Source organism: Anser cygnoides, chromosome 3 (assembly GCF_040182565.1).
Source record: "Anser cygnoides isolate HZ-2024a breed goose chromosome 3, Taihu_goose_T2T_genome, whole genome shotgun sequence".
NCBI classification, from domain to species: Eukaryota; Metazoa; Chordata; class Aves; order Anseriformes; family Anatidae; genus Anser; species Anser cygnoides.
In genome coordinates, this window is record NC_089875.1 from 34,328,974 (window position 1) to 34,573,605 (window position 244,632).

General features: G+C 49.4%; 11 protein-coding genes across 35 annotated transcripts; 6 read left to right on the forward strand and 5 right to left on the reverse strand.

Moving 5' to 3' along the window:
* Positions 1-539: 539 nt before the first annotated feature.
* Positions 540-86,330, reverse strand: RSPH9 (radial spoke head component 9). 6 transcript variants are annotated; one of them, XR_010830224.1, is made up of 6 exons: positions 86,069-86,330; positions 85,772-85,934; positions 84,334-84,463; positions 83,591-83,737; positions 5,090-5,364; positions 540-4,089 (listed from the first exon to the last, which is right to left on the reverse strand). XR_010830224.1 is itself a non-coding variant. In XM_066993873.1 (5 exons), the coding sequence occupies exons 1-5, from the start codon at positions 86,293-86,295 to the stop codon at positions 5,144-5,146; spliced, it is 888 nt and encodes a 295-aa protein (XP_066849974.1). In that variant the 5' UTR covers positions 86,296-86,330; the 3' UTR covers positions 540-5,143. The 6 variants fall into 6 exon arrangements, 5 of the variants coding, with proteins under 5 accessions (XP_066849974.1, XP_047936123.2, XP_013055503.3 ...); XM_066993873.1 differs by having other exon boundaries at positions 540-5,364; XM_048080166.2 differs by lacking the exons at positions 540-4,089; positions 5,090-5,364 and adding an exon at positions 50,652-52,206 and having other exon boundaries at positions 86,069-86,323.
* Positions 44,195-70,379, forward strand: MRPS18A (mitochondrial ribosomal protein S18A). Of its 5 annotated transcripts, XM_048080157.2 has the most exons (8): positions 44,195-44,363; positions 44,586-44,617; positions 47,704-47,808; positions 54,689-54,812; positions 55,598-55,664; positions 56,581-56,850; positions 60,954-61,403; positions 64,625-64,830. In XM_048080157.2, the coding sequence occupies exons 1-7, from the start codon at positions 44,264-44,266 to the stop codon at positions 61,177-61,179; spliced, it is 924 nt and encodes a 307-aa protein (XP_047936114.2). In that variant the 5' UTR covers positions 44,195-44,263; the 3' UTR covers positions 61,180-61,403; positions 64,625-64,830. The 5 variants fall into 5 exon arrangements, with proteins under 5 accessions (XP_047936114.2, XP_066849976.1, XP_066849979.1 ...); XM_066993875.1 differs by lacking the exon at positions 56,581-56,850 and having other exon boundaries at positions 44,205-44,363; XM_066993876.1 differs by lacking the exon at positions 44,586-44,617 and having other exon boundaries at positions 44,232-44,363.
* Positions 86,331-111,839: 25,509 nt separating the features above from the next.
* LOC106029739 (epoxide hydrolase 1-like) lies at positions 111,840-122,925 on the forward strand. 3 transcript variants are annotated; one of them, XM_013171012.3, is made up of 11 exons: positions 111,840-111,934; positions 112,665-112,824; positions 114,149-114,172; positions 115,030-115,243; positions 115,961-116,141; positions 116,918-117,148; positions 117,551-117,680; positions 118,077-118,291; positions 121,044-121,152; positions 121,468-121,593; positions 122,571-122,925. In XM_013171012.3, exons 2-11 carry the CDS (start codon positions 112,685-112,687, stop codon positions 122,770-122,772), a joined length of 1,572 nt encoding a protein of 523 aa, XP_013026466.3. In that variant the 5' UTR covers positions 111,840-111,934; positions 112,665-112,684; the 3' UTR covers positions 122,773-122,925. The 3 variants fall into 3 exon arrangements, with proteins under 3 accessions (XP_013026466.3, XP_047936106.2, XP_066849970.1); XM_048080149.2 differs by lacking the exon at positions 114,149-114,172 and having other exon boundaries at positions 111,841-111,934; XM_066993869.1 differs by lacking the exon at positions 111,840-111,934 and having other exon boundaries at positions 112,647-112,824.
* On the reverse strand, positions 122,861-127,180 carry MAD2L1BP (MAD2L1 binding protein). Its single transcript, XM_048080167.2, has 2 exons — positions 125,865-127,180; positions 122,861-125,321 (listed from the first exon to the last, which is right to left on the reverse strand). The coding sequence occupies exons 1-2, from the start codon at positions 126,156-126,158 to the stop codon at positions 124,791-124,793; spliced, it is 825 nt and encodes a 274-aa protein (XP_047936124.2). The 5' UTR covers positions 126,159-127,180; the 3' UTR covers positions 122,861-124,790.
* A 161-nt stretch (positions 127,181-127,341) lies between these two features.
* On the forward strand, positions 127,342-137,819 carry GTPBP2 (GTP binding protein 2). The gene is made up of 12 exons (XM_066993868.1): positions 127,342-127,593; positions 129,484-129,510; positions 130,131-130,315; positions 130,622-130,730; positions 131,247-131,444; positions 131,741-131,915; positions 132,540-132,759; positions 133,182-133,317; positions 133,699-133,757; positions 134,489-134,660; positions 134,934-135,098; positions 135,504-137,819. Exons 1-12 carry the CDS (start codon positions 127,390-127,392, stop codon positions 135,699-135,701), a joined length of 1,848 nt encoding a protein of 615 aa, XP_066849969.1. The 5' UTR covers positions 127,342-127,389; the 3' UTR covers positions 135,702-137,819.
* A 2,082-nt stretch (positions 137,820-139,901) lies between these two features.
* On the reverse strand, positions 139,902-149,229 carry POLH (DNA polymerase eta). The gene is made up of 10 exons (XM_048080148.2): positions 148,987-149,229; positions 148,774-148,908; positions 148,462-148,673; positions 147,942-148,111; positions 145,109-145,212; positions 143,948-144,067; positions 143,068-143,191; positions 142,568-142,633; positions 141,727-141,890; positions 139,902-140,847 (listed from the first exon to the last, which is right to left on the reverse strand). Exons 1-10 carry the CDS (start codon positions 149,121-149,123, stop codon positions 140,019-140,021), a joined length of 2,061 nt encoding a protein of 686 aa, XP_047936105.2. The 5' UTR covers positions 149,124-149,229; the 3' UTR covers positions 139,902-140,018.
* Positions 149,230-149,336: 107 nt separating this feature from the next.
* Positions 149,337-178,515, forward strand: XPO5 (exportin 5). Of its 4 annotated transcripts, none has more exons than XM_048080144.2 (33): positions 149,337-149,517; positions 150,085-150,206; positions 150,838-150,910; positions 151,514-151,651; positions 151,956-152,138; positions 153,103-153,144; positions 154,021-154,047; positions 154,379-154,564; positions 155,244-155,320; positions 155,763-155,862; positions 156,930-157,013; positions 157,437-157,562; positions 157,735-157,825; positions 159,299-159,427; positions 160,144-160,259; positions 161,206-161,361; positions 161,774-161,815; positions 162,407-162,514; positions 163,870-164,069; positions 164,662-164,761; positions 165,655-165,836; positions 170,487-170,587; positions 171,670-171,766; positions 172,289-172,425; positions 172,728-172,825; positions 173,358-173,404; positions 173,784-173,878; positions 174,707-174,769; positions 175,119-175,201; positions 175,652-175,759; positions 175,936-176,073; positions 176,211-176,375; positions 176,844-178,515. In XM_048080144.2, exons 1-33 carry the CDS (start codon positions 149,413-149,415, stop codon positions 176,982-176,984), a joined length of 3,660 nt encoding a protein of 1,219 aa, XP_047936101.1. In that variant the 5' UTR covers positions 149,337-149,412; the 3' UTR covers positions 176,985-178,515. The 4 variants fall into 4 exon arrangements, with proteins under 4 accessions (XP_047936101.1, XP_047936102.1, XP_047936103.1 ...); XM_048080145.2 differs by having other exon boundaries at positions 162,425-162,514; XM_048080146.2 differs by lacking the exon at positions 153,103-153,144.
* POLR1C (RNA polymerase I and III subunit C) lies at positions 168,293-193,364 on the reverse strand. Of its 7 annotated transcripts, none has more exons than XR_010830222.1 (11): positions 183,088-183,244; positions 182,936-183,007; positions 182,719-182,826; positions 182,176-182,308; positions 181,937-182,056; positions 181,576-181,728; positions 181,250-181,399; positions 180,786-180,902; positions 180,257-180,550; positions 179,999-180,152; positions 168,293-170,730 (listed from the first exon to the last, which is right to left on the reverse strand). XR_010830222.1 is itself a non-coding variant. In XM_048080154.2 (10 exons), the coding sequence occupies exons 2-10, from the start codon at positions 191,685-191,687 to the stop codon at positions 180,324-180,326; spliced, it is 1,089 nt and encodes a 362-aa protein (XP_047936111.2). In that variant the 5' UTR covers positions 191,688-191,844; positions 193,179-193,364; the 3' UTR covers positions 180,156-180,323. The 7 variants fall into 7 exon arrangements, 3 of the variants coding, with proteins under 3 accessions (XP_047936111.2, XP_066849973.1, XP_066849972.1); XR_010830221.1 differs by lacking the exon at positions 168,293-170,730 and adding an exon at positions 178,391-178,561; XR_010830223.1 differs by lacking the exon at positions 168,293-170,730 and having other exon boundaries at positions 179,851-180,152; positions 180,257-180,442.
* Positions 183,328-188,454, forward strand: YIPF3 (Yip1 domain family member 3). Its single transcript, XM_048080155.2, has 9 exons — positions 183,328-183,476; positions 183,547-183,747; positions 183,822-183,928; positions 184,512-184,557; positions 184,982-185,074; positions 185,415-185,546; positions 186,006-186,119; positions 186,593-186,716; positions 187,962-188,454. The coding sequence occupies exons 1-9, from the start codon at positions 183,387-183,389 to the stop codon at positions 188,081-188,083; spliced, it is 1,029 nt and encodes a 342-aa protein (XP_047936112.2). The 5' UTR covers positions 183,328-183,386; the 3' UTR covers positions 188,084-188,454.
* A 165-nt stretch (positions 193,365-193,529) lies between the features above and the next one.
* Positions 193,530-200,170, forward strand: LRRC73 (leucine rich repeat containing 73). The gene is made up of 6 exons (XM_013171005.3): positions 193,530-194,132; positions 194,602-194,762; positions 195,781-195,903; positions 197,101-197,201; positions 197,865-198,048; positions 199,691-200,170. Exons 1-6 carry the CDS (start codon positions 193,861-193,863, stop codon positions 199,759-199,761), a joined length of 912 nt encoding a protein of 303 aa, XP_013026459.2. The 5' UTR covers positions 193,530-193,860; the 3' UTR covers positions 199,762-200,170.
* Positions 200,171-201,103: 933 nt separating this feature from the next.
* TJAP1 (tight junction associated protein 1) lies at positions 201,104-240,148 on the reverse strand. Of its 5 annotated transcripts, none has more exons than XM_066993863.1 (11): positions 240,048-240,148; positions 239,364-239,435; positions 217,953-218,047; positions 214,314-214,472; positions 211,261-211,289; positions 210,012-210,173; positions 209,284-209,350; positions 208,777-208,806; positions 207,451-207,558; positions 206,696-206,779; positions 201,104-205,025 (listed from the first exon to the last, which is right to left on the reverse strand). In XM_066993863.1, exons 2-11 carry the CDS (start codon positions 239,401-239,403, stop codon positions 203,706-203,708), a joined length of 2,094 nt encoding a protein of 697 aa, XP_066849964.1. In that variant the 5' UTR covers positions 239,404-239,435; positions 240,048-240,148; the 3' UTR covers positions 201,104-203,705. The 5 variants fall into 5 exon arrangements, with proteins under 5 accessions (XP_066849964.1, XP_066849965.1, XP_066849968.1 ...); XM_066993864.1 differs by lacking the exon at positions 240,048-240,148 and adding an exon at positions 239,538-239,749; XM_066993867.1 differs by lacking the exon at positions 240,048-240,148 and adding an exon at positions 216,359-216,412 and having other exon boundaries at positions 239,364-239,749.
* Positions 240,149-244,632: the final 4,484 nt, after the last annotated feature.

Consider the following 244,632-nt stretch of genomic DNA (forward strand, 5'->3'; position numbering starts at 1 on the left):
CACACCCGCATGACAGATTTCACCTCCAAGATATACACTAGCTGCAGTGGGAGCACACGGTGGGGAAGGTAGGCACCACCAGGCCACAGCCCAGCTCGCCATCATCTGATTTCCCCGTCCTAAATAGCACACGCCAGACACAGGCTGGCTTCATTGGGCTTGCTGAGGCCATTGAGTAGGAAGAGGGTATAATTCCAGTCAGTCAGAGCTGAACTGTTTAAGATGTGAGGGCAGACTAGGCTGGGAGGAGGGCATGGGGAATTTGTTGGACCTACTGTGACCTCTACTGGCTTGGTCTGAAATTGGTGTGCTGGTTGGCCTGGGCTCTCCAGAGCGTGGTGGGAGCTGGTTCCCTTGCTGCAGGGCCTCTTGGAGTTCCCATGCTGCAGGCCCTGGGGACCTCTGCCCCCAGCACAGGCTTTGCCCTCATTCCCACTGCAAATGTAACGCAGCCCTCCAAATCACTCATCTCCAGTGGTACTTTTTGGGCCAAGTTGGGGCACCCAGGACCTTCAGCCCCACTACCCTACAGGCACTAAGCTATCTGCTGTGTTCTCCTCCTTTTTCCCCATGTCCCTTGCCAGACAAGTGCCTGCTGGGGTCTGCTATGGACAAGCCCCATTGATGTGAGCAGGACAGCTCCCCCCTTTCCAAGCTGCTACCGCAGGATCTGGATCTGGGTCTGTTTTCTCCAGAAACATCAGTGGTTCAAGAGCTTCCTGGCTGCTGGTTCCTGAACCCGTGCAGCAATTTACCTCAGGGGCAGATAGATGACAATTTTTCTTCCATGGCAAAGCTGCTCCTGCTCCAGCCTCATGTTCCTGACCCCACACAGCAGCTTGTCCTTTCTCCTGCCCTGCCACCGGTGGTACCACTACATCACCATACATGACCACAGCACTGATCAGTGCCCTCCAAGACTCAGGCCCCCAGAAGAAGCTGTTGCATCACTTCTGTTTAGCTAAGGGTTTTGATCTTTTCTCTGCAGTCACAGAGGAGGAAGCTTTCTTTTTTAAAGGAAATCCGAGCTTTCAGTTTAATCCTGTGTTTTTAGGAATGCATGGATCTTAATCCAAGCCTGGAGTTTGGACTGTTTTAAATAGATGTTGTGTGACATTTCAGAGCTAGCTGCATTTAATTGGTGACCTAGAGTCTGTTGCCACAGCTTTGTATGAAGTTTTAGGTTATATTTTATGAAAAACACTAAAACACACTCGCCCACATACGCCTCTCCAGCCCCTACATATAAAGAGAAATATGGGGGGAAGAGAGAGAGGCAAAATCATTTGCAAGCCAGTAGGGTTCTGAACCTTACTTTGAAAATCAAAACCAGAGACTCCTCGGTGGTGACGTATTAGATTGTCACAAACTGTTCCCATGAAAGACATCCCAGACCTAGTTTTGATCGAGTGTTTGTGTTTTTCCTACACGAGCTCCTGCCCCTACAGCAGCACAAATGCTTCTCGCAGCAGAACTTCTCCAGCTTTCATCTTTCCAGCACAGTCCCTCCTGCAGCACTAAACCAAACTGAGTGGCTCATACAGCTTCAATGGGGTTTGCACTCATTTGACCTCTCTTGTAATCCAAATACCCTTCATCCCAGTGAGCACACCTTCTTCTGGGCTGTTTGTTCCTGCTAAACATGGGACAGATTCTCACCAGTGCTGCAATATGTACTGAACAAACACTGTGTCGTGATTTAAGAATAAAATCTGGTGACATGAAAAACTGAGACATTTCCAGCCTCCTAGAAAACATTCCTGGGTTACAGGGATGTCTTTAGAAAAGCTGAGACACATGGGCCCATGACACAACACGTCCTTATCAGCCAACCTTCGTCCTGACCCGTCAGACTGCTTCTCTCCCATATGACGTAGCATATTGATTGGTTGACGTGCTCTTATTGTGATGCTTTGGGGAGAGCCCAGCCTTTCTTTAGCAAAGGGGATTGTCTGCATAGACGAGGAGATGTGGTTGGTACACGTCCGTTCCCTCCGATAGCTGACAGTGCCCCAGCAGACATTAGTGATAGCAAGGAACAAATGATGGTGAAAAACACAAGGCGGGAAGCTAATTTTTAGCTTTACATTGCTTTTTTTGTTGCCAAACCACTCAAAAGATTCAAACTCTGACCTTTCACACCACTGTACTACATTGACATACATTTGTCAAGGACAGAGGTTTGCCCCAAGCAGCACATGGACCAAGACAGCCAGATGAATGAATGGTACAGGGGGCAAAAAATGGGAGAGGGCGTTCCTAAGTATGTGCCATGTCTCATTTGTGGGGCTGCTGAGTTATCCCAGGTGAGGCAATGTTTTCCCATTTGGTCTGAAAGAAAACTCGCACCATTGAGAGAGTTACAATGATTGCAGCTGTGAGAAAAACTGCCCTGAGGTATCAGTCTTGACCTTGCTGAAGCAAAGCCCTCTGAGTCTGTGAGGCAGGGTGGAGTGAAGCAAGATAACTGAATGAGAAAGAGACTCCAACGCTCTCAAAACAAGAGACTCAACAACAGGTTAGGAGTGACTGAACAGGAAGCCAGTTGTGGGCTCTGCAGTGGGCTGTAGGCTGAATCCCCAAAGCTGGAAAGTTCCTTTCAGTGTCCATATAAATATTTCTGTAAGTTATTTTTAAGCGTGTGTTTTGAAACTGAAATATATTTAGACTGGTTAAATGAAAATGTGGTTTACAGAAGGCTGCTTCTTTAGAAATTTCCCACGCTGGGGAGCATAGTCTGCCGTGCTCAGCCCGTGCCCGGGCTGCCCAGTCCTGTGGGCAGCACTGGGTCAGAGGCAGGGGCTCCTCTCTGCACCAGGCAGCTGGGACCAGCCCCAGAACCAGCACAGGAAGGCCGGGTGGTGTTTCCATACTGTTCTGTGGTCCCAGCCTGCGAGAGTGGGTTAAGATGTGGTGCAGCATGTGAGGAGGGCCTAGGAGGAAATCCTGGATCTGAAGAAAGCAAACCTTCTCCTTCCTGTGAGCTGCAGCCAAGAGACTTTCCCAGGGCGCAGCAGGGGTCACGATAGCCGTCTCTTCCCAACGCAACGCGGAGCTGGGGTCCTCGTCACGTGTGGCCAGATCCCACAGCACTTGCCGTGGAACCAGGATGTTGCTTTGGCCAAGGTCCAGGCTGGCCGGCACTGTTGTGTAGAAGCTGGGGATGGAAAAACGTTCACAAGGTGGATAGTGCAGCCCCTCTGCCCGGTGGGTGGGGATGCTGCCCACATTTCTTGTCAAGGACGGTGGCATGCCATGGTCTGCCTGTCTCTTCCTTTGAAGTAGCTTTGATGGGTGGCAAACTTCTTCTCCTTGCTTATCCCAAGCTGTTCTGCAGTGCTGCTGCCTACATGGAAACAGTTTTCTGTTCCAGCCCAGAGAGCACTGTTTTGCAGTGGACGGTGATGTTCTCATACCTGTGCTTAAGCCTGAAAGAGAAACAGTTATTTATGTCCTGGTTCATATAAAATAATGCTGGGAGTGGCACCATGTGTAAAAATGCCTTTTCTTCCATATCACTTTCTTGCCTTTTGCATTATCCATCCATCTTGTGAGCAAAATTCTCAAAAGCTTTCCCAGTGGACTTCAACAGGCTGGGTTGATTTAGGAAAAACCTTTTGAAGCTTCTCTGCTCTAGCCTGCACAGTTGGATTGCTTTTGGGGGGGAGTTCTGGGAAGTGCACATCCAACAAAACCTCTTTCCAGGACTCTGATTTTCTTTTCCAGCTTTTATAGATAGTCCAGCTGGAACAGCAGAATCATGTATGCTATAGTTTAGAAATCTGACCTAGTTCCTTTAATCCGTGCTAACCACAGGAGCTCTCAGAGGGCTCAGCATCAGTGCACAGCCTCGCCAGGTCACTTGCAACACAGGCTTTAAAGAAACAGCTTCATGCAAGAGTAAAAACATCCTTTGATCGCTGTTAAATTGACCAAAAATAGGGGGCAGGGGGGCTTTGAGCTTAAACAACAGCAAACTTCAAATGAGTTTGGTTTCTTCTGCACATGAATGAAAGCTAAACTTCAGCGATGCAGCCTGCATCACCCATCAGACTGGGGGAATTCCAGAAAACTGAGTGAGAGATGTATCTGGTAAATACAAATAGAGGATTAACAGCAACTGACCCAATGGCAGGACCCCAATCAAGATGCTGAAATGAAATACAGAGCTTACAGTAAGTTCCAGATTCCCTCCCTGCTCCCCTGCATATCCCCAGTGCATCATTCCCCATTGCTATCTGTGGAAAGGCAGCCAAGGGGGTGGCAAGACAGTGAAAGTGTTATTAAATCCCAAAGCAAAGCAATGCTGCTACTTTTCCCAGCCGCATCACTGTCCTTTGAGGTCCAAAGCCATCTCTCTGAACACCATTTCCCCTCACAAAGTCATCAGCCAGGCACTTTCTTGCTTTTATTTTTCCATAATGCACAGGAGGGCTTCATTTTTTTCTTTTTTCTTTTTTTTTTTTTTCCTGAGTGAGGGGCTACTGCCTGTAATAAAGGAAGGCCGAGAAAGCCCCTTCTAGGGCATTATTTTCTCAGGGTAAGCAGAGGTGTTTATAAACCATATTCGCAGCCTGCTCGGAGCCTGGTCTCTTTGCAAGCTACTCGCGTCCAACGATGATAGGTGCCGCACAAAAAGTCAGAGGAGGAGCAGACCTGCTCTCCTTCTAGTTGAAGCCAACGACAACATTTCTTATCCTAAATCACCCTCATCTTTTCCCTCTCTCATTATAAAAGCGCTTTCCCATGCTCCCAGCCATTCTCAATAGCAGTGCCCCAGCCCCCTCTGTTTCTTTTTTACCAAGGCTGTAGACTATATTCCCTTCCCACGAGAAAATGCCATTATAATGCTTGCTACTTTTTTTCCCCCCTTCCATCCCACTCCCATTTCTGTTTTCTTTTGACCCACGCTGGGAAGAGCTTTCGACCCAGCCGTGCCCACCGATACCGAGCCTCCTGGCCAAGCAGCTGCAGCTCATCTGAAACACGGTCCTGTGAAGGATTGGTTGGACTGGCTCCTTGTCATGCATCTTCCCCAAGCTTCAGTAATGCTGAGCTCTGGCCACCGTGAACACTCTTATCCACTCACCCATCTGTGCTGAGCCTTCCCAAAACTCCCCACAGCTCCTCTGTGGGCTTGGTTTTACTTCTCTGGACCTCGGAGGCCAGATGTTCCCACCGCCCTCTTCACTCCTCCATCACAGCAGAGATAACAGCTTGGGGAGGAAACCTCTGGGCCTCGTTGATGATGTTTAAAAATGGCCTCTTGCCTCATATGTTGGACGCAGCCTCCATCTTGCAAAGCATCCCAACAGCAGCCGCGTGCTTGTCTCACCGCTTTGATCAGGCCTGTCGAGGAGAACGCTAAAATGTACAAAAAGGACATTTGTTAAGATCAGCTATAAAAATTTAAGAGGTGGCCAGTGCCTGTCCTGTGCCAAAATTCCTCTTCATCCAGCTCTGTTCTGTGCAGGGAAATATTGCAGGATATTTGGGGGGGAGGAGGGGGCGGTGTTTGTTTTGCTGGGTTTTAGGCAATGGGAATTTTGCTTTTGTTTCCCAGAATTCACGTGCAGCTGAAGGGGCTTTCCAGAACAAAGCCTATCCCGCATTATAGTGGGCCAAGTGGCACTCTCTCTGGCTACACAAAAGCAGAAATACAACAATAATAACAATAATCTGCATAACGAGATCATTCAAGATGGGACAGGTAGGCAGAAGGAAAGGCAGATGAGTTTCAGGCAGGCTTATAAACCCTCCTGTCTTTTAGTACCCGACACAAAGCTGGCTACAAGTGCCCACGCTGGTAGCTCCGTGCCACCCAGCTGCTGTGAGGGGCAGCCCCGACGGCCCCGTGCGCAGCCAGACCCCGCACCCGACTTCCTCCACCTCCCCCTTTTTCAAAGGGTCCTTTCTTGTCCCTCCCGCCACCTCCCCATTTCCACGCGTTGCCGGCATTCAAGGCAAATATTTCTCCCAGCCCCGGCCAGCTCTTCCCCCCGCCTTGCTTTTCGGAGGCCCCTTTATCAGGCAAGGCCACGGCGAGCCAGGCAAACATTACCTCAGGGGCACTGTGAATCGGGGCTGGGGGGTGTGAATAGGTCCCAGGCATTCCCTCCAGCCTCTTCCCTTTCCTATAGCAACCACGTCGGGAGCCGGCAGGTCACACAGCCCCTCCGTTGTGCGGCCGGGGGCCGGGGGGGCCGGGGTTTCGCCGGCCTGTCTGGGAGCAGGGGACGGGGCAAGCTACAGTGACACGGCCTCCACATGCTCTCTCTGCCTCCACGTGATGGTGGCTTGGGATTTTCTGGGCCAGAGGCTGTGTCTTCATATCTAACAGTCCTGGAGGGGCTTTTTCTTCATGAGTTCGTCCAGTCATAGTTCAGGTTGTCAGCACCTGACACATCCCAGTGCTTCACCAAGGGTTGTGTGAAGGACTAGGCCCCTTCTCTGCTTTTGTACGCTGTGACACTGCCTACCCCTGTTGCCTTAAATAAACTGAAATAACACTAATTGGGTAATTCTCCTTCTTGGAAGCGTGGTGGGATGATCCTGTCTATCCAGGATACCAGAGCAGACCTTCTGACTCCAGGCTTCTGGCAGGACACTGGGTACCCCCCCCCCCATGACTGGTGACATGGGCAGGTGAGCTCGGTCCAATCTTTCTCTGTCACACCCAGGTGTGGCAGGGTTTGCTGCCTTGCCACTGCCAGAGCAGCCACTCCTGGAGCTGATACCGCTCTGGACTGCCCTTGCAGATATTCCTGCAGTGTCCACCAGCATCACAGCAGCAGTGTTTGCACTTAGGCCATGGTTTTGGCCACCTTTACTTCACTCCCCTATTCCATCCTCTGCTCTAAGACGCCTCCCCCAGGAGCCATTTCAGTCACTGGGACAACAAACCCCTGGCAGAGGATAGCCATGGGTGCAGTGCCCTCGTCGGGCTCAGCTGAGCCCATCAGGGAGCTCCGAGTCTAAAAACAGAGACAGTGAACAGGAATTTGTGTTCCAGGTTGGAAAGTAGGATGGATCATAGACAAGTAGACATGAAACGCACCCTGCTCAGGCATCAGCAGCACTACCTGGGAGATATCAGTCTAAGCCCCTCTGAAAACATCACAGGAAAGAGCTCCCATTGCATCCTTAGTTTGCTTGCTCCATAGTTAGAAAGCTTTTCCTAATATCATACCTCAAATATTCATGGACGCTTACACGTGCTCAGCCTCTTACCAACTGGAGCTTTTTCAGGACCTGTGGCTTTACTCCTAAGTATAGAGGGAAACTGCCCATTTGAATTCTTGTCTGTTTCCAAAATGAGTGTGTTGTGGTTATTTTATGGACAACTTTTTTATGTCACAGTAGTAGCCGCCAGGCACTGGGAATTGTACAGATTGAGAGGAAAGCGTGGTCTTCCCAAAACTCTACATGATTCATGGTGAATTAGGACACTGACAAAAGGTTGGTAGCAGGCAGCAGCACGCCAGGAAGGTGATAGTGATGGTGACTAATATCCTGACAGTCAGGAGCCATTTTGGCTCCTCTACCCACGCCGGAGACCCTCCATCACTCTTGTGGTTTCACAGTCATATATTCCACTTTCTAAAAAAGCCTCTGCTTTCCCCCAAAGGCTTGTGCAAGGCCCACCCAAACAACGGAAGAAACTCACTGACCAGAGGAAAACTGATTGCACCCAAAGTGCTGACACACGCACCGCACAACCCAACCCACAGCTGAGCCCCAGTGTTTTTCTCCACTCCTGGGTTCTCAGGAACTTCACAGCTCAGCAGCAGGATGGAAATAACTGAGATAGAAGCATGTTTTTAAGTCGATAGAGCCCTTTGAACAAGTTACTACCTCCTCTGCTGGTTGAGTGAGAGAGAAGAGGGTTTGTCATGAGATTATTTGGGATGACGATAAAATATCTGCCGCCTGCTTCCTTTTCAAGGATGGGGAAATCCCCCCTTGCTCTTTCGGTAGGGATGCACACAGCCCTCTGGGTCTATGCCCTGGCCTTTCTCCTGCTCTGTGACAAGGAGCCATCCTTCGCCCCACAGCCCAACGTCCACGGCCATTCCCACCACACAGCGAGGCTCCCACCTGCCAAGTGATGGAGAAAACCAGCTCTCTGGCCATGCAGCAAGTGCACTGCCAGCCATGTCACAGGGAGGAGACTGAAAGACAGCAAAGAGCAGGCTGTTGGTCAGAGGAACAGCTTGTGGAGCCCACAGCCTTCTCCCCATGGGCCTCTGAGGGCTTTGGGAAAGAGGGATGATGAGAAGGAATGGATCCAGTGCCAGATGATGTGGCCTGGCAGACCCCTGGCTGGGGACAGTCATCCCAGATCCATGGGATGACTTGATGGGGTATGGCAGCCCCACATGCACAGTGAGCTACCAGATGTTATGGCAGGCTTTAAGATGCAAGTTCAACACAGAAATACCCTCTGGCCTCACCTTGACCAGCTCCAAAGCTAGGTACTGCCCCAACCCAGGGTCATCATCTGGGGCAGCCGAGCCAGGACCACCTGCATCCCTGGGGAAGGGTTTGTGCTGGCTCTCAACACCCAGCAAGGCCAGCCATCAGTGCCAAGATGGGCTGAGCACCGCTGCACCGATAGCCCTGGCATGCAAAACCACCCACATTCCTTCCCCTGACTCCAGGGCAGAAAACCAGGCACTGCCTGGCAGCTGGCTGTGCTATTTGTGGTTAGGATCCAGGCCAAACTGGCGGGTTTGGTGCTTTGGCCCCGCCACATTCACAGTGCAGCAAGGAGAACGTGCTGCTGATGGGTCCCCAGTCTTGGCCCCAGAGGCTGCTCACCGCTCCTTCCACCCAGAGACCTTGAAAAAGGAGCTTGGTGGAAAAGGCAGCTCCCAACCCCCACAGCCAAGGGGGTCTGGTGGTGGGCTCTCTGCCTCCACCAAACCCAAAGGCTCGGCAAGGGAAATTATCAGGAGTCCTGAACTGGCAGATGATGCTGCATTTAAAAACAGAGGTGGCACCAGTCACAACATGTGCCCTAAGCCCCACAGAAACTTTACATGTCCCATACGTATTTGCCTCTTCACCAGGTATTCCATGGAGGAACAAACACGGATCTGAGGTTAAAGCATTGGGATCAGGACTCCCTGCTCTGCGTGCAGAAGGCACATCCCTCCTTGATTCAGTTTCCCCCTGGGAGCTGGGGCTGAATGCTCACTTTCCTGGAGTGGTAGGAAAAATACTTTTTCTGGGGCGGTAGGAAAAGAAAGCTGCTGATGGCTGTGTAGGCATCATCCTCCGTGCTTCCTGAAGGGGAGCAGGTTGATGCATAGCTCATAAGTCAAATTTGCAGCTTAATTAAAGTCAAAGACAGGCAGGAGAATGGCAGGGATGCACTGGCCAAAGGCCACTTATGCTGCCACCCCCATGCGTGCAGAGCCTCAGTTTGAGGCATCTGCGCCTCTCTGGGGACACATCTTCTGCTCCCAGACTGTGGGCAGAGCCCTCTCATTCCAGCTACCTCCTGCCCCCAGCCCTGCAATTGCCTGTGAATTAGGAGCTATTCTTGCTACCTCTATGGAAACCCAGAAGTTCCCAGAAAAGGCACTTCTGAAATATATATATATAAATCTCTGCTAACAGGAACCTTCGGCAATGCACCCACCTTTTTCTTCCTGCCCCACTGCCACCCACTCTAAGCAGAAAGAGCAGTGGGTGGCATTTACAGAAGATCTCCCTGCTGACAAGCAGAGGCAATAGGAAGATGGCCCAGCTACCAGAGTGGGAAATGCAGTGGTCTACAAGCACTTGGCTTCAAACTGAAGTGGTTTATTTCTGGTAACTCAGCCACAGCAGCTTCCAGTAACGCTCATAAAGCTCCTTTCCGCTCGGGTGATGCTGGCTTCCAAGGGCCATCGCAGCTAATGCTCCAGTCTGGCTTCCTTCAAAGCACATTGGTGGATGCCTGAAGTCAGTGAGGGAGCTGAGGCTGCCCAAGATCCCACACGGGGAACACCATAGATTTCCTAACAGAACCCGTGAGGCACTTTTACACTCTGAGTAGTGACGAGCCAACCTCAGATGGTCTGGCCAGCATCCACACGCTTGGAGAATTAGGGGACAGGGTGGCTAATGAAGACTGCCTGTCCCTGTCCTTCCTAAGATCTGCCTTATCTGGACAAGGAATCCCAAAGCCCCGCTCTGAGCAGGCTGCTCACATCCCCTTGCTCCCACCAAGCCCAAGACTGGGCAGGCTCAGATGGGAACAGCTGCGGCTTTCCCTCATATCTGCTCTAGCCCTGATGAAGCCTCGCATCTGCACTGCCCCGTGGGGAAGTTGGGATGTTGCCTAAAACACTTCTCATCGGGAGCTGCAGGAACAAAACCACAGCACATCAAAGCCCAGCCTCGCCCAGAGCTGTTGTACAGCCAGATGCAGCAGCTCGGTGCTGTAAAAATGCCACCAGAGCCACACCAAGGTGGAGCAAGGGAGGCTGAAGAGGGCACGGTCCAGCCAGCTACCACTAGCCCTTCTCTCGCCGTGCCAGACCTGATCACCGGCTCCGAGCAGACTGCATGGGGTTTCTCCTGACCACAGGGGCCAGCTCCTCACCGCTGCACTCAGCCCAGACCCTGACCAAAGCCGCTGCAGATCCTGGCTCCGGTGGCTAACCAGCACCACCTGGGGCACTTGATGGAGCAATTGGCAAACGCTGCCCGTTGGTCATTAAAGATACGACATACGTCCTGCTCTTTAGTGTTCGGCCGGCTTCCAGGGTTGCACAACAACCCCTTTTATCTGCCTGGAGTTTGGCCCCTTGGCATTTCAGACTGTGCCCCCTTCTCCCGAGGCTGAAAGCCGCGACACATGGAAGCCTCTCTGGGTTTCCCTACACAATCCACTCCAGGACCACATCACCCCTTTCTTCCCCTCAAGCTATTGGCAAGGCCACAGAGTTCCCTTGCTTGAGGCTGCACGCTTTTCAAACGGCTCCCTGTTTTGCCTCCTTTCCTGTCATTTCAGAGCTCAGAGCTGGTCATGAGGCTCTTACAAGGGAGACAGCACAAGGACTGGGGAGGATGAAGCAGCGATGAAACCCAAAGCCCCTGCCCACACCGAGCACACCCCAACAGGCAGCTTCCAGCCCACGGTCTCCTGAGGCTGTAGCAAAGGGAGAAGGAAGTTCGGTCACAGCTGATGTGGAAACGATGGAGTTCAGCCCAGAGCACGTTACCCCCCCGCTCCCTCCGCCTCGGGGCTCTCCTTGGGGCAGTCATTTTGACGACTGAGCGTGTCTCTGAATTCCCTGCCAAGTTTCAGTCACGGGGATGGATAGAGAGAGAAATACATATAGTGGAGGGGAAAGGGGAGCGAGGCAAAGGGAGGGGGAGATACGTTATCTCCAGCTTGTCAGCTGCGGAGAGAAGGGCAAGAGAAGTGACCTGTATTGGCAGCGGATGGCTTCTCCTCGAAGCCAGCCAGGGACCAAAGCTGGGCAGGAAGGTGAGGTGCTGCAGCAAGAGAGACACACAGCCCACGGGCAAGAGCCCCCGTGGGGAAGCAGAGGAAGAGCACCCACTGCAACACACAGCTCCAGCACATGGCATTTTCCATTTCGAGGCACCTTCCCTTCCCACTTGTGCCTCTGCCTCGCTGCTCCATGTGTCCAAGGGAACACATCCTTTCCTTGGCCATCTCTTACCCCAGACTGGGATACCCCTATGCCTGCCTGGGCTAAGACCCCTTGGGGGGATCCCAGCGCCTCCCCCACTCATGCTTCTCCACCTCTGCCTTCCCTGGGGCTGCTGCCCGCTCCCCGCATCAGTGGGGGTTCCCCATGAACAAGCCTTGAACTCGCCACGTCCTCTGGCAGGGACCAGATTCCCCCTGGCTGTGCTGGAGGTGGCCTCCCTGGGTCGGGCATCTCTGTGCAGGAGCAGGGCAGCAAAAGCTTTTTTTTATTTTATTAAGGAGAGGAAAAACAAAATGCAGAAGCTGGTAGAAGCAGAAGACTTAGTGGCATCTGCAGTGTCACCTCTCTGTGCAGAGCCCTTTGTGCCCTCAGTTCCATGAATAGCAGAAGATATTAGGCATTAATATTAATATCAGTGCTTTGATTATTGTTACTAATAACACAGTTGATAGCAATAAGCGATGCTGTTTGTGGCCTGGAGGAAAACCTCTCAGCACATCTAGAGGAGAAAGAAGTCAAGGAGAGGACAAGGAGCTCCCACCCCTCCCCGTACGACACACAAGGAAATTTACGTTCGCACTGTTCCCCCGATTTTACTTAACCCTACAGTGCAAGACCCCTTTCCAAACTGTGCCGAAGCGCCTCAATCCCTGCTCGCGGGGCCAAGCCCTGGCGGCAGCGCCAAGCTGGCCGGCGAGCCCTGCCAGCGGCCAGGGAGAGGAAATGAATCCCCAGGCCCTTCGGCCACAACGCCTTTAGAAGCTAATGGGGAAACTTTATTAAAAAATAATAACGGCGATAAAAAGGAGACAAGCAAGCCGCCTTGGAAGCCGTTCAACTGCGAGCGCTGCGAGCACGGGAGGCCCCTTTCGAAGGCAAACACCAGCCGGCCTCCCCCGGCTGCGTGGCGCGGCGGGTCGCAGCCATCGGCCCTGCTGAGATCCAGCGCCGGACCGCTTCTGATGAAAACCAGCCCCCGCCGGCTCTGCTGGGAATGAAACGCATCCCCTCGCCGCCTTTTGCCAGCATCGGTTCCTGCCTGGCTGGCGATGAATGAAAGTGTTTCGCAGGAGCTGCCGGTGCCGCTCCCCAGCAGTTTTCCTCCCTTGCAGCCGGGGATTCTCCAGCGCCTGCCTGAGGCTTGCCCAGCAGTGGGATCGGGATCCTCCTGAAAGCCCTCTCCCACCCACCCCCTCTTTCTTCCCCTGGGACGTGCCAGACGAGGTGACACTGCAGCCCCTGGGGATGGAAACCACTGTGTGCATGCTGTGCTTCGCGCCAAGCCTGTCCATCCACCCATCCTCTGCTCCCCTGCACACGGGTGGCTCACCAAGCACCCACGCGAGATGGCAGCAGGAACAAGCCAGCCTCCAGGAGGCAAAGACACCTTCCAGCGAGGTGTTCCTGTCGGGACAGGAGCGGGCTCATCAGCCTGAGTCATGCCCGAGACGACCAGCCCCCAGCACACCTCACTGCAAGCACAGCCAGTGCCGGGACAGAGTGTGCCAGCTCAGGTGCCTCACGCACGTAATCCCCTGCAAGCGGCCGAAAAAAAAAAAAAAAGAAAGGGAAACTATCAGATTAAAGAAACCACAAAACCTGTCCCTACATCTCCCCATCCCCGCCGTCTCTGGAGGGGACTGATAGGAAACCAAACATCCTGTGCACACACCGCGTATCGCGTGGCGGGGACGCAGCTTATCGCCTCTTTCCTCTCCCAGCCTGCTGCAGCTCCCCGGGCCCAGCTCCACGTAGGGAGGAGAGGTGCCAACAAGCCGCCAGCTCATGATGACCTGCTCACTCACCCCAGGAAGGATAGAGAGCTGCAGCCATGCTGCTGCAAGCCCAGATGCCCCCCAACAACTTGCCGGTCCTGGTGGAGATGCTACACCAAAAAAAAAAAAGCAAGTCATCAGGATTCCCCTTCCCCGTACAGCCTTGATCTGCCCTGCAGAAGGCCCAGGGCAGGGATGTTAAAGCAGCCCCCATTCCTGTGTGTAAGATCCTGCCTCAGGCAACCAAAAGCTCCTCCTGCCTCTCCCCCTGCTCCCCAAGCTCTGGGAGATTGCCATCAGCCACGGGTGACCCTGGATTAGCCCTCGCCACCCGCCAGGCTCGAGCTCTCCGCCATCCATTAGGAGCCTCTTCCCTCCCCAAGGGGGACCTGGCTTTCCGGACCCCCCTGCAAGTTTGCCAGGGATGCTGGGGCAGCACCAGGGGTGGTGGGACCCCCATCCGACAGCCCGTGACACACTAATCCCAGGATTAGCCAGAGTTCAGAGGTTAATTACAAAGGTGTGGAGAGGGAGGGAGGGGGAAGAGAAGAGGCCATGGGAAGACCCAGAATGACTCTTCCGTTTAAGAAGCAATCCTGGACGCAGGTTGGCTGCGTTTTCAGAAAGACAGTGGGAAGAAGTCAATGCTCTGTGAGGACATGATCCCTCGCCTGGGGCCAGAGGGGCTGGTCACCCCAATTCCTGACCCGCCGCTGGTCCGCCACCAAGCATGCACCAGGACCCAGCCCGTCAAACTGGCACAGCCTTCCCACAGAGGTGCGAGGCAATTAAACCTGCTGGAGACCCCGCATGGCTCCAGCACAACCCAGGCCGCGCAGGAACATAAACTGGGGATGTGCAGGGCAGATATCTCGGCAGGGGGGCGGCAGGATTTACGAGTCTTCCCACCCAGTCTGATTTCTCAGACATCCCCGCAGCACAGAGAGGCACCACGCAGGGAGACCTGAACAGGCTCCCAGGCTGCAAACCGCGTAAACGCTTCAACCTCAACTCATTATCAGCAAACATCACTAATTCGCTCCAGCACAGCCGTACTGAGTGTGGTTTTCTGGCTTCCAGGCCACAAAGCAACTATCTCCACAGGACACAGCTCTGGATTAAGTAGCTGCATCCACCCGAAGAGAGATGCCCAGGTGCTCCGTGGGGCAGGAGCAGCCCCTGTGCGACCCACCGAGCCCTGCTGATCCCAGAAGGGGCATCGGGGGCCCCTCCGGGCAGGGGCTCCAGGCAGCAGCCCCCCGGGGAGCCGATGCTGTCGGCCCACCAACAGGTTCCTGGCGTGCCCCTCTCCCGCCCCGTCACCACCGCGTCCCCAGGGATTTCCTCGGAGATGTCATTAGTCAGAAACAGCGGCATGCGACCGCACATCTGGAAGGAGTTAGATGACGAGAGCCCCTGCCAGCTGTCTTCGTTTAGGTTTGTTCATACTTGGAAGCGCCGTGCAGCGTGATCTGTAAAATAAAAAGTTGCGCTGATTGACATGAGCCGAGGGTTTCCTCCGAGACGCTCCCTGCCCCCCTCGCCTCCGCCCGGGAAGCCAGCATTAGCGCTTATTACATCCCGGCCGCCGGCTGCATACAGCGGAGGAGGCCGTGCAAGAACCACGAGGGCGCTGCAGTTAACCACCGCCTTTCTTCTTGCCAGAGCACGACCGGCCCCAGCAGGGACAGGGGGTCCGTGGGCACATCCCCCCGGCTGGCACCAGGACAGCCCTGGTGACACCGCCGAGCCTTGCCACCCAAAGGGGGCCCCGCTGGGAAGCCCAGAGCCGTCCCTGGGGGCTTCAACCCCCCGCTGGGTGCTGCAGCACAGAGGGACCTGGGGGGGTGTGCCTTTCCGTGACCACAGCTCAGGCAACCCTCACCCGTGAGTTTAGCAGGTACCCGCCACACCACCGAGCTCAGGAGGGGCTGCAGAGCTCGCTGAAGAAGCGCATGGAAAGCTCAGGGACCTCCCATTTCTATTCCTCGCACCAGTTTCCCACCTGAAGCTGTTTCTGCAGCTCTGCCTCTGGGCGCAGCAGAATCAGAGAGTGGTCTGGGTTGGAAGAGACCTTCAAGATCATCCAGTTCCAACCCCCAGAGATCTACAACCCCAAAATCTCGAACTCAGAGATCTGGCAATGTCCAAAGCCAGTCAAAAGAGGCTACCAGAAGAGCACTGTCAAAGCTTCACCAATTCTTAATGGGTTCGTCAACAGCCTTGGGATCAGCTGTTCCCAATCTGGTAATCCCAGTCCCACACACAGAGCCAGGGGCTGCCGGGAAAACAGCTGATCCATTTCAGGATCCCTGGGGTTGGATCCTCCCCGTGAAAAACGAAGCGGGAGCAGGATGGGAGCTACCAACCGCCGAGACGGAGCCCTACGCCCCAAACAAAGGGACGCTGCTGTGCCAGGATGCGGCAGGGCGGTGGGGAGGAGCGATGCTGGGAGCAGACGGACCCCCACGAGAGCGCTGTGTGTCCGCACAGCCATGCACAGCCTCCCTCTGCTTCCGCAGGGCACGTGCGACCTGCCCAAAAGCAGCGAGGGGGGCTCGCAATGGAGCCCGGGCTATCGCCTCATCTGTGTGACACACGATCTCCCAGCAGAGCTGCCAATGCTGGGCCCCAGCCAAGGGCTCGCGTTCCTCAGGACATGTCTTCAATTAATGTCTTTTCTTCCCCATTTTTGTTTAAAATTGGGGTTGAGCTGCTTCTAAACAGATGTGTTGGGGCAGCCAAAATATTTGCCTTTCTGCTGGCTGCTTGTTTGGCATCCGTGCACGACCGATGCCAAAATATTCCTTCCTCCCCCCCACCCGCAGCGAGTGAGACGCGGTTCAGGGGAAGGGGGTGGTGGGGGGCACCCTCCTTTCACGCACCCAGAGAGCCAAATTCAGCCAGTTCCCTGCTGCCCCCACGTCTTACCTGCAACCCAGGCATCTGCCACACTGGCTGGATGCTGCGGATGCGAGGCACCGCACGGAAGGGGCAGCACCAGCTGAGGCATCTGTCCCTGTGCTCGCTGTGGGGACAGACCCCGCAAAACGCAGCCAAGCCCCCCAGGGACTCCCACCCACCCAGGGATGTTTCCAGAAGCATGGCTGCACCCCCAGCCCCCTGCTGCGGCCCCCCCGGGTGCTCCCAAGCCCGTAGCTGTGTTAACAGCCCTGCCAGCAGCCAAGGGTGGTGGTGGGGGGGGAAAGATCAAAGCGACCCACGGTGACAGCAGGCACCGCTATTTACAGCAGCAAAAGATTTCCAGGGGTCCGTGTAGCCCCATCGCCCATCCTGGGACTCCTGCCTGATCCCGAGCTGCGCCCTGGGGACTATTTCCAGCTGCGGGGAGGTTTGTCTGCACGCAAACGCTGGGAAATCCCACCGCCGGGACCTGACCCCCGTGACGCAGAGGACGGGGGGCCGGAGGGATGGTTTACGTGCAGGCTGGGACAAGGGCTCGCAGGCGCACCGCTCGCCGTGCGGGGCTGGGCTGCGTGGCACGCAGACACGCCGTGACTCAGAGCAGCGTCGCCGGCACGGCGCCCAGCCCCGGCTGCAGCTGGGGAGCCCGCCAGCATCGCCACGGGACACGGGGGAAGCCCCTGCCTGAACAGCACCGTCCCAGCCCCCCCTGCACAGACACAGAGCCCCCTTCGCACCGGCAGAAAGCTGCGGACAGTTTTGGGGTTGGGAACGGGGCCGCCTCGCCAGGCATGCGGGTCGAGCTCCCTGGCACGCTCTTGCCACCTGGGGGGTTAAACTCGAGCGCCTGCCCACACGAGTGCTCTCACCGAGGCTCCCCAAGCCGACACGCCAGCTTGAGCCTGCAGCAAGCTGATCAGCAGTGGAGAGGGCGTTAAACCCTCTGCTACGCTCAGCAGCCAGATTCAGCCCCACTCCGTCACGCACCTGGGCGCCCATCCGCCACGCAGACAACCGTTGACGCCAAAGCTTTCAGGCTACAAACGCGGCTGGCACATCCTCTGGCCCAAGCCTGAGAGGTCGTGGTGGCAGACAGATGTTCCAGCAGGCCCTTTTGCAAAGTGATAACAGAAACGCTGCCATCGGTTCACCCCAACCCCAGACCGAGCCATCCTTGCCTCCTTCCACCTCTTTTTTTTTAATTCCTCTCTCTTCGCCCAGGGTCCTCTTCCCTCACTTGTCACTACCTGGGTCTGGATGCTGGGGGTGGACCCGGATCTCCTAATGCCAAAACACACCATTCAGGTCAATCCCTGGGCCCCACCATCAGCAGTTTGGGTCCCACTCAGGATTTTGTTCTCCCTGGTGGCTTATACAGCCACAACACCCCCAGAAATCCACAGCTCAGAAAAGCAGGAGAGGCAGGAGCTGACCTGGGATATGTCTCTTGCTGTGCTCTCACGTAGGTCTTTTGAGCTTAGGTGCCACAGTTTTGGACGCAGGAGCTTCAAAGCTTTCCTTGATCTCCATAGGCTTCATTGTTCCTGCTACACAATTTGCCTGCCATCGTTTCACTGCGGCAGGACCCAGGCTCAGCTCTTGTTCCCCAGCAGCAGACCTGAGCTGACAAGGTACCTCAGTGCTCAGAGAGAAGCAAGTTAGTTCCAGTAGCAGTACAGATGCCGTACGTCTCTGTGGCACTCACTTGCAGTGCCCTGCAGCTGGAGGTCCACTCTCGACCTGCTACTCAGGTTCTCAGACACCCTGGAGCTTTTTGGAGCTCCCACAGCTCCCAAACACTCAGTGTACGGGGACCTGTGTTGGCCAAGGAGAGAGGACAGAAATGTAGCAGCCTCAGCCACCGTATTACATCCCAGCAACACCCTGCAGCCTCCTAGCTACCCCACCTGAAAAATGGGTTTCCACCAGAGCTTGAAGGAACGTGGCTGGAATCCATCCAGCCACCAGGTAGAGGTTCTTCCTCTCCAGTCCCCCCATCGGACACGTCAGGAGATCAGAGACATCCCCCTTGCTCTCTGGCCTTCAAGCAAAGTATGCAAGGGCAAAAGGGGTGAGGTATAAAGGCGAAAAGGACACCTCTGCTGACCCCACAGCCGGGCCACCACCCTTCTTTGGGTGGGCCCTTGAAGAAAGGACACAGCAGAGAAGCATGCAGTTTCTTGTCTGCGCTTCAGATCATTGCGGGCCCTCTCTGGAGCCCACCAGCAAAGACGCGGGCATGTTGCAAGTGTGCCCCAGAGCAGCACATCTGTGACCCAGCTGTGCAGAGCTGGCAGCCCAGGCCACATCCCGAGCATCCCAAAAGGAAAGGAATTCCCCGGCCCATGCGTGCCGCACAGGCTACCCCTCCGGCTCCGAGCGAGGACCTGGTGCTTCCCTCCCAGCCTTTGAGGTGGGAGGTGGCTGGTCCCCTGCGGAGCATCCCAAGGCCCCCCAGCAGGGCTTTGTGCCCAGATGCCACCCCACGGGAGTATCTGGTGAGGAGGGAGATGGTGGCAAGGCCTTGCCTGTTCACTGGTCACCACCAGCTGACCCACTGCCTTGTCATGGTGCCCCAGACAGACTGACCTCTGATGAGAGCTCCCCCCGCAACATCCACCAGGATGAATTCCTTCCCTCTTAGAAGAAATGTCTCACTAGGCAACAAGATTTCCTGTTTCCTCAGTACCTGGGGTTCAGGACTTCGATTGCCCAATGCTTGTCTGATGGGCTTGAAAGGAGGGGGAGGGAGGCTGAGCCAGTATCCTCAGAACTGATGATTATCATCCCAAAACGACCTCAAAGATGTCATGAAGGCCTGCTACCCGAGTCACCCCCTGTTCAGCTCAATGTAGTCATACCATAAACATCCCAACCATCAATGCAGCAACATCGCCCGCCGAATATCCCAATTGGTTGCTCACATACGCGACTCAAGTATTACTAGGGAGAATTTACATCTTCATCACATCACCAGAGTGGGATTGTATTTTTCCAGTCTTTTGTGAGTCAGTGGTGAGCAAGTGGGACGTGTGGCCGGTGTCCGGTGGTGGTGCTCTGTGCATACGCATGTCTGGGGGAGTAATCAGCTGCACGGCCACAATCTAACCTCAGCCTTCCTCTGCGGTCCCACACTCAACCTGGAAGCCAGAGACACAGGGCAGAGCCCGGCTTCGCTGACCCCAGGTGGAGGAGAGCTCTGGTTTGAAGGCAGCGCTGGGGAGAGGGACCCTGATGCACAGCACGTGCCTTAGAGAGAGGGCGAATGATGGTGAGATGATGGGAGAGTGGGAAGGGTGCTGTTCCCAAGGCCCAGCACGGGAGAAACAACATCCACAAAAATTTCTGCTTTGTTTGTACAAGACCTTGTCTCTTTCCTTTACCTTTCCATACCCCCGTCTCTATCTCTCTCTCCCTCTCTGACAGCACACCGACCTGTACTCCCAAGAAGAAGGCTACGATAACAGCGGAGCTGGATAATATCACTGCTCCGATGCTCAGAAAGCCTTTGGCATGTTTGCTAAGAGCTGTCTTGGCACAGCCGCAGCCCAGGCTCAGTCAGGCTGAGACACGGGGGAGGTTTCCTGCCTCCCAGAGCTCCGACACGGAGGACTGGGATCCTCCAGCCTCCGCGAGGTGTGAGCATCTCGCCCTCCGCAGATAACCTCCAGGGGCGAGACAGGGTGCAGTGCCCAAACCTGTAAACAGCCCACATCCATTTGAAAAAAAATCCCCTAATGAATCCTCCCTAACAGCATGTGTCAAGGATATCTGTGCTTCCATATTAACACTAAGGCCTCTTGGCAAAGCCAGGCTGGGCTGGCAAAACTTGCTTGGTTATTATGGCTATTATTAGGGACCTCTGGTTTGAGGGTTTCACACTGTTGCCTTGTCTTTCAGCGGCTCCTTATGACACAAACATAAAAGCAGACAGCAGCTCAACCTCTGCTCTCTGCAGAGGAGCCAGGACCGAGTGTTTGCAGGCTGCTTTTCGAGAAGAGGAGTCTCCTACAGCCCTCCCCTTCGCTCATAGCCAAGGAAAGTGCTTGCTGGCCCCAGCTGTCTTTCCACCCCAGCTATCTCGCCAGATGTTGGCCATTAGCAGGACCGTCACGAACCGGGGCCGGCCTCTGGGAGCAGCCTCCGTGCGCTGTCAGTGGGACGTGGTCGTGAGCAAGGGTGTGCGTGTGCAAGCCAGCATGCGTGCTTGCAAGTGTGTCCCCGAGGGCCGCCGTAACACAGCCGCTCCTTTGGCCCCACGCCAGAGGTGAAACATCTCTCACACACGCACGCTCTCGGCTTTTTGCTCACCCTTTCCCCCTCGGTGCTTCGCAAAGCCTCCGGCTCAGCTGACTCAACAGCTGAGCTCTCTGGAAGCACGGGGCTGGAGGTCTCCCTCCTCCTCCTCACGTCGAGCGCACGCCACCTTCCCGGAACGTGGGGGCTCCGGCTCCCGACTCCGCTTCCTCACGTCTGCCGTCCTGATTCAGCTCACTTTCTCTTGTCAGCCTCAAAGGCACGGGAAGTCCAGCTCTCTGATTCATCTGCCGTGGGTCCTGAGGAAAATGAATCCTCAGCTTTCCTTTTCTGAGGATGGAGTGGGATCTGTTTACTCAGGGATGTAATGAAGTCATTTTTTTTCCCATTTATGCCAAAAGCGGAAAACCATTTCAAAGGGAAAGGAGTGGGTTCAGATTTGGCCTCAGACAAAAGCTGAATGAGCTCAGATCAAAATCAAAGTCAAACAAAGCTTCTGGGTGGTTTGTCCAGAAGACTGATAAGTCCTGACCCGTGTCCTCTGCCACCACAATCAGAAAAGGACTCTCTGTTACGGATAGGGCTACAGCCCTATCTTCTCAACTTCTCAACTCCTCTTCTGGCCACCCAACCTCACCCCTTCCCCTGCTAGGACAAGATTTCAGCAGTCCCAGGGCCTGCTTTATCCATTAGGTCAATTCCTCTCCCGGAGAGGAGAGGAGCCCTGGAGTCCTGCTCCAGTCCTTTGGCATCACCCTTTGGAAGAGCTCTTGTCCCACTCACTGAACCCAGCGGGGACTGTGGAGGGACAAAGCAAAAAGCAGGATGAGCCTCATTCACATACATTGTCTCCTAAAAGCAAGGGCACAGGATCATGCCCAGCTAAATGCCAAGTGGGTCTGAGGCCAGGTACATCTCAGAAGGATGCCTTCGACCAAAACTGAATCTACAGTAAGATTGCCTCTAATGTGTGTGGTTCTGTGTTGGTGGTTGTTGTTGTTGAGTTTTGGTTGGTTGTTTTTTTTCCTCAGAGCTTTGTCTGCTCTCAGGTTTTCACCACTTGGCACCAAGATATTGCAGCACAGCTCCCCAGCAGATGCAGCCAGAGGGCATCAGGCACTGTGTGACTGCTTGGAAGAAGAGGAGATGCTCCTTGCCTGCCCTACCACAGCGCCCACAGCGACTGCAGTTCCCACTGCCCAGTTGTGAGGAGCAGCATCTGGGAGGCAGTGGGTAAAGACCGGTGGCTGATACCTTCAGCATTTCAATAAGTGTCTTGGCCACAGAGGGTCAGTGGTCCTAGGGGTGGCCCCAGCTCCCACACGGGGCTCTGCTTGAAAAAGAAAAATATTTAAATTTAAAAACAGGAGAGAGTGCAGAGCCGTGGATATTGTATTTATGAAAACCTATGTTGCTAAGCAGACGTGCTGCTGGGATTCACACCAGTTGAAGTCTCCTTCAGTCCCCCTTGGCTCTGGTCCCAGATATAATGACTTGTACTCAAGAAGCTGAAAGTCATGACTGCAAGGGTCTGGCTGCCAGATCCACGTCCAACAGAACTGGAGGGGGGGTAATCCATGGTGGTGTAACCCCCCAGGACTGGAAATGTCATAACTGACTTCACTGGGTGCATTTCACTGCTCTCCAGAACCCCATAGAGCGACTCACTGACATCATTCCTACGGCCGGGCTTGGCAGAGGTGGTGGGGATGAGGCCCACAACGGCCAGCAGGCCGGGGATGGTCTGCATGGTTTCCATATGTTAGTTCTTTCACAGGACTCCGTCTTTGCTGCCTAAAAGCCTCAAGTGCCCTCTTTAGCTCACCGGTGCAACAACCATGACTGCTGCTGTGCACGCAATTTCGACAGATCTGCAACAAGACACCCTGGCTAACGGGGGCAAACACCTGGAAATCCTTTAGCAGCTTCTGCTAAAGGCAGACAAATTAAATGAGTCCCCCACCTACAGCCCTTTCTTTTTTTTTTTGATTTGGCTATTAAATGTAAGGTTTTCCCTGCTGCTGGAAGACTTTCAACGAGCCACAGCAGGATTTTAGACTGGAGACACATCTGTGCTTCTCCAAAGGTGCCAGGACAGTGAGCAAGGGGGACGTCCAGGCACATGCCAAGAGATGGTCAGAGGGGAAGGGGAGAGGAGGAGGGACAACTGGAGAAGCACCACAGCAGAAGGCCACTCCAAAAACAATTGGCAGAGAAAGAATAAAGGTTGTCTTTGCTAATTAACATAATTACACCCTAGTTGTTGCAGTCCACAGGATCTATAAAGCAGACTGTGTGTCACCAGAAGCATCTTCCCAGTAACACTTCCTTTCTAAAAGAAAGTTAGAAGAGCACAGATTTGACCTTATCTGGAGCAAAATGCAAACAACTCTGTTCTCCACAAAATGAGACTGAGTCTGCATCTCAGCACTGCAAAGGCAGAGAAAAACAAAGGCTGTAAGTAATGCAACATGAAGAATAAACATAACTTGTTCTAATGAGCTAGAGAACTAGCTCCTCAGATAGACTAATGAATTAATGTATGTGCACACTGTCACACAGCAAGATGACTTTGAAAAGAAGGGAGATTTCACTGCCATTTTGAAAATGGAACGGTGAAGTCTTCTGCACACCGTCTTGGTCATGAGCCTATGATCAGGGTTTTATTTCTCATGAAAAATACTGCTGGACTGCTCAATGATGAAGGGAAAGATCCCAGTTCTGTTATCTCAGATGGAAGACAGGACTTCCTACGGCCGAGTTTCTCCTGGCAATAACGTGCCATTGGGTTCAGCAAGGGAAAGTGCCAAACCTCGAATCATCAGGACTTTCTGCTTCACCCTGCAGTGACTCAGAAGATATCATTCTAACATCTATTACCTTCTTCACCTTATTTTTCTTATTAGTTATGGTTAGTCAGGCAGAGAATGTTACATGGTCTGATTTCTGTTACCTGGTGTGTCAAACTAAGACTCTCTTCCGACTTTTCACTTGCACATACTGGTAGACAAAATGCTTACTGATTACTTTGTGGTGGTGCATTTTCTGTCTCTGAGATTCAGCTGATGCAAGATGATTTTTAGTGCAGATTTTGTTCTGGGAAGAAGACTGACATGTCTGTACTAGATCTGATCTGATCTGGTAGTAAGTAAAAAAAAGTAAGCTTTTTGCCCCTGATTGAAAAAAAAAATCAATTTACTAGAAGTGAACCTTTCTGTGGGAAATTACCAATGCTATCAGATCACAGAGATCAAAGTTAGGTACCCAAGAGAGATGTGGGAGACCCAGATTCAAAGTCTACATCAAATGCAGACTGGTTCGTTACATTGCCATGGTTCTTCTGACAGGACGAGACCTGTGTTCAGATCCCTCTCCTAAAGCCTAATGAATCACTCACAAAACATGAAATAGGTCTCCTGGGCAGAGGGAGAGCAACTCCATATAGAAACATGCAGGATGGGGAAAATGTCCAGGATGCCAGAGACTGAGCCCTTGGTCCCTGCTACAGGCCAACCAAATATTTGAACTCTCGCTTACAGCACCATCAAAATGCTCTGTGCCATGTTACCCACAGTGGCTCTGGGCAGCCACTGTGCTCAGTATTGCTGCAGCTCTCCTTGCCTGGCACATCTGACCTGAGGCACCGCTTGCACTCGGGAGGATCAGTGAGGACAGCTGGACTTCTCCCAGAGCACAAATCCAGTTGTTGAAAAGCTGAAGCAAAGCTCTGGATGCCTGCAGTGACCAGCCCAGTGCCATTACGAGGGTAGTTAAGTCCGATCTCAGGAGATGTTGGCTAGGCAGCTGATGAGCCACCTCACTGATAAGAAAATAGCAGGACCTAAATCTCCAAAGTTCCCACTGGCACCCCTAAAAAATAGGTGAGATTTCAGGTGTTTCAGGCTGCTGGAAGCACTAGTATGAGTGGTTTAGGCCCATCTAAGTGCAAGCAACTGTCAGACAAGAGGGATCTCACCCCTCCCTTCCCTCAGTCGTGGCCATGAGTTTCCAGCACCTCCATCCATCCAACACTCGTGACCAACACCGGCCTCCCCATCCAGCTGCCAGCACATCTGTGGTTGTTTGCAAGGTCATTTATCACCCAGATCCATGAGCATCCCAACCCACTAAGGGCAGCACCATTGCTGCTGCCAAAAAAAGGGAAGGGTCAAGGTCACCACTGGGGTGAGGGGTGAGCAAAGGCTTCGCCTGCCCATTTCGTGGCTGTCCACAGTCAGATCTGCTTCCCACAAGCTTAGGCCAGCTTTCTCCACACGCTAGGAATGTTCTCCTCGACAGCCTCTGTAAACAGCACCCAAGATGTGTCATCTGGTGGGCCCAGGCAAGTATTTACCTCTTCCTCCCTCAATGCCCCGTCGCCTAAGCATAGCCCTAAAAAAACGGCACATCCAGGAAGACTGCAAAATAAGACAGACTGAAACAAATAAAAGCCACGCTCCACACCCACTCCTCCTCAGCGGGATGTACGTGGTCCACAAGCCACATCCTGGCCGTTCAGCCCTCAGCTCTCCTTATCAGAAGCACAGTCCCACTGCAAACCAGACTCCGCCACCGCCAATAGCTCTGACTCCCAGCCAGCAACAACAGCCCTACGGGCCAGGAACTGCATAACCTCTGGGTTTCCAGGGAGCCCAGACCTCGTGTCCCGATTTTCTCCCGAGCCGCGCCTGGTGGGGCCCTCTCCTCCGATGCATAAGGGGCTGCCTTTGGAGCTGGGCACCACCTGTGGGGTCATTTTGCAAGGGTGTACCTCACTCAAAGTCATGCATTAGCCATCCTGTGGGAAACCTGGCTCCCAGGAGAGCTTCGCAAACTACTCCCAGGTGCTTTCTGGAGGAAGCGATTCCCAGTTGCTAGCTTGTTGCCCCAGGCTAAGGAGGGCACACCTTCCCAGTGCTCCTCCCGCTCTTCCCCCCTGTTCCTAGGTGCTGGCCCTTGGCCAGCCGAGGAGCGAGAGAAGGTGCCCGCAACTCTCGCTGCCCTCCTTGGAGGCAGCAACTCCAGCACTGCAGGACGAAGCCGTCCTGACTGCAGAAAGGCTCTGCAGAGGCTGCTGCCCCTGTCTCTGCCCTCCCAGCTGGCCCCATCCCGCTCCAAAAGCCCTGCTGGCAGAGTGCCTCCTGGCTCCTGAGAAAGCGTCCCCTCAGGGGCTGCTCCTAATTGGTGGTTTCCTCCTCTCTCTCTCATGTTGCTGCGTTTTGCTCCCTTGCTCGTATTTTATAAGGCTGGTTTATAATACCAGCCACGGAGGCTGCCAGATCCCGTTCTACCTTCAGACTTCCACCACAGGGGGAAGAAGTCCCATCTGCAAACCAGGGAATAGCTGGGGCTGTGTGCCTGGCTGCAGGCAGGGCCAGCGGGCCCATCCAGAGGCCTGTAAAGACTCCCAGCTTTCAGGCTTCAGATCTTCAACATTTTGGAAAGTACCTAAATTACTTCACGATCTTAGAGGTCTTTTCCAACCTAAATGATTTTTTATTCTAAATATCGCAATGATGGGCACAGTATCCCAAAGAAGACAACCAGGGAATGGTTTCCAATGTGCACTCCTGAGCTCTGCTAAGCCATGGCACAGCATATGTGTCGAGCAGGCAAGGTGTCCTCAGACTGTAAGCAAGCTGAATATTACCCTCCCATGACCAGTACATCCTCCTGCTGCTGGGGCTTACCTGCTGAGACAACCTGAAAACACCAGTGCCTGAAATGCAGATTTGTTGCTGTACGCCCCAGCTGCTGAGGAAGGAGTGACTGGACACAAGTAATTTGCCAGGACATGGCAAATGCACAGGAGAAGCCTTCTGCCTCCTTCACGGGGCCAGGCACAGAAAGCAGGGGCCGGGAGCCGATGCACCTTGCTCCCCTCACGCATCCATTTGCGTGTCACACTGGCAATCTGCACCAGGAATCACCTTTCTCCTCGCCCTGACGGCGAGCCCTGACTCTGGCAGGGCTGTAAGCGCAGCAGAGCTCGTGCACACCCCCGCTTGTCCGAACAGGCAGACCCTGTGCCCAGGGAGCAGGCCACGATAGAGGCACATGGCCTTGGCTGATCAAAGCCACGAGCAATCCTCCGGGAGGAAGCCCTGGCTGAACTCTGCGGCGGCAGCTGCAGTCCCCATCCCCGCAGGCAGACTGTGGCGAGGAGGAAGCCGAAAAGGCCCCGTGTAAGCACGGACAAAACCTTCCTCCCTCCTTCCAACAGACTGGCCCGGCTCCTCACCTCCAAACCCCCACCAGCCCCTGGGCCTAAGCAAATCCGCGAGTTACCAAACCTCACCCGTCCCTGCGCTCGGGCCTGAAGCGGGGAGCCATCCCTCCTCCCCGCTCCCACCCTCGCCCTCGCCACAGGCCCATGGCTGCTTGGAGAGGTTTCTGCTCTCCGAGGAGCCCACACACGCTGTGACTACTGAACCCCACACGTGGCTGGCAAGCCATGCGGGGCTGTTTGTGCTCCCGCTCCACTTTGCAGAACTGGCCAACATACCGTGAATTACAAGTGTCAGATATCACAGGCAAATCTCCAGCTGGGTTTTCCATTCAGTGGGGAGCTATTGGTTCAACAAACAGCAGCAAGTGCCTCCCGAGTGTAAGAAAGAGGGGTGACTGTCAGAGAAGGGTCAGGGCTTGATCCCCTGCATCCATCCCTCCTCCTCGCTCGCTTGTGAGCTGAGGATGGGTTGCTCTGAAGTGCACTGCCTGCATATTCAGGCGGTCTATCTCGCATCTCTGATCCTTTGATCCTATTTGCATACAAATGTCCTCGGAGATAAGGAGCAAAGGAGGGAGACAGAGGCAGGATTGTTTCTAGAGAGAATGGTGTGCTCTCTGCTTTCCCATGAAGAATCGGGAGGGCCGCGTCCCTTCCAAGCCACCGGCCTCACTGTGCTCTGGGGCCAAGCCCCACCACCAAGCCCGGGCACCGGGGCACCACAGCTCCCAGTTCACAGGGAACCTCCGACCCCATTGTGAGGAGGTTCACAACACTGTGAGCTGCAGAGCATTAGAGCTGCCAAGAGGGGTGAGGGTATATTTCAGTGTGTATTATTACGAATCGCTGTACGCATTGCAGCAGAGCATAGAGGTTCCGGTTGAATTCACAGTTTGCAGGCACAACACACACACTCAGCTTGTAGTCTAGAGGGGCAGATGCTGCTGCAAAAGGTCACAGCAAGGAACAGACCAGAGGCTGTCTCAGTCCCAGCTGAGTGCCTCAGCTATCAGGTAACACAGTTGATTACACACAGGGAGGGAAAAACACTGGAGAGAAGTGGGGTCTGTACAAGAAAGCAGGTAAAGTACATGGGAGCCTCAAGCAAGGAGTTTCATCTGCACAAATCCCCAGCAACACACATTACTATAACCAGAAGGCAACCTGATGCAGGCACGCAAAATATCCATAGAAGGAAAGACAACTGGTTGTTGCTGTTGCCCTTGAACACACAAGGATAAACAGATATTCAATAAGATGAAGAAGGAACCAGTTTAAACTTCATCAAAGTAAATAATTTCCTTCGCATCACATGCAATTGGACTAAGCCACCCTTAACACAAGAAGCTGGGGAGGCCAAGCCTTACGGAAAAAAACTGTAGAATGATGTGGATGTGAAGGAAAAAAATAATAATAACAATAGCTAACAGTACTTTTGGAAAAGAAGTTCAGTTTTGTATTTCTGGTCCCAATCCCATCTCTAATGGGTAGGAACCAGAAAGCAATCTCAAGTGTGCGGAACAGATTATGTTACATCTGCCTACTGCAAAGTTCTTGCACCTTCCCCTGAAGCATCTGGCAAAGGCATCAGAGACAGCATCAGAGCATCAGCACACCAGAGACAGGTTCCTGGAATAAATGGATTTTGGGGCTCATCCAGTTTGGCCATTCCAAGGCTCCAGAGTTTCCAGGGTCAAGATTGCAATCTCCGAATTTGTGTATACAAAGTCTTGTCAGACACCAGTGAAGTGAAGCCATTTGAAGTAGCACTGTGCTTGTGATGGGTTGTGGATCTCATTATACTGTTGCTGTTTTTCCTTAAAGCTCCAGATCCTGATGACAGATGATTAGGTGAAAACACGTTTTCTACATAAGACAAGTTTCTAGTCCTCTTCATTGTGGGGAAAACTAAAAAAAGTGATTCAAAGGCAACATTACGACTCAGAAACCAAGAGGCAAGGAGAGAAAATGCAGCATATGTTCTTTTATAAAAGCTTATAATTTTAAAGTTAAAATAAATTTTCATGGTCCAGCTTGAGATATCTGAAACCCTGGGGCTTAGAATACTGAATTTAAGGCAATATGAACTTCTTTGAGCTGCCTCATATCTCAGTTCTTGCTAGCTTCTCTCAGTCACAGGTTTTCTGCTCGGCAGCTCCTCAGAAACCCTTTTCTGTGGGGTCTGTTTTCCCCCATGGTGCTGGCTTTCTGGATTTCATCAGACATCTCATTCAAGTCACTGTTTTTTTCTAAAGCTCTGGCTTTCCGACTCACGCAATTATGCGAAAACATGCATCTTATAAGGGAAAGTTCCTACTCTTCAGAGCTGCCAGAAAAAGCTAGCAATGGAGCGTGAATGTAACCCCAAAGCCCAGTATTCCAGGCCTGAGGAAAACACCGCTATCTTCTTCTATCTTCTTACGCTATTGAGGCATTTATGATTCGATAGATTTGGTTATTGGGTCATGCACCTGAACTCCTGAGGGCAACATTGCCCTCCACACCCCTTCATTTTGAGCAGGTCTCCCTTGACTCCAGCTTGCTCCTATGCCTTCCCAGCTTTTCACCGCTTCCTTTCTGACGGCTAAGAAGGATTCGGCAGTAGTCTGGATCCCGGATTGAAAAAAAAAGGCTTTGATGTTCAGTTCCTGCCCTCAAAAACTGGAGCTTTGGCAGAGTTGTCTCCAGCTCAGACACTAATGGCATGTCCTCAGCGTGGCCTGGGCTTTGGCCCAGCAAATGTCACCATGGTTCTTGGTTTCCCTCCTCCCTCAGCTTGGCCCTGCTGCCCTTCTCCTCCCTTGTCCTAAGGCACAGTAGGGACAGAAAGCAGTTCCCTTCTTCTTCCTCCGCTCCTTTCCTGACTCCCAAATCAGATGGGTGTGGGTGACTAAGAGGTGACTCCTAGTCAACCTGGCAAAGGTGACGATCGGTTTCCTAGTGGTGTGGGATTTTGCCTCTTGTTTCTACAGCACAACACCCCGTTGAGCCTTTCGGAGTGCCAAAGGCTTCCCAACTGAAGTCGGAAGGATTTGGACCTGAAGGTGAGGGCGTTAACAGTTTGCATGGGAAGAAAGTCAGTGCTCAAACCCAGGCTCAGACCCAGCTTTAGCATACAACATGAACATATCCACATACATCATATTTATTGTTCTGTGGCCAACGTCTGATGGCAGCATCCAGAAGGTGAACATATGTATCTCCTAACTCTGTGTAAGCTGCCTGGCGAGGGGTTTGCAGCGTGCCCCTCACCCTGGTGCACAGGTGTGTGAGATTTGCATCTGTGCCTGCTGCACACAGGCAGAGATTTCCAGGGGAGGTGTGCTTTCCAGTTCTTTCCTGTGCCAGTATTGCCGCCACCTGGAGATGAGCGGAATGAAGGGCTCCCGACCATTTCCCTACCTTCATCCCCCTGCCTTTCCTCAGACACACAGCACCCTCCTCTACTGCAGCGGGACGGGGCAAGCTGGCAGCCCCCCAGCTCCTGTGGTTACCCCACTGAGAGCCAGGGCCCTTCTGCTCTTGGTAAAAACACTGCTCCCGGCCACTACGGGCGGCTTTGGCTGAGGAACACAACCCCACTCAGTGCTGCACCTTCAGGGAGGAGGCAACTTGCCCTGGGCTTTCCTGTCCTCGTTAGTTCGGAATTTAAGCTGCAGATCCGTGCGAATGAATACACGCTTGTGTGTTTGGCAGAGCTGTGCATGCGAAGGAGAAGGGGTTTTCTGCACGTATTTTATGGCACTGTCTGGGTAGGGAGATGGGAGAGTGAGGGAGTTTCTGCACTGCATGTGCACGTGCACGTTTTCATGTTGTCTGCACGTGTGTGCATGCGTATGTGCATTTCCATATTGTGTCTAATAGGCTCTTTGTTTCTCCAGAGAAGAAGGAAAAGGAAATCCGCATGTAATGAATCCATTTATTTTATGGAGCTCCCCTGGAGAGGGGCAGGGGAGCACAATTTATGCAAAAAAACAGGCAGCTGCTGTTGGGAGGGGGACACCAATCTGGTTTTGATTTTCGTTCATAAGTGGAGGTGGCCACACAAGCCAAGGCCTCGTAAACTCCCTGTAGAGGAGAGTGGCCCGTTGGTGTGAGGCTGTCAGAGCCTATCTGGCTGTTAGTACCGAGCCCCTCTCCTCTGCATCTGACTAATTCCCGCCCCGTTGTTCTGCCTTCCCAGGACGTGTTTCCCCGTGCTGAGGCCTCCCATCAGAAGACAGCGGCAGATCTGTGCTGGGGCGCAGGCTGAAATCTTTGTGTGGAAGGGCAAAATGCCCTTCACAGAGCGCTTGCAGTTCATGTCACAGAGCGCGCTGTATACGACAAAAACAACAACAGCAGCATGACTTGTAAGCTACAGCCCAGCTCCTCTCTGCCATTTATAAAAAACACAGGGAGGGAGATGGGATGGAAAAATTCCTGGGCTGAAGGAAATGGCCTGGAGACTACACGCCACTTCTCTGTCTTTTTTCCACCCCTGCCATTTTGCAAAACTCAATGCATGTCATCTGGACTGCGGGTGCAAAGCGGAGAGTTTCCCAGTGAGAAAAATGTCTCAACAGGGGCAGAGCTCTCAGCAGAATTCTGTTTTATTATCTGATTCTTCATCAGAATGAGAGCCTGTGGAGTTTATCCATCAGTAGCATGAGAACAAACTGCCCTCAGCGTACTCTAACCCACACTATGACTGCCCCATATGACAAGGAAACTACATGTGGCTTCCTGGTGACCTCCCCCAGATGCCTGTGCCAGACCAGAGATCATATGCCAAGAATAATCTAGCTCAAAATCTCACTCAGGGTCTGTATTCTTCTCCATCACCTTGTGCGTGCCCAGTAAAGGTAGGCAGGTAAGTGGACAGACAGATCTATCAATTCAGAAAACAGAGAATGAAAAGCAGTCTTTTCCGAAAACTGTCCTCACACAATACCAGCAACTGATTACTGGACAAGATTAATAAATTTTGTATTTTTGTTACTCTCTGTAACTCTGATTCCGACAGAGGACCCAGATTCTCAGTTTATAAGACAACCATGTTAAAACATGCTCCCAGCAATACAATCCCTGGCATCATGTTGCTCTTCCATTACCAGACAGTTCCGAGCCTCTTATCCCCTAGCACCTGAAAGGAATAATAATAATAATAATAATAATAATAATAATAATAATAATAATAAAATACCTGCTTTGAAAGTATAAAGGCCAAGTATGCACTGATGTGAAATGCTGACCTTAAAGTAGCTGCCACAATGAATGTTGGTTTCTGATACCAGTGGGATCAGAGCCTCTTCCTGAAGCCAAAAGTGGTAGGTCAACTGCCCCATGAGTTTTTAGGCCAAGAGGAGGAACTGCTTTTACAGGTCAGGCTGGAAAAAGCTCCTATCATAGAGCCTGATGTGTGGAGCACTAGATCAGGTCACAGAGCTTCTCCCAGCAGAAGCTTTCAAGGACCCATCCAAAAACAATTTTGTTTTGAAATTGATACAGTCACACACTAACTCTCAGAACTACTGTCCTTAAAAGGCCTCAAATGTACCATCATCTGCACTTGCACCTTGAGAATCCTCAGTTCAATGATTTTACTCCATTTGAGAGACAAGACTGAGAACCAATGACCAAAACACTGTCCAAGTCAAGTGAGGAGCAAAGTAAACAGATCACCTTAATGCTCTCATGTTTTACATTTTCTTTCCTTGTATATAAACATGGGTATCTTTAGAAGCATAGCAAAGGATACCTAGAATTCATGAAATGTTGAACTGATTTGCATCTCCATCTCATGCATGTGTTCACCTCCATTTATCAAGTGAATATTTCAATTCATACATTGGGGACTGAACACCTTATGAAATCTTGGTTGAATGGTGCTGCATCTATTAGAGTTTGCCACAGATCCCTTCAGCTACAGCTCATGCAATTCTTAATTTTAATGTGTTCATCTTCATACAGACCTACAGGGAAGAGAGGCACAATTACACCCCAGTTACGGGTAAGTCCCTGAAGCACTCAAAGACTAAGGTTTGTCCCACATTGGAAAGCTCATCCAGCCACAGAGGGCTGCTGATGTACCTGTGCCAGCAAAAACCCTCATGCAGATGCATTTAAACTGATGCAACACTATAATGTCCTCATGATTTTCACTGGGTAAAAAGAAGAGACCAAGGCTGGGAAGAGAGCAGGCAGAAAACAGTGCCCAATCCAGCAAAGACTTCTAGTCATGCAGACCATATTCCCACTAGGTGGCTCTGCCAATGTAGCAATGCTCTTGATCATTTGGTAATTACTCTAAGCTATTATTTCTCAGGTACAACCACACAGACCACATGCAGGTACTCCGTACTTCAAGAGCAGTCAGCATGCAAAAGCTTATTCTTGCTATTCTGTTAGAGATTGACTTTTGCTTCTAAAAATGTGTAATTTGATCAGTCACAAGAAAAGCATGTTGGAAAAAGCACTTCATGGCTTACCAAGGTCATGCAAGAAGTCTGGGGCAAAGTACAAAATTGAACCCAGGTGTCCTGCATCCTCAGCTAGGCACCTAAAAACATGGATCAGATGCTGCATTAGAAGCAGGACAGCCTGGAAGCATCCCAAGAAAATCCATGCAATCATGAAGATGTAACAACTCAGAAAGGAGGAAGCAAAATAATCCTGGGAGAAAAGGTGAGCTGCTCTGACGGATGCACACATAGCAGGGGATGCTCACCTACACTACTACATGGCTACATGGCGTGCTGAATATGCCACAACACAGAACTACATACATTAGCACGTCGTGCTATGATATGACTCTTCTACAAATACACAGCTCTGAGGCCAAGGAGAGGAAATAGTTTTCTGGCATATATCTGAAGATCAAAAGAAGCCTTCATACAACTGGGGTGAGGGCTGCACAGTGGACTTAGACAGCAACCATGAGCACAGAAGGTTCCAGCCTGGCCTAGGGGCACCCACAAAGGGCACAGTAAACTTTGCTACTCCTTATGCAAAAGCTACAGGTCCATTGCTGCTTGTTTGGAAACGGTCTCAGTGTACAATGATGAAAGTTGTGAAGAACTTCAAGAGCCTTGTCCAGTTCAACTGATCAAGAACAAAGTCCCTTATAGCAGCAAATAACTCAGCATGGCTCCTACTCCTTCATCCAGGAGGTGATTTCCATCCAAAGCTGCTCCCCAGGAATTACACCTTTTCAGCCAGCTCTCTATATTTCCTACTGACTTGGCCTAATGAAAGTGACTCCTAATCAAGACTGGCTCAGTAAAGTTCCTACTGGATCAGAACTGACCTCAGCTGGCTTCTGTCATTTCCAAATCGCTCCTGCTGTTTTGGCTGACTGTCCAAGCTCCAGGAAAACTGCACGTAAGCCCTGCACTGGCAGAGTGTTTCCAGCAAGCAGAGGAGACGAGAATAGCCAACAGGAATGAACACGGTGAGTTTGCCTGAAGGAAAATGCAGCAATCCCTGCTCTAGGACTACTGACCCCAAAGAGGACACCAAGACAGACATCCCGGGCCGACTGACATCCCAGACCTCGGTGACACAAACTTCCCCAGCCCCTTGACCACCTTCTTTCTAGCTCTTCTTGACTGCTGCAGCTCTGGACAACAGCAAAACTTCACATTGCAGCCACTTGCAGAGAGAATTGTCCCTACGAAGAGCTATTTCTCTTGCAAGGGGCCAATAATACTGTTCCAAAGAGGACACTCACAAGCACCCTGTACTTTGGAGATGAGCCCAGCAGCCCATACAGAATCACACGCACTTTCCTCTCCCCTCTCAAGCTCTTGGCAGAACAGGGATTCGAAGCGATCGCTTTGATTAAATGTTTACGGCCACTTAAGCATCTGACTGCCATGCAGGGCCCACCTGGCAAGGCAGGCACACCTCCCCCATACCCACACTGGGGCCACAACGCTTGCAGGCTGTGTGGGCTGCTCTGCTTCGGGGCCGACGAGCCCGCCGCATTCCCCTCCAGCTGCCTTGTCGGCAGCGTCATGCTGACAGGTTCAAGCCGTGCAGAGAGGGTTGTTTTTATAACCTGCTCTCTTTTAACAAAACTTTCCCAAGCTTATTCCTCTCCACTACAGGCAAGATCACCTGCTGCTCAGGGGGATTCGGATTCTTAAAGGGAAATTGCAGAAAAACCGATTGACGCATAGTGGCATCCAAGGAAGAAGGAAACACCTTAGCAATAACCAGTTGCTCCAAATACTGGGCTCTGCCAACATCCCTCATTCCTGACTGGCAGCTACCCTCCTTTCTCCATTGTTCCTGGTTCCACTATAACAAGCTCTGGAGATGCTCCTCATACTGACCTGTATTCCGGCCCTGGGAGCACAACATATTGACCAGCAGCTGACTTTGAGCTCTGATCGATAACCTACAATGCCATGCTGGTCTACCCGTAAGTTAACCACAGCTCAGCTCTGTGATTCTCAGTACTACTGGTAAGCACACACATAGGATGGCTGAGATTGGGAAGGACCTCTGGAGGTCATCTGGTCCAATCCCCCTGCTCAGGAAGGACCACCTAGAGCCAGTTACCCAGGGCTGTCCAATGGCTTCTGAATATCTCCAAGGAGGAAGAGTCCACTCCTCTCTGGACAACCGGTGTTGGTGTTCCATCACACTCAGAGTAGAAAAGTGTTTCCTGATTTTCAGAGGGAACCTCCTATGTTTCTTTTTGTACCCATTGCCTCTTGTCCTGGCACTGGGCACCACTGAAAAGAGGCTGGCTACTTCTTCTTTACACCCTCCCTTCAGGTATTTATATACATTGATGAGATTCCCCCCTGAGCCTTCTCTTCTCTGGGCGGAACAGTCCCAGCTGTCTCAGCCTTTCCCCATATGAGACATGCTCCAGACCCTCCACCATCTTCACGCGAAGGACTCTCTCCATTATGTCCATGTCTCCCTTGCAAAAAAAAAAAATCTCTGGAGTTTTTAACTGAGCTGTCAGCAGTAATGCTCAGCTCTTTTCTTAAAGTGAAAGAATTAAATTAGAGCACTTTAAGATGACTGAGCAAATGATTTTTCTCCCAAGCACGCACTATCTTTTAGCATTCTACAGGGAACTTCATTTGCAATTGAGCTGCCTTTTCAGTAAGCTTAGCTGGGTCTCTCTGAACTTCCTAACAGTCCTCTCTAGTCTTGACCAACCTAAATTTGGCCAGTGCTCACATGCTAATATTTAAAGCCCCTGCAGTGCAAATGAAAAAAACATGCTATAACAGGATTCTAAACAATGCCATTTGGTTTTGGTCTTAAAATTTTTGTATTGAATTTCATGCTCTTCAATCCACACCCCTGGAGACCAAAGCCCCTTTCTTACCCAAAAGGAACTGAACAGGCAAGATGAGAACAAGTTTCTTCACAGTATGTTGGAGGATCAGGTTCTACGTTCCCTAGCGAGTTTAGACTCTGTGGAATATTTAGTCCATAACTTCTTTGATTAAACTATCAATGAGAGCAATGAAAGTCCAATGCCTTTTTGAGGCAGGGCTACCCTCGCCCGCTAGGAGCTGGACTACAAAAAAACAACTTATTTCACACATGTGCTGCCAAAGAGCTGTCAAATGGGAACAGCTTATTGTGAAATGTTTTTGTCATGAGAATGAATATTCACTCAAGAACAAAACAAAACCTATCAACCTCTCTGACTTTAAAAACAAAAAGCCCTCTGGCCAAGAGTTTCAAAGTTGTTCACCACCCTCAGCTGGCTTGTGATCCAGGATCCAGCACAGTTCAAGAGCCGCTGCCCAGTAGGGCAGGGAATGAGATCCCAAACAGGTGTGGACCAGGTGTGAAAAAGTAGAAGGTTAACACACCCCATCCATCACCGGACAGCACATCTGTAAAAACGGAAATAAATATTAACTCAAGTCAAAATCTTGTCTGGAGATGAGCAGAACTCTCCCCAGTGGCAAGTAAAGAATATCATGTGGTGAGGACTGCAGCTGAGCTGATTTACTGCTAAACTGTGCTTGTATGACTGCAAGAGGCTCTCGTTCCCTCGCTGCTGAATTGCTTCTCCTCAATACAAGAGACAAAGAGTCCTAGTGCTCTTCTGAATATCTCTCTGGTTCATTTTTCCAGTTGCAAAGCAAATGGTTTGAAGTTTCATTGTCTTGCCAGACTCATAAAAAGAAACTATCAAATGCTAGCCAAATTGTGAAGAACAGCATGTTTTATGAAAACCCAATTAAACTCTGGCCATCAGTATCTCACTTTCATCTCTGCCGAGCACTGTCTCAGCTTTCTTGTAGTATGCCAAGCTCATATTCTTCTCTGATTCACTCCGTGAGATTACAGTTAACAGTTTCATTCTGTTTGCTTGTTTGGGGGGGGGGAAAAGAAGGCAGAATCCTTCTTGTTTATATATTAGATCTGCAGGGTACCAGAAACAAGTATCTTTGGGGTCAGGAAAGGAGTTTGCTTCCATGCCTCAGATATCAAAATGGGAATTGTTTGTCGTTATTACTCATACACACACTGAATGCCATTCCCAGAAAGAACTGACAGAAATAAAATGAAAACACAATGAAAAGAGAAGTGCTGCCTTGTGATGCACTTTGGAAATCCTCCTCAGCGGAACAGCTCTTTGAGCTGCACAACACGGCAGAGGCCTGGAGTCCCTACAGTCCCAAGTATCAGGAGAAGTGGAAAATGTCTCAGGAGTATTCCCATTTCCTTCTTTCCCCAAGACAAATTCCTTTTTCCTTGTCTCTAAACAGATAGGTATCTGTCTGACTTGGATTCATTTCAGGAAGCCATAATAAATGCTAGAGTATATTGTGTTTTCACCTGACTGGCAAAGAGGCCAATTTTTATTTTCCACCAGCCTCCAAGCCGCTTCCAGGCCACTGATTAATGAAAGTAAAGAATTCCCTGGATACTGTTTGACGTAAGGGTCACTGAACAAAAAATGCAACACAATGCAAAGCAAAAGTCACGTACAATTAGGGATGAAGTAAAACTGTTTTTAATAGATCGTCAACTATCACCTGAAACTCCACTTCAGCCCATCTGATTTTTTTTTCCAACATACCAGTCCAGGAAACAAGCTTGCTGATGATTTAAACAAAACAAACAAGTGATGTCCTACTGTCTTCTGTCATTATCACCCTTCTGTTGTCCTTTTCTGTCTTCTATTTAGAAGACTCCGTAATAAGACTGTCTCCTATTGTCTGCTACTTACTGTAGCCTTGGTACAAGTTATAAAAATGCAGTGAAAAGGGCAGTCCCTACTTTTATTTGTCATGATATTTGAGGCTTTCAGTGCTGAACAATATCAGAAAAAAAAAGAAAAGAAAAAAAAAAGAGAGAGAGAGAGAGAGCAAAATACATTCTCTCCAGGTTTGCAAAATGCAAAGATAGATCGAGGTTCAGATAACAGGGTTCTGTTGATACAACCAATCTGTCAGGACTCAGGGTAGCAGCAAATATAGGTATATAGGTGTGTATAAGAAGCACCACGTTCTGAACTTTTTACCAGCTGGAAAACAGCAGCATCACAAAGAAATACCAGTCTGGGAGCTACATCAACAGCAGAGTTGCCTAAGTGAGCGCTATTCTCAGAAATACTCAGAGGAGTTAGATGACTGAAAGCCTCCAGAAGTGAAGGGCTTTGAGGCAAATCCAGCTGATATATTTGTTATATGGTGCCAGCATAATTTCCCCTAATGGCTAGAGAAAAGGGGAAGCATGAAAAGGGTCAGTTGGGAACGTATGTGCATGTGGGGGAGGGGGGCAAAGAAAAGGCAAAACTAGCTGAGAACAGGCTCCATCTAAATTGCATACAGACCTCACACAAAGCACAGAGAATTGGTCAGTAGATTGAAGCCATCTGGCTGGAGGAGCCATAAGAGGAAAACCCTGCTGGAGATCTCTCCATCACGTCCCATCATGGTCCAACATCAGAGCACAACACGGGCTTCCCCCACTCCAAACTCACGGAGCTGAAAACAGGGAGAAGAGCAAGAAGAAGACTGCAAAGTTTGTCATTCTGACAGAGCCTCTACTCTCCTCTCAAAGTATAGATCCAGCTGGCACTCTCCCCTGCAAACAATTTCAGTTTTGACTCTACGCCTCGTTACAAAACTCCCATTTCGATGCAAGCCTAGGTGTTTGGCTCCTGGCTGGAATGGTCTGCAGAGCCTGCCCTGCACCCTGGTAGCTCCGTGTCAATCTTGACCAGAGCGATCAGAGCCTGAGCTTCTGGATCCTCCTATGCTCAGAGACTGGGAACATGAAGCTTTCAGATGAATGCACTAAATACTCAACAAAGCAGCTTCTACAGTGATACAACAGTTTGACAGATGGAAGGTTTGGGCACCACTGGCTTTGCCTACACAGCCTCAAGGCCTCTCTGGTAAGCTTCAGGCTTTGGTGGCAGTAAGAGAGAAATGAGTTGAGGTTATACGTGCTGCAGCCAACAGCACAAAACGCTGATTCAGACAGCTGGCTTCAGGTTTTCGTGACTCCCCAGTGGAAGACCACCCCAGGGCTGCCTTCATGCAAATGAACCAGAGAATCCTAGTCTCCTCCTGCTCGTCTTCACCATTTAGAAGCACGTCTGTTGTTGAAGTCAAACTGAGCTTTTTGTTACAATTCAGCCTCGAAATGTCTGAAAACACAGCCGCTGTTTTATGGCCCAGATACACCTTCTGACTTCATTTAATGCAAATTAACATTGTTGTGTTTCAGCACACTGGTATCTGAGCATTCAATGTTGCAGTGGTCTTAATGTCAACCATGGCTTACAAAGTCAATGTTTTCCACTGTCTGTTTTTCTGAAGTTCCTCCTTCACCTGGCTTGAGAAAAATAAAAAAAGACACAACAGCTGGAAAAACTAAATCTTTGGATATTTGCCGGTCTGATTGCCATGGTGTTGTTGCAGAGCTTTTCTTCCTTATGATTCTCCCATGCAGATTAATTGCCAATCCATATTAATTGCCAGAGATCAAATCTCAGTGCAAGGGGTTCAGTTGTTTTCCGTCATTTTGACTTGCCCATATGGAACATTCCCAAAATGTCAAAAGCTATTCATATTTTTTTAAACACTGAAAATCTTAGAACTTATCATTTCTGTATCAAAAGTGAATTTCAGTGAACCTAATTTTTTTCCTCTAATAAATGTCATCACTGAGGTATTTCAGCTGGTGTCAGCAATGTCACATGAGAACAGTAGCATCTAAAATACATAAGGAGAGAGGCAGGGGAAGGAGAAACAGAACTGAAGCATTATTGAAAAAGGAAGTTGGATTATTTTTCCCACTGGATTTTTCTTGTTTACACTTTACTGGAAATCTTGGAAGGAAAAGTAATGAAATTATTACTTGGTTATTTTACTTTGAAAAATAACCATATCCACCGGGAAGAGAAGAAAACCTCAAAAATACAAACAAGTTATTTCCAAGTGAGTTGCTCGTTCTCCTGCCAGTGCCATCTCCTTGCCCTGTACCCCTGCTCTCCTCGCAGTTTTTCCTTCTTACCATCTCCAGTCACCCTTTCATCCCCCTCCACACTTCAAATTATTAAATTCTGTCCTGAGATCATTCTCTCCCACCTTCTCAAGTCCGTTTCAGAAGGCGGTTGTCACTACATTGAGAAGGGCGTTCGGGGTTAGCTGTTGTTTTGTGGAATGGGCAGGCCTGTCTTGCTAACAAGGATTTGGCTACCCTCAACCAGGACAATCGATTCACATAAATGAGATGAACCCTGCCACAGTCCCTGAGCCCTAACAGGTTCGTGACGCTGGACAATCTTCAGGTAGGTCTCTGTATCGCAGTGGCTCTGAATGGTTGAGTATGATGAATTGCACTTTCGGTGCAAAGTGTTAGCTATTCCCTTCTTTTATTCACGATAAGGGGGTTTTGTCACTTCTGTTGGTGGTGGTGGTTTTGCTTGTTTGTTTTACAATCAGTAGTTTTATTTCAATTATTTTTTATCTGACTATAAAATGTTACTGTAATGCATTCTTTCTAAATATGGACCACCAGACAGGACAAACCTGCGAATCTTTCTCCTTACAACAGAGTGGCTCCAGAGCAGTTCTGAGGATTTGTAGCACTGGCTAAACATACATAGGTAACAAGTCATTTTGAAGAGCTCACTGAACTTCCTTATATAAAATCCTGGATGATCCATTGTTGGACTTGAACACATTTCTTCTGCTTTTGATCACCCAACATCAAATCACATGCTATAATAAAAATTCTAGACATTTTGCAACGTATTCATCACCAGATTCAGAAGGTTTCCTAATTTTTCAAGAAGGAGGAAGGGAGGCGGGCTGTTGGATGCAAAGTGAACGCTGACCTGCAGTGACCCCTTCTGGAAAGCACCAAAAACGTACCATTGGAAACCTGTACTGCTCTGGGGGGTGCGTGTGGGAACTACATGACCTAATAGCTTTTTCCATCTCGATTTCTATGATTTTTAATCATATTGCCTTGGAACAGCCTCAGCCTTCACAAGATGTTTGCACGGGTAAAGCTCTGGAGCAGATATACATGTCATCTATTAGCATCCAACGGACCAAAAAATGCCCAACGGACCAGAAAAGTTTCTTTGTTGTTGGAAACAGAAAGAAGTAATATGTTATATTAAATAAGAAAAATGGCAAAACATATTCTATTTTTTCAGACAAGACCAAAGAGCAGAACAAAAATTAGTATGAAAAGAAAAATGGTGCCTTACGGAAAATCTACAACATCTAATCCAAAAGCAGTTCAAACAAGGGAATACCATTTCTTTGAGAACAGTGCCATAAAATCTTTGGAGGCCATAAGCAATTAGGACATAAGTTTCTCATCCAAAATATGGTATTTCTTTGCTTCTGACCAGCTCCACACTTGTGCACACAGGTTTAATTTTAATTCAAAAGGAAAATCATTCATTCTTGAATGGTCAGTGACATCCCATTCTATTCCTCGGAAATGTCCACTTCTATCTAAACTCAACCACCTTCTGTAGTGTCGACAAAATACAGACCATGGCTGAAATGACTTACGGAAAGAACGCCACTTTTCTCTTGCGTATGCAGACATAACATTCACAACTCTTTTTCTTTTACCCCAAAATACAAGGGCTTGATGAAAAAAAACACGTTTAAAATTATCTGTAGGAAATTAGAAATATGTCAAATTTCCAAACTTGGAAAGAGATGATGGGCTTCAACCCAAGTTGGCACAAACTTTGTTTATCTCCTTGGAACTCAATGGTCTGCATTGCTGATAGCTGTAGAAAATACTCTGAAGGCAAAGAAAATGTCCTGCGGAAAGAGAGGATCCACTCTACCCAGAGACTCCAATTCTTTACGAAAGCAACTAATTTCCTTCTTTGCGTTAAATCATGTGTCACTAATTCATTTAGAGACAGCCTTTGTTTGAGGGTGAGACGAGCTAGAGGAGTTCTTACTGTTATCTGACCTATCACCATGTTGGTAGCCTCTGTCAGAACAGAAACCACAATACTGCTTAAACGTCAATATTGAAAAGTCAAATGACATGGAGAAACTCTTGAACAGCACCCAACCTTGCCTGTCTCTTTATCTTTACCATACTGAATCAGCACTGTGCTTACTGTCAGTTCTATCCCATTGAAATGGTCAGCCCTTTAGTCTTCCCCATCACGTGAGACAAGCAGAGGAAACTGGGTTTAATTTAAACCCTTGAATAAACTCTCCTGCCAGGTTGTTGCAACCAAGCTCCTTCCACTAGGATAAAATTCTCTATATAAAGAAAAAAAAAATCACAAAAATGTGACATTGCTACATCACTGTGTCTAGCAATGTTCCTTTTCCTCATAAGGAAGCTATTCCCAGACTGGATGGCAGTAAATATTTTGTTTGGCTCTTATTTCTAAACTTTTGGACAAGCTGAAGATCACCCTGCTTCTAGGGATCATTATATAGCATAATCCAACAAGAGACGAAGAGTTTTCTTCCGGCTAGCGTTCTTACTCAATTTGTTCTCTGAATAACTGGGATGGCCCTGTTTTCATTGCTTGGCATAGAGCACATGAGTCTGGACAGAAGCCCTGCCTTCATTCCCACTTCTTCGGAAAAGTGTGAGTTGAATGTTTAGGACTGCCATAGAAAGATTTGCATTAATTTTCTGGTCTGGTCTCCCACTCTACAATCTAATGGGACGATATCACCTGGAGAACCTGCCCAGTTTTATCAAGGACTACAAAAAAAAATAAAAAGCATAGTCCCACTGCCCCAGATGGGCATACGTTTTCAAACTGGACTGTAACAAGAAGCAAGCGTAACAAGAGGAAGGAGGTAGGAGAGAGAAGAAACCTCTGGAGATAGTAAAATCACGTTTTATTTTACATTATGTTAAATGTTATCTTTGTCACAATTTATATTTTTTACATGACAGTTTAGCTAGAAACTCAGAAAAATGTAGAGTATCTTGCTTGAACACTGTTGACCACTGATAAAAGCATATGCATGAATAACCACCAATGCGCGACTCCCAAATGATTGTCTCTCATTCTATTAGTTTAGCTTTTTGAGAGAGAGACTTGAAAACTAACTAGCATTTGGGAAAAAAACATGAATGACCTTTGCTGTTGGTTACAGATCATCTCAACCTCAACTACACCAGCAGGCTCTTCACGAAGACACAGTGTTCCCATCAAAAATGAATGTTAACTTTGCTACCTGAAGTCACAACTATTTCATGCACCCCTTCAACAGGCACCAAGGGGCTACCTTCCATCAAAGGAAGGTGGAAGAAGCTAAGACATGGATATATGCTAAGAAAGATGATGGTAAAGTACTTTCTCAGCAGGCTACAAGCTGCCCAAGATCTGCCAAATGCAAGTGATATTCATCTAAAAATGGAAAGCATCTAAACTGGGCTACTTGCAGCACAAGTAAGTTTGCAGCCTGCCAACATGGTGCTTCAAACCTTCACCTGAGATACAAACACCAGTGCAAGAATATGCACTGACCTGGCAGATACAGATGGGAAATAGATAGATTTGACACAAGCCCCTTCTTCACACCTTGTAGCTTGCCTGAAGCACCCCTGAAGCCTGAGCCACCCTTGGGCCCATCACACAATTAAGCTAAACCAGCCCTTGTCCTTCCTCTCACTGGAGAGCCAGGAGAGACTCAGGAGCTGCGGCAGGAGCATAGCTCAGGCCTCTGTAACACAGTATCAACACTACCTCTAGGTTCACCTCCACCTGGAGGTGGAAAAAGCTCTTTAAAAAAAAAAAAGGGAAAACCACCCCAAGAAGAATATGCTGGGCACGGTAACAGCAATCTCCCTCCCTCCCCTCAGGTGACAGGGGCGGGACCCGCCGCGCCTCAAAATGGCGCCGCGGAGCCCGCCTTCCCCCCGGCGGAAGCGGGAGTGACGGCACCCAGGGCGACGACAAGATGGCGGCCCCCAGCCTGCTGCGCGGGGGGCTGAGGCGGCTGTTTGCCGGGCTCTGGGGACGCGGCTGGGCCTCGCCGCCGGCCCGAGCCCTCCGGGAGGGTGAGTCTGGGGCTGGTCCTGGGCGAAGGGCACCGGGGGGACCGCGGAGAGGCTCCCGGGCTGTCCGTCGCCCTGTTGCCTTACTGCGGCTGGGGGAAACGGTAGCGTTCGCTCTGTTTCACCACCCTTCCTCTCCCCCAGAAAAAGTTATTTTTTGCTGAATTAGTCTCGCTCTATTATTTTGTTTTCCTGATTTTTTTTTTCATGTTTTTGTCTGTGCAGTCGTGGAGGTGACTGAAGGCAATACGACCACAGTAAGTCTCTGTCCCCATGTTTTGCTCAGTAGCAGTCCGTGCTGTTGTGTCTCCCCTTTTCAGAGGGAAATAAAGTCTCCTGGTGGCTCCCAAAAGGGACGGTGAAAGGGTTGGTTTTCTGCCCAAAAGGCATCACAGGGTATGAAGGCAAAACGAAGGTAGGAGTGTGTTACAAGCATGGGTATGTCAGGTGGGTGGTTTGGCCAGAGAAGGTCAGGGTCTCATCGCCCTGGTGCTGGTGAGGGGATGAAGTGCTCCAGTCAGTGTCACCCATGAACAACAAATCTGTGGTGTCATCACATCCCTGGTAAAATTGGAAGCCCAGAGTACAGGTGTTGAGTAGGTGAGATGCAAAAGACAATTTTTCTGCTTCATTTTTTTTTTTTAAGTGACACTTGACATCATCTCAGCCCCATGATTAGTATGAGTAGACACAAAGGAAGTTTACCCGATGTGCAAGCACAGGGTTGTTATGTGCCATGCATGTTGCTTTGCTTTGACGTGCTTCGTGTTTGATAATCAAAGCGTGTGCCTTAGTGACTGTTGGTGATGGAAAGGTTGCATTTCATAACATATTCAGTAATAAAAAAAAATGGTGGAGGTATTGTCAAAATACTAAAAGAATACTGGTTCTGAAAAGAAAACCTCGGTTTTGAGTTTTCGGATGAAGAACAGCATTTTTCTCAGCTACGCTGTAAAACAGAAAGGAAAAGACCAAAGCAACAGAATTGGAATTTGCTTGATTAACACCATCTGATCTGTTGCGTGTCATCAAGAGAAGTATTCTTTTGAAGAAGAGGAACAGAAATTACTGGAGGGGGTGGAAAAATGTTATTGTTCTGCTCACAGTATGTGTGCTAGTAGCTATCTATCTAGAGGCAGGCAGGCAGTACGGATAGTTTGAAGTGTTTAAATACCATTGGAAGAGTAGAGCAGGAATCATTTGGGAATAACTAGAAAACAAAGCACTAAGCCCTAACCTATTTTAAAATAAATACTAGGGAGGGAAGAGATTTTTTATGCCTTTGAAAGTGAGTTTCCTTCTTGTCATATTTGGGTTTGAAACTTGAATGGAGCAGGTTACTTATATTTTAGATGTATAATTTTACATTATTTTTCTAGATGGTTTCTCTGGTAGCATAATTCTCAAGTTCCTATCCAATGTAGAAATATAAGGAATACTTGGATATTTAAATCGTTTAATATTCTAGCATCAACCTAGGATCCATCCATACTCATAAATGATATTCAGCCCTTTAGTTGGTCAACCTATACCATTTGTTACATTTCTCAGTATATCCCCTGGTCATTTCATTTATCCTACCAAATCAATGTCAGACTTTTCTGAATCCATCTCTCTGTGCTCATCTTTTTATGTATTCTTCTCTTTTATCAATATTGAAGAAAGTGTTCGACATGAATCAGATGGATGGATCTTAAAAAAAAAAAACTGGGTTTCATCAGCATATTGAGAACGTCAAGCATCTATATTCACTCTTAGTTCTCTAACAGAAAAATAACTGGGTGGTTTAACAATGTGAGAATCCTTAGTAGTTGGGGAGTAATTACCAAAACCTGTACGCCAAAATTTATTTCAAGAAAAATTGATACTGATACAGTATTCTGATTCTTCACTCGTTTTGAAAATGAAATTGGAGTCAAAAACTGGCAGGAATCACGACTCTGAGGGAACCAGATAGACTGGGGAACCAGATAGACTGGCTTCCCTAAAAATAATTTTACCAATGAGTGAAAGAGTAGATACTGGCCTGTATTTTATATTCATAATTACTTTTTTTTTTTGTAAAACTGGCTGTCCTACTTGTGGAGGAAGGGATCTTACTTAAAAATCGACAGCATTCCCTCTCTTTGAGGTACAGAGGTTCAAGTACAGCTCACTTATGTTTGCCATCACTAGGCAAGAAAGACAGATGGTATGAGCTGTTTCTGACATTTCAGCTGGATGTCAGTGTCCCATACAAACTTAGAGAAAACGTCATGCTGTTTTCTTCCCAGGTTTTCAGCTTTTTATTAAAAATAACATTGCATTCCTTCACAGTGTTGGAGAATTTAATTAGATACCCAGGATTTGTTCATAAACTCTCTGGTGTTTGAACTATTTGAGCCTAACGGTTGGTGTTCCAAATGGTTTTAATCTTAATTTGACCAGACGAAACTTCCAAAATGTTTTTGAAGAAAAACTGGCTTAGTTTTATTGTCTTTACATCTCCATTCAGCTGCAAGTTGAGAGAGCTCTTGCTTCTATTCATAAGTCCTCAAAAAAGACAACCGCACACTTATATAGACTTCATATTCCTAAAATACCCACGCTTCGAAAACAAATTTCTCAGGTTCCTCCCACATACGCCTTCTAGACTTCTTTGCATGTTACTTTTGAGAAAAGTCGAGTGTTAGATGTCACCACTTTGTAGTGATAGAGAAAAGATTGTAAAATGATCTCCCAAAGGGATTGTTCAGGGAATTAAACTAGAAAAAAAAATATTGGTGTATTTTAAATATATATATGTACACACACACAACAGACATCTTCTAACAGGCCTTTCTTAGGTCTGGCTTATGCTCCGAATTTTCCTTGGTGTTGGCTTATAGTCTAGTAAATCTCTGCATACTTTGGCCCACAGCATGCATCTGCTATTCTGTGACATTCTCATATTCCCAGCAAAAATGTGTTTTAAGGCTTTTGGCTAAAGGATCACTGCAATTGCAAGGCACAGTAGTTCAAAGGAATATTGCAATGAATGGAATTCAAGCAAATATGAGAATTTCACATTAACTAAGAACTAGTTTAGATTTAAATAAAATATTTACAAGAATTTATCAAATGGTTTTCTTTGCTCCTTGGATTACTTATTTTCCCCATAATCTGTGTATATCCGAAGTGCTTGATTTATTGATCTATAAAAGAGTGAGTTGTATAATGCCCGTCCGGTCCCCCTTATATATGTGCAGTAATTGTCAACATGTTGTGGTCTTAGTGATAGATTTTTCTCAAATCACAGGTGAAGGTAGAGGTATAGATTATGAAATTTTTGCTCGACCATTGTATCCTCTGAATTTTTTCCTAGATTGAAGGGAAAATTATAGAGGATGCTGCAGCACCAACTCCTCCTAACCCCTCTGGCCAGTGTCCCATCTGTCGCTGGAACCTGAAGCATAAGTATGATTACGTGGTAAGTTTAATGAAGGAGCATTGCACCGTCCTCATAGATAAATACTGCTCTTGTGTCTAGCCTACTGCACAACCTGATCCTTTCTTCTTTTGCCAGGTATAGTAAAGATAGGTAACTCCATCTCTGCTTCTATGTGATTTTTTGCCTTGGTTGATAGTATTTCTTGGGAAAAGAAGGATTTGTTCATATCAAATATGAGGTTTGGAATTATGCATATGCACGTTATTGCTGGCCATCCGATCTGAGAAGGCCATATCTCTCTAATGTGCCTAGCTGCCCTTCAACATTGTGCTTCTAAGAGAACGGAACTGAAATGCAATATTTAATCAACAGATTCAGGCCTGCTGTAACTCCAGAGAAGCCAAAAGTCTTGACTAGACTTGCATCTTTAAGAGCTGCTGTTTTTTTGCAGGTCATTGTTCACTGAAGTAGTAACTGTTCTGCATACCTTTTGAAGCTCTTGATGGATATGACAGAGAGCATACATGCTCTCTTCCTTTCCCCTTAGCAACAGGAAAAAATAGTTGATTGAAGCCTTTTGCAGGAAATGCTAATGAGGTGTTTATTAACTAACGAGAGTATGATTGAGACTAAATGTGGAAGATGGCAGGGAAATTATGTAATGCTTTAAAATAAAAGCACAACAGTCAAAAACATCTTAGAATAAAGAGTATGAGGTAGAGGTTACAGAATGTAGCTTCACAAGAAAAGGTCACTCAAACAGTTTATAAAAGACCGGAGTGCCCCTGTGCAAGCTAAAATCCCAATGCTGGAATTAGAAAAGAGGAAAACCAGACAGCAACATGCTGTTACTAAGGTAAGGCAACAGAGAAGTCAGAATAAGTTAATGCTGTTAGGATTAGGGTGACAGAGATAAAAATAAATTTGGAGGAAAATAAATGCTTGTAAGAAAGACAGGGAACTTTAAGAACGAAGTCAGAGGAACTGAAATTGGTGTTGGTTGCAGGATGGCCAAGCGTGCAGTCCTAATGTGTGAGCACATGCACACAAATGAAAAATTGTTTGAATATCTAGGTACTAGTTGCAGTCTTGCAAATGACTGCTGTAAAGCAATGGGAGAAAACAGTACAGACTTAAGCACTGAATAAGGTACAGACCAGCAGGCCTGGATTGCGTGTAGTGCCAAGATCTTAGCGGAATTAACTAACAAATAACTTGACTTTTGCAGGGTTTTTTTTTAAGTGTGGAAAAAATCTTAAGGAATCACCAAATGCTTTGAAAATAACATCTAAAATACTAGACAACAGAGAGGAAAGAGAATGATGCTGATGGTTACTACTTGGTAAATGAAATGCTGCAAATACCAAGTAGAATGGTATCAATTAAGAGTAAAACCTAGTAAGTGATTAGGACAGGACCAGTTATGACTCATGAGTTTTGAAGAACATGAGTACAGAAACAGTGCCAGATAAAATACAATTACTTCAGGCAGGTGAAACATGTGAGATATAAATGAAATGGCAGATTAGCATCTGTCAGTCGTGTTTCAGGAATGATGTTGTCTAGGATCTGAGTGTTGTTAATGATTCCAAATCGGGCCAGATGCAGTATTAAACAGTGAAATAAATGTCAGGGCAAAGTGTTTTGTGTTCTCTGGTATGGTTTCACAACAATCCGGGCAAGCTAAAATATTCTGAATTAGCAGCTGAGAATAAGTAAGGAGAAATGGCAAATATCATTAAGGTATGGAAAGTACTACGAAAGCAGATCAGACTCGTTCATGTTTGAATGCAGGGATTTCTTGCAAGACTCACTTCTTCATAGTTGCTGAACTCCACTGTATTCAAAGTAAACCAATTACACTGGAAAATAGTTTTCTAAGGTTAATTTAGAGTCACATAACTTCTAAATGCATGGAGTCAACAGCGTCATTAAACTGCCTCGCTCTACAGATTTTCAGAAAGCATTCCATGAGTCACCCACTAGGAACTTCATAGAAACTATAAACTGATACTCAGGGATGAGATGAGTCATCTTGAAAATTAATAAGATTTATTTTCTGCTGCTGTCTGTGGTAGAGGACTCGGTTGCACAAAGAGATAACTGGGCCAATGAGAAACGAAGTGCTTTTAGATAATGTGGTGCTGTAGGGCCAGAGTTCCAGGATTAGAAGTACGACAATGTGAAGCTTGAGTGTTAAATATGTTTGTACTGTGAACTAAGATTACACATTTTCTTCCATGTTGAAGCTGTTTGATTCTTAGATTCTGATTTCTAGTGGTCAGTATGGAGGCAGGAGAAAACCAAATGCGAGGAGAGATCCTGCAGCCAGAGTCTTGAGAATCATTGCTGAGATTGTTCCTAACGATTTAGGAAGCCTTGGCACATGTCCACCCTGGCTGTTGCGTAGTTTTTGAATGCAAGTGTATCTGGGAGTATGCATCCAGTGTGCGTGCTGCAGAGCAGAGGAGAGTCTGGACAGAAAGCTAAAGAGAGCAGTGTGAACCAGCGTATCAGAGTTGTAGGAGGTTCCTGCCTCAGCATTTAGAACTATTCCTCCATGGGGTTGATGAGAGCTAGGAGAAATTTCAGCTCTGGAGCAGATCACCTCTTCTGCTTGAATAAGTCCATTATACATTTTAATGCCAGTTGTGGATTTATAGGCTTTTAAATGTTAAGGGGAATAAAATCCCTCTTTTCTGCACAAAAGCTCTCAGCTGTTTTTCTTTGCTGCAGCAGTGATGACTAGCGGGATCTTGAAATGCTCAAATAATAAAATGCAGGCATTTAACTGTGTGGATAATTAAACGGTTTATTAAACTGTTTAATTAGACAATTTACTCATTGGTGGCTGAATTGTCCTAAAAGACTGTAAATCAAGACCAGCTATTTTAAAGATACAGGCTAGTTCATACAGCATAACCTATAACCCGTGCTTAGTAAGAGATCAGAATAGGTGGATCACAGCGGTTTCTTTGAGATTGATAAGCTGAGATCAGTCGGTTGCACAGAAGGGAAAGTGTGAGCTTTTTTGCTTGGGACGCTTGTAATTGGACTGAATAAGGCACTATGAAAAGGGAAGTGTTGAATTAGCCCCTGAGGGAGCTGAGTAATATGACCTCATAGGACTTTTCTTTTGTCATGGGCAACTAGCACAGTCTAAAGTAGTAGCATAATGAGTTACTTTAGCTGTCAGAGAACTGGGGGACCAACGTCTCCGAAGTTATTAATCAACCAAACAGGCATTGTGAGTGCTCACGGGTCATGATTCCAACCTGCCTCAGTTGCGGTGTGGAGGGCTGCAGCCGTCATTGCCAGTTCAGTCCTTAGTCTCCACTGAGGCTCAGGATAAAGGAGCCTGAGGTACAAATGCCTGCTGTTTGTCGTCTGGGTATGTCTGTTCACTGAATCCCAGACCTCACTTGATTTTTCATAGCCATCAGAGATTTTAAAAAAAATTGATTTTCATCATTGTCAGGAGGCAACTGGGTTGGAACCTGCAATCCTCTTACAAAATGCCTAGAGAATGGCGTACAGCTCCCAGGAGTAAGGGTTAAAGGAGGAAATACGTTCCTGTGTAACTGGAAATAATGACAGGCAGGCTTGTCTACAGCCCTGTAGTAATTTGGCTACACAGACAGAACTCGTGTTGTGATAAATGAAGGTTTTAATGAATTGCATGTAACCAGTCAAGGATTTTGCTTTCCAAATTGTCTGCGGATACTGAAATGCAGAGATGCCTCTGTGTTTCAGCTGCCATCCATTCACAAGAACGTGTTATACATAGTGTTTTGTTCAGCAAGTTTATCCAGACCTTTTAAAGGTGAAGGCTAAACTTGTTTTTCCTTCTCCCCCTTATCCACTTCAAACATCATTAGTCTGAGTAGGCAGTAAATATGTTGTCTTGCTTTGGCTGCAATTAGGGGAAACCAAACTGCAATCTTTGCCTGTTAGCCCTAGATTAATTCAATCCAAGTTGTTTTCATCAAATGCTGCAGATTACAGGGGTGGGAATCTGGGTCCAGCCTCATGGGAGCTGTCCAGTGATTAAAGCAAATCTGTAGTTACAGGCTTGGCTGTCCACTAGCACAGAATGTGAATTTCATGGAACATGACGGCACCATGAGAACTTGCCAGACGTATTTTTTTCTTTGATTTTTCTACATGCTTGTTCACTTCCCTCCGCAGCTGCCCCATAAAGTTGGCTGTACCTGTCTGCTTTCTCCCTGTTGTAGGATGCATCTGCACAAGTACGCTGGGAGAGGCACCTGGCCTGCTAACTGCGGGGATCTTCTGAAATGGACAAATCTTCTGTTGAGTGTGCAGCATTTTGAGCCAAATGGTGTGAGCGTAGTTTGGAACGGCAGCAGCAGGGACATAGATGATTTCACTTGAGATACAACTGTCACACAAGGAAGTTGGTCAGCTGGAGACACGCTGTTGGTCAAAGATAATAACAGAGAATGGATTTTTTCCCTGTTTTTTTTTTTCCAGAGGGAGAAAAAGACTGTCTCCTTTTGCTTCCCACCTCCCACCTTTGCATGGAAACGCTTGATAACAGCCCTGTGACTCCGTGAGGCGTGGTGGTAATATGAGAAAGCGCTTGGACCACACACCCTTCAGGAGAGCCTATGGGCTACTCAGGCTTTCACGGCTGCAACGACTGGAACAGCCTCAAACTTGCCATCAGCTCCCTTCTCCTTCTTCCCCACAGAGTAGTACAGCAGGCTAGTAGAAGAGTGTAGGAAGCTTTTCTCTTTCGAGGCACTTGGAGCTGAACGGCCCTTTCTCATTTAGGGAAGTGATATGTTTGTGCTAAACAGCAAGTGGAGGTGTAGGTGATCTGGAGAACTGGATGGCTACAGAAGATGAAAAAAACGGGATGGAGGCTTGCTTAGGCTTCCTGGATCCAATCCAGTGCATTTCAGGAGTGGCCGAAAGTCAGTGCCCTTGGACTGTTTGGCTGGCCTCTGTCCAGTTTCCACCAACGCAGCTGGCACCAAATGGTCCCTTGGTTACTGTTCTCATTGGCAAGGTCATATGCTAGCTGGGCTGAGGACACTTCACTTCCTTTTTACCCACAGATGGCCTCTTGGGAGCTTCCTGCTAGTTGCTCAACTGCGCTATTCTTGTTCTTTGGATACAACATCACTGTATGGTGGTTGTAAGTCATTCTTCATTAGCATGGAGTTACCTAACCTGCTGTTATTTCAAAGAGACGAATCTGAAAATAAGCCTGAATGCATTAACTGGTAGAAAGGAAGCCAGATAAGGGAAGAGGGAAACTTTGTTTTTCATGATCATAGTAGTGAGGGTGGGATTGGAGAGGAAAAAAAACTCCATATTTTGACCGCAGCACTTGTATGGCAGCATCTGTCAGAGCTGGTCATTACCAGAAAGCCATGCTGAATTCCAACAGCCCACTTCAGAGCTGAGCTGGTCTCCTGCAGTGGGGATGGATTTATAAATCCTAGATAGCTATGTATTCTGAATGTCAGTCCACTTGATTGTTTGTCTTTGCAAGGGCAGTAAATGAAGCTAGGAGTGCTTCAGGGAGCTCTTTGTGGAATTCTTTATGGAAAATGGAATAGATATGGGGTAGGAGGAGGTCTGTGATCAACAGGCAATCAGGGGTCACCCATCACGAAAAGCAACAAGTGCTCTTTGTTCTTGCCTGTTGCCCTAGACAGGGGGGAATAAAGTGCTGACATACCTGATTTGAATTCCCTTTCTGTCGGGGTGCCTGCTGGCACGTCCCTTCCAGCCTGAGAGCAGCCTCTGCACGCTCCAGCTACCTCAACTATGAAAATGTTTACAACAGCAGTGGAGAAGTAAACTCTCAACCAGCAACAAGTCTGTCAACAGACGGGGGGGGGGAAACCAGCACAGAGGCCCCAAAAGCCCTTTGGGCCAACTTACACAGACGTCAGTGTGTCAAGACGTGCCTATGTTGGCTTGAGGGTGCTCTGGCAGTGGGTGTGTGTGGAAATGGAGAGCTGTATCTGAGTACAGGGCTGTTTTACTATGTGCAGTTAATGGGACACTTGTGCTGTGTTTAATAATTTGTCATGGTAGACTTATGATACTATCTGATTCTACAGTTCCCTTTAATTTTGTTTTTATTAAAAGCGCTTTATATTTCTAGAGCACTTAATTGGAAAGGTCAACAGCAGTGTAATCTAAATGATCCTTGAATCCCAGCCGAACCCTCAGCGTGCTCTGAGCGCTCCTTCCATCCAGCATGGCTTTAACAGCCCTGCCTAACGCACGCACAGTCGAAAGGCTGAAAGCAGTGATTTATTCTGTTAGGTCTTCCCTATCGGCGCACGCTCTTTTCTCACAACAAGCTGCTTCGTGCAAGGTCTTGGAATGCTGCCCTGCTCTCCGCCGTTCCAGAGAGACAAGAGGGAAGTTCCACCATGGGAAACCAGATGAAAGTTGGAGGAATAGGTAGCAGAGAACAGCCCTGCTCTGAGGGAACAATGAAAGGGCCAGGGGTGATCTAACATATCTGACCTTTAGGATAGCAGCTGTGATGGAATCTCAAGTTGTGTAAACACTGTCCATCTGTAGGTCTTGTGTAACTGTGCCTCAGTACCTAGGACACATTGTCTTAGCTAGAATCTTGGAGCAAGTGACAGCGAAGGAGCAAGGATTGGAGCTGACATCATGTGTTTACACTAGTGAAGTCAGGGGAAAAGTCAGGCCATCTAAGTGACCTAACTGAGCTAAGCTGGCAGGCAGTGATGGCAAGCAAAAGTCACTTGCTGTCAAGCTGCAGCCAAACGTGTAGGAAGTGATCCTTGTTCTGCTTTGTACCGAGTTCTGTGCGCAGCGTGAGGACCAGCACAACACCTCAGAATGACAGCAGTTAAAGTAGCTGCAGCACTGATGGTCCTGCCCTCTTTTGCTCCCTCAGGATGTCCTGCTGTTGAGCCAGTTTATCCGTTCTGACGGAGGGATGCTGCCACGACGGACCACAGGCCTCTGTTTGGAGGAGCACAAGAAGATTGCGGTCTGCGTGCAGATGGCTCACCGTGCAGGTACCTGGCCGCCTCCTCAGACAACCCCATGAGAGGGGTGTCCCACCCTATTGGTATAACTCTGTAAGGTTTCATTGTCCAGTCACTCAGCAAAGCCGTTGTGCACCAAGTACTGGGACAGGATGATGGACCAGAAACCACGTGTTCTGCTTTCTGTGCATCTTGCTCCTGCCTTAGCAGTCGACATTTATCGCTGTAGATGAGTCTGCCATTGTAGAAGGATGTGGGAAGCAGCACAGACATGTAACTGTGCTGCTAATGATTAAATACCCGCTTCTGAAGTGACTTGTTTTAGTGTAAGCTTGACCCTGACCCCATTAATGCACCTGTCGACCATCTGCATTGTGAAGATCTCTATTTTGACCTGGAAGTGGGTCCCAGGTTGACACAGTCTGTGTATTGTGCTGGTCTTTGTCTGGTACATGAGATGTATCCAAGTTAAATGGACTGAGAATTTTAATAGATTTTTCACCCTGGAGATGGAATCTGATTGGGCACCCCTGTCCTATGTCCTCTCCAAAAGCCTCTGGTGAGCCCAAGTGGCTGGGTCTTATGTGTGTGTTTCCTCTCAAAGAGTGTATCCAGCAGAACCTCCTCATTTCTCTCTGGCCAGGGTGCAGGTTCAGCAATGGCTAAAGGAAGAACAAATACCCTTTGTGCTTTAGTTGTGTCTTAGCAGTAGGGATCTGGGTTGCCTGGCTTACGAGGTGTAATGTAACTTCTGGATGATACAGAGGCAAGGAGGGACTGCAAAATATTCTCACACCTTTCTTTTTCTATCTCAGGTTTGTTGCCAAACCACAGGCCTCGACTTCCTGAAGGGCATACTCCCAAGAAACCCAAGCTCAACAGGTGAATAGTCTTATCTTTGTGTCTTTTTTTTTTATTTATTTAAGGAATAGATTGGAAGAGGAAAAGCAGTTTCTTATAACTGGGTAGAACATGCCTCAGGCAACAGGTTTCATAAAAAGTACTTACAGCATTTCAGGGAAACGGTATCTGTCACAACTCTTGTTAGTCTTTAAGGGCAAACTGCATCTCATTCAGACCATCTATCCCCACAGGATGAAAACTGCCATGTGTGTTAGTCTGCTCGCCCTTTCCCAGCTGCACTGGCCTCCTGTTCAGTAACATTCAGTAGGGCAGTCATGGAAGGATGCCACAGAACTGGAGTCACAGTATCACAGAGTAGTTGAGGTTGGAAGGTCCTCTGGAGACTGTCTAGTCCACACCTCCTGCTAAAGCGGGGTCACCGAGAGCAGGTTACCTAGGACCGTGTCCAGTCAGATTTTGAATATCCCCAAGGATGAACCTTTTACAGTTTCTCTGGGCAGCTTGTTCCAGAGTTCAACCACTCTAACACTAAGAAGGTGCTTTCTTGCATTCAAACAAAATTTATGTTCCAACTTGTGCCTGTTGCCTCTTGTCCTGTCACTGGGTACCACTGAGAAGAGTCTGGCTTTGTCTTCTTTACACCTTCCCTTCAAGTATTTATAAGCATTGATAAGACCTGTGCTGAGCCCCATCATCTCCAAAACAAACAGCCCCTTCTCTCTCAGCCTTTCAGTGTCTGGCCCCCAGCTGCAATTAGGACAGAAAGGTGTGCTCAGGATGGGTACCAGCAGTGAGATGAGGGCTGAGCAGCTAGCAAGGGCCTGTCGCAAAACTGTTCTACTCTTCCCCATCCCCATTTGCCCTTTCTGACTGCAGGCAATGATTCGCCCTCAGCCTGCCCTTCCTGTGTAACACGCTCTCTTCCCCCTCCCAGGACTGAATGGCCTCTGCCCTTTGGTGGACAAACTGAAAGGCTGCTGTCGCCTTCTGCGCTTTGCTCAGCGTTAGGAGGTGCTAATCCCCTGTTTATGGCCTCACACTCTGTTTCCATGGGGATGTCAGAGCGGTTTATGAACTTTGCATTAGCAAGCCATGGGGTTACCAGAGGCCATGGGGCTGTTGCTGGGAGAGCTTGGGCTGCAGGGCTTGGGGCAGCTGGAGACTCCTGCATTTCGGATCTGACGTTCTGCAGTGGAGACTTGAGGTAGGCCCTTGGAAAAGTCCCTGAGAGATGCTGGCCCGCTGTGCAATGGGTAACAGCGAGAACTAAATTAGAGGAGTACGTTTGGTGCAGCCCTGTAGCCATCAAATACTTCAATTCTGAAAGCTTTGTTATTCCTGTATCTGAAGTCTTTGAGATTCTTTAGTTGCTGCGTCTATCTAGCAGCTGTGGGGTGGAGCACGTTATCTAGCTAGCATTCACATAGCAACCCTGCACAGCAGGTTGAGATGGGAAATGGTAAATCCTCTGTCATGCTGGAATCACACCAGGACTCCAGATCCAATGCCTTGACTCTGATAAATTGTTCCATAAGCTTTTAGTGAGAACAAAGGATACCTCCAGATATGTTCTATGTTTAATCTCTAAAATTAAGAGATCTTAATTAGTGATTAGGATCCAAGCCCTTCCTGTTATGTTGCTAGTCCCTCCCTACACCACCGATGTTTTCCTCCTCCCACCAAGGAGACGTAACAAGCGGAGTGGAGACAGTTGAGGAAAAGAGAACAGAGCTGTTGAGGAGATGGAACAGCATTGAAATGTCCAGAGCACTGACGTCTCAGCGTGCTGGAAGGGGAAAGCTTTCTGTCTCCTTGCAGAATCTTATCCACTGTGGTTCTGTGAGAGTTTTGACTCTTCCTGTCCCACTACCTGTGCTTTCTGTGTTGCTCTGTGGAACTAACTGTAGCTGGCACCACTTACAGTGGGAGCCATTAATTGCTTCCATCCCCCAACCTGATGGGGCCAGGTGGCCCTGCGAGGACTAAACATGTTTGAAGACACCTAACCAGTAGTTATTTGGGGGGAATGAAGCCAGAATTCCTATCACAAGTTTCCCATATAAATGAGTTGTCCAGGCTTACGTTCTCTTTACCTCTGTAATTGTTTCTAAAGCCTTCTGTAAGTCCGTGGTAACTGGGGAAGTGCTCAACCTGTGGTGCTGCCACAAGGCAGGGGAAGGCAGAGGTAGAATTGAGCTGGGACTTCCAAGTGGAACAAGCTGCCTTGCTCAATGCCATGAGGACTTGACCAGGACATCCTCTAATCCTGTCTGGTGTAACATCAGGACTGCCCACCTAACTGAGCCTTTCTTCACTGCATTTGGACCTGCTGGAGTTTTAAGTATCAGTCCTTGAAGAGATCAACAGGGTCTGCAGGGAGCCTATCATAGCAGGCACTATACTGCACAACTAGATGATGTCTCTTCCAAATCCTTAAATTTCAGCTTTGCTTGAGATCACTGTACTGACTGTTGTGGCCTTCCTTACCTCTGTGTAGAGAGGTAACAGTGACTTTGTTTTTTTTCCTCACTGCTGCTGTAGGCCTGGGAACACCAGTGAGGAGAAATTGAGGTGTCCCATGATATGCAGTTGCATAAGATCACACTTGGGCTACTTGTTAAAGCTCTTCCAAGACAGGAACAGAGCTAATGTACATCCCTCAACATCAGGGTTAACCAGCCTGTGTGCTCTCCAGATCTGCCTGCCTTCATGGCTTTTTCCTTACACCACCAGTGGGTCTGCTGTGTGTGTAGTGTTGAAATATACTCTTCTGTTCCCTGTCCCCTCCAAAAAAAACCCTGAGTAGCCAAAATTTCAGGAGCGTACCTGCCCTTGCAGCTTGCCAATTGCTGGTACTGATGCTTGCATAAATGAAAGAGGTGTGTCACTTGCTGGGCTCTGTAGATTGTCCCTCCTTGGTCAAAGGAAAGTAATCATGAGGAAACAGAACAGAACTTGAGACAAATTTGTATCATGGCTGCAAACTGAGATGGGTACTTCTCACAGGTGGCTAGTAATATCCAGTATACTGAGAATTTCATCCATTCCCAATCACATCCTCTGTTCCTGCTGTCTATCTCCCTCATTCATTTGCCGTTATTCTCCTGCCATCGGGGACTTGCATTGCACATGGAAGAAAACTCTGCATACAGAAGACACTTAGTTCCTGCTGTGCTCCTAAAACAGGAGGTCTGCTGCAAGGTGAAAAGAATAGGCAGAGCTGAGCACTGTACAGGGATGTAGTCTGTCTCTGACCATGACAGTAAGAGCTTTGCCCTTCTGAAGGACACCATTGCTCTTTGAAATGAGTGAAGTGACAGGATCAAGACAAAAGCCTAAGGTAACCTTAAGGACAGATTCCGCTCACTCACACCACCTGCGATTGAAGGAGATTTAATGTGGGGAATGCAGCTTGACTCAGTAGTCAGCCCAGCACCTCTACTACACTACAGACCTGAGCATCCAGTTTCTGGATGTAGACTCTGGATGCTTTTCAGACTCAGAGCAGCAACCCCTACCTGGATGGAGTCTGGCAGATTACTTCATATGGATAAGCAATTCCTTTTGTTTCTTTCCAGTCCTGCAAAGTCATGGTTGATGCTCCATTTGGCCAGGTTTATTCCAAGTTGTGTTGGTACTGCTGAGATCTGCTGCTGAAGGAGGAGCAAACCAGACAGATGAAACACTTCTGCTTTGTCTCTGACCTGAAGTGAGGTGCTTTGCCAGCTTGAGACTATTTTCATAGCACAGCAGTCAGCAGTACAAATTATCCAGCAGGTTTGTTCTTGAGGAATCTGCTCTTTGCTCCTCAGATGATGTTCAAACCAGCTGCATAGGAGGAGCCCTGTGGCTCCTGGGCAGAGGTGCTAAGGAGGTGCATAAAGAAGGGCTGAGGAGCTGTATTAATGTATACCTTTGAGAGTACCTCAGCTGTGCTTCTGGCTATCTTGGCCAGAATGTTTGGCCCACGTCACATTCACCCTGTCTAAGAGAGCCTGCTTCAAATACAAAGTGCCTGGCATGCACTGGCTATCACCTAGCTGAGATTAAGAAGTACCACGCCACCATATGGAACTATCAGCAAACTGCCTTGTTTTACCAAGGGTCGGGGTGCTGTTCTGCAGTTGATACAACGATGTGAAGTTTGGATTTATCACCCAGAACCCCTCTGCCTTCTCTGCTCCTCCTGAATGCATTTTTTCTGGTGCTTACAACCAGAAATATCCTGTTCTATTTTCTGCAGAGGTTTTACTGTTTCCATTGTACAAACTTCTTTCCTATGTGCCCTCAATTTCTCTGCACAATGGTAAGAATTTGCTTTGCACCCATCCTGGATATGATATAACATAGAGGAGAGGATTGAATGAAGGTATAACATGAAGGTGAAATGCTAGTTTGAGCCAAGTTGTGGTCATCAGAGTGGTAGGAGACGAGTGAGAACAGCCTGTGGTCAGAACTCACCTGGGGAGCACTCCACAGCTTTCTGTTCTACCCCTTGCAGTTCGGACACAGTCCAGGTGAGACTAACCATAGTATTCCTCATTTCTTGGACTTCAGTTCTTTGTCTTTTCACTTTCTGCCTGATTTGTTTTTGACAGCAATATCTCACGAACATTATTGCTTAACTGCTTTACTTGTTATGGGCTCTTCTGCTGAAGTATGGCCATCAGAGTACCCACATCATCCATAAATTCTTGAGTCCTCCTCCTCTCTTTCATAACATTTGTCTGCAGCACTTGGACATAAAAAACCAATGAAGTTTACCCTATCACTGCAGAATTGCTCCCTACAATTCACTTTCTCATATTTGGCCCAGTCCGGGGCTTTCACTGTTTCCAAGGGATGACTCCACAAGCAAATCTGTTTTGTAGCCAAGGATTGTTCTTTCAACCCCAGCCTAAGTTCTCCCTTTCATAACTTCCTGTTGTTACTTTCTTATTTCTGAGTCCATTTGTGCTCTAGCCTGGTGTGTTCCAGTTAAGTGCTGTAGCAACGAAGTATTTTCACTAGCCCATGAGGCTGAGTAAGTTCTCAGGGATTTCACCAGCGCTGTGTGGAGCAATAGGCCATTTCCAGATTCCAGAGTCATGTGTGCAGGCCACCAACACACCAAAACCATTTGGGGAGGTGTCAAGCACTGTTGCAGGTCAGACTTCTTGCTTTCAGGAGTGGAAACCTGAGCAGCTCAGCAGTTTACAGCATGGAGATTGCTACGTGGATAGTGTGGACCAACTATCCAGAAGAGTCGCTGAGTTCAGGCCAGCATCTAGACGCTCCCTTAATATAGCGCTCATTTTCTTTTGGCAGGTCCAGATTGTTGGTTAAAGGACAACACTGTGTAGTTGTTACCTTCCCAAAAGGACTGAAGGATGTCACGGGTTCCTGGGTCACCCTTGCTCTGTCAGCAAGAGGTTTCATAGATACGGAGTACATGGTCCTGAGTGCTCAGCTGCCACTCCATTTTCAGCTTCCTACTGGAAGAACAGAAATTGGCACGGGTAACATCCAAGTCAACCTCTCCTCCATCACCTGAACTGAAGAATTTGCTATGCGTTAGGGAACAGGCAGGTTCCATATGAACTCCTCATGAATTATGAAGTTCTCAGGCTCTGTGGACACCTTTCATCCCTTGGAGCAGAATCTGGTTTCACTGCTATCAGTGTTTCACGCCAGCAGCATGTGGTTTCTCTCATCTGCATGGAAACTGTGCTGTGCATACCACGTGAATTCAAAAGCAAAGAGCCAGAGCTGCTGCAGGTGAGCAAAACCAAGAGGTGTCAAGGGAAGGGATGTGGCAGGGAGGAGGCAGTCTTTGCCAGCACTTTGATCGAGTGCTTCCTGCATAGTCTATAGCCCTCTGCCTTCTGCTCTTAATCCAAACAAGAGCCAGATTGAAAAAGCTCACTGAGGGTTCAGAAGTTCAGCCTTGAACTCCACCGGCGTGCTTGAGCTGCATGCAAGGCTGCAATTGCCCCATGTGTAGGTAATTTCTCCTAGCACGTGGAAGTCCTGTGCCCCTTCCTAGCTGTTAAGCAGCAGCCTCTGGGCGGGAAGGCTTTGTGGCCCTCCTGCTCACAGAATAAAATTCGTGCAAGGTGATTGCCATGTGCCACAGAGATTTTAGGTGACTGCAATGACACTACCTACAGCTGTTTCCATGCTTTTTATATCTTGCCATTTCCCATCAGGGAAATTCCACCAGGCTTCTCATCACACTTTATCCAAACTAGTCCTTTGTGCAGCTGGAGTCTGGGAATTCTGGTTGCTCCCTGGGATCCTATCATACTCAAGGGGGTAAGCAGAGCCCTGGGGTGGGTTGCCACTCTCTGAGATTGGCAGTTCTGTCCCCCTTTAGCAGAGTGAGAGCTCCGTGTACTGAGGTAACAGGTTAGGAGACTGCACACCAGCTGCATTTGGCAACCACATGGAGGCTCTGTCCTGACAACCCTCAGCTGGTTGAGAAAATTCAGACCATCTGCCAGTGTATAGCTGTAGGTTATTGTAAAAGCTCCCCAGGACAGACCAAGTGGCTGGATATAATGGAAAGTTGGGTGACTTGACTAAAAAAGGGGGTACAATTTCACGAAACACCAGATGACATGGACAGCAGAATTCACAGGAAAGTCCTGTGTTGTGGGTTTTGAAGCCCTCATGTGAGTTTTGTGGATTGTTTCTACTCTCAGGAAAAGAAAATCTGTTTTGTGAAACAGTAGGAACTGGTGTTAGTCAAAACGGAAAAGGAACTTGGTAGACCAAGTGCTCCCAGGCATCAGGCTTTTGCCACTGCTGAATCAAGGTAAAAAAAAAAAAAAAGGCAGCAAACAAAATAGGACAAGTTTGAGTTTGGGACAAAGCAAGTATTAAAAGTGCTAAAAGCAAATGTGCTCCAGGAAGGGAAAGCGTCCAAATGTCTGTTTCAGCTAACAATGAAAAGCCCCAGCCTGCAGTCCCCAAAGGAAGCCAAAAGCCTGGACCAGAGGGCTGGATTAGACCTGCTCAAAAGAGAAATAACAAAAGCTTTCAAATCAGGCCATTACTAAATCCTCCTTCCTATGCAGAATTGGGGTGTGCACTTCCAGCCCCCACACAGAAACAGAGGGATTTCTTAAAAAGCCACTGTCTGTCTAAACCTGCACACAGCATTGATGCGTATCTCACATTCACACATTCACTTCTCACAGTGAGATCATTTATTATCACGGGAGCACTTTCCCGTAAGCGTGCGGACACGTGATCAGAACTGCACTTGGCACACTGATGGATTAAAACTATTTTGTATTTTTTTCCTCCTTCACTGTAACTGCAGCCTTGCGATATCAAAACTTGTGCTACAGACCTCCCCCTACAGTAAGGGAAATTTGAGAAGGACTTAGCCCTATGTGTCTGTCAAATACCCTTACAAGTTCTCCCAAAAAAAGCTGCCTTACGTTGGTTCTCCGCCAGATTCCCAAGTAGGGACCTGTGTTTGGTCTCTCTGAACTCCCCTTGCATTTGAAATTAGAGACAGGAGTCTCTCTGACTTCCTGTCCTCGTGGTGTTATGTAAGGGATTCCACTAATGCACTAGCATAACATTAAAGGTCAAAAGGGACTAATTTAACGCATGCGTGTGAGAAAAAGTGACTGAGTCTTGTTCCATGCCATCTCCTGAATCCCTCCTGCTGCTTCTAGGTCTTTTAACTATCATAAACTCCTCAAAGCAAATACAAACATTTTGGAAGTGACTCCATTTCAGTGGCAGGGACCTCCAAATATGATCCATTTTTCTATGTTTGTTATTCAGGATTGCTAAGGAAGGAAAGCCCTAGGAAAACATGCTGCTGTTAAATAGTTTGTAGCTGCCTGGCATAGCAAGCTTTCTTTGTAGTTCTCAGGAATCTGCCAAATGCCTTCAAATGCATTACGTGGTCTCTGTCCAAAGTTCTTAATATCTCAAAATTGCACGATACAAATAGAAGGTAACAAAGCTGTTTGGGGAGAGGATGACTGATTGAGGTTCCATTAAGACCATGGGATTACTCAACACAGGCATGCAAACATCGCTGGACAAAGTTTATCAGTCTGTTCCAAATTCTAATTTGTTGGAGCATTGTTTGTGCAGATTACGCTGGGGTTTTACTTTGGATCTTTATTGTCTGAAAAGACTCCTCTTTCTCTAAGGACCTCTGTTCCCTCTCTACTGGTAGCAAAAGATTTAAAGCCTAACAAAACTGCAGGCCACCCAGCCACAGGGTAAGATTTCCAGTAACTGATTCTGGATCTGAAATCCCCTGCCTGTTTGCAAAGCCAAGTCTAAAACTTCAAATGGTAAAAAGCAGAGGATATTTGCCAGACATTGCTCTTCACAGAGATTTGTAGTTGTGATAATTCTATTCTAGTACCTCTTAATTTCAGGTTCTGGCTTCCCGCAGCAGCAAGCTGGAATAGTATTGTACAGAGAATACTAAAGTAAATTTGGGCCTACGAAAATGCAAGGCTAGGCCAGAAGCCCATCCTGTGCAGAAGAAATAACCATTTATCCACTGAAAGTAAACCAAGTCCCTTTTTAGAGACTATTTTACACTGTTAGGCTAATTACTTTGTAATTAGTATACCTTATTGAGGCAAGCTGTTGAAGCGACACCTCCCCTAGGGGACCGATGGATTCAGTCTTGGACTTCATTGCAATGAAGGCACTCCAGTTTTAGCTACTAGTGGACAACTTACCAGCAGCCTGGAGATTACACCTGATTTGTTTTGTGAGACTGGAAGTCAAGCAGGTGCTAATGGGTGCAGTACAGAGGTACAGCAGTGCCAAAACGTATGGTCTTTTCCAGTGGCCCATTCTGAATTGAGGGTGCTGTGCTCATTTGTAATTGCTTTCTTGAAGAGGCACTTGGGGAGGCAAAGGCAGACGAAGGAGTGTGTGCTCCTGCTTCACCCAAAACCTTTTATCAGTGATCAGTCTCAAATTGAAATGTATCTGTGTTGTTTTGACAGGTATCTGACCCGCTGGTCCGTCAGATCTGCAAAGCCCATCTGGAAGAGAGGCCCTAAGTGGTGCAAAGTTCCCATGCCAGTTGGACACCCCTTGCTGAAGGATAATGTCAAATATACACACAAGTTTCTTAATTTCAACCACTAGGGTCCAGAACTGGCATAGTCAATGAGTACAGCTGTTTTACACTGTTGTTTTTTTTTTTTTTTTACAAATTCATAAGTATCTCTAATTTCCAAATTCAAAAACTGTCATTAGTGTTCTGTACTGTCTCCAGTGAATGAGCTTCAGTCTGCTTCTCTAGGAGAAGACACAAGGTTCAGCAAAGCAGAGTTCAGTGTTCAGAATGATTTGGAGAAAGCAGGGGGCGAAGACTTTTCCTCAAAGCCAGAAAGGATCCGAAGGTTTCTGTTTCGTTACAGTCTACTACTGGATTTGGAAAAGGTTGTTTCCTTCTTTTCCCAGAAATGAATAGTAATTCCCCATTGTGTTTCAACTCAGATTTGCCTTACTTGGGCTCCTATATCTGTGACACTGATGGAAGAAAAAGCCTCCTGCAGCACTGTTTCCTCAGCAGTAATGGAAATTACATTAATGATTACTGAAGTGAAATATTTTTATAATTGTACTATTCATAATTTGCAGCAGTAACACCTGTGGAGTGTCAGGCAGGCATGTGTATGTCTTACGTGACGTCTTCAGGATTCCTAGCCCGTGCATCCCTCCTGGATCTAGCAAATACAGAATGCTGACGTTCTTGACAACTTGGCTTCTTTTTTTCTCCTTGCAAATACATTTACCACAAGTCTTCCTTTTCAGTGATGGGGCTGCTTCCTGGGAAAGTTTTGGGCTGAGAGATGTGCACAATTTTCCATCCTATAACTAAAAGGCGGCACCATTTCTCTCCCTGTACAATACATGTGTGTGTCTTCCACTGACAACTTCTGCTTAAGAGTGCTAGTTAAGGACCTCATATGAAAAGCTTATTAAATTTATCAGGGTCATCATTGGCTCCATTTCCTTGATACTTATCTGAGCTACAAATCAACACTGAATGTACTGCTTTCATCAGAATCATCAGTTAATGCTTGTCAGCATTGACAGGAACAAAGGATGAGGATAAACCCATATTACCCAGGAAATGAAATTAGTTTAAAATGGTTCTTTTTAGTCTCACTTTGTATAAATGGAAGCCCTAGATTCAGCCTCCTAAGCTGGCCAAGATTTTTTGGCTTTGGGAGACAGAACGAACACTTCATTCTATCCTGAGATAAAATCTCTGTCTGACCATCCTTGTTTTATGAAGCTTTGAAACCCGCAGCCCTTCAGAAACAAAAATATTTTTCTTTCTTCTGCTGCGTACAGAAGTTAATAATGTCTTCTAGCCCAGGTAGCTCTGCTCAGTGAGTTCTACAAATGGAAAAGTCACTGGATAAAGCCATTGCCTTGAGGTGAACCCAAATGAGAAAGTTTTGCAAACAACTAGGTGATGCCTACAGTTAATTTTTTTCCTAAAGTTTTGTGCCATGAGCTGGAAAGACATCTCTAATTTTGGTGAAGCCTAACACCTGAAAAACAAAACACTCAGCCCTGTCTTCAATAGGCCTTTCTCTAATTCAGGGTTTAGTAAGGATCCCTTAGAGTATGCACCAGCTGTCTACTTTGACTCCAGAAGCAGGCACAAACTCTGTTTGGCATTCATGGGTGACAGCAGGCATTCATTTGTATTGCCTCCGGATGAGTTGTGGTGTCTGTACACAAAAAGATCGTGTAGGTTTGATTTCCAACCTAAGGCTTTGCCCTTCATGGAAGAAAATGTATTTTGTTACTGGCTGAAGAATATGTAGTGACACATTACAGGGAATTCAGCCTGGAGTTGAGGGAGGATTGCACACAAGTCCTAGGACAAGAATCGAGGCCAGAGTCCAGGCACAAAAGAATACTGCTCAAAGCACAGAGGTTTTACACATTTATAGAATAAGCAATAAACAAAATCTCCGAAGTGTAAAATCTAAATATTCTTGAGTCCTCATCCCAGAGAAGCGTGTCACAGCATGAAAGGCAGATCTAAGTTCTTCTCACCAGTGCCAAAGTAGACGTAGCCATATTGCTTAGTCATTGGGACATGGTAGGACGTCAGTCCCGGCCAGAGCAGACTCCTCAACACCACCACAGCGCCGCCTTTCTCTGGCTGGACAGTCCAGGAGCCTGTAGGAGAATATGTGCTGATGAGTCACTACTGCAAATCAGAAGGGCGGTGTTCCTGCAGCAAGGAAGAAGGATCGTGGTGGGGTCTGCCTCACGAATTAACAGTGCACAAGAATGCATCAGTACGTTGGAGTTCCTAACACCTGAAAAGAGGGAAGTCAGACCAGAAACCTCAATGCTGTTTCTTCTTCTGGCAGTTCAGCATTATTGGTTGCCTTCATTTCCAGGTGTTTGCGTCTAGTTTCACACAAGCACATTCCTACAGCCATAACAGTAATGACGTGCATCACAGGAAGGGTCCCCTGGAGCTCCAGACTTGAATACTTTATCCCTAGGAGAAGCTGCAGTTATTCTTGGCTGCTTCTAAATCGGCAGCAGTTACTCTAACGAGCTCTGCTACCTATTTGGTCTAGTTACTAGCTATATGGCAATCCTGGACAAGTGTGCACAGGTATGAAATTTCTCCTCAAAACACTTGTAGCATTAATAGAGAGAAGGTGGCACTCTTCCTGCTTCAGGGGAGACTGTTTTCCCTAATGCAGCAACTGGGAAAGAGGAAGAAAAGAAAGCTAAAAGCAGGATATTTCCCATCTCAGAGAAACTTACAGAAGAGGTTAATTCTCTTCAGTCTTTTTTGGCTCCACCATTGACGAGGATGTGCGTGGTAGGGGCAAAGGGATTAGTTTCAGCATTAATTTTGCTTTGGCTCTGCAGAGGAAGTCCAGAGCCAGTGTGAAAATGCAATTTCTCCTGGATGCAAGGAGCTCTGAGCCACTGAGTATTTGTTTTGAGTTTGACACAACAGCCTGGGAACAATGCCGGAGGGGAGGGGGCTGGAGCATCAACTTGGATTCAATGCTAGGGGCAAGGAGCTGCCAAGAAGAAGAAAATAAGAGCTTCAGCACCAAATAAGTAATGCCTAGAGGATGCAATGTAGGGAAGAAGGTTCTTGCTGAATCTCCATCTAAAAGCAAAAGCAGCAGACCCAAATCAAAAGAAAAAAAAATACCACCCACAGTCGGAGCTATCTGGCTATTGCTGGCCTAGAGTCAAGTGGTAAACCTACATGTACTCAAAGCCAAAAAACTGCCAATTCCAGAGTAAGCAGAAAGCCCATAATGTGTTGGGCCAGTTAGCCTGTATTCATCCTTGTAGATAATTTTAGGTTCATCAATTTGTACTGTGACTCATGCTTACTCATGTCGTGGTTAGCCTGAGGAAGGGCTTCTGTGATTGCTGTCAGCTGCCAGTCCTCCCCCTCGCAGGAACTTCTGGTTCTTGGCCAATTTTAGTCACGTCTGATGAAGGGCTTCAACACCCCAAGTTCCTACAACAGATCTCCACAGGACGGGGTCCAGGGGTTGACCGCAACTCCTGAAGCTAAGTGTTTGGCCTGCCAGCAGCTGCACAAAGCATAGGCTGTTAGGCTTGCCTGGCAGCCAAAAGGCAACAGCTAGCTTGGGCAACTGGTGTTTGCATGGCTCTTGTACCCTCGCAGTACATGTAGTCTCTTACCCAGCTGATGGCCAACTACAATAGTTAATTTCTTGAGGGAGGAGGGAGGTGATGTTGAAAGGAAACATATGTATGGTGGCTGCAGAATGACAAGGGAATAACACGATTCAAGGTCCTGTAAAACCAGGTGTCACAAGTGCTGCCACTCAGCTGTTTTCTGTCTGTTCTCTGTATTTCTGTTCTTTTCAAAACTTTGTTGGTCGTGATTGTTTCTCCTGTCTTTCAGTAGCAAGTTGCATGGGTGGGTTATATTATAATACGCACAACGTAATTCCCGTGCCATCTTTGTTCTGTTACCTTTTAAAGTACCCTCTTTGATTACATGCAGACATGGAACTAAATGAACCACAAGAACCCCTTCGCCTTCTGGGACAGCCGCTGAACTTTCTGACAAACTGACCCTGGCTGCAGTATGGAAGTACAAAGAGGATATTCACAGTCTTCAAAGACTGAGGAGATTTCTGCAATGAAGGGCTTGCTTCTGACTCACTCAGCTCTGTGTTTACACTACAGACAAACAGCTGGAAATGACAGTAAAGCAAAACACTGACTAATACAGAGCAGGATCAGTACAGGTATGCCATCTCTGCACCTTCCTTGCATTGTGCAGGGACTCTTGTGCAGGTCCTAGTTAAAACATGAGCTAGTGTCTCCGTAAGCAGCGGTTTCCCATACAAGGCAATCTCAAGTCTCCCACGCAGCCTCTCCAGTGCCACACATAGGCAAACAAACGGCTGGATCTTTGTCATAGCTGGGGTAAACACACACATCATGGTTCAGGCAGAGATTACAAATTCTGACTGAATGAATCTCCTACAAAATCCACATGTTCTTGAAAAACTACTTGGATAGCATGGGAGCCTAGCTGAGGAACACTCCACTACAAGGCAAATCATCCAGTGACTGAGGCAAAAGTCACGAGTTTTCAAATCGCTTTGTGAACTTTGCTTCTAAAGTTTTCAGCATTTGCTAGTGGTAGTAGCTAGTCTATGCATGAAGGTGTTGGGCAACAAGAGGCAAGCAAATACGTCTGACTGCAATCGTGACAAATAACTTCCATTTCAACACTGAACTGACTTTTCTTTTGGTTCAGGGTTTTTGCAGCTTCAAGCTGCAGAAATGATCTGCAAGCCTTTCATCTACAGACTGTTGGGCTTTGCTGCAGCTTTACACATGGATTTGCAGGCAGGATTGTAAACTTTTGGAAGAGTTTGTCTGACAAGAAAATAATGGAATGAAGAACTCCCATTGTCTGATTTTGGACCAGTCCTCTGAAAAGCAAGTCTGTCAAGGATAGGATTGTGTCTTGCCTTGCTGGGTGGTGAAAGCCCTTAGGGATTATCTAGTTTGCTAATGCCTCCCAACATACTGGAAGCATCCAGCACCTTGTGTATATGTGATAGCTTGTATGTGTGTATATAAATATGCATACATTCATGTTCATGTACACAGATGAACTCTCTGCCCCAAACTATCTGTAGTCAAAAAACAAATGCCTGGAGCACGTTAAGTGGGAAAGGTGCGAGGGAAAACAGGGAAGCTAATGCTCTCGGGTCCTATGTTTGTATTAAGACTTTTTTGTTGGACAAATTCACAGAGAAGGTAGAGTAAATCAAGTTCTGCTTGATTAAATCAACATATCTTTGTTCTGGGACAATGCAGTACATGGATCCATGGTCTCCTCAGAACATTTACCCAGTGTCACACAGGCTTATCAATCTCTGTAGAGTATGCATCAACAGTTAACTCTACTGATCAAAGGAGCTTCCCGTACACTTTCAGACCTGGCAGAAATGGACAGATGTAACTGAAGACTTTTATGCTAGATCTCTGAGGGTTGTGATGGGCAACAGCTTCATTTTCCTACCGTCAGTCCAAGCTGCAAACTCGCTACGGGCTCAAACATGTCATTTCATAAATGCAAGACCTTTGAGGAATATTATGTTATTATACTTCCCAGCTCTTCTCTGATCCTTGACTCTGCATCTACTTCTATGCAAATGGGAACAATAAAGTTTTGCTGATGCTGCGTAAGAGTACTTGTGAAACAAGGACCTGAACAAAACAAGCAGGGTACTTAAGGGCAATCTCAGCTGGACCATCACAACATACGTAGGTTTGAGAACAGGACGAATTATAAGTAACTGCCTGAAACTCTAATGCCATCTTCACTCAGGTCCTGTTTTCAGCCATGACAGTGACCAGTCATAGAACTACTATTTACTGTGCAGAACCAAAGGGCAGCAGCAGCGCCATCTTTCATCATTTACTAACCAAATCACTGGGAAGATTTCTCTAATCATCTTTGATAGCTGAATTCATTCAGTATACTTTTCCAGACTGCACTCCTGCAATGCACAAAACACATTCAGAAACTGCATTTGATACACAATGCTGGTGTCTGCCTTCTAAGAAGACATCACAATCAAGTTCTGGAACTTGCCTGCTTACTTTGGTCTTTTTTGTTAAAGGTTAATTGGAGTCCAGTATCTCAGTACTGATTTTTTCCATACCTTACCATGTTAGCTACATTCAAGGAAACAAAGTTAGTATTTGAATTTAAGAGACATGGAGTTGTTCTCCTTGAAAGATCCAAGACAACTGCATCGTCTTCCATCACAGCTCAAATCTCACAATCTTCAAATCTCACAAAACAACATGATGTTTTTTTCAGCCCCACCTTTCTTGCAGGAACTCTAAATAACGTCATAAATCACTCAAACTATTTTAATCAGTAGCAAATGAACAGCATAAAATAATAGCTTAAAATGAACGTTTCTTCTTTCTCCTTCAAGAGAAAGCTTTAGAAATGCATTTAATAAAGCAATATAAAAAGGGATCAGGAGAATTATGAAAATTAGTTGCTGCGTTTATATTTTTTAATAAATAAACTTCCCTTTATTATAAATGGTTCTCAGAGTAAAATCACTGCATGGGTAGGTGTGGGTCTGTATTAATACAAAAATATTGAAGCAGGATGCAGGGTTCAAATCCCTTCTAACACTGGCTCATCATTACCCCTGTGCTCATCATTACCCCTCTGTCAGGCGAGGTGTCTCTTAATGTGTGACTGGGAAGCTCAGAACATCAGTCTGTAAGGTACACCGAGAATCCTGAATAGAAGTAGTCAGGAAAACACACACACACACACACATATATTATTTTTTGCATTGGAGGGAATACAACTCTAACTAGGAGATGGCAAGTAAGAACTAGCTTTCCTAGAGTTAAACACTGCTTTTAAGTTGCACCTGAGCATGAGGTGCAGCCTGTATTGTCCCTAAATCAAGCAGCAGTTAACTCGCTCATCATGCAACACTTGATGAGGTGCAGGGAAATGGAGGTCATAACTCTCACGCTAGAGATTTTTCATGGCAACGCTGCTGTGGTAAGGTTTCTGTTCTTCAAAATACATATTTTTAAACGAGCAAGATAGTTCTTAAGCTGCACCCAGCAAACCTAAGGAAGCCAAGCACTGCCTGTTACTGCTCCAGAAGGGAAGGGAGGGAGCTGCTGTGTGGGAGGAAAGAGCATGGGAAAAATATCCGCTGGATGAAGATCTGGAGCTTCCTATTCCCCCTTCGGAGCAGGCTGCAGCCTCCACCCCTCCAAACCCAGGCAGGAATTCTGAGGAGTTCCTTACAACTTTCCAAACAAGAAAGCACTTTGAAGATCCTGATGCTCACCCAGTGTTAAACCGCTGCCTTTTTTATGGCCCTTCAACAGCTGCCAGGACACCAGGGCTGAATTTCAAAAGTCAACCTCCTTCTCAGCTTCTTCTTCCTTTGCAGTCGCCAATAGAAATCCCTGTCTCATCCCCTGCGTCTGTCTCGGCTATGGGCTGAATCTTGTAATTCAGAGAGTGCATGAAACATTAGCTTTTAAACAAAAGCCTTTTAAGAGGGCTGTTTGCAGGAGAAGTTTCCTGCCTTAACTGGTCCACTTTCAGTATGACCTCTCATAACATTGCTGCTTTGGAGGTGATTCAGCAATGCCTAATTTCAGAGCAAGCTTGAGAAGAAACAGCTTTAAAAGCTAGACAGCCTGACACAGAGACTCCATGTCGCAAAAGCTCACACAGGGTCATAAAAGTGGCATTATCAATTCCTCTTCAAAGAAGGAAACGCCTCAAGGGAAAAGCAGCTACGCCGTGGTTGCACTTACCAATAACACAATATGCTGCTGCACGAGCAGGTTGTAATGTGTCTTTCTGCAGTCAATCCAGAGTGAGAGTAAAGTACTGAGTTACAGGACAAATATTAACACCTAGAGAAGGCGAACATAACCATTTCCCTTTGCAAAAGCAGCTGCTGCTTGGCTGTGTGACCCCAGGCACTTAGTTCTGACAGCGCTCCACTACACCCGTGGGATTTAACTTCCGTTTCCCTCCAACAGAAAATCCTACGCTGGGGAGAGCTTCCTACTTCTAACTCACTGTCTGTAGGGAACAAAGACCAATTGCAAAGCAGAGCAGCTGTAAGGAAAGGTCACTATGCTCTGGCTCTCAACAAATTTCACCACACGGACGTTTCACACACAGCCTAACAGCCATAAGAACACATCCAAACACTATGTGGGGCTCAAACTCCTTCATGCCACTTACTGGCTGCAAACTAAATTTCTTTCACTTGCTTGACACACCACCTGCACCCCATATGTTAACACTGCTGTCAATATTTCCAATTCCCCATGTAACTATTTAATAACAATTAAATAGAAACACAGACTGGTTGCAGGTTCACTACTATTTTAAAAAGCCACCAGAGCCAGGAAAGTGGAGCTTACAAACAGTCAGATGCTGCCAGGAGGCTCCTGCATGGTCCTAATGCCTGCCACATCTTTGACACACAAATAAAACCATGCCCAAAGCTCAAAGTAAACCAGTCCTACTTCAGAGGCTTCCTGCTTACAAGGAAGATTCCGGGGTTGCAGCTTTGTCGCACATTCACAATATTCAGGTGAAATTCAGGCCATACCTAGACATCTGACATCAGTGCTCTTTAATTCAGTTGAAGCAGCCTCTGCCCTCAAACCTTTATTCCCGCCTTCATCACTCCTCCATCATAAAGACTGCAAAAGTGTTTTATTTACTGCTCAGTGAACGAGGTCAGGGAAACGATCTGGTTGAAAAATAGTCTAGTCAAAAATAAAGTTATTTTTCCAGCTGGAATCTGGCTGCACAGCCAGCAATGTTGATACAAAAGAAGGGACAATACACAGACATAAATGAGCAGCAGAGGATGGGAAGCACTGAAAGAGCTAGCACAGGAATAACGCACATCTAATTACAGCCTCCCTTTTAGCCCAGTTACGTTGCCCGTTATTCCTAAATCCACGTGATAATTAGAATAGCACTAGAATCCTTTCTCCCACCAGCTAATTTTTTATTTTTTTGTCGTTGCTGTTTTGTTATGAAAGAGATGCAGTCTTGGCACAGAAAGCATCCAGAACAAGGATTTGGAATGGTGCTGTGCACTAGAGGAAACAAGACAATATACAATCAAAACTTCTAAGTAGCGGGAAAAACTAATTCAAATCCCTTCTGTTTGGATAATGACAACAAAAATATGGACCATTGTATCTTGGGTCCTCGGTAGTAAATTTAGAAATCTCTCAGAGCAGCAAAACACCCTCCTTCCAAAGCACAGGTTTATGCTGGATCCCGTCACACTCCATATTTCTTGTTCAGCTGGTCGCTGTGGAAACGTTTTTGGAGCGTGCCAGGAGTCACGTAGCATCTACCTGGGGAGCCCCTGCATTAATCCGTCACCTTCGTGGACTTCTGTGAGCCCATTGGTTAGAAGGAAGAAAAAGAAGGAGTCTCTCGCTCCTCCCCGCTCTGAATGAAAGACGCTTCCTCTAAATCTTGCTACAGGATTTCAGGCTCAATTCAGCTTCTTTGGGGCTTTTGTCACCAAACAAATGTGATGTCTTTGAAAGAAAGATTAACAGTTTGATGAAAGGATGCAATGGACAGCTTTGTTCTAGCCATCTTCCCCCTAGAGCTTTCGGTCACTGTCACTTTCTTACCCGAGGGAGAATATCTGTCTGACTCTCAGAGGAGATTATGGCCACCTTGTAAGATTTTGCCTCTCCTGATAACAAAGCACTGGTCACTTTGAGGAGGTGATAATGATGAACAGGGGCTGGATTAGGAGCAAAGAACCTCACATTGATCTCTGAATTCTGAGAGAGCACAAAGCAGTCAGTGCTGGGATTCAAAACCCACTGAATGCTTAGAGCACATCCAATTCACTCTCCTGCAGGAGGGGCAAGGCTACGAACGCTGTCAGTCCCCAAGGTGTACTTCTCACCTCCTCATCAAGTTAGCATGACTAGTTAAAAGGACTTAGGATGAAGAACAGATGGCACGGCACAGATCATGAACACTGGATGTTTTCATACTAGGCTAGATACAAATTCTGGCCCAAATTACTTGAAGAGTTTACCAGTTGCGGAGAATACTGTCACTCAGAGCATGCCCACACAGCCCAGTACAGCTGTGGTGATATTAAACCTAATTCCAAACACTAAAGATGGCTAAGCATCTTCTAGTACCTGGAATAGCCTGGAAACCTATGCACACCACAACTGCTGTACAAATATACCCATAGATCAACTGTCCCTGGACCTTTTCCCTCTACGCACAGCCACACACCCCTTCAGCACGCAGAATTTTAATCCATGCAGTATTTGTGTACAGCAAAACCAGACAATGCCTGTTAACTCCCTCTCTGCAAAAGTTCTACAGCGAAAGGAGCAGCAAACAGCAGAGGAAAGCCATGTGCAAAGAGCTGGCACCAACGCCAGCTGCTGCACAGGCAGGAACCGCCGCTCCTTACGTGGAGTCCCTTCAGAAATAGATCGCTCCGAGCAAAAGCTGACCTGCTTAGGGCTCATTCTGACTTCCAGTAACAGACAGACTGCCCTGGGATTTCCTCTTCAAGTAATTTTTCATCATTCCCTAGAAAAAGGGTTTAGTTCAAGGCTGACACTGATAAAACTACAATTTCTGGTTCCGAGGCTATACCAGCATTTCCCCATCAGTTCAGCAAGAAGTTCATCTCCTTTTCACATCCAGTGAACCAGGAACTGAAATAGAAACAGGGTGGGCAATGTTTTCCTTTACTGAGGAGGAACAAATCTTAAATACAATCCCTGGAAAGCTGCTGTGAAGACTGTGCTTCTGTCCTCATTATTTCACTGCAGCAGTCAGGAGGGTGAAAGATCCCACCACAGCTCTGTTGATGGGCAGCCCTGATCCAGTATAAACTCACCCAAGGCCTCTGACTAAACAAGACCCCTGAGGTGATATAGACCTAGGACCCAAAAGTAGTGAATGCACTCTTTTATTACCCACAGACACAAAGCCAAAGGAAAACAGACTCCCTTCCAGAAATCAAGGCAGATCATGGACAGCCAGTCAAAAGTTGGCTCTCCAGCTGGCTCTGGAGTCCTCCTGCTGTGCTGCCACAGAGGAGGTTTCAGTCCGACACTGAACTCCTAAGCTAGCAGCACCACACCTGTAGGAGGGACAGTATCTTGTATTGTTCCCAGGGAACTTTCTTGGGCCACTCTGAGAGTGGCCTCTAAAGGCCTCTGAAAGCTAACCTCTAAAGCCTCTGGCCTCTAAAGGCTCCCTAGTCCAACATCACGAGCAACAATGAAGAGTGTCTCTACCTTTGAAGGAGGCAGGAAACATGCTTATGTGTTTGCGTACGTCCATTGCATGCCTCTGGTCACTAAGGATGCTGAAAAAGCTTTTTAAAAGTCCAGTGACCATTCCAGAAATTGTCTAAGCCTCAAAGGGACTGGATCTCTTCCTCTCCTTACCTACTGTTCAGGATTTCAATACACCACACACAGCCTGGGAACCCAGGCTTTACCTTCTCCTCAATCTGATCTTGGTGCTTTTCTTTCTCATTTTACTTTTCTGTAGTTTCCTTTTCTGTGCTCAACGCTGACAATGCTGGCACCATAGTGCACTCTGCTGGAAGGCAGCAGCTACAGCCACGCTAGAATTATTTCTAGGGATAGCTAACTTCAGTTTTAACAGAGAAACTCAGGTACCAGATAAAAACAAAACAAACAAACAAACAAAAAAACTAATAACCCACTAAGCCAACTGTTCGGTTCAATTCCCACATCCGAAAGCCACCAGCTGTTCTGATCCACAGACATCTGTTGTACTCCCCCTGTGCCACCGTGCTATAAAGCTTGGTTGCTGAAAACACTTGTTTAAATGTCAGGTAACTCCAAGGGATACCATTGCTCAGTTTCACAGATTCACTGAGTCTAAGGATTACCTCTCCTAAACAGGAATGAGGATAGCTATGAGCCACAAGAGGTATTTTGGTTTACATTTTGGCTACCTCTTTTTTTTTTTCCTTGCTAACATGCAGCACTGCCCTCTCATTCATTATGGGTCTTTTAGTTTGGATTTCAGTGAGACAGCTTAAAAAGCCTTGTCCCCGTGTGGCTCTTGGCAGGCTAAGAAGTAAAGTGCTCTTGCTCTCAGCTTTCACAGAGCTGGGGAGGTGCTGCTTATTGTTAAGCAATGAAAGGGGAGGGCTCAGGTCACATCTGTGAAATGTTAGCGGAGAAGGGAGGCTGGGTGAAAGTAGGTGGCCAGCACAGCATAGCACTTCGCTGGATTTTGCAAGGCCACTGGGGAGATAGGCAGCCATTTGTCTTAGAGCCCTGATAACAGCCCGACTTGCTCTCTGCTGCCTAGCTGGGGTTGTAAATACCTCTGCAGACACAGACTCTTCGAATGGCTGGAGACTGGAGGCTGATAGGGGATTAATCGCCTTGGGGGGGTGGGGGGGGAGCAGTCCGAAAGGGAGTTAATTAGCTGCGTTAATGCATGGAGATAAAGCAGGTTCATGTCTCCTGGCCCCCTTCCTCCCAGCACCTGGGCTTTTGGGGCAGCCGAGATGAGGCTACCAAAATGGCCCTTGAGAGTGGCCAAAGGAAACTCTCTCTCTAGCTTAAAAATGCAACCTCTCCATCTTCAAGGCCCCATTAAGCACAAGGTTTTGCAAAACTGATAAAGAGTGTGCTAATGAAGCTCAGAGGACAGGAGGTTAGCGTTCTAACCCAGGCTACTGTTCAGGAAGTTTAAAGAAAGGCTAGTGCCCACAGTCAAGGAAATAGCCACAAACCCCTGTCTGTAACGCTGTATAAGGAACGCTCCCAAAACACTGCACTTTTGGGTGACGAGATAAAATAATCTTCTGTCTAGACAGTTCTGCGCCTCCTCTAACTGAATCTTGACGCAGCATGTGGACATGGCTCACCATTATCCCCCCTCTGTATACCCATTTAGATCAATGCTATAAAATCTCTCCTTGTGTTAGTCAGCAACTGCATCTAAGGAAATCTCAGCTCTTCGGATCACACTCCATGATGAAGAGTGATAAGTCAGGAGTCTCTTCAATGCTCTTTTAAGCCCTTATGTGTTATAGCTCAGGAAGTAAAGCCAGCTGTATTGAGAGTCCTGCGCTTGGAGTCACTGTCTCAGGAACCCGCTGTCACCTTTGTGTCATCGTCACGGGCAATGAAGAAGCCAAACATCATCATCCTAGCTGTCACCAAATTTACCAAGGTGTACCAGGAAGTCATCTGTTCTGGACTCTTACATACCACTGGCTATTAAATTGAACTCAATTACTCACGTCTAGGACTCGCAGTTTGTGCTTCCATTTGGCTAGGACACATCCCCCAGAATGACATCCAGCATGACGCTAAGATACCAAGGAATGCACTCACCCATTGCCCTTGCTAGCAGGTAATCATTTCACTCTTAAGATTTCTACCTGATTTTTCCTTTCGGTTTTTCCAGCTATAATTTCCAGCTGCTGGTTCCTGTTATGGTTTTCTCTGCTATACTAAATAGACCTTCAGTACCCAATACTTAAACTCCATGGAGTATTTACACAGCGTAATACAGTCATTCTCGTGTTCTTTTCTGCAAGATAAACAGATTGAACTGTTTATGTCTCTCACCAGCCCTTGAATCATTCTGTGGCTCTTTTCTGCAACTTCTCTAGTTTTGCAATGTGCAGTAATACAGCCCTGATCGCACCAGTAGTATAGCAAAAGTAAAGTCACCTCCCAGTTCCTATTTGCTACGCCCTTGTTTATACATCTACAGATCATATTAGCCTTTTTAAGTCTCAACATCAGACTGAGAGCTTGTGTTTAGTGGGTTGTGCCTGGATTTCCTCTCAGAGCCACAGCTTCCAGAATACAGTTCTCAGTCTTGCTCATGCTCCCTGTTCTTGTATACTTGATTTTGCACTTACACCAAAACGTACTTTATTTAAGTAAGCCTGGTTTACCAGATCTCTGTAGGTGTCGCCTTTGTCATTATCTGTCTCTCCACCAATCCTGCATTTCTACATAATTTATAAATACACTGAAGAATATCAGCGCTGGCACCAGTCCCAGCTGAAACCCCTTCTGACCCCTTCCAGGAACACACCCATTCAGTGATTTCTGAATCACAACTACTAATCAAGATTAGTTTAGGGGAGTATCTCTGCAATGCTGGGATTTATTAAAGGTTAGCATCATAAGTATGCCACAAGTCTTCTGAGATAATGCACTCAGGAGCAACTTACTGGCTCTGCCATTTTCATTTTTTGGCCCACAGTAAAGGTTGTCTAATCCTTCTCTCACTTAGCTCACTTAGTCTGAAAACCGCCTGAAAGAGTATTTTATTGTCTTCATTTGATGCAAGTCCATATTCTTATTTTCGTTCCAAATACAAACCAGAAAAAAAAATCTTGAGCATTTCTGTCCTTCCACGTTCTTATTTTACCATCGCCATTTAGTGACAGATTCCAATACCCTTACTATGCTTTCTTTTCCTGTCAATATACCTGAAAAATTCCTTCTTACAGTTGTCAAACAAGCCAGCAATGGATTACCCCAGGTTATTCTGTCTTCCTTTGTCATTTTTTATTCATTATAAATTTCAATTTATGTTGATCATTAATTGTACCCGACTTTCTGCATTTCCTTTTATATTGATTTTTAATTCTGATTCTTGCTCTTATGACATCAACAAACTGCGGTAGGCTTTGAGCCAAAAGTTGCTGTTTCTTGACTGGGAGCCATGACTTTTGACTAAACTCTTCTCATAGAAATCCTGTTTCTACTCATATCTTTTCCTATCTACAATTTTCTTTCCCTTTGCCTCTGACAAACTTCCCCTTCTGCATCGGTTTTTAACAGCGCCCTGTTGGTGTCCCTTATCTCCATATCAAAGTGATCTGAGTCAGTAATCTGTAACAAACCTTCAAAGTCAACTTATTGCTTTTCTGAAGTGTAGTTTGAAAGTGCCTAAGAACTGAATTCTTCATCTACTGTTTTAGTTCTTCCCAAGCTTTCCATTCTACACTAGTACCCTAGGCTTTCTCCCATCCTTTTCCTTCATCCTTGCAGAATGTAGCACTGCCTAAACTGGTACTATGGTCACAGTAAAATCATCCTTCCCTCTCCATTTTCACTTTCCCCGTCGTGTCAGTGCGTGACAAGTGACTATTGTTTCATATCTACACAACATTAGGTCAAGTGAAAACACTATAGGCATGCTAGGAATTACTGCTATTTGCTTTGCTGTTTTATTATCTACAAGCACATGTAAAACTGCCACAACTCTAGTTCCTGAAGTGTTATTGCCCATGGTGCCGAACTCCATGCAACAGAAAGGACGACACTGGCAATCCGCCAGCAGCTCAAAGGCTACATCTAATTGTGCATAAATTTGAGCAGATTGTCTGCTTAGACTAGAGCAAACAAGCTTATCTTTAATGCAGACATATGGCCAGCAAAACCTACAGATCCCAGCACGCAACGTTTTGGCCAGCTGGCCATTTGGATCAGAAAGAAGCATTGCATGATCTGATACTGCGGTGACAAGAAGATCAGTATCACAACGCATCCATGTTCAAAAATCATGAGTCAAGCCACTCAAATTCATGAGTTTTGCTCAGAGCTGGAGATCTTACAGGGGGTAAGCAAACTGAATTTGTTTATGAGACGGTAGTGTTCACATTCTCCCACTTTTCTCTCCAATCATTAAAAAAAAAATGTTGTTGTGTTTTGTTTTTTTATAAAAAGTCACACAATCACTTGCCTCTGGGAGCTGAGATCCCAAGAAAAAGCAGACAGACTCACAGTGTGATCAGGGGAGGAGCACCAACATATTCTGAACTCTTGAAGTATACAGATAACCACAAAGACAGACACACAAGCAGAATCTGGAACCTGCAATCACCACAGATATCACTGGTAAAGATAAGGGTGGCAGACAGTTTTGTTATAAAACTCCAGTTGTTGTAGTCTTGCACTAAACTCTCTGCATTTACCATTGCATCCTTTATTCAACCTGGTTTTAGCTTCCTTTCTTCCCACCTCTCAGCTGTCAAATAAAATCTCTCTGCCTCCAGCTTTCCATTCTGTAAGACACCTCTGTTCTCCTATAATGACATGCCACTTTCTGACAGTTACCCTCTTGATAACCATCACAGATGCTCGGTCTCCAGTTAATAAAGAAAACTATTCCAACAGAGTTGTTACATTTAGGCAGGAGAAAAAAAAAAAGAAAAAAAAAAAGCAGCCTTTCCTCCCTCAGTCCTGTTCTTTAGGTCTTTTAAGATACTAGGGAAATTCTAGCCAATTCTGGCTGTGAGCATCACTGAGATGTTGCTCACCCACTGGTCCACTTTTTATTTATTTGCTGAGGGCAAAAACAATTCTCTGCTTCAGTCACAATCTATTCTGAATATAATAGGTTTGGAAATTCCTGCTTCGGCTCTGATAAAAACTGTTCAAGAAAGGAGCTAGCCAGGAAAGACAGGAAAAGCTTCAGGTCAAAATGTGGGGATTTGCCAGAACTGTGAACAACATGTCAAGAAATAGAAAAAGCATTGTCTGCTCTCAATCAGGACTAACATGTACTGGCAGAGTTGAAAGAAAGTGATCCAAGAACCAGAGTTCAAAAGCTTTGCAACCAAGAATGGGAGACTTCGGCAGAGCCACGCTGATAAAATCAGCGCAAAGTTTGTGTCTGTCCCCTCTTCCTTTTTTTTTCCCACATTTTCCCAAGCAACCAGTACGTTAGACAACCTGAACACTTGCTAAAGAGGTGGGTTGATCTTTCTTTAATGTCAGAGCTCCTATCTGCATGTGATAGAGTGCAATTAGAGAGGGTGCATGCTTTGCTGATCCTTTAATCAGTTCCTGTCTTACTTCCTTAGCCTGACAAGCTCATCTCATCAATCCCCAGGTTCAGTCCAAGAAAGAGCAGGACAATATAGCCACAGCTGCACAGGCACCATGATGAATCTTCTACTCTTCCATTAAGAAGCACTCAGCTACACTTGAACTCAGGTAGTCTTTAATAGGTAACTTTTTTGAGGAGACTGAGAACTGCATTAAAAGCAACAGCCTCCTGGAAAGAGGGCAAAGGTTCACGCTTATACAAACCTCAGGTTGCCACAGGAAGACAAACATGATGGTGACCTGTCTGAGTCCCACTTCCTACCTGCCACTGGGTAAAATAGAGCTACAAGTCACATTTGATTTAAAGACTTCCACAAAACCTCCACCTTCATGTCTAATATACAGCACAACCTGCCAGTTGCCTGAACCCTTGAACTAGATGGGAAACTGCAGGATGGGGTCTCTAATCTTTAGAAACTGCCGTTCCCCGTCACACTGAAGCTGGCTAAAACCACAAAACTCACAAAACTAAACTCACAAAACTCACAAAACTAAAGACTCTCCCTATCAGGAACCCTAGAAAAAGAGAGGGGAAAAAAAAAATCTAAGTAGCAGCAATGCCTTAACTGCCATACAAAATTGCAACTAAGATTTTCTTAGGAAACATCTAGGAGCTAACCCCACTTGCAATATTCCTTTTTGAGTCTAAACGAGCAATTCAATGAGCCAGTGTACGTAAAAACACGCAGTGTGTCCAGACTACATTTCTGAAAAATGACTGCAGCAAGGATACTACCAGTAAGTTGGACAGTTTTGATTTTAGTGCTGTTTATGCTCTGAAGAGTCAAGAATTTTCAGAATTCAGGACAGAGCTCACTAGTTTCATTCTCCATTCCCTTTTGGCAGAGGAAAGATTGGGCAAATATATATATATATTCCAGTTCTTACAGCCAATTCTATCTGGCACAGGACAGCTACTATCCGATCCTCCTACTCCAGAACAGAAATAAAATAGCAAACGTAAAGTCTGATTGTGACTCAAAAATTTTTCTAGACAGCAGGATGTGGAAATGTTTGGCCCAACCCAAAAACGCACTGTATCAGCAAAAAGCAGTGTTTTTTAGAAAAAAAAAAAAAAAAAAAAAAGTCATTCCCAGTTTACAGACGTAAAGCAGTTCTGTAGAATTCTATGTACTTCAAAATGTAGCACAGTAACGAGGAATGCAGCTGCAGACCAGGTGGTAGATATAATGATTTACTCTCTCTGAATGAGAAACTAAATCCCTGTTCAAAGCTCCAGAAGCAAAACAGCAACATAAATCCAAACTGGTAACATCTCTTTAGAGAAATACCTCACCAGAGGAATCCCTGGATGAGGTTCAATGTATTTATATTTAACAGTTGCCCAGAAGAACAGTAGAGATGTGAACTGAAGATACATTCCAGTATTCACATCATCCTTTCTCCTTCTGCAGTGTATAATCCTGCTAGAGGACAGATTATTCCACGCTACAGTATTTCTAACACAGTTTATCAAAATAAAGTTTCAACACAGCCTCTCAAGGATATCAGCTTAGTGTTAATGAGAGCCCATTTAGGCAAAGAAAAGCAATACTGGGTGGGATGGAAGGTGTGAAATACTTCAAACCATGTAACTCCGCCAATGACAGGGAATTTATCTCCCCCTATAGGGTCACCAGCTGTCACAGGCTTTACAGAAGTCAGGAGGGAATACAGCACTGAGGCCGAGAGGGGGGAAGTGGTGTTGTGGTCAGGAGACCTTTTGTAAGGATGCAACAGCCCTGGTACACTTACCATTTTAAGTGTTTATAATTGCTTAAAAAAAAATGAATTAAGTACAACGTTTAGTAAAGAATAATGTTTATAGGTTAGCAGGGGGTTCCCCTAAGCATACCAACTCCACTGTAACCCATGCCTTGTCTCCTCAGCATTTTCCAGGCTATGCAGACTGCCTTCCCTTTCATTGCATCTCTTGACTCTGCTGTTTTTACCTTGTGGGATATCATGCTCCAGAGAGTCCAGAAAGTCAGTGGATGGGTCCCAGTTAGCCTTTTCCAGCAAGGTTTTATTCTTCAGATTAACAGGCTCCGTAAAATGGAAATAGGAACTTAATTTTTTTGCCTCCATCAAAGAAAGACCTGCAAACAGCCATTCCTGACCATTAATACAGTGAGTTGAGCTAATGTACATACTATCACAGACAGTTATGTTCTTTCTCTAGTGCCTACAGGACAGAATCACAGTCTTTCTCCAGTGGACTCCACGGAAGTCCACAGACTTGCCACAAGTGGGTGGCAGTACTCCCCGATGCATTGTGGACCATGCTAACTGCAGTCCCAGATATGCAGTGGGCACTGAGGCAAGACCAACTCTCTGCCCATTTGGTTACATACTATATGCAGATGATGAATTCACTGCAGCTGTAATGGCTAAACACTGGCATAAACCACACACAGACAAATGAAACTACAGGTTTAATGACCCAGAGGTTCTCCTCCCATCTCCCAGAGTTGAATCTGCAGAGTTGCACCTGAACATTAGTGATTATATTCACAGCTCTGTGGTGTGAATCAGAATGGCAGGAGTGGCACCGGATTGTCTCCTCCCTGTTCATCTTACCCAGGTCAAAAATACACCTGAAATCAAAGCATCAGCTGGAGAGAGAAAGTCATCTTCATTTACTGCCTTTATGATCAAAGTACAGTTGATTCTGATAAAGACAATGAGAATTTACCTTCAAAGTTTCTGTTTTCATGCACAGACCCAAGAGGAGTCTTCACAAACGCACCTCGGGGGATGATACCAACTGCTCTGTCTATCTGGTCTATCGTAGCTATGAGGCGGTCCTCCTCCTTGATCACAGGCTTTTAAAAAAGAGGAAAATTTTAAAGGCAGGGCTTTGCTTCTTGTTGTTTCTGAAAATAAACTCAGTGTGACAATAGAAACCACAACCAACTCGTCTTGGTGCCCAGTGGCTATCCAAAGATGATCACAAATCAGCCGTTCTTCTCATAAGATATGACAGGAAACATGGCTAGGAGCAGAGAGTCTAGACGCCCAAGAGAATTACCTGTCCCTCCCTTCATTCAACCATTTCCTCCCTCTCAATTAAGCTACTTGTGACTATTCAGTTAGAAAGAGTGATACCTGCAGTTCCTGCCTAGAGCTTCAGACGCTGCAGTGAGGATCTGTACGAATTGCACATAATAAAACATGAAGGAGAAATGATATTTCTGAGCCATATCTAAGTCCAGGAATAATTGAAGTAAGAGTTCAATCAAGAAGCTGTTGCTACACAATGACAGAGAACAGGAAGGCGGGTATATTCCACCTGCTGTGAACAGGGAGATTCTTGAAGGCATGCATTTTGGAAGGAGCATTACCTATGCCTAATACTCCAAGAACTAGAGAACAAACCACAGAAACAGCCTTTCTAAACAGATGTAAAATAGGAGATATGGAGTCCCACTTGTCTCCCATTCTTGCTTCCATAACTTTTCAGGCATCAGTCAGTGGTGTCCAGGTAAAAGTGTGCTGGTTCTGAAGAAAGAAGTGCCCCCAAGTGGGAAGTTTTGCCTGGAACAGCTGGGACACATGCCAATTATCAGAACTATTATGAATATTCCAATTATATGAGGACAGGCTGAGGGAGTTGGGGTTGTTCAGCCCAGCGAAGGGAAGGCTCCAGGGAGACCTTACAGCGGCCTTCCAGTACCTAAAGGGGGCCTACAGGAAAGCTGGGGAGGGACTCTTTGTCAGGGACTGTAGTGATAGGACAAGGGATAAGGGCTTTAAACTAAAAGAGGGCAGATTTAAATTGGATGTTTGGGTAGAATACTTGGATAGAAATTCTTTATGCAGAGGGTGGTGAGGCACTGGCACAGGCTGCCCAGAGAAGCTGTGGATGCCCCATCCCTGGAAGTGCTCAGGGCCAGGCTGGATGGGGCTTTGGGCAGCCTGGTCTGGTGGGAGGTGTCCCTGCCCATGGCAGGGGGGTGGAACCAGGTGGTCTTTAAGGGCCCTTCCAACCCAAACCACCCTGTGATTAAACGAGTAGGAACCAGGCTGTTCCTGTGACTCGTCAGCTGCCCATTACAAACAAGGCAAAGTCTATTCGGTGTGAGGGGTACAACCGTAGCGAAACGAGTCTGAAAGTGTTTTGTTGTATTTACCTCCTTACCGTCTTCGAGCAACCTTTCGGCATCTTCCGCGTTTACCTCGGCGTACTCGTACTGGAAAGACGGATCCCCCTGGAAACGGCCCTTCAGCTTCTCAGCCTGCGCCTCCACCTCCTTGGTCAGCGGCGTCAGCAGGCTCCACTCCACACAGTCCAAGCTGTCGGCGACAACGGGGCTTGGTGCTCTCATCCCTCGGGGCGCTCTCCAGAGCCCTGAGCCCCCCTCTTCCCCCCACACCGTTTGTTGGGGTGGGGACGCCCGTCCCGCTCCCTCTCCCCGTCCCCCGGGCACCTGTAGAGGCGGCTGCGGGGCGCGGCGCGGTCTGTCCCCAGCCCCTGGGCGATGTAGTAGGCGCCGCGCACGCCCCGGACGCAGCCCCAGAACCAGACCGCCTCGAAGCGGTAGTCGCGCCGCAGCAGCGGCAGCGAAGCCCCCAGCGCCGCCCGCTTCTCCGGGCTCAGCCCCGCGCCGCCGCCGGCCGCCAGCTCCAGCGCGGCGGGCAGCCCCGCCGCCTCCATGGCCGCCGCGTCGCCGTCGCCGGGCAACCGGCGCTCGGGCCGCCCGCCGCGCCGCGCCGCGGTGCCGCCGGGGGAACGGCCCCGAACGGGCGGCAATGGCGGCGCCTCGGCAACGGCTGCCATGGCAACGGCGCGGCGGCCCCGGGAGGAAAATGGCGGCCGGCCCCGCTGGGCTGAGGGAGGGCGTCGCACGGGCAGGGCTGGGTGTGTCAGGCCCGTGTAACCCTAACCCGTTATCTGAGCCCCGGGGGCGCTGGCAAGCAGCGTGTTAAGCTTGCGGCCAGGGGCGGGCGTCCCTCGGTGTTCCTCAGAGGGCTAAAGCCAAAGGTGTCCCTAAAAATCTGCAGGACACCTTGGCTGGGATACCACCAACAGCTCCATTTTCCTCATGTCTTACATAGCCAGCAGCAAAAATTACCTCAGAATCCCACTGCACGGTGTCATTTTACTGACCTCGCTATCCAACTCATGTACATCCATAAGTAGATGGCTTTTTTTTATTATTATTTTTAAATTGTAGTATTTGGATCACTGTGTGGGGCCCGGTTTTGCTGAATCACACACAGACAGACATTCGTGAAATAGCTCCTGCCCTAAAAATCTTGCAGACCGGCCTGATACAAACGTCAGTAAATAAATAATGAGGTCATCCAGCTGCTTAGACAAATAAAAGTTGCGTTTGATGTCTTAAGGAAGTTTAAATCTTTATATGTGCACTACATAAATATATGTATGTGCACATATATTTAAATCCATTGTCACATCATAAATTCTTGTATTTCTTTTTTCATCTATTTCCTGTTCACACCTAAGGAAAACACTGATCTAAGGGTTGCTGCCTGTAACGGTTGTCACCTGCTTGTCTGTCAAGCGAGATGTTCGATGAGCTGTACAGCATGCAATCAGGCCCATTAGTTTTACTTACGTCTCACAAAAATGAACTTGGATTCCTGCAGGTTAACCACTTCTCTTTAACATGAATCACGCAGAACATGCAGGAGTGACCACAAAATTTTGTCCACACTGTCACCTACCACTGTGCCTTAGCCTGATTTTCCCAACAGGAACAGGCGTTTTCAGGCTTCGTAAACTCATATAATGACCAATGTTGCTAGAACCATTTCTTGCACTAATATTTTATGATATGGCTGTCTGGCCAGTAAACACGAGAACTGCAAGCCATACTCATTTCATATGAGTCAGAGAGGCAACCTGAGACCATAATGAATTTCTGCCACTGTCAACCACAACTGGATTCAAACCAGATGCTAGCAGCTGAGCAGCTCTTTTAGCCTGTTATGGATCTTCTAAGCCACCCAGTCTCCAATCTTTGCTTGTCCTGACTGAAGATTATCAGAAAGGAAATCTGTAGCTTAAGGAAATTCTTCCTGGTTCGGCAAAGTCTGGTGGGCAACTGTACTCTGCCTTGCTTTGTCTTGACCCCAATTACTAAACACTGATAAGCATCGGGAAGTAAGTGGTTGTATTATTTAACAAATGAAAGGTCAAAAGCACTGCTATTCAGCAGGGTCAGAGGTTACCATCACTGTTATTAAACAGTTTGAAAGCAGTTTCTCCCATCAGTTGCCATCGCAGGCTCAAACAAGCAGCTCAGCAGTCGGGCAGCCAGGAGGGAAGAAGATAGGCACCGGGCATCATTCAGCAGGGCTCAGGTCAGGCAGCTTTCCTCAGAGGCCTCCTTCGGGGAGGGAAGGTGCTGTGCTCCAGCGGTGCACGGCAGTCTCCCATCAGAGCACTGAGCTCTCCTGCCTTTGACCAAACAAGACGTGTATCTGTGTGCCAAAATGCTTCAGCTCCTCCCGGCTCCACCCCACAGCACGGCTGCCCTGTTAGAGCAGGTGACACTTTTTGGGTGAGAAATCAAACTCCTTGCACTCCTCTTGGGCAAGGTACTGAAGCTTGTACAGCTCTTTGCAGCGTCAAATATCTTGAAATACATGTAAATTACTGCTGAGTGCACAGTGGCTCCTGTATGCCTTGCACAGCATTATAAAACATTTGAAAATACCTTTAGTGATGTAGTAGGAAGTGAGCTCATTTTCCTTCATGTTCTCCAGTATGCCTCATCTCAGGAGAAAGACAAGCAGTCATTGATCCCTGTCACTGTTTCTGCTGGTACAGATTATGAAGGCTGCCCTAGAAATATTCTCAAAGGACACATGTAGCACTGTTCTGGGCATATACTAGGCCATCACTGCTCTTAAGTTATCTGTCCTCTGGGTTACAGTATAACAGCAGCAGAAGGCACCAGGGATGTCCCTATTTTTTATAATACCAACACTCTCCTCTGTCTTGGAGATTGTACTAAATACGGCAAAACTCTGGTAATACTCTGACTGCAAACTGTTCAAAGAAAAGGACGTGGGTTTTTGGCTTATCCAGGACCATTGCGATTTTCTCCACTAGTGTGGCTGAAGCTTGCTGTGTGCTGTCACTGGGAGCCTTGGAGAGGAAGGGGTGAAGGTGCTGTGTGCCGCGGGCTTGGGATCCTCCACATCTGGAAACACTGCAGAAGCATTCCCAGTAACAAGTTAGCAAGAAATTGGGCTAGTAGGTCAGGATGGGAACAGCTGTGCTGAGATTCAGAGGAAATCTGTGGGTTGACTGTGACAAGCTCTTCCCGGAGATTCTCTTTGGCGTAATCCTGGGCAGGCAATATGCCCAAAAAAAAGTGGTTATCCTGCCCTTGTCAGGAAAAGATGGACGCAAGAGGCAATGAGCTTTGTTGTATTTGTGACATGAAGTTTTCTATGTCTATCAGTTTAATTTCATGCTTTTCATTACTCTCTTAATAGCATCTGTCTTCCTGACTGTTCCTGGCACATGGGACAGGTAAAGCATTTACTGGGTAAGAAGCACCAATGTGCTGATTACATCCATGCCTGGGCATCACATGAGTAGCTATAATTCATCCAGTTGGCAACTGAACACACGCCTTTCTTTGTGTTTTCCAGGTAACCAGAGAGGTGAGGTGCAGCGCTGTGAACTTGCCCCGCCATGCTGCTAATAAACTGCCTACAGTCTGAGTGGGAGGATTCTGTTCAGGAACCTTGGAAACAGAAAGATATCAGTGAGAAACTAGTATGGAACTGTGGTCCTGACTGTGGTTGGGCATCAGGAGGATTTAATGCATTATTAAATTATCCACATTTCAAGCTGCCCATCATCCTAGTGTTTTGCCACAATGAGTTAATGCATTCACAAGGGCTAACACAGGATTGTTTAGATATTGTAAGCAAGGATAGGCATTGGACAAATAACTACCTTTTTTTTTTTTTTGGTTGTTCCTACATTGCAGTTTTGCTGATGATGATCTCTGGTCTTTACAAGTTCAATTTTTAGGACTGATGCTCATTTCTTCTCTACAAGCTGCAGTTGCTAAAGTGAAATGGTGGAAGAGCATACCTTATAGTGGCAGGGACCTGAATGATTTAAGCTTTTCAGAGTCATAACCAAGACCATATATTACAGAGAGGAATGAGTCAGCAGCCATGAGCAAGCACAGTCTCGATGTGACAAAGTTTAATCAACCTGTCTTTGGAAGAAAGGTCTATAAGTCTGCAGCTTGCAGGTGGCTCCAGACAGAACCTCTCTAACAGTTTAGCTCAGAGGCAAGACCTGGGTGATATGTGAGGAAAGCAAACAAGCGTTTGGCAAGATGATGGTGAGATGAGCGTTTCTGGCCTACTGTCTGGGAACTCGGAGCAGGAGTGAGGAGTTACATCTAGAGGGACTCTGGGGTCAGAACAATTCACAAGGCAGATCTCATTAAATAAAGATGAAGTTTTCAGAAAACATCCTTCTAGAAAGCTTTGATTTTATTTAGGCAGAGCTTATTCCAGTTGGAGACATCTGCATTTCTCCTTTTGTCAGATAGTAAGAGTCCTCTGGTCTTTCCTCATGTCTCTGTCTGTAGTGATTGATATTTCCGATCCATTCTTTATTTCCTCAGGAAAACCTTTCCAAACTGAAACTTCTACTCAATCTCAGGCACCTGCTTACAACTATTAACTTTTAAAAATGTGCAGGAGCTAGAGACCACCTCAGCTGGGGTGGGTGGCTTGAGATGATTGTCATTACCCTAAATCTGAACTTCCCTCCGAGAGGTGTTTGTATCCCTGTCTCTGGGGCACTGACTGTTGCCAGTATAGCTCAGCCATCCCCTCAGCAATTCTTTTGCATTTGTGTGGATTCACTTTTGCCACCTGCTGCTGAATTACTCTGTTTGAACAGCCCAGCTGCATTGCGCTGACACTTTTGTGTGGTTTCTTTTCCCAGGAATAGAGTCAAGCCAGGTAAATTATCTCTGAAAAGGGGAGGAAAAGACGGTTCCTGCACAGCATCTGCTGCAGAGTCTGGTCTCCTGCTGTCTTCCCCTCCATGTGCAGTGTGCAGGCCTCTGTCCAATCAGCCTTGCAGTTGTACTAACAAAGGAGGGTTTTCCTCGTTTTTACTGCAGGACTGAAAAATATGTTCTTTTTGTTCACGAGAAAATTTTACTCCTGTGAAATTTCCAACCTTTCTTTCCCGCCTGTGTTCAGTTCTGGGCAGAGATTGAAGAAATCTGAGATGACCCAGGAGAGAGAAGAGCAGAGACCTCTGCCTACACTGTTTGAATAGCTAATACCCTTTCCAAATACTGGCACCTGGGAATCCTTTAATGACTTGGATGGTGCTTTGGGTAGACTGAATATCTCCTTTCAGAAACAAAGGCTGATTATTATTATTTATTTATCTGCCTTAAATCATACAAGCAGTTAGAAAGTAACCCTTTCCTGTATTACGTTCCTGCCCCTGTGCTGGATATCGTGAGGCCAAACTGTGTTCTCATTTAAAGTGATTTAATAATTATATTAGGGCAGATACTCCAGATTTACATCAAATTTTCAAAGAGCAGAATTTGTCCCTATTTGTTTAATAAAATCTTTAACATACACCGCCTATTCAGAAGGGAATTCTATGTGAAAATTTTCAAATGTTAAATGGATGTGTGCCTCCAACATAGCTACTGAAAAGCTAAGTAAGCATTTGTAGGTGGGAGGGGAAGGGTTGTCATTAAGAGCATTTACAGACCACCCTGTAAAACATATTTTATCCTCTGTGTTGGGAAATTCTTTTAATCAACAGAACCTTTACTGACACTTCTATATTGACATAGCTCTGATAGGAGATTTTTTTTCCTCCTTGTCTCTTTAGAGACTCCTACTTGTTCTAAAGAGAGAATACAGTTTGTGGTTTCATGGGTGTGAAGGAAGATTCAGTCCTCTTAATAGCCCGACCCAGAGTCATACTCCTATGAAATTTATTTCCTACCTGTCTTCTTCTTGCCTTGATTTGTTTATCATTGCCTGGATCACTCCCAAAACCTGATTAACCCTATAAAAATATAATTCATATGCTCGAGCCACATAGTTGTGCTTGCAAACTCCAGCCTTTCCTGGTTTGATCTCTTTTCTATTTCTCAAATCTTTAGAGAAATGAAAGAATTTATAGGGGAAAAAAAAAATCTGTTAATTTAGAGGTCTTCCTTTACATGAGCTCAGCTTCAGTTTTACAGGTAATACCTGTAAACTTCAAGGATGGAGAGTCACTCTGGGGTTGTTTACCACCTCTAGCAGAATTAACTATTCCTCCAGTCTCACTTGTGGTCTTTAGTTTGTACTGGAATACAAATAATATCACATATAATAATGGTAATAGTGACTACCAGTTTGCATTCCTGCAGTAATGTTTATTTGCCTGTGTTTCTACATGCCTCCACCTCCGAATTTTCCATAGCACAGGTTGACACTGTCCAGCAAGGGCTGGAGATCATTCCAGACCTGAGCTGGGGAAATTTGCTCAATGACTGCACGGTGCTATGCTACTGGAAAATGGGTTGGGCCTCACATATTCAGTTGCTTAGACTTTATAACCAGCCACAGGGCAATTACATGCTGACAACAACTTTTGAGGTGTAGACATGCGTCTGAACTGTGAGGCTTGGGACTGTTTTCCAGCTTAGAGGCCCAGATGTGCACCACACTTTTCACGTCCTGCTTGCTTGTCAGGATGCAGTCTGAATGTGTAAATGTCCGTCCTTTCCTCCCTCCCCTCCCTGCTGTGCTTCTTGGTTTCCAAGAAAACTGGGATGGAGGGCAGGGGAAGGGGTGGTGGGGTGAACTCGTATTTTAGACTGCCATAGTGTCTCTTATGCTTTAGCTCGAACTAGAAACGACACATCATGAAGCTCGACTTGGCACAGCAGAATCACTGCGGGACGGGCTGTCACCAAAGTCAGATAACCTCGTTGCCAACTTCTGAGCACCTGAGACATGCAGGCTTGGACTACAGGGGCGCTTTTGAACCAAATTTCCTTACCCAGAGAATTACCATGATGCAACCTCAAGAACTGTGGGTTGTTTGTTTGTGTTTTGTTTGGGTTTTGGCATTTTTGTTTCTTTCTTTGTTTTATAGCTGCCAATACCAGCAGGGATGAGTTAAGCTATAATTGTTTTGGGAGAAAGCTGTTCAGGTCAGTACTGACTGATCTGGATGTCTGGTTCTGGGACTTCAGCGTGTAAATGCTTAATCAGTTACAAAATACAAAACAACTTAATGTTTCCTTTTCATTTGACCACAGCTTTATTTTTGCCCTTGTCGACCCAGAATCTCATCTTGGCAGCTTGAGATCATTTGTCTTTGAAGTGACAGGCCACAGCTGTCTGAACTTCGCTGAGGGTAGGCTGCCAATTTCAAAACATTGTCCACTTGGTGTAAGCAGAAATAGGAGCTCAGGTAAGCTGTCAGATGTGTGTATTGCTAAATGGCTGGAAAATCTTGCTGAGAAAAAAAAATAAAATCAGAAACTGTTTCTGGGTTAAAATACAGACGCTACTGGTTGAAGGCTAGGTCTCGCAGAAGTCAGTGGCAAAGCTTCCATTGATTTTGCTGGATCACGATTTCATCTGTAGAGTGCAAATAAGGAGCCAATGGAACAACAGTAGCAGAAATGGCAGTAAAATAGTTGTGGTAAAGTGAGATGTGGTGCTCAATGTTACACATGGAGAAGCAAAATTATAAACCTACAATCCGTACACGATGAAAAGAAGTGGTTGTGAGGTAGTTACATGCTCTGAAGAACAGCTGTAAGATAAAATCATGGGAGGTGATTAGGGCATGACTTCGGCACTGGTCATTAGGAGTACCTCTCTCCCAAAGAAAGTGGACAGCTGTTCTACATTACTGACCAGTATGGACTCCTGAGGGTAGAGATGCCTCCCAAATTACTTATGAGAGCACAACAGCATGGTTCAAACTCCCAGAGGATTGCTGGTTACAATTATATAACAATGCTAAAGTCCATGGAGCTGATTGCTTAAGTCAGAAGTAACCATGGCTGATGACAAGCTGCCTTGTATGCCCTAGATATCCTACCTTGCAAATATTCATTGACTTCATACCCACCAGAGCAGCCCCCCAGCACCACCAGTCTATAGGAAGAACATCAAGGCACTCATTCCTACCTGAAAACATCAAGAATTTGATTTTGGAGACTACAGCATGAAATAAATATCTTTTTCTCCTGTGCAGTGTGGTATTAAATAGCACCTCCTTGAGAGATATGAATAACTGAAGAATAGTAACATTATAATATCTCCTCCATTGTTTTTCAACTGAGAGACTTAATGCCAGTAAAACCTGAATTTAGCAAAGGGAGGTTTGGTTTGTTCATTTAATAAGTATTTCTCCTTTCTAAATCATATTTTCAAAGGATTATTTCTCTGCAGGGTCATGCCTAGAAAAGATCTGGGGTGGATGAAGAAATCTCTCTCATAGGCCTTGTGTTCCAGAAATAGGTGTGAATTGTATTCTGTGGGCAACTCATGGATTTTTTATATTTTTTATAGGTTGAATCAAAAAATAATGGGGCTGGTGAATATAGTCAGGAGGGCAGGCCTGTGAAAGTAGACAGTGGGCATGTAGCAAATTTTAATTCATTGAGTGGATTTCATATAAAAGCTTGGTAGACAGTGCCCTCTTTGTTCCACAAGGAAGAATGCATCTCTCTGCTATTACTAATTTGCTGTTGCAAGTAAGCAAAATCCTGGCTAAAAAGTGTGTTGAAGAGATTCCAGCAGTTCAGCTTGGACTGCTTAATCTTTGTTTGCTTGGAAATCCTGTGCAACTCAGGGTTCCTCCAGCCCAAAGCGGAGACCATGACAGATATTTGCGTATAGACTTTTGTGTCCCTGCAGAGAGGTCTAGCACAGACACGGACAGACAAGGTTTTGCAGGAAGAAATAGAGGCCTTGACCCTCTGTAAGAGCACCAAAACTGGATCCATTTTAAATGCTGTTTCTGTTGAAAGGCTCTTGGAATTTGGAGCCTTTGCAGGACCCAAATGCAGGGATCCAGTGAGATCGTCTCTCATCTTCCCCGTGCTCTACTCGAGTTCAGCCTGGCTCTTCCCAAACTCAGACTTTCTCTCCCCTTCTCATTCTGGTAGCAGCATGAAGATGGGTCTTTTCAGGCACTCACTGCACCAGAATAACGGGAGCCTTCCTCTTTGAAAGGAACACAAAACACGGAGGTGCCAGGGACAAAGAGCAGTGCTTTCATGCTGCACGAAAACCCCGAAGTTTGTGTGTTTAGAAAGAAACGTGCGTGGGAAGGATCTAGAAGCAGGCTATTGCACAGTGGCATGGAAATGCGTGTGGCTGACGGGCTGCGCTCAGCAGCTGGGGACGGGACGCTGCAGCTGCCGTGCCTGGCGCACGCACACAGGTGCTACAGAGGCGCACGGCTCCTCATAGTTCCTGGAACTGGAGGAAGTGGAAGCCAGGAGTAGCAAAGAAAACACAAACTGAATAATCAGGAAAAGAAGATAAACTGTGCTGAGTGGCAGCTGGTCTTTAGAGAACGGGCTGTGTAAATACCCCAAGGGCCTTGTGCATCATCCCTGGGAAGCGAGACCCCAAAGACTCAGCTGGATCACCACACCACTCCACACTGGAGGTATGTTTACTTCTGCACAGTCCTCAGTGTTTCCTGTGAAAACATTCCCCTGCTCATAACCAATATATGCTGACCTTTCAACAAGCAATGTTTCCCTTCTGTGTCTATACACATCTGTCTGTGCCAGGAAAAGCCTCCAAATAAATTATTTATTGCTCAGCCTCTTCGAGGCACAGAAGACAGAGGTGCAGTCCAGGCTCACTTCCCAGTGTCCAGTGAGGATACCAGCCACCAAATAGCAGGATTCTTCATTTTGTCTTTTGAGCATAGGTGGCATACGGTGTAATTTCTCCACCTGTATGTTCTTAACCTGGAAGCAGTTTTTAGGAAAAAAAAATTGCTTGGCTTAATTTTTAGCGCCATATATACTGACAGCCCTGTACTGGTACCATTGTAGTGGTCAGTATGGGTGACTTTGGGAAGAGGAATGCAGCTTGCCAGCCCATTGAAGTTTCAGTGCCTGCTGTAAATGCTGCTTCTGACTGTAACTGTGCAAACGACCATTCGATGAATAATTAATAAAAGGTATCACCAGTTTGCCCTTTTAACTTACTTTTAGGTCCGTTTTGTGTCTGCTACATCCCTTTATTTTTCTTTTTGCCCTTTGTTGCATGTCCCTCTTCTCTCTCTTTCTCTGCCCCTCCCCTGGTTCTCCAGCAATGTGCCTGGTTGTGTTTGTTCCCTGTAATTCGGTTGTAATGGTAGACTTGCCAGTGCTGGAGGCACACAGCAGTTTTGGCGCTGGCTTTGACATGATCCCCAATGATCTTGGCAAAAGAACTGACTTCAGCCGGGAACTGTGGGTTTCCTTACAGGGCTCTGCAGAGGCCCCACAGAGCAGGGAAGGCCGAAGGAGAGGAACAGCTGAAATGATTTACTATTAAACATTTTTTTTCAGAAGCTGAGGTTTGGATCAGAACAGCACTGCTGTCGAAGCAGCACTTCAGTGCCTTCCGGTTCTGCTCAGCGCTTGGGCTGTCGCTGGTGCAGCAGTGAGATATTTGGTCTTGCACCAACCAAATCCTTGTGCTCTCTTCCACTATCCCTAGGCTGCCGTTTACATCCTCCTTTTCCACACTTTTGATACCTGTCATCACCCAACATCTGGTTCAGAAAAGAGGCCATCTGACAGAAAACATTCAGTTACTGATTTACGCCAAGAAATTAATAAATCAGAAAACCCCGTACAGTCTACACCAATGGCTTGACATAAGTACTACAGTGCTGTAGGCACACTGTGCTTCACTACACAAAGTCCCTGCTCAAAGAGACTGACAGTCTGATTTAGAAATAAAAAATGGCAAGAGACTGCAAGGAAAAAGAGCAATGATACAGACTGGGCAGGGATCAGCCCTCTCTCCAAAGCACGCACATTAGTGTGTTTATTTCATGCAGGGGAAAGAAACTGGGGATTAACTGTTGTCTTTACTCTGCAAGTGAGAGACGGATGTAGTAGAGACAAACCAGAGAGTGGAAAACAAATGTAAAGAAAGAATTTGGACATTCAAGAAAAGAGGTGAAAGGGACTTATCGCATTGTGACTCCTGGGGTCTACTCCTGAAGTTATTGCCCTACTCCTTAGCTCTCTATTTAAGATCCGCACAGTGTCAGTTAAAGATCTGAGTCATCCTCTTGTTATTTATTGCCTGCTGGTGGTGCCCACAGGCTCTAAATGAGAACAGATAATTATTTACATTTACAGCAGAACCAAGGAACTTCTGCTGTGGATCAGAATCTAATTGTACTAGGAAGACAAACAAACAGAAAACAGAGAAACGGGGAAAAGTAAAAAAAAAAAAAAAAAAGACAAGTTGCTTTCGGTCTAAGTAGGTAAAAGAAAGAGCTGAGGAGAGAAAGCATTATCACCTCTGTTTCGTGGATGGGAATGAGAGCATTAAAAGATCAAATAACATGCTCAAAGTCATAGGGAGGGTGGGTCAGGAAGTGAACCCAATCCATCAAGACCCCTTGCTTGCAATCCCTTCTCTTCTTGGCGTAAGGACTCTGCTCCACCTGTGCAGGGAGTGTGGTCCTTAGCTTCCAGGCAATAGTCTGTAAGGGGACATAAAACTCCTGTTTTACAGCACATGCTAAGCTGTAGTTTTTATAACATATAACAACTAAATTTGGGGATTTCTGTAAGAACTGAAACTAAGAATGACTGGCTACTCAAATCCGTAGACCCATGAGAAGGACTCAGTCTGATGACTTCTGTATTTACATGTACTTGCACCTGTGACTTCTCTACATTTGACAACTTATAGGAGGTACAATAACCATCTAGACACTCAGGGCAATGTTTTAGGAACGAAGGGACTTGTAACAAAACTTCTTTTTGCTGTCTATTTTTAATAGGGACTGTCTTGAGTATCCTCTTGACGAAAACCTGGCCAGAAGTTGCTGAGGACTGGAGAAGACTGCTTGTTTTTCCAGAGCCTGAAGTGGTCGCAGCCACTTGTTGTGTTGCAGGTGGGCAGTGGGCATGCAGCTGGTGACTCCTGTGAGCCCATCAATTTGCCACTGTCATCACAGCTGCTGGAGATCCATTCCTGCATCCTGCACTCTGTAAACAGCAGCTCATAACCGCAAAGCACCCAGTGTCTCTGGTCCAGCATCAGCTCAGGGAGCCAGAGAGCTGCCTGCTGAAAGCTGCCTTCTGTTTGCTTGCAGACGTGTCAATATTTACTGAGTGAGGCTCCACTTTTGCCCAGCTGGAGCATGACAGCTTTGCCACTCTTGCACTCAGTAGCCCTATCTTCCAGCATTAACATCAGGAGGTGATGAGTGACCAGGCTGGCCTGATAAATGAGAAGAGATCTGCAAACAGAGAACAGCAAACACTTCCTGGGGGGCTCAGGACACCTGCTGAGAAAGATGTTCTTTTTTTGCAAGTATCAGGTAGCATATGATGCTGTATCAGGAGAGACACAGGAAAGGTGTATTCATGGCATCGGGTGCTGGGAAGATGCAGCTATGAGCAGGGCTGCGTGGTGAATTGTTAAGGCAGCCCCACAGGGAAGGCACGGTGTGATCTCGGAGCCGTAGCCCCGTCATGGGGTTTTCAGCAGAGCCCTGTGAGTGCAGCAGCCTGGAGCACATGGCAAGGAGGGGGCAAAACCAGTCCAGACGTGCACCAACAAAGGTGCCCCCATCTCCCATTTCTGAGTATATAGGAGATGGGGAAGGCTGGAGCTGGGATGCACTTGTGGGGAAAGCACCATCACAGGCTAAAAGGCAAGGAGCTCCACTCCACAGTTACAGCTGCAGCTTCTCAACTCAGCTGTAGAACATGAGGGAGCTGTCTCATGTTAACAAACATGCATGAGCGAGACATTATATGCAGATAAATAAAAATCAAGAAGCCAGTTTCTGCCATTACGTCTTCAGGCTTAATTCTCTGGGATTTCACAGCTGTTTGACGATACTTTAGTGGTAGGCACATTACAAGTAATGGTTTGAATTTGGCTTGAGCTTGCAGGCTTGTTCTGCTCTGCATTAGATGGACAATAGCTCCCAGTGGTGGGAAATGGCAGAAGGGAGGAATCAGTAAACAGCAGAAAGGGCTTAGAGATACTGAGGGAAAATATTCAAAAAAGAATAAGCTGTTCAGTTTGGGCTGTTTCTTCTTGATCATTTTTTTTTTCATCCCTCTCCACCAGGACCCTCCAGGAAAATAAATATAATTGACTGATGGCTGGGCCTTTTTCTACAAAGTGACACGAGAGCGCAAGTTCTCCAGAAGCTGGCTGAAGTACGTTTGAAAATCCCTCAGAGATGGCAATGTGGGTGGCGGCATTTCCCCGAGGATTTAGGAAACAGAGAGGTTGAGCAACGAGGAGATGAGACGAGGGAGTCCACCCGTTTTATGAGTAAGTGGTGGCTTGGTACAGCAGAGTGAAGAATAAAGGAGACAAGGACATACACAGTATTGAAAAGAAGGCTATGGACAATGAAAAGAAAGCAGCAAGAAGATAACAAAGCAAGAACAATGTGGCTCATGCACGAAGTGAGAAAAAATAGTTTCTGCAGCTGAAGCATGTATAGAGTCAGGCAGTGTCAGAAGTCCATTCTGTCTTTTCTGATGGCACGTTGTGTGTCATGGATGGCCTAACCTGGCTTGGGACTAATGACCCCATTGTTCAGATCTTCTTTCCCGATAGGGGTTGGATCATTCACCTCAGTCAGGCCCAGTTTGCAGTTTCAGCAGGGACCCAGCGTCCTGCAGTCAAATGCTCGTGTCTTATGGTCACAGGGGTTCATTTAAAGGAATTTGTACAGAAAGGCCTCCCCATGAAACAAGCTGCCAGGGCAGAAAAGCATATCACCAGGAGCACTCTCAGTACTGTCCTCTGAGGATCATGAGGCTGCAAGAATCCTAGCCCTGCTGCCCTGAGCTAGCAGGGCCCCGGGCAGACAGCAGCTGCGCTGGGCTGCTTCCCAGGAGCAGGGTGGACACGATCAGCCAGCATCTGTTCCCCTTTAATCTCCTCTTCATTTACATTTTGGTGTAGTGCTTTTGTACATAGTGAGTTGCATGCTCTGGCACATCCACAGCCACTCTCCTGAACCGCGGCTCCCGTGGACAGGCAGAGCTGGACAAAAGAGCTCTTTGCAGCTGAGATGTTTTGAGAAACTGTGCAGGCTACAGCCACAAGTTTATGTCTGATGGTACTGTCCATCCTGTCCTGACGGACTCTGCAGGGATCTCAGGACCCACCAGACCCCACCAGGAAGAGGATGAACTGTTCAAGTTGGTTCCCATTTGTGTCACAATGTCTTCCATAAAGACATTGTGCTTTCTCAGCTTCTGCTGCTGCCTCCAGAAGTTCACTGAGACCCTGGGAAGGGAGCCAAAGATGGCGTCCTGCTGAGAAAAGCAGTCTGTGGTATCTTTCTCCATTAAGCCCCCTGCTGAAGGAACTCACAAATCAGCATCCAGGGCAGCAGCCTGGAAGGTGAAGGCTTTCTTGTGATGCAAAGGGATTACATAGATTTTAGGAGATGGGGGGAGCTTTTCTCTCCAAACAGTGTGTGAAACTCTAGATAACTTCCTAATGCCTTGGTGGTTGATGGTGTCCCTGTAGCTCCTCTGGGTCAGAAAGCAGAAGATGGTATTAATTGCCTTCCATCTCTAGGCCCTTTGAAACATGGGGGCTGGGATCCATGCAGATGCTCGTCATCCAGGAAATCACCAGCAAGAAGAATGAATGTACACAGGACTGAACTTAGCTGAAGCAACAGCTTCTGCATGATAGCACACTGCAGTCGGGAGCAGTAACATTGGCAATACCACACATGGGAGAGCAGTTCAGATGGAAAGGGGATGTCGGGAATACACAGTGGGATAGATACTAGAGGCCAGCATACCCGGAGCAACTCCAAAGGATTGTGAAATGACCCTTCTCCATGTCCAGCTGTAAGACAAAGCTGGCTGGATCTATATTCCCAAAACTCAGAGCAAAGGAGGATGAATAAAGCATGAGGCCCTAAGCAGAGGGGGCTGCTGGCTTCCAGATTTTGCAGACCAACATCCGTGCAGGCTGGCCAGTGTGTCTCTGCTCTGGTGGACATGTTCTTCTTTTTAAGTCAAAAGGGGAAAGGGTGGGATAAATAACAGCACCCTGCAGCTGAAGTAAAAGAGCAAGAGAGCACCTGGAAAGCTGAGCTGCTGTCCTACTGACACATCTGAGAGGCAGGGCCCAGCGTGAAGACAGAATTTCCATAGTCAGCATTGACTGTGAGCTAGTGGTGAAGCACCAGGAGGTATTTGGACACCTTTTTCTGTCCCTGTCTCAACACTAGGGGTAGGATGCTGGGCTTTCTCACACCTCCTGCCTCAGTGTCTGCACAGCAAGGAGGGAGATGTCGTAGCCACAGGACACAGGTAGCTGTGGGCACCGTGGCTGTCCCACAGATCACTGTTTGAGGGCTCATCCCTTTTCTCTTTCACATTCACAAGAGATATATTTTCCAGAAGCCAGTAAAAACAGGTTATGATGACATCAAATTAATATCTCTGACTACTTCTCCCAGGAAAACAGCCGGTGGGTAAGGACCCTACCAAGCCATGAAAGAACAGCCAGGAAAAATAAAACAACCTCCTAATGATGACTTCCCCTCCAACTAGGGAGACCTCTGCCATTTCTTTTGTAAAAGAACAGTTTGTATCTCCCTCTTCATGTCGCTGCACAGGTCAGGTACTTGAGTGTGTTGCCAGATACCCTTTGTATGTTGTTTTTCAACAGTGGAATGTAAGGATTGGAGATACTAGAAACCAACACAGAGCAATAAGCACTTCAGTACTGGTGTCCTTTCCCCATGTCATCCTCAACTCCGAGGTAGCCACTATGGGAACCTACAGAGGATGCTGGTAAAGAACAGATAGGGCTTTAGGGTGCCAGAAGAGCCATGGGTTATTGTCCTCAATTGGAAAACCACTCTGCTTTTTATTTTTATTTTTTTTTCAAACAATTTCTTCTAAGTTTGAGTTATACAGCCTCACTTACACCCTTATATGCTCTGGGTTCTAGCTGCTGTGCCATGGAGGCATGAAGGTCTTTGGGTCACAGAGCTACTAATACAAACAATCAAGATGGAAAGAGAAATTTGTCCTCTTTCCTGGGAACCAGTGGTTCTCAAAACAAGTGAACACTCGTTTGCTTCTGCTCAAACAGAGATCCAGGGTATATTCAGTATTAGAGTCAAAACAAAAGCTGTTTGCTCTTTGATTATTAATCTTCAGCAGGAACCTGAAAACAGCAGGCTGTGGGGATAATGCTTTGGAGGATATGGTGCATTAGACTGCCTCCAGGGTCTGAGGTTGACTGAGTTGAGTGTTGACTCCTTGATCTCTGAGAAAAAAATATATTGCTGCAGACTGTATGAAAGGGATCTAGCTAGCCATATTTGCAAATAAGCCCTCTGAGAGGAGACAGTAGAGTTGCCTTTCTTAAAAAAAAAAAAAAAAAAAGTCATTGGTACAGGTCAGTCCTATAACCAGCCTGTTATAGGACTGGAAAGCAGAAGAATTAGGATTTTCTTTCTTAAATGGGGGTCCTGGGAAGGGAATGAGGGGTTGCTGTTTTCTATTGCTTTCCATTTGGAGTCAGTTCAGTTACTTGAGCTCAGTTTGCTTCCCAAATTTTCAGGCTCCGTCACACTCAGGGCATACTTACCACAGAATCAGAATGTTTAACTGCAGCATAGCAACTGTAAGTAAACTCTAACAGTGATGAAGTAACAGCAGGACAGACTTCCAGGAAGGCCAGGCAAGTCTAATCAGGGCTTGAGCAAGCTTGTTAGACCTTGCTGCTGCTGCTGCTTTACCGCTATTGACATCCCAGTTATTTAGAGCTAGATAAGTCTTCCCATACAGCATTCCCTTCCCCAACTGCATTTTAAATAAAGAACATCCTGCAAATCTTTCTGCAAAGTCATGGTGTAAAGCTGGTGCTCCGGACATCAGGCAGGACCAGAATCGCTTCTTTTCCAGGGCTTTTCCAGGGCTTTCTGGTGGCCCCAGGTCACCCTGAAGCTTCGAGCTCTGCACTTTTTAAGAGAATGAATCCCAAATCCTGTGCCACCGAGATGCAAGTCTACAGCTGCTAATCATTTCCCTTCGGGATTAGCCAAGCCTGCTCCACTTCTGCCTAGGGGCCTGGCACGAATTACAACGCCGTGCAGCTTTCCGCGGTCACAGGGAGCTCTGCGCTAGGAGCTGATTTTCATGCTGGCACGTTCCAAGAGCTGGTGTGGCCCCGTCAGGTCAGTGACCAAAGGAGGCGGATGGAGGGACAGAACGGGAAGAAAGGCAAAGCCTGCTGATGGGAAGATTGAAATTTGTGTGCCAGGTAGAGAGCTGAGGGAGGAGTGGGGAAGGAGGTGGTTCCATCAAGGGACGCGGAGAGGGGAACAAGGCAGGAGAGCCCACAGGGTGGTGAGAGGTGCTGGTGAGTAACTCCAGCACCTGCACAGAAACACTTGGCCACTGCCACAAGGGAGCTGGGTGCAGCAGAAGAGCAGACTGGGTCGACACGAGCAGGCAGGAGATGCTGCCCCTGTGCTGCCCTGATTCGTAACGCTTGCTTTATTGAGTCCCGCTAACCTGCACAGGCTGGCAGCGCCTACCAAATAGGTAGGCCATGCCTATGCCTTAGCACCGTCACCAAGCAGCTCCAGCCACCCCAGGCCTTGCTTCTCCCGTGGAAACAAACACAGTTTTCCCCTTTCCCATGGACCTGCTTCCCGTAAGGTATGAGAGCACTGAGGGCGTATTTGCCTCGTTGGCTGGCTACACAAAGAACACGCTGTGCCCCCGTCATCCCCACCACACGTGGCGTATGAAGCCACGTGAAGCTAGCTTCTCTGCACCACTTGCCCGCAGACCTGCCTGAGGCTGAGCTGAACCAGATTTTCTCGTGTTGTGCTGACAGAGGCATTCAGAGCTCCCCGTGAGCACTTGTAAGCTTTTCCCTTCCTGAGCAGAGGACAGATGCTGCCCTACCCCTAGTGACACAGCTTTAGCTCTGCAGCTTAGCTCTGCCTTCAGGCCTGGCATGGTGTGATCCTGCCAACTATGTGCGTTCCCAGGTTGCTAAATCTGCTTTTTGTCCTGAAGAGGCTGGGGCAGCACCTGGGCTTGCAGAGCGGCAGTTCTGCTGGCTTGTCCAACACATCCGGCACACCCCGTCCCATCCTCTTTGTGGCCATCCTGTGGGCCTTCAGGGAGACTCAGTTGTCCACACTGCACAGTACCCCATACCCAGTCCCATTGGTAAATGATGTGTCCCGTGGGTTGCCTCCAACTGCTCTTGTGTCTGACCAAGGACCCAAATGCCTTCTTTCTTGGAAAAAAGTGGGAAGGTGAAGAAATAGCCCTGGCCTGAAATCAGTATTGCTCTATAGCATCCAAAAATTTGTCATAGACCAACAAAGAAGAAAGAGCCTTCTTGGGACAACACGTATTGTGAAATTTGTGAAATTTGCAGATGGGGAAGGACAGCTTGGTGTTCCCAGGCCTTCAGGTATTTTTCCTGGAGAAATGACTTCTCTTTCTCAAAGAACCGCATATTTTGTGTTATCTTCCTGCCCCACAACAGTGATGCACTTTACTCATTAGTCATATCCTGGCTGCCACTTGACTATGAGCTGCTCTTCTTGCCCAAGAGTCTCTGGTCCTGGCCTGTACTATGATTACCTTGACAGAGCCTTGATCTTTATTACACAATCAGAAAATCAATACATTTAATTCCCAGACCAGTATGTCACAGGTAGGAAAAATACAGCAGGAAGACTAGGCACATTTTCCTTGCCTCATTTCCACCAATTACTCGTAGTTCTATGTTCCTTTATTATGCTGAATAATTTCTCTTCACTCTTCAAATATTTGGAGGTCAGTATGCTAATCAAACATCCCTTAGGCAAACTTGATTTTGCTTTTGTAATGTTTTTTTCCCCCTCTCCCCCCTTTTTTTTTTTTCTTTTTTTTTCTGCATAGTACCTCCAGCCTCCTAATCATCATCACTGCTGCTCTTTGAGTTGCTTCTAGTTTGTCATGTTTTTGTCTGGTAATATGGTTCCTGGAACCGAGTGCAGTATTGCAGGCACGGGAGCTCTGTGCGGGTGATTGCATGTGTGAGATTGCCCTCAGGTGGTTAGTCCAGAGAGAAGATATGGCCTTGAAAACAAAAACTTATCTTCAGGACAGGGGGTTGTAACTGCATGGGAGCTATGGAAAGAGTATTTGTCTCTCCTCTAACTCAACTCTCCACAAAGCTAAGCCATGCTGTTCGCTCATTCTGTTCTCCCATCACAGCCTCCACTGTTCCATGAGTGTTATGCCATTTTATTTTCTGCCTTTTCTACTACTTTCTGCAGTTTAGATAAGGAAGTGATCATATCCAACACAGATTTCAAGGTGGTGATACACAGATGACTTATTTAGGAATTATTATGACAATATATAAATTCCCATTTAGTACATGACATCTTATTTTGATTTCACTTTGCTCTGCTCTCAGCTTCATCTCTAAATACTGCTAGGTTAAAGGTTGGACCAGATGGTCTTAGAAGTCTTCTCCAACCTAAATGATTCTATGATTATCTATGGAAGAACCCAGATCTTTTTCCTGAGATCAGCTCTATTGCAAAATTTTTCAGAATGCAGATAAGTAAAACAGTTTTTCCAGCTTTCCGTGACTTATGCTGGCATGCACAGAGCTCCATCTGCCATCACTTTGTCCAACTTACCTAAGTTTTGCTTCATTCCTGCTTCCACTGAATCTAAATGTCAAAACATGCATTGGATTTAGAAGGAGCAGCCTTTGCTAGGGTCTTTTGAAGTTTTTCCCAGTCATTCTGTATCTTGTATAGACCTGGACACTGTACTGAACTCTTCGTCTTCTGGGTGTGGTGCAAAAGCAAGCTGTGGTCTCGCTAGCAACGTTGAAGATTCCGCTGCTGCAATAAAAAGAGTCAGAGTGGGTCATTTTTGGCTGCTATACATCACAGTGCTGATCATGGGAAATGCCTCGCAACTCCTGCTATAAAACACTGCTAAGAAATGGATGCTTCCTCCAATGTTTTCGTTCATAACTTCAGTTTATTCCCTTGCTTTCTGCAGAACCAATGCTTATTCAATCATCTGGTGTGTCCCCCCAGTAATTTCTTGATCTTTTTGCTGATTTCATTCAATTTCAGCAAGCAGAGACTTCAAAATAGTTATGAAATGTGTTCCTACACATTTCATGAAATCTGATTGTTTTGGGAAGTGCAGTGTGAAATTTTTAAATGTACATAGAGAAAACAAAGTCTTACAATAATTCAGTTTAAAAGTTTTTGTATTTGTATTTGCAAATAGTAGCTCTATTTTGCAAATATGCGTAGGAAACAAAGCTTCATTAGTTCCACTGCTTGTGGAACTGCTTATTAATCTTTGGCAAGTATTCATCCTGCAAGCTGTTGTTGCCAAGTTTTCTTAATAGCCATTTGCAAAGGGCATTATCCTTGTACCTTTGGGAAGGGCCAGTTACGTACGCTGGGATAGTACTTAGATAAGTCTTTCCAAGAATGCTGAAAAGCTGAAGGAGAGAAAAAAATCATCCTTACAGACTTGTTGCTAGAGTCTTGTTTACCATATTCAGCCTAATAGCTTAAAATACAATACCTAGTTATTTTCCCAGATTTATTTGTAGGTCCTCTTATAAGGCTTAAAGTCCACAGTGCTATTTTCTTTAGAAGAGATGTCTGCAGTGTTGTTATTGCATTATACTCAAACTTCCCTGGCTTCCCAGACTAGCTGATTTTGATGAAAAATGGAAATCATATCCTTATGTTAGAAATTCAGCTTATTCGGTCTTGATTTGCTTAATGCCTCTGGACAGAGTTTCTTCATGTCACTGTTGTTGTTACACAATGTAGGCATAACAACTAATAATGAACAGTAGGAAAAATCACACAGAGAATAAATGATAATTCAGAAAGGAGGCCACAGAAGTGTTTCCAGATAGCTAGCGCAGTTCCCAAAAAGGGAGGAATTGACGCATAGGATCAGAGCAGAAAACTTTCTGAGATTTCTGGTGAACTGAACACACCATGAAACTGACTTCTCAGTAAATAAATAAACACGTAAATAAATAAATAAAATCTTCTTCTGCCTGCATGTTTCTTCAGGCCTGCAAAGGGGGGCTCACACACTCCGACTGCCTCTCATAAGAATTGTGGGAGCTCTGCTGGTGTCTCTGCAAAACCATGCTTAGATTTGGGCTTCTCCCTTTCCCTATGAAGTCCTTCTTTGAAGGAGGTTTGCCTCAATTCAGGACGCTGGCTGACAGAGCTGTGTGAGAGCAGTGGGGGCAGAGACTGCCTGCCCCTCTCCTCCAGTGCACCTACTCCCCGCAGCCACTGAGCACTGATGCCCACCGAAAGCAATTCCCAGAGTTTGCCAGGACAAGGGCTCAGAAAACAAACTTGTGATCATAATGAGCATTGCAGGATCCTCAGCAGTGGTCATTGTTATTGAGAGGGATGGAGTTCTTTCTCCGCCATTTCTTTTTGCCTCACCCAAACACAATTATTGCTTTATTCAGTACTTTTTGTTAAACTAAATAAATTATTGAGTATAGACCACCCATGCATTCTGATTTATCTTCATCCCTTTGATGAAGGTAAGGCCTTTGCTTCTGCCCCTAATACTTCCATCACAACACTAATGACAAATCGTCTGGAATATTCTTTTCCATAAGGTATTTATATCTTTATTGCCCTACAGATCTTATGACTGGTCTCTCCTTCGAGTGCCTTTGGTAAGTTGCCTCATTTTTTTCTTTAATGATTCTTCTTTGCTTTGTGAGACGGTGATTTGGGGCAACTGTTATGGGAGGTACATGATGCACTTCTAAGATTGTAAGACAATGAAAATGACATAACTGATCGGGGTTTTAAAGCTGCATCTGCATTGATTGTGTGGAGTTCCATCCCGTGTCAGAGATTCTGCTTTGATGCTTAATGCATAGCTTTGATACGTAGCCTTTAGTACGCCGTCCAGAGATCCAGCCTCTTGGGAGACACGGCTTGGGAACAGCACGTTCAGCTTTGATGCTCTCAGCCTTCAGTGGAGAATTTACCCGTGTCCAGGCTGCCAGGCTCCTGGGTTAGCCTCAGCCACGCTCACTCCATGTGTCCAAGGCCAGGGGGGCTCTGCCTCACATTACGCTCCAGGATTCAACAGGCCTCATCTGCAGCACAGCGGGATCCACGTCCCAGAGCACAGAAAGGGGCCGTGCACCCAGCTCCTGGCACTTGGCGGGGTGCACATGGGGGGACCACCACGTTTTGCGCATCCAAGCTCTGAGCACCAGATCCCAGTGCCCGCTGCCTGCTTCCAATCACCAATATCCCCGAGATTATCCCCAGGGTATCAGTGACCTAAATACGCTGTTTTGGACTTGAAAGTTGCTTTTGTTTTTAATGTTGCAGAGTCTCTAAAAACCAGCACACGTAACCAACTGCCTGTTTCCAAACAGCTGTTGTGTAACTTTGCTCCCCACCCCCTGAGACTGCCTGCCATTCATTTAATGGGCTCGGTTTCACTGGGAAGTGCCTGGGGGAACCTCTTAGCTCCCTAATTAGCAACAGAAGGGGCCAGTCCTTGCTGGAGGTAGCAGTGAAACATTTGTGAGGTCTCCTGAGAATAAGGGAGGCAGAGAAGGGGCCATTTCCAGCTGGGAAAACACTAACTTTTATTCAGCGTACACTGCAGTGCAAAGGACTAAACAGATGGGGAAGGGGGGTACTTGCAGAAGAGAGCTGAAGAAATGAAGATGGGCTTTCTAGGCAAGAAAGGAGCATTTGTGAAGGGGGAGGAGGGAAGAGGAGAGGTTGTCCATGGCCCTTCCAAGTTGTTCATTGCTCCTGCCATCTGAGTTTTATATAAAATACCGTGGAGCAGCCTCGTGGGCTGGCTGCTGGTGGAGGCAGGAGTGAGGTGTTGCTGCGATCTGCTCTCAGATGTTTGGTCTGGCTCTTGTTAATACAATTCAGGAATTAACAGCTTGGAAGCGCTTAGGAGTTCAGTGTTTCCTCTGGGATGTAATCACTGAGGACGAACACAGAGGCAGCCATTCAGGGCTCAAGCAGATTTTGGTGAAAAGCAAATCTTCCGCTGACCAGCTGCACTCCCCGGGGTCTCGCCAGGAAGGTGAAACCTCTGCCCATCCATTGTGGGCAGGGAGACACGCTTGGGGCTCTTCCTTGGCCTCCAGGACACAGCCACATGTGGGAAGCTCTGCAGTCTTTCCTGTGCGATCCCATTGCTGGGCAGTGTTGTTTTCATACAACACCTGTGGAAAGAGACGTGCGTGCACGAGCAGACCCAGCTTGGACCCGTTGGGTTGTGCAGACTGTTCCCCTCCAGAGTTCATGCAGGGAAATGCTGCATTCAGTATCTGGAGCTGTCTTTGGTCTGGGGGAGCAAAGGTCCTGTCAAGCTGAGGAAAGCTTCATTAGTTTTAAGGAGTTTTCTTAAAAGAAAACGAAGAAAATGGAGTGTCACAGAGAAGGTGGGTATCATCAGGTGATGCCATGGGTCGAGCAGGGTTGCATGACAGCCTGAAAAGGGAAAAGGGCAGCCCTGAGGCTCCCAGGCATTGCCCTGCCCTGCAACAGCATCAGCAGCCAGCAGCTTGCCAAGTGGCCACTCACCAACTAAAAAGAAGACAGCTTGCTCTTGGTGTATGTCAGGAGACCACATTCCTAAAGATCCCCTGTTACTGCACAGTCTTTGCTCTCCAGTAATAGTCTCAAGACAGCGAACCTGATTTTGCACATGCAAGAGGAGAATTATATAGTGAATTCTTCATACAGAAAGGTGAAGGGCAGAGCATTACAGCCAGGAGCATAAATATCAGTGAGGGGCTTGTAATCGACCTAAGGGTCAGAATGATCATTTACGAGTTAGCCCAGCATCTCAAGCTATAAAACAGCTGCAGGCAAAGCTTTTGTGCTCCAGTCTTAACTCTGTTCACAATCTCATTTCATAACCAGAAATCACCAACTTTCCTCCCCACGTCTCGGGTTTTGGAACTAATGGCATTTAGGAGGCTTCCATTCCAATTATGTGCAAAGGACAATGAGAAAACCACAAAGTGCTCAAACAGGGAAAAGAAAAAGAAAAAAAAAAAAAAGTGGTTATTTTGTGCACTCTGAGCTCCTCTTCCCACCAGAGGGCACCCATTATTTGCAGAAGTGCTGCGAGTGCCTCTTTTTGGCACTCGCTTAAGCTCTGGTTGGGCTTTTTGGGCTCTCCCTCCGGCAGCACTGTGAATGGCCCTGGGAGAGCTGGCAGGTTATCTTGTGTTTGGCTGCTCCTGCTTGTATCCCGCTGCTGAAACAGGTGGGAAAAATGCATTACGGTTACATTTCCATGTGCATATTTTCTATTGTTTGTGCAGGCGTGATACTGCTGATTGGTGGCAAAAGCAAGGGAGAGAGAGGAAACAAGCCCTCTGTTCACATGGGATTTGTGCAATGGAAACATGAGAGCCTTTTAAAGTTTAGACAGATGCAATACTGAAATACTATATAACAATTCTTCTTTTTTTTTTTCTTTTCTTTTTCTTCCCATGCCAGAACAGCAGCTGGACCAGCAAAATCACAGCACCGGGACAGGGGCAGAAAATGTTCTAATAGTGCTCCAAGGAGGCTTTTTAAAATGGGTTTGATAAAACGTCTATCATTAAGGATAAGGGATCCTGCCCCAGTGCAGGGAGATGCTCTGAGACACTCTTCTATATCCTTTCCTCTGATAGTTACATTTATGGGACGTGCATCACAGCCTCCGGGTAGGTAGCCTAGTTGACACCAACAAGCAGTTTCTGCCTGGAGTTGTGCATTTGGGCCACTAGGGGTTGTAAGAGAGAAGGGGAAAAAAACTTGTTTTCCAGTGGATGGACAAGCTGCTGCAGTACCCCAAAGTGGAGGATTTCCTCCGGAACCCCTTGAGCTCTTTGCTCCAGCACTCACCAAACTCTTGCACATACACCCTGCATTTTATACAGCATGCTAACATCTCAGTTGTTTCAGATTTATCACTGTTTTGTGTCTTATTGGTTGTTTGAGGTTTGGTTTGGTTTTGTTTTTTGCCTTTTAGCCTCAGGATATTAATGGCCTTGGTGTGCCCGCCTATATCTCAGAGAAACCTGTTCTGATAGTCCCAAACCTTTTAGACAGACGGCAGCAACTTGTATCTTTTCTCTGCCGCTTTAACTAGCTCTGCTGGCTCTTTTCCAACATTCCTGGAATAGATATTTTCACTCTCAGTTATTTAAGCCAGATCTTCCTCCTTTGTGCCTTTTCCTAGTCATAGGTAAGAAACAGAATTCTCTCAAGGTCTCTTTTGAATCCTAGAAACATCACTGCCTGTTGTACCCCAACATGTCAAACTACGGGGGTCCTCAACTACCTTTCACCCTGGTGATCATTTTTTCCTCTTGTTGATAGTAATTCTCCAGTCTTAATTACAGCCCCCTCTGCAATCAGGGATGCCATCTTCCAAAAGGCTTCCAGACTTGCTTTTATTTTAGAAATAAGGCCTTAAAGCTAAGTAATCCCAGCCATCTCCCAGGCATAACCAGAAATAGCCGTGGTGTAGCAAGAAATTGAACTTAAACCAAATGTAGGATTTACAAGGTTTTCCTCCTGATAGCTCTTTTGACAGCACAGCAATACAAGACTTGATCTCCGCAGATCTCATTGGTAATGGGACTTTACTTTGAGCATTGCATGGAGGTAGGAGTCATTCCCTCTGACAGTAAAATGTAGCTATCCCTGAAGTGAAACACGGCAAGGACACTGTGCAACAATTTGGGAAAAAAGAAACCTTTATCCAGTAAGATTTAATTGACCATTTGGGAAATGAAATCTAGTTCCCTGAGCTAAATAAAAGCACTAGTTTCTGTGGTATATGAGAAAACTTATCTTTTCCTTTTTTGATGTTTTGTTTTGTTTTGTTTTGTTTCAGCTGCTGCAAATCCCAGGCGCACATGGGATTGAACCACACGATGCACAGGTTGGAAGGGACCCGTGGAAGTCAGCTGGTCCCACCACCTGCACAGAGCAGGTCCAGGTAGGTCAGGTTGCAGAGTGCCTTGCTCCTTACAAATTCTGAATAGCTCCAAGGATGGAGATTCCAGATCTTCTCTGGGACCCTGTTCCAGTGTCCTTTCTGGGACACACTTCAGTGTCTGAATGGGGAACTAATTTATCCTAATATCTAACCAGAACTTCCTTTGTTGCAATTAGCATCCATTACCTTTTGTCCCTCCACTGTTGCTCCCCCAGAAAGAGTCTAGCTCTATTTTTTCTATGCTGTCCACTAGGTAGCTGTAGACAGCAGTAGGATGGACACACGCACACACACACACATTTGCATTCTGTCTTCCAGGCTGAACAAGCACAGGTCTGAGTCTCTCCTCATACAGCATGTGCTCCAGCCCCTGGCAGCCTGGTGGCCCTGCACTGGACTCACTCTGCTCCGTCCTCTACCAACAAGACCAGACCTCAGCACTGCGCTTCCAGACATGGTCTCACAAGGGCCAAAGAGAAGGAAAGGATCGCTTCAGCCAGCCTGCTGGCTAACATATTTGCTGTATAGCCCCATACATAGCTAGCCTTTTTCAGAAGGTCCCCTCCTTGAGTGATTCATTTGAGGACCTCAAATCAGGCTCTGCAGAGCTGCTTTCTGTGCTTTTGGCACCCAGCCTGTGCTGGTGCACAGGTCTATTCCCTCCCCATGCAGGACTTTGTATTTGCCTCTGTTGAACTTTGTTGAACCTAATTTGCATGCGCACACTTAGGCAATAGGTGGCACCAATCAATGATGTGGCTTGCCTTGTCACTGAGAGAGCGTCAGTGCCAAGAGAAAGCCAGCCGAGGAGACACCTGGGTTGCTTCGCTCAGAGCTGCAGCAAGGCGAGGAGGAGCAGACATGTGGCAGGAGGTCCTTCCCAACGCCTGGTGAGATGCCCTCGGGGTGGGGAGGAAGGCCCCAAACAGGGCTCTGCTGTGGTTGGGGTCGGGGAAAGCCCTGCAGGGTAACCCAGGCTGAGCCAAGCCATCGGAGGGTGTGGGGAGCACGCAGCTGGTTTCTCCTGAGCGTGACTGGGGAGGAGGTTGTACTAGACCGAACCTTGCTTTTTGTTGCTCGGAGAGCTGTGTCTCTGGCGTGCTTGATTTGTTAACAGCGCTGAGCTGGTGCTAGTGCCACAATAACTTGTTTCATGCCTCCGACTCACTAAAGTCTGGGATGTAAGTGCACAGGGATATTATTACCTGTTGCATAAGCTGCTCAGCCTCCGTGAGGTGGAGGGTGACATTGTTTGCTTACAGAAGCTTTGTTTTGCCTTGGCAGGGAGCTGTTTAAGGAGGTACCTCCTTAAAAATCACACACCAGATATCAGAGATCATTACCAAATTGCCATGGGGACTGCTACGGTCTCCAGTATAGGCACCAGATTATTTGCCACAGGTAGTGGTGGGAAATGATAGCAGGTAAAAAGAAACAGCAAATGGGTGTGTGTTTTCATGGAGATTTGTGCCCTTGTATTTGTTTTGAGATACCTTAATTATGACGCCAAACAGCTCCCTACTTCAGCCACCTTCCGTAAGGTGGAGCGGCAAAACTTTTTCTTGTTACTTCTAGTTTTTTCCAGAAGTAACTATTCTTGCAAGACAATCCATCAGGCTAAAATAGAACCAAGGAGGAATTTTCATTTTTCTTGCAGGCAGATAAGACCTAAAAGCTCAGTATCTACTTAGGAGTCATTAGAAGTAGGAAAGGTATAGCAACTCACTGAAATCTGAGCAGGTAAAGGTCCTACAAGCCTCTCCTCGTGCCAGCCCTGTGGCACAATGAGCACAGCGTGGCTGGGAGCAGAGTGAACCTTGATCTTAAAAGTTCCCTGCAGGGCTTTGTGCCTATCTCCATGCAGTGGTCAAAATAACTGATTTTCCTGGCTGAAGTATCACAGCCACTCGTAGGATGAAAGACTGCAAGGACACCTACCCGTCTGTTTAGGGCCTTTTATCTAAATTGTGCTGAAGGAGGTAATATTATTTAAACAAGATATCTAGCTAGCACGCAGCCAAGAAACATTGCCTCTGCACTCCCTCTCTTTCTCATCCAAATGTACAAGAAAAATTATGGATGTGTCCGTGTGGCTAAAGAGCTCACAATCCCAAGGCAGATGAGGTTCTTTGCACTCTCCCCAAAGATTGGTACTATTCAGACAACACGATCAGTCTGTAAGGATCTTTTTTTTTCTTTTTCTCTTTTATTTAGGGAGAGCATCTTATCCCGCATCAGGTGAGTGAAATAGCCAAGCCCTCCACTTTTCATTTAACACCCGACCTAGAATACAGCATAGTCCTTTCCCACCTCCATATGACAACAACAAATTTTCATTTGTAGTCCTCCTGCAGCCCCCTGCAACAGGCACAACTCCTAATCCCCAGGCAAAGCTGCAGAGCTTGAGCCACAGGTCAGAGGGAAAGGAAAGTACCATTCATTTGGGACTGATTGCTCATGCATTTAAAGAGCTTCAGAACATGCTACACGTCTGTTAAAACCAGCTCTGGCAACTTAGCTCCCATATTTCAAGAAAGTCCTAAACTCGGCTGTGTGGAACAGAAATGGGGGCACCAAACAGACAACCTAGACCCCTACCTGTGGAGGGCTATCTTAGAGGGCCAGTGTTGCCCTAAGAGATGCTTGAATCTGTAGGAAAGCTATGTGTAAAGCACTGCTGAGAAGGGCACGTCCAGCACATCAAGCTCCTTCTGGCAGCTGAAGACCCTTGTCTCTACTCAGGAGCCTTGTGATCAGCAAGTCATGATCAGCAAGAGCTTGAGATCCCTAATGAGCGCTGGTAGATGTAACCTTGAGGCTTCTTGTCTTCAGACTCTTGTTGTTAGAGTTTAATATCTCTACTCTGGTTTCAGATTGCTGAGTTGGTATTTGTGGAACTCATTGCTCTCTGGGGGGCTGCCCCAAATCTTGCATGTGGTCTTCAAAAATAACAGAAATGCTCAACCCCTGCCGACTCCATGGGGTGTTTGGACATCTGTTATTTCTTGGGCCCAACCAGTGTGAAAACAAGCCTCAGCACAGTCCCACTACCCTTGGCGCTTCTGTTATTGAATGCAAATGTTATGCCTCCCTAGGTCTTTTCAATATTCACAGAAGAATGCAGTCCTGGTCCCTGCAGCCGCTCTGGGGGTCGGAGGAATGGTGGTTTGCTGGCTAATGTCTAGACGCAAGATCAAGAGACTCGAAATGGGTGATGGATGGTGGGGCTCAGGTGAAAGACCCCTAAGAGAGAACGAAGATGAAAGAATCCGCCCCTTCAAGATTGAAACCTCTGACAAAGAAATTGAGGTACTAGTGGCTGGGATATAGGGAGAGGAAGGAAGCTGTGAGATGGAGACTCTGTTACCACCTTACTGCTTAGAGATATGCCAGTGCAGTTACTTAATACTGTTAGATGATGCTGTCTCATCAGCCTTCATGAGTCAGATCTGGGTTCAGATTCATTGCAATGTCCCCTAAAGACTTTCAGATGTCACAGACCCTCTATGCAACCTCGAGCAGCTCAGTTTGACAGTGGGTCTGCAGGCGGTGGGGCAGGGCAGGAGGGTGTAGGGACAGCAGCAGCTACAGCAGGGCAGGGCTGAGGGGCTCCCACAGAGAGATGCCTGGAAAGGGTGAAGGGACAGAGCCTTGATGAGTTGTAGCACCTGTCCCTAATTATCCAGTCAATTAGCAACACACATCTGGGCCCAATCTTTGATCACACTTTTTTATTCTTTTTCCAGCCAGCAAGGCCTGGAATTTGCTAGTTCCAAAAATCCTAAAAGAAATTAGCAGCAGGGCAGGAGTGGGACCCTCTTGGGGGAACAGTTAATCTGTAGAAAAATGTGTTCCCCATGTAAGTGATTGATGAGATCATTTAGAGCATGCCACTGCTTCAGCCGGCCTCGTGGTGTACCAGGAGCGGTCTGAAAGCTGGTAGCCACCTTGAGAGTTGGTTCCTGCTCGTGGCTGCCCTGGAGCTCAGTACGGGTGGGCAGCTGGGCAGCCTCGCTCCTCCTGCAGGACCTGCACCACCGCCTCGACCAGGCTCGCTACGCGCCTCCGCTGGAAGGGGCAGCTTTCCACTACGGCTTCAACTCCGACTACCTGCAGAAGGTGGTGGCCTACTGGAGGAACCAGTTCGACTGGAACAAGCAAGTGGAAATCCTGAACAAATACCCTCATTTCCACACCACCATCGAAGGTGAGGGGGTCGTTGTGTCACAAGCAGGTCCACGTGGCTCCCTGGTCCAACACAGGGCACTTCTCTGGCAGATACCAGCCGCCCTCACTTTGCTCTTGCCAGTGGTACACAAGGAGCTGCTGGAAGCCCAGCCCTGACGGCTACTGTAAGATGTTAGAATATTTAAGACAACAGTATGCATAACAGCTTAGTGATGTAAGGGAAATATCACTATTGTGGCCCACATTATTAATAACCTTGTATAAATTGAGACCATCATACATTGGCAATAAGTTTAGGTATGTTTCAAAATGGGCTTCCTCTGGCTCAGAACCTGTGCTAATTAACTATGAGGTTTTCTTGTTTTCTTCTAGTGATGCCTTGAAGACACCTTTAAAGACTGCAAAATTTATCCAGGCTCTAAGGCTAGAATATTTTTTCATGTCATTATGTCATGTTTTTGTGTGGTAATGCCCAATGTCTTCCCTGCATTATGCTGTGAATTTAAGTGTAGCTCTACCCATTACTGTGAAACCACTTTCTCAGGAGAGGGATGCTCAGTCTGCTGCAACTCCAATTTCTGGGGCTGAGATCAATACCTTGGTCTGTATGCAAAAGATGAGAAATAGCTACAATGCCAGGCATCCCCCTTTCAGCTGGGCATCTTCTTGCCATTAGTTGACTGTATAATTTCTGCCATGAAACCTAATTAATACTTTGCCAACCTCCTTCTTCAGAGTCCAGAACAGAAATTGAGATGGAGACAGAGCTTAATCTATCTCTTTGATGTCTGGCAGGGATTGATATCCATTTTATCCATGTGAAGCCTCCTTACGTCCCTCATGGACGAGCTGTTCAACCTATCCTGATGGTCCACGGCTGGCCTGGCTCCTTCTACGAGTTCTACAAGATCATCCCTCTGCTCACAGAGCCAGCCAAGTACAGCCTGGGTGATGGCGATGTGGTGTTTGAGGTCATCTGCCCATCCATCCCAGGCTATGGCTTCTCAGAGGCTCCGCACCAGAAAGGTAAGTGATGAAGAGGCTCCATCGGAATCGCAAGGTTTTTGGTGTAACACTTCAGCTATCCCCCAGACCCCTGTGCACTGAAGCCTGTGAATGCAGGAAGGCAGATTCTGGATCTGAGGTTCAGTAAACTTGGCTCTGCACGTATGCTGACGTGACTGAGGCTCTAAGGCTGGTTGTGGAGATTTGGAAGGCAGTGGTAGCTGGAAGCCATCTCTGCTTTCCACTTTCTCCTCTTTGCATTGAATTTACATCGTCTGGAGTTCTGTTTATTGTCAAGGAGTGAGGTGGAGCAGTGCCTTCACAGCAGCACACTCACTTGCCTCTGTCAGGCCGTGATCTTTGGCCAGGGAATGCATGCTGGGACAAACGGGTCTCCTGTGTGGTGTTTCTCTTTACCTACAGGCTTTGACAGCCGCGCAACTGCTCGGATATTTCACAAGCTGATGAAGAGACTGGGCTTCAAGGAATACTATGTTCAGGGAGGAGACTGGGGATCTCGAATTACTACAAACATGGCCCAGATGCTGCCAGAGTGAGTAGCAAAGGGAATCAAAGGAGCTCATCCTTTCAGCAGCTGAAGAGTATAGCACTTTCCCATCTAAAATGCAAAGTTGAGGGAGCCTGATCAGAAAAGAAACAAAATACCTTCCGTGGAAGATGGCATCATAGCTCAGCATTTAACACCTAAAAACTGGCATCACATACCAGTGGCGCAGCTGAATGGAGATGGCACCAGCTGTATAATTTCTAACTCCTACAATCTTTTTGAACCATGATAACCACAACGAACCTTTCAGGTTCTTTCAGGGCTTGATATATCTGACTCTATGAAATGCTTCTATCATAGCACCAGTCAGACTTACTTTCTAGAAAATCTGGATACAGAAAGTTTATTGATTTAACTTTCTATTAATTAATTTGATTTTAGATCTGTGAAGGGGATTCATGTGAATCTTGTCTTCATCACCATGCAAGGTTTTAAAAAGTTGGTTCAAGTGATGCTTGGGGCTTACGTACCATGGCTTGTAGGCTTCACTAGGGAAGACGTTCGACGGATGTACCCCTTCATGCAGAAGAATGTGTATGATCTTCTGCGAGAATCTGGATACTTACATATCCAAGCCACCAAACCAGACACTGCAGGTAATGAACCTTCTTTATATTGCTATATATAGTATACAAACTGCTCATGGTATTTAAAAAAAAAAAAAAAAAAAACTCATAGTCGAACAAAGGCCTACTGCATCTGAAAAGCAATGCATTCCGGTGACTGAATGCAAGACATGGGACCAAAACCTGTCTTTAAAAAAAAAAAAAAAAAGTTGGACGCTGCAAATATCACTTTTAAAACTGTTTAAAATGGAGTACCACTTCTCTTGAGGAAAGAACCCCTTTGCAAAAAGCCTCTTAAAGTGAAGCGTAGGGTCTTGAAACTGAAGCTTCTAGAAATAAAAATGGGTGAAAACATGAAAAAAAGATCATAAGCAAGTGTAATGTGAAATTTGCAGAAAGGTAGACTCAGCCCTAAATCTTAAAAGCCAGAAGGCTGACAGAGTCAGTGTGGCCAGTAGATAAAGAGTCAGAAGAAACATACGGCCATCTCAGAAAGGTTAAATGAATTATTTGTATTAGTCCACACTAGTAAAGATTATGGGGTATTCTTCTGAGTACTTTCTCTCACTAGGAAAGACAGCAGAACTGCATCAGACTGGTGTCACTAGCAGAGATTACAGAATGAATAGTATCTCAGCCTGGCTATTCACTGAAACTTTCAGAAGTAACTGAAAGTGAAATGTTAAATAATACCTAGTCTGTTGCTTGAACTCATCACAATACCAAAGAAATAAAAGGAGGCAAGCAAGATACCAGGCTGCTTTTTTTGTTTGTTTTTGTTTTTTGTTTGTTTTGTTTTAAATAGACAAGAAGTGGTGGGACAGCAGCCCTGGAAAAATACAGATCAGTATGTCTAGTCTTTGTGATCAGTAAGCTGGCAGAACTATTTTAAAGAAGAAAATTGATTTACAGGTGATAGTATCACAAGAAAATCAGGGTTCAAAAATGAGAGCAAATTCCAAAAACTAAGTTTTATTGAGGTTCCTCCCCGATGTTTCCCAAAAAATGAAACTGCCTTTAGAATAGGACTAAGTTCATGACTAATAACTGGTTAACATGAGAATCTGAACACAGGAATAAGTAAGCAAGTTCCAGGGGTGAGGAGAGTATCACAAAAATCTGTGCTGGCACCTGTACAATTAAGCATGATCCTAATTTCTCTACAGAGAAAAGTTAATTGTTAAGTGAAAAATTGAGTGCTATCCAGGGCTTAGTTTAATCTAAAGATAACTGCAGAGAGTTGCGAAAACATTTAATTGACTAGTTGAATAAATTGGCCAATAAAATTTGATGTCACCAAAGTGCAAAGCAATTAGGGGAAGAAATCACAATGGGCTCTTCTTTGGCTGCTGCCATATAAGAAAATCCATGAGTCATGGTTAGTTCTTTCAAATGTCAGCCAGCTCAGCCAAAGTTCAAGAGCATTTTACAGACTGTCAAATAAAATAAAACAAAACAACAAAAAAAGACCAAGACAAAATACCAAATCCATGATATTCAGAATCCATTGCATTCCTGTTCACCCTGTTTCATAAGCGTGCTTTAGAATCAGAATACAAAAAGGGGGGAAAAAAGGCAAATTGGCGTGATCAAGCAGCTTCCATAAAAACACTGTACACAGTATAGGACTATGTAACCTGGAAGATAAAACAGCAGGGACTTCTTAGCACACTAGAATTGTGAAATGTAGAAAATAAATATGAAAAAAATATATATTCCCTACTCAGTTGTAAGAAATATCTATATTATCAGTTCAGTTCTTATCAGGCAAGTTTAAAGCAAAGTCACAGTATTTTCACACGGCACCAGTTGTGGCATGTTGAATATGGTACAGGTTGAGTAACAAGCTGCAAACGAGTCTGCTATTTGAGGGTCTAATCCACAGACACTCCATAAAGTAGTTCAGAGGCAGCTTTCAGCCCAGAAAATGCTCATCTCCAGATGGGTTTTATGCTGGATGACGCATTTAAGACTGCCCTACTGTTGCTGGCCAAAGCGTTTATATGATTTCAATCTGTAGCACATTACTCTGGGCCTGACATGCAGGAAATTGTTGTGCCAATGTACAAATTTACTCCGCTAGGCCCACTATTAAACAGTCCGTGGTGTGCATCATCTTCTAAAAAGTCATTCAGTGCTGAAGCCACACTAAAATGCACCTGAAAGTACACAATGCTTAGTATACTCTAAAATTACAGCCTAGAGTACTGCTAAGGAATTTTCTGAAGGCAAGCCTGTATCACTACTGAAGTAAATACTATCCTTGTTTTACAAGTAAAACATGGAGATAATGTGATACGTATGTACTACCTTTATAATATTTATAACATAGTGCTCCCAAAGGGCAGGAACAGGTAGTGGATACACAGCACTCCACTCTTTAAATTACATAAAAGGTGATGAACTGTGCTCAGTGTCCTGATTACCCATCCAAAGCAGGACAGCATTCCCAAATAGTTTATTTAAAAACTCTTTGTACAGTGTAATCCCTTTACATCCCAGTGTGCTCCTGCCGCATGTCAACAGGAAGCTGACAGGTCTGGTTTTGCTCCTTGCTTCTCTTGCATAGGAGCCACGTGTGTTTGCAGCACTGTCACTTACAGCTGGAACTCCACAGGGGTAAATTCATCAAGAATAAAGTACTGCCAGGGCTAGTTAAATACAACCTCTCTACCAAATTCTCATGTAAAACTCCGAGGAACTTGTGAAAGTCCAGTTTAACTTCAGTTGAAGTATTACAATGCCATGCAAATGCAAAAGCTCTGCTGTTCTCCTGAACTAGGTTGTGGAGTGAATGACTCCCCGGTGGGGCTTGCTGCATATATTTTGGAGAAATTCTCTACCTGGACAAATAAATCATTTCTGCATAAAGATGATGGAGGCTTGGAAAGGTAAGGAAACAAAAGCTCTTTGATGAGAAAACTCATTAAAAGGCAGTGTGATGACAGCTAATGAGGAGATAGGTAAAAGATTGGGTTAATTTTAAGGATGAAAGATTACAAGACAAGTAGTTAACCTTATAGTAGGCTGCCTGCAAGCTACTGGTTCAGCACCAGGCAGTTTTGCTCTGAGCACACAGATGTCAACTGATTTGCTGCTTGAAAATGAGTAGAGAACCAGACAACCAACTGTTCTTCAAGGCATAAGCCCAATATAGCGTATTGAAAAATAGCTCTCAGATAAATTGCTTTTTTCTCTCTCAATAGCAAGTACTCGCTAGATGAGCTTTTGACCAATGTGATGATTTACTGGGTGACATCATCTATTGTGCCCTCAATGCGGTACTACAAGGAGAACTTCTCCCAGGATCCTCATCTAACTAATGATTCCAGGTAATGAAGTGGCAGGTGCAAAACATTTGCAGACAAGACAATCAGATTTGCCTGCATTTAGATCACTTAAAACAGCAAGTTTAGCCTATGTGAGAAAACAATCCCAGTTCTTTTTCTTTGATAAATGAAAGTTAAAGGTGACTTCCTTTGAACCTAAAAATCTACACAGGCTGGCCTGTAGTCAAGAAAATAGGTAATTCAGTCTCGTCTTCCAAATACAGGTCTATAGATTTACCAGACAAACAAACGTAATCCATGGCTTGGTTTGGTAAATACAAAACAGAAAAACATGAGCATTTCTAACAAGTTTAAACTGAATTAGGAAGGCTATGGCTTACTGGTGGATAAACTATGAACTACAGCTGTTACGCAGAAACTTGTAGAAGCAGTTTGGGAAGGGATTTTTCTAAGGAAACAAGCTTCCAGTAGAGCAGTACTTGGAACCCAACACCTTCTAACAGCTGCTGGCTTTAAGATGACTACAAGAGAGGCTGACCAGGAAACACACTGCTGAGCAGAACTCCTCTCCAAGTGATTGGTATTAGAAACAAAATAGGGGAGTCTTGTTCTCTGTAGACTGACAACCAGTTTACCTTCCCTCTCAAGAGAGTAATTTATTATACCGGTACCATGAATCCAAAAGTAAATGAGTTAGCTCATTTCTGAGTTTCACATAGAGATGTGCTATCTCATATCACAAAGCTATACAGCAATCTCAAAAACCTGAAACATTTTCCAAGATTTAATACTGTTTGTGAAGTGGGCTTCATTTTATGCATCTTTGGATATAACATTTTTGAACTCGAAGAGATTCAAATACAAATGAAGCTCTTCAGCAGAGTATAGACTACAACATAGTAAAATTTCTCCGACTCGCCCTGACAGCTGCCAGAGTCAAAAGGTTTTACTTCGGACTCTGAAAGTCGGATTTTCCCTAAGAACTGTTTTGAAAATGCAGTTAACTAATGTCTTTTTAGGATTGGAGTATATGTTCCCTCGGGGATTGCAGCTTTTCCTGAGGAGATAGCACATACACCACGTTCCTGGGCAAAGGCGATCTTCAAGAACATTGTCAGTTACTCTTACATGCCCCGCGGAGGCCATTTTGCTGCTTTTGAGGAACCAAAGCTTCTGGCACAAGACATCATACACTTTGTGAGAAGGGTGGAGCAGCTGTGAACCTGTCGTTTAGATACGTAGAAAAGAAGCAAGCTGTTCTGCTACCCACAGAAGCCTTACTTTGAGGGATTAAATAAACTCAATGTAATCACAATACAGAAGCCAACATTTTATTTTGATAATGATTATGACTACTAAACTTGATTAACAAGTTCTAAAGCTCTTCCTATGTAAAAAAGCATCTTGTCATCTTTTATTCCCAGCACCATATCATTGCTGCATTCATAGTTCAAGTATAAGAGAGAATGTAAACAGTTTAATGCAGTAACATTGCACTCATTTGGGGGATAAAGCAGTAAGGAGCATGCCCCTTGTTCCTCAGAACTAAGGCGTCTTTTCAAAAGCTTCTTTAAATTCTTGAGTGCTAGCATTCTTAAATATGCATTACAAGTAGCTTTGGTGGAAGTGCGGGAGGGCTTTGATCTCCTGAGCACACCAAACACTCCTACTGAATAGTTCAAGTTATATTTCATTCGAGAGACCTGTGATTACTTTCCCAAGTGGGCAGCCGTACATAAGGCAACTTTATTTTAGCAGTTTTTTTCCCCTGGAGCTAACTTCAGCAGTTACTACACATTATATGACAGTTGTCAGTGGATAGTAAGGCAAAGACTGCACTCCTAGTGTTCTCCAAGCTCAAAAATATGAACTTCACTAATTTCCTTCCAGTTCTACAATCTTATTTCATGCCAAAATGTCAGACAAGCTTAAAATATGTACCAGGTATGGAAGGTTACTTCACCCTCTGATCTCCTTTCAAAGGACTTTTACCACCCCATCAAGCAGCTTTTGCTAGCAGATAACTGCAAACAACCTCACTGCCAGTAGACTAGAGATTCTCTTCAAAGGGGATGGAGCTATTAAGCTCATAATGTTACAGATACATGCACAGACGATTCAAGACAACTCCAGCAGATATCTAGTTCTGGCACACTGTGATTCACAGGTTTCTTTCCCTCCCTCCATGTCCCATTCTGTACTAGACATTAGTCCAGAAGAAAGGACTCAAGTTCTGCTTCCTGGTAAGCCATTTTGACTTAGTGCAGGAGGTGACAGTTAAAGATAGTGCTGAACTTGATGACACGCCCCTTACCTCCTCTTCATTTCAGAAGCTTTTAGAGTCTAAGACTCTGAAATATCTGAAAGGCAAAAGTAAGCAAGAAGAATTTTGCCTTTTTTTTTTTGTTAAGTGAGAATAAACTATCATATTGGGGCAGGAGTCCTAACTTTCTCTGAAAAAGGCTAGAGAAGGAATTGCTTACTCCTAATGTTAATTGTATATCAAACTGATTGTCAGGTCTGATGGACTAAAGGTTAGTAGAAAATAGGAAGAAAATGTGCTCCCCTGCCTCCATAGGACTGCTTAACCTCTTTTCATTGCCTGTAAAAGACACTGTGCTAGGTATGAAATCTCCCAACTGCTAAAAAGTGCCACTCCTTAGATTGTTAACAAACTGGAACTGAGTCATGGGGAAGTCTGATTTTGTGAAATAGATGGGCAAGCACTTCAGTGCTCGAGCCTGATCAGACTTCAGGAAAATGTCTCCTTTCACAGCAGTAGGGTAGATAAAAGTAGTTACAGCCTTCGTGGTAAAGGCCAACTATATTAATAATCGCATACATTATCTATAATCCAAAATAATCTGCTAACATAGTCATTATTATACCAGAGATATGGCTGCAATAAAACTCAGAAACCTGTATCCAGTATTTGTCAATTCAACAAGTAGGTGGCTAAGAAGTTTTATTCCCAAGACACTAATTCATTTCCTGTGCCTCAGGTCAGGTTCCTAATGAATCATGGTATCTGTATGCAACTGTGCCTTAGAGGGTATTTGCTTTCAAAGACAATTCAGGAGATGAACATGGAAGAACGTGGTCCAGCTACAGGAAGGCAGTAGGTACCCTGGAGAAAAGATTCAGATAGACAAGAATGTGCTGTTACATTTGATCAAGTTACCACATAAAGCAGCACCAAAGGTTATTCAATACTCCATTGAAATTCTACAGAGCACAGGTCATTCATGAAAGCCCTTGAGCGTCACTGGTGCTTGAAACCATATGTAGTCCTCCCAAGCAGAAGTCATACTCGAAGGAGCTGAGGCACTTATACTGATGTCTCCATCACAGGACAAATTAACAGTTAGTTTCCTCCCTCGAGTTGGTACTTTATAGTTGAGCTTGGGCCGGAACCATTCAACACCACAATCGCGGTGTCCTTGGAGCATGACAACAGTGCCCATAACAGGCAGAGCCTTAAGTTCACTGAAGACGTCTGCTATGAAGAGCGAGTGAAAGAGCTTACGCACGCAGGATGTGGTCTTCAGGCTCTTCTCAGCACTGCTCACACAGACCCCCTCCAAGTTGAGCTCATAAAGCTCCTTGGGACTCACGGCACTGCCTCCAAGTAGGATAAGGACCCGGGGAACCAGAGTCAAACTGAACATTACTTCCAAGTGCTGGAGCATTCCTTCCAGATCCATCAGCACCTGCTGGCATTTCTTGCTTGCCAGGTCCACAGAGGGTGGCTTTTTAATCACATCCCCAACCTGGAAACCGAAACAAAAACCAGTTAGCACATTTATGAAAGAGTGGAGAGGGCCCCAATGCATTCTTCAGAAAGCACGGCACATGCCCTCCCTGAAACCTGATGAAGATTTATAGGGTTTTATGTTCCTTTTAAGGGTAATAAGGTACTCTCACGTGAAATCAGGAGGTCCAGGAATAAGAGAAAATGCCACATTACTGCTGCTCAATTTGAGTCTGCATCAAGCGACCAGTAAATCCCCACAAGAATAAGAAAATCCATCTTTCAAATATGGAGCCACCCTGAAGCCACTTTAAAAAAGTTTTGTCAGTCTTGTTTGTGCAAGCAGACAACAATAACATGCTTCGAGTGGAAACTGGAGCAAAAGGGGATAAATAACAACACGTTGAGCCCTGCCAGTTGTTTCTCGTAACGTTGGTGGAGTTTTTCCAGAAGAGTTCAGAAAGAGTTTTGTCAGGAAAAAAACAAATCAGGGGCCGAGCTACTCAGCCGGGAGCCCCCCGGGCACGGCCACCCCCCGAGGCCCCGGCCGCCCCCAGCCCACCTGCGCCGGCCGCCGGCAGAAGTAGGCGAGCTGCTCGTAGGGCAGCGGGAGCTGGTGCCGCTGGTACAGGACGTGCTTCAGGAGCTCGCAGGCGAAGCGGCAGCAGCTCTCCCGGCTGACGGCGCCCGGGAACACCACGGACACCGAGGGGCCGACCGGCGCCGCCGCCGCCGCCAGCCCGCTGCGGTGGGGCCCCCTCCCGCGCTCCGGGGCGGCCGGCGCCTCGGCGGTGAGGAGCGGGGACGCGGGGCTCGCCGCCACACCAGGCGGCTCCGCTCCCCCCGGCGCCGCCATTTTGCAGGCGGCGGTGGCTCCCGGCTCGCGTTTGAATGGCCGCCGCCGCGGGGCACCATGGGAGCGGCGCCGTGCCCAGCCCCGCGGCTTCCGGGAGGGCGGCGGGGAGAAGGAGGAGGGGGTTCGGGCCGCCCGGTGGCTGCTCGGCGGCACCGTTTCCTCGCCACCCGCCGCGCTGGGGCGGCGTAGCGCCGCTTGCTCCGGCCCTGAAGCTCCCTAAGCATGGGTTGTCCCCGTTTAGGGCCGCCCAAGCGGTGCAGCGGGAGCCTTCCCGCACTCAGCGGGGTTTGTTCTCCCCTCATCTCCCGCGGCTGTCACGGAGCTGCGGCTGCCCCTGCCCCGTGAGAGGCCCCCGCCGCCGGCCTGGAGCGCTCCCCGCTGGCAGGCTGCCTGCGGAGCTGCCTCCGTGGCAGCGCCTCACCGCGGCGGAGGCGGGGAGCGGGGCCCCGCGGCGGCAGGAGGAGCGGCCCCGTGTTTGGAAACAACGTGGCCGCGGCCCCATTGGGCGCAGCCTCCAAAACACGGCGGAGGGCGGGCGGTGGGACGAGCGATCCCGAAGTACGAGTTCACCAGCGCCGAGCCCGCGCCGCCGTCCCCAGGGGATGCGGGGCCGGCAGCGAGGCTTGCTGCTGGCGGCAGTGACACCGAGACAAGCGCTGGGCACGGCAGGGCCTCATCCCGAGCCCGCTGGCTTCGCTGCCAGCCCCCTTCGGCAGGAGGTCACGGTATCTCTGAGTAGCTCGAGTCGCTGCCGTTTCTGCGCAGCTGTGAGGTGTTCCTGATGTCAAACATCTTCACAAACGCGCTGCCTCCCCGCCCCTCACGGCGGCCGCAGCCGGGGCCGAAGCCTGCCGGCACCGAACGGGCGGCACTCCGGGCCCCGCCGGCGAGCTGCCAGCCCCCCGTATCTCCGAGGACGCCCCCCGGGAGGCACGGAGAGGCCGCGGTCCGCGGAGCCTCCCGCTGAGCAGGGCGGAGAAACGGCAGCACCCCGTCCCTCACCCTGCGGGCGGCGCTGCCTCCGCGGGACTCCAACTCCCACCCTCCCCCGCGAGGGGAATCCATAGAGCAACCAGCGGGGCGCGGCGCGGGGCGTGCCGGGAGCTGTAGGCGGGAGGCGGCACGGACTCGCTTTCCCGTGACGCCGCGCAGCGGGCGGGGAGGGAGGGAAGGAAGGAGGGAGGGGGGCACCGGGGCGGCGGGGAGCCCGGGCGGGGAGCCCGGGGCCGCCATGGACTCGCGGGTGTCGGAGCTGTTCGGCGGCTGCTGCCGCCCGGCGGGCGCCGCGCTGCGAGGGCGCGGGGGGGCCGCTCCCGGCACCGGCGGCGGCTGCGGGGGGAGCGGCGGCGGCGGCGGCGGCGGCTCGAAGGCGAAGAAGAAAAGCGGGCGGAGCCGGGGGGGGAAGGCCAACAACCCGCCGTACCTGCCGCCGGAGGTGAGCCCACCGCCGCCCCGGGGCCTGGCGAGGGTTGGGGGGTCCCCGGGGGGACGGGGCCCGGCGGGGCTGTGCCCTCCCCGCCCGCCCGGTGCCCCCCGTGCTGCGCCCACCGGCGGCGCCTCGCCGCCCGGGGATGGGAAACGAAGCCCTGCTCGGCTTTCCCCCGGAGTTGGTGGGTGTGAGTGTTTGTGGTTTGTTTGTTTGTTTGGTTTTTTTTTTCCAGTTGCCGGGCTCGTAGAAAGCGCTCGGCGGGTTTTGGTGACACCCTTTGCAGGGAATTTGGCAAGTGTTTTCCGACGCGGGGGGTGCTGGCAGGCTCCGAGGCAGTGCCCCCCGTCGCTGGCACTGGGAAAACTGCCATCAGTAGTAAGTGGGTGTGCTGGTTCCCTCAGGCAGCTGGCGCGGCGCTCAGGAGGCTGTGGAGAGCGTTACGTTGTCCCAGGGATGGGTGCTCGGCCCCGCCGGCGAGCTCCCGGTAAAATATACGAGCCTGTGCTCCTCCGCAGGGCAGGGCTCCTCTCGGCGAGGAGCGGTTGTTAGATCTCCTCCGTGGGCACGATCGTCCCCCGCAGCTGCGGTTCTGTTTTCGGTCCTTTCAGCCAGAGAGCTGGGCAGCCCCCTGCGGTGTCAGCACGGCTTCCTCTTCTTGGCCGCCCTGGGCCGTACATGGTCTCGGGCTGTTGCTTTTCTCCTCTCAGCTGCCTTGAAAGAGACCCACCCCTTTATTGAGAGGACGTGGTGTTTTTCTTAGAGCTGGAAAGCCGGAGGATGGTAAAAGAGGAAAACCCTTTTGCACGTACCCTTTCCTTGCTGCACGGCTCCGCTGCCCGAGAGCAGAGCCGGCAGTTCAGAGCTTCCCTCCCTTGGCCTTTTGCCACCAGAAGCTCCGCTGTGGTTAGAAGCTCGGCTAGAAGGCAGGGAGAGGGCTGCTGCCTCTCTTTGACATGCAAATTGGTGTCCAGAGGAAAAGGAAGTGTTTAGCGTTGGTAGCTTAGCGTAGTCTGACAGAGTGCTTGGCTTCTGGTAGGCTCAGTGGAGCTTAGACCAAAAGTTACTTCGGTTTTGGCTACGCGTTCTCCGTGGGGGTTGGAGCCTGCTGCGGTTGGAGTGGGCTTGATGAGTCCACGGGCTTTTCTGTTATAGGCTCTGACAGCCCCATCTGGCTTCAGCCCTTCCTGGGAAAATTCTTCTGAGCATGTTGTGCACAGACAGTCCTGATCACGTCCGGTCCTCCAGGAGTGCCAGGCCAGGGACCACTTTGCTGTGCTGCACAGGAGTCAGTAGCTTGCACCCTTATGTCTGTAGTCCTTGTCTCTCGCAGGGTAGATGTGCAGGGATATGGGAAGGAGTCAAGGGAAAAAATTGAGGGAGGGAGAGGGTGTCAGTATGTGAGAGAAGATACAGCAACTTTTGTTCGCAGTCCCCTGTCTCTGTGCACACTGGGTGAATGGAAGGTGCTGGATGAGGTGGGAGTGGGAAGGGGTGGCTGGCAGTGTGGGATGTGAATGGGGAGGGGGGAACACACTTCATCATACGCTGGCCTGTACGCTTTCTGAAACTGGAACTCTCTGTGACTGTCCCTATCCTTTGCTGGCAGTAAAAAAAAAAAAAAATCCCCCCAAAGCAGTATTATGCCCTGTGTCACTCTGTAGCTTTATCCCCTGGTTTTCATCATGTGTGATGCAAACAGCAGAAACAAACCTAAAGTAAGTTCCAGTTTAGTATAGGAGTGAATGGCAGAATGGGCTGTGACCTAACAGTATCTTTCTGCAGTTTTCCCTCTCTGAAACTGTCAATATGAGCTGCAGAGTATCTGTGCAGCTGATGCCCATAGAAGTCCCTGCTGGCACAGCGTCTAACCTTTGTTTTGATTTATTCTCTGACCAGGCAGAAGATGGGAACATCGAGTACAAGGTGAGCCTTTTGTGGTTGCAGGAAATCTTCCTCCCAGACAATTACCTTGCAGTGAGTAACTTATGCAAAGACAGCCTCTGGGGAACATGTCAAAGGAAGGGACAGAAAAGCGGCACTGTACTAAAGAACAATCTCTGTGCCTAGCAATACTCAGTATGCTGAGCTGGCAGAGTTTGATCTCAGCACTCATTTTAGGAATTTGTTTTAGGAGACAGGACCCGTTGTTTTTCCTGAAATCTTCTTCCTTTTGACAGAGAGGTGCAGGTGGCCCTGATAATCATTGATCACTTTATTGTGGCTGTTCTACCATTCATACTTACTTGGCTCGTGTATAACAAATAGGTCCCGTGGTGCTGTCTTTTACCCCCACGTTGGGTAGGGTACAGATCCCTTTGGAAAAGCATGGGAATGTTCTGCTACCATATGCATGCACCTCTGTGAAACCCTCTCTTACCTATTCCATCTCTCCTGTGCAGACACTAACGTGGGGTGTGTTTCCCAGGGGTGGGTCAGGGTTGGGGGCATTGCTTCATGGGGTTGATTTAGAGGGTTGTTGGCTTGGGCAATGGGGTTCCCTCTGCATCCAAGCTGTGACTGTAACTCCCTGCTCTGTTAAACAGCTAAAGCTAGTGAACCCCTCGCAGTACCGCTTTGAGCATCTGGTGACGCAGATGAAGTGGCGACTACAGGAAGGCCGCGGTGAGGCTGTCTATCAGATCGGCGTGGAGGACAACGGGCTGCTGGTGGGCCTCTCAGAGGAGGAGATGCGCGCCTCGCTCAAGACGCTGCGCCGTATGGCAGAGAAGTACGTGCGTCCTTTTCTCTGCAGGACCCACGGGCAGAAACAGCCTCCAGTACAGAGACTTGGCTCCAGGAATCCCCAGAGGAGCTGGTGGCTCCATTCCACAACGTCTTTGTATGACTGAAATTCCCTTATCATGAGGCTCTGGAAATAGGAAGGCAGCTAGAGGACTTTTGGCTTAAAGCCTGAGGCGCCTGCCCTGCTATTCCTAGCTTTTGTCCCGTTCCCTTTGCCAGGTCTGATTGTGCAGGTACAAGGGGTGCTGAGTACAAGCACATGTCTCACTTTTCCCTTTTGTGTTTGTGCCAGGGTTGGGGCTGACATTACGGTGCTGCGGGAGAGGGAGGTGGATTACGACAGCGACGTTCCAAGGAAGATAACAGAGGTGCTTGTCCGAAAGGTGCCTGACAACCAACAGGTAGGGACCTGAGGTTTGGCTGTCCTCTTCTGCTGGCAACTTACAGCCTTCACATAAGAAGCGTACTTTTGGGATGGGAGCCTAAACCCTAGAGGCACTTTACCCTAGATTGGGTCATAGCAGGTGCTTTGAAGAGCTGCCAGAGGGAGACTTTGAGGACAGTGCTTTTTATCTCCAAGGCTGTGGTTGCGGCAGATTCCAAGTAGGAGAGATTGGCTGGATCAGATGCGAGAAACTATTTCACTTCTTTGACAACAGTTGTGATGCAGCCCAGTGTGCAAACAAGGAAGAATTTAGACTTCCTGCTGATGAGTCAAGTCACAACACCAGAGAGTGTATCACAACTCCTGAGCTGTGATTTGCCATGAGCAGGAGCAGAATCAGAGCAAGATTACGCTGCAGTGTCCGTCGTGGAAGGAAGCTCTCTGGGGCACGTCTCCATTACCATGCAGGGCTCACGCACACCCAGCAGAGCAGCAATTAGGTTTCATTATTTCTTTGCTCTTTTTTCTGTAGTTCTTAGACCTGCGAGTGGCTGTGTTGGGGAATGTGGACTCAGGGAAATCAACCCTGTTGGGTGTCCTGACACAAGGAGAGCTGGACAACGGACGGGGCCGAGCACGTCTCAACCTCTTCCGGCATCTCCATGAAATCCAGTCAGGAAGAACATCAAGCATCAGTTTTGAAATTCTCGGCTTCAACAGCAAAGGAGAGGTGAGGGAGGGGGCTGCTGAACTCAGCTGGAAGTGGTTGGGATGGTGGAGGAGAACAGGACTACCCTCCTGTTACAGCACTGAGGGGGACATGGGAGAGGAGAGGTGGCACAACTCCGTGTCCCCGTAGGTGAACTTGAGTGCTGCTTGCCCATTTGCATCAGAAGTAGTTTCTTGCACCCATGGTAAATGATCTCTCTTCACTAATTTTGAGGTCAAAGTGGACTGATAAGAGCTGCATCTTCCTTCACTTGCCTGCTGAGGCTCCTTCACTCACCAAGTCCTCATGTTCCTCAGGTGGTAAATTACAGTGACTCCCGAACAGCAGAAGAGATCTGTGAGAGTTCCTCCAAGATGATCACTTTCATTGACCTGGCTGGCCACCACAAGTACCTGAAAACAACCATCTTTGGCCTCACCAGCTACTGCCCGGATTTTGCTATGCTGGTGGTTAGCGCCAACACCGGCATTGGTAAGTCTTGTGCTGTCTACAGAGCTAATAGAAATGGGGAATGGGGGGAGCAGGTCTTTGTTAGCAGTAGTAGCTGTCAGAAAAACATTTTAGTCTGCAAGTCCCTACTGATTTTTTTGTAGGCCAATGCCTCTGAGTGCCTGGGAGGGGAGCAGAGCTGGGTTACCAGCCGTAAACCACATTAAACAGTGCTCTGGACAGAGAAGCTTTGTTTGGAATTTGAGGCTGTGTTTGTTAGGGGGAAAAAGGAAAAAAAAGCTTTTACATGTTCTTAGGGGTGCTGAATCCTTCAGCCTTGTGAAAAGGCAGCTGGAGTTCTCCCACATCTTTCTGTGACATTTTTGTGGTTGTTCCCTGGCAAACTGTAGCTCAAGAAGGAAAACTACTGCCTCTTTCTGAAGCAAAGGGATCATTTACAGTAATTCTGGGTTGTTTTTATTTTTCTGGAATGCTCTTGGTTTTTGTTTAAAAGAATAATTTTGTTTATTCATTGCCTGATGGACTGAGCAGTTGGGGTGAAATCTCTAGGGTGGGCAGTTAGGAGGGCCAGGAGATGTAGCTGTCACATAAGCAACCAACAGTGGTGAATGCTACTGCACCAACACTGTCACTTCTCTCCTGCAGCAGGCACAACGCGAGAGCACTTGGGCTTGGCCATGGCCCTCAAGGTCCCCTTCTTCATTGTCATCAGCAAAGTTGACTTGTGTTCAAAAGCCACCGTGGAACGGACAGTGAAGCAGCTGGAGCGAATTCTGAAGCAGCCGGGCTGCAACAAGCTCCCCCTGCTCGTCACCTCGGACGATGATGCTGTTACAGCAGCACAGCAGTTTGCACAGTCTCCCAAGTAAGGGACCATTCTTCTCTGCTGGGACCAGGCAATTCAGACTGGGCTGCTGTGCGGAGCTGGGAAAGGGCGACCACAGGGGAGACCAGCACATTTTGAACATCTGGGAAAACATCAGGTTTCCTACCTCTGCGTTTTTGCATCCCAGGCGTTCTTCTGGGCTCTGGGAGCAGAAGGTGCTAGAGGTTTCATGGAGTTGCTTCTCCAAGACAGAAACGTAGGTTGACAGGGGGTTGGCGCCTCAACCAGTCACTGGGGCAGGGGTTACTGCAGATTTGCACCTAGCCCATGTGCCCTCCTGCTCTGGCTGTTTATCTTTGTAGTCTCTGTCCTCTTGCTGACTGGGTAGATTCAGGATCCCAGCCACCTTCTGCAGTTGCACTCTGGCCTTGTGCTTACTCCTCTCTCTTTGTGTCTGACAGCATCACCCCAATCTTCACACTGTCCAGCGTTTCTGGGGAGAACCTGGATCTCTTGAAAGTCTTCCTCAACATCCTTCCTCCACTGACCAACAGTAAAGAGCAGGAGGAATTAATGCAACAACTCACAGAGTTTCAGGTACTTTAGGATAGTTTGGCTTGTTTTGTTCCTGCACTTGTTGTGCCATGTGACAAACATCTGGGGACTCCGGACACCACAGGGAGAGAAACGGTGAACTCCTGATCTATTGGTTCAAGTAAAGAAAGGACTCATTTCTTGAAAAAGGCCTGTTAGGCTAGGCTTTCTCCTAGGTAAGGGATGCACATTTCAGAGAGAAGATTTTTTTTTCTTCCCTCTGGTTTCCCCTTAAAAGGCAAAGGGTCGTCCAACAGAAAGGTTGTAGAGGCTGATGAAAGCTATCAAGTGGTGTCTGATGCCCCCTGGGTGGGCAGCTTGTTCTCATTCTGGAGTGCTATTCCACAGGTGTCTGAGCAGCTTGTTCTTGTTTCCGTGTTGCAGGTTGATGAAATTTATACCGTGCCAGAGGTGGGGACTGTTGTGGGCGGAACTCTGTCGAGGTAAGTGAGGCCAGGCAGACGAGCGTGGGTGTGAGTGGTTGCTGGGGTTCCCACAAGGTTAGAATTACCCGCTGCAGGTGGAAGCAGTACAAAGCTCCGTGCTGACTCCTGCCAGATAACTGGGCCAAGGGAGGACAGAGCCCTACGGGGTGCTGGGTGGTGCCGCGAGCAGATCGTTGCTCATGCAGTGGCAAGCAGGGAGATAGGAGCGTGACCTGTAGTGAGCTGGAGGAAGGCACGCTGGCATCCAGAGTCAGCAGAGGTTAGCCAGGATCCCAAGGCGTTGCTTTCCTCCTTCCTCAGGCAGGGGGAGGAAATGTAGGAGGCAAGTCCCATGATCCCAGGAGAAGGTAACCTCATGCTACCCCGTGAGAAGTCAGCTGTCCCTCGGCGTTTGGGAATGGTCAGAGCAGTTTGGATTAGAGTGCACTAACACAAAACAGGTGGCAATTGCAGCCTCTCCAGCAAAAACAATACAGTGTGGCAGAGAGATGGGCCCCACGTGAGGGATACTTGGTATTCTGAGGAGTGATAGTGTGGCTTTTGCTCCTACTGTAGGAAATCCCTGTCCCCACCAGTGTTACGTCCCTGTTAGTTGGTCACACGCCTGGGTAAAAGTCCAAAGGCGCTCACCTCCTCGGCCCTGGGGAGTTTGTGTAGGTTGAACTTGGAGGGTGCAACTTCCTCCCTGTCTCCTGATGAGCTCTGTCCTGCTGTTGTGCCCTGGGCAGTGGGATCTGCCGAGAAGGGGAGAGCCTGGTGGTCGGTCCCACTGACGACGGGAAGTTCCTCCGGCTGAAAGTGTGCAGTATCCAACGCAACCGCTCGGCCTGCCGCGTGCTGCGGGCTGGCCAGGCAGCCACGCTGGCCCTCGGACCTTTCGACCGCTCCCTGCTGCGCAAGGTGAGTCCTGCTGTTGCCAGCTTCCTCTCTGGTCTAGCGAGAGGGACTGGAGGCTTCCCTGGGGATCCCCCATTGGTAGAGCGGGAATGAGGTAAAGACGTTTGTAGAAAACCTGTTGGAAGGGAAAGAAACGGCCTGTGAAATAGGGTGAGTACTGGGCTGAGAATGGGGTGCAAGGCCACGTCCCAGAGTGGAGACATTTTTGTGGTTTGGGTGCTGTTCAGAAGCTGGGGGGTTGGCCCTAACTGGTCTGAGCTTTGGGTTGTTGTACAGGGCATGGTCATGGTGAGCCCCGAAATGAACCCCACCATCTGCTCAGTGTTTGAAGCTGAGATTGTGCTGTTGTTCCATGCCACGACTTTCCGGAAGGGGTTTCAGGTGACAGTGCACGTGGGGAACGTGCGGCAGACGGCTATCGTAGAGAAGATCCATGGAAAGGTAAGGCATGGGAGGAAAACGGAGAAAGACGTACCTCCCTGTGAGGTTTGCTGGGTTTCTACCGTGCCCTCTACTAAAGCTAGGGGCTACTGCTATCCTGTGTACCCGTGTCCCTTCCTAGGAGCACACTCCATCCCTATACCCTCCCCATTTTTCCTCCTGGTGTGTTAAAGAATTCCCTCCTCACAAACTACAGCAAGACTGTGGAGGGGGATGAGCTCTGCATTCTCCAGAGCTTGTGTTTTCCTGCCCTCCCCTGTGCAAACAGTAACGGGAGGGACTCGAGCCATGCAGCCAGAGGGAGTCAACCCGCTCATTTGCTTCCTCCTCTTAGCATCCGCGTGCACCCCTCCTGTGGGCATGGATAGGGCAGATGGGTCTAAGCTCTCCCCTTTTTCTCTTCAGGACAAGCTGCGGACAGGAGAGAAGGCCGTTGTCTGTTTCAGGTTCATCAAGCATCCTGAGTACTTGAAGATTGGAGCCAAGCTGCTTTTCCGTGAAGGAGTCACCAAAGGCATCGGGCATGTCACTGACCTCCAAGCCATCACCACCAAAGAAAACGGCCTGGAGGAGTCCTTGGGGCCTGGGCAGCTGAACTTCTGACTACCGCTAGGTCAGAGAGATCTCCGCTCACCACTGACTGGGGAGAAGGATGGAAGCTCCCGTGGCTCTCCGAGTGATGCCTGGAGCTGCTGCTGTCCGGTTCTAGCATGGGTGTCCCTCCTCCACACCGTGAGATGGAGCCTCGGAGAGTTTCTCGCATTCAGTGCCATACGAGGGGCAAGTTAAGCACGTTCTCCGCATTGCCTGCTGCTTTCATCACCCTGCCCTCCTTCAGAATAGACCAGAGGCACCTGCAGGACCTGGGCAGGCAAGTTCTGGCTTTGTTTACTGATTGCAAATTACTGGTTGGGAGGAGCAGAACCCTTGGAGACGAGCAGTGAAGGGATGTTTTTCCATCTCTCGTACGGGATCTGGCCCCATTCCAGCTCTCCGAGCACTGGGTTAACACAGCACTTTCTTGAGTGATCCTGCAGCACATCCCTCCAGGCGGAGGGGATGGAAGAGGCCCTGCTTCCCGCAGCAGGGTCTTGCTCGAACCTCTCAAAACGCATTCAGGACACTTTTTAACCGTTTTAATCTTGGTTGGCTTTAATCTGCTGCGTGTCCCTTCGTGTGTTGGTTTTGCATTACTCCAAGCGGAGTGTCTGACTGTCGGGCAGGCGTCCTGTCCTGTCCTGTCCCCGCGCACGTGTTGGCACTCCGTCAGCATCCCACTTTCTGACTCGAAGGAAGCTGCGGCCGCTCTGCGTGGCGCAGCCTCCTGACCGAACGGCGCGAAGACAGCGTCTGCACTTGGTCTGCTCCTCGCAGCAGCAGAGCAGGGGGCTGTGTTGCGGGGCAGAGCTGGGCCTGGGCCTGTGCTGGCACGGGCAGGTTGTTCCCGAGGATGTTCGGTGCCGTCAGCGCGTTGGCAGCAGCGGTTTGCAGTGGGCTCCCTGGTGTGGCGGTTCCAGGGCCCAGCCCAGCTCGCTGCTCCTCACACGCTTGCCTTAATGTGTGGGGGCAGGCTGCGTCGCTAACACCGAACAAGGTGACTTCTATTTAGCTGTGATTTGACAGTGGCGTGAATTTCTTTCTTTTTCTCCTCGAGAAAGACTTTATTTTTTCCCTTGCCTCTGGGGCTCGTTGCGAGAGGAAAGCTGGTGATGCCAGCGAGGACTCTGTGCACGAAAAGCGGAGCACTTCTGTTTTTTACTCGCTGTCGCGCAGCTCCCGTGTGCGGCAGCTCCTCCAGGCCCTGCTAGCCTGGAGGGTGCAGCAGGGGCTGCCGAGCTGTACATAGGCTTTTGGTTTTGCTGTTGACTGTTAAATCATGTGGGTCAGCCACGGGCACCAGCCCTTCAGCCCGCCTCGTCGTGTGACGCGGCGGCTTGCCAGCCCCGACTGAGGAGAAGGGAGAGGGCCTGCAATAGCACACGGACACCCACATGGCTCTTCTGCCCTCCTGACAGCAAGTTCTGCATCGGGGCTGCTGGCACAGGCAGCGTGTGCAGGGCTGGGCAGCCCGTGCTGATCGGCGGATGTCGCAAAGGGACGCTGCCCGCGTGTCAGCTCTTGGGGGAGGCAAGGATGGTGGCACCCGGCAAAGAGAGCGTGCTGAGGTGCGGGGAAGCTGGTGGGATGGCGGTGTATACGGAGGGACGGGGAGGCGGCCCAGCAGCGACAGCACGCGTCACCTGCCTTTTGGGAGGAGCACTGAGCCAGCTGCAAGCCTGCCTCCCGCCCTTCGGCCCAGCGGAGAGACGGCAGCTGCTGGCTCAGGGTCACTGCTCGCGCAGGATCCCGCTGTGCTCCCACCCCAGGTGTTACGGGGGCACGGTCCTTCACCCGTGCCTGCAAGGACAGGCCCCGGCTGGCGGCAGGCTCCTGCCTTTGGTGCTAGAGGCTCCCGAAGAAAGCTGCCCTGCGTGGGGGGGTGATGCCAGCTGTTGGCAGCAGCCCCGGCGTCTTCTGCGCCGGAGCAGGCGTGGGGTGCTGCGGCCTTCTCTGGGGCAGCCGAGGGCTGGGCTCAGCTCGTCCCTGCGGCCTGACTGTTCTCGGTGCCATGCTCTTCGTAACTGCTGGTTTGTTGTCTTGAAATTTTCTAATGCTGGGCCTTTGTCCGTGTTCCCCAAGCACCTCTATATAAATGTACAGAATAAAGATGTTTTATTGAGATTGCCGGCTGAGTTGTACAAGGGGCAAAGGCGGAGCCGGGCTCTCGTCCTGCTGCCCGGGTGCTGGGTCACCCCTTGCTAAGCTTCCTGCGTTCGGCCCTATAAATACCGTCCCGTGGCGGGGCAGGAATGCGTGCGTGCTGCTGTTTACAACCTTGCCCTCCCAGCTTATCGGAGCAAGCCCGAGGCGGCGGGCGGCCACGTCACCCTGAGCACAGCACTTCTGGCTGGCGGGGGCGGAACCGCCCGCCGCTGGTGGTGCTTCCTCGCGGTCACGCATTCCCTCCGAGCCTAATGAAAGGGAGGCTTTCTAGGGCACAGACCTAACCCGTGGCTTGTTTTTAAAATAGCGTCAGCCTTATCGAGGGGGTTTGCGACCGCTGCCCGTGAGAACACGTCGTTCCCTCGGGCCGAGCAGGGGCAGAAGGGCTCCCCCATGGAGGTGACATGTCACTGAAGGGTTGTGTCTGTTCCCTGCGTGGTTTTGTGTCAGGCAGTGGCACCTGCTGAGTCCGGTCTGGCCAGACATTTAGGATGTGAGGTGTGCTGTCGTTTCAGGAACGTGAGGCAACCCTACCAGACTGGTTGCTGTTTCTCTTCATGCGAGGACTCCAGGGAACCTGTCACTTTGCAACGTGAGGGCTGTCATTAACGGGAGGGACTCTGTAATTCCTTCTTCTTGTGACTGCACGCACGAGCAGGAGCTGTGCCGCGTGCTTCTCAAAACCTTGCGACAACTGTCAAGTGTTAGACAGCCGCTGACAGCCCCGTGGCTGCTGTCCAGCACAGAGAGAAGGCGGGTTGGTGGAAGGAGGGCAGAGCGATGGCTACACGTAGGGTGGTACCACACAGAAATGACAGGGAAACAGCGCATGCAAAGACAGCTGCACTTTGCATCATCTGCTGCCTGAAAGGCTCTCCCCCTGCTGAAGGAGGGGATGGCTGCAGCTGATGAAACCCTCTGCAAAGAGTTTCCAGACCCCACCCAGAGCTGCTTTGACGTGGCGAGTTCCCTCCCCCTGCCTGGAGCCAAACCCTTGCAGCTGCACAGCTGGAAGAGGCCCCGGGCTCCAGGCAATTAGAGCAGTGGCAGGGCACTGAGCCCTGAGCGCGTCTCCTGCCCTGAAGGGCATCTCCCCTTCTCGGTGCCCCCAGTTTCCATGTAAGATAATCAGCTTTCTCAGCTCTGTTGCCATTTGGGGAGGCTCTCGTGGGTGAACCATGGCCCAGAGAGCTGAACAAGTTGTTCTGCCAACCAAGAACAAAGCAGATACCAATACCTCTCATCGAGTTGTGTGTACTATCACCCCGAGTCTGTAAGGAGGAGAAATGTGGTTACACTGCCATAGAGGGAAGCTTTCAAAGGCCTGTGTGACTAGCGTGCTTCCCCCTCCCTAGCATTAGGACTTTGGCATATGCATCAATAGCAATTACCTGGAACTAGTGTTGAGACTTCAAAAAGCCCACTGAAAGCATGACTGTGCTGCTCCAGCCTCCTCAAAGGAGGGAGCAGTCTGTCTTGGGCGCTCCAGAGCTGGTGATAAACATCATGCACTGGACTGCTACATAGAGTTGTCAAACTATATATTAAAAAAAAATCCTTCTGTAGAAGAAACAATACAGTAGAAAAATCCATTTTGGTGGAAGGAAAAAAAAATTCCCATGTTGAGTAGAGATGCAACCATAGGACTAAGCTACTGTACATAAAATACTGTAAGGACAAGGCCTGCAACTGCAGCCAGGGGAGAACAATCACGAGGTGAAGGCCTCATCCGAAGTGACTGGATTGATGTTCAGGACTAGTCTTGGCTGGAGATGCCCTAGGATAAGCCACTGTGCTCCCAGTGCCTGCTTTTACAGTGTTGGGAGCCACCCTTCCCATCCCAGGAAAAAGCAAGAGCGTTACTTACAGAGCAGAGAAATGGAAATACCTAGCTATGGAAATACCCATGGCAGGAGGTGTGGGCGAGTATGATGCAGCTTCTGGTAGCACCAAGCAGGCTAGCAAATCTGAGCAATTTGCAAAGCTGGGTACGTCTTGCACCACACACTCACTATTCATCAGTTCCAGTTCCTCTTAGACTTGGGGTAGAGATAATTTATTAGACTTTTCTGCATTAAAACCTGGCAAGGCAGTATAAAAACTTTTAACCGTATTTAAAAACGGCGATTATCTAAAAACTCCCAGCAGGGCTGGATGTTAAGGAGGTGAGCGTTTAAAGAAAAAATCTAAAGTCCTTGTCACACCTTCCCTAGGTCGTTTTGCACTAGATCCTGCCGGAGTCTTGGGCTTGTTCTTTGCCTTGGCAGGAGACCTGGAAGCTGCAGCCTTCGGGCTGGGAACTGCCGCTGGAGCTGTGGGGAAGCTGGACTCCAGGAAGGAGCTTTGCAGCTCCACGGCAAAGTGGTAGTCCATGTGCTCCGGGAGCTCCCACACCAGCACGTGCTGGCCGCACTTCTCACAGCGCTGCTGGTCCCCCGGCGAGGCATGAGGGAACAGGGTGAGCTCAGGAGAGGGTGGCAAGTTCTGCTCGTTTCCTTCCATAGCTGGCTCTAATTTCAGAAGCATCCTGGAGCTGGGTGGAGTCGAGGGTGTTTGTGTAGCATCAGACAGCAACGTCTCACAGGGAAGCCTCTTGCAAGGAGAAGTAGGGCTCCCATCTCTGGGACTCTGCTTCACGGGGGACTCCAGATCGCGGTGCTCAGAGGCAAGTCCAACAGCAGCTCCCTCCGGGTGCTCTGGGGAGGTGGTAGCAGCTGGCAGGCTGCTTGCTGCTGCCTGTGACTGCCGCTTTTCTGCTGCCTTTTGGAAGAACGACTCAATAGCATTAGCCGGCTTCTGTCTATGCTCTTTGCTTGGGCTCCTGAAAAACTTGACCCTGGGCCTCCTGCAAGACGCGGTCTTTGCACTGTCAGTGCCATCGGGCTGAGTGTCGCTAGTCAGGAAGGTGGCGATACCTGCAGAAAGGAGCGTGGGGGCCTCTGAGAACTTGCTTGCTGAGAGAAGCACAGATATGAGCGGCGGAGACCTGCAAGGGACAGAACAAGATTGACTCAGACACCATCCTGGGAAGCAAAACGTCCTTTGAGGTAAGACTTTAAGCAACATACAATGTTCATGGGCAGGGGATAGGGAAACATGCAAAAGAGCTTAGTCTGGGTATCTGGCAAGGGGTGGGAAGGAGGTTTCCTGTAACAAAGTGTTAGCGTCGCTATCTCTGCAACACAGTCTCACGGACACAGCAGGCTGGGTTGGGCAGAGCAGAAAGCCTCTTCCCAGAACAGCATTTTCCCCCAAGAAAAAAGCAACCAGGCACTGGAGCAGGGGTAGCCAGCTGCCCGCCTGCACTTTCAGTCCACCACAGGCTGGAGCTGCGGTGAGGCTTCTAGTCAAAGAGAGGGGGCTTCAGGGAGCAGCAGCCTTGTCAGAGCCTAACAGTACTGTCTTGCTTTAAGCACACCCCAGCCTTCACCGCAGAGCGTGAGGGAGGGAAGTAACATCAAGCACAGGAGCAGTGCAACCTAGTGTTTCTCCTTGTCCCAACGCCTCCCTCTCAAGAAGCACCATTGTCCTTCGGGGAGGAGAGCAAGGCCTGGCTAGCTTCTCGCACACAAGGCAGCAAGGACTGCCTCGCTCCGGCTGGACTCCCCTGCGCCAGTAGCAGTCATCAGCTCCAAGTACAGAATTTGGAGTTGTCTGGCCAGATGTGGGACTAGATGCCAGCCTCATTGCTGTCCTAGCACTAACGCAGAGGTCAACGCACTCTGCTGTGCATGGGCCAGGAATCGCTCTTCCTGCCAGTCGGCACGAGCCTCTCGTTCCCATCTGTCAGGTCCCTGTTCATCCTGCACCCCCTGCGCCAGAGCAGACCCCAGAAGGGACACGAATCACTTCCTCCCCCACTCACCAGGCTGCCTGGTGAGCCCCGGCCATGTTGCAGTTTTGGATGAGGGCGAAGGCATCGCTGTAGATCTTCTGGGCATCGTAGCGGGTCACGGCGCAGAAGCGTGACAGCCGGGTGTCTCCCTGCATGCGGATGACCACCATGAGCTGCTTGGCCACTCGGTGGTTCTGCGGAGAGAAGACATAGCTGAGTTAAGACATAGCTGAGTTGCAAGCGACATCTACAGGGAAGAGCAGGAATGGCTGCGGAGATGGCCTCACTGCCCAGAGCCCTCTGCTATCAGTTACCACTTCTGATGCTGCGTGACAGACAGCAGCTTGTCCTGCCCAGCCTGATCCCCAAGGGGTGTGACACAGGACAGCGAGGACTTGCACAGCTGCATCATGCAGGTTGGCAAGCATTTTGTCCTTGCTTTTCTTCAAAGGCAGCTGTGCACCGCTTCTCGGCCTCCCTGCAGCGGTGAAGCTAGCAGCAGACTGACCTCACCCTGGCCTGCAGTCTGCCACTTGTGGGTTTGACCATATCGCTTTTCAAGAGCAAAGGGCTTGCAAGCTGCAGCGGAGCAGCAGCAAGGCAGGATGAGGATGCAGTAGGCTTTCAGGTCCCTGTGTCCTAAAGCACAGGGCAAGGACCATCCTTAGCCCTGCAGTGTTCTGGGACAGAGCCATCCTTGCTGGCTGGACTCTCGCACACCTTTTTGCAGCACCTCAGCGCAGGAGAACAGCCAAGAACAGGCAGACCCTCCTCCCACCACCACCACCAGCCTCCTGCAAACAGCACCACGTGGCCTCCTGAAGGCCTGGCCTCCTCGGGCACAGCAGGAAGGATGCTGTCCACCCCTTACCTGACTCCTGTCCTTGATCAGTCTGGATTCCAGCTCCAAGGCCAGCTGCAGGAGCCAGTGTTGCACCTGGACAAAACAGTAACAAGCAGGTTTGGGCCCGTGTTGATAGCACTGCCACCAGGCCAGAGCAATGCTCCCCCCAGAAAACATGGGAGGTGCCTCCTCCCTCTTTCTTCGGGCTAATTACCTTCTTTCTAGCAATCAGCCCTGGAAGCTTGGCACCACGAATACCTTTTGAACAGCACAGGCCCATTTTGCTCATGGAAATTACAAGGCTGGACCTTTTTGTGGAAGAGTTTGTCAATGCTACTCTGTCAACAAGGGATTTCTCTAATTCATGGGGCTCAAATCCCTCCACCCTACCAGGCCCCTAGCCCAGGTTTCAGGGCACTGTGACACAGAAAAGCACTGTTTTTGCAAGCTAGTTTCTGCTTTTAATGTTCTTTTCTTATCCGGTCCAAAGGCCAAGCTTTTTTTAGCCATGTGTGGGCTTCTCCTACCTCCTTCTGTGTGGCCAGGGCTGTCCTCCCAGGGAAGTTCTTGCTGCAGCCAATGGACTGAGGCAAGTGCCGATTTTTGACGGGTTCGTCATCAATTCCTCTGCACAAGTCATAGAGCCAGGACCTGAAAGCCAAAGGAAGCATGAGGTAAATGAGCCAACGCAGCCCCTGTAGGAATGTGTAAACCCAGGGACACCCGCTGCAGTGTTCCTGCAGGTGCCAGTGGATAGTTTGCTGCCCTGAGCACAGGCAGCTGTGACAGCCCTGACCATGGCACAACAGGCACTCTGGGATACAGTCCCTGCTCTGATGTTAGCAGTGACAAACTGCCTCCCTCCCTGCCCACCAGGCAGCACATCAGCCCTCTGCTGAGCCTTGCTTTCATCTGTGCGAGCTGCGGCACTGCCTCACCCCCAGCAGCTGGACAGGCAGGCTCCCTTCAGGCCACAACTGCCTGTCAGCTCAGCTCCTCTGCCTCCTTTCTCCTGAGGTGGCAACAGTTCGCCAGTCTGCAGGGCACCCCAACCACCACTGAGCCCAGAAGTGGTGTTTCAAGCTCCAGCCCAGCCTTGTAACTCCCTCTGTACTGACACTGTCGAGTCTGCTGGGAGCCCTGGTCCCGCTCGGCTCCATCCTTAGGCACCGCGGAGCAGGGCAGAGGAGCTGGTGACAGGCAAAATGCTGTCTTGGTGAGGGTGTGTGGGAGAGGGCAAGCCCAGAAGCCTGTCTGTAGGCCTGCTGCACCATTGCTTCTGCTCCTTCAAAGATGTCACTGAATTTTTGCCTCCCAACCTTCCTAACTGCTTCAGAACAACCTACAATCAAAAGGAAGTCCCAGTTCCTGTCAAGAGCCAAACCGCGGCAAGCGGTACATCGTTACCCTGTCTTGTCTCCAAAGTGAGTCTGGAGCTCCGTCTCACTGAACTGCGTCACCTGCCCGATGTACTCCACTTCCAGGATGTCTGTGATGGCAGCACCAAGCTTGCCCCCCAGGTTACGGCTACAGTAGAGAAAAAGAAAGAAAATGAAGCACCGTGTGGACGACTACACTAAGCCTTCGTGCAGCAGCTGCCTCTAGTTCAGGGCAACCAGAAACAGTCAGAAGTTAGGAGGACAAAAAGGAACACTTGGTACATAACAGGTCTTCTGCTCACAGTAGAGGGATGCATGAGAGCTGAAGTGGGAATTGCTCCTTGGCTCACCTAGTTTCAGCGCCTCTCTCAGATCCATCTTCAAAAGACGATCCCAAACTATGCCCTGAAGAACATCTCACATGCTCCCTGCTTCCTTTCTACATGGACAGGACCCTTCCCCCCAACACACACTTTTCCATCACTAGTGACACACCGAAGGCAGAAAGCCACTGCAGGCCTGGACACTGGAGACACATTCCTCCAGAGCAGCGGGGCTGGTGACACTTCCCCACACAAGGAACAGCACCGGTGTGTTCAAAATGAAACCACAGCAGCTTTCTGGGAGCGCAGCTCTGTCACTCACGCTGGGGCACAGCTATGGTCCCCTTGCCCACGGCTGCTGCCGCCTTACACCCATGCATCCCAGCAGTCATCCTGAGGACAGCTCTTCCCAGGGAAAGGCTGCCCAGAAGATGCTGCTGAGCTCGTCAGGTGCGGTTCCTTCACTGGCAGGGCTGTGACTCCCAAGCATGCTCCTCTTGAACTGTCACGCACAGCCGTGAGGGATTCCTAGCAGGATTTCCTCTCCCTCTTACACACACTGGTGAGCGCTTACTGTGGATGTTGAAAGCCTTTGCTGGCTGCTATAAATTAGCATTAAATTGCTCTCTGTTGAGGTGGCCAGGAACCGTTTCCTACCCCCAAGTCATTTTGGTTCTCCTTATGCAAGCAACGACAAAACCCACTGAAGCAAGTACCCCAGCAGCGAAGACAAACAAGGCCCTCTTCCTGATAAAAGCCCGGATTGTGGAAGCACAGCTCCGGCCTTTCAAGCACACGCTCTCGCCACAGAACAGCTCAGCCCAAGCCCCAAGCTGCACGGAAGCAGGCAGCTCCCCAGTACTTACATATTGCTGACAGGCATCTGGCTGAAGAGCTGCGGGACAGATCGTGAAGATACCAGTGTCTGGCGGTTGGGCTTGTTTAACCCACAGGCCAGTTTCGCCAGCATCTGTAACATGGAAGAGGGTGGAAAGCCTGTTATTACAAACCCTGCGCCGGCGTTACTGCCAAGGACTGTACCTAACGGCACGTGCTGTAGCAGCACCGAGGGCTGCCCGTGGAGCAGCTGCTAGGAAGGACGTATAAATCACACCACTGCTGGCTCTGCAGCCCAGCCAGCCTGGGACTGGTGTGTGCTGGCTCCCCAGCTCTGAAAGCGCTGCTGCTGCCAGACTCATGCCTCTGCGAAGGGCCAGACTTCTGCTCCAGGCAGCTCGGGGGATCTATCCTATCCCTGCTCTAACTGGCTTAGTTTTCCATCAGGCAAGCACATTAGAGCTTCCAGAGCACCCCCATAAGCCTCCCCCCGCTATTTCTCTCACTATGCTCTCTCCATCATCTTCTGTCTCTACCTTGCTTTTTCTCAGTGTCACTGTTTTAATCTTCTGTCTGTGGGGTCCACAGCAGCGTAACGCTGCAAAAGGAAATCTGCAAAATACAGCAGCTCTTGGAAGGGATGTCCTCTCACCCACCTGCTACACAGCTTCCCCTCCCACCCTAATCTAACTCAAGATCAAGAATACACAGACTAGCCAGAAATAAGCATAGCTTTTTTTTTTTTAATTACAAAATCCAATAATTTTCCTCTTTCACTGCTTTGCCCCTATAACTGCTTTACATCCTACAACTAAACAAAGCTTCCTTCCCACGGATTAAGCTATGATCTTTATTAGAAGCCTTTCTCACAGGCTTACACGTCCTCACTCTTTTCTAGAGGAATTTGATCTTTTTCCTTCAACTCTTCTCATTCAGTCATTTTCCAGATGTCCAATTATCGTTATTCTTGTTTCACTGGAGATTCTTCCAAGTCTACCCACACTGTTCCTGTAGTGAACTGCTGCAAACTGAACCAGTGGCTGAGACTTCATGGGGAGAAGTAATCTACTTTTTTTCTGACACCTCTCTGATTAACACACACTGAAGCAGGACTTGCCTTTTCTACAAGAGCGCTCCTGTTACTGACTCATCCTGCTGATCGTCCACAATAACTCCAGACTAATTCCTAACTTACTGCAACTTAGCCAAAAGCCTCCTAGTTTCTTTTTTTCGCCCCCTATAAGCCACTGAAATAGGAAGGATTTCAGACTGGTTCTGGACTTTTCTGCTCTGATTTAATCTCAAAACTCTCACAGCCCGGGCCCTTAGCTCTACCTGTGCTCAACATTCACCAGTAATCCCTGCAGCCGTTCCCTCTTTATCAGCTGAGTTCCTGGTGTCCTCTAACCCCAGCTCACTGGGAAGAAATGGGTTTTAAAACAGGAAAAACACAAGAGCTTAAAGCAGGAAACCTCCACGCTGACTTTTAGGAAACAGTGGATGCACGCAGGGAAAGATTGTTTTACTGACACAAATTCCCAACAATTTAAGAGGAAAAAGAATAGCAGTTTGGTGGCCCTGAGGTGAGTCGAGTTGCTTTTCCTCTTTCTGGTCAGTCTTTACCCGCCGTTAGCCATGCTGTGGGTGATGCTCAGCCAGCTGCTGAGAGCTGCCCCAGGAGCACTTCATGCACGACAGCAGCTGCAGAAACAAACTGACTTTGATGCTGCTGCAGTTGTGGATGGTTTCCTGCTGGGTGATATGCTTTGGGTGGTTTTACTGAGAGCCCCTAACACTTGACTTAGCCTTTGCAGAAAGGGTTCATCAGTTACAACTTTAAATATATAGGCTCTGACCAAAATAAGAAAAGGATAAAGACTAAACAGATGTTTTGGAACTCTCTCTGCAGAGCTAGCTGAGGATGAGCACTGGTGTAGAAACTTCCACCGGAAGGGATGCTCAGCTGGCCTTTTTGCTCTGCCTAACAGCAATAACAGAGAACATTCCTGCTCTTCCTAAGAGCATCTCCCAGCTCCCATCCAGTTTCTATGCCAGCATTCTATTTTATTTTTCAAGGGAAATAAGGAAATTACGATGGACTGTGCTGTCCCTAAAGAGCTCTTTATCTATGCTATCAAGCACAATGCAGAGACCACCAGGTCAAACGCCTGCACGTGACTGTGCAGAATGTGCTAAGGTGCTTCCACAGCCACCTCGTCTCTGTATGCACCAGCCTTTTCTGCAAAGGCTGAAACAAGCGTTAGGGGCTATCAGTAAAACCACCCAAAGCATTTCACCCAGCAGGAAACCATCCACAACTGCAGCATCAAAGTCAGTTTGTTTCTGCAGCTGCTGTCGTGCATGATGTGCTCTCAGCAGCTGGCTGAGCAGCACCCAAAGCGTGGCTAACAGCGGGTAAAGACTGATTGACCAGAAAGAGGAAAAGAACTCAACTCACCTCAGAGCCACCAAACTGCTTTTCTTCTTCCTCCAAATCACTGGAAAACAAGTCAGTAAAAAACATTCCCTTGATGGACCCACTGTTCCCTAAAACTCAGGGTGCTACCTGCTTTAAGCTGTTGTGTTTTGCAACTCTCCTGAGGGACTCAAAAACGTTTTCTTCCTAGTGAGAAAAGTGGTTAGAGTACACCATGAACCCAGCTAGTAAATTAACAGATTGCTGGCTGCACAGGCTACATCTCTGTGAGGAGTTTTCCTCACATTCCCAGATGTCCTATAATTTCTCTGAAGGCGTGCTCATACACGGCTGCGTTCCCCACTCATCTTCCATCTAGCAGAGGATCCACCACATGTTCTGACCCTGCTACTCAGAGAAGTCGGGCTGGCACCTTACACACGTACTTTGTTGTGCGAAATCCCAGCTGAGCACCTGAACCCAGTGGCTTTCTCTACGGCCACCCTCATTTCTTCCACGATTACCGCTCCCATAGTCAGCTGCAGGTCAGGACAGTCGGGGTTATCGAAGGACAGCGATGCCAGCCATTCCTGCACGCCACGCTCCCGCAGCTCCTCTAGAAGGGGGACACAAAGGGGACCGGCGTGGGCATCGGTGAGCCCAGCAAAGGGGCCGGTACCACCGGCAAGCCCTAGGGAAGAGCTGCGTGCACCCGTAGCTGCAAGCCAACGGCAAGGGGGAGCAGCAGGCGCCTTAGCGGTGGGGAAAACAGAGATCCTGGTTACAGTGCTGTGTCTCCAGAAGGATGAAGCAGCTCATGCTGTGACGCTGCTGAGGAGCACGAAGGGGGAGCAGCAGGAGCGGGCTCATCCCTCGCAGCCAAGCCATCGGAGCATCCCCGCCGCACCAAGCTCCGGCCCGGCCACCGGGAGCCCCTCGGGGCCACCGGGGCCGGCTCCTGCCTACCCTTGGCGGCGTGCTGGGGGTCCGGGCCGGCGGGCAGCCCCTGCACGAAGGTGGTGGGCAGCAGCTCGGCACCCAGGGGCCGGCCCCGCAGCTCCCGCAGCCTCTCCCGAGCGCTGCCCGTCAGGTCCAGGTACGCCTCGTCGATGCTGGCCCGCTCGATGGCGGCGAAGCGCGACAGCACCTCCATCACCTCGGCGCTGGCCTCCCGGTACCTGCCGGGCCACAGCCTCAGCCAGGGCCCGGGGAGCGGCTCCCGGGGCCGGTGCGTCCCCGTCCCCCGTCCCCCTCCCCCATCCCGGTGTCCCCGCTCACCGGCTGAGGTCGGCCTTGCCCCGCGCCTCGGGCACCCTGGCCAGCAGCAGCTCGGGGCACAGCGCCCGCGCCTCGGCCGCCCACATCCCGCGGGCCACGCCGAAGGAGCGCGCCTCGTAGCTCACCGCGATGATCCTGCAAGGCAACGGGGCGCCGGGTGGGCACGGCGGCACCGCGACACGGCGGCACGGCGACACCGCGAGCGGCACCTACCCGCCGCCCTGCCACTTGTTGTACTGCACCACGGCGCAGGGCCGGCCGCGCAGCTGCGGGTCGAAGCGCTGCTCCACCTGCATGAAGAAGCAGTCCATGTCCACCAGGGCCACCACCCGCTCCCGACCCCGCGACATGATGGCGGCGGCGGCGGAGCAGCAGCGACAGCCCTCCTCCCCTCTCCGCCGCCACCCGCCCGACTGACCGCCCGCCCGCCGCCGCGCCCCGCGGCCTATCGGGAGCTGTAGGCGGCGCGCGGGGCAGGCCGGGACTTGTAGTTCTAACGGGACACCCACACGCACGCCTTCCCCCTCCTCCATTTTTTCCTCGCCGCGCACGCGCATAGCGCCTGCGCCGCGTGCTCCCTCCCCCCCTCCCACCCCGCACGCCGGCGGCCGGTGGCGCGGGGCCGCCGCCGCCATCATCATGTCGGCCGAGCAGGTGAGCGGGCTGTGCGAGCAGCTGGTGAAGGCCGTGACGGTGATCATGGACCCGGCCTCCACGCAGCGCTACCGCCTGGAGGCGCTCAAGGTACGCGGTGCCCTGCCCCCGGCCACGCGGGGCCCCGCAGGGGGCCGGTCTGGAGGTGTGGGGGGGTCCCAAATGCCGGCGGAGGCGCTGAGGGGCAGCTCTGGGGCGCTGAGGGGAGGCACTGAGGTGCTGAGGGGCGGCTCTGGGGTGCTGAGGGGAGGCTCTGAGGTGCTGGGGGGCGGCTCTGGGGTGCTGGGGGGAGGCTCTGAGGTGCTGGGGGGAGGCTCTGAGGTGCTGGGGGGAGGCTCTGGGGTGCTGGGGGGAGGCTCTGAGGTGCTGGGGGGAGGCTCTGAGGTGCTGGGGGGCGGCTCTGAGGTGCTGGGGGGCGGCTCTGAGGTGCTGAGGGGAGGCTCTGAGGTGCTGGGGGGCGGCTCTGAGGTGCTGGGGGGAGGCTCTGAGGTGCTGGGGGGAGGCTCTGAGGTGCTGGGGGGAGGCTCTGAGGTGCTGGGGGGCGGCTGCGAGGTGCTGGGGGGGTCACGGGGGTCCCCACGGGGGGTTGCTCGGCGCCCGGGGAGGTGAATGGCCCCGCTGAGCGCCCGCCGTGTGTCTGTCCGTGTCCCCGAGCAGTTCTGCGAGGAGTTCAAGGAGAAGTGTCCCATCTGCGTGCCCTGCGGGCTGAAGCTGGCCGAGAAGACGCAGACGGCCATCGTCCGGCACTTCGGCCTGCAGATCCTGGAGCATGTGGTCAAGTAAGGGTGCTCCGCCAGGGCTGGGGGCCGGTCCGCTTCCAGCCAGCCGCTGGTCCTTGTTCCACTCCCCTTCGGTGCCTCCTGGCTCCAGGGGGAGGTTTCGGCACACAGAGAGCCTGTCCTGCAGCAGGGGATGGCTAATGGCCCGCTTGCTATTCCTTTTTCTCCTTTCTCCTCTGAGGAGAAGAAGGCTTTCGGGCAGGTTGGGAGGGTTAATTCACCAAGCTCTGAGCCACGTTCACACTGCAAGATGTAAACAGGCACGCGGGGTTACAAGTAGGTCCTTTGCAGTGTTCTCTATCATTAGCCTCATGCTAACAAAGAGGCTTTGTATTAGTTCAGTTCTGAGATTCCTCTCTCTGTCGCCTCTACAGACCTGATGCTTTGTGCTTTGCTGCTGCTTCTCGTGTCTGTTGACCTCAGCAGAGCACGCCCATTTGCCAGCAGCAGTTTTAACTCAGCCTTTTCGTTAAGCGATTGGGCAGTGGCAGGGACATTGGGCTCCAGCGTCTCATTCTATCTAGTTTGGGTAAAGAAGTGGTGGTCCAGTGAGAATCAAGTCAGAGATCTTCATAAACGTTTTGACTTGGGGTCCTTTCTTTCCTCTCTTCTTTCTAACTCTTTTGAACAGGTTCCGCTGGAACAATATGCCTCGCCTAGAAAAGGTTTATCTAAAGAACAATGTCATGGGTCTCATATCCAATGTAAGTACTTCCTAGTCTCTGAAGCGTGATTCTTTCACTTGGAGATAGAAAGTGGGAGCAAAAAGGTGAAAAGACTCCTGTTAATTAGCACAGAGGACCTGAATTCAAGTCTGGATATCGTTACTCTCTTGCTGTGCATCCCTGGTTGTTGCAGTGTTTTATTTCGTGTTGTAGTCAGGTCACCTGTAGAACAGTGATGTCATCTCACGTGGCAGGAGGCTGTGAGGCTTCTGTGAGATACTTTTGCTTTCTTAGAAGGACTTTCGGTAAATACAAATGTTTTATCTTTGCAAGAATACTAAAGCCGTTATCTTAGTCATGTTTACTTTACAGTTGTGGTTGTTGTCATGGCTGGGTGAGTTCCCTTTGAGGAAAATCGTTTTGGTTCCTAGAGTTCACCAGCTGTGGATGCTTGGGAGGGTAGGAGTCCTGCTCAAGGTAGCTGAGATGTGGAGTTTCCCTATATTGTTGTTCTCAGGTTTGGTGGTGTTCTTTTTTTCATTTGTCGTTTAGAATATTTGCAATCACTGGACAATTCTGTGACAGAATTATAATTGTCTGGTGTTTACGTGCTTGTGTAACTGTGCCCCTCTTTTCTCGCAGGGAACTCAAAGTATCCTAGAGGAGGAAAGTCACATTAAGGATGTTCTGTCTCGCATCGTGGTGGAGATGATCAAGCGTGAATGGCCTCAGCACTGGCCTGACATGCTAAAGGAGCTGGATACCCTCTCCAAGCAAGGGGTATGAACCACACCTGTCTGTTCCCTTCCACTTGCTGGTAGGGTGGGTTTCGGTCTTCTGTGATTCTGAGGAAAGCCTAACTCATGGTCAGGTGAGACAGGCTGACGACGCACTCAAAAAGTACCTGCAAGAGTCAGTTATTCTAGGAGATGGTTTTAGCAGAGAGAGCCCTCCTTCTGTTTTCTTTTACCAAAACGTGACTTGTATCTTCATCTATGATTACTTTCTGCATCTCTGAGCTTATCTGTAGGGATTTTAATGTTTCAGCTGTGCTCATGGAGTGTGTTTCATTTTGGGACATTAGGAAACTCAGACAGAACTGGTGATGTTCATCCTCCTACGTTTGGCAGAGGACGTGGTGACTTTCCAAACGCTGCCCACCCAGCGGCGACGAGATATCCAGCAAACCCTCACCCAGAACATGGAGAAGATCTTCAGCTTCCTGCTAACGGCCCTGCAGCAGAATGTCAACAAGTACAGGCGCATGGTAAGCGTCTCCTTTCATTAGGCTCACTCACTGCTTGGAGGCATTTAGGAACTGGCATGCAACTCGCACGTCTTGGGAAGCAAGGGCAGAAACTATCTGAAACCCGTTGCTGTAGGTGTGGGGCAGGGATCTGCTGTGACAGGGCTGACAGGTTTAGCGTTGATAGTTTGGATTTGGAGTGTAAATGGCTCGAGTGGACACGTGCCTCGTGAGCATTGCTGCAATGCTCAGCTGGCTGACACTAGGGGCGTGCGGCTTGGCAAGAGCAAGGGGTAGTCGTGGCAGGAACAGGCAGATTGGGGTAGTTCATGTAACAGGCAGTGGTAAAGCGATGTCGACCTGGGCTCAGATCTGCTGTTGTTTGCTGCAGTCGTGTTTGTGTTGACACACACATTGCATCTGGGCCTCTCTGGTCCTTTTCTCCTAGAGCTCAGGGCAGGAGGCCCTTTTCTGCCTAGGTGTGGTGAGGAATGCTCTTCCTTTTTGCATAAAGATATTTTTTTTTTTCCTGAATTCTTGCCTACTGTCAGAGGTGTGCAGCTTGGTCAAGATGCAATAGCGTAGGCAAATGTCTGCCCCAGTCTGTACTTGTCAGAAGGAAGTGGATTTGAGAGAGTGCAGCAGAGTTCAGAAACCAATGTAGAAATAACCTGCTTAGGTGTATCTCTTTTCCTTTTTTTTCCTGTGAATTGAAATCCAGAGTTATACTAGAAGTGAAACTGGGAAGAAATGAAAAAAACATGCCTTACCTGACTTCTGTTCCTTTTCCTAATAAACTGATCGGCTGAACAACCTCTCCTGTAGAGCAGACAGTTCTCTGCATAGTTCATGGTGGTGGGTGGGAAGCCCTGGTGCGTTTTGTAGTCTGGTTGAAATGCATTTCCAGGTAAGGTTTGAATTGCAGTGCTTGAGGTTCTGAAGTGTGGCTGCTTCTGCTAACGGTGGCATCTTTCTGATTGGCAAGGTTGGAGCACCCCAGGAACAAGAAGCCCTCACCACTCCACAGGTTAGCAGATCTTTGGGGTGTTTGTGCACAGGGAAAATTCTGAGGGTTGGGTGTTCAGTTACCTGCCTGCACACTGAGACCGGGGGGACGACGGACAGTTCCCCAGGAGCGTAATCTGCAGTGCTTCTAAGTATGCAGTTCTGCAATAGTAGCTCAGTTGTTAAATATTTGGGACCCAAACAGATTGACTTAAAGTAACTGCGCTGAATACATTAGTGGACAGTTTCCAAACCAAAACCTTGCAGCGGAAAGAAATGCTTCTGGTGTCTTTGCATCTGAAAAACAAATAACACTTGCCTCTCTGAGGGCCTCAAACTGCGTGTCAGGTAAAAAGATGGTGCAAGCGGTGCCTTGTTAGGTGTTTGCAACTGTGAGTCAGGCTGTAAGCTCTCGCCCCAGCACTCTCTCCAGCTGCCATTCTAACCACAGACAAATTACTTAGCATTTTCACACGTGAATCTCAGTAGATAAAAGCCACCAGCATCTTTCAGAGACTGACTCTTGGGTGTAAGACACTCTAAAAGGTCAAAAGCTTCTTTCCTGGAAGCTTCCAGGAAGCACTGAGGTGCCTTTCCTTCTTGTCCGCTGTGTCTCCCTGGTGCCTGCTGACTGGAGCGTCATCTTTTGGATGAGAAGGAAACGGTGGCTTAACCTGCAACTGAAAGTCCTGTTGTCTCACCTGCCAGGGGGCTGCGGAGGTGGTTCTGATGGCTGTAGCAGTGGCTTGAGCAGGAGACTGCTGCAGCCTCTTTCACTAGGGAGCTGTTCCGTGAAGCTGCTCCTGGCTGCATTCTCGAGAATAAGCCTGTCCAGCAGCGGCTGGGAGTAAGCTTGTGCTGTAGCTGCTCACTTACCATTCCTTGTTCTCTTTTTCAGAAGACCGATCTGGCTCAGGAACCAAAGGTGAGTGAAACTATGGAGGCCTTAGTGCACTAACCATTTTTAAAACCAAGATTGTTTAGAAACAAGCTTTTCCCAGACTTCAGAGCCTGTTACCTGCAGATGGGTTTTTTCACCCATGATACAAATTACTGAGAAGAAAGAAGTGAGAGATGCACAAGTGGGAAGATGCCAGGACCCTTACTGACATCCTTAGCGTGGGGACATTGGCCCTTTTGCTGCCACCTCACTTTCTCAGTGCAGTTCCTGATGGTGTTTTTCCAGGGGGTGGACAGTTCTAGGTGGGAACCGGTGTTTCTCTTCATCTCTGACTTCTTGCTTCCTCTGTTCGCAGGCCCAGGCAAACTGCCGCGTGGGGATAGCAGCACTCAATACGCTGGCTGGCTACATTGATTGGGTGGCCCTGAGCCACATCACGGCAGACAACTGCAAGCTCTTGGAGATGTTGTGTCTGCTCCTAAATGAGCCTGAGCTCCAAATAGGAGCAGCAGAGTGTCTCCTAATTGCTGTCAGCAGGAAAGTAAGTTCTTCTCGGCTACCCTGAGTCCTCTTTGTTTTCCTTCTGTTCTCCTATATAATTCTTCAGACCGAACAATGGTATCTTTACTATTTTATTTAAGGCAACAACATTCAAATGTGACTGCTTTGTGTTAATGACATTTATAGTGAATGTCGTGCCAGCACAACACGTGGAGCAATTGTTGGAACACTCCAACTTGCGTGCTTGCCTCTTCTCACAACTTTGGGAGATCCCCGTTAACATTTTTTTTTCACTTCCTTCAACTGGAAAGTGGGAAATATGTCACCTAGCTGTGTCATCAAGCAGCTCAGAGCAGTGACAGCAGGTTCTGAACAGGTAATTTGCCCTGTCTGTTTACAGGCAGCTAAGTGTCAAGGCTGAGTATTCCTCAGCTGCCATTAAGTAACTAGCCAGACTGCAATGAAGAAGAGCTAGTGTCTGAAGATCAATTTTTCAGTTTAAACTGACAACTAAGGTTGCTGTGGGAGAATTCTTGAAAGCAATAATACCTTTTTTTTATTCTTTGTGGGGTGCGAGGATAACAGTTTTTACTGAAATCATTTGTGAAATGCAAACCTTCCCCTAGATGGAAGAACAAATGGGGATCTTCCAACTTCACTTGCAGATGGGAGTAAGTAGTTGTGTTCTAATCGAGGCATTTGGCTTTTCTTATACATAGGGGAAGCTGGAGGATCGGAAACCTCTGATGGTCTTGTTTGGAGATGTTGCCATGCACTACATTCTCTCTGCTGCCCAGTGAGTACCATCTTACTGCTGTTGTTTCACATAAAACTGCATAGCAATGGCTTTCTGTAAGTAATTTACAAAAAAAAAAAAAAAAAAACCAGCACTGCTCAACTGCAGAAAGCTGGAGCTGGGTTAGGAGAGAAAAAAAACAACCTTTTTTTTCCTGAACCTAAACCTGAAAAGCTGCAAATTTTTTCAGATTCCATATTTGAAGGACAAAGTGGGATAAATATATCAACTTCCCCAGCTTTCTCTTTTAGTCTAAAACTGATGAGGAGGGACTCTGAAAGAAGCCATTTTGGAGGTTTTAGATGTCAATAAAGTTTTGGTTTTTGATAGAAGCAAAGAAAATCCCACCGTGAAAGAACCTAATTGCTCTAGTATTCTCTTTGTCTACAAGATAGTTACCTACAGCATGAGTAACAGTGTTTTTCATTCCCTTCACACCCAGAACGGCAGATGGAGAAGGCCTGGTGGAGAAGCACTATGTTTTCTTGAAGAGACTTTGCCAAGTTCTGTGCGCGTTGGGCAGCCAGCTGTGTGCGTTGCTAGTAAGTCTTTCCTAATACCAGCAGCAGTCTTGGCAAGGCTAGCTTTTAGGGCTTGGGGTGAGATAACCCTGATCTGACGTGAGACCAGGGTTCTCTCTGCACGATTGGCAGCCCTAAGGTTCTCCACCCATTTGGAAAAGGCAGAAATGACTCTGCTTGCAGGTAGGATAACTGTATCCTGCCAAGTCATAGGGACATGGAATGAAGGGACCCTGCCTGATTTCAGGCCCCTGCTGTCATCAAGAATCATCTCCAATAACCTCGGTAACCTACTGAAAATTGTTTAGTTTCTTGCTGCCTCTTACTACAGGAAAACTACTTGAGGCAGTCACTCATGTGGGAAGCTTTTTAAATTTTACCACTAAAAATACCTCAAAGATAGATGTTCGTAACATACATATATAACATCAGAGATGTTCTCGAAGAGTATACCTGTTTGTTCTTCTACCAACATTCTCTCAAGCTTAAGAAACAAGAAACACTGTTTTTGTTCCTGCTGTTGATCTTTTTAATACTGTTTGTGTCAATGTTGAGATGAAATTGCACACTGATACTTTGGATGGGATGCTGACTGCTGAATTCCCACTCCCTTCAGCACAGTGCTTCTGCAGCAAGGAAGGCAGGCTTGCTGAGAGATGCTGTTCATGAGGAGACTGAGGCAGCCAGCCTGTGTAAAGTGATAGAGCAGAGTGAATTCTCACAGGTAGGGAAAGGAAAAAAAATCTTTGAGAATTTATCCCTTACAAGAATAGACAGCAAAGGGTGTGTTATTACTTCCAGTGACAGGGACTTCACTTGCTGTTAGGCACTGGGAGTTGTTAGTCCATAACGAAGTAATGAGGCCAGGATTTGAGTCCAGCACCCCCAGGCTGGTCAGCAGAACTTGCTACTCCTTCGGCTGCTGGTTTCAGAAAAACTCACTGGTGTTTTGTGGTTTTGTCTCTGCTCCTTCACAGCCTGTGGCCTTGGGTGTAAGTTCCTCCTGCTTTACCCAAAGACATGGCACTTGTGAACCCAGCATGACGCGCGTTCAGTATTTTTTCTGAAAGTCTTTGTCTTCCTAACAGGGCTCAGATTCTGATGTGGAAACACCCGCCAACTTTGGAAAATACCTTGACTCATTTTTAGCCTTCACAACTCACCCCAGCCAGGTATGTAGAGGGCTGAAAGTCTTGTGTAGGTCTGTGTAAGAATGTGTGAATTCATAATTAAGCTACCCTATGTAAAACTGCAGAACTTCATCTGCCGGTTATTGCTTTCAAATCTCTCAGTTCGGCTGAAGACCTGAAATAATACAAAGTGGTTTCTCTATTACCACCCCATTAGGAATGGTACCTGACACAAAAGTGCCGAGTAGAGAATCTAATGCAGAATTTGCATCCAGCCCTAGTTTTTATTTAGAGAGATTTTTGACTTCCTGGAAGTTTAGGTTGAGCCTGCAGGGTGTCTTGGCCTCAGCTGAATAGTCAGTGTAATCTGCCCTTACCTTCTAATTGCAACGCTGGAGGCTTAGCAGTGGAGATTCCAGTACTGAAATCCTTCTCTGTTCCCGTTTTCCCTCTCTTCCCTCCCAGTTTCTGCGATCCTCCACTCAGATCACGTGGGGAGCCCTTTTTCGGCACGAGGTTCTGTCTCGCGACCCCTTGTTGCTGGCGATGATCCCCAAGTACCTTCGTGCATCTATGACCAACCTGGTGAAGGTACGTGGGAACGTCTGTTGCGAGTGCCAGAGACGTGATCTCCAGGCTGCTGAGCAAACAGCTCTGTCTTGGCATTTTACTGTCTGCTCCTTCAGTCTCGCCTCCTTGAAGCTGGTGTTAGATCTGATGGGCGACTTCTCTTCCTTCCTGATGTTGTCCACTCTGTCTCTAGGTGGGCTTTCCCTCTAAAGCAGACAGCCCCAGTTGTGAATACTCTCGCTTCGATTTTGACAGCGATGAGGACTTCAATGCCTTCTTCAACTGTAAGTTGCCCTCTGCCCATGCGGATGCTGTTGTGTGTGCCTTTCCTCTTACGTTCAGTTGCTGGCTGAGCTCGGAGACTGCCGTGTTGATTTGGCAGCTTCCAGTCATGTCCTGACTCTTTCAGCCTGAATCCTGGAGCTGAATGAATTTGTGATTTTCCTGTGACAGCTCAGGCATTTCATTTTACTATTTTGCTATCATACTTTCCAATTATTTTGCTTTTTGACCAGGTGAGTGGTCAAGTAGCATTTGCTACCTAGTGGCAAAGAAAATAGCCCTCTTGATCACCTAGATGAGGAAATGAAATGGCCTGGAATCCTGCTCGGGCTAGGAGAGGAAAACAGCTTACAGAAGACTTTGTATGTCATTCCAGAAAGAAAGTCTATATTGGCCCTGCTAGGAAGCTTTTGGTTCAGTACCAACTGTGTGACTGAGCAATTAAAATAGCTGATCTTAATCATGATCTTAAACCAGCAAGCAGGGAAACCTGGATTTTAATAATTTCATATTTGCTTTCTTTCTGTATTTTATTTTCTGCAAATGAGATTGGCTCTCACTGGCTGGTGTAGTTAGGTACTTGGTGGCTGAGAGGATATTCTTAATAACTGCTTGCTTTTTACTGTTACTTTTGAAGATTCTGAGCATTGCATTTTTTGTGTTGCTTATTAGATTGTTTGTTTTCCTTATAATAAATCTGTGTGGAAATCAAAAAGCTAAATGCACAAAGACAAAATGTGAAATAGTGTTAGGGAGTTAAATGGTCTTGAAAGTACTATGGATATGAGAAAATAAAATTGGTGTGAAATTCAAAATAAAACTATTTGGTCAAACATCTCTTTTAAACGATGTAAGTTGCATCTGTAATCAGTAGAGCTGTTTCTTTTCTGTGGTCGTGTCCTGGAATATTTTGGAACAGATGAAGTTTCTTGTTTTGACTTTGCTTTTGTTCATATCTTTGGAAATGAAAACAAGACTTGCTGGTTTGGGGTGGTGTTTTTTTGGTTCTTTTTTTAGCAGTAGCTTCTCAGCCTGTCACTTAACTGGGTAAAGTTGAATAAACTGGAAAAAGTGTGTTTAGCTGTGGGAAGTGATAGTTACCTAATGCTGGGTTTTGTATCTCAGTATCTCAAGGTGCTTTGTAACAGCAAACATGTATAGTTTAAAGATCTTTTAAAATGAAAAACAGAAGCTCAATTTTATTAAATCTCGGTTTAGAGTAATTTTAATAATTCATATTGCATTGTAATTGTTTTTATGTTAACCCATCATTTTTTAGTCCATTTATATCTCTTCCAAAAAATGTGCATCCTGTTATAGCTAGTTTACTCGCTGTCTATTTGAGATTAATACACAGCTATTGCTGGAACAACAGTCCAAAATGTTCCCAGGTCTGCAAAGATGCAGGTGAGCTTTGGTGAGGTAGCATTTGTAGCATCAGCTCGTTGCATGGTGTCTGATTCTTTTTACTGCAGCTTTCCGAGCCCAGCAAGGGGAGGTGATGAGGATGGCTTGTCGTCTGGACCCTCGAACTGGCTTCCAAATGGCTGGTGAATGGCTGAAGTACCAGCTCACAGCTCCTGTCGATACCGGACCCATGAACTGTAAGTTATCTAGAAAAAAAATAAGGATTTGGTTTTTAATTCAAGTCAAGATGGAACTTCTGTGGCCTTTTTTATTTTGTGAGGGGGAGCCAAGAGATTACACTAGGTTTTCAGGCTTTCAAAGTCTTTGCAAGTTGAAAACAAAAGCAAACAAAAAAATATGTATCCTTTGCTGTATACCTATGGAATAGCTACTGTAGAGCTCATGGTGAGCAAGAAAGCTCCTCCTCTGCAAAGCAGGTGCATCTTCCCTCTGATAGAATTTTACAGTTATGCGGGCCTTAATTTGTAACATTATTTTTGTTGAGGGAAGTTTTGCTTGACTGGCAAATCCCTCTGTTAGTCACCTGGCTGCCCTCCTCTGACGGAGGGCCACGTGGTGCTCTGCAAAGTCACGCTGAGGGCAGTCTTGCCTGCAGTGCTGAGTCTGGGCATGCGGTCCTTCATTTTCTTTTCCCTTCTGTGATTTGTTGGTGTTGCTCGTTAGAGTACCTCAAAGATCAGACCTGTGTCTCAGGACCCTTGACATAAATAATGCAAATCACAAAGAAGTACCTTAACTGCTTCCAGTGCATCCCTGCTAGGCATCTGTAGGGAGAGCTTTGTGACTGAAGTACTTGGGAGTGCTGAGATGTTGCGGCGTGGGAGCTTATCAGCCTGGTGTTGTGTGCGAGGGGAGGAGCGCGGTGAGAGCTCCAATGTTCTCTTCCTTTCAGCTAAGACAGGTGAAGGTCTCTGCTCCATCTTCTCCCCATCCTTTGTGCAGTGGGATGCCATGACCTTCTTCTCAGAGAGCGTCATCAGCCAGATGTTTCGAACCCTGGATAAAGACGTATGTGTACCAGATGCTCTTACCTGCTCTCCTGGCTTCTTTTGGGTTAACGTGTGTTCTTTTCACCTGTGTTGTCCTTGAAAACTTTGTAGTTACCATTCACCCCCATGCAAAAAAAAAAAAAAAAAAACACGATTGTTTGGTGACTGTTTCTCATGAGTACTGACCCTTCTTTAGGTGGAACCAGTCTCATATTGGCTTATTCTGTCAGACATTTTTTGGTTCCGGATGGTAGGAGAGGTCACAGGAGAGTGCTCAGATGACATGGTTTGACAGTGCCTTGCTAGAGGCCTGCTTAAGCAGAAATTTCCTACATTTATTCATTTTAATCATCCTCTGATTTGACCTGTTTTTTCTTTTCATTTTCTGTGCTTTTATCTGAGTGAGAAGGACTCGTGCTCAGGGTGTGGGAGATCAGAAGATCTGATGAAATTTTTCTCTGCTGTTTGTGCAACAGTAGGCAAATCAGGAGAGCATTTTTTCTTCTTAGCCTCACGTAGACTGGCTTGATTTTTGTCAGGTTAGGCTGCTCACACTAATTCTAATCACAGTAATTACATGGGTTGATGTATAGTTGGTTAAGCATGCAATCTGTTGGACAGTGAAAAGGAGAATTGGAATCCAAACTGAGAGGGGAAACTTGCCTTCTTCAGAGGTACAAGCAATACTGGGGATTTCAGATTGACTTGTAAGACTGCCCTAGCAGCAGTGGCAATGCTGCTGTCTTCCTTCCTCAGCAAGTGCACAGAGCACGCAGGTAAACTGAGGTTTCTACTGCTTTTCTTTCTGCTTTGAGATAAGCAGTCTTCAGCTGAGAAGCCTGATATTTTAGCAGCAGCAACTCAGTCTAGCTCTAAGAGTTCTAGGGTGTGTGCTACAGGCTGAAGTCCTGAGCGTTGCTTCCTTTTTTTTCTTTCCTCCTCCTTCCCCTTCCCTGCTCCTGTAGGAAATCCCGGTGAATGATGGCATAGATCTCCTGCAGCTTGTCCTTAATTTTGAAACAAAGGATCCTCTCATCCTGTCCTGTGTGCTCACCAATGTCTCTGCTCTCTTCCCATTTGTCACTTACCGACCAGAATACCTACCACAAGTACTTTCCAAGGTAGGTACTTGCAGACCATGCTAAAATCAGGTAGGCTTTGGAGCAAGGCCCATGTACTAAGCTGCAGTAGTTTATTCTCTCAACATCCCTGTCAGGGAAAGACTGTCTTCCGTGTTAATGATGGTAAAACAGTTTGAGTCTTGTTCAAGGAGAAACAATGTCAAATAACACAAATTTTCCAGTTTCCAGCCTTAAATCTTAACATTGAGTGCACTCTGGCCAACAAGTACCATGTTTCATTTCAAGGCCTCTCTGTGCTTATGATTCATCTTTCAACTTAGTCAGGTGTTAACTGACATTAATGAATTTGCACCAAAGTCTTATGATCTGTTCCTTGAGCTCAAAACGCCTGTGACTGCTGGATATTAACAAATGACACAGGCTTTTGGATTTTTCTTCCTTTTTCTCACAGCTGTTTGCTTCAGTTACCTTTGAAGTTGTAGAAGAAAGTAAGGTACGTCTGAATTATTCTCTAATACTCTCTAACAGCTGGATCAAATTATGTTTTATTTAAGAGCATGCTGAGTCTGAAGACTCTTACTGTAGTAAGCTTTTCAAGTATAGCCCTGCTCCTGGAAAGAGCTGAGGAGTCTAAACATAACTGATCTCTTGATTGACATAGCCTAATAGGCTTTGGCTCACAAACGTAGAAGGCCACAGGCATGGTCTGAGGCCAGTGCACTTGGTCCCAAGCCTATGCTGGCCCTCCTGAGGGTGAAGTATATTCATTAGCTGTGGGTAGTCTTCAGGGGTTGGTATCCGTGGCTGTGAACAATGGCTCTAAAGCTGCCAGCTGCCTAGGGAATGCTTGGAGTCTTGATATAGTCAGCAAAATCCACAGCATCACTCCGGGAGCACAGCTTGTCCAAATGTAGGTTCCTTGGGTTGCTTTCCAGAGGAAATTGGTTGTTGCATGGCTGGTTGGGGTGTGTAATGTTGGGGGGTGTTTTGATGTGTACTCAACAGTGCAGAAAAGTGTATGTAATGCATTTGTGTCTTGATGATACCCTGCATTTGTCTGAACTTTCGTTTTGTTGCATTGAAGTTTGTTATGTCTGTCCAGGCTCCTAGAACTCGAGCAGTGAAAAATGTGAGAAGGCATGCATGCTCCTCAATCATAAAGATGTGTCGGGATTACCCTCATCTTGTCCTGGTACGTAAATGCAGCTCTGTCACAAAGAGTCTTGTCTCAATTTCAGCTGGATTTTACGGGATCTTTCCCATGCCTACAGCTTCTGTTTTTCTTCAGGGAAACGTTCCTGCTGCACAAATGACAAAGTGTTTTATTTCCTTCATCCCGCCCCACCACCCCTTGCCAGCCTCCAAAATTTTTTTCTGACGGAAAGTTGAATTGTAAAGTCATGAGTTAAATCCAAAATGGATGAGGAGGAGGAAACAAGCAGCACTAGATTCATTTTGTGGGAATTGTTTGCTGATTTTCTCTTTTGTCACTTGTGGTAGTCTCAGTTGATTCCTTAGCTGAAGACGTTAGCAATGACTAATCTCCAGGCTTTCTTCCGTTACTTAAAAGAATGAAGGAGCAAGAGGAGACTATTTGTTTCTGGATTAGCTTGAGGAGACTAGAAAATACAGACATTCTTTACTTTTGAAATCCATGATCTGGTGTTCTGTTTCATTTTGCTGAATTAAGTAGCCTGCACACAGCATGAATACCTCTTGAGCTCCTTCCTTTTATTGGCATTTATTTTAGGTGGCTCTAGGGTTAAAGAAGCACGAGAGGGAGTTGCTAGTTTGCTTAAAGAGAGTTCTTGAGGATGCTGATTAAGGTAGTTTAGTTCTAGTCTGCATTCTGCACTAGCTACCGAGAGTTAGTGGGTTTGTCTCTTTCCCCCTGTACTGGTCCCTGAACTACATCTCCCTCTTGACAACGGCCAACCAAATATTCTCCCTGGAAGAGCCAAGGGCCCAGAGTTGCTCCCAAAATATCTTGGTGACTTTGCTGCAGCAAAATGATTTCTGATACTCGCACAAAATTACAGGAAGACTTGGTTGCAACTGGAGTGGGTAGGGAAGAAACTCAACCATTTCCTTGGAGATAGTGTTGACCATATGAATCACTATTAACCTAGTTTGTAAGCAAAGAGACGGAAGAGTCCTAAGTCTGGCACTTAGCCAAAAGAGCAAGGTACTTTCTGTGACTAAGTAAAAGGACCAGAACTATTTTGAGGTGTGACCCTACTGTAAGGGAAATGATTGCCTGGAAGAGAGAGATGTCCTCTGCATACTTCAGTCGTTTTGGAGACTAAAGTAAACTGGATGCAGGATTATGACAGAAGGGCAGGGAAGAAAAGAGTTTTTTTTTTAGACTGAACATTCGGAGAAACTTGAGACTGAAAAGGAGATGGTTATGTGGAAAAAAACTAACTTAGACATGCTTCTCCAGCTGTTTTGGATAGTGCAGTATGCCCCAGTTCCCACCCCTGTTCTCCCCAGTGGTTTTCCTCCGCACCAAATGGTGACACTCTTCCACTTGGATGTGTTTTCCAGCCAAATTTTGAGATGTTGTACAACCATGTAAAGCAGCTGCTCTCCAACGAGCTACTCCTGACCCAGATGGAGAAGTGTGCACTTATGGAGGCCCTCGTCCTCATCAGCAACCAGTTCAAGGACTACGAGCGGCAGAAGGCTTTTCTGGAGGAGCTCATGGCCCCCGTTGCTGGCTTGTGGCTCTCCGCGGAGATGCAGAGGTACGGGTCGCTGCTCTGAGCTTTGAGCTGGACGTGTTCCAGAGGTGGTGTGAAGCCCAGGAGTGGGGTGGTGCCTAGTGACACCTGGGCTCTGGGCAGTCATTGTGATCATAGCTCTGCCATTCAGAAATTGCCGGCTCAAGTCCAAGTGCTGTTTGTTGGACCTTGCTAGAACCTTGTAGAACCTTGGTAAGAGTTGTTTAACTCTTCCCGGCAAGGAAGAACGCTTCACAGCATGCTCAAAGCATTTGCAGAAATTCAGAAAAAACCTTTGCTCATCTCCAGTAGAAGCTAGGGAGCTGAGCTGTTTCCGCGGCCCTGGACAGCTGGGCATGCACAAGAGTTTTCTCCAACACTGCTGTCTATATAAGAAATTTAAACATCTTGGATCCTCATGGCCCAAGAGGACTGAAGATGCTTGGAGAACATCCACAACTCAGCTGTTTTTTTTTCTCATTCTCTCAAGTACAATGTGGAGTGCTAGCCAACCCTTCTAGCCTGTTCTGTGTTTTTAAGATGTTTATTGGCCAGTGCAAAGCTCTGTTCAAAGTACCCTGGTACAAATAATAATTCCCTTGTCTTTTGCTGTTAGAGTCCTCTCAGATCCTGAAGCCTTTATCTCCTACGTGGGTGCAGATAATAAAATTGCTGATCCAGTCTTGGAAGATCCTAGTGGCCTGAACCGCTCTAGAGTGAGTATCATTACCAGGAGAGGCACAATCCTTAAAGAGAAGGCCTCTCCTCCTTGCATCCTGCACTTCTGTCGTGGTTACACATGAGATCTCTCCCAATCATCTCTTTTTTTTAGTGTGTGGATCAGTAGGTTTTTCTGATGGCAGAGTAACAGGCAGGTTTTTGCTTCTCTGGTGAGCATGTAGGCTGTGCAATATAGATTATTCAGCACAGTAAAGCACTCTATTCCCTACTCTTCTGTGTGGCAAAGTTTGGTTTTGGAAAAGCCATTGGTTTACTTGATTTTTGGAAATACAGTGTGCTGAGTTGTGCTTTTTGAGCCAGGCAGTATGGAAAGCATCATGCTGAGACTGCAGCATGGAATACAATTGAAATTCACCCGAGGACATTCACATTGTTGAAATTGCTTGTGAGATGTCTTCACTTCTTGGACAGACTGCAAATGGAGCTGCTGTCATTAGGTCTGCAGAAGACGCTGAAATGCTCCACGGAGCTGTGCGTGTGATTTGATGCTAATGCAGTTTGACCACTGTGTCGTTGCCCATGTCCACATCTGTCCCAGTACATGAAGGAGATGAAGGACTGGTGGTGTTGAGCATTTTAGAGGGGAACCTGCCTGGTTGCTTGAGTACACATTAGACTGTATGCACTGTTTTGTTTAATAATGAGATCCTAGGCCATCCTGCCATGGCTGAGGGTCCCTGAAGGTGATGGAAAGTAGTAACGCAATAGTTTGCTGCATTTTCGTGGTAACAAACCCACCAGAGTTTGTTCCTAGTTAGACTCACTAGAGTCTTCCTTTTGAGATGGGATGATGGTGGGTTTCTCTGGATACCTATTTATTCAGGTTGTGCTTTGGCTGATAACACTCTGCTCACATCTCTTGCTGCAGATAAGCTTTTGTGTGTACACCATTCTGGGAGTTGTGAAGCGAGCTCGCTGGCCTGCCGCCATGGAAGAGGCGAAAGCTGGAGGATTCCTGGTTGGGTTCATGCCCAGTGGAGCTCCAATCTACCGCAACCCCTGCACTGAGCAGGTCCTGAAGCTTTTTGACAACTTGCTTGCTCTCATAAGGTGGGTCGAGTTGACTCAAAATCATTTATGTTGCCTTAAGAGTCTCTGAAAGCTAAACCTTTATAGATACTTGGTATGCTCGGAGCATGTTCCCCCAGCGAAGCCAGTGGGAACACAGGCTGGTGCAGGTGCCCAAGTGCTGTTCCTGACTGTTCACAGTGGGGAATGGCACTGGGGAAACTGGAGCCTTCTGAACACCCATTGGCCTGGCCTACAAGTGTCCATCAAAGCCAATGGGAGCTTGGGCTGGGATTGCTTCCCCCACCTCCACTGCTATAAATCTGCCACACAGTTAATCGTTTCTCGACTAACATCTCTGCTCTGCCCTCAGCCCCTACCAGGCCACCTCTCCAGTCACCACCGGGGCAGTCCCAGCTCTCATCGCATCCTGTTTGCGTTGTTCTCTCTTCAGTGTTAAATTAAGCTGGTTTTGCTGAATATGACTGTCAGCTTCCTGAAGCACTGCCTGCTATCGAAGCCAGTGGATGCATACTCTCAGGCTGTTGCTACCCTGCTGTGCCTCTCTGCACATCCCTGGTGGTGCACACGTCTAGGGCAGCCAGAGGAGGGAGAAAAATCCGGTAGAAAAGGGGAATCCTGTATAACACCGTTCCTACACTTATAGATGAGGAGTTCATTTCAGGGTGACTGCTGACAATGGGGTTTTGCCAGTGTTGCCCTTTTACTCGTGCTGCCTAGTCAGGTATGTTTGGTAGTCACCGGTGAACTCCAGATTGTGCTGCTTCCAGTGAGAAGCACCGTGCTGGACTGGTAGGACAAGCACACGCTGTCCTGGCCCGCTCTAGCAGTGCTTCTCCTCTCAAAGCTCCTTGTGGCCCATCGGGTGCTTCTTTGGCCTGTGGGCAGGGCTGCACCTCCCTGGTTGTGGCTGTGGTGCAGATGAGCTGTGCTTGAGGTGGTTTTGCCTTTCATCATGAAGGAAATATCCGAGGGGTGAACTTTTGGGGCAGGTTGGGTAGAGTAGAGTTGTGTTCCTGCCAGAACTCACGCATTATTGAAAACATTAGATATCCCTGTTGCAACAAGCTTAGGAAACTATTGTCAGCCACTCTTCTCTGTCAGACTTCCACTGCAGTACCTCTAAAGAAGCAGAAACTCTGTGTCTGCTGTTTACCTCTTCCAGGAAAATGCATAAGCAGTGTTCTAGTCTAGCACTTCCCCGTCAACATAAACGAGGAGGCTCCCTTGCTGGTTTTTGTCATAACACATCTGTGGTGTTCAAGCTTTTCCACTGCAAACTAAAGGCTTTTTAGGATTTTTCTGAGCACTTGGTAGCATACATGAAGTGGCTTGTACTTCACTCTGAGGTGTCCAGGCTTTTCTGAAGGCTGGGTGCTCCAACAAGAACCTACGTCTGAGGTATGGAGAGCAAGAGATCCTCCACTCGATTCCTTTCCTGGCAGCTGCTGGACACAGAGGCCTTTCCACGCGACAGCTGCAAACTCGTTCAGTGTAAATGCTGTAAACGCTTTGTGGAGAAGCTGGAGATGGTGCTATGGCGATTCTAGTGCGTTCTTTGCTGGCTTTGAGTGCCTTTTCCTTGTGTTGCTTCCTCGGGCCTCCCTAATATGGATTGCACGAGAGAATAGGGAATCTGTAGCAGCGTGTCCGCAGACAAGTACAGAGATAGGAGGAGGGCTGGCAGGCTGGAAAGCAGCCTGCGTGAGGATACCTTCAGCAACCTGGTTGCGCTGGGGATGGATGCTTCTCTTAGCTGTGTGCCAGCAGGCAGCCCCGCAGGGGCAAGCCAGGCCCAGTGTTGCTTTGTGCTTCTGCAGGAAGCAGATGTGGAAGTCCTTCGCAGGTGGCGTTGGTTGCTGTGTAAGCAAATCTGCGAGCAGCAGCTGCACAGATCCCCCTGAGCAGCTGAACTGAACTCCGTGTCAGGCAGCAGTGTGCAAAAAAAGGGCACTTGGCAAGCCGAGCAGTTGGGTGTGCTGCTCTCTGGACATTGCGTGGCATTTTTCTGCCGTGGTTGCGGGCGGAAACAGTGAAAGTTGCTAAGCTGATGGGTCCTTGCCAAGATAAGGAGCTTATGGATGAGACCAGAGAGCCAAGCTGAATGAGAGGGAGTCCAAATGATACGGAAAATGAGGTAGTTCTGAGTGGCAGAGACAGCATGGTGTGTTCCCTGCCAGCCTATCTTTTTGTGCCTGGCTGCATTTGTTTCAGGAGCTCTTATTTACTGAATGATTTTGAGGTCGCTTTGCTTATCACTGCTTGCAGCTTTTTGAACGATGACTCTCCTGCTCTCTGTGGTACCTCATTTCACCCAGCTGCTTTCTAGCTTCTGGCTAAAATTGTTCTCTCCTGGGTTTAAACCCCAAATAGCGATCTCCAGCCACCAATGTTATCTTGCCTCTAGACGAGGGCACTTCTGGAGCCAACAGCTAGCTGCATGGACTGATTGGCACAGCACCTTTATTGTGTTCGGATTTGCTTGTGGCTTTTTTTTTTTAAATACAAATGGACTGATCAGGCGCAGCAAAATACTTTGCACAGACAAAGGCTTTTCTGGAACTGCTCTTGATGAGATGCTGATATTGTCAAGGGATTAATGCTGGTGAAAGAACTGTCGGGTAGACATGGATGCTGTAGCATTTTCAGTGTAGACAGCTCCAGGTCTGGGTCAAGACGCTTCAGGCATGGACTGTCCTAAAGGACTCATCTTCTGGCCTCCAAGCCCACACCTGTAGGCATCAGACACTCTTTCCAGCAGAGCTGTGACCCTTTCTGAAAATATACTTCCTCAAGTATTATATCCTTTGCTTAAAGTATAAACATCTCTCAATTCTTTTTTTCCATGCTTTCTTGTTTGTGGGATGCCCAGGAACGCTGCTCAGTGATGAGAGTCTCAGCTGGACCATGCCTAGGGACTAGATCTTCATCATGTACAAGGGCTGTTGGATGCTTTTTTTAACTCCCAGGGAGAGCAACTGAGACATTGTCTCTCTATTACCACTGGGACGTGGCTGAAATAGTGAGGGAGATTGGCCTGTGAGTGGATATCTGCCCTCCCAAACTGTCAAACTTGAGAAAATGCCTCAGAGACTCTGAAACAACTAAGGACCATGACCACCGCTTCAGGATGTGACTGTCCGACCCATCCTGTAGGGGTTAGAGCAGTGAGGTTTCAGGGTTCACCCCACAATACCACAGGCCTTGGGTTTGCCTCGCTGCCCTTCTGCTTAGCATGAGGCAAAGCCAATGTTCGCGTGGAGCAGGCAGGAGACGTACAAGAGGTGATTTTAATAGCAAGGTTTCAGGATAGCCTTAAGCAGAAATGCACAGTTTTCTGAGCCACTGGAACAGCATTATCCAAACTTTTGGAAGCGGGGCTAATCCGTGGCCTCTCCTGAGAAAGTAAAACCAGCTTCTGTCCCCTTTGAGGACCGTTGCCTGCTTTGAGACCCAGCCCAGAATGAGAGTATGAGTGGCAAAGGAGTGATTTGTGTAGCTCTTATGAGGCTTAAATACTTGCCTTCCTCACATGCAGTGAGCCGGGAAGTATTGAACACTTGCAGAGAGAAACGGGAGAGTTGCTGTTTCGAAGCTAACGCAGGCAGCTATCGCTGCATTGGGGTTTCCAGGATTGTGAACAGACACCTTCCAAAAAATTAAAATAAACCAAAAAAATCATTAAGACATGAGTGAAAGCTGAGACTCTGGAGAACATACTGAGGTCTGTCTGCGCTCCCTTCCCCCAGCCATTCCCATGTACCCCCCTGCTTTGGGAAACGCTGCTCTAGGGAGAGATACTGAGTTGCCCTTGATCACCTCTAGCAGCAGGTACAATGGCATTGCAGTTTTGGAGGAGGCTGCAGGATTTGTGCTGTGTGCAGCTGGCGACACCCAGAGTGGAGGTCTGAGGTCTCAAAGGAGAGAGGTAGGTGAGAGAGACACCCCCTGCCGAGTCCAGCTCTGAGCGTCAGTGCCCTGGCTAAGAGGGGGCCCATTTTGGCCTGGATGGCAAGAGCCAGCCACCCGTGGCCGAATTGGTGTCCCTCTCGGAGAGCTGACCGTGGCCGCCTCCTGGTGCTGCGGAGCTGTTCCCAGCTGGATGCCTTGTCCAGGGGGCGCGTGTGTCTGCCACCAGCAACACCTGCATCAGGCTGATGTTCTCCCCAGAGTCCCTCCGATGCCGCCTGCCATTCTGGGGACTGTGACCCATCCCTGGGGGGCAGTGTGTGTATTTTGGAGCTGAAACAGCCCCTCCCTCCGCAGGGGCCTCAGGTGCCGAAGATCTTTCGAGATGACAGAATCCGTGTCTTGTCAGTTTTTAAAATACGTTCTCTGATCCCTTTGGCCAAGCTGTTGCCAGCATCAGCTGGAGAACTGCTGGGAGTTCTTACTGCCAGTGCTTGCAAGGGGTGGGGTGGACTGAAACAAGTAGGAGGGGCAGCCAGGAGATTCAGGACATGAGGTGGAATCACTCCATGTCTCTGTCGGGTGAGCTTCCCCAATATTTTTGCAGGTGGGGAAGGGGGATCCCATGCACACGTGCTTGGTCTCACCTTCCTCATCGTCTGCCTCAGAGGAGCTGTTCACAAGCTGAAGGAGAGGATCCCACTGTCAAGGGCAAGAGGGGGCGAGCCACATGAATATAAACCAAGTACTCTTCTATTTCAGGACTCACAACAATCTCTACATGCCAGAGATGGTGGCTAAGCTGGGGGAAACGTTTGCAAAGGCTCTAGACATGCTGGAGGTGGAGAAGAATGCCATCCTAGGTAAGGAGCTGCTCTTCAGGAATGTGTGGGCAGGGTCTTCAAAGGTGTATGAGGTAGTGGTCCACTTCCACGAGCAGTGGAAGAGAAGAGGGGCTGGAGCACCAGCTTCCTCGCAGTATTTGCAGCTCAGCTCTGCTTTGAACCTGCTAGAAGGAAGAAGTTAAATAAGTTATTGGTCTCAGACAGATCTATTTCTGTCTCTTCTGCGTGAAATGAATGGTGCTCTACCAAACTGCTTAACCCAGCTGGGTGGGGGTCTGTCCAACGTGGCATTTCACGCTGGAGGGACTGGAGCTGTTCTGCTTGTCTGCCTTTGAGTAGAGTTAGTGCTCAAACAGGAACGGTGAGTGCTGGTGCAGAAACCTATCCGGGGTAGGAGCCAAGTCCTGCTACGTGGTCCTGTCATTTATTAAGAAGAGACTTTTAGAACTTCCTTAAAATAGGCTTGAGCTTGTGAACACAGAAGCCTTTCCAGCTTAGCGTAAATGTCTTGTGGGCAAAAGTATGAACCATGACTCTGGAAACTGGGGTTTAACTGCAGGTTTTGCCTGAGCAAAAGACTTTGGGGAAGTTGCTTTGTCTTTTCTTATCTCCGTTTCCTGTCTGTAAAACGAGGAGATGCTTTATCTGTTTTCTGTGACCTATAAACTCTGCCTGTGCCCTGCGCGCATAGAGAAGAGATGGAAAGCCCTGGGGCTCTAAGCTTATTAATTTTGCAGTTCAGCAGTAAGTAATACATGTGCTGACAGAGATGAATGCAGGCCAGAAGGGACAGGCTGTTAGGTGAGCTGCAGAACTGTCGGCTCTGCTTCTGAGTGGGTTTGATAGCTCCAGTCAGTTTTGCTCTGGAGGAATGAGGGGGCTATACCAGCCCTACCGTAAGCACCTCTGCATTGGTACAGCCAGTCTGAGCTGGGCTGACCTCTGCAGAGAGGCTCGGCTCTGGGGTTGCTGCCCCTCTTCCCGCGGGGCTGCACGTTGTCTTGCTGAGTGCTTCCAGGCCTGGCTGGGGCCTGCCCAACGTGCTCTGAGGGGTGCGCTGTGCTCTCCTTAATGCAGCTGAAGTTTATTCTTTCCCACAGGTCTCCCTCAGCCTCTGCTGGAGCTTTATGACTCTCCTGTTTACAAAACAGTCTTAGAAAGGATGCAGGGTTTCTTTTGTACCCTCTACGACAACTGGTAAGAGCACCAGATATCCCCCACACAATCCTACACTGCGTAGCTGGAGCAGCGGGCTGTTGCTGTTGCTGGCTTCCAGACTTGGGCTTTTTGTGTGCTCTGTATCCTGTAATAACCAAGTACCAGGTGCAGTGGTGAGCTACACTGGTGGTTTAACCTGCCACACACACGGTACACACTCACTGGAGAAAGTACTCAAAATGGGGATCTGCTTTTTAGCTCTTCCGCAACAGGGTAGTTGGATTGGAGCACTTGGCCTAGTTTGTCTCTTCGCCCTTTTTAATTGTTATTGATACATCAGCACTTGAAAGTGCATTGTACTGCTTAAATGCTTAATTTATGGACCCTCTCTCTGCAGCTATCCCAAAACAGACAGATACTATGCTAAAATTCCTTTGTAATGTTTCTGTAAGTGCACGGCAACTCCGTAATCTCAGGTTGATAGTTCTCGCAGCCTTTCCAGGTCAGGTGCATGGTACCTGTTATCTGGCACAGTTGCGTCTAATTTGTTTTTCCTTGCAGTTTCCACATCCTGGGCAATGCAGGCCCTTCCATGCAGCAGGATTTCTACACCGTTGAGGGTCTTGCCACCCAACTCCTCAGCTCAGCTTTCATCAATCTCAACAACATTCCTGATTACAGGCTGCGTCCCATGCTCCGTATCCTTCCCTCACTGTCTCAGGCCAGCTAGGGGGGCTTCAAGCATGTAAACTGAAAGCCTGGTGGCTTCCTAGCGTTGTTTGAAGTATGGTCAAGCCAAAGAAGAGTGACTGGGGGGGGTAGGCAAACGGGGATGCACCTGGTGTGGCAGAGGTGTGAGCCTGCGAGGGCATGAGCAGGAACAGCTCCTCTAGGAGGAGCCCCGCATGCTGTTGCTTGGCCTCCCGGTGGAGTGGGCTGCGTCCAGCAGTGTAGCAGCTGGCCACGTGTGCTGTGTCTCTTCCTTAAGTGTGCTGTGCAGGTGTGTTTGTGAAGCCCTTGGTACTCTCCTGCCCTCCAGAATACTACGAAACCCTTGTCTGCCCCATGCTGGGACCACTCTTCACCTATCTGCACATGGTAAGAAAACATTGTTCTGTTCCTTCGCAGCCCAGACTCCTTGTTGCGGCTGGCAGCAGTTTGTGAGAGCTTCCGTGTCTCTCCAAAGCCAGCAGAGACAAGGGCAGAGCCTTGATACTAAATGATTTTTATGCTCTTGGGGGAGGGGGAGAGGATTTTGAGGTTCGTTGAACCCTGATTGTCCCACAGCACCCCTTGCTGTGAATTCAAACCCGTGGTTGTCAGATCCTCAAACCTTCAGCACTGAGAGTTTTTGGGGGGGACTTTTGCCTGTCCCCCCACACTTGTTCTGACAGCTCACTTGGATTCCTTGAGCCAATGCAGCCACCAATGTCTTTCTGGTTCTTTGGCACAGTTTGGCGCAGTTCTTGTCCCATTCAAAACGCGAGCTGTGTTTAAAGCTCTTACTTTGCTTCCTTAGGCAGCTGTTGCTGCTCGCGAGTGAGAGTGGCACCTGGGCCTCTTTGCAGTGTGTCCAGGATGGCTCCTTGGGAAGGTTTTGAATCTTCTCTTTTGTCTTGGTCTTAAACAGAGGTTGTCTCAGAAATGGCAAGTGATCAACCAGCGAAGCATGCTCTGGTAAGCACCCCTTGATGAGCACTGGTAGTGGGGAGTGGGGCGCGGGGTGGAGCTTGGGTCTTTTACGTGGCCCTTTGCTCACGAAACAGCCTTCTCGGTAGAGAGGTGGAAAATGCTGGTGCTTCTGGGGCTCCGACTCGAGTTTGCAGCTCTCTGGTTTTGCTCTCGGACTTGCTACCAGGTGGTGCTGGTGAGGAGGTTGCTTAACCCCTCCTGCCCCTTGCCACAATTGCACCTCAGCGCTCCCCATGGTGCTGGGGCTTAGTGGGACCCAGGGCTCGCTCCGTGTTTGCCCTGATGGTGACTGACTCCCGGTGCTTGGGCAGAGGGGATGCTGTGAGACTCTGGCTCCCTTCACACTAAAACCTGCTCTCCTCAGTGAGGACGATGCTGCGGATGACAACCCAGAGTCTCAGGAGATGCTTGAGGAGCAGCTGGTCAGGCTGCTGACCCGAGAAGTCATGGATCTCATCAGTAAGTGAAATCAAGCTAGGTCCGCTGGCATGTGTGGGAGGTTTGCCCTGGAAAGGACTACGGGATTTCTAGCTTGCAGTAAAAACTAACCTTCATGGCCAGTAGCAATTAATGTGATCCTACAAAGCCATGTGTGAGACAGTTAACCCTGTCAACATCTCATCTAAAACCTACTAAGAGATCAATTTAAAACCTTCAGAAAAAAGTTTTATTGTTTGTTTGTTTGTTTTCTTTTTCATTTTGTTAGCAGTCAGGGCTCCATGCCTCTGGCACTGTCCCCATAGGAGTCCAGTCCTCTTTCGGAAGCTGAGTCTAGAGCAGTTTTGCTGCAGACAGAAGGGAAGAGTCCCTTCCCACAAGCAGTCTCCCTTCTCTGTGTTCCCTTTCTCTAATATCTTTCTGCCAGTGCGGCTTTGAGCAGATAGGCTGGGAAAATTAACTCCACTCCTGTAGAGTTTACAGGTCCTCAACCTCGTATCTCCTTTCTTTGTCAGCCTTGTTGCCTTAAAATGCTGCTTGTTATAGGCTTTAGGCTTCAAATGATTTTGCACGTTCTTAGTAATGTGAAGCAGTCACCATGCAGCAGGTTCCACGGTGGGAGGATGCTGTGAGCGAGGTGTTTCAGCCTTCCCGTTAGTGCAGCATTTGGCCTTTTATGTTGTGCTGTGAGATTCTTCAGATACTGTGTGAGGAGAAAGGTCTAGGGAGAGAGAGCTGGGGGGAGCTTGGAGCAGCTCTGATCCCATCAGAGTGTGCAGGATAATCTCTGCATGTTCTGAGCTAACATCTTGCCTGTTCTGCTCCTCTCACCTACAATTGTTTTTGCAGCCGTTTGCTGTGTTTCTAAGAAAGGCGCTGAGCATAACTCTGCTGTTGCTGCAGAGGGAGATGGTGAGTAACTGCCCACCTTTGCCTTCCCGCCCCCTTGGTGTGTGCAAACCCTTTTCCTGTTCCTTAAAAGGGGAGGCTGGCCTGCTGCTGGAAGCCGTGCCTGAGTGGTACTGGTTTGGTGCACAGCCTTCAGCCTGATGTGCTTGGGGGCCACAGAAAATCCCGGTCTCGCCTAGGCGTGAACGTGCCGTAGGGGGTGTGCTGCTGGAGCAGCTGATCCTTACGGCCCCAAGGGGAGGGCTGAGGAGAAGGGTGGGATGTGCAGTGCTCCTGAGAGCTCAGTCCTCGCTATGTCTTCCTCAGTCCTCGGGAGGCCGTGTTCACAGCGTTGCTTTTCCCTCCTCTGCAGACGATGAAGCGATGGCCACAGAGGTGGCTCCTCCTGCCAGCGCAGAGCTCACCGAGCTTGGAAAGTGTCTGACGCAGCAGGAGGTAAGAGCTCCTGCTCTGACCGCCACCACCCTTTCTCTGCACTCCGTCACGCTTCTCTGTGGCGCAGCCAGACCTTGCTGCAGAGATAGACTGCTTCAGCATTCCCCTGCACGGGAAACCTCTCTCCAGAACCTACTCGTTTTGTGGGGGCTCTGTTAATTGTGGCAGAAGCCAAACAAAACACTGGGGGCTTGGGATCCAGCATAACGTCCAGCTACAGTGTTTCAGCTCTTCTGCAGGAGAGGCACAGGGCATTCAGCCCCCTAGGCGCTCCCTGGCTCTGCCTCCATCCTACTCCTGTTCTCACGAGGAAGGATTTGACACAGCAGCGGCTGTTTTTTCTCTGTAAAATCTCCCAGAGCTGTCCCAGGAGCCCATGTGTCCCTTCTGGCTCGAATCACAGAGGTGGGAAACAGCTTCTGACCGTTTACTTCTCCGACTCCTTTTCAGGATGTTTGCACTGCTCTGCTGGTCACTGCCTATACGTCCCTCTCCTGGAAAGACACCTTGTCCTGCCAAAGAACCACAACCCAGCTTTGCTGGCCGCTGCTCAAACAGGTACCTACGGGAGGAAGAGGGGGTTGGTTCTGGCAGGATGAGGGGAGGAAGCTGCGAACGCAGCGAGAAGCACGGCTGCTTCACCCCGGGACCCCTCTCCTTTGGGACGGCTGAGCTGCTGCAGAAGGGCAGTCGGCTGCCGGTGTCCTTCCGTGCTGACAGTGCCTCTCCCCCAGGTGCTTTCAGGGAACCTGCTGCCCGACGCCGTGTCCTGGTTTTTCACCGGCGTGCTGAAGGGCCTGCAGACGCACGGGCAGCATGATGGCTGCATGGCCGCTCTCGTCCACCTGGCGTTCCAGATCTACGAGGCCTTGGTGAGAAGCTGCTCTTCGTCGGGACGCGGGGTTGGCTGGGGAGCGGTGGGAGACGAATCCCACACCTGCTTGGGTTGGGGCGGAGGAGCTAACGGCCCCGGGGATGGCAGCTGCATTGCCCATGTTTCTCCCTGCAGCGCCCTCGCTATGCTGAGCTGAAGGCCGTGATGGAGCAGATCCCGGACATCCAGAAGGACTCCTTGGAGCAGTTTGATTCAAAGCTGCTGAACCCAGCGCTCCAGAAGGTGGCAGACAAGCGCCGGAAGGATCATTTCAAGCGCCTCATCACGGGTTGCATTGGGGTAGGTGACATCCTGGGGGAAATAAGCCTGTTTCCTTTCATGCCTGTGCCCTGCAGAAGTGCCGGGGCAGCCGGGCTGCCTGGCTCCCCCTGCCCACCCCGTTTTCAGCCAGGAGGCCGCAGCGGGGGTACAGCAGAGATGGAAGCACAGGCTGCACAGCCCCTCTGGCAGTGATTTTTCACTCCGAGGCAGGCTGCCTTACACAGGGGTGCCCCTGGGGAACACGGGCTTAGAACGTATGAACACAGCTGCGGAGGGGGTGCTGGCCTTTTGTGGGGATGGGGGCACTGGAGGCTGATGCGCTGACATTAAATGTGCTATTACCCTGGTGCCCTGGCACTTGGGAAACACCAGGCCTGAGGTTCCCCAAAATGCGAGTGTGGGATTGCTGAGCCCGGGGCCTGCCCCTGAGCCGAGCGGGGCCACGAGGGCGGTAATGGCTGATGCCTGCCTCTCTGTCCTCTGCAGAAGCCCCTTGGGGAGCAGTTCCGCAAGGACGTTCATATCCGGAACCTGCCGTCTCTCTTCAAAAAGGTGAAGCCATCACTGGAGACAGATGTGCTAGAAAACGAGGATGGAGAAGGTCTTAATACACTCTTTGAGCCCTGAGCCTGGGATGCTGCAACTGTCTCCTCTCCTACCTTATGTTTTGTCTCTTCTCATAGTAAGCACATTAGATTCTCCTTGTCATCGCCTCCATCAGCGTTCGTCTGAATAAAGCCCTTACAGGTCCCGTCCCGTTCTCCTCCCGACGCTGGGATGGGGCCTGCAGTGGCATCTGACCCAGTCTGTTAAGCTTTTTCTTGTTCCTTCCCCTCCCCTCCATTGGATGAGCATCTTCAGCCCTTGCATCTCTGCAAGGTGGGAGCTGAGCCCGTAGACTCTGTTAGGTGAAGCCCGGTCATCCTGTAGCCTTGGGTCACTCTTACTCCACTTCTTCATCTCTTGGGGTTTAGGATTAATGCGAAAGGCAGAGTAGCGCAGCGCGTGAAGGGGGCTGCCCTCACCTTTCTCTGGGTGCTCGTAGCCAGGCTTTGCAGGGAAGCCATCGGACACTCCCGCCATGCCTATCACACTTGTCCCTAGCGGACTTGTATTCTGATCAATCCGTTTCCATCCGGGCTGCTGAGAGCCGTGGGCTGAGGGCTGTGTGCCAGGAAGCCTTGCAGCGCTCTAGGATCTCCTCGAGATCAGTCTTTTTAAGGTGCAGCTCCTCTCTCGGAGGCAGACGCCACCATACATATATATACCTAGGTATGTGTGTATATATATGATCATAGAGCTTGTTCTACTCAGAGCCAAAGGGAAGGCTTCTTACTTTCTGCCAGCCTTTCTTGGCCATCCCTCAGGGGGAGCAGGACAGGTTTTTTTCTTACTTTTTTTCTTTTTACCACACCCTGATCATGGTCAGTGCAGGGTATACCAAATCTGGACCAATAGCTGAAGCACCTGCACACCAAAAGGGATCTCCTCACCCCATCGCTGTGGCAGGAGCCTGCGTTTTTACCCAGCCTGGTCCTTCTCAGAGAAAGGTGGTGGGGCAGGAGGGGCGGGGGTTAGACTGCAGTTTACAGGGAGGAGCCAGGCCAGAAAGTGGGTTTCAGATGAGGTAGGACTCCTAGCACACGCCAGTCCACAAAGCTGGTGCTTCTTACGTGACAGACAGCTCATTCACCCTACTCCCTGTGGCACGCGAGCTGGGAGGGTCTGTCCTGAGCTAGCTGGCAGGTTGGCCACGGAGCTAGAACAGGCAGTAAACCACGTCGGGGAAGAAGGGGGCGTCTCCGCTTGGGCAGACCAGACAGAAGGGCTTGGGGTGGAAAGGGTGGGAGCACAGAAAGGAAGAGCAGGCCTTGGGAATCTGCTCACCCTCCTGCCCCGCTGTTCCACCAGCACCCTCCACTTTCTTCCTGGCCTCAAACTTTTTTAACCTCTGAGCTAACATGGCTCCTGGCTCTAGCAAAGGCTGGGTGTATTTATTGTGTTGTTTTAACATTCTGTGACTTCATGCTAGACACAAGGGTTTTTTTTTTTAAATGGTTTTTAGAACCTTTTTTTGTAGGAATGTTGAAATCTGAAGCTGTCTCTGAACTGGTTGTGTTACACCTCTGAATGTCAGTAAAGCTATTCCAGTTTCATACCCATGGTGTCATGATCTCATTTGTATTCAGCACTCCTTATTCCAGCTGCCAAAAAAGAAGCACAGGTGATGGTAGTCAACGTACCTCATCAGGGAAGGGATGCACCATTCCAGACTAGCTAATTAAACTGGAAAGCAAGGGAAGATTTGCACTAACGTATTCATAGAGGCACATATATTCACATAGGCAGAGCTCAGAGGGTGGGTGTTGCCACAGCAGAAGGCCATAGCCTCTCCCTTGAGACCCTTCACTAAGTTTTTGTTATAAAATCTTTTCCCAGGGCCCCAGCTGTAACCCTGCTCAGCAGGGACACTGTTTCAGCTTGTTTAAATTGAAGAGACCCAGCTCAAAATTACTATTTTTGAAAAGAGACTGTAACACCTAAATGGCATTGATAGGCAATTTGCCTAGCCCCAGCTGAGGGAAGGGAACTTTGAAATTCTTACACCCGCCCTCACTCCTGTCTTGTGTAGCTCATACAAAAGGGACAGGTCTGCATCACTGAACGGAGTTTTAAACGAGCAAGAAGCACGGGGAAGGTCACTCAGCTCTGGCTGTAAGGAGTGCTACACGAGAAGGTGCAGACTACAGAACTGACCTAGGCCTAGCTCTTGGGGCTCCAAATCTGCCTGCCCCGATTCCTGCAAAGCTGCTGAAAGCACAAAGGTGCAAGAGCCAGCAAGCACCCTGATGGAACAGACTGCGCCCCCAGACCAGCCTTTACAGGGACACAGCCACCTTCCCAACAAGCCACTACCAGCTGGCTCGAACACCCTGGAGGCAAAGCACGGGCCTGCAGCAGTACAGCAACGTGGGACAGGGAGGTGACACCAGGGGTGACCCGCTGTTCCTGCCCTGCTTCCAGACCATCACCGGCTCTGCCCTGAACACGCACACTCCCTACGGGGCAGCCCCCGCCATCTGTCACGGTGTACGTACACAGTGCACGTAACCACATCCCAGTGACACCAGTACAGAGAAAGCACGACTTCCTGCACTCGAGCCAATTAACTTAGGCAGCTGGCACACGCCCTCCCTCCCAGCCCGCTCTGGTGTCCCTGTTCTTTTATCAGCATGTCCAGAGAGACTTTCACAAGCCAGGAACTCCCCAGTGCCGCCAGCAGTGCTCACCACGTTGCTAACCTGCACATTATCCCAGGCTTCCCTCGGTGGAGACGGGCATGTGAACCGCCACTTGCCCTCCACCCTGCCCCAGGAAACTCAGTTCTGCTTCAAGGTGAGCCCAAATCACACTCAGTCGCTGAGAACAGAGTAGTCAAAACTAACACCCAGAGAGAAGTATCATAGCTTGAGATACTTACAGGGGACAGACAGTTTTTCCAGAGCATGTTTTCAACTCCACCTTCCCCCCCATACAGAGAAGCCCAGCACTACGTGACAACACAGCCTGTAAGCAACCACAGAGCTTGACACCTCCAGAACAGTCCCCAGCTGACAGGGACCTGTCACGATCTCACTGACCTGCTGCCAAGTGCTCTACTACGCTGCCGCATCAGTCCTCTTCACGCACTGCTTGCAACCTGAAATAAATGCTGTTACTCAGCTTCAGACCTGCTGCCACTTTCTTCTCCGCGTATTACAGCCTCACAATTGTTAACAGCACAGAAGCAGACAGCTGTAAAGGAAAGCTTTTATTTTAGTCCATCGCCTCACTGAGGCTCATTCCAAACAATTTAAAAGATTAAAGAGATGGTCTGAGGACTCAAACCCATCTCGAACCTCTTGCCTACGGAAGAGGAACCAACTCCTGCAGGCAGGTGCAAGAAGCTTCTCAGCTGCCCCCTGGTCACTCCATAGGCACAGAGTCCAGCTCGTTCAGGAAGCGCTGACACTTGCCCATCAGTATCTTGATGGCTTCGCTCACCAGCACGTCTGGAGGCAAGATACCCGTGGACTCCACTGAAACTGCACAGAGACACGAGTCAGCACACCGCCACGCAGCTTCAGCCCGCACCTGGCTCCAGCATTTCCGTCCCTCATCTTCCTTTGCGCTGCACTTCTGGCAAGCCAGACCTTTGCAGCCAGAAGAGAAGAGGTTACACGTGCCGGCAAGAAACGCAAACACGCTCGGTCCCAAAGCTGCGCCAAAAATTTGTCTCAGTAGTTCCCCACTGGAACACGAACGTAGGAAGACTGGTAATGTCAGGGTGAAAGGGAAGTCAGAGACCTAGATATGCACGCTGGCCAGTCTCCGCTCGTTTGCACAAACCAGAGTAGGGCTCTGCTGTGAAAATAAAATCACACTTACAGATGTAATGATTTCGCACTCTTGCCAGGCGCACAAGGTTTTTCAGACCCTCGTGTCGGAAAACCTCCCTGCTGAACGTGTCCAACCGAGCATTGGCTACCCTTGCCACCTTTTTTCCTAAAAGGGAAAAGGACAAAACACGATGGGCACCTGCAGCAGGTGGATGCCTTGGAGTCACAAAAGGTACCTACCCCTCAAACAAGCACTCTCCCATCAGCAGAGGCAGCAAAGCCACAAATACAAAGAATTAACACGTGCCTAATATGAAACTCCAACCTGATAGAACGGGTCTTCTTGAATAGTTCCAACCCAAACACAAAGCTTGTGTGTACCCCCAGTCAGGACGCTGCTGATCAGCAACATCACAACAAGGTTTTGTATCTACAAGGTTTGTCCCTAGTCTCTAATCAGTCTCTGCTAAGACTTGTAAGGATCAAGGCACTTTAGAGCAGGGAAGAAAGTACCCTTGATGTTCTGGATCTCAATGACTCCAGGGGAAAAGCACTTCTGCAACGTCTCAGCTGCCTCATCCTCAATAGGCTGCAGGAGAGTAATGTCAGGAAGCAGTCGATAGCTAGCCGTGGCCACAGGAGAAAACTTGGCATGATCTTTACCTGCACAAACAGTTAAGAGTTAAGGATGAGGGCAGGCCTCGGGGAACGAGAATGCAGTGATGCGGGGCCTGAAATTCTGGGGGAAAGCCCATTCTCCACAGTTCCCCTTCACACAGGTGTGCTCAAGTCAGAGCACACACACTCCTCTCCCCCCCACCCCAGGACCCAGCACTCACCTATACCCTTGACACAGTGCATAAGCACGTCTATTTCCTGGCCAGGTCGCAACAGTGCAATGAGGATGTCGTCGTGAACAGGTCGGAAGTCAGCATCTGGGAAGAGGTCTGTCTGATTCCCCAAGGGCACCCACGTCATGTGCTTGCTGTACACTGTGAAGAGAAGCTGCAAGCATCAGCCGCTGCTCTCTCATAAAACAGGACTGAACGGGACTGGGGGTGGCAAAAGTTGAGTTTAGCAGAACGAGGAAATCAGCTGTCTCTGCTCACAGGCCTGAGAGAACAACCAAATCCCACCTCCCAAGAACAGAACAAAAAAAGAAAAAACAACTCCTAATGTTAGGACAGGGAGATAACTTACCTTTGTGATTGAAATACAGCTCATTAGGGTCAGATGATTCCTTGGCTGCCTGAGGATTTCGGCTGCATTTTATTTTCAGCTGGAACTGCAGTGTATCGATTTCTGTCCCTTCTTCATCTCCTGGGAAGGAGAGAACATCATGAGTCTTTGTGGAATCACACTTCTGCTCAGTTTACGTGACCCAAATTTCTGCCTTTGGGTTCAACCTTCAGTATGTCTACTTGATCCAAGACTCTCACCTTGATTTCTGTATTCAAAGAGTCGAGGGTCAGCTCGGATAGGGATAAGGCCCAAGCGATGAGCCAGAATCTCGTCCTGCACAATGGATGTGTTGTTGTACACAAAGACTTTCTCCACAGCCATCGTTGGTACCTCAGGAAAACGAGATTGACTTAATAAGACAAGAGTCAAACCACCCACCAATAGAATATCCAGACAGAGTGGTCCTATTTTCACCATCCCTTCCCTCCCATAAATAATTGCTCTGCCGACTCTTTTCACTGGTATTCTTGCCAAAAGAGGCTATCCAATAAACCCCCTTTCCCTTCTTTTTTTTTAAAAAAGGGGTGAGCATGAGAGATGGAGGGCAGAACAACCCCCAAAGGTTACCAACAGCATCCTCAAGAGCAACGAGTGCTAACGCTTGGGCTCCTAAGGTCCCAGCTCTCCTTGGACACAGGTACGAAAAGAAATTTCACTCCTCTTCCAGAGCTCCAAGGGCTGACTCGACACAAGGCCATCCGCCTATCGCCAAATCCCCCCTTCCCACCCCGCCGCCCTACCTCGGCGAGCAGGATGCGGCGGAAGGCGTTGGCGATGGCCGCGTCGATGCCCACCATGTCGAACTCCAGCACGCCGTCCTCCTCGCCCACCACGTCCACGCGGAACTCCTGGGGGGGACAGGCGGGGTGTCACCACACGGCGCCACCCGCACGGCACCCAACCGCCACCCGGGTGGCACCGAGCCACTACCGTGGCACCCAACCGCCACCTGCCCACCTCCTCGAAGCGCTGCTGGTCCCAGGCGTCGTCGTAGCCGGGGTAGTTGCCGGGGAAGTCGGTGGTGTGCACCTGAGGGGAGGCACAGCCCGTGAGCGCGGCGGGACCCCCCGCCCCGCCCTGCCCCGCCCCGCCCCGGCCGCCCCCCTCACGTTGCGGACGCCGAACTCGCCCAGCACCACGCGCTCCCGCATCTCGTCGGTGCCCCGCCTGGCCGCCATATCCGCGGGGCCGGCCCGTGTGGCGGCGGCAGGGCGGAAGAGGCGAGGGGCCGGCGGCCCGCCCGCGTGTGGCTTCCCCTCCCCTCCCCTCCCCTCCCCTCCCCTCCCCTCCCCTCCCTGCCCGCCCGCCGCACACAAGATGGCGGCGCCGCCATCCCGCGAGAGCCGCGTTGGAGCCGTCACAGCGGCACCGCCCCCCGCGGCTCGCAGCAGCCAGCGCGGCGCCCGCGATGTCCGCCCCGGGGCCGGGGCCGGTGGCGGCGGGCGGCGGCGGCAGGAGCGGCGCTGCCGAGTGGGGAGGCTTCGAGGACAACATGCAGGTGGGGCCGGGCGGCCGCGGGGGGAGCGGCGGGGCTCGGCGGGGGGCTGATGCCGTGTGCCCCGGCGCAGGGCGGCGGCTCCGCCGTCATCGACATGGAGAACATGGACGACACGTCGGGCTCCAGCTTCGAGGACATGGGGGAGATGCACCAGCGCATGAAGGAGGAGGAGGAGGAGGAAGGCGAGGCGGGGGCCGCCGAGGAGGAGGACGGGGAGTTCCTGGGCGTGAAGGGGCTGCGGGGGCAGCTCGGCCGGCAGGTCGCTGACCAGGTGAGCCAGGCCCCGCCGCGGCCCCCCGGCCGGCCCCGGCCCCGCTGCCGCTGCCCGCTGCCTTCTCCCCGCAGGTGTGGCAGGTGGGGAAGAGGCAAGCCTCGAAGGCCTTCAGCCTCTACGCCAACATCGACATCCTCCGGCCGTACTTCGACGTGGAGCCCGTCCAAGTGCGCGCCAGGTGGGCAGCCCCTGCCCGAGGACGTGCGGGGTCCCTCAGAGCAGCGTGAGGTGGGCTGCGGGCTTCGTGGCACGGCCCCGACACAGCAACACACCGTGATGAGCTCCGCTCAGTCTTCATCGGGGCCCCCAGAAACACCGGCAGCCCTGTCACCCAGCTGAGCTTCCCAGCAGAGAAAAATTTAAAAAAGTAAAAAGGGCTTTAGGACATCTTCAGCCTTTTCTACTCAGTTGGCTTACATGGCTTCTGTTGGGATGGCAGCATAGGGCTGTCCAAAAAGGCCAAGTTCTTGAGGCTGGCTGAAGAAAGGTATTTTTGCTTCCTGCTGTTCTCTCAGCGATCACTCATCCCTGAGTGGATCCCTAAATATTACCTTTGAATCCTCCCCAGCAAAGTTAACCCGCTGACAGTAAGATTTTCTTTAGTTACCTTGTATGACCCCCTAGAAGGACTCACTCCCATGAGGCCACAGCAGGAAACACTGGTGATGCATGTATGGGGTCTCTTACTTCTGAAGCATCTTACTAACTCTCTCGTTGTCATTCCTGCTTTTGATGTCATTCCTTGTTTTGCTGTAATGCAGACTGCTGGAGTCCATGATTCCCGTGAAGATGATTAGTTTCCCACAGGTGAGTTCTCTTTTGTTGAATTAGACTCCGTGGTCTAAGTGAATGTCCCACAAACACCCTGCAAAACTTAATTAGTCTGTGTTATTAAGGATTTGAGTTTGTTAGGTGTTTACCTCCCTGAAAATGTAAATGATGGTAAACCCCTTCCCGTAGTTGTTCCAAGCCCCATTCTGCTGCCACCTTTAATGCTGGTACAGTTCGAGACCTCTAGATTTCACTTATCCCCTTTCTGCATTCGTTTAACACCACCTTGACTCCTCCTCACACAGCCTGTTCCGTCTGGCTCCAGTCAGCAGTGGCACTGCTGTTACTTCTCAGGTGACTAGGTGATAAACTATCCAAGATAATCGTCATTTCACCTGGGGTGGGAGCCTGGTAGCTGGGAGCACTGACCAAACCTTCCTTCCTCTCTCTTTCCCTGTAGAAGATTGCAGGTGAGCTTTATGGACCCCTCATGCTGGTTTTCACACTGGTGGCCATCCTTCTGCATGGGATGAAGACCTCGGACACCATCATTGTACGGAGAGTCTTGATAATAAGTTGGGGTTTTACTAGGTTTGGGAATGACAAAACGACACTAAAGATGGAAAGGAAACCTCCCATAACAGAACAGCATCTTCCTGAAAAGCTTAGATCTGAGGAAGAGCCTGTTGGCTTGGGGAGGGGAGGAATGTTGCATCAGAAAGTCTTGATGCTCTTCTGCTGGGAGAGCTGGGGTGTAGGTCGTGTGGTGTCCTGCATGCTGTTAGCCAGCTATTTGATAATGCTTATGAAAGGCTCTGGGTACTTTGAGGTGAAATTTGGGTGCTGGCAGGTCACTTCTTGGAGTTTTCTTCATCCTGGTGCTGTCTCCACAGAGGGAAGGCACACTGATGGGCACTGCTATCGGCACCTGCTTTGGATACTGGTTGGGAGTCTCCTCTTTCATCTATTTCCTGGCATATCTGTGCAATGCCCAAATCACAATGGTGCAGATGTTGTCACTGTTGGTATGTATGGGGGGCTGCCCCAAGATCGGTGTTGTCTGCATGGTGTTCCAGTGGGAGGGTGGCCTGTGAGCTTTTCTGGAAGTCTTTGTAAGTCAGCGTAGTCCTGTTGCACTGGGACAACCTGGAAAATCCAGGATGCTCTTCTGACCTGCACCGTCCCAGACTCAGGGATGGCACAAAGGTTAAAAAAAACAAAAACAGGAGATTCCTATTTCGCTGGAATCAGAAGTTCTTTCCTCTGTTTCCCAAGTTGTTGCAACCGCTGACGTTCTGTGACTCCTTCAGACAGATTAGCTGGGCGTGAGCTGCTGCTGAAATTGTGCTGGTTGGCTCTTTGGCATTGAATGAGTAGTTCGCAAAGTTTTGCTTTGGTGAATCATTGCAGGAATAGGCTGCTGGTGCTCAGTGGGCCTTTGTGTGAGAGTGACATTTGTAATGTGAATGTTTTTGTTTTGTCAGGGCTATGGTCTTTTTGGACACTGCATCACTCTCTTTGTCACCTATAATATCCACTTCCATTCCCTTTTCTATATCTTCTGGTTGGTCGTTGGTGGACTCTCTACACTACGAATGGTAGGTGACAGGCAGCCTGAAGCCCTCCTCTTCTGGGGACAAAAAAGGGAGGGAAGTTTCCTGCTTTCTCTTCCGTGGGCCGGGCAGTTCATTTCACAGCCAGTTAGGCTGCTGTGAAGTGCAGCCTAACGCTTCTGGGTCATTAGGCTACTGGTGTAATGAAGGGATGCCTGGCTTAACATCCTCACCCCCTGTGACAGCTGTAGGAGGCTTGGTCCCTTACAGCCCCGCTGCTGCGGGGAGTCCTGCCTGAGCCTCCTGAATTCCTGGTGAGATAGGGCAAGATTAATTTACTCAAAACAAAGTCAGATTACTCTGAATTTGCTGGTGCAAACCGCAAAGAAGGCTCTGAGCGCTGTTTCCACTGGCTCTCACTACTTGGCCCATCCTCCTGTGTGCACCTGACTGCAACGCCAGAGGCCGACGTAGCAGCTAACTGGTCTCAAACCCTCTGATCTCCACCTCTCCCCTAGGTTGCTGTGCTGGTGTCGCGCACCGTGGGGCATACCCAGCGGCTCATCCTGTGTGGGACTCTTGCTGCTCTGCATATGCTTTTCCTCCTCTATCTGCACTTTGCTTACCACAAGGTGGTAGAAGGTAAGCAAGGGAGATAAGAAGGGAGCCCCTGTTAGATGCGGGGGAAGGCGAGCTGCTGTTTGCTCTGACAGAAAGGGTGGGCAGTGTGGGCCTGACCTGAGGGCACCTGGGCCAGTTTCACACCCAAGAGTGGCCAGCGCCAGCTTTGTTAGCAGCTGTCAAAGCAGGGCAGTGGGTTGACATGGGGTAGTCTTTGTGCGCTGAGTGTAGTACTAAAGACGTAAGTTGTGAGGCACAAAGCTTTGTCTTTGCCCACAAGTAAAGTGTTACTGCAATGACTGCTCTTGTGCAGATGCCTAGTCCCTTCCTGAATGCTGGTGAAATCAGGTTGCTTTATCCTGATCAGGAAATGTGTCACAAAAGTATTCCTTCTTTGCATAACGCTTTTCTATCTTGTGTTGTACAACACGGACAGCAGAACCTGCACTTTTTGCAGTCAGTGCTATTTACCAGGCTATACAGATTCAAGTCCTCTTTCTCTTTGTTGTTGTAGTAGTTTTTCTCCTAGCAAACTATTAGTCCCCTTTAAAAAAAATTAAATTCAAATCTGCATAATTTAGGGTTACAGCATAGCATTTCAAGTCCTTTTAGAGGTAAACGCTGTTCTTTCCTGGATCTGTTCTTATGGCTAAGGTTCTGAGCCCTGATCTGCAACTTCTTAGCACATGAAACAGGGTAGAATATAGTCTAAGCAATTTTCTTCAAGGATTTCCAGGACTGATTATCAGTCTTGAGAGGGTAATTGACAGGAACTGGAGAACAGTTGCAGCAGTATGTGTGCTTCCTGCCAACCACGGCTTATGTTTGCATTGCAGTGATAAAAATTCCATATTGCACCCCCAACTGCAGCTCCTGATGCAAGCCTGCAAGGGTATTTCAACACAAAAGCAAACAATTGGTCTAAGAGCAGGATATGTGCTGGAATGAGGTGGGGAGAGGATTTACACCTCTCGCGGTGTCTACGTTCAGGTCAGATGACAGAGGACTGGATTGGGCACCTCAGAAGTGAAAGGATCTGTGCTTCCCTGCCCCAGGGATAAACTCTGATCTGTATGCAGTGAACATCTCTGGATGGAGGCGTTTGTACTGTTCATTCTCTGGGGACTAGATGTCTCCTCCCATCACCTCCAAGGCCGGGGCTCTGCCACCATCAGCCATTAACTGGCCAGAGAGGAAAACAAGAAGAAACGTGCCATCTGCATCTGAACTAACTCTTGCCACTCTCCTCTTCGCTGTTCCCTGCAGGAATCCTGGACACATTGGAAGGACCCAACATGCCACCCTTTCAGAGAGTCGCCAGAGACATTCCAGTTGTTTCTAACGCTATCCTGAACACAACAGCCAAAGCCGTCGCGTTGACCCTGTAGTTTCACAGTCTTGGACTTGCTTTCTTCACTACTTCTGGGGCTGCATAGGGCCGTAGTAACCTGCTGCCTCTTAGGAAAAGGACAGAACAGCAGGAGTTAAGACGTGGTTTTGCTTGCCTGGACCTGCCCATCGGGTTGCAGTTTTGAGCAGCTGAGTGGACAGCACCTCAGTGACTCGGAAGGATTACACTCTTCTGCCACCCAGGTCGGGGCCGTCTTGAGTAGAGTGGTTCTGTCGCCTGCATGTTTAGCTGGGATTTCCCAGCTCGGTTTGTCCCTTACCCCTCTTTCCACTTGCTGATGTAACCCCAGGGCTATCTGCTCTGTTCCTGTCCCGAAGAGAGAAGAATTAAATTGATGTTGGTGCTGAATGATGTCTTATGTTTGAGCCTACCTATGTAATGGGAGAGTGGTGTGGGGTCTCTGCATCTTGATCCATCCTGTCCTAGCGTCAAAGCAGAATTCTCTGCACTTTCATGCTGTCCTACTTCAAATGTTTCATGGCCTGTCCTGGACAGCTCTTCTATAGCCCAGAAGGCACATGAACTTTAGTGTCACTGCACATTTTCAGCAGTAGCATGCTTTTTTGCCACATTCTCTTCCTTGTCATGTCCTAGATCAATCCCTCTCTTTTCATTTGGTCCAAGCTGCTATCTCACCTCACTGTCCCTTGTGTATGTTAGAAATCTATCTGTCCCTGCACTTCCACGGCACCTTTTGTTCTTTCCACCCTTCAGCCTGTGTTGGTTTGGGACAGCAGTTCTGCCTGCAGAGGCAGCGTGTTTGTGCGTGATCTGTGGATATTTCTGTTGAGGAGGCTAGTTCACCCTCATGCAGCTTGCTCTCATCTCCCAGCTGTGGCACAACCTCATTGCTGCGAGCAGCGGAGGCAGCCTGCTCTTCCATTCCCTCCAGGTGTACTGGCTGCTGGCTTTTCAAGCTGAGTCTAGGCCTTATTTCAGAAGGGACTCCTCAGAGACTCAAAACTCTCCGGCAAACTCTCCTCCAACAGCAGTGTTCCCATTAAGCAAGGGGAGCAATGGGGAAGCACACGATGGTAATACAGTGGGCACGGTTAGGTCCAGCAGCCTGATGCAGGAAAGCTCCAGCAAGAATGGGGAAGCCGAACAGCCCAGCCTCAGCTGCTTGCACTGCAGTAACTCACGGTTGTGCAGTCCAGCTGTAGTCTTCCCTCACCGCTCTAATGTCGAGTGGTCTGAGAGTGGGAAGCTGTTACCTGCCTTTCAGCTTCTCCCCTCTTCCTGCAGTTCAGGATGAGCAGGGGAGAGAAGCCACCTCTAAGATGCTCGCACTCAGACTGGAGAGAAAAAAAAGTTTCCCTCTTGGATGCCCCCAGGTCAGCTGAGCACAAGGCAGGCAGCGTGTCGGAACTGCTCTCCTTGGCCCCTTCCTTTTGCTGGTGGGAGAGGACACAGCTGTAGGGGCATTCAGACTAGAGCCACAGTGCAACAAGTGACAGGAAGACAGCAGCAGCTACTGTGGACAGGCTGGTCATCTGCTTCAGTTAGAACAAAAACGTCACTGGATAGGACTTGAGCATTTTGAGTCATAGGCCTCCTTTCTGCAGCTCGCTTATTCCCGAGTTAATTATTTGTTCCCCTTCCAGAAGCACAGAGCTCATCCCCTAACACATACATAGCAGATGCATTTTCTCACTATCTCCCACACCCCCACATTTATTTTGGCAGAAGAACACCATTCAGAGCAAGCTGCTTGGGGAATCAAATTATTTGGGCCAATATCCCCCATGGCTTTTGGAGCAATTGAAGCACTGTCAGCTCCTAGAAATTCCATTACCATCAAACTTAACAAAATGGAAGCGTTAGTTTGTAATGCTGCATGAGTCTGCTACTTCCCTCTTTATAACTCCACGGGAGGTTGGCTTCTAATTTCCTGATTTGTGCCTCTTTCCCTGGCTGCTTCTCTTGGAGCAGACTCTCCAAGTAGAGGCAGAGGGGAAGGAAAGGAGGAAGATGATTGTGAGCAGGATAATTCCAGATAAAGAAAAATCATCCTAGGCCTAACTCTATCACTGCTGATCTATACGCACCGTCAGAGAAGACCTGTGCCCCCCTCCCACACCTAGCCATTTCACCGGGCCAGAGGGATGAAGCTGGGCCCTGTGTTTTGACTCAAAGCACAGGAGACAGCAGTGAGGAAAGTCTTCAGGCTGCCCCTGTGCAGGTTGCACGTCATGTTGGCTGGGGACAGGTGACCAGGGTAATGACAAACCGCCCTCTTCAGATTCTGTTGGGGCTTGCTCTACTCCAGTTCCTCAGCCCCGATTCATTCTCTGTGCAGCAGCAGCTGGAACCTGAAATATTCTGTGCTACCACAGTTCAGTACTGTGCTGAGAGATTCAGCCTCCCCTTTTGCTGACAGAGGGAGACATGCTTTTGCAGGAAAACGCACGTGTGCTGCAGCTCCACAGAGCATGCTGAGCACGCTGCCTTAGTCAGGTCTTTGTGGGAGGGCACCTCAGTGCTTATTCAAGGCCTCTAGCTACCAGTACAAGCCTTACATCTCCATCATGCCAGACTCTCACTACCTTTAATGCCTTTGTTTTCTTCTACGGCTCCTGCAACAAAGCAAAAATAATTTTCTCCCTCCTCCCTTGCAGCAAATCTAAAATAATTCCCCCCCGCACACACAGCTTTTGAGGAAGGGTAATGCTGCAAGAGCTGTGTAAGCCCTTTTTTTTTTTTTATTAAAGCTGAAATAAACATACAAGGCTGCCAGATTAGAAAGAAGAAAGTAATATATATATTAAAGCATGCTATGGCCTCCCTCTCTCCTCTGCAGTGCCTGGGAGACCAACCATTTTTACAGTCTTTCCTTGTTGCACTTACTGTCACCTTAGTTGTGTTTTGGGTTACAAGTAGGCTGTTTGTTCTCCCATTTGTCTTCCTCCCTACAGCTACTCTCTCCCTAGCTGCTTGTCACCCACTGTTTTTCTCCATTTGCGTGTGAGGAATTAATGGCATCCACCTGGGGAGTCAACTCTTTCCTTACACCCCAGTAGGAAAACTATGAACCACCTTCCTCATACCTGCTGGGTAACTGCACACGAACAAGGAAGTAATACCTAACTCTTCACAAAACACCACTGTCAAATTTGCCTCTGCGTAGCCTTTGATGAGGCTTAGTGAACCAAGGCTTTGAACCACAACCACTAGCTCCTGTACCACTTTTCCCAGTGTATTTGAGCATAAATCAAGGTAGGACATTTGTCTCCTCAATGTGCTCTTGCACCTGACAACAGGCAGCGAAGATGCCAGCACTAGGGCTTCAGAAGCAGCCTGATGCCCTAAGCAGTGCTTTGAGGCTGCTGCTGTCGATTGAAGTGGGACATGCCCCAGGGGCTCTCCTCCAAGTGCCTCTCTAATAATAGCCTTGCTGAACGAAGCATGGGTTAATTACTGCCCGGAGGTGAGCGTGAGGTGAGACTGAGTGCAGCCTCCCATTCGACCTGTGCTGATCAGCAGCTGTTATTTACTTGGTCATAACCCTGCTCACCACTCTGACATTCACTCTGCCGCTCACAGCCCTGAAACACACAGGATCCTGTTCTCACCCGGACCATTTAATGACCTCAGAGATCAGGAGCTCCTTTTCACCTGTACCAGGACCGCGCTGACGGCTGCATACAGCTGCTCTTCATATCCCAGCGCAGATGTGTTGCCAGGCCTGTGGTCTGCTCTTGATGCAGCTTGCAGATGCAGAAATGAGTCCATGCACCCCTATGCAACAGGAAAACAAGGAGACACATGTAGATAGCCCTGAAGAGCTGCAACGGATTGCTCAAAGGGCAGGGTGACACCTATGTTGTAAATTAGACGCTGCAGCCAAAGTCTTAAAGTTGATATCCAATTCTAGCTTATCTGCTGCTCTCCCTTGGTCTCATCCAGGACATAACATACAACCCTGTGGCTCAGGTGACATGCTCCTTCATTGCAGAAGGAAGAAAATTGCTTCATGTCCCTCTCCATATCCTATGTTTCCCCTCACTTTCCACCTCTTCCTGGCCTGCAAACAAAGCAGAGGAGCCTGGGTTTGTCCCTTAGTTACCCACTGCATTGGAATTCACTTGAGCATTGCCGTACGCGGCAGCCAGGCTTTCTCCTTAACAGATTAGTTACGTGCAGAAAGCTGCCTACTTATGTGGTTTAACCTAATTTCCACATCACTGGCTTCCTTTTTCGGCTCAGTGGAGTTGAAACGACAAGGGCCCTGCTTCATATTTCTCTCCAAGTACAGCACTACCAGAAGGTGGGAAAGAAGGAGCAAATCCCTCTGACCTGAACCACCAAATTAAAAGAAGGTCAGGTATGCCCCTCACATCTCTCATCAGGTTGAGGGATAAGGCTGTGTGCTGCTGATGCAGGCAAACTTGTGGCACTTCCCCAGCCCCTCTACCTTTTACCAGCTGCCTCCTGGCACGCAGCAGGGGTTGTGACGAGAGGAAGGGTCTCTCCCTTACCAGCAGCCTGTCTCTACCAGAGGCATGTCCGCACTGCCTAAAGGAACATCCATCTCCACAGCCCCCTTGCTCTGTCAGGCTATTTCCCAATCCACATCGCTCCCCGCTGAGGGAGGAAAAACCAGCGGAGGCATGATAAATGGCCTGATTTCCTCTGCTTCTCCTGTACACCCAGCTGCGGTCCAGAATCCTTCCATGTGCTGCCCCACTTCTCTGAGGGGAAAATATGTTAAATTAACCCACCAGGAGCTCCTCGTAATCCCACCTCAGCTCCATGCTGGCTCACACACCTCCACGCCACACTGCAGCCTGCTATAACGATCTGGACAGCTGTGGAAGAGATAGTTTCATCCTTTCCACATTGTAACTTTCTCCAGGTTTCAACCCCTGGGCCATCCACTCCGCTCAAGCTCCTCCTGCTCTCCTCAGACATCGGCTTACCTTGGAGCGGGGGACCAACAAAACCTCAAAACCAACCACGGGGCAGTGAATCTTTAACCTTATTTTCCACCACACCGTTTGCGTACACAACCCGTAGCGAAGCCTGAACCAACCCAGCCACCCCTCAGCACCCATCGCCTAGCTGTGGCTCACCAGACGTAGCTCAGGCTGACCCGCAGACTGTTACACTGCACACACCGGGACCAAGACAGAGGTTTAGAGGGTTTAAGTGGAAATGTGGCCAAAGCCATCCAGCAGCTGCTGCTCCCCAGCTTGGGGGAGCTTCACCCGCGCTCCCTGCCCTCATGGCAGCGGGCGGTCACCGGCGGCGGCCCCTCAGGGGCCTCGAGCGGCGCCGGGGCGCAAAATGGCGGCGGGGGCCGCCGGGGTGGGACGGGGTGGAGGCGGCCCGGCAGGGCCCGGCCCGGAGGAGGCAGGAGGCAGGAGGCGGGGCGGCCCCGCAGGTGCGGGCGGAGCGGGGCGGGAGCAGCGGGGCTGCCCGGCCCCCTCCCGCCGCTGCCGGCGCAGCAGGTCGGCGCGGCACCGCTCCTTCCCCGGCTCGGCGTGGGGACGGAGCCCGGCGCCGCTCCGGGTTAAGCCCCGCCGATGGCTCCCCCGGGTCTCGCCGCCCGCCGCGGGGAGCGGGGCGGCCCGGCGGCCGCCGGTAAGGCTGCGCGGTGACGCCCCCGGGGCCGCGGTGGGCCGGGCCGGCATTGCCCGGCGGCGGCGGTGGCAGCGGCGGCGGCGTTGGAGCTCGCCCCGGCCCGGAGCGCGGAGAGCGGCTCCCCCCCGGCGCTCCGCGGGCGGCGGCGGCGGCTCCCCGAGCCGGGGGAAGATGCTGCCGGGGTCCATCCAGATCTCCGGTGAGACGCTGTCGGGCGCGGAGATCCGGGACATCTGCGAGAGCCTGCGGGAGAACTCGGTGCGGCTGCTGTCGCTGCGCGGCTGCCAGCTCTCGGAGCGGGACTTCGGGCACGTCTGCCGCGGGGCGGCCGAGTCCCGCTCCCTCGCCCAGCTCAACCTCAACCTGGGCATCGTCTCCAACATCAACCGCGTCAAGCAGCTGGCCGAGGCCCTCAAGACCAACCGCTCCGTCCAGTCCCTCTTGTGAGTAGCGGGGAAGCCGCGGGGTGCCCGGCCGGGTGGTGTTTCGGGGTGCCCAGCCTGGTGGGGACGGCAGCTCCCCGGAGTTTACGTCTCGTCGGAGGAGAAACGTCCTTGACATTGCAGGCGCTAATCCCTCGCCCTTCACCGGGCTGGGGGGAGCTAGCTCTGCTCCCACCTGGTTGGCATGGTTTCAGCCCCGTCCCCACAAACCTGGGTTCCCCCGGTGCTGAGAAGGACCCGCCTGAGCCTCGCCAGTGTCCTCCGCACCCCCTCGTCCCTGCCGGGCTCTGTAGCTGCCGGCTGACCCCCTCTGCAGAGCCTTCCCGGCGCTTTTTCCCTGTCTGACACTAGGATTTGTCATCCTCCTCCTCCTCCTCACTTCACCCACTCCTCGCTCCCCACCGGGTTAGCTCACCCCTGGGCAGCCAGCAAGAAGGCTCCGTGGTAATTTTCCCTTTTACCTACGCAGCCTCCATGGCAGTCCCCTGACAGATGCAGGCTTGGCCCTCCTCAACCCTGCGCTCTCCATCCATCCCTCGCTGGTGGCTCTGGATCTAGGAGACTGCATGCTGGGGGACGAAGGCATCAACCTTATCTGTGGGCTCCTGCCACCCGATGGGGCTAAGTCAGGTAAGCACCAGGAGCCGTGGGCTGCACAAGAACCAGCAGAGCTTTTACGTGGAGCAGATAGATGCAGCAGTAAATCCTCAGCCCTGGGAGAAGCAGGCTCTGTAGTTTGGGCTCAGGAATTTATTTTCCCGACTTAAGTAAAGCAGAAAAGCCAAGCAATATAGGACTGGTTCCCTTGGGCAGGCATGGGCTTTTTGCTATTGATCTGTCCTGCTGGCAGTTTGTTGCTCAGAGACCAACAGGTTGCTTCTGGTTTATGAGAGCAGCATTTGAAACTGGAGGAGGGGAGAGCTTGGGCTTTGCATTTATTATGTTCTATTTATGTGTTGATAATGACCACAGATAAATATATGGTGTACCCCCTACCCCAGCACTTGGGTTCACTGTCAGTGCCTGAGAATTGTCCCCACTTGTGGGTGCACTCGGTGAGTGTGTAGATGGGTGGTTATAGCCTTAGTACCAAGCTCACGTCTTTACAGGGGATGATCTTTAGTGGTCTGACGCCAGTGGGTCAATTAACACAGGAGCTGGCAGGTACTGAGGTATCAGCACCCCTTTCCCTGAGGCTCATAGTGCTTTCCAACTCCTCTCCCGAGCACCTTCTCCTCTCTGTGCTCACCACGTCACCGATGCTGTTATCTCAGCCGGTCACTCCTCCTAGGTGCAGGCTTCAGAGCCCACTGTCCCTGTGATCCTCCCTCTGACCTGTCACCTCATGCCACCTCCTTCTAGTCAGTCACCTCGCACACCCCTTACTTGTCTCCGTTGTGCTTGCTATTTAGGGTAAGCAGAACACAGGTTGTGAGAGCAGAGAAATGGGGCAGTCACGGCATGGGCAGATGAAGGGACACTGGAAGGCAGTGATATAAAAAATGATGTTTGTCAGAGCAAACCAGACCCTTTAACCTGTCGGAGTACAGGGGACATGACTCAGAGCTGCTCTGGTTAGCTGAACTAGTTCCCCTCTGGCTGCTTTGGTGATCCTCAGGCTCTGGTTTGGCTTCTCTCTCTTCTCCAGGCCTCAAAGAGCTAACGCTGAGCGCCAACCCAGGCGTCACAAGCAAAGGCTGGGGACGCCTGGCCATAGCGGTGGCTCACAGCTCCCAGCTCCGAGTGTTGAACCTGGACTACAACCCCTTGGGTAAGCTGGGGGACAGGGGAGGGCGAGCAGGGGACGCTGCACTCCTGCCTTTCTGGGCTTGTGAAATTTGCTTTGGTGGGTGGCCAGGAACTGCGCTCTGCCTGGGCAGCAGAGCTTCACCAGCAGGATGGGCAGTTTCTTGCACTGGTCCTTTCTGGTCCCCAGCAGCGAGTCCACCCTGCCAAGCACGCTTGGCTGTCGGGAAGCCAGCCTTGCTGGTCTGTGTGGCGTGGCCACGTGCCCTGCTGGCAGGCGCAGGAAGGAGGTTGTGCCCTGCCCGCGTTTGTCATCACGTTTGACCCCCTGCTTCTGCCCCGTTGCCGGAGCCCCGTGGCCTGACGTCAGCTTGGCAGAAGCCGAGCATCCCCCTGCTCCCCCCTTCCCTTCTCCTGGAGCAGGGAGGAGGAGGAGGAGAGGCTGGCATGGGTTGCCATAGAAACCAACTCTCTCCAGCTCTGCTGCAAGGTGGCGAGGAGGAGACCAGGCCGTGCCTCCCTACCCGGAGCAGCGGCTGGGCGCTTCCCACCTCGCTTCCCTGCTGGAAACGGAGCCTCCCTCCAGGCCCTGTCTGAGCAGGTTCCCCCTCCAGGGCGGTGAAGGCCCCGGGCTGTTTGTTACCTGGTGTCAGCCTGGTTTTCCTCAGGAGGGAAGGTGTCGCAGTCATACATCCCCAGGGAACGTCAGGAGAACACGCTGGAGTCTCTCCACTGGTGTCGATCTCTAGTGCTCCCGGTCCTGCTGCACCCACCCACAGAAGTCTCCCCCTTTCCAGGGTGGCAGCCCTTCAGCTGGCGCATAGTCCTCCACCAGGCTCTAACTTTCCCTTAGATTATTCAGCTCCTTATTCTGCATCTGAGATCCCTTTCAGGGAATGTTAAAGGCCCTCACATCCTTGAGTAGAAAGGAGATGTGGGCAGACACAGTTCCATGGGGAATAAAATCAATTTCACTGTGCTCTTTTGTGTTCCCCCTGACAGACAGTGACTGTTCCCATACCCCCCAAAATGGTGCACCTTTACCTTCTCTCTTTTCTCAGCTAACAGCTTTTTTTCCCCTGAGGTAGCTGAGACTCGGAAGTTGTCTGACGGCAGAAATTCACAGAGGGTGTTTCCATGACAGCCCCAGCCTCACGAGGGCAGGGGTGGTATGTGAGTGAAGGCAGGCACTGCCGACAGCCCTGGTTTGCTTCTCCTCCAGGTGACCAGGTAGCAGGGATGCTCGCTGTCGCTGTGGCCTCCAGTCGAACCCTTGAAGTTCTGGATTTGGAGGGAACAGGACTTACCAACCAGTCAGCTCAGGTAAGGAAACCTGTTACTCTACAGCATCACTGAAGCCTCAGTGGCATAGGTCCTGGCCACCTATAGAGGCACTAGGACCTCTACCTGCCTCCTTCCCCTTTCCAGAGTCCACACACATCCCCTTCCCTCCCTGCACCCAGAGGTGCTGCTGCTTTCCCCAGGCCCATTGCATTCAGCCGCAGGAGGAACTTGGAAGCCACAGCTCTGACCTAGGGATCCTGGGCCTCCCTCAAGTCAGCAGAGAAAGTCACACCGCTCCATCTGTAGTTTGGGTTTCTTGAAAGAAGTAAGGGGTTGGATCTGTGATGGAGAATCAGAGGTAAAGGTCCATGTGCAGATGGAGCCAAGGTTTGTTAGCACAGGCCTTCAGACCTCCAGCTCCCAGCAGTATGAGGGGCCTTGCCTGGGTATGTGGGAGCAGCACGTGTAGAGCAGGCTCCTTTTTGGGCAGAAAGGAAATCCAGGCTCAGTTCTTCCCACAGAAAGACAAGAAGCCCTCAGGTTTTCAAACAGTCTGGCAAAGGGCAGTCAAAGCTGAAGGATGGCAGAGGTACAAAGAGGAGGGCTGGAGCTTGTTAGGAGTCATGGTGTTGAAACTCTTCCTGTTGAACCTAGCTGCTGTTTGTGCTGCTTGTCAGCCTGCTTATCTCACTCTCTGCCCAGACCTTGCTGGACATGGTAGAGAATTACCCCACAGCCCTACGGACACTCATCCTGGCGGAGAACAACATTAGTCCTGAGCTGCAGCAGCAGATCTCTGACCTGCTCTCGGAGGGCGAGGAAGAGGAGGAAACGGAGGCTCGTGAAGTCACGGCCAGGGAGAAGAACCCCTGGATCTGCCAGAACAGTAAGAGCTCTGGGGCCTGGTCTCGTGGGGCTGGCAGACAGGAACAGGGATGTCCGGGGTGTTTCTAGTGCCACTGGTCTCTCATGGTGGGGTTGGTGAATGATACCTGTCCCTTATCCCTGCGAGCTGCAATCCAGACTGCCTCCAGCCATGACCTTCACGTTAAGTAGCATTGGGCTGAGCCTGCTTGGAAAGGGAACCTCCAAGGACAATGCAGCAAAGAGTAGAAACGGTACCTCAGAGGCGTTTTTCCTGATGCTGCAGGAATTAAATCTTTGTGCAAAGTCTTAAAACCAAGGGCAGGAGCATTAAAGATCTCAGGGGCCTTTGCCAGATATCCTAGCCAAAACTCGTGTCATTCCTCACTGCTTCCAGAACCTCCCTGGAACAGGCACAGGATCAGCTGTTCCTATCTCTGTGGCCCAAACTTGTGAGGGGTGAGCCAGGTGCCACAGCCTGCCTGTGCAGTGGCTTGTAACAGAAACAAAGGTATATTATGGAAATATCAATAGCCTGTTGCGTGTGTATACACAATCTTGTATATTGCCATGCCTACATCGTGATCCTGCCGGCTTGGTGGTTTCATTTTTTTTCTTTTTTTCACCTAACATTGTTAATTGACCTTCCCTCCCTCCCAATTCTGATATCAGGCTAGCAGACAAGCCCAACCACTCCCAGCGCCTCACAACATCTGGTTCTTCGTTTGTTAGAGCCATAAAACTCCTTTGCTGGCAGCTTTGGCCAAGTTTGGGATCCAGTGTCCAGAAACTGATCCCCAAAACAGAGATCCCCCTCTGCAGTTTTGAATATGTATGATCTGGATCTGAAGCACATGGGCACTATCTATCTCCCCTCTTCACATCCAGGAAAAACACTTTTTTTTCTGGGGTTTAGAAAGTCTTCTGGATGGAAAACCAGTACCCTGCTGACTTCTTACTTGATATGCATGCCCATCCTCCTTGCAGCCAGTTTACTTGGCAGGGGGAGTCACCGAGTTCCTGGCCAGCACTCTGTGCCATCCCAGAGCCAGAAAACTGCCCTCGCCTTCCTGAAGCCAGGCAGAGGAGGGCTGCACAAACTCTCCATTCACACGGCGCAAGATCAGGATTTCCAGACCTCTGCTGCCACAAAATGGCTGCTTGCCCGCCGTGCTCCCTGTTCTCGGGAAGGCTCCACCAGCACCCTACGTGGGTTTGGGCTGCGTGCAGCCTGCCAGCTCATCCCAGCTGGATGCTGTCTGTAGAGCTGAAAAGATGTTCAGTGCGTGCAGGTTTAAAGGTGTGGGGCTGACTAAAGGCACGGCTGGGTCAGCAGGACCACTAACGCTGCACCTCTGCGTCAGGGAGGCTTCAGGGTGTTCAGAGACAATGTTCTTCTTGACAGCCAGTACCCCAAGCTGCTGGGAGCTAAATACAGGTCCTCACCGTGGTGTCTTACTGCTGTCTTTGCCTTCCCCCCTCCCCAGACGTCTCCTAACAGTGATTCCCCAGAACCTGAGCGGGCCTAGCTCCTACTTAACCTCCAAATCATCTCAGCGGTTTGCATCCCACCTTGCAGGGCTGTAATTCCTCATCCTTACCTCTGGAGCCACGCTCTCCCGCAGCCCAAAAGGCTCACGGTTTTTCTCCCTCTCTCGACACAGCTCCCAGCTCCCAGATGGTCCTGATGACGTCGGGACTCGGTGACAGCCTCTTAGCAGAAACAGAGATGTAGCTGGGCTACCCTGCCTGCTTCTGCCAGGGAGAGCGCCGCGTGCGTGGCCGGCGTTCGCACCATGCACGCCGGGGGAGCGCGCACCCACCAGTCCCCGTGCCTCCGGTGAGCTGCCCCAAGGGTCTTCTCGCACATTTCACGTCCCGTCGATGCTCCCTCAGCTCTCTGAGCGCCGGAGCCCGGTCCGAGTGAATCGCCACACGCGTCTCTGTGTTGTCACACGCCCCGTCGGCCGCTTGTGATTGTCCAGTCGCTGCATGTGTAGCTCACGCTGCCCTGCCTCTCCCCCACGCCTGGCTGCGCCCCGCAGGGTGCAGGCTGTATTTATTCAGATGTGTATAAGAGATGGTCTTTCTATTGCTTGTCCTGCTGTCGCGACGAGAGTTTTATAAAGGTCACAGACGTGGCACCGCTCGCAGCCACCTGAGCCTCCGTCACGCCGCTCCCTCTGGACGGGGCAGCGGGGTGGCAGCGGGGGCCTTCGTGCTGACACAGAAAATGGTGTCAAAAACGGGAATTTCCTCCCTCGCAGCTGCAGGAGGGGGCACTACAGCAGTGCCCCGGCCCTGCCTGCGGGCAGCAGGGGGCAGCACCGCCCGGGGCTGGGACCGGGACCTGGCATCCCCTGGCTCCCCCCCAGGCTGTCTCTGTGTGTCCGCAGTCCCAGGGGGCTGCTCATGGCCCAGCCGAGCTGCAGCTTGGCTCCTGAAGCACAAGAAACAAGGCTCTGGATGGCAGCAGTAACTCAGCCCAGCTGGGAGAAGGCTCAGCTGCTTTCTGGGTAACTCTGAGCCTGCTTACGGCATCACAGGGCTCATCCCAGAGGGTCTGAGAGAGCGAGCCTTGCCTCCACAGCCTTTAAATAATGTGAAAATTGCCTGTGTTATTTAACCAGGCAACTCTGGGAAACATTAAAAAAAACAATCCGCTTGTTTTTTTAAACCACCATCAGCCTCTGAGTCAAAAGTGACACGAGTCACTCCTGCAGGCTCAGTCTGATCTTTGAGCCGTCCATATTCAGTTTCCAGAGTGTCTGCTCTGATAGGATTACAGCTGTAAAACACCAGTCATCCCCCATGTTACTCCTTGTCTGGGACGCTGCCTCTCCTCCAACACAAACAACTTAATTTGCACAAACACCTTGGAAGGCTGCTGCCAAGGCGGGCACAGAGTGAATGACCAGCGAATTCACAGCTGCCTGGCAAGCTTACAGGTGGCACGCACACTCCAGCAAGCTTGGCACGTCGTGCCACGAGGGAGAGGCTCTGCTCCTCCACACGTGCTCAAGAGGGGTCTGGTCCTGGTCCTCACCCAGGTGAGAAAACACTACAGCCATCACCCCTTACTTTTAAAATAGTTTATTTCTGGTCTTAAAATATACATCAGTTTGAAAATTTCAGAAAAAAAACCACGTTAGTTACAGATTAACAGTCTGGCGTTGGGACACGGCAAGTGGGGTCAGCTCGAGGCCCCAGAGCCGACGCTGCCGGAGGTGTGCAGGAGTGCAGCGGGCAGGCAGCACGCCAGCCAGGCGAGGGCTCTGCTCCCCTTGAGGCCGCCCGCTCCCTCTCCCTGCCCGCCTAATGCTGTAAAACAAACATGGGAAGGCTTTGGGCACTCGGTTCCCACCCCTCTGTTCCTCCGCTGCTTTGCTTTCAGGCTACGGCAACCAAAAGCAGAGGGGAGGCCGGCTCTGCCCAGCACCGTCAGCTGCAACAAGAGCGGGTTTTGGCCCCTGACCGGCAATGCCAGGAGAGACGGGACTGAGCCCTGACCGCAATGGGAGCGCGGGCTAACCCTCACCAGCCAGCTCGAGGGGCTGTGCTGGCCCACGGCTGTCCCACAGGGGGTCTCGGAGGCAGAGGAGCTCTCAGTGAGCGCCCGTCCCCAGGTGATGCCCGGCAGCTGCCGCAGGTGGAAGCCCTCAGCAATGCTGCAGAAGCAGTGCAGCAGCGCAGTGGCAGAGGAGAGCAAATGCAAGGACCCCATCCCTGCTTTCAGGACGGGAGATAACGCCCTGCAAGCTAAGGGGAGGCTTCTGCTCTCAGCACCAGCCTGTTTGCACAGGAATCGAGTGAAATACTGTAGTGAAATACTGAGCCCCAGCTCCACAGCTGCCTGAGGTGGGACGCACGGTGACGGCGCAGGGGACACCGAGCCGCCTGCAGAGCTACCAGAGGCCTGCAGCTCCCTTTCACAGGCCCTGGAGCCTCCAGGCTGGAGCTGAGGCCCCAGCTGCAAGCAGCCCTCTGAAGAGACGTGGGTTTTGGGAGGGGAGCAGGGCCCCCGGGCAGCTTTTGGCTGCACCTCTGGCTGTTGGCTCCCTCCCTGGCAGGGAGATGCTCTCCTCCGGCACAGCAAGGAGCACTAACGGAGCAGGGCAGGAAGACAACGCAAATCCAACTAAAAAAGAAAAAAAAAAAAACAGCAGGCCAAGGACAGCCAGCAGGTGCGAGGGGAGCACAGCCCAGGAACCAGGCTAGCCCTCTGCCTCACACCCCTGGGCCAGGTGAGAAACATGAGACAGACAAGGGCACAGGACGAAATTAAAACGGGACACCGGGCTTTGTAAGCCCTCAAAAAAAATACCTACACCTACAGACCTCTCCCCTTCCCTCCCCCCTCCCCAACAAGACACTGAGCACACAAGACAGCGAAGAAAAGTCACGAGATCACGCTACGCTAGGAAAACACACGCACAGAGGCCCTACCCAGAAGGGGAAGCCCTGGAGAGGCACCAGAGCCAGCCTGGAGCCCCCTCCAGAGAAGGGGGCACCAAGAGACCCTGGCAAAGGGCTGCTGCTGAGCCGTGAGGCAGCGCATCCGCAGGGAGCGGCTCCCCAGAGCGCTGCCCTCGCATCCCCACGGGCCCTGCGCGAAGCCCTGCCCCGAAAATCCCAGTAGCATCCTTCACGCCTCGCTCCCCCGGGGGCAAGATCTCGTTCCCAAGTCTGGAGGGATTTCTGCAGGCTGATCAGAGGGAAGCGCGGCTCGGAGCTGAGCCTCCTCCACACGCCCTCCGCGCCGCCAGCAGACTGGCTGCCAACCGCTGCGGCTGTTTATGCAGGGTGGGGAAAGGAAAAACAATACACCCCAAAACCAAAGGCTGGGGAAGAAGAAAGAAGCCCACCCAAGAGCAGAGAGTCAGCACCATTCAAACAAAACAACGGCACAGAGAGCGGGGAAAGAGGTGTGAGGGAGGAGACGCGCAAACAAAGCCCCAAAACCAAACCTCCTCTGCCCGGGGAGGGGGCGGGCTGGCCCCCCAGCGGGTAGCACCGACGCTGGGGGTGCCGCAGCACGGGGACCCGCGCGCCGAGCCCGTGATGGGGACATGCAGAGGCAGATTCTGGAGAACCACCCAAAGGGCTGGGGGGAAAACAAAAGCCAGCAGGAAAATCAGACGCCGGCACCCCCCAGGGGGCCAGAGCCATCCGCTGGGAGAGTCCTGGTGCCCCGCTCCCGGCCCCCGGGGGCTCCCAGGGAATCAGACACCACCGCGCAGGCACTCTGCCCCGTTGGCACACGTTGAAAGAGAGCAGAGCAGCTGCGGGCACCAGCAGGAGAGCAGCCAGGGCCTCAGGTACCTGAGCGGGAAGGGGAAAGGGAAGGTGAGAGCGCAGAGAGGCAGAGGCACCAGGACGAGGGGTACCAAGAACAGAGTCCGGTACAGGCACCAGTGTGAGGCTGTGGAGAGAGCCGCGAGCGCGCCGGGGCAGTGGGTGTGCTTCTGCACAATGTGTGCTAGTACTGGGGGCCTGAGGTGCCACGAAAGGAGGACCCCAGCTCTTGCAGGCAGCAAAAGAAGAGAATAAATATAAAATTTCAGAGCATAGCCCAGAGTTCCCCCAGGGGAAGAGGGTACTGAGAGGTTTCTCCCTCAGAAGGTGGGGAGATGGAAGCATCCCACAGCTCCGCAGCACGTGGCTGCTGCTTCTCCTGCCTCAGCTGAGAAGGTTGCCTTGCTCCTGGGCTTGCGTCAGACTGTCCTTGCGATGCAAGTGGTGGACCCCCATCCTCTTGGGGCTGCGGTGCGGTCGACCGAAGAGAGGCTTGACCCTGCTGCCTTCTCCACTCTCCTCCTGAGCTCCTTCTTGGCCGCTCTCCTTGCTTCCCTGGAGCAACATTTCTCTCTCGTCAGCTGAGCTCTCGGGCAAGCCAAGGTCCACATAGTCCTTGTGCTTCTCCGGTGGGGGGCTTCCAGGCTCAGCAGGGCCTCCACCACTTCCCTGCAACAGCTTCTGGGCTTCGTCCTGGGAGAAATCCGTGCCGTAGTCGGAGGAGAAATGGCTCCTGCGGGCTCTGGACTCGGTGCTGTCCGTGTCCACGCTCGAGTCCCGGCTCACGGTCCAGCTGCAGCTCTGCGCAGACTCCTCGCCGTCCGAGTAAGCTGAGGCTGCCCTCCCCAGCTCCTGCATGGAGCGGCTGAACCTCTTCTGCAGCTCAGGGGCCGTGTCGCGGCTGAAGGCCGTGCGGTTCATCAGCACCCGCTCCGAGGTGGGGGGCGCCTTGTCCACGAACATACGCTGCCAGTTGGCCAGCAGGTCCTCCTCAGAGCTGGCGGAGCTGGCGAAGGCGCTCGGGATTTGGGGAGGGCTGCTGAACGGGCTGCTCTGGGAAGAGCCGTGAGCCCTGGCTGCTTTGGGGGACTGCTGGCAGGAACAGCTGGAGGCCGAGCGGCGCCCTTCCGAAGCGGGGCTGCTGGGGAGCGTCCGGTGCCTGTCGCAGCTCTCGTCCTCGCTCTGCACCAGGCTGAGCGAGATGGCCTGGCGCGTAGCGTACGTACAGTTGGGCAGGGGGCTGTTCTTCGGGATCCTTACCTTGTCCTCAGAGAACTCGATCACTTTGCGCCCAGGGTACATGGGATGGGGGGGTGATGGTGTAGGGTACGGACTTAGCTTCTCAAAGGCTGGCACGTCCTCAGGCACGCTTTCCACACTGCTCTGCGGCTTGCAGCCACCGTTCTGCTGCTTGCCCGCATCCCCTCCCTCCTTCCCCAGCTGTCCCGCACTGTTGCAGGCATCAGGAGGGGCTCCACTCATGTCCACGTGCACAAACACATCCTCAGCCATGGGACAACTGCCGCTGCTGGACTTGGCTGAATTCAGCACCAGAGATTCTGGCTTCTCCAGGACTCTGGCAATGACTGAGGTGGGCACAACGTCAGACGGGGCCAAGGTATGGGTTGCCTCTTGACCAGGGCCTGAAGACTCCTGAGTGCTGTGCAAATGCTTATTGACCATGTCCTGCAGCTCATAGGGAAGCTGGGGAGAAGGAAAAGGACATCAGAAGGGTACTGCCATAGAAACCACTAAGTTCCAGTTAACCTGCCTTTTCCAACCAATCTTCACGTGTACTTTAACTCCTTATCTCAATCCTAACGTTCACCCAACTTGTCTTGAGGTAGATCTCTCTTTCCAAAGAGAACCTGCCCCATGTAAGGGACTAACAAGGCTCTCTAGCTGTCACACTGGTCATGTTTCTAGGCCATGGCTCACAGACCCAGCTTGGAAAAAGACCATGAAAAGATGGCACACAGGACTCCGTCCCCCACGCCTGTGAGCACAGAGGCAAGGCCCAGCCAGCCCATGCTAGGGAGAGGTCTATTGATCTGTGGAAAATCAGCTGGCGGTTGCGCCAGAGTGACGGAACAGCCCCCAGTGCTGGATCCGCAGTGCTCCCCACACGCGGTAATTACAGCCTTGCCGCCTTGGCAGCCTGCCCGTGGATCAGGATCGATGCCTTCCCTCGTCCCCGCCGATCCCACTTCCTCACTCTCTCCATTTCGGAGATGCAAACGCCAGGCTTACTACCACAGCCTCAGGACTGAGGTGTCAACAGGGTTTAGCACCGCTCCTTGATCTTCAAATGGGTGCTACTGTTCTCCCCATCGCCCTGCCGAGCACACCCCTGCAGAGTGTGGACAGCGGAGCTCCACGAGCCGCTCCGTGGCACAACAAGGTCTGTCCTGTGTCACAGCCAGAAGGAAACTCCGTCCAAAGCTGGAGGCACAGGGCACGGCGCGTGAGAACAGCTGGCTGTGGGGCAGACTGCCCGCACAGCTGCTCGGCACCGACCCCCTCCAGCGTGGGACACGGCGCTCTGGGGGGGCAGAATGCAAAGCCCTGGGGAGGGGAGACAGCTGGGAGAGGGGTCAAGGTTACCCCAGCAGTAACTGATACACACTGACCTCAAGAGTGCTAATTTGAGACACAATGGGGGAGGGGGACACATTGGTCACCTGCTGAGTTACTAAAGATGAGCACACGGCTTTGCTGAGAGGAACTTATCAAGGGCTGGAGACCAGGGGCAAAGGCAAAGAGAGAGCTGGGGTAAGGGCCCAAATCATATTGCCAACCGAAGAAGTGATGCCACTAACGTGAAAGGCCTAGACTCCACCTTTGCTTACCCTGAAGGCAGGATGAGCTGAGCAGACCCCACAAGGGGGAGCACATCCTGGTACCAACTTCTCCCATTCAGGAGGCCTAAAAGGCACTCTGAAGGTTGCCCCCCAAACTGCTCCTCAGAGCGAGAAGTGAAGCAGGGTCAGCCTACCGCTCTGCTTGACTCCTTATCAGCCAGCATGGCCCTTGCACGTGGCCAGGTGAGAAAGGAAAGAGGACGGAGCAGGGTAAGAGAGAGGTCTGTCCTCCTGCCAGCTTCCATCAGGCACCCAGCAGGCTATCAAATTCAAGGTTATTGTGCTTTTTATAACAGCTCCTGGCTGAGCTGTGAAATGGAGCTGGTGTGAAAGAGGAGCTGGCAGAGGCTCTGTGCTGCCTTCCCAGTGGGAGTGGGAACAGGAGCCCCCCCACACCTCTGCCTGAGGCTGAAGGATGAGAGGCCAACAGCCCTGCAGAGAAAGCTGAAAAAGGCAAGGCACAGGTGGAAACCATGAGCCCTCCTTCCCCGCCTCAGCGGGACTGCTACTCACATCAGCAAACTTGTGGTTCCTGAAGTGGGACTTGTTACACTTGAGCAGCTGTACGGCGAGGTTACAGTCCTGTCGGTAGCGTTCCTGCAAGAAAGGGCAGAGTGTACGGCCGTGTCAGACTCATCTGCTCCCTGAAAAGGCACCGCCTGGCCAGGTGCTGCTCAAACAGAAGACAGCACGTGATGAACCACTCACGAGGGCACCTGCCTTCCCCTCCTCTGCACACCACCGTGTATTTCTTATGGCTCAGCCAACATGTCCCTTTCAACTCCTCTCTCCCTGTGGAATTAAACAATCTCCAAAAGTCCCATCGGATTTGCTAACCCATCCCAGAGCTCCCAGCCGTGCCTGCAGACACTGCCTAATGTCAGGCATCTTGCAGACAGACTGGAGGGGACTGGGAGCAGTTAATGGAAATAGGCACTGGATCTAGGAGCCTCCACATTAATAGCGTGGAAAAGGCATCAGTTCCCTCCTGTTTACAGAATAAATGACCTCTCAGTTGGTACAGTGGGCTCAGGTCAAACCTTAAGCTCAGACACCAAAAGAGCAAACACCAAACTTGAAGATCAGCCCCTCCTTGCCCAGTCCCTCAGGCCTTTTTTCTGTTTGCCTGTCCCTACTGCTGCGTGCAACTCCCACGCCTTCATAAACACTGAAGTCATTCGCATGCTCCTTCACACTGATGACTCTGAACCAGAGGAAAAGCCCACACCTCAACACATTTGCACGACCATTTGTAGATTCACACTTACATTGAGTTCTTCCAGCTTATTGATGGTAGTTTTTGCATCAAGCAATTTATTAGTGAGCTCTACAATCTCCCAGTCCAGCGTCTTGCGGTCCATCTCTGCCTTTTTAATCTGGGATGCAAGAACATAAGGTGTAACTCTCCCCAGCACAGAAGAAACCAGCTTCACCACCCACCTCGCCCCAAGCATAGCACAAGGACATGTTCAGCTGGGATACAAAAACTTCTAGACAGACAGACAAGGGGGACAGCCTGGCTCTTCACCCAGGGAGGGACTCCAAAGGCAAGTGGAGCCAGCCACTCTGCTAGTTACAGAGGCCACAGCTGAGTTTAAACCTCCTTAATGCAGTATCTCTTCTCGCAGCACAACCATGTTTCCTCTCTGCCCTGGTTTATAGGGTGTCTGATGGAAAGACAGTGGGTTTGAATAGTGCATCCCATCCTGCCACCAGCAGCAAGGACCTCTAAGCTTGTGATACCCAGCCCTCCGCTCTGGGGCAACAGAGCAAGAACACTGCCCGTAAAGGTGAGCAGCCTGTGCTGAATGGACAGAAGATTTGTTTGGCAGGGAAAGGGCAGCGCCTTGGAAGAGCTCAAGCCTTGCTCTAGTAAGAAAAAGGACCTGGAGCTCACGTAATGCCCACCCTAACGTAGATGGTCTTGTCTCTTTAGACTCCCTGACAGTTTAGGGGCAGGGCAGACGGAGACCCAGACGTAACAGCAGAGAGGGGCAACAGCTCCGAATACCCAAGCCATTCCCTTCTCAAGAAGCTCCCCCAACGCTGCCCTGAGCTGCTCTAAGGCTGTGACCCCCAGGGCCCGGCTGTGTCACAAGTACAGCACAGTGACACAAGGGGGGAGGTTAGGAGAATCCTTCCCAGACGTTCGGTCTCTTTAGGCACCAGCACAATGAAGACTGCCCCGAGAAATTCACGTGACAGAGTAAGAACACAGAGCCACCCTGGGCCACATGGAGGCAATCAGCATGGCAGCTGTTCAGCTTGCCTGCTCACGGCCCAGAAGGGGAAAGAAAGGGAGCAAAGGAGGCTCACAGCCATCCGCATCTTGTGCAGTGCCACAGCTCATGGGCACCGCTTCCCAGCGCACCGCGCTCCAGCTGGCTCGGTGTCAAACGCTCTTAGGATGGAGCACTGCAAGCTAGGGCCTGCTGCATCTGCGGGCAGCTGCTGGATACCAGGTGAGCCCTTGGCTGGACGAGGGCTGGGGGCCCCTCCAGCTGGGCTGGTGTAGGTGGGACTGACAATGAAACCGACAGGCCGAGACACGTAAAAGAGGAAAAAGAAAAAACACACAAACGAAAAGACGCAACTGCAAAAATCCAGCTTTGGCTGAGAGAGGCCTGAGAGGTGAGCGCGCCCAGCGTGTGCCAGCAGCAGCGTGGGGAGGAGAAAGAGAAAGAGAGAGAGAGAGAGAGGGGGAGGGAGAGAAAAGAAACAGCCATGAGTGTTATGAATGCACACAACAGACACACACACGCACGCTGGCTCTGCTCTGCCCCCGTCCCCCCAGGATGACCACCCCAGGACTGGCTGGCACACCCCCGGCATTTTGAGAGGGACTGAAGCAACATGACGGAACACCATGCAGTTATGTTGCGGGCAACCAAGCTCACGTGCACGACCAAGTAGGGGCTCAGTAAATCAAGGAACCAGCTCATGACACCAGCCAGAAGGGGGAATAGATGGTCATGGCCAGAATCCCAACCCTCGCCCACCTCCACGTCTGCTGGCTAAAGCCAGGGCCCCTTCCCCCTTCTGCTCCTAACACATAAGTCTACTTCCACCTCCTCTCTGTAGGGACCGAATAAGGCACTTACTAGGGCATGCAGCTTCTCCTCCAGGTCTTGGTTGGTTCTCTGGGAGGCAGTGTAGCTGTTCTGCAACCTACAGAATCAAGGTTGTACACACGGGAATGGATCTCAGGCATTCACGCAAGTCTTCCTCATAACTGCCCATAAAACAACTTGCTCTGTAACTCCAGAAAGACTGGTATGCACAGTACTAAGACAACCAGGCATATTATCTGTGCCTCACCTCTGCCACATAACGGCCTTCAGACCCCAAGTTACCAGAGGCAAGCTGAGGTTGGTTGGGTGACCTATCATGCTTTTGCTGGGGAGGGTGTGAAAGACTTTGGATGACTCCTCTGAGCTATGCTACGTATAACCACGTGATCAGGGACTGTCTTTGATTTCTAACTGAGGCACTACTTCCCAGGTAAAGTGGCAATGCATTTACTTGCAGCTGTCAGTGGCTCCTTTTCCATGTCAGATAGCCACCCAAGCTGGATTCTGCCCTTACATCCACTAAATGAAGAACTCCCTGTTGCTGACAACCCCTCAAGCTAGCAGTGTGCCTACGCTGCACCCTGGAGGAAGCAATAGTCGTGAAGCTTTTACCCTCCCCGCAGTCTGGGGGAGCACCTTTCTGAGGATGTAGCACGCCTCCGATAAATGCAACAGGGTACAGCCCGCTCAAACCAGATGAGGGAGTCCTTGGTGGGAGTGATCTCTCTAACTCTGTCCCTCTTTTTTCTTTTCCATACCTACGGAATTTATCTTTGAATTTCTCCAGCTCCTCACGGTTCTGGCCCAGCTCCATCTCCAGGTAGTCTTGACCCGACTCCAGCTCCCTCTCCATCGCCTCCATTTTGTTTGTCACGTACGTCAGCCGCCGGCGCAGTTCTTCGTTCTCGTGCTGCAGCAACCTGGGCACACAGGAGCAAGGTACCACTGAGCGCACAAGGAGCGCTCCACACCAGCACTCCCATCCCACTGCCCTGCTCTAGGGCTCAAGATCCCACACCTGGGCTCCAGGGAGTCAGGAACTGAACTGTCAGGAGACCCCAGCCCATGCAGTGAATGACGCACCACGGTTAGGAGAGGGAGGCTCAAACCCTCTGGGAGCAGGGGCAGAGAAGCCCATACTAGCTGTGAGATCAGCTCCCAGCTCCCTCTCGGGTTACAGCGCTTGGATAAAGTCCACTCGCCAGACGGGCTGCTCAGCTCTCCGGTGAATGAGACCCACTCAATAATTTATCCCAGACCAGGTTAGAAGAGCTGAAGGCAAAAGAGTAAAAGTGTATTCTCCTCCCCTGAAGCTGCTCAAAAGCCCTCACGCCTTTAATACATGGTGGAAAGAGCACTCTATACAGCCTTGAGCCCAGTAGCAGAGGTGGTGGGGTGCACGTAGAGATGTAATCACGGCTGTGAATCCCATCCCAACACGAACTGCTCTGTTCCTCCCCCCAGCCAGGACATGCTTGGTGGTCAGAAGGATTTCCTGTTGTTTTTCATTCCTTTGTGCTCCGAGAAAGCCAGAAGCACAGCTCCTCTCTGGCAGTGCAAACTCGCTCCTCGCTAGAGTTGGAAGCACAGTGCTAGCAGCTGTCTGTGCCCTGCACCCCCAAAGGGCCCAGTTCTCACCCTCACCCAGCAGCAGGCCTTTGCATGCTGGTTTTGGTGGCTCACACTACAACAGTGGCAACAACATGAAGGCTTAAAAAAGGCATTCTTCCCTCCACCTGTATTAAAGGCTTTATCTCCTACTTTCCACCACACCCACCAACTCCTCTGCCTGCACCTGCACTGGAGGAGATCTGTGTCCCCACACCTCCAGAGGTTGGCAAAGCACAGACCAAAGCTCTGCCCACATGGCCCCAAGAGGGCTGAAGATCTGAGGGGAGCCCGCAGGGGCAGTCAGCTTTGCTGTGCAGGTGGCACAACCAAGATGTGAGGAATCAGCACCCACGCAGATGCAGCACAACAAGCGTAAGGGGGGAGCAGGACACTTACTTCATCCTTTCCGCATCCGTCAAGGGCTCCTGCACAGGGAAAAAAACAGCTGTGAGATTCTTTCAGAGGAGGAGTCGGTCTCATACTGTCCCCTAAAGGATAATGTCTTGCTGCTAGACCCTAGCAGGGACTCTTCCTCTGAGGGATCAGGGTAGACAAGCTTAGAAGCTGGGATCTGTACACACCACTCATCTGGCTGACACTAAGACAGACCGCGTGTTCTCGTTCGCGGTAGAACAGCTGAGCTAGAAACCACCATACAAGTTAGGTAACTTTGCTCTCCCACGGTGAGCATCAGCATCTCTTGCAACACGGTCACCTTTGCTGGTGTTTCACTTTCCTGCACATCCACGGTTAGTGGGTAGCAGGAATCTCACAGGCCAGCAGGCATCAACAATTAACTTGTGACCACAGCAATCACAACACCCTTGAGGCCCCACAGAAGAATCAGAGTGTGTCGTTTGGGAGATGAAAAGATGCGTCTGTCTACCAGTTACGCCCGCTAGATTATGCTGTGAAAAGGGTTTCTTTCTGCAGACCTGAAGAGCGCCACTGTAATTATTCTGGGATAGCACAAGAAACACTAAAGGTCAGAAAAGCCTGTGAAAGAAATGTTCTGGGCAAGATCCCCAGAGACGGTTGGAGCAGGGACCTGCAGAACAAGGAGAGACAGTGCTGCAACAAGAGCACGTGGCTCAGCTGCTCTCACGCCCTTCACACTCCCTGTGCTAACCCAAAAGATGGTTGTTGCTTGCCAGCGCAGCTGGGAGAGATTTAATTAGCACTAGCAACAACCATATGTTTTGTGAAAGCTCAAGGCTGTGACCATTCTCAAAGCCCAAGCTGCCCACGGACTAGTTTTGGTGCTTGGTAGACCAGCAGCACCGCACAAGCCCTGAGCACTGCCACACTTCAAATTGCCCATTAAGCGTCACAGCCAGCACTGGGCTTAGAGGCCACGCCACAGGCAGCTGTGGATGAGGTCGCTGAGCTTCTAGCAATGTTACAGAAGGCAAACTCATCTCAGTCCTGGCCCTAAGACACCACGGGGCCGCTTCCTTCATCAGCGCACCTCTTTTACAAGGGTAGTGCTCAGTGCCTGCATATACCTTCCTGTCCTTAAGGGACAAACGTCAATCCACCCTTTCCTCACATCGTTACCCCACACGGCAATCAGTAATTCATGCAGAATTAACTAGCAACTGCCTCCCCAACCCCTGCACATAGCACAGAGCAGTGACCAGGCAAAGGGGATAAGGTGATTTCTAGTAAAACGAGGCAATGGCCCCGAAGCAGGCTGGAGAAAAGAGGAGATGGCTTACAAAGACCTGAACCAGCCATCAGATGCAGAGATCCAGTACCCCAGGACAGCCAGGCACGGGGCACGCAAAGCACCGGGAGCCTCCCAACAACAGAGCTGCCCACCTTCTGCCCTGCAGCCTGGGGGCCTCCAGCCTGCACACAACGGGAAAGCCTGCAGTGGGGAGAAGAGCACCAGCTCCTGCCTTCCTCCTGCCACAGGGAAGCTGGTTCCTCCCAAAAGATAAACCCAGCCTGCAGCACCGACAGGAGCAGCGCCACAGGACAGCAGCTTCTGGTGATGAGGCACCCACAGCTTGAGGTCTCTCCCCCCACACTGGCATTACAGATAAGGTGAGGTCCGGGCAGGGGCTCTGGCCTTTGTGAGACCCCCGTTTGCGAGAGCCAGCAGACCTGGCACCTACCTTGTTTAGTGCCAGGCTGAAGGAAGGGGAGGATCTAGGTAGAGCTGGCCCTTCCTCCCGACTCCAGTGTGTTGGAGGGGAAAAGGATTCTTTCTCTGGGCGGTTCGGCTCCACTTTATGCTTCTGCCCGAATTTAGCAGACAGATGGTGTGGCTGTAATAGCCGTGAACAGGGACTGCTTTCATCCCTTCTGCCCTCTGCACTGCTTTTCCATGAAGACAGTGAGTGCTGCTGCCCAGAGGATGTCCCTGCCAGCCCCAGGTCTGCCAGCTTCTGCAGCTCATACTGACACAGATCTACCACCCTTCTCTCCAAGGAAAGAAGTTTCTCCTTACTGTTCTTTTTCCCAAGAATGGGCTTCTTTCTTAATCTGGAAACTCTCTCAGCCTCCTCTGCACGATTTCTCTGACACGAAGCCATTCCCAGCCCCTCACATTTCTTTTCTGTTTTTCTTCTGCTTGGGCACGAGGATCTTTCTTTTGCACGTTTGGTTTTGACCTCTTCCAGATGACCTTCCCCTTGACTTTCCGGGGCAAACCCCCTGGGGAAACGGGCAGAGTTCTGGTTTTGCTCTGTTCCCCTGGTTTCTCCCAGCGAGCGCAAGTGGATGGGACTCAGCACCCGCTGGGTAATCTCATCCAGGAATTTGGAGAACAGCATTTTTTCTTCTTTCAGCTTCTCCTTGTGCTTGACAGAGTCGGCAGCACCACCGCTGCTGCGCTCCAGCGAGCAGTTCTCCCTGCAGCCGAGGCACAGCTGAGGGTCGCTGTACTTGCGGGAGCCACGGCCACGGGAAAGTGTCTCGACTGAGCGGGACTTGCGTAGGGTCTCCGGGCACGTGCCTGTCCGCAGGCCGGTCTGCTTTAAGATCCCTTTCAGAGGCAGGTGCGTAGAGGAGACCCGAAACTTCCTCGGTGTCAAGACTTCAGGAGGCTCTTTAAACATAAGCGAGCGTTCCAGGCTTCTGCTCTTGAAAGAGCAAGCGGGATGGTGTTTTTCATCTCCAGACACCACGACTGTCTCCATGCTACGGCTCACAAATTTGCTGAGGTGCCCACGAGTGCGGTTCGGGCACCGCTTCCCACTTTGCTGTCCCATCCTCCTACCACGCGGCAGCGCTGGCAAGACCGTCTGGCTCTTGACGTTCAACTCTGCTCTGCACCCTGCCACTTCCTTCTCACTGCTGGACTCCAGGGACCACGATGAGGAGAAGTTCAGGTCGCAAACCTCAAACCCCTCCGCCTGCTCGAGTTGGCCTGCCTCGGTGCAACTAAACCCTGTTTGCTGGCGCATCGGTGCTAATCCCTTTGCCACCCGGCAAGCCGTTACCTGACTCTGCTCGGCCAAGATCACTCCATCCTGGTCGTCACGAATGATGGGGACCTCGTGGCGGATCTCGCGATGCTGCGGGGGCGCCTTGCGGTAAGGCTTCTTCGACGGAGCCGTGCTCGACATCCTCCCACCTGCGTGGCTCCGCCAGCGGGCTACCTACCAACAGCAGAAAGTGCACAGAAGAGAGAGTCATACGCACTCCATCCAACCCTAGAAGCAACCCAGCAGGAAGTCGGCTCCCCTGGAGTCCCGGAGCAGGTCCCCATGCAGAGTACGGACAGAGCAAGGAAGGGATGTGACCGCAAGCCCCGAGTGGCAGCAGCAGGAGAGGGAGCAAAGTCAGAGGTAGCTGTGTCCTCCCAGCCAGTGAGAGCGGAGGGCTGGCACATCCTCTCCCCCCTTCTACACACACTCACTCACGTAGTTTGTGTGTATCTGGATTATATATAGCAAACGAGAACAGGCCTCACAGCAGCGTATCGATCAGGCTCTTTAGGAAAGGCCTTTTCCAATATGGAAACAGCAAGCCTCACAGGCAGCAGTGACAGCAGGAGTTATTGATTATGTGCTGCCACTGTCAGCAGGGACTATGTGGGAGGAGACTCCAGCCATTAAAGAGCCCAAACTGAGAAGCTTTTTGCTTACACTGGGACAAAAGCGGGGCAAACCACGGGAGGCCTGTCAGAAGGAGGTCCCATACCTTTACAACTGCTCACTCTGTCAGAAAAGACAAAAGACCACCCCCAAGTCACAGGTGGCATCAAATTAGGGAGCATTGCCATTGATGTTGGTACCTAAGGTCAGATGTTGCAACATGCAGCAGTACCACTGCAAGAAAGACCAGATCAGTTTTTGTCCCTTTACCCAAACTGTGCTGGGCAGGAAGAATCCGCCTGCTGCAGGAGCAATAGCGGCACAAGAGCAAAATATGGGGTAGAAGGAAAGCAGCTATCCTCTATACATGGGATAATTTTCCTTTCCACCACTTCGCGACTGCAGCGGAGGGCAGGAAGGCTTCCCACCAAGCTGCCAGGATTTCAGCCATTCCAGCACACACAGGACATCTTGGAGATACCAAGAAGTCCCTAGAGGGCCCGACACCAGACTTCCCCTGATAAAAATACACGCATCATCCACAGTACCCCTATATTTGGGGGTAAGCACTCACTTCTCATACCCCTTCCCCTTGCTGGATTCTATCACCGACCAAGCCTAGCACCTCTGCAATGCTCAGAGCCTGATCTACAGCACTCCAAAGGGCAGGACTTGCCTCAGCTCAGATCACCCTCTCCACTCCTCCGACAGCAGGGCCATTTAAATCCCACTTACAGCAGGCCAATGGACACTGCCAGGCCAGTGACTTGGCAGACTTGCTTTCTGTTCTAGCCAGTGAAGCTTTACATGTTGTTAGGTGTCTAAATGGGGCCCCAAGAAGAGTTCTCTGCAGTTCTCATCCACTCTTGCCTAGCTGCATCCTCTCAGCACTTAGACCGAGCCCCCTGGGAGGACTGAAATGCCTGCACCAAGCACAGAGTGGCTCCAAGCCACAGCAGGCTTTACACTTCACAGAACAATTTGTAAGCTGTTCTCCACTGTGCTAAAAAAACACAGGCTCACTGAAGTCTCTCACGTGTTTTCCACATACATGAGCAACTTCTTAGAACTAGCCTGTAAAATCCACTGTCAAAATCTTGAAAATATAACTTTGCTGCAGTCGTTCCCTCAAGATCCCTTCTCTTAAAAGGAACCAGTTAGGTGAAGCGATCTCTAATACTTTAGAAAAATCACATCCAGCAAAACAATATGCATTCCACCGCACCTCCAAACAACACAGCTGGGTCTGCCTTGCTGTGAAGACATTTCTCCTCTTCAAGAAGAAATGCTGAAATCCTGACCAGAAGTGGGTTTGTCAACACCCCACCATCAACCAGGTGATTCTCTTCTGTCAACTCCTGGCAGGCTAAGGACAGGAGATACTCATGCAGATATCCCAAGATGAAACCACTATCATTTCTCTAGCCCCTAAGACCTGAGCAACTTACCAGCCTCGGCTCAAATTCAAAGCTTCATGAAGCACAGACACTCACTCAGATGCCCTGAAGAAGGGAAACAAATAGCTTAGAATCCTGAAAAGAAACAGTTTGAAATCTCACCCCATAAATATTTAAGGAATGGGGAATGTTTATAACCAAGGACGACAGGATATTCATCTCACTCTCAGTGCCTGCCCGAACTCACAACAGATCTTCTGAAAGGAAAGGAAGTTAGCTTAGGACAGTTGAGCCACATAGCCCTGGAAAGTCACTTGGGAAGGACACATTCAAGGCAATCAGGACCATGCAAACTCAAAATCCATGAAGCAATAGCTCATAGAGAACTTTGGTTCCAGGAAGGACTAAAGGCACCTCCTGTGAAACTGGACCCTTACTGCTAATTTCCTCCGCTACTGCGGAGGGATGCTAACTGCGAAGCCTTAGGTACAGAAGCTTGGTAATGCTAAAGGATGAGTGAGGTAATTGTTAAGTCGGTGCACCTACAAATGAGCTGGCAATTATCAGTCTCTCCTTGGAGCCAAAACATTACGTCCTTGTGCCTACCGCTGTGATAGCCCACACCTCTACAAGACAGAGGAAGATAAGCTACTCTCTGGCTGCCAGCAAACAGCGTGCCACGCTCTACCTTGCTGCTAACAGGCTTCTGTAAAATACTGCCCATCCAACCCAGGCTATAACGCAAGTTCAGAAATGATCTTCTGTGCTCACAGCCCAGGGTACGCATCGCCACAGGAAGAGAAATGGGTTCACCTGCGAGATGCCTGGAAGAGCTTAGCTCTGTGGCTATCGCTCTGTCACTGACTTAAGACATCGCAGCGGAGACTTCCCTTTCCTGATGCACTTCTGCTGCTGCGCGGCTTTTTCCCCTGCCCATGGCACCAGGCCCTGGGAGGCGGGACAGGAGCGCAGGGCGTGGAGCACTTGTATGCACACGGGGAGAGCCAGATGGAAGGTGAATGGAACAGGCAGGCAACCAGGACCACGCAAACCCAAGCGCTGCCAAAACAAACTGAAAGGTGCCCTAGCGCTGGCCCTGGCCCAACAAGCTGTCTGGCCCCCTTCCTTACTACAATGCTACAGTCGGGTCTTGACTAGCAAAGTTAAAAACAGCTTCACAACAGTCTAACTGCTCTGCAGGGCAAAGCTGCAAAGCATAGGGAGGGAGAGAGGGAATGTGTAAATCCAGGAAGGACCAGGTCAGTGAAGTCTGAATCTGCTTTTCTGCCAGCTCCCAGCAGGAGCTGGTTCAGCATCGAGCCAAAGCCAGCGGCCAGACAGGTTGGCACACAAGCAGGGGCTTCCAGGTACAGCTGCCCCCATGGGTCCCTGCATGTTTCCATCGCCGTGGCGCTCACAACAAACACGCCAAAGGCCTCGCTGTCTCTCAGCATACAGTTCCTCAGGCTCAAGCAGGACTGTCCTGCTTCCTACCCAATACCCAGCAGCTACTGCCTGCCATCTCCTCCCCACCTACCTCAAAAAGCTACCAGGACTGGAAACCTACCCTCAAATCTGAGAATTTCCAGAGACACTCAAATACTCGCAGTGCCTCCAGGCAACTTCCCCTCAAACAAGGACTTACAGATCCAAAATGACGACGTGTCCAAACATTTCTGGCTGCTCGTCTCCGAATCAGCTTTCTCCTGTCAGCATCCAGCAGCATCTGGCCAACAGCTCCTGAAACATGAGAAAGGAAACTCGGTGTCAGTCACCTATCAACACAACACATGGAAACAGCCAGGCACGCGCAGGCCAACCCGCGGCCAGGTGCCAGGACGGGAGCCAGCAGCAAACTGCTGCACCATCAGGCTACTATCTGATGACAGGACCATCTACTGAAGTAAGCTCCTTGTCTTCACTGTGTCCCAGAAAATGGTGTTTTGTTTTTTGTTGTTTTTTTTTAAAGCAGCCCTCCACTGAGCTGGATGCCTCTGCAGAGCGGTAACTGGCCTCTGAAAGGCAGATGGTTCTTCTAGATGGCTCCAGGGGTCACTGCTTCCCAGCCTGTGTTCCTGATCGACACCAGGAATCCAGCCTGTCATTCACCCATGTGTGCCCCAACCAGCCTGCCACCCCAACCAAGTTTGTTTTGCCGACTTCCCTGTACCGAACAGCAAGCACAGTTAAGCCCTCTCTGCCTGCAGTGACTGGGCATCCTTTGCTACCACAAAGAGAGAAACCCAAGGTGGCTCAATTCACCGTGCCTCTGTTCAGAGAGCAGCAGATACTCTCTGCAGAACAGACGGACCTTGTGCTTCAAAGCCGAAAAGGATACAGGCAATACCTAGAGGTTTAAGACAGCACTATTTCTGCTCTGCACTCACCACACTATTCACAAGCTTCTCTCTGAGGAAGCTCGCTGTCAGGTCCATGTTTTGACTACCCAGGAGAAGCTCGGCTTTGTCCTGGAGCTACAGCAGCAGGCAGCTCTTCAGCCCAGTCTTTGCCATTCTAATTAGCATTGTAACACAAGAGGAAACTTAACCTCCTGCTCCTTTTTATCTGCCCTGTCCATCTCTCATCAGCAATGTCCCTCAGGCTGCTAGGAAGAAAACTGTAAATGCTATCATTTGCACTAGCTCCAATTCTTCCATCTTCTAGCTACTATCCACAGTCCAGAATCATTTCTAAGCTCACTGAAGGCTACCAGGCTTGGGCTCGCACCCCGATCAGCCTCAGCAATAGCCATGTCTTCCAGGCAAAGACATGAGCATATAAAGGCTCCGAAGACTGCAGTAGAAACCTAACAATTTGCTCCGTTAATGCAAAAAGCTGCTGATTCCTCCACCCCCTCACAAAGACAACACACACCACCTCTTTCCTCTTCACCGTGACAGGGTGCAGCGACCGCGACTGAGCGCAGCTGCGTGTACACGCTTGACTAGTTGCTGCTATCCGGCAGCAGCCCTCCGTGTAAAACCCACCCTCTCCGTCTGTAAGTGGCTGTGTTTTCTGTGAGGCTTGGGAAAGGCAAAAACTTTTACCACACACCAGCAGCAGATGTGGTACAGCACAGAATGGCTTGGGTTATTCCATCCAGGGTCCGCAGAAGTAAGAGCCACTTGGCATTCATGCAAAAACACAGCACTACCTCACTCACACCACGTTTTCTCCAGTAACAAGGAAGAGGTCTGACACACACAAACCCTTTGGACTAAAGGGAAAAAGCATCGAAGGAAAAAAATTAACATTTGCAGACACTTATTGCCTTCCTGATAGCTGCGAAGTCCCTCGAGCCCCGAGGTAACTAATAATCAGCTTTGGTTTTCAGACGAGGAGGCACACAGTTCGTTCTTGTTTGCTGTCGGAGCAGCTGCACGTTCCCTACAAAAGGGCAGAGGAGGACTTGCAGGGCGTTCCTCATCATTACCTTCTCATGTGTTGCCTTTTCTGATCCTATAAAACAGGCCGTTCACCAGTGTTCAGGACCAGCATTTCCCTTCCTTAACAGAAATATGGTGACTACACTGCGGAAAATGTTCCTTATTTCAGGCATTGTCATCTTTCCAGTGTTTTCCTTTTTAAAGCAACATTTCTTTGATCTTGCTCTTTATTCAGAAAGATAAACTTGTATGACAGGGAAAACACACTCCATAGCACCATCACAGCCCCGTTTGTTTCTAAAGCAACACTACAGGAACATTCATTGGCTATCGCCAAGTCAGAGTACTCCAAAAAAACTCCAATCACGTACTCATGTGTAAAAATAATCGCTGCTACTGTCCTGTGCCACACAGCTAATCATCACAGCTAACCCAGAAACTTCACGCTGTTTCAGCCAACCTTTAGCGCAAACACAGATCCAGCACCGGAGATTGGCGCATCCCGCTTTAGGAGGCAACAATTTCTCCTCGCTTGCCTCACGAGAAGCAAGAAGAGAGGCTTGTCACTTGTCTTCCCGTGCGTATGGGTAGAGCCAACCTTAGCCTCCGCGTGTCTCAAGCCAGATTATGTGGGAAGCTGCTGCAGTAAGCCTGATCGAGACAGCTAATCAGAGAGAGAGGTGATGTAAAAACTGCGTCGCGAGGTCTTGCCTGGGACAGAAGAACAAGCTGCCTGAAGTTAAAAGCAGCCCCTGTAGACCGCTCGTGCCAAGCACAATGGAAAAGGACTGCAAGGTTATTAAAGGACGCTTTAACATTTAATGAGAGCTTTTCATTCAGGGAAGGAATTCCAATTAAAAATATGTTCAGATCCATTCTGCTGCTACTTACTTTGAGGCTCATTTTAAAATAAAAGGATGACAGCTCCCAGTGCAGAAACTTGCTTCTCAGTTCTGCTTGCATGTTAATGCTCACGATTCAGAGCTGAGTAATAGCATTATAGTGACTCTTGGATTAAAATTGAGTTTCAGGAGGATTATTGCTCATTCCTGCTTTTTCATACCAATTAACCTTGACTGCTAAGCAGAAATCTCTGTTCCCTGCATAGGAAAAAACTCCAAAAGATATCAACAGAAAGGGATAGGGCTAGCTGTTGAACAACAGGCTGTGTAACAAACCCTACTTAGCACCTAACGTATTTCCAAAGTAAATGAAATCCACAGTCTTATATAGTTCTGGCTGAATATAAATACCACTGGGCAGCACATATCATGTGTCTGTCATATCCATGCACCCTGTGGAAGTCTCTTACATCTCAGAATCACACTTTTCTTAGTCCTACTCCATCTTTCTACAATACAAAGACCCCAGTCCCGCCAATTCAGTTGCGCTCCCTACCTTAAATATGCATGATCATCTACTCTAGTCACTGCATTAAGAGCAGCTTAGCTTCCCCGACCCTTTCATAAAAGCCAGAGCAGATCAGCATTGCCCAAGAAACACTACCATCGCTCCCACGTAACTGGAATAGAACACAACAGCTGATTAACATCTGAACAGGAACAGGACAGGAAGCAAAGGACCCAAATACAATCCCCAGAAGGAATGTTAATGGAGAATAAAAATACCCAGGGGAGATTCTGACCAGGAAATGAACGCTAGCTTTCTAATGCACAGAAGAGCATAATCACCTTGAATGGCTACCTCTGAAATCGCACAAGAACCAGCTCAGCAAAAGGTCACCTGCCAAGCCACCTTTAGCGCTGACATCTACACAAGGGGCTAACGAGAGCCCCTCACCGAGAAATGCTGACGCACCAGAATTCAGTTTAGTTTGTTCAGTGATCCCTGTGGGTTGATCTCTAGTCTGTTCGGTGATCCTTTCAACTCTCACAAGGTGGTTTAGGCTGCAAACTTCCTGAGCACCGTTATCTTTGCACCTCAGATTTCACTTCCTTCCCCACTCTGTCTTCTTACCTGGTTTCTTTTAAGATCTTCCATGGGAAGACTTTTGGAGCATGTTTCTTAGATATTTAATGAGATGTATGCCCAGCCATGAGAAAACTATTCATGGAGATTAGAAGTACTTTCAAAAGTTCCTGAAAATAACTACGTGGGTCCTGCTAGTAAAAGCAAACCTAACGACATTTATCTGGCAGAAGCTGGGAGATGACATGAGGGGAACTGGGGAGCCATGGCCTCACATTTTCTGTCTCAGTCACAAACTAGAGAATGGCTACATTAAGCAAACAATTGAAGAGAAGCGAAGGAGGGAGTGGGTGAACATTTCTGTAGAAAATCAACATGTAGGAATCCCCTTCCCCTGCCAATTCCTCCACTGTGTAGGAGAGGAAGAAAAGGAAAAAAAAATCTTATCTTACCTTCCTAAAGCATACAATGAAAAGGCATCGGATTAGGACAAACTAGGAACAACTTAAATTTTTCAACAACCTACAAGTGGCCTTCTTAGCACCTGTAAGTATTCCCCCTCAAGCCTCATCCGACCCCCAGCAATCCTCTTGTTTCAGCCTATGGGTTCATAAATTCTGAGAAAGCTGTGGCCTCCGATTCTTTAATTGCAGAGACCGAAAGTCACTGAGCCATCCCTCTAGCAGACAAACAGCAACGCTAGAAAATGCTCCGTTACTGCAACCTATATGCTTGCCTCAATATGCTCCTGAACACACCCTCCATCTAGGAGCTGTAGTAATGCACAGATGGCCAACACACCAGGCAGTACCCACACAGACTGACAATGGAGCACAGCACACGATTTGCATAATTTACAGAGGACAGATGGACAAGTTTGTTGCAGTGACCCAGCCTACGGAGGACTTACTAGGTTGCAGAGGCTTTCAGCACAGCCCCGATGCGTGCAGGTGGTGGCAAAAGCAAATTTCAAGAAATTAAACCCGTGTTTACAGCAGTCAGCTTTATTCTGAAACGCTACCACCACAGCCAGTCTTGTGGAGTAATTCACGTGTCAGTTTTGTTCCCGTAGAGCCCTCACTCACATGTATCAACTAGATTCATCCTTTCCAATAGGAAAGAGAACTGGCACCTGCAGCGCTTCTGTAGTAACTTCTTCCTTGGCCGTGAGTCGTGCAGAAGTCACCGTTCATGCTGAGTCGCATACTGTACAGAGGAGCACACTGGGGTGAGACGGTGTCCGGGAAGCACCATTAAATTACGTGAAATTTCTCTCCAGCTCTGCCTAGCGGTAGAAAAGTCCAGCACAAACCTGCTCGGCTGTCGGAGTCCTTTAAAACACGAAAGATTTGAAAAGGCTTTGAAATGCTACTTTTGGTGCGTGCACAACATGCTGACCAGGTCTGCAGGCACTTTTATTGGCAGGCTGAGGAGCAACCTCAAGATAATATTCCAGGGGGTTCACACCTGTGCTAGAAAAGAAAGCCCCATTTGATAAGGCGGAACAATGACTTTAATCGCCCACGATGGCTAAGAATGCCCAAGTTGTACGAAGGCCTGCAGTGCTCAGAGTGCCCATCCTCCAGCAACACGCGCCACAACAGGCTCTTTGATTCCACGATCACACGGCCGCAGCCAAACATGACAAACTGCTCAGCAAGTAATAAAAAGGAGCAGCTTTCTCCCCAAGGTTTCGTCTACATATACACTGTAGTAAATTCAATTGAGTTAGAAAATAATGTAAAGTGGTATAACCCTCCTGGGTAAATGTTTTTAATTCAGTTTAAGAGCACTTTGTGTTGAATCAACTTAAGTTAAATAGATAGATACAAGACAAACTAAATTAAGGATGCCTATACAAGAATGCCGCACTAATATAATCACAACTGCTTCTAATCTGATTAAGTTAAATCAGTACAACTTCCCTGCAAAGGCATAATCCTTAACAATATTGCAGTTAACCCTTTTTGCCCTTTTCTGCTTCCTAAGAGGGTTTCGTTGTTTGTTTTTTTTTAAAAAACAAGACAAAACAGAGAATGGCATCTCTCTCTTAGGATCAATATAAGCTAACCACACTACTTGAGGTATATTACGGTATTAACGTTACTGACATTTACAGGACTTGACAAACACCACGATGCCAAGACCTGCATGGCACGAAGCTTTCTCCATTCTCCCCAAGCAAGGGGCACCGGGTGCTAGCAAGGCCGTGTGCTGCACCCTGCTTTCCAGACACCCACACAGCTTCTGCTTGCTGATGTCCAACAGTTCAGACACCAGGAAGGGAATGTTCCCCGCTCTCTCATTCCTAAAGGTATGGCTCACCAACAGCTTATCTGAGTAAACTCTTTGGAGCATGTCAGCTAGTTGCCCCCAGGCACGGTCTTACTACTGCGCTTCTTCCACGAAAGTATGAGGTTCTCCTGCTAATGCTGGAGTAAGCACATACACAAAACAAGTCTGAAGTCACAGTGCTGCAAACCCACACCCTGAAGTCACCCCTCACCTCTCCAGCTCCCATAGCATTTCCGCCCGAAACAAATTTGTCAACGTTAAATTCCAGCAATTCCAAAATTACCATTTTTTTCCCCTCACTCCTCAACTTTTAACTATCTGAACCGTTTCTCCCCGAGCATCAAGACTTAATTTATCTTCATCCTTTTTGTGCTCTCACTTTCATCTCTACGGGCTTCTCCAGTGTGGTCTCTGAGCTCACTCCAACCTTCCTCACATCCACTCCAGCAACACAACCTTCACTGCTTGTCACTGCCTTCTCCTGGGGCCACTACCTCCCCAGTGCAACAAGTTTTCCCTGTTCAGAACACAAAGATAAATGGAAAACACACTCTGAGCCCCTTGCAGAGAACTAAATCCCTCATCAGCCATCAAAGTAACTGTGCCACAGCCCTGGACAACAGGGTGAGCTGTCACTTCTGCCGAGTTCCAGGAGCAGCACTGAAATCAACCAGAGTTTCCAGTTCACTTAATTTATTATTTTTTTGCAAAGAGCTATTTTGAAGCCCTCATCCCATGGTAACACGGGCTGTAGGTACATGCAAGAGTTCAGTTGCTAAGGGAACTACACTTCCACATTTTCTATTTTACGAGACTGAAATTTAAGCTCTCCAAGGGCTGCAGGTACATTTTCCCATTAAACTACTTGGTCTCATATCTCAGATTCATACTAGTTGCTTCTAGCAATTACGAGGTTACGCGTCCCCAATACCAAAGCTAGGATTCACGCTCACCGTACTTGCATGCACTGTGCAAGACAGGAGCAATTTCTACTAATAAAGAAATAGAGGCACCAGGAGAGGAAACAGCTTTGTGTGCTGTATTTGCATGAAATCCCACGTAAAAGAAAAACAGCCTCAGCTGTCATAAAAAATGGAAGCGCAAGAAAATTCAGCAAGGCAGCCTTATTTCTTGCACCTAAACCAGGAGTGATCTGGGGTAGAAAGGAGAAGGAAAGTGCATGAGCTGAACACCTACCTGACAGCAACGAGTTGAATAGGCTGCAATTCTTTACAAACACAAATAAAGCAGCTATCCTGATCCAGCAGTGGGAGAACAATAGTGGTACTATTCTCAATTTTCTCCGCTGCTAGGGTTTAATCCCAGCAAGAATCGCTTTGGTTTAATTAGCTTTTCCCTAGCAGATGGTCAGATGTGAGAGGCAGAGAATGGTACAGGCTTAGCTGTTGTGTGATTGTGCAGCTGCATCTGTAGCTGAACAGTTAAGCATGGCCAGGAGTCCAGCTGTAGTCTGCGCGACACAGTCCATCCCTGCCATTAGCCAAATGTCAGCTTCCTCTTTCTCCAGATTATATATCAGAGGCACTACCCAAAGGCAGGCAAACAACTAACATGCAATCTCACCACCGTTCCCTTTTCTCAGGGAAAACCTTCAAACCTTAGTCAACTCAAAGTCCCCCTTTCTTTGGTGACACAGAAGCACATTCAGAAGCATTGCCATGGAAACTTGAGCCATCCTCTGTGCTATTTATCAGAGAAAATCTTCTAGCACGGAAATATTTTATGATGTCTTCAGCACTGAACGCAGACAGCAGTCAGTAGAACGAAGTAAAATTACAGACTCCAGCACTGGGTAAGGATAGTGGGAGGTCGTTCTTCCTTCAACCACTCTGATCGTTGCTTCACCCACAGCTCTTTATGAGCTGCCAGAGAAAAGCAGCGCAGCACTGAGAGGAAGAGAAGTGGCGTTAGGGCAACGAACCCATCCAGCCGCAGAGAGAAAAGAGGAAGGCGTTCACCGCCTTCTCCCACCCTGCCACTTTCCCTGCCCAGAAGTTATGGGGAAGCACGCTTCCTACCAGGCACGGCTGTCCCCCAGCTAACCCGAGTCACGGCCGTTTCCTCCGCCGGTGCCCGCACCGAGCACTCCCCATCGACCTCCACCTGGCCTCTGCAGCCGGGCGCCATTCGGTGTGCCGGAGCCCCCGCGCCTACGCGCTGGCAGCAGCAGTCTCAACAGGCCACGAAGCACGAACAAGGAGGGGAGGCTGCTTTCAAAAACATGCTTAGGGCCTAGCAGATTTAGGGCCTGAGCCAAGGGCAGGAACGGGCACAAAACCTGTCTCAACTCCGTAAACAATAGCGCAGCGTGGCTCCTGAAGCAGAACGTAACCCTGCAGCATCTCCTCTCTTTTTTTGTGGCGTGGCCCTGGAGTTAATCTGCCTCAGTTTGCCTCATTTATTTTAGGTTTTTTGATTTGATTTGCTTTAAGTGACTCCCTTAGCCTTCAGCACCACTGCACTGCTGAACGATTTTATTCTGAGAGTTCAGTCACAGCGATACTCCACCGTTTAATCCAGTTTAGGAGAAGCAAACAGATCCACCCACCCATCTTTCACTGGTGACCTGTACGAAGCACGCAACCGGCTATGACCCTTCTCCTCCCGTTCACGGGGGCTCCAGCTGGTCCTTTTAACAGCAGGACCCTAACGGCAGCAGCGGGGACCCGCACCTCCACCCCTCGCCCTACAGACAAGTACACGAGGGGGCTGCCTGTCACCAGCAGCCACTGGCTGTCCCGTTCCCTCATCTGATACCCCGAAGCTTCGCCTTCCCCCCCCCCGCAGGGTTGCTTCAGTTCTTCCCGACACAGCCTGTCCTCAGGGCAGTGTTAGCACTCTCATCAACCATCTCATTCCACATTTGTCATCGTTGCTAACACCAGCGCTGTTCTGCGGGAGGTAATAACGAGCACAAATTGTCCCAAAGGGCGATTGCAGCAAGGCCAGGCACTTTTGTTTTACCGCAAGGTCAGCTTGTCCAGACTAGCACTACATCCCCTGCCTGGCATTGCTCTTGTAAAACCGAAGTGCCTGGGCTTTACCACTGTTATCCCCTGGGATAGTATAAGCCTGTTAATTATTCTGAGGTTATGGAAAAACATCTCCTTTTCAGCAGCAGAGACGAGCACTTCACCTCCACAGGGCTGCTCCCCGCAGACTCCCGTGTAAGCAAGAGAGCAAGCTGGGAACGAGAAACAGCCACGCTGCAAGCGACGGCACCTCCGCTCACCTCTCCCCCAAGGGGCTCTGAGAGGAGAAGACGGTTGGCACCAGACGTCCTAAAGAAAGCAAACTGCCACGTTCTGTGTTCATTTTTTGGGGGGGGAGATATCACAGGAAACCACCCAAAGCGCTAGCAGGTCGCCACTCATCTAAGGGCAAAGCGAGTGGAGGAATGCCAGCGTACTGCCAGGCAGATGTGAGGAGGTGTTTGTCCAGCGCCGACAGCAAGCTGTTGGCTCATGCCCTCTGCTTCATGCAGCTACAAGAGCTGGGCTCTAGAGCCCGTGACTCTGGCCTAAGGAATGTCTCGACTGGAGGAACACCACACCTGCTGCTGGCTCAAGGCGCTCCAGGATCAGAACAATTCCTGTTATTTCACTCTCAGGCCGCAGCCCTGTTTTCTGGTCCCTGTCCCAGCAGGGGGAGATGTAGCTGCTTGGTGAAGGCTCCTGCTCTAGCCAGAGGAGCACATCTCCCAGGCAGAGGTGCTGGGGACTGGACACCGCAGCACAGAGACCTGGATTCCTACACGTTCCTGAAGGCCAGCAGGGAAGCTGAATCAACTTTCTTTCCTCGACATATTAAAACTCACTGATGGGGAAGCAAAAGACCAAGAATCAGCCTCACTCCCTTCCTGGCAACCAGAAAGTTGGATTAAATATTGCTCCTGCTGCTAAGCAAGATCTCCATTTTTGCAGCAGTTGCCCATGTTGCATGACAAAGCTGAAAGACACAATGATTATATACACTTAAACGTTCAATCAATAACTTTCCACATAATCCTGTTTCAGACCTATTTATATTTTGTTCCACTTCATGTTGCCACAGGATATACTGTTGAATTTGGCATCGCAGAACAGAGGAAGGAAAGCAAATATTCAAGCAACACACTTTCTCCTTAACGCCCAAGTCTTAAAAGGAAGGTACAGAGTCAGCGGCCACTTGTTTGAAATAAAATGCGTAGTTTACATAAAATCAGGGGAGAAGAGAGTCCAATGTGAAAGGACTGGAAATTATTTGCAATCACCATAGTCTTTTGCAACAATTAACATCCCCCTAATCACCCACCACTGCGATCCTGCTTTTAAAAGCCGTGTACGTTTCCTAAGAGACAGTGGCATGGACCACTCTGGTAACAGTAGCTCTGCAGCAACTGATCCAGAGATTGTGGCCCTGGCCAAAAAGTAAAAGCGATGCTATAAAGGCAGAGGACTACCAAGCGTCAGTTCTTTCATGCCTGTTGCTGGCTAAGGATGGCAGTAGGGAGGTCTTCTGCAGAGGATGAACTCGAATACGGAGATGACTGGCTGGTCAGAGAACTGAAGGCTGCTAGAAATTGCCAGAAGGGGAACTGCAAGACTGGAAGATCAAAGCAAACTGGCTAATGAGCTGAAAAGCTCAGAGTTTACAGCAGGACACAAAAGATGTTCCGCTGTTCTTCCCACAAACCTTGCTCACAAGGCGCCCATACTCGGATTGACACTGACAATAGAGACCATTTTTTCCCCAAGCCTGACAAACAAAAGACCTATGTAAATAGGGCTGGGATGGCTCCTACGACAGCGACATGCAAAACTTACTGCCTGTTTCTCTCAGGTATCCCGGCAAGGATCCCAAAATAATGCATCTGCATCCTGACCTGCCATCCCTCACCAAGCTTCCAGCGCTCATCTCTTGAGGTACTAGTCAGAAGAGGAAGGCTTCTCCAGAAGAAGCTGGGGCAGTCAAGCTGCAGCATATACGTGTAAGAACATTTATCCCACTGACTGGGGGGGAAGCACTCCTGCCCAGCTTAAATCCTGGGCCCATTCCACCTCTGGGCAGACATTTTGTGCACAGTTTGTATCGAGCACAGCTCGATGGCACGAGTCACTCAATCGTTGCTGATTCCGAAGAGCATACAGGCTGCAGGGGGACAAGCCAACCTTAATTGGCCTTATCGGTGTAAATTAAACCCTACAACACACCCGAGCAAACAGCCAGTTCCTTTGGAGGAGCAGGCATGAATTATTTTGCTGCAGCTATAAAGGAAACATTGCTGCTAGGACATGCCCCTGGAGTGACTGTGCCGCTCAGCTCTCCCGCTGCATTCCTGGGGTTGTTTAGCATGGACTCAGCTCCAGCCTCTCCACAAGCAAGAAGTCTGAACCCTGAATGCCATCTGCAAACACAGCCAGACTCCACCTCCTGCATGCCTGCAGGCCACCAGGTGTGGCCAGGAATGGCACAAGCTACACACCAAACACACCTTTGATGTGGAGCTGAAAGCATGTAGCCAGGGGGCATGAACAGCACGCCGCGCCGCGCTGACTCCCAGCGCAGGAATGTGGCTGCAACCACAGGCCAAGGAAGGCAAACACATCGCATTCCTCACCGGGCAGGGAAGGAAAACAAGCAGCAAGCCCACACACCCGCCAGGCTGACACCCGCCACGCTCCCCACGCACGCCAGCCCTGCCACTGCCAGGACCCCGATGACAGCCTCGGCCTCAAACTCTTCCGTGGGGCCTCCTCGAGTCCTCCAGGAGACTTCGAGCCACGGAAAAAAAGCCCCAGAGCGAGGCAGCAGGGCTACCTGGTGCGTGGTGCGGGGATGTGAAGAGCCATCAGCAGGGCTGGAAGTAACCACATGCGGGAACCGAGAGCTGCGCGGTAGCCTGGGAAGGGAATTTCCCTGCCTTTTCCTACAAGAGAAGGGGAGAACACAGCACTGAGCCTTGCTGAGCCGAGGGGGCAGAGCTGAACAGGAGGCTGACTTCGCGCATCAGGGGTGCCTGGAAGGGTCCAGGTCTTTTTCCTCCCCAAGGAAAGCACTCTGCCTGAAGTCAAGCAGCTTCTCTCAGATGCAATCACTTCCTCATTAGCAAAAAGTCCTTCCTTAAACACTGCCCTCCTACCCACAGAAACAGACCTGATCTGCACTGTACATCATCCTTCTCTCCAGCAGCACGGACACCTGGTCATTTACATGATCACGAGAGACTCAGTGCACAAAAATCCAACACACAAGCAACCTCTTGTTCCAGGACCTCACTCTTTTACAGTCACCGTAGGTTCTAGTCAGAAAGCACTCTTTTTTCATGGGAAGCTCCTGGAAGTCCCAAAAGCTTTCCGAAGAATTCAGTTACTAAACGGGAAGTTACTCCTAAGGGATAAAAGATGAACCAGGAGGTAAAGCTGTCAGCACTCAAGCCCATAAAAGGAAGGCTGTGTTCTGAATCCTTCACGCTCTGAACCCGCACTTACCCCGTGTGACACAATAAAATGCCAATCCCCACCTAAAAACCCATCAGCCAGTGCTAAGGGACAACTGTGAGACTTACTAGCCAGCGTTCCCTCATCGCGCAGCAGGAAAGCCAACGCTCCCATGAGCGCTGTAGCAAGAATATACCCCACTTGAATCTATACCAATATCCCCCAGGTCACCAAAGAGAGCTCCTAGCTGCTGGGCTACACAAAGTGTGTTCTCAACTTCAGCAGAGCACAGGGATGCCAGAAAGGAGCAGGATTTCTAAAGGAAAAATGTCAGAAACTGTACAACACGAGCTGATACAGCAGAGCAGACATTCCCTTCTACTTTCCAAGAAGCAAAGAGCACACGCACGGAGGGAGCCCTGTGCTGTCAGTGCACAGAGCAGCATCAGCAGATTCAAAGAGCTCCAGAAGGGCTGAAAGGCTCTGATCTCTGGGGAACCTGGAAGGGGCAAGGTCAGCGTAGCCGCAAGCTCCGGGAACACACCGATGCATCTAGCAAGCTGCCAGAGCAGGGATGGTTTATGAGGCTGTGGCCCAGCTGTTCCACACCCTACACGTGCATTTCAAGGCCCTCGCTGAGGGGAACGGCCTGGTATTAGGTAACAAGACCAGGCCAGATGAGGTCCAACAGACTTTCCCGTGCCCATTAAAATTCAAGGCCTCAAGCCACCTACTCCCTCCCAAGCCAGGAAGGCAGGCTGCTGCACCAGCACCAGCACTGGGAAGAAAGAGGCATGAAAGGCTAGATTTACCAATAGATTTATATCCGAAGATATAAATAGAAGCCTGGCAGGATTTACAAAAGCACCCAACCAGCTTAGGTGTCTAAATCACCGTATGCAGGAGAAAGGGCTTCTCCAGCTCTAACCACCCCATACCTCCCCAACCCCAGCCACCACAAGAAAACCCAATCCCGAGAGGACGGCAGCCCCTGCTGCTCTGCAGGCTGCCAAGGGCCGTTCCCCTGCAATCCACTTCGACGGCGACTGCACCGAACTCCCGCAAGCCTCGACAGCACAACCCGCCGTGGCCACGGCTCTCAGAGCATTGCCACCGGCCCGGTTCCCGGAATAGGAGCTTCCCCTTCAGCCTCTCCTCTCCCTGCCCCCACCAGAGCTTTATTTTCCTTTATTTTCAAGGTACAGCCCTCACCCTGCCACCGGTGGGCGGGTGAGTGGGGGAAAGGGGCCCTTTATAACCGTAGTGTTGCAATCTGCCAGCTCGGCCAGGCGGCCTGTTCCCGCCTGCACCGTATTAAATACCTTATAACTGATTACACCCCCATGGGGCATGATTAGCAGTCTTCAGAGAACAAAGTCTACTTTCATAAGAATAAGAACAGACACGTACTGCTAACCTACTACACAGCTGGGCAGGTGAGGAAACAGAAAAAAGAAGGGGGGGGGGGAGAGTTAACTGTACGGCTAGCTCTGTTCTTCCCTCCCCTGTTTCAGCGATTCTGGGTCGCGATTTCCACTGCCCTGAACCGTTCCCTTCAGGCCTAACCCAGCAGATTCGGGTGATACAAGCTCGCAAACAAACAATCTGCTGCCTGTGGAAGCTGGGCAAAGTCCTCGCCCCGAGGGGTAAGGGCTTGAGGCATCAGGCTGAGCTTTGCTCTGGGTGACAGCAACTCCCTCCCGGCAGTTCCCAGGCAGAGGGGAAGGTGATTTCCACCAGCAGCATCGAAAACAGCACCAAGGAGGGAAAGCTCAAAATACGATCGCGTACCCACGCCCCTCTAACACTCTGTGTATATCTGGAAAGCCTATACAAGCAAGAGCAAAGCACCTGATTGAATCTCTAAGTTAAGAGCTCTCCAGAGTCGGGCAATTCTTCTTGTGGGGAGCGAGGAGGCAGCAAACGGGAGGAAAACCCTCTGCATCCGAGCGAGATAAGAGGAATCCCCAAACATACACAGTCCGTACGCACTGCCGCAACAAAGAACTGGCTTGATGGAAACTTAGCCAATCTGACACGGAATGACCTACAGCTCATTAGCAGGTGCCTTCCAGATCTCAAATGCCCACACAAACAGCCACAAACTTATTTGGTACTATCTGGCCTCCATCTCGGCAAGGCACAACAAATCAAACAGACTGCACAGCCTTTTACCAAAAGGAATTAAAGAAAAATAAAAACGGGAGGCAACTCCTAGGCTCAGACAAGGCTAGGATGAGCCCTTCCAGCTGCTCTCCCCAGATCAACGGAAGAGGAGAGCAAGGCAGGAACCTCCAGGAAGATGTTCCTATTTCCGAGGGATGCCGTGCAGCAGCTTCAACAGAACAGTGAGAACCTTTCTAACTTTGTCATTCTGGAAACAAGTCACCTGCTTTACCCAGAGCCCATTTTCTCTGCCGGTGCCCCCCTGGATGCTTATGATATAGCCTGGAAGCCCTTGCATTCAGCTGATGCGTCTGGAAGGGGGTGCCTCGGTGACACATTCCACCCAGATTCTTACCCAACCCACCCAAGAGAGGATTTGTGGATGGAGACACCAACCCGGCTATGAACGAACTACTTATATCTGCATTACTCAGCAGCTGGTCTGTCACCCAGCACGCAGGAGGTATCTGAACTCCATTATCTGGTCTCATTTGTACAGCAAAGTCTGAATGTTCTCCTTATTACACAAAGCCTTAAGGCACCGACTGGCTTTAGGCTCCGACGTACTCGGCACTGATGTAGGAGCATCAATACATGTCGAGTTATGAAACACACCGTGCTCCTAGGGTTTGGAAAAATGGGAGGTTTCACCATAAGCACAAGTTAGTCATTAGAAGCTCCTGGAGGTAATTTAAATTATCGCAGACAGCACAAAAATAGTTTGTCTTTGGGAGCTGAAATTCCAGAGCTGTAATAAATCCAGGTGGCATCGTAAAACTTTTCCTAAAGGCTTCAGGTTAGCTGTGAAGCCCCAGATGCCCTCCTATAATCAAATTCTGCCACCACGGGCTAACAAAGGGGAAACCACTCTTCACACACACGCTAATTAAATAAATAAATAAACCCTGTAAAGCCCTTCAGCTCCTAAGAGACAAAAGTAGTCTGCTTGCATTTTGTACATACGATGTATGTTACGTTTATATTTTTGTATGTATGCACACATAATAAATAGAAATACATGAGTAACGTTAAAAAAACAAACACATCTTACAATTAATTTTTCCATCCCCCACCATGGTGGGCAGCTATCAGTCAGGCATGTGAGCTCCAATTGGAGCTCTGCAATCCAACGCTCTCCCTCGGCTGCTGTACCCTCACGGATTCCCTGCACCCACCCCCATTCCCCGAGTAAATTGCCTTCCACTGCAGAGAAGCACTCCTGCTATTCCATTACCGGTATTCACCACCAGGGCAAGAGACCCTAATTTAGCCCCGCACGGGCCTTCTGCAAACTGCTAATCCCCACTACACAGCTGTTTTTCAAATGCACGGGAATGAGCAAACCGTAAACGATTTATGGCGCGTGGCAGGAAGACTCCTGGCTCCCTGCGTAGGCGGGGTTTTGGGACAAGATCATGCTTGGACTAATGTTTATATTGCAAGTTGTCAGTCGGGTAGTAAATCATCTCCGGAGCTGCAGAGTAATACAGTTCTCTCCATCCAGCCGGAGCCTTGACGACACTGAATCCTGCTATAGCCATTTCAGACTCACCCAGGAACCTATTACAAAGGCATCATTACATGAGGAAAAAACAGATACACTTACGAGTAGGTTCTACAGAAATTAGGCAGTCTGGCCAGGGTGACTTGCTTTCAGGAGTCAATCCAGCCTGGTATGAGAAGTTTCCCCAAAATGACACTCCTTGCTAGACCCAGAAGAAAGAGGACTGAGCGCCTACACAGACATCTACTAAGAGTGTATTTGCTACCAAAATGCAGCTAGCTGAGGAAATCCTTCTCAAAGTTTTCACTTCCTCGTATTAACCATAGCGCAAGCAATGCTTAGAAACTCAATTCCAGAAGTTCAAGAAACAGCTTGCATACTTCAGCACATGAGATGCTTTCTGCTCAGAAAAATGAAGGTAGGAAGTGAACTTGAAGTCCATTCTAAGGAAGGTTACTTAAAACAACTCGAATTTAAACAAATATCCTGCCATTTTCCATTACTTTTCCCCATTTGACAGGATCACCGACAATAAAATGGAAGGGGGAAGAACCCTTAAATAAGGAAAAGGCAATAAATAAGATGTATCAAAAAAAAACAATAAAAAACCAGAACAGCAGAATCAACTGCAATCACTTTTCACTCATTTGAGATTAACCAGATTTCAAATCACCTCCCCAGAATATTTTTAACTTCCCCATCAAGCAGCAGCAGAGCCCTCGCTAATGAACAGCAAAGCTGCAGGATGAAATCTGATTTAGGAGACAATGAAGCAAGGCGTCTTTGGGAACTGCAGAGAGTTTGCGCAGCGAGACATTCCTGGGTCTGAAAAGTTACCCTGAGTAGCATATGCTAAAATAATGGTCGAAAATCTCACTGCCACAATAATTATCTAATTATTGTCTTGGGAAAATAACTTATATTCTTTTGAAACAAATGCTATGAAGTAAAACTCGCCTAAGGCTTTTTATGAGCCTAAGTATAATTCCCCAATAGTCAGAGAAACTACCTCATCTGTCACTTTTGATTTCAGAACCATCCACATGAGCGTTACCTGAATGCAGCTGGATAACTGAGACTTTAAACACAAGAGTACGGAAATCCACTGTTAGGATCTCTATACTGCCAAAAGCAGCTTTATTGCATGGACAGAATACAAACACAGAACTCGACCAAAGACCCAGTAGTCACTGTGGACTCTCAGTTTGAATTTGCTGACCCCTAGAAATCAGAAATGTAAGCCAGTTCCCCCTTGCCACTAGCAGCAGGTCAGAACCCCTGCACCTAAAAACTAGCCCAACCTTTGCAGAAAACCTTAAAACCTTACTTCCCGACCCCGAACCATTTCACTTTTTAATCTTTATTCTCTCAGTACCACACAACCTTTGTGAAAGCCAGTAACCCTTTACTCACAGCAGTTACACCTGCCACAGAAGGGTTACGTTGTGCCCTGGAGCACACGTTGTTCCAGACCAGCCCATAAGGAGGGTATCCACACAGAGATCTCAGCGTTTGAAAGACCTGCTCCTAGCTCTGAAAATCCTCCCGGTCTGCAATTATCTCCAGGAGTTCCCCTTGCATTTAGGCAGATATTACAAACACCCTCTTACATGTATTTCCATACAACTGCCACTGACCTTTATCGGCCTATCCAGCAAACCGAATTCATGCCCGTGTGACCACCCAGCACTGCTGATCCTCCTGATCCTCAACGTGGATTGGACAAGACTGCAGGACACAGGCTGTGTTTTCCCAAACACCACTAAGTTGAGGCTCGTACTACAACATACTGGATCTCACCTGAATAGCCTTAAAGTCTCCTGCCAGCCACCTTAAGGACTAAAGTCCACTACAAGACTGCAACGTGGAAAGGCCAAACTCCACGCGCACTCTTCCTGCTTAGAAGCGAGGCGGGGAGCACAAATTGCTTCGTCTGAACACTTGGAGTAAAGAGACAGTACTTACCTGCCTTCACATTCATGAATAAGACAGCCCTCACCTACAGACTGCATTATCTTTCCAAGCAGCCCACTCTCCACCAGCTTAAAATCCTCAACTACCAGCCCTAACCAGAGCAGCTGGGGTGCCTTTTTCTAGATGTAGGTATCACAAAAGGAAAGGTTAATAGGCAAATAAAATAGTAAGTAAGCGTGATTCAATACCTTGCCTCTGACACAGGCCAATACTAGGTGGTTTAGAAGATAAAGCAAGAAGCCCGAGTGGACAATTATGGCACGAATTGCCCCTTTTTCTAACCTTTGCCTGTTAGAGATTGGGTTATGTCTGAAAAATATGCCTTCTGAAACAAGTTCTTTAGCGAAAGCAAGTCTGAACATTTCCATTTGTATAAATGCTTGATCTCTTCTGAATCCCGCTCAGCTCTTAGCCTCAGTGCTATTATGTGGTAGCGAATTTCCACAGATTAGACATCATGTGAAAATACTTTAAAATCATTACTCAGTTTGATGCCTATCAGTTTTACTGAATTGCGTTCACCTCAACTGAAGAACACATTCCAGTTTCTTCACCTCTACGCAGCAGTCTTCCTCAAACTTGGCAGCCAGCACCGTTGAAAAGCGGAGGAAACTGAGCCCACCCAAGTGATGCTTATCCTGCATTCCAACCATTGCAGTGCTGCTCTCACTCCTACACGGCCTTCCACGCTATCTCCTTCCTAAGCACTGCTCCCAAGAGGACACTCCAGAGAGGGTGGCTCTCGGCATTCTGACTACGAGACAGCCTGCGAGCTGCTTGCTGCTCTCGGCCTTCTCTGCCTGAGCATACTAGCAATGGGACCATAAACGAACATCCGGGCAACAAAGGGAATAATTTCCTAGTCTGGGAACAAACAAGGGGGCACAAAAGAGAAAAGATTAATTTAAGTCGTAAAGATTCAGCCGGATAAAGCATTACAAGCTGTGGAAACAGGAAACAGCTCCTGGGAAGGGAAGAAAGGGGGGTCTCAGAGTGGTCACTTGCCTTAAAGACGACAGGGCCTGACTTAGACTCCACAGCAATTTCATCGTGCTACAGCACTTGCAGGTCAGTGGAACATGCAGGAGTCTACTTCACTTTGAAGTCAGCTTTGGACATGAGGTTATCTTAAAAACTAAGATGGGGCAGGAATTTTTCAACCGAAAAATGAAGAGTGAGGAACAGGAATGATCTGAACACATTCACACAATCTCTGGCAGATACTAGATATCCCACCTCAGAGTTTAACATTCTGGCCATCATTCCCCTCCAACCTGCTGTAAAGGTACTTCAGTTTTGAAAAGTAACATTCTTCCTACCTCTGTTACAGACCCAGCCAGTCTAGAGTTAGGAAAAAGCCCTCAGGTAGGGGAACTGGCAGGGAAACATGATAGGCAGTTTCTTGCCTACGGCATTAGCCCTATTTGCATAGATTATGCACGCAGTTCCTCTGCACTCCTGTGTAAAACGGGTATTAGAGAGAACCATATTTTTCCAGTTACTAGTGACTTGAAATACACAGCTGGCAGAAACGCTCGAGGTGTCACACACAAAGGGGACATCTTCACAAACAAAGCTTTCACGCTAGGAGAGCTTCAGGACCTTAAGTTACTTGCAAAGGATCAACCAAGTCCAACAGCCAAGGAAGTCTGCTCCACTCATTATGCAAATTCCCATTCCTGACAACACTGGTCAAAAAAGCAGAGAGGAGTAAAAAAGGTATCAAGTACAATCTTCCTTTCTTAGTGGAGGAATCCTGCCCTCAATCAGTATCACATGCAGGCTCATTTGAGACTCCTACATGTAGCATTTCTCCCAGCAACACGAAAGGCAGACAAAGTACAACATTATTCTTGTCACACTGCACTGTAAAGTTCGGCTCTTGCTAACAAGGACGCAAGATGGTTATTTGTTATGACCTAACCTCCAGAATTATTTCTCGGGACCAGGCTGTAGATGCGGTGATGTATGGAATTTTCAGGGTCCAGTTTTCAGTAGACCCATCTTAAAACGTAGCAGACATCTCAGCAGGTTAGGAAGCTCATCTTTGGAAAAATCATCAGCTTCCAGGACCCACAAACATCAAATATATGTCAAACAACTGCCAAAAAATATAGTCACACCTTACTGAATCTTGCTTATTTTGCTACTGTTGAAACAGTTAGGCATGCTTTACCTTTTTAAAAGCACTTTATACACCACGTCGTCCTCCACAAATCCTTTCTCCAAGCCAGCTCTGGTACCGTTCACACCAGCACTGACATCCATCATCCTGCCCACCTTTATGTCTCCCGCTCTGGGACAAAAAGGAGCAGACTTGCAAAGGACTACTCCTCTTTCGAAGGTATAGTTTATTCCATACTCTCCCTAAATACCGTGCCACATGGTTGTACTTAGAGTGGTTGGGGAAGATAAGAATCCAGGATTTGAAAGCTGCAAAGCAAGTGACTTATCAGCAGCCAACAAACTACCTGAAACACTGAAAAAGAATGCAAGGTCATCTTTGGTTCAAAAAGCTGTTTTGAAGAGTCAACGGGTCTTTGCTTGCAACACATCCCCTCCTGACCCAATGTCCTGTTAATATTAAAGATGAAGATGGTCATAGGTTGCACTTTTGAACCCCGCTGGCCCTTCTGAAATGCATTCCCACAACTTCAAGAGCACTGGGTGCCTGGTGAGAATCAGAGCTTCTGATTACCGCAGCTAGGACCTGCTGGCTTAAATGTTGATTCAACATCCAGAAGCTGAAAAGCACTGGACGCAAAGCACTGTTGGGACACACACATTTTCTGCAATGATCCACTAAAAGTGGAGAAAAGACGAAGGAATTGTATTAAAGTGACTTGACAAGCGAAAGGGATGGAAAATTTAAAGGACCAAGCTGTTAGCTGCCAGCAGCACACCTGCACCATTGTCACTGGATTGGTTAAATATGGGTGGAAAACACAACGTGGTAGAAGAAATAACCCAACAGAACAGAGGGTCGCTAGAATTACCTAACTCTGACACTGCAGTGATTGCAAGAGCAGGATCTTCAGAAAAGCGATCAGGATGTCACCGCGACTCTGGCTCAGACCTCTTGTAATTATGCAGAGAATACAGCTACTTCAGCTTCTTTAGATCTCATGTACAGAGCACTAGTCTTAATTGAAGTCTTCCTCTGAGGGACTCTTACTGAATTCTTCAGGGTTTACTCCCATTTCATTTGCAGCCCTGACCTTAGGCTTGTGTTGCCTGAATGGAGAGAACACCTTAGACAGGGACTGACTATCAACTGTGCGGTTTGATAGTGTCAAAAAAATTCAAGTAGAGGGACAAAAGCACAGCCTGACTCAGCATCAGCTCATTGCTGGCTTTCTTACCTGCTGTCTGCTGCTTCAGCGGTTCATTGCTCCCTCTCATGTAGGCCCTTTACCCCAGTTCTTCCTCTGAATCTGTAAAACACGGATGAACACCTCTGAAAAGCTTCCCCTGGCACGGAACTATTTACATCTGACGGACGATTCTTTCCAGCGGACAACCTCCACCTGCCATACCTCAGGCCCGGGTCGCTCCCAGCTTCACGTATCCCTCGCACGCCCCGGCGCTTACCAACGCAACCCCCCGCAGGCCTAAAAACCCCAACATCACCATCCTGCCTCGCACCCCGCTCCACGCTGCGGGTGTTCAAGCTCAGAGCCGGGCGCGTCTCGCTACCTTTCGCTCAGATTTTTTTTTTTATTATTTTTTTTAAGATGTTCCCAGGGGCTGCTCACCCCTTGCACGGCCGGGGGGGGGGGGGGGGCACCCCTCGTACCAGGGCGCCTGACGGAGAACTTCCCCCCGTTGGGTTCGGCACCGGGGCAGCGCTGCTCCCTCCCCCCCCGAGCCTGACCGTGTCGGTGACGCTCCGCTTCTTTAACACACACACACCGGCTCACACTTGCCTCGCAGCTCCCACCCCAGCCACCCCCGTGCCCCGCTTCGGCCCCGGCCCGGCCCCGGCCCTGCCCCAAACTTTGCCCCCGCTCAGCCCCGCTCCCTCACCCCCCCCCCCCCCGGCTCACGGCTTCAGGCCGCCATTTTGCCGCGGGGCACGCCGGGTAAGCCGGCGGAATCCCCACGCCGCGCCGCGGCTGCGTCATCGGGCGGCACGGCCAGGGGCGGGGCGCGACCAACGGGGACGGGGACGGGGGGAGGGAGCGGCATGGGCGAGCCCAAGTGCGGGACGCGGGGGGGGGGGGCGGGGGAAGGTGCCCCCACCCGCTGGAGGCGCCGTCCCTGAAATGGCGGCTGGGGGGGAGCGGGGTGAAGAAGGGGAAAGGGGGGGCTGTGGGTCAGGGGGTGCGGGCGGCTGTCTGTGTGGCGGAGCCGGCGCAATCCTGCCACAGCATTACGTGTGGACCTTCCCGTTCCAGCTGTGCCCGTAAATCTCTCTGATGAGGCGAGCCAGCTCGAAAAAATAACGCTGAGGGACGTGGCACAGAAATAGTCTGACAAACCGGGAGCCGTGTGCCTTCAGATAGAAAACTGTCAGAGCTGAGGTGTCTTCGTGTGTATTTAAGGGCATGGGATGGCTACTCAGCTATTCCTTCAGCTCCCCTTCATGGCATGACTCTTGCATGGCTGAGGACGGATCCAGCCCCTGCTCTTTGCCTGATTTCTTTCTTGGTTCTCCCCAGCAGGCTGCAGCCCTTGATTCCCTCGCAGGTTACCTCTAAGGTTATGCACATCAGAGCAGGCCTTGAGAAGGGGCAGCTCAGCGCTTGTGACACGTGGGGAGAAGGTTGCAGGGGAGGACTACAGAAGAAGTTATTACAGGCTGGCCATGGCAGCCAAGAGCCTGTGGGTGCAGTCAGGACCCCAGAACAGGCTCGCAGTAACTGCAGGTGATCTGCCCTCTTTAGGTCTTCGCCAGCCAGGACAGTTTCCTGGGAGCCAGCGTCCAGAATCGCAGCTTCCTCTGATTGTTGTGTGCCTCAGCCTCTGAGAAACACCCTGACGCTTTGGGGCATATCACAGGGAAGTCAACGTGGAAGCATAATCCCACCTCCGGATCCCAGTGGGGAAGGAGGGAGAGGGGGAGAGTAGCGAATGGAAAAATCCACCTCAAAATCCCAAGGACAAATGCCTGCTTCTTGAAGAGGGGCTGAGGACAGTGTGTACCAGCAAAAGAAGGACGAGAAATACTCAAATCTGGACACAATTTTGGTAATGCACTTTGGTGTTTATCTGCAGACTCATCCACTCTATTGTTCCCGCCTGGAGACTTCAAGAAGTCAATACCTTTTAACTTTAAACCAACTCACCCCATTTATTCCATTCTGAGCTCACACACGTTCTCTGTCCACTGCCTCTCAGGCCTCTTCTGTAGCCCTGCTCACCCTCTGCTCCCTTCCCTGTTGCTCTTTCTTTCACAAACAGTTGATAACCACATGGTTGTTAATTGAGCTGAATCCAGAGGAAATTTGCATAGCTGAAAGAAGTCCTGACAGCATTTGGATGATACTCCCAAATGTATAATGTTTCCAAGGCCTTCAGGTGTGCATCCAGGTAGTAAAAAGGCTCACAGTGCTGCAAACTGGACCCAAACATTCTCTTCTCTTACACAATAACAGACAGGTGCTCGGCAGGACCCTGCTTCCATGACCTTGGGAATACTGTGCAAAAACGTCTGCTCTGCACCCAGCAAGTGCCGTCTGCACCATGCCACACGTCAGCCAGGGATATTTCAAGAAAGCCTTCAATACGTGTGCCCCCATAAATTCTCCAAATCCTCCCTGTGCCGGAGTCAGATAACAAGCAGAAGGACAATGGCTCCAAGAATCCAGGCTGCCCATCTGCTCTCCACTTCCAGATTCTTGCTTCCACCGCGCCAGCTGATGAAATTTTCATAGCTGATGAGGTTTCTCATTTCCAATGGGCCTTGCTGCCTTGGAGCATTCACAGTTGTGGTCTGTTCAGGTTTCCGTGGGTGTGCTCTGATGGCAGCAATGATTAGAGTCCTTTGGTTTCTTTTGGTGAGCTCTCAGAGTAGGATCATAGAATCACAGAGGATCTGTGAAGAGGATCTTCAAGCATTTATGAGTTTAGGTGAAATAAGCCCTACAGGAAGGTGGTCTCAGCATTTAACGCTTCCGTTAAACTCAGCTCTTCTCAAAATCAGATCCCAAGGTCACACAGCCAAAGGGAGGCAGAAACTGAGCTAGGGATGCCTGAACAGCAGTCACCTGCTCTAAGCACTAAAAAAAAACCTTCCTCAGATCCATAAGTCCTCGATTGCCAATTCCTCTCTCCCTCTCTCTCTCTTCACACACATCCACCCTGCCTTTTCCTGTATCCGGAATGCTTGTGAGCTGGACTTACCACTGCCCTGAGCCCAGAGATGTGACATGATGCGGAAGCATGACGTTGTGTTACATTATATTCATTTATATAACACCATTAATGCCAAAGTGCTGCTCCCTGCTAGAGCCAGTTGCTCGCTAAAGCCTCTGAAGTTCAATTAACAAGCACCAGGTAATCTAACACTTGACTCCCAATAATCCCTTTATTTTAAGGGGCCTCTGGCGGATGCTAAAGCTCTCAGCAAACAATCCTGGAAGTACATTTAGATTCTCTCAAATACCAGCTGAATTTATGACCCTTAATGAAGAGCAGGGAGGAATCTCTTCAAAATACTTTCCAACTGGCAGCACTTTATATAGATGCCTGTAGCTGTATAAAAAGAACCCCTGGCGGGCAGGTGCCACCCCGTGGAGGGACGAATCCCTCTGAAGTGCCTACAGTCTTGGTTGAAGAAGTTAGACACCAGAAATAATGTCTCCCCACCAGAAGAAGGCAGTGCAGGCTTGGTCCTCTCAAGTTCCCCACCGACCCAGGTCAAGCTAGGAAGACAACAGTGTCTGTCAACCAGCCTTTGATGATCCCTGCCTGAGAGCTGCACGAAGTCCCATTTCCTTCTGCTTGGATGCTGCAGTCAAGAAGGGATTCTCAGGACATGCTTGTCTCCTCCACTGCTTCTGTGACTCCAGCCGCCCGAGGAGGCTGCGCAGAGGATTCCCCACTGGACCTCAGCTGGGAAGCCCTCAGAGGCAGAAGAGGTTTCATGGACAGGCTGAGCCCACCAAAACAAAACAAAACAAAATTAAATAAAGAAAACCAAGACATAAGGGAGCCGAGCTTGCACTCTGGAATACGCCAGTACAAGAGGAGCCCAGCACCCAAAATCAGCAGCACCTCAGGAACAATAAGAACAGCAAAGCGCAGACAGCCTGGGACAGCCAAACATGTCTGTGGAGGCAGATTTGGACAGCCAAACACACCCTGCCAGCATGCCTGGAGCATGCACCTACCAGAGGAAGACAGCCCACCAGCAAACCAGCTGCTAACAATACCCGGGTGCATAATACAATCCATCCTACTACATAACAGCAGGGGCTGGGGCTCAATTTTAACATATGTGCCACCCTCCAAAAACACCTGGAGTTTTTTCATGGGCAAACACTTTGCTGTCAGGATCCCCAGCAGCAATGGCTGAAGAACAGAACTGTGCTGACCCATCCCAAGCAAAAATGAAGTTTTTCTTACGGGACTGCCCCAAGGCACCCATGGCAGCTGGGATGTAATTGTACCGGGCACTGCACATGAAGACAAGCAGACACAATATTCTGCCCCCGAGGCCTGAATCTCTGAATCTCTTGAATTTCTCTCAAATCACCTCTGAACATACAGGATGGAGGACGAAGGCAGAGCCGGAGAACAATGACGGCAAAGCACCAGCACAGGACCCTGGCTCCTGCACGGTGCCCTCATGGCGTTTGAGCAGAGAGGGATGCACAGCACACGGTGGTATTTCAAATGTACATCATGGCACTTTTCCCCGACCTGTTCACCTGGCGGATATCCTGCACATCGACCCTTCCCCATTACGATTGCCGCCATGTTTCATGTGGTTGTAAATACATATGCACAAAAATAAAAAAATAAATAGATCTCAGTGACCCCTACTGGCCATTTCTAACCAGCCACTAAAAAGTGTGGCGGTGGCTCACTTCTGCCTCTTGCCCTGTGCCCTGTGGCTCCTTCTGGCCTCAGTGGCTGGGCTGGGGCAGCCCCCTCGCCCCTCTGCTCTCCGCTCTCCCCGGGGACCAGGACTGCACAGGTGCCTCCAGCTCTTACCCCGGGGGGCTTCGTGGCTCTGCAAGGGACTGGTTACAGGGCTGCGACCTTGTGCAAGTTATTCTGACAGAAAAGAGCTGTTTCCCAGCCGGGACCCACGGCACAATTACCGTTGCTCCCCGGAGTGAGCTCTCTGCAGGAGGAGCTGCCCCAGCACCGCGCATCTTCTCCTCCCCTCCTCGCCCACCTCCCGCGGCGGCCTCGCCTCGCCCCACCAACGCTGTTTGCAAAGCCTTCGCCCCAAGGGGTGCCAGTGCCAGCACGGGTGTACCCTGCAGTGGAGACTTGAAGAGCAGCCATCCTCCCATGCCAGGGATTTTGCCTGGCGAAGGAGCGGGGAGAAATGGTGCCCGTGCCCGAGGGCTGCTCGAGTGCACGGCAAAACCCTACGTGGAAGCAAAGGCTGGTGTCGGCCTCAGACAGAGACTCTAGGGGCTCTGAATCCGTTCCCCTCTGTCAAAACTTGTTTAG

What these genes read in the sequence shown, in the direction of transcription:
- MRPS18A (XM_048080157.2), top strand. Translation starts at nt 44,264, where the DNA reads ATGGCGGCCCCCAGCCTGCTGCGCGGGGGGCTGAGGCGGCTGTTTGCC. An exon ending in GGCCCGAGCCCTCCGGGAGG is followed by an intron (nt 44,364 to 44,585) that starts GTGAGTCTGGGG and finishes TTGTCTGTGCAG; the next exon opens with TCGTGGAGGTGACTGAAGGC. An exon ending in TTCTGCAGTGGAGACTTGAG is followed by an intron (nt 56,851 to 60,953) that starts GTAGGCCCTTGG and finishes TTCTTTTGGCAG; the next exon opens with GTCCAGATTGTTGGTTAAAG.
- RSPH9 (XM_066993873.1), bottom strand. Translation starts at nt 86,295, where the DNA reads ATGGAGGCGGCGGGGCTGCCCGCCGCGCTGGAGCTGGCGGCCGGCGGC. An exon ending in CCCCGCAGCCGCCTCTACAG is followed by an intron (nt 85,935 to 86,068) that starts GTGCCCGGGGGA and finishes TGTCGCCGACAG; the next exon opens with CTTGGACTGTGTGGAGTGGA. An exon ending in TGAAAACAGAAACTTTGAAG is followed by an intron (nt 83,738 to 84,333) that starts GTAAATTCTCAT and finishes GGCTGTTTGCAG; the next exon opens with GTCTTTCTTTGATGGAGGCA.
- LOC106029739 (XM_013171012.3), top strand. Translation starts at nt 112,685, where the DNA reads ATGATGTGGCTTGCCTTGTCACTGAGAGAGCGTCAGTGCCAAGAGAAA. An exon ending in AGAGGCTCCGCACCAGAAAG is followed by an intron (nt 117,149 to 117,550) that starts GTAAGTGATGAA and finishes CTTTACCTACAG; the next exon opens with GCTTTGACAGCCGCGCAACT. An exon ending in ATGGCCCAGATGCTGCCAGA is followed by an intron (nt 117,681 to 118,076) that starts GTGAGTAGCAAA and finishes ATTTGATTTTAG; the next exon opens with ATCTGTGAAGGGGATTCATG.
- MAD2L1BP (XM_048080167.2), bottom strand. Translation starts at nt 126,158, where the DNA reads ATGGCGGCGCCGGGGGGAGCGGAGCCGCCTGGTGTGGCGGCGAGCCCC. An exon ending in TCTGCCGGCGGCCGGCGCAG is followed by an intron (nt 125,322 to 125,864) that starts GTGGGCTGGGGG and finishes TTCGGTTTCCAG; the next exon opens with GTTGGGGATGTGATTAAAAA.
- GTPBP2 (XM_066993868.1), top strand. Translation starts at nt 127,390, where the DNA reads ATGGACTCGCGGGTGTCGGAGCTGTTCGGCGGCTGCTGCCGCCCGGCG. An exon ending in AGGTGCCTGACAACCAACAG is followed by an intron (nt 130,731 to 131,246) that starts GTAGGGACCTGA and finishes TTTTTTCTGTAG; the next exon opens with TTCTTAGACCTGCGAGTGGC. An exon ending in GTGGGCGGAACTCTGTCGAG is followed by an intron (nt 133,758 to 134,488) that starts GTAAGTGAGGCC and finishes TGCCCTGGGCAG; the next exon opens with TGGGATCTGCCGAGAAGGGG.
- POLH (XM_048080148.2), bottom strand. Translation starts at nt 149,123, where the DNA reads ATGTCGCGGGGTCGGGAGCGGGTGGTGGCCCTGGTGGACATGGACTGC. An exon ending in AACAAGTGGCAGGGCGGCGG is followed by an intron (nt 148,909 to 148,986) that starts GTAGGTGCCGCT and finishes GTTGCCTTGCAG; the next exon opens with GATCATCGCGGTGAGCTACG. An exon ending in GGCAAGGCCGACCTCAGCCG is followed by an intron (nt 148,674 to 148,773) that starts GTGAGCGGGGAC and finishes GTGGCCCGGCAG; the next exon opens with GTACCGGGAGGCCAGCGCCG.
- XPO5 (XM_048080144.2), top strand. Translation starts at nt 149,413, where the DNA reads ATGTCGGCCGAGCAGGTGAGCGGGCTGTGCGAGCAGCTGGTGAAGGCC. An exon ending in TACCACAAGTACTTTCCAAG is followed by an intron (nt 161,362 to 161,773) that starts GTAGGTACTTGC and finishes TTTTTCTCACAG; the next exon opens with CTGTTTGCTTCAGTTACCTT. An exon ending in AGAAGTCATGGATCTCATCA is followed by an intron (nt 173,879 to 174,706) that starts GTAAGTGAAATC and finishes TTGTTTTTGCAG; the next exon opens with CCGTTTGCTGTGTTTCTAAG.
- POLR1C (XM_066993871.1), bottom strand. Translation starts at nt 183,156, where the DNA reads ATGGCGGCCAGGCGGGGCACCGACGAGATGCGGGAGCGCGTGGTGCTG. An exon ending in GCGAGTTCGGCGTCCGCAAC is followed by an intron (nt 183,008 to 183,087) that starts GTGAGGGGGGCG and finishes GCCTCCCCTCAG; the next exon opens with GTGCACACCACCGACTTCCC. An exon ending in GCTGTATTTCAATCACAAAG is followed by an intron (nt 181,729 to 181,936) that starts GTAAGTTATCTC and finishes TTCTCTTCACAG; the next exon opens with TGTACAGCAAGCACATGACG.
- YIPF3 (XM_048080155.2), top strand. Translation starts at nt 183,387, where the DNA reads ATGTCCGCCCCGGGGCCGGGGCCGGTGGCGGCGGGCGGCGGCGGCAGG. An exon ending in AGACCTCGGACACCATCATT is followed by an intron (nt 185,075 to 185,414) that starts GTACGGAGAGTC and finishes CTGTCTCCACAG; the next exon opens with AGGGAAGGCACACTGATGGG. An exon ending in TTACCACAAGGTGGTAGAAG is followed by an intron (nt 186,717 to 187,961) that starts GTAAGCAAGGGA and finishes TGTTCCCTGCAG; the next exon opens with GAATCCTGGACACATTGGAA.
- LRRC73 (XM_013171005.3), top strand. Translation starts at nt 193,861, where the DNA reads ATGCTGCCGGGGTCCATCCAGATCTCCGGTGAGACGCTGTCGGGCGCG. An exon ending in ACCCGATGGGGCTAAGTCAG is followed by an intron (nt 194,763 to 195,780) that starts GTAAGCACCAGG and finishes TCTCTTCTCCAG; the next exon opens with GCCTCAAAGAGCTAACGCTG. An exon ending in CCTGGACTACAACCCCTTGG is followed by an intron (nt 195,904 to 197,100) that starts GTAAGCTGGGGG and finishes CTTCTCCTCCAG; the next exon opens with GTGACCAGGTAGCAGGGATG.
- TJAP1 (XM_066993863.1), bottom strand. Translation starts at nt 239,403, where the DNA reads ATGAGAGGGAGCAATGAACCGCTGAAGCAGCAGACAGCAG. An exon ending in ACGGATGCGGAAAGGATGAA is followed by an intron (nt 210,174 to 211,260) that starts GTAAGTGTCCTG and finishes CTGTGTGCCCAG; the next exon opens with GTTGCTGCAGCACGAGAACG. An exon ending in TTCAAAGATAAATTCCGTAG is followed by an intron (nt 209,351 to 210,011) that starts GTATGGAAAAGA and finishes TTGATTCTGTAG; the next exon opens with GTTGCAGAACAGCTACACTG.